Source organism: Stegodyphus dumicola, chromosome 3, assembly GCF_044657685.1.
Source record: "Stegodyphus dumicola isolate Sdum_Otavi_A_Nest chromosome 3, ASM4465768v1".
Classification (NCBI taxonomy): domain Eukaryota; kingdom Metazoa; phylum Arthropoda; class Arachnida; order Araneae; family Eresidae; genus Stegodyphus; species Stegodyphus dumicola.
Window position 1 is genome coordinate 228,607,594 of NC_140770.1, and position 248,399 is coordinate 228,855,992.

A 248,399-nucleotide genomic window follows, 5' to 3' on the forward strand; every position below is an offset into this window, starting at 1 on the left:
ATCCACTCAACCGATGGCATGTTAATTTGCTTTTTAAAACAAGTTCATATGCTAGTTATTGCTTTTCAATAAAAAAATAAAAAATAAAGTGTTTTCTAAATAAAAGAGTTTGCATTTGAATTAGAGTTATGCATGCCGAAAATACAGCAGTTGTGGTAATCTTATCTTTGATTACTGGAAATTGCAACTGACTACTCCTTTTGAGATTTTACAGATATTTATCACTTTTCATTCTATTAATGTATTGGTACTTTTAATAATAAAAAATTTAACAAAGAAACGCAGTAATATTAGAACCTGGAATAAAACACTTTAAAATCAACTTAAGCTTTACTTAACTTTAAACACATACTTCTGATATTTAACGTAGGTTATATTTTAGCCAGGCTTCAACATCCTAGCTTAAAAATTGCAGCTTTGATCCAGTGGAAGTTCCTTTTTGCACACACGAGTGTCACGTTTGAACAATATAATATATTTTGCTTAATCAATATTAAGGAATTCATCCTGGAATAAATGCATTACTTCAAGATTTTACCAATAATTATATACTTCAGATTATTAGAAACTTTTGCAAATAGTCTGTTTAGATAGAATAACATCAAGATCAATTGTAAGGTCACATATGCGAATAATTCTACTTTGAATAAATTTTTTTGCAAAGTAAATCCTTAATACATAAGCTAATAAGTACATTGTAAGCTCTCTTAGGGACAAAAATGGCACCGAAATCAATTTGCATTTGTAAAATTGCCAAAAGTCTGCACGTATACTGTGCATTTTTTAACTATATATCGGATTACTCTTCGCACGAAAATATACATTTATCAGGAAGTCACAGTCATTTATAATATATTTTATTCTGAAGGAGAAGAATAAAATATATTATAAATGACTGTGGACTTCACAATATATAATCATATTATAAATGACTGTGAACAATAAATATATTATAAATGACTGTGGACTTCACAAAAGAAGAATAAAATATATTATAAATGACTGTGGAAGGAGATGCCAGTATCTCCACAGGAGAAGTCATAGTTAATTGTGTTACGTAGTGTAATAAGATTTGAGGAGAAGTTCAGAACGACCCTTAGTCAGGCAATGCTGTTGTACGAATCACACGAATTATCATCTGCGTTTACTGATCAGGAGCTTAGTTATAAAACAAGAAGCATTTAAAAGCGTGATATCTTCAACATTCCACTGTGCCTTTGTCGCAAAGGTATCTTTGTCTTGCTATGTCTATATGCTAGCTTTTAAGCACAACAAAAGAGGAACATTTTAATCCTTTAAAAACTGACTTACGTGTTCTCGAAACCGAAATGTCTCGCCTCAGTATCACATCCTCTGCCTTAAAACATAATTATTCTCTGATAATCGATATTTACTTCCATTTTTTTATTTCCTGTAGGAAATAAAGGCAGAATATCTTAAAATCACTTCTGCATCCTCTTCTTTCTAATACCTGTAGCTTCAGATGGTTTTCACTGAATGCTTTTATCGGGTTGCAACTGGAATGTTGCATATCAGCAAGAATTTCCTATCATATTCTTTTTAGATAATTCTTTGCTTGTTTATTTCATAAAACGTTAATAAGAAATAATGATATGCTGTCAAATATATCAATTTCTTCGGCGGTTTGTGTAATTTTTAATATTGTACGTAAAGTGATATTGCGTGCGGAATAAATATAAGTTACATAATGTAATTCTGAGGAAATGTATTATCGTAATCTAAAACCTTTTCTCTCAAATACGCGTCATTCTTAGCCATATATAAGTAAGTAGAAAAGAACCCAATAAATAGGAAAACTCATTGCATGCTTCTTATGTTCACCAGTTTCATTATAAGCATACTCTGTAATATTACGTATGATTTTTTCTTCTCTGCATTCATAAATTATTATTATTATTTATTTATTATTAAATTTGATTTACAACTCATGAATTGAGGTTCAGTCACAAATAACTTTCAATATCCCGTTCCTTATAAACGTTAAGAAACTTAAAATCGATTATTATTATAAAATAATTCTGAACATTAAAACACTTGCTAATTTAATCCCATATAAAATAATTCTAATCAGACAATAGTAGTTAAAATTAACTCCCATATGAAAACCAATGATTCTCCTGCCTAAATCTCGGCCTGAAAAACAGGCTTGAATCATTCATATTTTATATCTGTTCCTTATGGGAGTAGTTATAAATACTAAATGTAGTTTATAGCTTACCTTTACTTAATAGCTATATAATGAACTATAATGCACAATATAAAGTTCAGGATATATCTCTTCAGTACCGGTCCTCTATCGTCCATACGGTTAGGCTGGTCCACTATCATCCATGCAATCAGACAGCCTTAGTCAGGCTGCGAAAATAGCCACTGGAATTGCCTCCTTTGTAACAACAGTCTTTGTAAAGCAACAAATATAATTCATTCATTTTACTCGTTTTAGAAATGGCAAATAAAATCGTTACGATTTTAAACGCTTCCCGGCACATAGCGTTGCTTTGCTCTTCCGACCGAGAAACATTAATTTCGGCCGCTGAACGAAACGCATAAAAAAGCGTTTAGAAGTCAGTCTGACTTGTTCGCCATTTAAATGAATTTCGTTTCGATTTTCCTTTGTGGGAAGCACCCTGAGAGTCAAAATACAGCCAAGGTTTTATCGCTTTCTACCCGAGAAGTAAACGACAAAGTTCTCTAAATGTGTTCTGTCCTTTCTCTATATCTTCTATATATGTTCGCAGCAAAAATTCTGTTTTTGTAGCTATTGCACTCCCTTTTCTTGGAGAGATCTTCTCAGCAGCAGTCCTCTTTTTTTTTTTGGATCCGTAAAAGTTAAAACTTCATCACCTTTTCTGACTACACCAACTTGTAAATCCTCGGTTTTTATACCAGGAATCCTCCCCGTTTAACAATTAGTTCATTTAGAAAATTAAAAATTTATCTGTAATCATTTTCTTACTAAAACAGAACGATAAATTGGAAAGATTTTCCACGAAAAGACTTCTAATCTTCCCAAGAAAAAGTCTGTGTGTTAACTGAAAGAATTTTAACAAATTAAATTCTTATTTTCACACCCATAAAATGGTAAATTATCATATTTTTTATTGATCAGGAAGAAAGGCCTTTTGTGGAACTCTTCTTTAGGGCACTTTTAAGGAACCCCTTATGAGCTGACCATTTCAGTAAACTACTCCGATAAAAGCTATTATCCAACACTTCGCAATACAGTTGCAAATGATATATTCCGTCTTGTCTTTCTTTCAGCCTTATCCTAAACTCCAAATATGTTACAAAAATAACGAAATTAAGAAACTAAAGACTTCGATGAATCCATAATTAATTTAAATTCCTTAATAATTTATATATTAATAGTCTTAATAATATTTAATATTAATGTTCTTTTGAATTTCTATCAGTTATGCATTGTTTATGACAGTTTTTAGGCTTACAAAAGATACTTTTTCTTTTAAGGTCGCAACCCTTACCAGGGCGTGATGTGCTCTCCACCAAGATGTCCTCCCGGCTGCACCATCCAACAAGTATACGATGGTCCTTGCCCAGGTTGTGATTGTAAGAAAAGACAGGGATAATAAATTCTAAAGACAAAATCTACCTTAAGGGAAATAACTGCATTTCAATGCACTAAATATCTTTGCTACATTTTCTTTTTGTTACAACTTGCTTTTATTAAACATCTTTTCTATTATTTTGTGTCTCTTTTTTTTATCATGACATGCAATTGTAACAAGGATAAAAGAGATTAAATATGGAAGAGTTTCATCTTATTTCGTAATAATTCTCTTTTGTCCTGCTAAGTATCACAAATCAACAATAAACAGTCATACAAGCTGATATTAAAAACGATATGCATCGTTAATTCAGATGACACCTATAATATGTAAAACTATATAACGGTATAATTCTAAGTATCGAATTCCACTAGTTTTATTGCGGAAAATTTCACAAATAAATACAGAAGTGGAGTAGTTGCTGTAGAAAATATAATCACTGTATTGGAATATAATCTTATCAGTTCTTCACTGTTTCTGATAAAATTGGTAGTTCCGTATAAAGACATCTTCATTATTAGCTTTGCGCAGAATACAGGAAAAAGCATATACAGTAATGTGTGTGCTTGATTTAAAGTTTTAAAAAAGCTAAGAAATGCACTTTGTCAGCGTAAATCCGAACAAGAAAGATTAAGTTGAAAATTTTTGTGAAAATAAGAAATCCTAACAAAAAAGGTTTCCAGATCTTAAATGACAAACATTTCTAACAATTTATATATCTAGGTATAATTGGCAATAAAATAATTTCATTACTGAAATGATATTTATAAACAGTTAGAAATGTAAAAGTATCTCTATTGGCATTACAGTACAGTTATGCTTTCCAAAATCAATGTTTACATCCATATGAATTTCACTCTTGGTATGGATTATTAATGCGTTTAACATGCTTATTTTCAATCAGCGTTTGCATACCTTTACAAAGCCATTTATTTAAAGATACATAGCTTTGTCATCAATACATACTAACATATATAAAAGGCTTAGTTAAACTGAAGAAAATTTAATCTTAGAAACGTGAAACCAAGAATACTTTTATTTTACAATAATGCCTCATATTACCTTCGTATTTAAATAATATAAATTATACACTTTACTTGGGATAATATGGGTGAGATATATAATACAGAAGAAACTCCATGAAAACTCGATCACACATGTACCCTACACCTATATATACCTAAATACACGTTTGATATATGCAAGTGAATGCTCTGTCTGTAACGTTCTGTTAATTATTTTTATTAATATCAACAATAATTGCACAAAATTAGTATATTCTTAAATTCCAAAATTTACATTTCTTTATATATCGAGCTATAAATTACAAATAAAATATATTCATTATTCATACCTAATGCATACATATACATATGCAGATTTACATATGCAGTCTATGTTTTTTTTTTATTCAGCCTAGTTCTTAGCTTTGCTATAAACAACCCGACAGCAGAAAGTGCCCTCTCAATTTCAGGTGATATTGAAGAAAGTGTTTTCAAAGCCTCACCCAAAGTTATAATATTTAATGATCGTTTTACAGTTGGGTCAAATAACTGCCATTCTTGCTTCAGTATCTTGCTCAAAGTAGATTTCTCGCTAGATAACAACGTAACACCTTTGCCTTTGAGTAGATGGCTTCTACTAATTTTCGCCTAAAGATTTCTCTTCCAAAGTTTCCATGCTATCTTTTTCTAAATGCAAAATGTTGAACGGTTATTCGTCTTCTTCGCAAAAAAGGTCGTGTCATAATTAATTTTAACTAGTTGAGTCACTGGTAAACGTGAAAGATTTACAGTTACTGCAGTGGCATCATCCCAAAATTTAGATATTGCATTAAGTTAACTAAACTAATACTGTGCATTTTACTAATTTTATGGACAAAAGAATATTTCACATTCTTAAAACATTCTGAGTTTTGTTGCTTCACTTCTCCAGTAATGAAAGCAAGTACTCCTTTAGCAGTCAACAAAGTCGCGTGTCGACTGCATAGTTTTTCTAGGTCAATTTTCACTTGCATCAAGCCTGCTACAGTAGCAGTCAGAGTTTCTAATTCTATATCAGCCAAAACTTATTGTTCTTTGATATCAATTATTGCTTTTGAAATTCTTATTTTATATCTATAAATCTTTGAAGTATTTCCAACTAATTATTTTAGCTTATGTGATGTCTAAACAAACCATCTATTCACAGCCAAATTCAGCTTTGGCATAATTTTGTAAAATACCATCCTTGAGAAGTGATTTTCTAAATAATTTAACAACACTTCTTATCTTTTCATATTTTTATTTATGTTAGTCGTAGAATTTTTTTTTCGTAAGCAATGTGAAACGTAGCATCTGTTGCTATATCGTTTTCAAATTCAAAATCTAACACCCTTTTTCTAAATCTTCAATTAGTTCTTCACTTTCTTTAGAATCTTCTCTTTCTTCTTCATATGATATATTTTATATCTGAACAGTGATTTCTTCCAAATTACTCTTATTAAAGGAGATTTTCTTATTAAGAAGAAAACACACGGCGAGGTCTCCTGCACAGGACTCGCAACTCATTATTTATCCAAACTCAACCATCATCACTATCAGTAACACACGAAACTATATGCTTTTCTGAATGCTTTTAGTTAAACCGCTGCTGCTTTAAAACGATTTCCTTCTGAAATTTATCCACTAATTCTTAACATTCCTAAATTAAAGAATATACATTCTGTAAAATGAAATTTTATGTTACAATATCGTCTATTTTTAAAAAGTATACTCATCAAGCGTCAAGCTACAATATAGTCCTGAATTTAACTTTTAAGAGTCAAGCTACAACGTAATATTGCGTTAAGCTGAAAAATCTGGGAAATTTCATTTGTAACCTGAGGTTTAATCAAATTATATTGTTTATGGATAAGCCCCATAATACGGCATTTTGAGATATGTAGCCATCTCATTTTATTATACTTTATAATTTTATGTATATACGCGTTTGTATCCAGGAATTTACAGGACCCAAGTATAATTCCCCAGGAATACAAAATGTGTGAAAATGTTACGAACCTTAGACACTACACACCTCCTCTCTTAAATGGTGAAGACCTTTACAGTTTGCGTGAACCCATTTGTGAATCACTGATACAGTCGAAATGAGTAATTTGGATATAAAATTCGAATGGAAGTGTGCCTGAAATCGTTTGCATTTTGTATTTTCTGTTCCCTCTTTTTTTTTAAAGACATTTTAGAGCTTTTACAATTTCATTTTTAATCAGTAATTGTTATGGAAAAAATGTCATTTTTTATTTAACCATTTTAAAACCACTTGGTATTTTGAAGCATTTTGATTAATATTTTCCAATTTTAAATTACGTAATCTCCATTCACTGAAAAATTTTTATATAAATTACGTAAGCTCGTAAAAATTACTTCTTCATTCACTTTTGATTCTGAGGAATAATTGGCGAAAAATGAATGCATTGAATTTAGATTACTGAAAAACCACAACTAGTAAGTGAATCTTTAAATAAATGAATAATGATCATTGGTTTGGAAGTTTTATCAGAATTATATAGTTTCAAAAACCATGAAACTGAGAAAATTTCAGATTACATCTACTATAAGCAGAGTTCATTAGAAATACACTTAATTTTCCGGACCATCTAAATCCATCGTATATAAACTTGTAAGTTACGTTAAAAATTTTTATAACATTGTTAGGTATTGTTGCTAGTGATAAAATAGGTTTCAGGAAGGGTAAAGTAATAAGAAAACAATTTATTTGGGCAATAAAGGAACCAAACATGGTTATCCTGTCTATGAAACATGAATAAAGAAATCGAGTGAATTTGGGGGGGGGGGGGGGAACTGAAAGTTTCAGATTTTATATTACACCTAAAGGCGCTTTTTTTTTTTTTTTTTTTCTCTTTTACATACACATACACGTTTCAACAGCATTTAGGCTAATGATTGAAACTTTTAATCAAAAATTAAAGTTTTACAAAATATGAAATACACAATAAAATATTTAAAAACAGTCTATCTTTAGAACTTTCGATAGACAGCCTCGCGCGCTGGAGATAATTTTTTTTTCGTACAGTGTTGCCATTACTCTCTTTGAAATTTGAAATCGTTGAGTTTGTTTATCAAACATTCGTTCAAGTTTTACAAAATATGAAGTCGACAGTAAAACAAATTCTCAATTCGGACTTTCAGGTGTCCATATTCGGGTGGTGAACTACGTTATTGAAAATTTGGTGACTCTAGGTACCTTTGTTTTTTCATAATGCAAAAAACATACATATATTCATGCAGATTCTTCATTATTTAATTTCTTTAAATATTATATAGGGCGATAATAGTTGGTGGCAACAATTTAAAAAATAATAAGTCGTTTATGGTGAACCAAGTATAATTCCCAAGATGGCTTACGTTCCTTTGGGATACGAAATGTTGATGATTTTTCCTAAATTTATCTGGTGTTTTAATTAAGTTATCGAAAATGTATTTTCAATGTTTATAAATGTTTTCATGAATTATTTTATTGCATGTAAAAAATATGATTACTGTAAGATAACAATAATATAAAACAATTACATATTTTGCATATTGAATATAAAAGGCTATAGGAATAATTAAAGTACATATGACAGCATATATTTACCGCCTTGCCTCAGGTGATAAAATATCCAGGCTACATGCAAAGTCGGCTACAAAGTCAAATAGGCAGCTATTCCGAAACGATGTAAACCTTTCATGTAAGTAAACGAAATGTTTCTTTTATTCTCTAGATTGAATTTTGAATTTAATGAAAATTTAATTTTTAAGCCACCCTGCTTAATACCAGCACATTAAGCAACCTCTAGAAGAAAATACTGTTGAGGCTTAAATGCATTAATATAAAAAATAGTGAAAAAATGGGATATTTTTGATTTTTTTATCATAATAAAAGAAAATATTTTTCGATGATTCTTTCCAGAGAAACGAAATTCATTAATTGCTGTTTGAGGAAGAGTAAAAACTTTTTTGACTGAAACTCTCATTGATTTTTCACATATTTTATATCCAAACAGATTCATAACATCTTAGCTAGTTATCTGAACTACATTTAAAACTGATTTTTTTAAACATTTCCTTTCTGAATATTTCTTCCTTTAATATTCCTGAAAACGAATAAGCTCTTTTTTATTTATGCTGGGGACCGTTATTCTTCTATTATCAACCTAGAAATTCTATACGGCTCGTATATACGTTACAAGCAAGGAAAATCACGAAAACGAACATGCAGCCAGCCTGTTTGTGAGATTCGAACCTCGGACCGAACTACCAGTGTTCAGCGACTTTACCGCTCGGCTGCTGATGGGCCAGTGAGAAAAAAGAGACTCAACAAAACCTAAATTAACATACAACAGCAACAAAACAAGAAGCAAACAGAAGTGAAGACAAAAAACTGTATGGCTTGAAAAATCATTTTTCAAAATTGTGATATACCTATATGGGCAACACATTTACTTGGATTACAAAAGATTGAATAAATACAAAACGAAACTAGACATATATTTAGTAAATACGTCGAAACTAACTGTTACTAAAGCTTTGTTATAAAAGCATCAAACTAACTATTCCAAAGTGTTTTTTTTAAAAAAATGACAAAACACTTATACCTAGTTATTATGTACTCTCAAGTAGAAATTAAACATAAAATTGCATAAATGTAAAAAAAAAATCTTAAATTGCAATAAAATCAAATCTCAGCTAGGACATAAAAACCATGAAATACAGATAAAATCTGCATAGTCTAGGGAAAAGACTTACAAATCTTCAATCATATTGTTATCATCTTGGAAATATCAATATAATTAGTATCTACTTACCTTTCTATGAAAGCGCAAATAAAACTCAAAGCATTCAAAGAAATCAAATTTGTAACTCAAACTTTGAACAAGTTAATAAACTTATATCTCTGTGTAAATTAATTATCTGTATTTGTAGATTTTTGGGGGCATTAGTCATGTTCCTTTTTAACGGTAAGGAAAATGATTAAACTTTTTAACGTATTCTTCAAATTTTCGTTAAAGTACTTAATGACGTTATAACGCTAATTAATTTATGGGAAATGTAGTCACGGGATATGTGAAATTGTGGGGCAGATTCCGGCTTACGGGCTGCCAGTTTAAGACCACTGTCTTACAGGATTACTTTACTGAATTCGTCAGCAGTTCATGGCTTACATTTAAAGATTTCGTATGGCCTTACCCATAGGAAGAACTTGGAATATCAGCTTATAGGGAGAGTGCAAAGAAGGGCGACAGGAGGTGCTGTGGAAAGGTTCCTAAGTCTTATTATCAGTGCTTTTGAATGTAACATTGAAGTAGCGTCCTGTAAGGTTATAGACAGGAAAATTTCATTGTCGATGACAAACGCATATCGTGCTCCTGTCTGTAAAACAAAAATTTAACTTTGCCGTGTTTGATATTTCCTTTTCTTACCGTAAAAGTTTTTCTTGACCATGTGAAAATAAACAATAAATTCGCACTCTAAAAACATTCAGATCAATGTAAGGAGTGAGAAAACTTTTATTTATTATATTATAGCTTATATTACATGTATTTACATTATGTGATTACATATACATCACTCAGTTCTTATACACAAAATAAGAAGTAGAAGCAAATATTGCATGCCTTCACTTGTTACAGAACTAGGTACCTAATAAATTGTTCTCGAAAATTGTTATTCATCAGGAAAGTCTGCAGTTAAATTGAAGAAATTGTTAGAATGAAATACAAACTGGAAGCAGAACACACACATGACGTTTATAAGAATTTTAGGAAAACATTGCTTTCAAATTTTCACACAATTCATAAGCTCTAAAGCATACACTATATTTTCGAGATTTGAAAAACCTCAGTGTATACGGAATTGCATCGAATGAAATCGTTTCAGGAGCAAATGTGTACAATCTGATAATTAACTACAAATTTACCTCTTTTTTGTACATTTTATCACATAAAGCCGATTTTGATTTCAAGTCAGAATCATGTTTTATATAAATATAAATACTGTTCTTTTTACAAAATTATTTCAGTGACGCACATAAGTTTGTCCTGAAATAAGTTACAATACTGAAAAATTAAATAATTACTTTCCCAGTACAGGAATTATAACTAAAATTGTTTATACAATTTCTCAATCAAATACCTTTCTTAATGTTTCATATACAAATGATATCTAAATACGTTTATACATATATACCGATGCAAAGTTTTAAATATACATTGCAATGACATAAACAAATGGCAAAACTGGAACTCTTTGGAAAAGAAACTTTCCTTATAAAACATGGATAGCATGAGATGACAAGGCAACTTGTAAGAAGGCTGCCTGTAAAAGTAAGTGCAGTTTTTTTTTTTATAAATAAATACGAATAGTGATGTCTCTCTTTTCTACATCAGTAAGAAAAATATGAGAGACTATATTAATAAATATATGACTAGATATATCTCTTTCTGTAAGCGCGCACTTTAACAATATCTTCACTGAGATATTTTTCTCTTCGAAGACTAGGTAATTCTTCCTTCTTAAGTATAAAAGAAAGCACAGTAAAATTGAAACTCAATTATATGTGTGTTCAGGCATATTACAGTATGAAGAAAGAAATCTCTAAGAGTAGTCCTCAAGTGTATCAGTAAACATTCAGAAGTGAAATAGGATGGAAAATCAGGAAAATAAAATATTGAATTAGCTGAAACCAAATTAACTACTCAGAGACCGATGTTTTCCAAATAAGATGTTTTGTTATAAAACTTATCATTTCCTTATTGATGCAATATACAAATTTATATTTTGTTACAGTTTCAAAATGTAATACTACTAATATTATTTAACTATGCTTAATTCATTCTCTCATACAATTAGAAATTTTCGCTTGATCTATCCTCCATTTTTAAAACTGGCGTTAGGAAAACTTTGCGCCAGAAACCTGCCTGAGCTACAAAACATAATTTTCAATGAATATTCTACAAAAATAATAATTATAAAGCACCATGTTGTGTTTATATTTTGATATATTAAAGTATTTCCTACAATACTAATGTTATGTTTTTATTCATTTGTTTAATTTTATAAAGGCTGTTAACAGAAAGATGTAGGCTTAGTAAATTATGCTAATAATATACTGTTTTCTAAAGTATATTAAAGAGAACGAAATCAGTAGCTACACCTAATCAAACATAGTTAAATTTTCTTGTTAAAATATTCAAAACAAACGCAGCTGAAAGCAAACCGTATTGATGACTAAAGTGAGCAGTTTACAAATTTTTCAGACTTAAGTTTCAGTGGCAAGTATTTATAAAAAAAAAAGAAAGAAAGAATAATGAAATGGATTCTAAACATTTCAAATTTTGTCTGAAACAAAATATTCTGTTACATTAAATATATTTCTAATCCAAATTGTGATGATAATGATGATGATGATGATGATGGTGATGATGATGGTGATGATGATGATGATGAATAGAAGGTTCTTATTTCTAAAATCTAAGTACAATAAAGAGTAAACTTACATTCATAGTTGGGCTTGCATCTTTTGTAAACCAATACTCTTCAGGAAAGCTAATGAGCGTTTAATGATTTTAATTTATTTGAATTTTGTGAACTGTAATTTTTTTGTCATTTGAATCAAATGTTTTATTTGGCGTATGTACCTCTATATAAGAATTAAAACTGTGGCACCAACGTAGGCTTCTCAATTTAATGTTACTACCCAAATCATACTAAACTTATGAATAAAATAAATATGCACTGTACAAATTACTAAAAGGCAGAATGATAATTTTGCTTATGTGATTATCAGTAAATAATCTATTACATCTGCAATAAAATTTTGAAAAATCGACATTAATGTCAGACATCAATTGCCGGATTTTAAAAATTATAATACTGCTAACTAGTGTCTGGAACACTAACATGTTCGCCAATCAAGGAGAAGGCACCACAGGGATATAAAACTGCTAAGGTAAACAAAGATGCTTTTGTTTAATAATTAATATAATGAAACATAATTGCATCATACGTAATGCCAAATCTGGTATTTTAGAGTGCAAAAAATAAAAGAGAGTGTTGTGATTCCCAAACGCTTAATTCCAAATATTGAAACTTATTCTGATAGATGAGAAATATTTTGTTTAATGACATTTACCCGATAAATATGTCGTTGCAAGTCATAAAAAATGAATGCATTGTTCTGAATTGTAAATCAACAGTTTAAAAACCACTGGAGTGTTTAATCTTATCACATACTTTTTAACATATATTAAAAATACAATAGTTCTGGTAGTATTGCTATAATATAACAATTCATTCTCTAACTTGCAGCAATATTTTGGCATATTCTTCGCACCTTTATTGAAACATCGCTACGTTTTAGCTTAGAAAATACGCTTGTTTTTGTTCTTCAAAAGTTGAAAACAAATATCTTTCTGTTTCCGAATTATAAGGTGTACCAAAGAACGTAAACCAGTTTTAAGCCGTCACAAACATTTATTGCCTGCGATACACTTACACAACCTGTTTAATGTTAAATTTTAAACACAAACTCATGAAGGGGCTTACGCATAGGCACCAACTACCACCAAAAAAAGTCCGAATGGTAATCAAGTTTTAATTATGCTCGTTCAAGAATGCCCCGCATCGTTTATTCCAGCTGAAGGTATAAACTTCATGAAATACCAATGAAATTCTTCTTCTTCCTAATATCTGTAAAAAATGTTATATAAATCTCTCCTAAAACCATAAAATATATACTCCACAAAATCACGGACAAGCAAACATTTGCTTTTTGGGGAATCCTACAAGCATATCCTAACCTCAATTTTCATAATAAGATTCATTGCTTACACTAGACTTCGACACAAATTAAGATATTCCATATAAATGTTGAAAAGTACCTATGATTTAGGGGTAAAAATAGTGATAATAACAAACTGGTTGCCGCGGCAATGAATATGGTAGGCCTCTAGACATAAATTTAAAGTAAAATATTTCCTTTAAGGCTTAATTTCCATTCTATATGCTTATTTCACTAAACAATATTTTATATTCATATTGGAAACGTGTGATTAAGAACAGTATTGAAAGATACCTGTAAGTTTCTGTTTTATGTTTGAAACGACATGTTAAAAACAACAGCAGTTAATGAGTTTACAATGTTTTAAAATGTTAGAAATATAAGGCTCTATTTTCTCTTATTTGATGACTTTTTACTTTATTTATTCATTTATTTATTTTATTTGTTTATATCATTTAATTCATTTGCTTATTTTCAATTTGGAATGAAACACGTTTTTAATAAAGAACTAAATTCCTTACATACACATTACGTATCTATATACATAATTTTAATGTTGCACATAAGTATGTGATAATTAATTGTCACAGAGACTGGTTCACACAATTTTCACGATCACATGAAAATGCATTGCCACATTGTATTTTTTACAAATCCTTCTCATAAACTCCCACATGTGTTGCATTTTCATGCGCACTGATTTCGTTTCAAAATCAGCGTTTCTTCTATAAGATTAAATTACTCTACTACTTTAAAGACACCAGTAGTTTAAAAAATGATATATCTTGTCAGCTGCCTTCAGGTTAAATGATGAAAAAAATTTACATTCATTGGATAACATTTTAGACATCAATATTCCACATGCAATCATTCATTCTTAATAAAGTATAAACTCTTAAATAGTGACATGCTCATTGAAAATACAGCTGCGTATAAGAATGAATGTACAAAGAGAAAGCTGCACGAACGTTGGAAAAGTCTTGATGATTCTTCTCTGTCCTTTGAGCTGCTTTTAAAACTCTTAAAGAAAATTTCCCGAAACGTTGTGAAAATTAAAGTTTACTAATGCTAACCTATTTTTCTGTAGATTATCTGAATCGTTAAGATACTTAACATCAATCCAAAAACGTGTTACAAATTTCATATTATATTTCATAGATTTTAATTTTAATAGCTAAATTTTACAGAAAGTTTTTATTTGCATTTAAAAAGGGATTTTACTCCAGAACTAAATACTTCTAATAATTAATTTTGAAAAGAGTGTAATTTTTAATAATGATAATTTATTTAGAACTCTCTTTGAAATACAATTATAAAGGTTCTGTCGTTTTAGGAGTAGTTCCTTTTCGTAGAAAATAATCAGAATTGCATGTACTATCAATGACAAGAAGTCTCCATATCCAACTATGTGAAATCAGATATATAAGATAAATAATATTTAAAAGTAAATTACGAAAATCTCTCAATTAGCCAACTGAAATTGCACAGATTTTCGCTAAAGTAAATATTAGTCTTATTAAATAAAGCATATTGAACTAAAAATATTTTTATTGTAACGTTTCTGCTAGCTTATGTTTTATTTAAATTTTAGATCTAAAAATATTACACAAATTAAGTCCTTTACATTTTGTTATTTCTAAATTACTTTTCAATATAAATTAAAACTAGGATTATAATTTCTGTACATAAGCTCACGTATGTAGTAATTTAATTTGTTTCTACAAATTCCGCATATTTTTATTAAAAAAAGTATTCCAATACAGTGTTTAAATGAATGAAAACGATGCCGAGTTTATCTTAACAAAAACAAACTAATATGTTTTTAAGTATTGCACTCATATTGAGCTTAAATGAAGCACCATCTAAATTCAGCAAATTTATGCTGTGTCAAATTTCCGCTTAATTCTAGCAGAAGAAAAATATTGCCTGACGTTTTCCTGAGATCCATTTCGAGAAATTTTCTTAAGAGATACTTCTTTTATCTGAAATTCGTGACATTTAAACATGCTGCACGAATTCAGGGTTGAGGAAGGAGAATCCAAAAAATTCTGTCTGATCAAGATTCATCATGAACAACTTGTCTGTCGGAGTTAGATCTGTCTTCTCACTAGTAAACTGTTTGTCAAAGTTGCTAACATCTTTCCTATGCTTCTGAAAAATAAACATAATCAAGAACAAAATTAGTCCGTAATGTCCATCAACGGAATGAAGCTCTTATTTACTTATTTATAAAGTGTATGAAAAACATAATGAAAAATCACAGTTATAGAAACAAAATCAAATCAAACATTATAATTTTAATGACAAATCAGAAATAAGCTAATAATTAATTAAATATCCACACACACACAAAAAAAAAAAAAAAAAAAGTCCAAGGGCCAAAAAAATTGTTTCTATATATCACTTACTTAAAATTAAAAAAATGAAAAATGGCTATACACAATTTTAATAGCGAAATCAAAGTGAAATGCTTGCAGTCCATAAAGGTGAACGAGGAAAAGTCAAACATGAAAGAAAGCAATAGATGACAATCACGTGTCAAGGGAAACAACATTTTATGGAATTAATTTTCTATTTTTAATGTTTCTTGATTCATTTTCGGAATTCTGATGTTAAGTAGAACTATTTAACTAAATAAACTTCAAAATTTTTGTGATATACGTAGCGCGCAGAAAAGCTGCAAAAACGGTGCGAACGAGCATTCTTAAAATATTATTTTCATTTTCCGCTATTCACTTAAAAGTATTTTTAGAAACGAGTTTCCTTTCAAAATATTCTTATAATGTTGTTTATTGCGCTATCCCCTTAATATATAAAATTTTTCCTTAATATATAAGTTATTCCCTCCTAAAAATATTTTTCTAAATGAATATTTTTTTAAATAAAACAGCGTAAGAAAAATTAACAATACAGACAAAAAACTCATATGTTACAGGGCAAGTGTATTTGAGCGAAGAACTAACGTTTGCAGCGTTGTACATTAACAACGTAATCGGGTTTTTGCATCTCATATAGCAGCTTCAGTATTGTAGATATTGCAATAGAACATTCACTTAGATTTTCTGGCTTATTTTTGAAAGCTGGTCACTTGGAGTGAGAAATAATTATTTTTAGGGCAAGAATTCTTCACGCCAAGAACATTTCAAATTTATTTTTGAAAAAAATTCGATGTCCATTGGCAACTTTATAGATGCACATGCTCTAACTGATAAATGTCATAAAAATATTATTATTTTTATATTCATTTTTATAGTAAATATTCAAAAACAATACACAATCGAATTCTTTTAGTAACAGTTACCTCTAAAGGCAAATTCCCTAGCATAGTAAACGAATAGTTAAAAGTCGATGTTGTTTACCATATGAATTGCTCACCTAGTTCTTCATTTAGTATCGAATACTAGATGTTTTTCAATATGAATTTGTCTTCCTGGATTATTTCTTTCTTTTGTAAACTTTGATACTTGTTTACTAATATCATATTTACAACGTCACTGATAACTTAAGAAGTTTGTTCTACTGTTCATAACAGTAAGATATACTTTTAATCTTTGAATTTACCCTATTTCTACTGTTCCAAAGTTTGTTGCAGTAGAAAATTAGTGTTCTCGTCAATTTAGCATTTGTGTACGGTTTAATGATTACGCAGCAGCGTATATTGCTTCAAATCATTGCTGCCACCAACCATTCCAGGGCGGTAAAAGATATTTATTTTTATATACAAAACAGTCCCTTTCTGTTGCGTATTATAATTGAGAAATGAAAAATATACATCTATTTAAGAGAATGTTGGATTATGAAATTACGAAAAAAAAATCTAAAAGATTTCAGATTTTAAATTACGTCTAAAGGGGCGTTTTTTAACGTTTTGTGTTGTAAGGACTATGTTAATTTTATTAACAGTTAAATTTTGAGTTCAACTTCCTGTCCTATCGCTTCTTAATTTCAACTTACCACTTCCGGCCAGAACGTAGTTTTAGAATCACGTCTGAAGGCTAATGAGAAAAAGCGGTATTTAACCGCGAATTTCTACTGTCTCAGAGAGAGAAATACCAGATATTCTGGCTTGCACGCGTCTGCCTTTTTAGGCTACTCTCTCGTAAGCAATTATTACGCTCGGCCGTACTTAAGCCCTTGATAGCTTCGCAGTGAATTATCGTTAAGTCTGTTATAATCTTGTTAGCTTCGGCAATATCTCTTTTTAGTTTAAGATTAGTTTAGTTTAATTCTTAGTCTCTTAAGTTGAAGCCCGAGTGTCGGCTTTATTGTACAACTCCACGTCGGAGTTCTGTTAAATCTTATTTGAATAATAAAGGGTCTTTTAACCTTTTCCAAGTTTTTTAGTGTTTCACGAACTCAAGCGAGTATTCGCTTACTAGTTCTTAAAATTCTTCACTTTCAACTGAGAATTACACAGTGGATAATTCTACAGTGTGTTACTTTTATTTATTAAATATCATGTTAACCACAAAATTCAGTGCAACAGCAATCTCACAAAATAATTTTAAAATAAGCATATCTTCAGAATTTCCGATACACAGTTCCGCCCGCTTAAGTTTTTTTCTTTTTTTCCTTTTTTTTTTTTTTTTTTTTTTTTTTTTTTTATCCTGAAGAGGGTTGCCATTGCTCGCTTTTAAATCGTTGCGTTTGTTAATCAAAAATTCGTTAAGTTTTACAAAATATGAAATCGATAATAAAACAAATTCCAAATTTCAAATTTGAGCTTTCAGATGCCCATATTCGCAGTAGGATTACGTCATTCAAAACTGGATGGATGTAGGTACCGTTGTTTTATCACAATGCGAGAAACATACATGCATTTATGCAGATTCTTCATTATTTAATTTCTTCAAATATAATACAAGGCGATAGTATTTGGTGGCAACGATTTGAAAAGTGATACACCGTTTATAGGGTTCCGACGCAAAATCGCAAAAACAATAGTCCTTTAGAGGCAACGCCCCTTTGGTCTAAAAAGGAGTGATAGTGGAATTTATTTTCAAACGCAGTGAATATGAGTGTTGTTTTCTGGATGGCTTTTGTATACATGGAAATCAAGAAACACTCATTCTAATAAGACATCTAGAGTGCGTCACGAGGTTATGATTCATCATTTACATGTTTAGCGAGAGTTCACGGTTTTCTACCAGTATCAAAAATTCACGACTCTCTACTATAAGAAAACTAACGGGTATTTCCTCACTAACGTAAACGGCCAAATTGTGAAGTGAGTACAGAGCTCAAGAAGAAATTTGAATGCATAAATCGCGAGAAGAGAGAGCATTTAAAATGGGTTCTCACTTATCATAAGATGCAATTGCAAAATAAGTTTGTAAGCTCTCTTTAGAAAACGATCTTTAATTTACCTAATACATGCTTTTAACTTTAAAATAAGTTATCTTAATAACAGTTTCTGGGGTTTAGTATACAACAGATCGTCTACTTCCTTTTTGGGTCCAACTTGATTTGTTTATGTGTGTCTGACCAATGCTCTTATTTGAAACATTTGCAAAAATCTTATATATTTTTTTATCTTTGTTTTTTTAACTCATATTTCTAAACTAGATAATTAGATGGTAAAATATTAAACATGTACATGATAAAATTTAGTTGATCCGTGAATTTGAGCTTTAGAGCTGTACAGACATTTTTTTCGTTTTGTACATGCGTAATGTGAGTAAGATTCAGTTTTCATTAGAAAATCCAGACTTCATTAAAAAAAGACATACTTCCTAATTAACTTTAATTACTTTATTGTGCTTTGTCTTAAATGATTAAAACAAGGAAAAGAACGAGAAAATTTAGCAATCAAAATTTACCACTAAGGCGGATAGGACACGCAGGACATAAAGATGATGCTTTATGATAATAAGAGGGTATGAAGCTGACCATCTCAATTTTCCAATTTAATCCTTTTTTCTATTAGTGGTTTCTTAAGGATACTGTCTTTGTGCCTCCTCAACTAATCATCAATTTTTTGCAATTATATTCCCGATGTCATGGCTGTTTACGACCGCAACTTGCTGACAAGTATGTGAAACGAAATGGAAGGCCGTATAAGCTTGCGATGTTAACAAAGGTGGATACAAAAAGAGGTTTTGAAATATGTAGTGCGAGGGGGAATTACGAGTGTTTACCTTTATTTCAGTATAATAAAATTTGATATCGACTGTGTAGTTTGTTCGTTATAACTTTTAAAATGTTTCATAATTTTATGACTAATTCTGTCTAACTATCTGTTCCCACATGAAAATAATAATTAGCTAAATTATTTCAGCATTTTAAAAATTAATCATTTTCCATTTAGCAGATTACAACAAATAAATCAATGTATGTCTTTCAATAAAGTGTATCAGTGTAACTCCTTATTCCGAAATCAGACATTTACCACAATGTTTTCAAGAACAACTTTAAATTGCCTCACTTTAAATTGCTCTGTGTCAACTTTAAATTGCAATTTTATTCAAGCCATGCTGAAATTCCAAGCGAAATGAAATTATTTTGCTTTCCCCTCTCTCTACTGATGTAACTCAATTTAGCATCTATCAAAAAAACGGTATAGAAAATGTTTGACATCCAGCTTTCCAATTACTTTTGCAATAATTTAATATGAAATGTCAGCTGGAAATAATAAGCATCAGCAGGCATCTTATCCGTACTCATTAAATTTTCAGCTTCGGACAGCAGTTCATAACTGATGGATTAGTGGATTATTCAGTTATGGCAAAGCACACGAGGGCTATCTGCCTAAAGGGAGGGATGCCTTCGTGGAGGACTTTCTAAGGGAAACTGGCTCGTATACACGTTACACATGGGGAAAACCACGAAAACGCCCATGCAGCCAGCCCGTTCGCGGGATTCGAACCTCAGACCGAACTACCAGTGTTCAGCGTCTTTACCGCTCGGCCGCTGGTGGGCTCATAACTGATGATTGCTGATAATTTTCTGAAATGCTACTTCTTTCTATGCTTCTTATGATTACCTAAAAAAGTTTTGTTCTTAAAATTCATGTCATTTTGTCAACCGCTTAAAGCGTGTTAAGAAAATTTCATTTACTATTATATTTACTGATTTTTAAAAACAGCAATATCCCTCTACCATTGATATATAATTTACACGTTAAATAAATACAATGAAATACGTAAGCGAAACTTTCGGATTGCTTAATGGCATTTAAAGTGCCATAAATCGTGCACATTACAAATAATTAAGAGTGCATGGTTACAGGGCTCCTTCGTTGCAAATTGTAAGGTGTATGTTAATTTTATAACAGTTATTTTTAATTTTGAAACCCTTTCCTTTCAGTTCTTGTTTCCCACTTACTACTTCCTACCAGAATGAGTTTTTTAGAATCACGTTGAATGCAAATGAGTTAGAAGTATTAGTAAAAGGAAGTTCAACTTATTTCTAAAGAGCGTGCTTAGTGGCGAGTGTTTGCCTTCTGGCTACTTTATTCTTGAATGTATTACGCTCGGCTGTATTGTACGTGCCTTTTGACAGCCGCCGGCTAGTTTAATTTAAGGGGAAACTATGTGAGATATTTGTGTCTAGCTTCGGTTATGTCTGTTTTAGTTTTTTATTTTCTTATCCTGATTTAAAATCCAGACTGGAGGCATCCTGTAAGCCCGAGAAGGGGCCAACTGTTATCATTTCTTTGAGAGAAAAAAGGTTATTTTAACCCTTCTCGAGACTACGTTGTAAGTGCTTATTAGTGACAGCGATAAGTCGCTACTTAGTTCACTAGGCTCTTCGACATTTTATCAAAGTAACGAGAACAAAATAATTGATAGTTTTAGTCAGAAATGCAATTTGCTTCAATAACCAAAGTGCGATGAGTTTCATCAAACACGAATCGATTATTGAATGTTTTACTTTGACATAAAACTCTCGCCCATAAATTTCTGGCATAATTTAAGATAATTTTATTATATGTGATCAGTGCTCTACTTGTTCAAAATCTGCCATTATGTGTTCAGTTGCTATTAATGAATCTTGTTTACTGCTTCACCACCTCAGTCTTGGAATGGCAAAAGTATATCCCAAAATAGAATCTTCGAAGGCTGTAGGGGTTTGTATATGCTTCTCGTGTCTTTAAGGTACAGTATAGACGGAAGTCTATACTGTACCTAAAGTATATACTGTACCTTTAATATATAAGTATAAAGGTGTAATATATTTTATCAATTGGATATAGACCGGATTTTTTAAAAACCAGGCATACTATCTAAATTTTTTCTTATATTACGAATGATTCTGCCCATAAAGTATTATCGTCTCATATTAATCATCGTCATCGAATAAGGACTTTGCTTTCAGTAGTTCTGATGTGATTCCCGTATATCATTCTAGCAACGGTATTTTTGTGAGCCAATACTTAAACCTATGTGTATTTCACGTACCTCAAAATCAGTATTTTCCATTACCTAAATTCCCCGTTCATAAAATTAGTTGTCCCTATTTCTGAAGTTTCCCATTTCCTCACCGAATGCCGTTCGGTTAAAAAACTGAATCCGTAAATTATATCTTGCATTAACGATAACATAGATACAGACATTATATTCAAGATATCAAAAGTCTGCGACAAAGATAATACGATACAGATTCAATGGTTTTCTTCACCACTGCACTGATACAGAACATCACTATTTCAGAGCAAACGTTACGCTCTTTCCTCTATTGTCTTAATGAGTTATTATTAACTAAAATCTACCTCATCAAAATGAAAAATATATTTCTGCTAACAGCCAAGCCATAGCAGAAAACATGTATGTTTTGCTTCAAAATCTATCACAATTTAATCATATATTTCTCGTCTGATTGAACAAATTAATATAGAATTAACTTGAAACATACACATAAATCCAGTTGTTTTTTAACTATGTTTCCAAAATCTGCATTCCAGTCTGTGCAGACATAATAATACAACTTATTATCAATAACAATGCATGTGATTGTTGTAACGATGCGAGAAAGATTAGTCTCCATCTCATCGCAAACCATCAGTTACTGTCATCTTGTCAATTTCCATGCACTTTAATCGAATACGAAGGAGAATTTTTCATATTCTCACCAATAATTTGTGCATTTGACCATATATGCAACGCCTGTTTTAGATATGTTTAGATCATCAGGTTAAACTTAAAGACATTCAGAATAATTTGTACACTTTTGAAGACATAACAAAGTTAATTATGTTCTTCATTCATTTCTTCAAGAACTATTTTAAAGAGTACAAATTCTTTAACATAAAAGTCTTTTTTGTAATTCTTGTTTTGAAAAGTAATTACCATACTAATATAAGTTAACTAACTTAGATATTAATATAAGTTAATTTTTTTGCAGTTTTTTTATATGTCAAATAACGTAAAAGAAGTACGCGAATAGATTTTCTCTGCATTTACAATGTCTTTCATGAGTTATTTCCATACACGTTTTGGGCATTTATCTTTGTTGCGACGGAAAATTTGTCAGAAATTCAGTGCGAGAATAATTTTAGCCTTTAACTCTTTTGCACATGCACATAACACAACAGTTCATTTTCTGAAATATGGTGTGCACTTTATGATTACGTAAACTCTAATGAACCATTATTAACTAGAAATATTGGTCGGCAAAAATGCGTCTAATATGCCTAAATTATTCAGCTTAATTTAGCCTAGCCTAACTTAAATATATTCATCGGTAAGGTTAGCCTGGTAGTGAGCAAAATACTATTTTAATGCAAAGATTATTTTGCAATAAAGTTTTAATTGTTTCATGTAAATTTTTCAATGCTTTACTGAAAGTGAAACACTATCGCTGCGTGAGTAATCACCATTAATTTACGCAGCTTAAAGCAACTAATCTAAACAATTAAGGCATTGTGCTTGAATTAATAGAGATATTATTAGGAAGCTACAGTAAAGAATACCATAATTTTACCTTTCTTCTTATGTAGCTTAAAATAGCTGTTAAAAACTACTTAAGTGCAATAACTTGTTCATGATTTAGCAGTCTTAATGCTACTTAAAGGAGTACTAAATTTTGAGAGCACAGTTTCTTTCTTCTTTGCGTTGTTAATTTATCTACAGTGGGAGAGTCTTATAACTTCCAGTAAGTGCCTTAATCAGTACACACAATTTCAAGATTTAAAGTGCGATTTTTACTGAATGCATAATTAGATTGAAAATTCTGAGGTCAGAGCATCATACGTCATGAACATCTGTGTTGTTATCTAAAAGCTTCTTTTTAAATTTAAAGACAGAAATCAGATAAGAATAAACACGATTCGTATTTGCTTATGACTAACTTTTTCTCAAAGTGGATCCACATCAACACTTTCAGGTGATACAATACGTCATACTTTATTATGAAGCATAATGGTCAGCAATCCCGATAGTTAGACCATTGAGACATTGCTTAGGTGTGTCGTGTGTAACTACAGGGCATCCACTTAAAAAAAGTGTTGTTTTAAAAGTTAATAAATAACGTTCTTCTCACTTTTCATGCACCACAACAACAGCTACTACCAAGCTTCTCGTGTGTTAATTACAATTCTTTAATGTGCGCAATACAGATCAAAAACACATTTAAACGATTCACAAATATACTCGGATTTCACAGAATGCTAAACTCAGGCAAATGGGGCGGCAAAGTGCTATAGTGAGTTTGATTCACCATTGTTGAAGAAAACAATTGAGAAGCACTCTCGCTTTCCCTTGAAACTGAATACGCTGCATCCAATTGGAGAATATAATCGTCATAGCTGCTAATCATTTGAGGCAATAAGCAGTTTTGAACACATTCAAAACAGCCATAGTCGCTTCAAGCAAGAAAAAAAAAAGACGCGCACTTTCTCGTGGAACACTGCAAGGGAAAACTGACATCTGAAGAATGAGCTGATGCAGTTTTAAAACATGCACAAAACTCTCGCTGCAATGTAATCATAGATTTGTACATCTGAAAATGGAAGACACTGAAGGCCTCCTGCTACAGTGCCGTCTTTGAAACAGACTCTAAAGTACGTAGAAGAAGTAAACTGCTAGATGACAGTTGCCCTATGGCAGTATAAGTGTGGATTGTGCACGTGTAAAATGGGAAATAAATACATTACTCATTTTTGAACAGAATTATTCTTTTGTGTATAATCTCTACATTAGAAATTTTCAACAAGTCAGTACACCAAATTAGTTCTCAATTTTTGTCTTTATCCGCTTAAAAGTTGGGGAAATAACGTATTTTTGTCATTTTTAGTAGTTTTAGATGGAGCAGTTAAATCAGTATTATTATAACAAGACTCTTTTTACAGAAATGTAAAAAGAGTCACTAGTCACTTTTGTCTCTATTCTTTTTACAAGATGTAGCTGTACTTTTTCTCTAGCTAAACTCTTAGTATAGATTTTTTAATTACTTCGATGTAAATATATTTTGATTTTATACCGTAAATTATTATTACAATAATTTATGAAACATTCATTTTCTGGTTTTGTTAAAAATACTACCTTTCAAAAGATGGTTCAGTTACATGTAAAACTGGCCAATAATCTTATAAAGTGTCTAATTCTCTTACGGAGCATACTCTATCGACTTTAAAAAAGACTATTGAAGAATTATCTTTCAGCTTTGTGAAACAAACCAAAATCAGGAGAAGGACCTTTTATTCCAACACAATTTAACTAAGGCTCTGTTTGTCGAAAACCGGCGAGACAAAGCTAAATGACTAGAAACATTCAACGCCACTAAATCAAGTCGTTAATAATCACAACACAATGTGGCCTGGAATAGGCAGATACTCTCTCTGAAACTAACTTCCGAAATGCTTGCTAAAATAGCACTTCTTTGTATCTTAATTTGAATAAATGCTCGCTGTGTCATTCACATTCTGACATGAAACACGTGGATGAAAAGAGAGTAATAGGAAAGTGCTAACTTAAAATGAACTATTAGTTAAAGATAAGTAGATAAACCTTACAATCTATATAAGCGACGTCTAAGATAAACGTTCAGTGTTTCGCTACTGATTCTCCATCAGTCATAAATAAAGATGCGTTAATAGTGTGAAAAGCTTCACTATTATAAAATGGCAGGTATTTGCAAAATAAGTGCATAATATTAAGAAAAATAAATTTTACAACTTTTTGAAATGTAAAGATATAGTGAAACTCTAAATCATAGTGATAAAACTTTTATGAGAAGAGCTCTCAGAAATGTAATGAACAAATCAAAAACGTGAATTACAAATTTTTAGTAGAAACTAAAATTAAATAAATGTTTCAGAGATCTGTATGATAAGCAATAAGAGAAAGAATTCTTCTCTTCAAACTTTTAGTGTACTGCCTTCGGTGTACCAAATTCTAGAATCAACGTACACCCAATCAAAATGTACACGAACATTATAAATTACCTAGGAATTCAAATTGTATACAGCGTCACTTGCAAACCCACCAATAAATTATAACAAAAATGAACGAAATTGAAATGAAGAAACATAAAAACAATATAGGGATGAGCAGAAACATTCGATCACGTTATTCCACGAGTTTAGATGTGTCTCTTCTGACTCTTTTTAGTATACACATAGTATATCCAGTCCACTCCATATTCTAAAATAGTGTATAATCTATAAGGCTGAAAACTTCTACCATGTTGCAGCAGGAAATGTCGATAAAAGCTTCAATAATGAGTTTGCAAAAGTGATTCCAAACGGTGTGTAAAATATAATGGGCACTATTTATTAGCCATTTTTAAGTAACAAACATTAAGTGAGCATAAATACAGCTATGTAAGCAAAGTCTCATTATTATTATTATCATTTGTATTTCAGCTTAAAAGTCGTCAGGTGTTTCTGCTCATATGAGTACTTAACTAAATAAACATAAATTCTAAAGAATTACTTCGAACTAATTTATGGAAAGTTTCTGAAAACGCAGGTCAATTTGTAGAAAGATGAGAGCTTAATTTTAATCTTCTAACTTCAATTTTCATCAAGCTATATTTAGAAAACCTGTTGCATAGATTTGAACCAAAGCAGCAATTACATATAATCAAAACTGACTTTTGAAAAAACGCCGTCTGTATAGTTTATTATAATGATTAAACATTTAAGCCAAACTAAGATTGTTTTTTTTTTCCTAATTTTAATAAACATGCATGTATTTTCCAGACAATGCAACTATGTATTTTAAAACTTAAATTTTATCGTAAATTAATATAAATATTTAAACATAAGGAAGTTATATTGTTAATGAAATAAAAGTTGTTTTTCAAAACGAAATGAAGAAAAACAACCTCTTGTATCGAAAGTTATTCGATATATATAGAGAGAGCCTTGGAGAAGTGAACGACTCAAAACTTAGATCTGGTATAGAAATTGCTTTCATTAATAGTATTCTACTTTGTTAAGGAACTGAAATTGTGTACCACCACAAATGTATGTAACATCAAAAATACATCTTTTTAATATAAATAACCCTGATAGTCTGTATAAAATAGCATTTGCAGTTTAAAAATCATATTTATAAATTTTACCTTTACAGCTATCTTATTACCGTGCAATAATAATTTTCTAAAGGATTGTTTCTTATACAATAAATTTAGCAATCACTTGCATTACAGAAAATTTAGTTGTTAATTTGAGAAAACGTTTCTTATGTATAGTCAAATTCTCATTTAATTTTCATTGCTTTTAGAGAGCAAAACTATTCAGCTTATTTTAATCTATAATTAGGAATAAAACAAAGATTAATGATTAAACAAAACACTAGCACTTGTTTACTAAATTATTTGTTTTAAGCAATCTAATATTTATTAACAATATGAGAAAGTTAATTTTCTTGCTCAGATGGAACTTTTGTGTTTAAACTAAATTGCTATACCTATAAGATTGCACACTATTCTTTCTACAAAACTGATATACAGTTACTTCTGTAAACGTCCATTCTCAGAATGAATTGGCACCTAGCTGCTATAAGATTCCAAAGTTACTCTCACAACTAAAAATCATACGTACCTTAGATATAAATACAGCGGTACCTCTGGATACGAGTGTATATCGATATGACTAGTTCGGTATACATAATCAATATTTGGAACAGTTTTTGTATCGGAATACGAACATACGTTAGAACAAAATTTGTACCCGGATACGAATAAAAATCGGTATACTAACCCAGACAAGTATTTCGCTGCGCCACCACTTGGTTAAAGCTGTAAACAAAGCGAAGGGCAAATTTCTTCGCTTTGTTTACAGCTTTAATTAAGTGGTTCTTTCAGTTAGCGTGGCTACCTTGTATTAATGCATCTATATAGTACTATTTTGTGCTCATTTTTCTCACATTCTTCATATGTTTCTGCTGTTATTTTCCCATTACTATTAAGTTATATTCATAATTCATATAAATATGTGTTAATATTATTATTAAGCAATGTTAATAATGACGGGTCTTCAGAAAGTGAGTAATGTGAAGGAGCCGGTCATGCCCATAGAATTAAAGCATGACATCATTGATATACATGAGGAAAGTGGCCACGTGGTTGACTTATCCCAGATGTATGAATGAAGCACTTTTATGATATGTATGATATTGCAGCTTAAAGAGATAATAAAGACTATAGCTTCAGCCAAGGCCATTACAACAATGTTGAAGCACCGAGCTTCTGTAGATGAAAAGATGGAGAAGCTGCTGTTATTATGCCTGAAGGAGAAGCAACTCAAAGAAGATGCCGTGATAGAGGCAATCATTCGCGAGAAAGCACAAATACTATAAGCTGTTTTTCTGGACACGACCTCATGATTTCAAACAATGAATTTGAACAGAAATTCTAAATTGTGGCTGTTGAATGTTCAAAAGGCGAACTGCTGTCGTCAGGCATGCTGAGCTCAGACATGAAGGCAGTGGGGGAGTTCCTCGAAATTTCTGTGGCAACGATAAAAGCCGAATGTTAAATTCCCCAGCAAGTCTTCAGCTGTGACGATATAGGGCTCTTCTGAAAGAAGCAAAAGCCTCGCAATATGTGAAAATGTGAGTAGCGACTTCAAACTAAAGCCAATACTCAGATTCCATTCACAAAGCCCCAGAGCATTTAAAGCCCATAAAATTATGAAAGAAATATTCATATTATATGGAGTCGTATGTCAATAGGCAGCTCTTTGTAAAATATACCAAACTGATCTTTGGTCCTAGTGTTAAAAAGTATCTTGAAGAAATTAACTTAGAACTATAAGCCCTTCTCGTATTTGAGAAAGCTTTTATGCATCCACCAGACGTCGAAGACGACATTCTTGAAGATTTCAAATAAATCAATCTCAACCTCCTCGTACAGTAATTAAACATTTTAATAAAGAAGATAAACTACAAAACTACAGTTTGTTAGATAAACTACAGTTCATCTCTTTGTATTCTTTTTTACATATTTGTATCATGAGTTAGAAAGTTTTATTGATTATTTATACAATACAGAGCACGTTTTTGTTATTTAAAAAGCATGAACAAAAATATGAGATGATTATTTGTGAGTCCAGAAGAGATTAACATTATTTAAATTAATTTCAATGGCAAAACTTGTTTCAGGATGCGAATAGTTTGTGTTGGTAGCGCAGTCACGAAGCGAATGAGACTCGTATGCTGAGGCACTACTGTATTTCCAAGACATTGCATAAAAGAATTGGGTTATTTAAATTTATTACCAATCTAACTACAAAAAGTCTAATAAGCAGAGCCCAAATCAGCATTAATCATTAATAAGGCTAAACTGATGGTGAATATTCTAACAAAATTGAAGCTTGCTTGATAAAAAAAAAAAAAAAAAAAGAAAATATTATTAACATAAAATTTTTGAAAAAGCTGAGATTTATAGCGAATAAAAATGTGAAACTAAATTAGGGTCTCATGAAGGTTATGAAAAAGCAAGTAGAAAATTCTTATGCAAAGGCATTGTAAGGACGGATTTTGGGAAGAAACAGAAAAGCTAATTCCCAATACATCTTAAAGCTGGAAGAAGTACCAGATGAATGCAAAATCTAGAACTTACTAAGAAAGCTAACTTTAATTTCAAAATTGGAAGGAAGCTTCCTTTGTCATGCTTTCCCTCATTGTTATCATGCACTAAGCCCTCTTCCCTCAGCTCTTCATTATACTTTACCTGCCGAAGAAATTCTGCTAAGCTTTCTTATTGGTATTCACTTTCTATGTCAAGTACTATATAATTATTTCAGGCAATTTGTAATGCAACACGTCTTTAAAACTCAAAACTAAACCCATGGATTATTATTCAGACAAAAAAGCATCTAAAAATATTATTGTTTCAACAAAAGAATTTGTTTTTCGAAGCTTTCAAGTTAACATCGATTGTTTACTTCTGCTTTCAGAAATCATTATATCTTTCCTTGTTGGTTGGTCAACTTTAATTTTGTTCAGCTGTCTTAAAATATTACTACACAATATAAAATTACAGCCTGCAGGCAAAACACTCGTTTATCGGAATTAAAGGAGACATAGCCATTTTCAGATAGCCCACAGGAATAATGTTTTATAATTAAAAGTAAAAATAATTAGTATAACATTGTTAATGCAAAGCATGTATTACAGTACTTTTGCTTGTCTACATTGCACTACATTTACATAGTTATATTGATAGACTTTTGGTTTTTCTCTCCCACTGCCTAATGGAAAAAAGGAAGCTAAATGTCAAGCAATGTGAGGCTAAATAAATCTTACAATACATACAAGTAACCAATCGCAATTTTAAAGTTCTCTATTTAGTAGTGAGTGAGATTATCAGTAGTAACCCTCTAATGATTTCCTCAGGAGATCGGGAAAATTGCTGTATTTACACTATATTTTCTTTTAATTTCCTCGAATCTTTCACACTTTTTTCCTAATAATTTATACATTTTCGAGGAACTCATCTAGCACAACAAAAATTTTAATTCATATTATCTAACAAAGAATGTAGATAGTTGAAAACAATCACATAGATATATTAAATTTTAAAAGATATCTTAAATAATCTACAACTTTTCCTTTTGCTTATTATATTTACATAATTACAAATAATCCTGTGTTACTTGTTTCTTTCTTATCAATTCATTTTAGTGAATTTAAATGTAATATAAAACAGCCATGTATATATCTTCATATCAAGAAGCGAAATTCAAACTGCTTTCAGTCATTCTTAATTAATAAACCGCTAAAATATTTAGAATTTTTTATAAATTCAAAAGGTTATAAAGTTAAATGTGAACAATAATTGTATTTCTTATAAAGCAAACAGGAAAGCAGAAGTCAAACCCCTCTTATTTAATAAATACAGCATGAAAATTTTAGAAAATATACATTTTTATGGATTTTTCAACAAATGCATGTTTGCAATATGCTTAAAATGGCTTGAAGACAGCTTCCTTGAAATCTTCGCGAAATCATTTAAAAATATACTGCAGGAATCTGGAGAGAATAAATTCAGAGTCTTCAGCAAATGTTCTTTGCAAGATATTGTTAAATTACATATAAAAATTAATTATGCTTAAAGACAACATCCGTATACAAAACATACTTATCCATATTATCATATATAATAAATAGACATAAATAAAAGCTTACAATTTTCGGTTTGAAAGGAGGCTGTACTTCTCTGTTTTCTATTTTATTCCAGTCTATCCGTCGGAAGAAGGGATGAATTCTAATATCTTCTTCACCGTGAACATTGCAGCCTAGACGTTTTGATGGATTTTTCGTTAGAAACTGTAAAATAACAATAGTTATAAATCATATTATTTATTATAAATATAATGATAAATTAGAGTATAAACAGGCCAGTTGTGGACATTCAATTTGACATAGTATAAAATTAAAATATATATATATTTCATAAAAACCTTGTGGAATCATTAGGTTTTTCAATGCTAGAGAATTGAAAAGTGTGAAATGCCTTCTTGGACCTCTAGAATACGTGTCGACTATGCCGCTATTTATAAAACGAAGGCATGCAAAAAGGAGGAAGAAAATACCTTATATATCAACGGCCCCCTTTTTAAATGACGACTGGGAACGAAGGGACCCAATTGCCAAATCGCGCCACTGTAGAGTCATTAGGTTTTGCGATATTCGATATGTGAAAAATGTGCAATGCCCTCGTCGGGGCTCAAAGCGTGGACCTCTTGAATACACGCTTTTTAATTTCATTATACACTGTGTGCCATTTAAAAATAAAAGTTTAATAGAATTTATAATACCATTATTGTTAAAGTTTTCTTACTAACAGTTTGATCTATGATTTCTTTTGTTTAAAATTTTATAATTATCATTATTATTACAATTTTATGATCCTATTATTGACAATTAAGATAGTAGGTTTGAAAACATAGCTCATATGAGGGGGAACATTTCGTGTAGTAGAAATCCTAAAATCGTCTATCGCCGATATCTTATTAAGGAGCAAATGTCTTGAGATATAGTATATGTTTAACATTATGATTACTATGGTGTGTTTATTTGGGATTCTATTTTTAAGCCGTAATAAGTGCTGTGCTAACACATATAACTACTGCACTGCGTTATGTGGTTTCAACACCACACAGTAGAAATACTGTAAATTCTGTGAGCAATTTTACCTTTATCACAAAGACAAAACTACGTATAAATGAGGAAATCAAGAAGTGGAATATTTTCTGTTGTTTTTCAACACGGGAAACACGGTGTTCAAAATTTTGAGAACCCACATACGCGTGATAAAACATGTGCATATGTTACTTTTCGTGTGATCTCATTTCATAAATTTCACATGTGGTTGAAATACCTGCTTTACATAATGACTTTATTTGTACTATAGATTCATAAATCTGATCTCTATAGCATGCACTCACTGGGTAATTTTATTTGAACTTTTAATCCATTTCATTTTTTCCTACGGTTTTCAATCAAAGAATTTAAAATAAATTACAGGTACCCATAATCTATTTATAATTGAATAATAGTATCAATATAATAATAATAATAATAATAATGTTATCAAAAATTATTTTAAAATCAGTTTTACTCAATTAATAATTCAAATAAAAGAGTTAATAATTCAAATAAGAGTTAATAATTTAAATAAAAGAGTTAATAATTCAAATAAGAGTTAATAATTCAAATAAAAGAGTTAATAATTCAAATAAAAGAGTTATTACTAACTATTTGAAAACTGAATAATTTTTTTACGTTTTCTCCCATTTGAGATTATAGCTAGGTAAATGGTTTATTTGATGTGAGAAAATCATTGATATATATCTATATATTTCTGTTTGTTTTTAGTTTAGTTTTTGATAATATATTGTATTATTCACTGTATGGTTGTACGTCATACTTATCTGTCTGTAAGCATTTTATAAATGCATCATTATATGGCAGTTGAATGTACATTAGTTAAAGGCATAAATAATGCTTTCTCCTTAATGTTGTACATATTATAATCATAATGCACATAACATATTTCTCTATATTTTCAATTTACATAACGTTCTACCATGACTAGAATAGACCGGATTATTTAATTATGGCATAATATATCGTAAGTTCAGAGATAATGTCCTGTGGACGACGTTCTTAAGAGGAAATATTCTCTATTTACGTTGCATATGCAGAGAATTTTGAAACACCTCTGGAAAGGCACTCCGTTCAACCTCTTTGAGTATGCGGTCCTTTATAAGCATTTAGACTGCGGAATCTGTTTAGAATATTAAAAAGATCATTCTCTTATCCTTATAGAGCAAATGTGCGTCTGTGCAACTTATTCTTTACGAATTCTTTACGAATTCTGACAAGCGAAATACAAAATCAATGAAATTAATTATATAATTTTAATCAAAAATTTTTGGATTCTTTCAAGATGCTAACTTCATTAAAAAATGACACCAAATTTTGTTAAAATTAAATTTTGTTTTCTGTCTTGCACTCTGAATTCCATTCATAAGACATATTAGGATATTAAAAGTAGTATAATATCCCTCATGCATCATTACTCGACATGTTGCATATATTTCCCTGAACGATTTATATAACTTATCAAATTATTAGCCCAAAGGGCGTTAGCCCAGAATGGCTATTAATTTCGTTTTGGCATTTTGCGTTGATTCACTTTCTGCGTTGGTTCACTTTTCAAACTGTTTCCACCAAATATCACAGCCCTGTATTATATTTAAAGAAATTAAATAATGAAGAATCTGAATAAATGTACGTATGTTTCTCGCATTGTGATAAAACGACGGTACCTAGAGCCGTCAAATTTTGAATAACGTAATCCTCCATCGGATATGGGCATCCAGAAGCCCGAATTTGGAATTTGTTTTATTATCTATTTCATATTTTGTCCGACATTAAAGAACTTTTCATTAACAAACTCAATGATTTCAAAGCAAGGAATGGCAACACTGCACGGGGAAAAAAAACATTTTTATCTCCAGCGCGAGAGACTGTGCACAGGAAATTCTAAACATATGCTCATTTTAAAATTATTTTGCATAATGCCGTTGAATTGAATTTTATGGTTTAAGTGCAAAGAACATGATATTTAATAAATCAAGGTAATACACTACAAAACGTTAAAAAAACTCCCCTTTGGGCGTAACGTAAAATCTGAAAGCTTTCAGATTTTTTTTTTTTTTAATTTCTAAAATCTTTAAATGAATATCAAGTGCAGTGTTACATATAATGACCATATTATCAACTACTCTTGAATATTCTGCTATACAGACTATATGATATAAAAAAACTCACTCCTTTGCATGCCTCTTTAGCTTCTTTGGATAGGGATTTTGGATATGATACATTATGATCTGTTATGGATGCAAAGAGTTCTTCTTCATCCTCGCCATCAAAAGGGGGCTGAAAGTAATGTTTAAAAAATGTTAAACATCAGAAACAGGTAAAACACTAAGATCAAAAACATATAAAACATATAAAGTTTTTTTTTCAATATTTAAAACATACGAAATCTGAAAACTAAACCAGTACAAAAATAAAATTTATTTGTTTTAAAAAACATTTTTATACAAAAAATATATAATATTGAAAGGTTAAATAAGAAACAAAATTGAATTTTTTTCTTGATTAAAATTAAGTACTTATTGTATCACTCGAAATAACTAAAATTTTATTGATTCCTCAGACACGTAACATCATTATAGGGCGTTGCGGATATCGTCCACCTTATCTCTCCTTCAAAAAGCATCACAGAGGTATCTCTCTGTCTTGAGGAACTACGATAGCTTTCGAGAGACTTGGGAGGGCAGCTGCTTTATGTTGGAAGTATTAATAAGCATAAAATATCCCACATAAATCCTTCTCTTTTGCGAATAAATCCCAATTTACTTCATTTACAAGAAGTCTTTCCTCCCAGATGTTCTTGTGAAGTCATTTTATATACATATTTTCAGAAATTAGAATTTGAAGATTATTTAATGAAGTACAATTAAGTTAGCCCACAATGCTTCAAAATCAATTAATTTAGAAAAGAATGAAATGTAATAGAAAACTATAGAATGTGGCAAGCTTCTGGCGTAAACAAAATACAAATTACAAAATAATATGAAGCATACTCTTGAAAATTAATACTAAAACAGAAATAAATTAAAATAAAATTCGCCGGGAATCGAACCACGGACATCTGGAATACCGGCCCAGCTTGCTACCGTTACACCACGAAGGCACGCTAGGGAAGTGGGAGAAAAACCTTATATACTCCCCTTTTTTAAAGGGCGACTAGTGTTTCAGGGCACCTAGTCGCCAAATCCTGTTTGCGGAGAATCATCATCCACAACCCTTTTTTAGTTCGGGCGCCACTTTTAGAGTCATTATGTTAATTTGAAGCGGAAAAGATGAAAAATATGCAACCGCCTTCGCCGGAAATCGAAACACGGACCTATGGAATACCGGCCCAGCGTGCTACCGTTACACCACGAAGGCACGCTAGGGAAGTAGGAGAAATACCTTATAACTTAACTAATATCTTTCATCATATGGTGTATTCAGCTCTAGTAACAATTCTTAAAATCAGATTATTAAATTTCCCACTACAAGGGTATCACTCAAGTGGTAGAGAAAAATGGTGTAAGAAAAGTATACAAAACAAGAAGCTGTATAATACTCGGTAATTAATCTACAGTAGTGTTACTGTGTCATATGCATATCAAGTGACTATGAAATTGTTTTTTGGGTTGCATTTAAAGCAAATTTAAAAACGTAATTTAATTAAAATGCGATGCATTTAATTCTTAGGGTTGAAATATATTAAAAAAGATCAAACTTTTATTCCATAATAGCAAAAATACCCTTTTAAAGAGCTATATTTATCAGTATCATTCGAGAAAATTTCGAGAACGAAGTTCTAAAGTTGCGTTAATTGATAAAAGAAAATCTGAAATGCTTTAATTTTTACTTCCTTGTACGAAGTAAAAAGGAAGTATTGTAATAACAAAAATTTTAGGTATCATATTTCAACGAAAAATATTCATTTTGACCGCTATCGAATGAAATTTAACGGTGGTTTTGCGTGACATCTGTACGTAAGAACAGAATAAAGGACTCTTTATATCCAAACGAAGAATAAAATTGATTTTAAACGGATTCAGAAGAGATTTTTTCGTTGCGTCTGTACGTATTTACGTATATATGTAGATATGTATGTAGCTCATATAACTAAAAACGAGTAGCTTCAGAACGTTGAAATTTTGTATATAGGGTTACTAGTATATATGTAGTTGTGCACCTAGCTTTTTGGTTGCGATCGGCCACACCAAAAGTACATATATATATATATATATATATATATACCCAATCTTTTTCTCGGCTCAGTGAGCTCATTTTTTTTATTATATGTTGGCTCATATATTGGTGAATTCCGCCTTTTTTGCTTTAAAAATGATTGAATTATGCTGTTCTTATCTTCCGCTTAAGGCTTTTATGCCTTTAGTTAACCTGTATGTTATAGCTGTAGAATTATCAACAATTTAAAAGTTGTTTACGTGCGGCTAAGCCTAATTTTTTTTACCGTAGCAGATGTATTTGTTTACATTGAAAACCTTGCAGAATAGTGGATTTGTTGCCAATCTAGAGATACTAAGCTTCGCAACAACAAAGTAACGTCTTCTTTTATTATTGTGAATTAAATCATGCTTAATCCACACTGGAATTATCATTTAAGTTATTAAATTATCTCATAAATTGATTCAGTAAGCGTCTAGAATAAATTAAGTCAGTTTGTACGCCTTCAGTGTCTTTTTGCCGAATGAGACCAAAAGTAAACTTTCAGTATTGTGCACCGCAAAATGTGCCTTCTTGCCCTCAGGCCGAATTGCTTGTTTTTGCGTAGAAACTATAATGTTAATTGAACAAAAAATTCTTTTTATTGTATTAACTGTATTTGGTGTTTTATGTTTTTCTATATCTTTCAATTTTTAATATATATATATGAGTTTTTATGTATTTTTTGCCTTGTCGTGAAGTGAGAACTGAATTAATTCAATGAGAAATATGTCTCTAATGAAATTCGAGTAAATAAGTTTACACGAAAGACAGGAGAATGAGCGTATAATTTAATTTTCCGTACAAGGAAGTCATATGGTGTACACATTAGATTTTTTAAATAATATTTAAGCTTTGGAAAAGTAACTCAAAAAGGGAAGTTAAAAGTCTGAAGTTAATTTGAAGGAGACATGTTTTCAGCCTGAAATCACAAACAATGAAAAAGAAGCATATATATGTATGTAATATTTTAGCAATCGGGCACATGAATGAAGCTTGGCAATCTGGTGGTCACATCAGAATTCTGAACATAGTTGTGGCTGAATGCAATCCAATGACGAGACAGAAGAATTTAAATTTATTGCTCCATATCTTTATTCCATTCAAGCAGCAGATTATTATTATTCTTTTAGATTACATTCTCCAAAATTACATATTCAATAGCGATTTACTAAATAAGATTAACTTTAAATTCACTGCGTCATAATTGGAACAAAGAAAGGCAGAAGAGCAGCAGCACAGGTCTTAGCAGCAGAGTGAGAAAGCGGTCTCTGACGCAAAATGGCGCGAGTTCTCTATTTATAGAAGCGGTTACGTAATAGGCTCGAATGTTCTCGAAAGTACTGGTCTAGGGGAAAGATTCTGAAACTGTGGAAAGTTAATTAGAGGTTGCTTGTTCACATAGAGCAAAGCCGTCTTATTTTAAATATTTTACATATATACACATGTAAAATTAATTTTTCCCAAAATGATTCCAGCATTAGAATGGGGTTGACAGATCGGATAAATTAAAATAACAGATATGTCTGAAATCAGGAAAAAAAAAAATTTTTTAAATAATAATTCTGAATTTTTAAACTCTATACTCAAATTCGGGAGAAGAAGAATAACAATACAGGATGTAATACCGAGTATGAGCTAGAAATGATACCTTTTGATTCCAAAGAGATTATTACTACAGTTACATATATAAAAACTATTAAACAATTATTTGGTTCAAAACTTGGTCTTCTATAAAAAAGTGAAATATTTTGCATCAAAATATTAACAAAATAAAGTATACCTCAAGTTTAGCAAGCAAAAGGTTTCGAGATAACCATATTTATGTTTTTAAGTGTCAGGCTCCATCTCTAGACCTAAAGGTACACAGTAGAACCAGTGTCTTCTTAAGAAATATTTTTCAAATTACTTTGAAAACACCAAGTTTCAATTTCGGTTATACATACAAAGAGAATGTTATAAAAATCTATCGCTAAAATTTATCAGAGTATATACTCAATCTCATTCCAGCTGTTACAAGGGGGAAAGGAACCTACAGCAAGTATTAAACGGATTAACTTCTTTATATATTTATTAAAAACAAAAGTAGTTTATTGAGTAAATTTTCATAATCTATCCAATATTGTGCTTGCTTATCTGTTATTTATATTTTGTGCAAAAATTTGTAATTTGTTTTCTCAGACTAAGAGTTTCTAACTTTTAATGCATCAGACTCAGCATATTTGGGATTATAGACTTCTTAAATTATGGTGTAATCAAATTTATTTTGTATGTTTCAAGATTTATTATGTTATTTGAAGACTTCTACAAGCTACCATAGGTATCATTCAATATTATATTTCATTAATGTTTCTTTCGGTAAACCAAAGCAAACGTATAACACAAAACCTTTTTATTTTTACTTAAACAAGCATCTCAGATGGCAAAATTTCTCTGAAAGAGTTATCTTATTCGTTTATTTCAGTTTCTTAATTTCAAATATTTACTACACTAAATGATGAACGAATTATAAAACTAATTAACAATAATAATTTTGAAAGTGATTATCAACTTATTATGGCACTTACTTGCCCCACAAGCATCTCATATAAAAGAACACCATAAGCCCACCAGTCAACGGATTTACCATAAGGCTGATATAAGATGATCTAAAAAGAAAAACAAAAATTATTTTCACTTTTAAAATATTCCGTCAATTCATGAAAACGTTATTAATCAACATAAAATATAGCTTGGATAATTAATTTTTAAATTTGTGATTGTTTTCTACCTAGAGGATAAGTTTTATATTTTCATGTCCTGGAATCATATTGTTACGTTATTTTCTTCCTTCACGTTAGTACGGGGTTCGTAGATTTGGAGTGAATAACGACGACACTTGATGAAGTATCGAAACACACTTTATTTACCAATATTAATCAGATAACTCCAAAATCACTTTTACAGTCGTCGAACTGTTATAAACACGCTCACACGTTCAGCGCCAGAGCCATCAAATTGTCGGGCAATAACGGTGGAAACAGCTTCACTGCAAAGCACCCGAGTACAGCTCCCAACTCTGCTTGGTCGTTCTTGGAACTCCACGTACTCTCGAGACACTCCACGCGATGCACTCGACAATACACAAGAGTATAGCTCTCGACTCAGCACAGTCTAAGACAAAACTCGACAATGCACTAATTCGCGACGCACTAAAAGACTCTCTCGATGCACTCGACGACCAACTCGGCGCTAGACTTCGAGACACTTGCTCAATGACTGACTATCAGCTGGCTAGACGAGGCACACACTCTAACTGACTGCGGACCAGCAGGGTTTATATAGCTTTCGGCTTGTGTTCGAGACCATTCTGGGCTAAATCGGTAAGAATTCGTTCCAGAAGGTTCTCCATCCGTCCATGGTATATTGCCAATTTTGTCGCCAGATGGGCGATTTCTCGCCAAATGTGGCGACCCTGCCTTCCTTTGCCATTTTTTGACAACCCTAAAACTGCTTTCCGGGGAAGCCTTCTTACCGCGCCTGTACATTTCGTAACAGTATTAAGAACGTATTCTGTTTATGCAGTATAGTACAAATAAAATAACAGTTAAAATTACAATACAAAAGAACAAATGTATGTTTCTGAAGTGTTTCATTTTTAGATAACAAAGCTTCACATTCTTTAAGACAACAGATCCAGTTTGAAAATGAAAAAAACAGATCAAAAACATTCTAAAATTAACTGTTACGCCACTTTACCATACCTCATTTCTCACCGCAAGTTATGTTTATGGCATTCTTAAATGCGCGCAGTGAATTTTAATACTTATTTAACAGAGATTCATTTTCAAATTCTCAAACAATAGTAGTTATTTGACTGCTAATTAATATTTTTGCAAAGGTTTGGCGTCTTCAAACTTGAAATATGATCTACCATCCAATATTCTAGCAAACAGAAGAACTGATATGCTAATAAATATCCAGCACTAGGCATTTTTATATAAAATGTTCCATATGTAAAATATTTATTTTTTTTTTCAATTCTTCATTTTTGATTTTATTTTCTGTAAGAATTTCATGCATACTGATTTGTTTAATGCTAGAAACATCTATAGCTTAATTTTGCCATCTTTTATCACTGTTACGTTATCTTATGCTACCAGAAGATTTATCGTAAAAGGAACTGAAATAAACAACCTAAATCAAAATTTACACTAATTGTGAAATATTGTCAATTTTTTTGCATGCATTTTTATCAAAATTAAACTTTTTCTGAAAAAAAAACGGTCAATAACACTTTCTTGCAAAAGTTCTATAGTTGCAGCGCAATCATTTTGTCAGTATTTGGTCAACAAAATATCCGTTCGAGAAGTATCAGCACGTTGTTCTAAATTTTAACCCGTCGACGCGATTCAGCAATTTTTTCTTCCCAAATATGTACGTTATCTGTTAGTCGTAAATTTTTAATGTGAACTGTGTTCGTTTGCACTTAACGGTGCGTTATTGAGCTCGTTGAAGCATCACCGTCAGAAAGTTAAGTAGTCAAATACTTAAATAAATAATATTCAGCGCTTACTGGCTCAAATATTCAGCGCTTACTGGTGGTTAAGTGATAAAACATTTTAGTATTAATAATTCGACCCGGATTAAAATCATGGCAAATGAAACGAATCTATGGGTTTTCGCGAGGCATATAGCCCTCTTATTTTTTGCTAATGAAATAACCTAGTATTCTTTGCTAAATATTTGCTTTGAATCAAAATATACCAAGATCATATCTTCATCGTCGTTAATTTCCAGGTCTTCCGCTTCACTTTCATGTGCTGCAATTTTTGCTGTTTTCTGAATCCACGCGAAAAATGAAGTTTTCGCTACTCGTTCTTTGAAAGCTTGGTTTGCTGTTTTCTACACTATACAGTCTGAGATAACATTCGTTTTTCCTTTAAAATTTTGCCTGTGAATTCTTTTGGTTTTCGATGCAACATTTTTAACCGTAATGCACAACAAGAAGGCTATTAAATGACCCATCATTGATAAAAAAAACATCCAAAATTCAGAGAAAAGAGAATTTGCGAATGTTACTAATTTTGACTGTGCACCTTCTAATGTTGCTTTTATTTCCCAATGATTTCTTTCAACTCATTGATGGCTCAGTAAACAGAGACCTCAGCTGATAGTAGGCCGGTTAATAAAGGTTCTACTACATTTTAATCCACATGCCGATTTCATGCCTGTACAATTGTCAAAATAACTATACATCACAGCTGATAAATAATAATTTAGTTCTAATTCAGAAGACAAACAACAAAAATCAGCGTTAACGCTGTTTTTTGTTGTTTGTCTTCTGAATTAGTATTTATTCGGCGTGTTATTGTGTCTTAATAATTTAGTTCTGAAATAGAAAAAAAACTACTTGCAAAAACTTAAATGGATACAAATAAGCTGCAAATTTAAGCTTAAATCCTACGTGCTGTACCTTGTTTCTGTTCTGTCTTCTAACAAGTAGCATCTAACTAGAAATTCCACTCCACCGACTTAATTCCATTCCTTCAATGTTCTCACAGATAGGAAGAAAAATCGTAAAAATGGGAAAGATATTCGCAGTTCTGAAGCAGCTGGTAGTGTTAGGGAGCGATCGATAAAGCACATCATCTCTTCATTTCGGAGAGCTTAGATCATACGTACATCTTCTATTTTTGACTACATTTCTGTTTTGGACACTGACTATTTCTCTTTACTCTGCCATGAAACTTCTTTCTACAAAAAACGTTTTAAATAGCTATTTATTATTACTGTAGAAGATTTACGTCTCGTTCGATTGAAAATTGTATGGAGATCAAGCGTATTTCAGATATATAACTTTCTCTTCAAAATTCGCTATATGTAATCGGTCATCGATATTCATATACTTACAATAAAACATTTACTTTTCTTACATTCTGTAATAAAACTTTCCTAGTTTTGAACAGCAGGATCTCCTCAACATCATTTACTACCCTGATGATTGAAGCTGGAATCGTACTTATGAATAAGAGATACACCTACTTCTCATTTACACGATTTACTAATTTTGTAATCAAGTAAATTATAATCATAAACTCTGTTATATCCATACATTTTGTTGTAATATCTGAAACTATTACTATATTTAAATAATGCTCGCAAATATGTGGACATAACGCTCGCATATACTATTCGAAATATATAGTTAGAGATTTTGATTCCTTAAATACTGAACCTAAATATTAATTTCCAGTTATAAAGGTTCTCAATAAGATAAGGAGGGAAAATTGCTTCACTATTATGATTGCGAAAGCTCTGCAAATATAAAACTTGTCTTCCATAAGTCAAAAATATGATTTTTAAAATTCCTACAATGATTTCACCAATTATGAACTTTGTTAACCTAAGAAAGTAATATTTCTACCAAATGTAAAAGCATTTCTGCAAAACACATAATTTTCAAACGAAAAGCTATTTCTGTAAAACATAGAAGTATTTAACTTATTAAAACATAAAGAGCATTTATAAACTGGAATATATTATTCTTTGAAGATTTTCTACACAGTTAAATTTTGCATTTAAAATTGCCCACATAAAATGTCCTACCTTCCTTTGAAAACTTTGTCATTTTAGGAAAGACGTAGGTGAACTGCTCCACACCTAGCAGATTTTTCAGCCTTTTGGTCACGTAATTGTTTGATTGGGAGTATACATGTCTAGGATCAATATTGAAGAAAATAAAGATCTTCATACATAATTGTTCCCGAATTGGTCACGTAATTGTTTAATTGAAGGTATGCATGTCTAGGATCAATATTTAAGGAAATAAAGATCCTCTTTCAATCAGCTCTCTTGACTGCATCTGTTTGGGATTTACTACCATCGTTTAATGAATTTTATTTACTTTGTTAGCCTCGTTCAAACCGGGAAATTGATGTATAGTAAGTCAATACCTATATTAAGGAGAAAATATGTAACGTACTTTTAAGAGCAATTGTGACAAATAACCAGACGCTTATTCTTTACTATTTATGTTTCAGGTGTCAGACTTCTCAGCAAGGAAGGGAGAGCTAAAATCGCAGCAAGGTATGAGGTGTGGAATTCCGCGGAAATGCAACATTTAACCCAAATTCAATGAGTTAATACAATTAAAGTTGACATTGTAAATTAATGACAACAGGTTCCGTACTGGATTATTATGTTCTGGTCGACCATCAACTTCACACTTTGAAGAAAATGTTACGTAAGTATGGGGTATGTCTGAAAGAAGTCCTTCACTCAAGAGAGAAGTCAGTTAAGAATCCGGAGATGAGGGCTAACAAGAAATAACTGTTCACTCTGTGTTAAAGAAGGGTTTAAAATTTCATTCCTTGAAGTTCTATTACGGCCAACATTTTTCGAAAACTGCCACCATATAGAATTTACAGAAATCATGTTAGGTTGAAAGAAAGATAACCTTGATTTGTTTGGAAACATTTTACGAAGTGATGTTGCTGATTTATGTGCCACTATTGGAGTAATGCAAATACAAGTACTATTTACTGAAAAAAAAATAGAGTTCCTCTCTAAAATAACAGTGTTGTGTGGAATAATATCGGCCCAAGTGGTGTGAATAATAAATGCTGCTTGGATATGTTAAAAACCTTTGTGCTAAAGATCATTACTCAATGGGATAACAGTTTATAGCTGATAGTTATGCAAGGCAGTATCAGTGCTGATAGATCGTGCGGTTTATCACAAACTGGCTACGTTTGACAAACCTGTGCGAATAAACATTTTGTGTCTACGATTTTTGGGAAATTTTTGCTACTTTATCATTTCCTTGTGCTGCATTTTTTGACAAAAAAATTTAATCTAACTAAAAACGCTTATATGTTAAAATAATGTATTTACTAAAATTATTTTATGATAAATAAATAAATAAAACACTTAATCTAGGCTTAAAAAGAAGTTGGCATCTGGCAAGATCATACAGTAGGTACAAGGAATATCCAGCTCCAGTCGCTGGTGTTTTTACATGCTTGGTTGATTGCTTTGTTTATCCTTTAAAATTTGCCAATAAGCAATGCACACATAGAACAAAACCAAACAATGAAAGCGAATGTATTTCAAACTCTTAGACTCCATACTTCTAATGAAGATGTCAATGAAAGAAAAAGAAATATGTGCATCAAAATTTTTACCTTTCCAATTTTATCTTTTTATCAAACATTTTACTTTGTACCCTCATCGTCCATTGCATACATATTTCTCATATATTCAAAACAAAAAAGAAGAAAATGAAGCTAACAGACCAAGAAAATGAACAGAACGTTAAAATTTTTTTAGACTCATGGAGCAAATATTGAACTGTATTATTTATAGATAAGCGAATTGCTTGAAATCAGTATTAATAAGAGGGAAAATATTGCAAAAGAGTGTAAAACAGAGTTATGCATTTTAATACTAATACTGATGGTTTTATTTTTTTTAAGTCCGTTTCCCCAGTTCTATGGTGATAACGGAGCGATTTGTAGACTGAGCACCATATATTGGGTACTCAAACAGTAAAAAGAAATGAAATTCATTCTCCTGATTACAATATTGCTAAGAACTAAACAATCTATATGACTTAAAACTTAAAGCAAAATGATTTTCTAACTAACAACAAAAATTTAGAAGTGAAAGACTGAAGATTTTATTAGAAATCAGAATCAGGTAAACTTAAATGTATCAACTAAGCAGAACAGAAAACTCATTGGAAAGCATTAACAATTAAAATAAAGCACAAAGTAATGAATTGAAAAAATGAACTGCCATCTCAAAAATATCAGTACAAAAGAGCTAAGAATCCAAACGAGAGGGAGTTTTTAACAATGGATATGAAAAAAATTTATTTAAAAATAAAAACCTAATTAAAATTGAGAATTAATCAAAAGCAAAAATGAAAGTTTATAAAAATGGATAGTTAGCAATATAGTTTTAGAATATTCTTCAAAACTAAGATACCTAATTTAAACGGCTAGGAATTGAATTAGAGTTCATAACTTGCGGAACCAATGAGACTGAATTTGTGACGACGTCAGAGGTCAAGGGAACATACGTAGCTATGAAATCATCAAAAATCACCCGATCTCTGACATTATGTGCTACTTTTTGTGCTTTCGATTTCTCCCCTGCCACTTGTGTTAAAAACTTTCTGGCAACTCTGTACCGTATACTGCTTCCATTTTGCTGTAGTTGTTCAAGAGTGGCTAAACAATTATTTCCCGAAAAAATGAAGTTCTAATCTGTGTCTTGTCTAGAAGTCCAAATCTCACGCCTTTTGCCTCATTTACATTCATACCGCTTACAATACTTTTTAAAATGGCTAGTGACTTTTCAGGTGTCCTAATAAATATACTCCAATATTTGCTGAGCAGTAATATGTATGATACAATAACCATTCAGTAAAATATAACAAAAATAGTCATAACTTTTAACATGTATAAATTTCTAACTTTACAAAAAAACCTTTCATTTCAATTTGGTCTCAATTCTAAGACTAAAAGTAAATTTAACCCCATAACCTGAATTCATAGCCTACACTAAAACGGTATAAAGTAATTCGAGAACGAAAATTCAGCAAATATACTATAAATGAGGAAGCAAACAAGGTAACTTGGTTATCTAGATGTTCTTTTCTTTTAGCTAAAAAAATGCCATTCTTTTATTATTATTATAAATTCTAATACTAAGAGTATGTTTCATGGCTTGGATATGATCATCAACATAACAACTTCCAGAAATATTTTAAGTGGCACACTGATGATTGGTAGACGTTTTTGATCAATCATCAACGTCAAATAATATTTTAAGCAATAAATTTTAATCAAATAAATAATAAAGAATAAGATTATGAAGTTATCGTCAGAACTTTCAGACCAGCAAATCAACAGCATCTATTTTATCTCTCTTCAAAACCATGCATGAGCAAGGAAGTTCAGCCGTTTAGGCCTTTCTAAGCATTAAAATATTCTCATTTCATCTGCAATATTTTGTGTTTACAACATGGTATTTACATATGTTATTTGTACGACACATGAAATTTACCGCATCCAGTTTCCATTTTAATGATGATAATTACGATTACGATGTTTTACTGTAAGAAAAATATAATAGAATAGTACTTGTAGAACCTTCTGCTTTCTAAAAGCTAAGCTCTTAAAAGAAATATTTAATTACCTCTGGGGCAATATAGTCTGGTGTTCCACAAAATGTTTTCGTCGTTTTATCTCCTAATATTCCTTCCTTGCACATGCCAAAATCTGCAATTTTCACGTGTCCATCTGAATCCAACAAGACATTGTCCAGTTTCAGATCCCTAAAATGTTATTTACGGATCAATTTCATACATATCAACACAATGAGTCTAAATAAATTTAATTTTAATTTTAATTACGAATTTAAGTCAGGTAGTTCGTAAAACGAATGTATTCTACAATAATATTTAAAGAAATATGAAAATCACATGCTAAAATCTGAAACCCATTTTTACATTTATAAAATGGCAGAAATCATGTTGTTGTTTGTATTGTTTATATTGTTATATTTATGTTATTTATGTTCAACAAACTTCGTTATAATTTTGCTTACTTAACTAAGCTCATATCTACAGTCTGTAGGCTGACTTCGAGTCACTATAGATAACAGAAAACTAACAGGAATATGTTACTGCTCGCGCTCGGCTGGCTGAACTATAGGCAGCTTGATGCTATGAGCAAAATTATAAATCATCGAGTGAAATATTGCGAATGGTAGTCAGACTTTATTTTGAATCCTAGAGAACTTAGTTCATTTCAAATCAACTTACCCCACCAAAATAGAAGCTCCTTTTTAACAAAAATTTATTGCAATAATAACTACTCGTACCATGCTAAAACTAATTTTAAGGTTATGCTCGTCCTACTCAATCAATTTTATTTTAACTTCCTCTTAAATCCTTTTTTTATTTAGTTACTCATTTATAAACTTCTGAAATCAGTAAACGAAACTGAAAGTCGGGCTGGGTAAAAAATTCTGATTATTATCAAAATACGAAATAAACGGCAATATTATAAGCGGAGTCTTTTGGCATTTCATTTCACAGATGTTTCATTAAATCTTTATGCAATCTTTTCTTATGGTAAGGCGTTAAACATTTAAATATGGAAAGTAATACAAATATTATTTTATCTTTCTTTTACCTGTACACTATTCCTCGGTTATGAAGGAAAAACATTCCAATAGCTATTTCCGCTGCATAAAATCTGAAAAAGATTTAAAGTATGTACTATTAATGAAATATTGCAAAATGTTTGTTTTAAAATGAAACTTTAGAATTCAAAGCGCAGTCTAAATATTTCATTAAATATTTTGTCTCTTAAAATGTAGACTGTACACCATTATCATACTAGAATAAGAATTTTAATTTTTAAGTTATTTTACTTAAAAGATTAAATATTCTGCCTTAAATCATAATGCCTTTCGTCGCTAGGATGCGTCCAAAAAAGTATGCAAAACTATGTACTGCTTGACAACGGTTTCCAAAATGCTCGAACATCTCAGCACATCATTAATAAAGTTAACTAGAGTAGCAACTATTTTACGTGAACGGTTATACAGGATTATTATTTCTCCTATAATGGAGAAAAGAAGTAATGTCTTCTCTTTGTTCTTATTTAAGATATATGTTTCGTTTACTTCATTCTAATGTCCGAAAACCTTAGCTTAATTTTGAAATCTTAAATTCTTAAATCTAAGCTCTATTTTATTTTAAAAAGATTCAATCTTTAAGTTTACGTAAATAATTTATTCATACAGAGTTTATAATTTGTTTCCTACAGTCTGATAATTATATCTCTCCAATGCTCGTAATTTCACTTCAAGCAGAATCTTGCTCTTCCTTCTATAAGAGTTTTCGTAAATACACTATTAGCCATTAAAATTTCTACCCCAGGAAGGAGGCACACCACACACGTGAAATTATCTGACAGATAGAACATACTGTGATGTGCCAATAATAAAATTTTCAGAGTATTAATGCAAAGCAGGCGGCATTAGAGACACCTACAATGTATATAAAACCACAGATTTGACGGCAGTTTTCTCATACTCAGTTTGCCTCTGAATGCTGCTCTAGGCTAACAAAATTATTGTAATATCTCGTGTAAAAAGAAAAAGTGCCCATCAGGACGTGTCTGACTTTGATCGAGAAAGAATTGTAGCCTACCGAATTTCGGTTTATCGTACTGCAATACTGAGGCTCGCGTCAGTCAATTCTAGACTGTCAGCAGAGTATAGAATTGACGGGTCCAGTACAGTCATATGGAACGCCGTGCAGGATCGCAGTGACTCCTGATCACTAACAGCCGAGAAAACAGACATTTTATTCGCATGGCCACAAGGAATCATACAGCCACGTCACGAACTTGAGACAAGAAATGGAGACGTTTGCAAGACAAGTTTTTGCTTGAACAGTTCGATGACGTTTGCAGCAACATGGACTGTCATCACGGCTAACATGGCTTTTAATGGTGGCCTTCAACGCCTTCTTACAGAAGCGCCTTTCAGTGATGTTATCAATGACGAACCTGAACACAGGAATGGCGTCACATCATCTTAACAAACGAATCCCGGTTCTTTGTACAGCACCATGATGACCGCAGCCTTGTTTGGCGGCATCATGGAGAACACACATTGCCAGCTTGCACTGGACTTCGTCCTACTGGCACATAGCTGGAGTGATGGAAGGGAATGCCATAGAATACACGTTTCGATAACTTCATGTTCTCATTCCCGGCACTTTGAACAGCAACCGTTACATTTCTAATGAGCTAAGACCAGTGACTCTTATCTATCTTCGAGGCCTATCTAACACGTTATTTCCGCAAGACAACACCCGACTGCATGTTGGGCGTACTGTCCTGACCTTTTTCAGTACAGAAGGCATTCCACTCTTGCCCTAGCCAGCACATTCTCCTGATCTGTCACCAAATGAAAACGTGTGGGCAATGGTTGCCGAGGAATTGACAAGCCACCACACACCATCCATTACTGTTGATGAAATGTGGCATAGTGCTGAAGCTGCGTAACTGCTTACACCGTACAACATCTGTTTGACTCCGTTTCCAGGCAGATAAACGCTGTTATTGCTGCCAGAGGTGACTGTTTTGGATACTGATGCCCCAAAATCTATATGCCAAAATCTCCTATAAATTTAATCACCTGTTCTGTCCGCTATAATTTACATGCCCAATGAATATCATTCTGTTATTTGCATTCCTTCCTTGTGTAGCAATTTTAATGGCCAGTAGTGTATAAATAAAAATGTTTGAATATTTTTTATTCGGAGCTCATACTGACGATTATTATTCAATGCCCTAGTTTTCCATTTACTTTAATTTGGAGGTTAGTTTATTTTTTTGACTTCATTTTTAGTATTACATGAGTTACTGTTCCATAATTTTATTACTTAATTGAAATATGCAGAAGGCTTTAGGCATCATTATTTTCTGCAGGACTTTTAAGAGTTACTAGGTTTTAGAACACAGGAATTAAAACTAGAATGTGAATACTGCTGATGCAAATAATTCGAAAGTTTTATAAATTCTAGACCAGTGCTTCTCAACCTTTTTTTGGTCCGCGAACCGGTAAAATTTACGAAACCATTTCTCGGATCTTTGGTTCCCTCCCCCCAAAAAGAGTTTTACAAGGTATTCAAGTGTAACTATATAAATAATTATTATATATCAGTATAATTGTCATATATAAGTAAATAAACCTTTGAGAAAAATCGCAAAAATTTATAAAAAATAATCACAAAATTCATTACATATAAAAACAGCGGTCCGCTGGGCAAGCGGTTGAGAAAAAACTCCATATGTCACCCTCTTCATGTCACTTTTCCTTTGCTCAAGTGGCAATGGCTGAAAAAAATCGGACCCACAAATACAACTTTCGTTGCACCACGATAGGTTCCCTAATGCTAATAAACATAAATTAAACAGACAACAACAGACACGTTGAGAAAGTTCGAGCTAATGATAACATACATAGTTTCCAGATTTTAATATTTTTTTTTAGTAAACGACGGTAGGGATATTGTTATAATGCTTCTGAATTTGGAAGGACTGGCGAATAGTGTTTGTGGACCAACGGTTGAGAAACACTGTTATGTATTAATTTCTAATAATTTAATGACAGCTCTAGTTAAAATTCTACAGCAGTAGTTTTTTAACTTAATTATATTCAAGAAATGTTTGCACTGGATGCAAATGCAGCGTAACTCATCTTTAAATAGCCATGCCGATAATCATTTATCAATTAAAATCACGTCATAATTATAATCAATAACATTTATGGTAAATAACGTAGACCTTTCGTGTTGCGGCGAATAAAATGTCTGCCCAAATATTTTATAATTATAGTGCAATAAATACCTATTATGTATGTTTCGTTCTGTATTGTGTAACACAAAAGCAACATTTTTTACAATTCAATTTTCTTACACTGCGACTGGTTCCTTAAACTTCCCGCACTGCTGTATTTGAAACATAAGATCACCTCCATTCACGTATTCCATCACGAAATACAATCTGTCCTGAAAAACATGATGGAGATCATTAGAAAATTAACGATTTATAGAATAAACATTTTGCTATTTTCAAGTATCTTCAAAGCAGTTGTTTAAGACAAATATAGACTTCAACTACTTTTCAATATTACGTTTGTCGTCTAAATTGGAATTCATCAGGAGAATATAATTTACTCTAATAAATAACATCATGCGTATCAATGTCTTAAGAATAGATATCTATTTCAGATTCTTTAAAATTGATTAAAAGTCAAACCACAAAAATCAGCGGAATATTTTCCAAATTTTCCCAGTAAAATTTTCATTGTAAAGTTTCTTAGTGCTTTTCTATAAAATCAAAGGCAGTCTAAAGTTAAATTTGGTCTTTCTAATTTTCAAAATTATGCCTTTTTTTTTACTAAACTGATTCCACTAAATTCCGAATATTAATTAAAAGCAACGCTGTCAGTTGTATATATGATTACTATTAGAAAAATTTAAAGTATCATTTTACTGATGAAATGAACTTTCAGCTTGTGCTACGAATATCATTGCTTTCCAATTTGGGTTTTCCGAAAGTTATTAAAATTAAATTAAAGTGTCAGTCAACATTAACTAAAAGCTGATAAAAAAACATGAGATTTCATCTTCGTAGAATGAAACACAAAATAATCTTTACCTTTTATAAAAAGCAATATGAATTTTCAAATTAAACTTCTGCCTCTCTTTTATATCAGTAACGGATGCCATCAACGAAATTGTGAGTACTAGTGACTTATTCAGTGCTGTGCATATTAATAAACTGATCATGGTCACAAAGATTGTAAATATTATAGCTATTTATAATCATATTATAATTATTCCGTGCATTTAAAGTGGATTGTTGAACAAGTGGAATTTGCATCAGTTGTTTTTTTAAGATGCTGCGATTTTCTAATTTTCGAAAAGATGCAATTTTTTCAGTATTTGTTTGCAAGCAATAATTCTTGTATTCTTACAACAGTACCTAGATTATTTAATATATTATGTTATTTATCAGGATATTTTGTTTAATTTTAAGATACCAGAAAGACTATATTCTTCTGAACTTTACTAACTAGAATTCTAAGACAAGTAAACGCAAATTGAGCACGACGTCCAATTTTGATTTTGTCAATATTAGTGTCACAAAAGCAAAGGATTTTGACGACTAAATGGTTGAAAATATTTTATTAATGGAACAAAAAGGAGTTATTCGAAGAAATATAAAAAAATAACAGCATATTTGGCCGCAAGTAATTTTACTAAGTTAAAGATCCTATATATTATCTTGTTACAACAATCAAAATGAAAAAAAATTTAGAATTTTAGAAATTCAGCTTTAAACGACTATCTCAAGCTTTAAGACACAAAAACACGCCGAATAAATACTGATTCAGAAGTCAAACAACAAAAATCAGCGTTAATTCACAAAATTTTCACAGGACTAGTTTCGATGGTTTTACGGAACCATCATCTTCAGCTGCAAAACCGCAAATGAACAAGATAGGAAATAATGTTTAGATAAGATAAGAAAGCCTGGACAAGAATAAGCAAGTGGCGCCATCTGTTGGCGAAACCAGAACTAAAACATAATTTCTCTAAAAGCCGAAGGCAAATTTGGATTGGAATTAGGATCGTTAACTAGAACAGAAAGATTTTTATGAATGAGAAATGCCTCTAGAAAATCCAGTTCTCCAGTTCGAGTCGCGTTTCAAGAATTCTGTTAAATTGCAAACTTGCCTTACTTCGGTCCGTGATAAGGGATACACGTCAACAATTGTCCAAAATTGAACATGAACTCTATAAGCTTCATCTGGAACTCGCTAAAACATATCCAAAATTCACTGCCCTTGAACAAAAGTCTTGGTCTAGAACGGAGAATGCAGTTAACCGTCATAAAAACACCCTTGCAGTTAAATTCGAAAAACTTCTTTTACAGTCTTCCAGTTCAAGTAGTTCAAAAAATCTTCCCATTGTAAACATCAAGCCAATAGTTAATATTTCTAATGTTAGTCTTTCAGAAGAACAAGAGAGAATTCTAAAATATAATTTTAACTTCTCACAAACCTGTAAACCCTCGATTCCAAAGATTTTGGCTCCTATCGAAAAAGCTTTCAAGTTCAGTAAAGTTTCAGATTCACAGAAAGAAATGATTAGGCATCTTATCGCTCATAATGTGAAATTCAATAATAAACCTTTGAAACCAAATCTAACTGCGAGAGAAAGAGCTACAATGCGCGAGATTCATTCTAACCCGGATATTGTCATTTCAAAGGCCGACAAAGGTGGCCAGATAGTCGTCATGGATAAGAACACTTACATCGATGGTGTCACTAAACTCTTAAACGAAGGACCATATAATCCGATCCCTAAAGATCCTTCACCTTCGGACTTATCCAAAATACAAACTGCGATCAAATCTTCGCAAATCATTTCAAGCAACTTAAAACATTCGCTTATCCCATCTGTTGCGAATTGTGCCAGATTATATGCTCTTCCCAAAATTCATAAAAGTGGTATTCCTTTCCGCCCTATTGTATCAAATTTAGGTACTGCCTCGTATCCATTAGCTAAATATTTAGTTTCTAGATTTTCCACTCTATTAGACAATAACATTTACACCATAAAAAATTCAATAGAGTTTGTAAAAAAGGTTAAAAACATTTCTCCTCGTAATTTACTCATGGTTTCTTTTGATGTAAAATCATTATTCACCAATGTCCCAGTAGAGGGTGCATTAAGATGTCTAGAAACCAGACTTCGCGAATTTCATTTCTCTTGCATCGAAATTGATGAGCTAATTTCTCTCACTCAACTCTGTTTGAAACAAACACATTTTGTTTTCCAAAATAAATATTACAAGCAAACTGAGGGATTAGCCATGGGAAGCCCCCTCAGTTCCATCCTGGCTGATATCTACATGCATTATTATGAATCAAAATTGTTTGAAACTTTAAACTTCCCGGCATGGTTCCGCTACGTAGACGATACTTTTACCCTGTTTGAAGGTAATAAAGATGATTTAAATAGAGTTCTTTCAACAATGAATTCTATTGATCCTGCTATTCAGTTCACTTTTGAACTTGAGACTTGCAATTCTCTTCCGTTTCTCGACATTCTGGTCACACGTAACACATCCAACTTCAGTACTACAGTTTACCGTAAACCTTCATCGGTTTGCCTTCCACCACACTTTAAATCATGTCATCCGACTAAACAAAAGTTAGCTTCATTTTATTCCTATGTTTTCCGTGCTCTTCAAGTTTGCTCCTCCAAACTAGCCCTTGATGAAGAACTAAATTATTTAAAAGCAATAGCTATTGACAGGGGCTTTTCACCCAACATTATTAATCAAGCAGTTAAAAAATTCTCATCTCAACACACTAAAAGCCACACTCTTATTTTAGGAGATTATAAAAATTCTGTTGTCATTCCCTTCTTTCCATCAATTAGCTATAAAGTTGCACATATTTTGCAGAAATTTAACTTTCGGGTTGTTTACTCTCCCATCAATAAAATTCCAACTTCTATACTGAAGGACCCCATTCCGGATATGAATTCCTGGGGTATTTATAGGATTCCTTGCCAGTGCGGTTTAATTTACATTGGCCAAACTAAGAGAGCCTTAAAATTTCGCGTCAAAGAACATGAGGCATATGTTAGAAAAAAGGAAACACAGAAGTCTTCTGTTGCTCAACATTGTTGGTCCGAAAATCACACTTTCAATTTTTCTGCTGCCAAAATTATTCAAAAAACATCTTCCATTGGAGAACTGGATTTTCTAGAGGCATTTCACATTCATAAAAATCTTTCTGTTCTAGTTAACGATCCTAATTCCAATCCAAATTTGCCTTCGGCTTTTAGAGAAATTATGTTTTAGTTCTGGTTTCGCCAACAGATGGCGCCACTTGCTTATTCTTGTCCAGGCTTTCTTATCTTATCTAAACATTATTTCCTATCTTGTTCATTTGCGGTTTTGCAGCTGAAGATGATGGTTCGGTAAAACCATCGAAACTAGTCCTGTGAAAATTTTGTGAATTAACGCTGATTTTTGTTGTTTGACTTCTGAATCAGTATCTCAAGCTTGTTTGGGAAAAATACCACAAAGTTAAAAATTTCATAATCTTATGTCAATTTACACAGAATTTGAATATGCTAAACAATTAAGCACAGACTGATGTAATGATTTCAACATAGCGATGCAAAAATTTCTTAATTTCTGGGAGAAAGTGCTTATTTATTAATTAATACTTTGACTAATGGTAAGGGCAATTGAAAGAATTAGTTACCATCGTTTGGAAGCATGAATGAAGTTGCACCAGAAAAGGAGGTTTATTGGCAAGGGCAAGTACTCTTTTCTCCACCATTGCACATTCTACATCATCGTCTTGAATAATGATGTCTTTCTTTAGTATTTTAATAGCATACAATTCATCTGTACCTTTGCGCTCCGCAAGCATTACCTACGAATTATTTTTAAAAAAAGAAAAGAACAAAATCCTTGTAATTTAAATGCATTAACTTTTGTGCTTGAGATATTACTGATCTCAAGCTCACTAAAAACCATTAATTACAGTTAAACTACAAAGCTTTGTTTCACTTACAGTTTATCAATTTGCAGATAAATGCTCTGTATACTGCTGCTGGCCATTAAAGTTGCTACACTATAAACAAAAACGGCAAATTTGCATGAAACCTACTATACACTGGGATATGGAATTGATCCCAGTATATAGTACTATGAACACTGGGATATGGATATGGAATATCCAGCACATTAGCAGGTATAAGTAACGCTATCTACATTGTTCTTAAACGAGAATATTGTACAGCGGGTTTCGCCTTTAGAAATCGCATTTGCAGGTTAGTTGTTTGCGTAAAGGCCTCATAGAAAAATAAACTTGTCGAAATTCGACATAGGCAGGACGGATCGAGACTGCGGTTTATCATTCCTCCCCATTGCTGCTCGTACTAGTCGAACTTTTATGACTGTTAGGCGCATATAGCATCGATGGGTCCACAAGCACCATATTAAACGAAATGCAGGATCTCAGCAGTCCGGGCCATAAACGCTCGAGACACTTGTTGCCCTCTCGGTCTTACGGTATCGTACAACTAAGTCGTGTACCCTGAGTCATGAACTGGGCTCGTAAACAGGACTACAAGTGCGATACATGTCGTCGCACGGACAGTGCGACTACTTCTGCAACACCACAAGTTCTCAGCACGGCGACGATTGGGAAGCCGCAGCAGAGAGAGGTTCGCCTACAGAGGTGGAAGGAACAATAACATTAGACACAACAGTGGCACCACATCATCATTTCAGACGAATCTCAGTTCCGCGTACAACATCATGATAGAAATGTCCATGTATGGAGACAACGAGAAGAACGAATGTTGTCAGCCTGCATCAGTTCATCGGACGCATCATCTATGGCAGCAATTCTCAACCGTTTGACTAACGTGTACCACTTAAACAAAAATTGAAAACCTTTAGTACCACCACTATGAAGTACTACTACCACCACCTTTCTTGAAAAAAGCTCAGATCGCATAAATTTACAAGTGTTAGAGAAAAAACTCAATCAAGATGTTAGTTTTTAATTTTTGAATTTAACAGTTAAAAATACTTTGTTTCTTTGCGTACCACCTATTTTTTTCTTGCGTACCACCAGTGGTACGCGTATCACCGGTTGATAACCCCTAATCTATGGTGTTGATATGGGGGGCTGTTGGAACGTCCCCTGTTACCTCTTTTTCGCATAGCCGAAAATGTGGACAGTCGCTGCTAAATTTCTGACGTGTCAAGGCACATTGTTGCTCCCTATCTTCAAGGCCTAAATAATGCCATCTTTAATTAATAATCCACTTCCGCATGCTATCCGTGCCCTCTTGACCTTCCTTAATACATGGGGCATTCTACTGTTGCCCTGGCCAACCTGTTCTTCAGATCTCTTCCCGATTGAGAAATTTGGCCAGGGATTAGCATCAGACGGCCCATGACCACTCGCCAAATACTACGACTGACGAACTTTGACATAGATTTGAAGCCGCATAGAATAACGTACGGGAATCATTCATCCAAACTCAGCTCTATTCGGAGCCGACTCACAGGCATTGCTGCTGCCAGAGGTGGCAGCTCTGTGTACTGAATTCTGCATGCTGCGCACACCGAGCCATCTGCAAATTTAATCATGTCTTCCTGCTATTATATGTAGAATAAATACGATTCTGTTATTTGCTTTTCCACAATGGCTTTAAACAATTTTAATGCCCAGCAAAGTATATTCAATAGAAAAGTTCATTATCCATTATTTGAACACATTCGAAATATATTATACTTATTAAACGGAACACGCAATTGTACATTCGGCAAAAACAGGTTAGCAGTCTCTCCGAAATTTCTGAAAAATTAATTAGTTGCTGAATTAACAAAAGATGACTCAAAATCAAATTTGCCTGTCTATGTCTAGAAAAAGAAGAAAAAAAAAAGGAATGTAACAGACCATTAACTTCTTAACAACAACTTTGTCTTTTGGAGATGAAAATTAAGTTATAGAAAAAAGTATCATGTTTAGTCAGAGTTTTCTCACTCTTGCAACAGCCAATCAGTACACCCACAGATTCACCTACTTGTGGTTATGATAACTCCATAATGTAACATATTACCTTCAACCTCTTCCATTACATTCAACTTCATTTTCCTAGACTTTTTTTCAAAGTGGGACTTTCTAACTGCAATTTTATCTATCTACTCTTTGTTTATCATTATTTTGTGATTTTCGAAAATTTCATTTTTAAGGTTGTTTTCTTTTGCTATTTATTTGTGTGTGCCTGCAGTTTATTTTGACTCACTGTCTTAGATATGTTTATAGACAGCCTAATCTACGCAACTGAAACTTTTATGATGCTTATAGAAAAAAAGCAAAATTTTAATTTAGAAAAGAACTGTGTTGTACTTATGAATCAAAGTCATTAATTATTTATTCTTTATTTTTACGTAATTCTTATTTTTACTTATTTTTTGTCTTTATTAGATAGAAATCAATTGCTGAAAATAAATAAACTGGTAAATCATTTTTTAATACTTAAAAGTCTCGGTTAACTCTATTTGTTACAAGCGTGATCTGTGATAAATATGTAAAAATATTTTTTAATTTGTAAGTTAGACGAAACTTAAGATTGCAAGTTTTCTTAGGAAATATACTTTTAATACTGATTATTCGTTAACCAGCGTAAAAAATAGACTCCCGTCAAGATTCAGTACTATAGAATAGTTCTTATGAATAATAAAACTTTAATTTCTGAAAAATAAAACACGTTTCTTAAAATATCAGTTCGATTTGCTATTTAGTAAGTCTCAGTCATATTTTTTAAACTGGCGACCAAACGCACTGAGTTTGAAATCTTAGCTTCTTCTAAATATCCTAAAAGTCAGCACATTTTCGTTATTTATTTTAATGTTTCTGATAGAAGAGATCGTACTGTTGAGTAATCAGTAACGATTGATTTTAATAGCACTGATTTTAGTATTTATTGATTTCAAATTATCTCTTATGTTACTTCACTGACAATTTAATCGTTATAAATATTAATTCTTTTCGTCTATTGTTTTTCGAATTTTTTGCCCAGTTCATATATAAATTTATTATTGCTTAAACCAGTTATTGATAAAAGGTTGACATTAAAAATAATAACATGAAAATAAAATGCATTCCAATATTCGGTATGTATTTTAATCTTCCTGCATCTGTTCTTGTTACAAAACCAAATTCTTATTTAGCCCTTTTCTGAACTTAATTTAAGTCAACTGCATCTTTTTAGTTGATTCTTTTATAACAGTTTTTCGTACATGCTATAAGCTAAGTTTTGCTTCAAAGTTTTCACCATGTGCTTCACTAAAATATCAGAGTGGTGAAATAGTATTATCCTTTTTCAACTGCCATAAAAATAAACTGTTTTCACAAATAATAATACTAATAATATGTAATAATTTTTCACACTATGATTAATTTTTTCTCTGGCATTTATAGGCAAACCCATATACATGTATGAAAGGAATTCATTTTTAGGTCTTTTACTAAAAAAACGAAAAACCTCTTAAAAGTTTGCATATATTTAATTTATTTACAAATTAATTGTATATTTTGAAATGTGTCCGTAGTGTGCTATTTTATTTGCTCATTAGCAGCCTAACCGTAAAATACTAGTAGTTCAAGCTAGGTTCGTTTGTAGGAGAACGTGCTGGTTGCATGGGCGTTTTCGCGGATTTCTTAATATGTAGCGAGGGTATAATCCAGTTTTCATCAGAAAAATTTTACAAAGGATTCCTTTCTTAAGACAAATAGCCCTAGAGTGATTCGCCATAATCGAAATAAAACAAACATTTTATTTCATCATGTTTTCCTCTTTAATTTTTGGGACGAAAAGAACTGCTAAAGACGGAAGTTTTGGTCTCCACGTCAAATATAAAAGCCAACTGAAAAAAGTCTGCTCATAAACATCTCTACCAAAGTTAAACTGTCCTTGAAAGATTTCAAACAGTAAACAATAAATTCAAGCCAAGTGAATTTTGATTTATTACTAGCTGACAAAATTTGAAATAGTTTAAACGCAATTGGGAAGAAACTGGAAAATTAGGTAAATTCTTGCCAGCATCCAAATGCATTAAAATTGCACACTATTTAGCAACACCTGATAATTGTTAAGTGACGTCTCCATTAAAAGATAACATTTTTTTAACCTTTCTTACACCTTTTCTATCCGCCATAAACAATTCTCTCCACACATTGTGTGGACAAAGTTCATGTTTCCACAAAAAAGGTACTTATGCGCAGATTTTACTTTAACCAATGTTTTGACTGATATAGATTTTTAATGCGTTTATTGATATCAAAAGAGATCGACATAAAACCCTCTTCCTCAGAAGCAAAAGATATTTGCTCCTGATTCATTAATCACCCTAGAAATCAATAAAGTATTGTTTAACACCTATGTCAATCTAATATTGCTTTCTGTTTTTGCTAATTATAAATTTCACGTTGTCATCTTCCTTATTCAATTATGCAGTATTCTTCTTTCCACAACTTTAGTGCCATATTTTACAGAAAACTTTTACTAATGAACTTAATCACATTTAAACCCTTAGACACTTATTTTTAAAGATTTATAGCAAGCTATATTTTTATGGTTAATTGTCGCACTTCGTGCTAAAATCATTACATTACTCATGTTTACCTTTCCCACGAAGAAATACATTTTTCATGTACATAATACCCCTTTCCCACGAAGAAACCATTTGAACAAAAAACGCTAGAAATTATTATCGTATTATAAATTACACAGGCTTGATACATCATTTTTAAGAAGACGGAACAAAAAAATAAGAATACGGGAAAACGCTTAATCTGTAAAACATTGTAAATTAGTGACATACTGTGAACAAATAACATTTATTGCTTTCAACATGAGTACACTATACTAAAAATATTTTTAACAACAAAATCGTAAATATTATTCTTAGCTGAATTTTGCTTCAGCGAAAAATATTTTTCATTGCTTAAAATGTGTTCATATCTTGCATCACTTTCCAGTTTGCTCATAAAAATACTTTTTCTTTTTTTAAAAATTCGTAAATCTAGATGAAGGTCAGCACTATCTCTTTCTCATTTTTTTCTCCTTCCTCTATACATCTTAAAAACTCATACTGAAAACTAACCTTAAAACTAGCAGGATAAAATGATGAAAATTTAGCTTGCAACGAAGCAACTTTACGAAAGGACATTACGAAATAACGAGGACGCTGAACTCAATACGTGTGAAGCGTTACAGCATGAACAGTACTGCCACATTTCATAGTCCAATGAAGTGGCGCTACTGATTAATATGTACTTCGCTTCAGTTATTTTTTTAAAGGAATCAAAATGTTTCTATTAAATAATGTGTTTTCATATTGCTACAGAATCCTAACTTACAAATAATTAGTCCAAAAAACTATAGTTTGAAGAAACCTGGATGCGAGAAATATTATTCACAGCGACACTCATTCGGGAATAGAAATGGCGAAAGATTCATACATCCAAAGAATGATATATCGAGGTTATAACGTAATAAATTTAGATTTACAAGTTATTTCGACTTGTAAATCTAATTAACCCGACTTCTAATTTTCATGTCTGACTTGGTAAAAATTGAAATTGCTCATTATTTTGTGTTTCTTTATTTCTCAATTTATTTTTTTATTTGAAAATAAGTTGAAAGTATAGAAATTATTTTGTTTTGTAACAGGTGAAAACATTTGAAACAAGCGACGGCAAATAACTGAATAAATACACAAATTTTTGTCAAAAACTGCTGATAGTAGTACGTAATACTACTATAATTATTGTACATAATACTACAATATTTCTGACCCCTTTCTCCATTTAACACACTTAAAGAAATATGTATAATATAAAAACTATATTATTAAAAACTATTATTTTTAAGAACCTGTTATAAGAACAGGTAATGGTAAATTTTAATAATTTTTACCTGTTATAAGAATATGTAATTATAAATAATAAATTCGGGTGAATTAATTTTTCTGCAACAAAAATAAAAATAGGAGAACAGTAGAATTTTAAGAATATTCACTTATATTCTTATATTATTAAGAATAAATATAAATAGGGTTTGGGTTGGGTTATTCAATTATGGCAAAGCACACGGGGGCTATCTGCCTAAAGGGAGGGATGCCTTCGTGGAGGACTTTCTAAGGGAAACTGGCTCGTATACACCTTACACATGGGGAAAACCACGAAAACGCCCATGCAGCCAGCCCGTTCGCGGGATTCTAACCTCGGACCGAACTACCAGTGTTCAGCGTCTTTACCGCTCGGCCTCTGGTGGGCAAATATAAATAGGAGAAGAATTTTAAGAATATTCACTTATGTTTGCATACTGAATATTATCTGCGCATATTTTTTATATGAGTCAAGTTGTGTACTATCGGTTTAATAAAACTTTAAGACGAATTCAAATTTTTTGTCTTGACAGTATTTTGACTTCAGAATTGAAATATTGTGATTCACTGGGCATAAAATTATTTTGATAAATTTAAGCTGTTTGCAAATTGAAACTAATTACTGAAATCAGGAACCGAATTTTTACTCAGTTCTTTTATTTTCCAAATTTCGAAAAATATTTCTAATCTTTTTCGAAATTTGCCGCTGTAGGGAAGAGGAAGTCAACAGCAACTGTGTAATAGTTCTCTAAGTAAGCATAGCTTTACATCGGACTAGAATTAAAAGTAACTGAATGTTAGATGTTAGAATGTTAAACTAGAATTAAAAGTAACTGAAAAATCAAAATACATAGAATTCTCTCGCTTTGTTTTGACAAATCCAATAAACATTAAACGGAGGAAAGTTTTGACGCGCAACTTATCAGCTCATAAGTATCAAAATATCAAAGCTCATATCGAACTTACGAAGAATAATCAAAATGTTCGTAGACTAACGAAATAAATTTGATAGATTTAAATGGAATTTTTACATAATGTTTTACACAATCGCACCTGATCGCTTACATCAAACATTAAAAATAACCACGTCCTTTACTATTAAAACTTATCATCAGCGTTCATAATGCAGTAACTCATTAACTCTGTTAAAATATCAACTCTTCTGATGCGCAGAATCATTAATTTCATTGACCGCAAATGATTAAATCTTCTGCAATGACCACAACCCATCAACTTTGAAAACTACGTGTTATGTGTATTAAAGAAGAGTTCTTATTTTTAAAAAAGAGTTTTATTTACAAATTAGATTTGTTTATATGTTTTGTCAATTATGGTACAAACTGTGAGGATTATGTAAAAGAGTTTATGTGAGGATTATGTAAAAGAGTTTATGTGAGGATTATGTAAAAGAGTTTATATGAGGATTATGTAAAAGAGTTTTTGTTTTCAAATTAAATTTGCTTTTTTGTCTTTCAAGTTATGGTACAAGACGCGAGAGATATGTATCAAAAGGAAAGGATACTTTCGTGGAGGACTACTGGCTCATATTTATGCTCCATATGCTTTAAATCATGAAGGCACACATGCAACCAGCCTATTCGCTGAAATTTGAGCCGGATAAAACTGCCATTGCTCAGCGATTTTCTCTTGCTGACCAACTGTGAGCCACCGATAACATTAGGAAAATTACATTTAATCTTATCATGAGTTACCAATACATCATAAACATATTAAAAACTTCTAAGACAGATATTTTTCTCTTAAAATTAATTAACCTAATTTTTCAAAACTTAATTAATATTTCCTGCATTATAATTAATCATTAGCCTAATGTTTTAATGTCTTAAAACCCTCATTAAAAACTTCCTTTCATTAATAATTAACCATTTCATAATAATCATAAATTAATCCTTTCATAAATAATAATTGATTAACTAGTGACCGCAATTCATTCCAACAATCTAAAATTAAAATTATAATAAACTTTGATAAAAATATTGCTAGAGTGAAGCTTACCTTACCGAAACTGCCCTTTCCTAGGACCATGATGAAATTAAAATCGGAAGCCCTGATCACATCTTGCTTGCCCATATTATGTGGAATGTCAGTAATCGCAGAGATCTTTTCTGATTTCTTCGTAGACATTGAGATTCTCGACTAAAAAGATAAAACACACACAGATAATACAAACTAAAATGTAATTTAAATGAAAACTAATTCATAAAATGCAGTTTTTAAAGGAGTAAATATAATAATATTGTATTCAATATTAGGAAAATTTAGTGTCTCTTTTCCTGTAATTTAAACCTCATATGAAAAAAAAAAGAAATTAGAAAGAAAATGTGTATTTTTAATATCTTGCGAAATTACTAAATTGTAATATAGCTTATGTATTAGTAGCGAGTACAATTCACAAAAACGTTGCATATAACATATTTATATATAGAGTAACATATATAGAGAGTTGTAACATATGTGTATATAGAGAGAGATAGAGAAGGATAAGGTTAAAAATATTCAAAGCAAAATTCCAACCTTGTAAAGACATTAGGTATTTTTTTTTTTTTTTTTTTTTTTTTGGGAAGCAGAAGAAGTGAAAAATGAGCAACGCTTTCACCGGAAATCGAATCATGGACCTCTGGAATACGCGCCCATGGTGCAGACCACCACACTACGAAGGCATGATAAGAAGGCGGGAGAAATACCTTATATACTCCGCTTTTAAAGGGCGACTGGGGTTTTTAGGGGACCCAATCGCCAAATCCTGGGTGTTCAGAGCTTAAAAAAAGGAATGATTCTTAACCACGTCTGATGCTTTGTGTAACATAATCTAACAGATATTCACTAACAATCATTCATCAATATCACGTAAATATATACATCTCTATATATATGACATTTTATTTATTTTCCCTATTTTCAATTTTATTGTAATTATTTAATTTCTTAAATCATTTTAATTTTTATGTTTATTATTACATTCTTAATAGTATTCTTAAGATATCAATATTACATTCTTAATAGTTTCTATTTTCGATATCCAAAAATAAAGTTCTATATCATTTTCAATACTAACACTTAAAATTATACTTTCTTACCTTTATTTTATATTTATCCCTGTCTCATAATAATTCAAAATTATAATTATTAATCATATTTAAAACTGCATAACCTTCCGTAACTGAGATGTTTGAAAATGTTTTTGATTCGATGTAAAAATTATGTTATCTTATTACCGTCAATAAACAAAAACAATAGAAATCTATACATTACAAAGGTAAAATATTTTACGTTTAATTTTCGTTTAACATGTTACATGTTATCGTCATAATTAACATGCAATTCTCGTTTGAAAATTACAAGTTAATGGAAAAAGAAGAGTAATGATCTAAATATGAATAATAACAAACAGCTTACCTTCATCTGTGTTTTGAGCTCAGAGATATCTTTGTCTTCTGGCGGAACTGGAACGTTATAGAATTCTCCTTCTTCAGCAGTGAGCAATTTAAACCATCCTTCGGCTGGGCTTTTCATAATTTCGGAAATTCCAAAGGACAGCGATCCCATAAAGTCATTCCGGGACGTTCTATCCCAATCCCATACTTCAATTAACAATCGACGATCTTTGTCCTCGGGTTTTAAGTCGCTATAATGAAAAACTTTCTATTTGTAACATATATTTAACTGCTTAGTATACATCCTATTTGTTTGATATACGTGGTCTTTAGAGTTTAGGCTCAGCCTTGAGAATATACTTAGAATATCTAGGATACACTTAATCATCAAGTTATGGAACCGCTAAAGCTTTCATTTGAATTTTCTTATTTTGCTCCTTCGAAAATAGAATTTTAACTCTGGAATGGTTTTAACTGTCTCTTTTCATTTTTTACTTTTTCCATTTATTTTTCTTTCATAGAAAACACACTGATTAAAATAGTGTTTTAAGCCACATTAAAATAGCGTTTAAAATAAAATATACAGCGTTTAAGCTGTATTATTACAACTTATTTTGTTATAATTTATTATATTATTACACCACACCATATTCTTAGTATGTTTGCTACGTTTATGAAAGTGTTTAATTTTATATTCAATTAGAAAAAACAATATTTTTGATAAGCATTTCTTAATTATATAGCAACAATTTATTAAAATGAAATTTTTAGCAATAAAATACGCAATAATATTAAATTTTGCAAAATAGGAATTTAATGTTGATTTTTCAAATGCTCTTTAATATAAACGCGACTTATAACACAAAGTCTTTAAATGCCAACTACACTTATTGTCAACTAGAAATCGCTTAGGGCTTCCTTATACCGCATCAAGAACCAAATGGCAGAGCTACTTAGGCAAAACTTAAAATAAGTACATATATATAATGATGATTTAGGAACGTTGATTGCGATTATTATAATAGATATTGAAACACGAAATGGTAGAAGCTTGCAGTTATGATAGATTTTAAATAATTTTCCTGTAGTGCCTGGGTCCTCCAAAACTTTAATTCTGAAAGTAAGTAGCGCTTTCTAGGTGGAGAAAACGAGTTAGTTGGAGACTGGATTTTGGCGGGAACGGTCGAATGTTCAAGGTAATGATTTCGTAATCAGCATTCCAACATATTAACATATTTTCTATATGTGCATTTGTACTATAAAGTATATATAGTCTACGCTTGTATTGTAAATATAAATGAGAAAGTTAATCTGAGTTTTACTTCTTAGTTAAATTTTGCTGCCACAAATGAAGTGAAGTGAGTATAAAATCAAACGAAACAAGAAGTTTATTCAGAGCGTGATTTCGCTAGCCAGCCCACGTTCCTATTTTGTTCTTGCTGTTACACCGAGTTACTGTTATGCCTTTTCGGCCAGTTAATAAGTATATCGCCGAGTAGGTTGTTGAGTCAGCCTAGTCAGCCTTAAATTAATTTGTTCGTCCAGCACTACATCTTTATCTTCGAATTTATTCTGAAATTATTAAGCCCACTGCAAGTCGTCGTTATTGGTGTAAGCACGCAGTACGTGCGTTTGTGTTAAGAGTTTGACAAATAATAAAGGGTTTATTTTACCCTTCTTCTGTGCTGGTATTATTCACGCTTATAAGAAGTCGCCAGGTTTCCTACTGTGATCCATTTTACTTTATGATAGCTAAGAGAGTCAGATCTTATAATTATCATTTATCACATTTACCTGTTGTAATAAATTATGGCTTTGGTTTTAAAAACTGAAAATATATTATAAAACTAGACGGTATAAAATAAATAAATAAATAATAAAGGCAACAGTAGGAGCTCCGTTTATTCAACATATCAACTTTTCTGAAAATAACGTCAGTCTAGGGTCGAATTTTGCAGAATTTTGGATTTTTTTTTTTTTTTTTTTTTTTTTTTTTTTTTTTTTTTTTGTTAGCCTAAAGACTTTTATGTATAAATAAGTTGAAAACTCTTGATTTTAACGCTTGCATAGTATTTTAGATATTTCATGAAAAACATTTCTGCAACTTGTTTTAATACTTACAAAGATAGCGTTTCACCCCAAACAGGATTTAAGTTAGCTTTGATTGTCTTGGTTTTCCTTTTCATGGACTCGCCCGTATCTGGAACTAACTTCATTTTAACGTAAGGATCTGACAGACCATTTGGATCCATAGGTATGAGATTTCTAGCTTGTCTTACTGCAAGAAAAAAATTCTGTATATAAATGTTACAATTTGGGGTATTATACAGAATCAAAATAAAAGGGCAATAGTAATATTACAAAATGTATTATTTTTACATTTCTACGTAAATTACGTTTCTAATTTCTACATGAAATACGTAAAACAGTATATTTGAGATGAAATATTGCATTTGCCTTTATCGTCTATGTCAAAATGGAGACGGATATTGAAGATAATTTGTAAGGAGAGTTGCATGAAATGGAGAAGCTAAGTAACGTTCAGGACATGAGCTATACTTCGAAGTATAAGCTAAGGCACTTTTCTTGGAATTTTTCAAACGTATGCTAGATTACCAATATTTCTTATGTTGGTGGCTCAATGAATTCAAATATATACCTTTGAAAGTTTAACAATATATACTATTTTATAATAATATTTTTAAGTTCAAGCTTTAAATTTGTGAATAGTAAGTCCAAACTTCATTTTGGAAAACATTCTATATCTGTTATTGCCTTTGATCTCCACATAAATCGCTTGATTCATAAGTAATTTAATGCCATATATTTTATATTAATATACGAAATAATATGAATTTGTTGCAATATCGGTTTCTATTATATTTGAGGTGAATAGAAATTAATTTTTTCTTATTTTAAGCCAGTGATACAAACAAAGGATATTTATATAATAAGATCTAAACAAAGCAATAGAAACCAAATACTTTCTTTAGAACAGATTTATTTTTTCTCGACGCATTTCAAAAAATATAAAACTCATGCTTATATCCAGCTATCTAATTTGTAATAACCCTATAATAGCTTCATAACTTCACTACACAGCAATAACATGAAATTATTTCATTTAAGCAGACTTTTATTTAGTCCTTTAGTTTGATATCTTAGATTTAACTGCAAAACATAAGTAACATAAGATTATACTTATCGCTTTAAAATGCAACAAAGGTTTTATTTGCATTTCAAATGCAAAAAGATAGCGAAATATGGATGTTATGGATGTCATGACTGCACCATTGTGATTATCAACAAGTTCACGTATACAGGGCCAAAACCAATCTGATGATTTTCACAATATCTATATTTCCTTCAAATAGTTTTTAACTTTCGTGTCAGATGACAATTGATAGATTTCAAAGTACCTACTAAATAGAGGTCTCGGGAACAGTTTTTATGCGTGTTAATCAACGTGTTCTGCTGATCATCCACCAGCTGAAGAAGAGCGTTTTGTTGGGTGATCTATACTGGAGCTTCAGAAAGACATAAGTAAACTCCAGTTGCTTTTACAGGTCTTTCAGGTAGACGCAGCATTGTTAAAACACAGCTTTCAGCGATAAAAGTTTTACTAAATAACTTTCGATATATAATACAAGCGAAGGAATCCACTATCCACGTTTTTAATCTGATTGTATGAAATGATGATTCAAGCTTTTCGTTTCTATCTCTACAGAAAAAAGCACTGTTTTTTAAAGTCTTTGTTTCTGTTAAAAGTTTTTTTAAAACCTTTGGGATTCCCTGATTGGTAAACTAATGAGGGTTTCAACTTCAGATTCTTACTTAAAAGTGTGGATTAGAGATAGAGGTAAAAATGGAAAATGCACTGGTCTGTCTCCAATTAGCCACCAGATAACATCTCTATCCGTTAACCATCTTGAGCACAGCCACCCAACGGCTATTGTGTCGACCAATCAAAATACTGTGTCCAGCCAAATTTTTTCTTTTCTTCCTACGCAAGTTCAGTTAGGCCCTTTTTCCAAGAACAACCTGGTTTCGCCATATGTGTGGTTCATAACGCGGGATTTCATTCTTTATGAAAAATATTTTTGGCAGGGGACCTTAACGCGGAGCATTAGTTCTGAGAGGTCCTACTGTAAATATGATTCTTTAAAGATGAAGAATGAGGTAGGAAGTTACTTTGACATTTCTTTTGAGTTTGAATGTTTTTAAAAGCGACTACGTTTTATTACTGGTATTTTAAAGTAAAAACATCCTCTCATATTACAGACGAAAGTTACTGCAATATGAGAATAAAGTTAAAATAATAATGAAAAATACGCTCTTTTTTATAGTAGAAAATGGAGGTAACTTTTATGAGTATTTGCTGAGTATTACAAGCAACCTCAGGTGAATAGTTTGTTTTACGAGGTTGCTTTTGATAACGTTCACAAGACAATAAGCATGTAAAACATCTCATAGTTTAAAGAGAAAATTGAATAACAAATTATTTTTCTAAGGCATGTCCTATTGACATCCTTCTTGCAACATGTAGTTTACTGCACTTTCGTTTAATAACCAAAATTTCTCACCTTCAACTACAAGTTTGTTATTGATAGCCGAAACTTTGAGCTCTATCCTCCCTCTCCTTTCTGTATGATCACAACCGCAAAGATTAGGAACGCTCTCTTGGCATCGTTTGTGAACGTTCATATCACAGGCTAAAGGAGAAGAAAAAAAATAATTATGCATCATATAAACAAGAATTTGCAATTACAACGCATTAATTAATCATCTGTTACCGTAAATTACAATGTCTGGCCAGACTATCCATCTATTAGTTAAATAATAGTAAAAATCATTTTTATTACGAATGTAATTTATATCAAAAATGGATTACCATCTTAAACATAATATATGGTTATTTTAAAGTACTGTAGAATATTTTTTATACTTAAATAGGTGTTTGCTTTTATTTCACTTAATTAAATTTCATTTGGATTAACCCTTAAAATATCATATACTGAATTGTTTCTGAGGCATAGCATTCCAATACTTAGCTTGCACGTTAGAAATCCTTTTCCATGACTTTATAATTAACCGAATTATATTTTTTATATATGTACATTTTTAAAATCACTTAAGCACAATCCATTTTTCCTCAGTTAAAATTTTAAATGTCATTTCTGCGAATTAATTAAGGTAAAATAAAATTACCCTCACTTAATAATAAAACTATAGTATATAAAAGCAATTCGGTGACGACTCACAGTAGAACTTCGTTACAAATATCCCCCCTCGATAAGTCTCAATAGAATCAGCCATCTCCTTGTGAGTTTTCAAAATCAATCAGACTCTGAAGGAAAGAATGCAGTTGCATGTTGCACTAACTATTTCTGCACGAAGTTCAAAATCCTTAATATCAATTTTGCCAACTTTAGCAAACCAATATGATGTAACACCAGTCCAGCTCATTCCCGGCTGTCGAAGCGCATGAAAGCCAAAAGATATCGGAGACCAAAGATGCGAATTATCGGGTCTTGAAAAGCTGCTTCGAAACAGTGCACGAAGAAAAATAGATATCCTCAACGTAACGCAACCGTCTGAATCTAAATATACAGATAGTTTATTAATTTTATGACACTATCTTACCTGAACCAGACGAACGAACTGATATTAGATATAAAAGAAAATTATTTCGAAATCCTGGGAGGCATGCAATTAATCTGAACTGAGTAAACGTAGATGTATATTTTATTGAAAGTGACAGGGTTGACGCATTGGCCAGAGAGCCTATTACACAAAATGCCACTGAAATCATTAAGATGCATAGATAGAAGAGGAAGACCGCAATACTTATGAAAAATTATACCTACAAATTATGGAAAGGAAAATGGAAATTGAACAAAAATAAAAAACTATATGCCACTGTAAAAAATAAAAAAGACAAGTATATCGTGACATAGATTTAAATCAACTTTTAACAGATCATGGCCATCTTTCTACTAACTCTAAAAAATTATATCTTCAAAACTGTGAGGCTGTTGCAATTAAACTGGAGATGATAAACACTTCAGGGAGATCTTCCCACTTTTAAAAGATATAAATAAATATTTTGTCATAAATGGAACTTTCGACGTGGAGTTCATATCATATTTTGGCAAGGCAACAAGTCTATGAAGAAAGTTTACGAATAATATCAATAATAATCGATCAATAGTGAGGATTCTAATAATTTAGTGTGCGTGCTGTGTGGATGTGCTTTTGTACCTGTAAATGGAACGCTTAATTAAGTTACTGGGGCTACTTGTGGTGCGGTGGGTGGGCTGCTTCCCACAAACAAACAAACTAACCAATTATGATTGGCCCATGTGCCGTTCAGATAGCAGATGTGACCCAATTATGCGATTGCCTACTATGCCGGTCCACAAATTTGCAGACCATCTTATATCTCTGCGGGCGGATTGCATGAGAATTGGATTCTGACCATATATGGCTGTTGTGACTGTTGAAAACCTTATCATGTGTGATGCAGACTTCATTCGTCCACAAAATACCTGCAATGAAAACATTATCTGCTTCAGGTTGTTGGAAAAGCCATTCACAAAACTCAGTGCATCGCCGATAGTCATCTGGGTGTAGATATTGCACGGTTGCATCTCAAAACGGTATACCTCTGATTGTAACAGCATATGCATAGTACTGCTACACGCATTCAGCTTCCTGACTGGTGCGCGTGTGCTCAGCTCTGGAGCTTATTCCACCCGCCAAAGTATTGTATCTTCTGTACTAGCATAAGCCCGCCTTGCATTTTTCCAATAACATTGTGGAGATTACGTGTCGGGTGTACGCTTTCGGTATTTATCACTCTGTCAACAAAACAGCATCGGGAGAACAGCGTGATGAATAGCAACGGACATGCTCCCCAGCAGTTTGTAAAACATTATCATTACGTTGAGTACATGTCTCAAAATTCACGAAAGGAATATATTATCATTATGCAAAGTAGTTATTAGATGCAGCTTTCAAAATACGAATCAAACGATGACTTGACGTCATTGTACGGTGCACGCATGCATGTTTCGATATGCGCGGTGGACATCTTGGATACCTTCCTATGTAAACTTATGCAAATACCGCTGTTGATGTTTCCAGTGAAGCCTTTTTCTTGCACCAGATGTGATGTCATATATTTCCTTCGCATTTATTATGAAAACTGTAGTACATACAGGTACAGTTTTCTGAACTTTTTTTATGTATTTCAGATGAGGAATCTTGCTGTACAGAGTTTTAGATGCTCTTGATGGACACCCTGTATTTTCAGCAAAAATATGGTTTCTATAATAGACATATGCTTTTGACTTAAAATAAATTATGCAAGAAGAAATGAATACCCATTCATTGATTGTGAAACTAATTTATAAAACGAGCTAAATACTGAATGTAAATTTTAAAATCAAATATTTTAACATTTCTATAACAAGAACATGTAACTAAAATGAAAGCTATTTTAAAAGTTTTCATAAATTAGAAATCTTAAACGACAAGTGCCGTGCCTAGTTATTTTTTCATCTGAGACACAAAGATAAATACGCGCCCTATACATAATTAAATCAACAGTATCTGTATACTTCTAGTTTAATTTCTACATTAATAAAGATTATAAGAACTATGCTGTGATTTTAGTATAATAATCAGTTTTAATTGTAACTTAATGTATTCAGAAAATAACATGTAATAATTTTATAACCTTTAAATGAACACATTAAATAGTACCTTTTTAATAAATAATAAAATTACATTGAAAAAACATAAATAACACTACAATTAATATACAAAGTATTGCACTAATATTCAAGCTTTTGTTTGCAATTTAATTTTTCTTGCTTTTAAAGAAGTAAAATTAACAAAAATAATTTCCGTAATCTATTTGATTATTTATTTTCTATAAATAAAACAGTGATATTTGAAAGTTTTGCTTTAAGCAAGGAACATTTCGCATAAAATTTTTGTATTTTTATTTTGGGTTTGCTGAAGTATCTTTCACTAAAAGCTGCCAATATAAAAAATATACTTAATACTACTTCCGAATTCATATGTAATCGAATTAAACTACATTCCGCAATCTTTTTTTTAAAGAACCGCTCATACTTTAGTGGAGTTATAAAAGTGATAATGGATCTACTTGTGCATTTAATACACTGCGGCAAAGCATACAAGCATAAAAGTGATAATGGATCTACTTGTGCATTTAATACACTGCGGCAAAGCATACAAGAGCTACTTGCCTAAGGGGTTTTTTGTAGAGAACTTTCTGAAGGACACTAGTTCAAGTTGCACATTATAAAACAATGAAACTTTTTTGCACTCAACGCATTCTTTAGGGTTCAATATTAGGTTAGTCGGTGTATTAAACGTGTAACTTTAGCATAATTTTAATAGCATAATTTTGAAAACTAAATATTTCTGATGGAATACCTAGAGGATTTATACCGTTTGGATATTCACGTGCTAAGTTTATGAGTTTTTAGCAATTGATTCTTTTGAATCTTATGCATTAAACTTTCTTTTCCATTTCTCTCATCTTTAGCTAAATTTCCCCCATTTTTCATTTCTCTCATCTTAGCTAAATTTTCCTATTTCTCAAGAACATATTTTGCATAAAAGTGATAATGGATCTACTTGTGCATTTAATACACTGCGGCAAAGCATACAAGAGCTACTTGCGTAAGGGGTTTTTTGTAGAGAACTTTCTGAAGGACACTAGTTCAAGTTGCACATTATAAAACAATGAAACTTTTTTGCACTCAACGCATTCTTTAGGGTTCAATATTAGGTTAGTCGGTGTATTAAACGTGTAACTTTTTGTACAATTAAAAGTTTTCGTTGTTAGGCTTTTTACATTTATTTACTTAAAGAAGCTATTAATTTCAGCTCATTTGCAATGCTATATCATTTGATGTCTTACATAAATTTGAAACATTTATGTAAATATAAAAGATATAAGGAGCTAAAATATGTGATAATGATTTTTGGTCTCGATTTTAATAATGCATCGTTAATAATTTATTAAGTTTGTGGGAATTTATTTAACAGTTAATTTTATTTTGAAGAGCCTTTCCTATTGCTTTTGTTTTTAGCGTTTGCTTCCTAACCACAACGAAATTTCAGTCTCGCGCGCTATGTGAAGTAGGCTATACTATTTAAACTGGTGTCTGAGTGACTTCAGACAAAGCGTGTTCTGCCTTTCGACCACGTTGTTTCTCTTTTATTTAAGCTTGCTATTTTACTGCCGTGCATATTAATTGCTGGTTAGTCTACGTTGGTAATAGGACCAAATGCCAAATACACGTTAACATATATCTGTCTAAATATCTCTGGCTGATTATTTTACATAGGCTTAGTTTTAATTTTATATTCTTATTTTGAGTTGCCGCCAAAAGTATTGGTCTGGACCTGTAAACACCGGGAGTGCCGACTGTAAACTTTTCTTGAGCTGAATAAAAGGATGTACACCCTTCCTACGTATTGTTCCTGATACAGTTGAACTTAGCGAATACTCGTTTTACAGTTCAGGTAAATATTAGCCAACAAAAGTAACTTAATTTAGCTAGTCTTATAAGCTTTTGATTTCATTTGGTTTGTTGACTAATGGGAAAACGCTAGTATTCAAGTGCTCAAAGTAATGACCTTTTTATTGTTTTTATAATATTTTAAAATAGCGCTTTTCGATGCGTTTTAAACTGAAAGTTAACTATCATAATTTACATTTTGATGTATTTAATTTTGCATTTAATTTGGTGCCTTTTTTAGCTGTTCACCTGAGACAAATGCCTCACCATTTGCTGGCTCTGGATAATGACATAAAAACCTTTTACTTAAAAAGTTTAACATAGTATATGTTAGTTAGTATTAGTTAGTAAATCTTTCGGGAACTCGAGCAAATAAAGAAATACTGCATAACTTTTATGATAGAAATAATTTCTCAAAGTATAATATTAGTATGGTTAAATATATATGATTATAAATATTATATACATAATTAAATAATCTTAGACATATGATTTGCCCGCATTAACAACCTATGTGATACTATAACGTGCCTTTCAGGAATGAAATTATTGCTTATATTAAGTGGAATAGATCAATTAAAAATTTTTATTAGTATCTGATAATAAATCTAAAATTAAAGTGATGGCATCATATTGACACCTTGTGAAAACGTTCATACGCCTTTAACTTCCAATGTCTATTATGCTCTTTACGATTATTTTAAAGATCAATTTTACTAAATTTAATGAAACAAGAAAAATTATAGTACTTATTGCTAAAATGTATTTAACGTAGATTTTAGTTGCTTTTGTTTATCCTAGCATCCTAGCTATAACTTCCAGATCTAGTATTGTCGTTATGAAAAGAAATTGAGAACTGTGGTAAAAGAACAGCTTTGTCTATCCTCATCCCAATTTCGATCAAGAATATCATGCAGATTTAAATCTCTGAGTATTATATATCTCCTTCTTAACTACCAGCTTTTGGTACCGCACGTACTAATAACTTGTTTCCATCTCATTTTTCACCTCATTGAAATTGTAATTTAAGTCAGCTTTCATTCTTGCGCTTTTCATGAACATGCTGAACGGAAATGAAGTGGGAAAAAATAATTAGGGAACTCGGCCAATTTCCGCAGCTGCCGTTACGGTGGTTATAAGGCAAGCCGAGTGAAGTGAAATGGCACTGCAGTACCTACTCTAAAATAACAGATTCTGATTTCGTACAGTCACATATGTTCAGCATTATTTAAAACTAGACACCGAATCCAAAGGTGGGCGGCGAACTTTGTTGGGGAAATTTGCTAATTTTTAATTGATCTAAATGAAATCACTAGCAGTAAGCTATATGTCAGGATTACTTCGTCTGACTTTTTCATAAAATTCTGAGAGTCGTTTTTAAGTACCACATTATTTGCTTCTTATACTGTTTTAGTATAAGAAGGTAAATTGCTTTAACAACCAATAGTTCACTCGGCACTAGGAAATTTACAAAATTAAACTATGTTTTCAATAAAAACTAATTATTAATGATTGTAATAACTGACGTTATTTAAAACATATGTAAAAAGAGAAATATTCATTTCAAAAATACATTAAGGATATTCTATTTGCAGTGGCATATCTGCAACTTACGTAAAATTTCTTTCTGTTTCAATATAAAAATAGTCATTTCTAAAAAACTTCATGCATTTACAATTGAATATGATAGTTAATACTGAAACCATTACTAATGCACTGGATTTTTCATATGCATCGGCAATCTGTTAATGTCTAAAATGAGGACTAAAATTTACAACATAATATTCATATGCCACTGCAACTGTAATTCAGTATAAAATCTTACCCTTGCATTTGTATCCCTGATGAATGATTCCGTAAAGGAGGGATCCGCAATGGTCGCAGAAGGTGGGACTAGTGTAAGTGTGCACCACAAACTGATGCTTCGTCCTGGCATCCTGTTCAAAATAATAAATAGAATACATTACTTAATTCACCTTTCTTCTCTAGATCATTTTCACATCGCCTGCATGAGCAACATTTAACTTAAAGCCATAAAGACAAGGAAATACAACTCCATCATAAATTCAGATTAAATTATGAAGTCATTTGAATTTATGATTTCCATTTTAAATCTTTTATTTCTTCAAATTAGGGCATTGATAAATAAGATGTCCAAACTGCATATGCCTAGTTTCAAAGAACGATAAAGATCTAAACTGCTAATGTATATAAAAGTTTTATGTTTCAAACATCCCTGAAGCTACATAACCTTCGTTTATAATATTTAAAGTCAGGTGGCGGACTTAGAAGTCCCCTCAATAATAGATTGGAAGAATACGACTGATTTTGTGGTTACTACATATCTTAATTCGCTTATTTTTTTCTTAACGACAGAGTATACGGAACTAAAGAAGAGTGTCTAACATGCAGTGCCGTCAATTTGTTCTCCATTAATCCTGAGAGGGATTAGAGAAACCGTGACGGATTACACAAGCCGGCAACATTTAGGTTGAGTCATGTTCGTAAATCACAACTTTGAAACAATTTTTCGACTCTAAAATAACAGATTCTGATTTCGTACAGTCACATATGTTCAGCATTATTTAAAACTATTACAAAACATTAGCATATTACAAAACATAGCATTATTACAAAACGTCAAAAATTTGCGAAAATGTGATAAACTTAAAACGCTTTCATTAACTAGAATTTATTCTTTTTTAGCTAATACAATGCACCAGAAATACACAATCTTATTTCATGTGTCGACGTTTCTGTGCTCAGATTCGCGCTTTTCCGTTTATTTTCTTGATGGGGTTTATCTCGATGAACATACAGCAGTAGTCAGCCATCATCGATGTACTCGTAGTTTATTTTCCTTGACACTTCCTTTTCGTTTCTTTGATATCTTGATGAAATCTTTCACTTATCACACTAATGTAGGGGGTCTTCAACCTTTCACGCCCGAGAGCCACATCAATAAATTCACAAAGATCCGCGAGCCAAGTGTCTGTCAAAAAAATAGTGTAGTCGGAAAATTTATATAAAAAAGGGACTTCTTTTGCAAGACTACAATTGATTCTAAGCGAAGAGATAGTGTTACAGATTTGTATATGTATACATTGATTCCAAAAAGTCAATCCAAAAGTCAGAAATCGAATTAAAATGCTTTGCAACTTTTTTTAACTATGAAAAAAAAGTATACAGATGACTGTACAGAACGATATTACAAAATGCATTTACAATAAAAAAATTTTTTAAAAATTTGCATTACTGGCGGGAGATGGTAGTTACTTGGTTTCAATGTGAAATTTGACATTGTTTTTGCTTGATGAAAGCTTAAATATCCGGTTTAATCCGTGTTGTTGCAATTCGTAAACGTTTCCTCCAAATGTCTGCTGTCAGCCGTGTTCTTGTCATTGATTTTAGGATTTTCATTTTACTAAAACACTGTTCATATATGTAGGCACTGCCAAAGATAGAAGACATGAAGACTGCATGTTTACGAATTCTTGGATACTTGCTTTCCGTCACGTATTTCGCATAAAAATTAGTTAATGCAGGATTTTCAAGAAACTTGCATTTTACTGCAGAGTCACACTGCAAATCTATAAATTCTAACTGAAGTTCAGATGGAACACATATTACATAAGCTAAAGTGAAGTTTTTGAAAAATTCGTCATTTTCCGAAACTTTTATCCGAAATAATAACAGACATCAATAAAATTTTTATAAAATGTTTTAAATATCAAGAATAAGAGGAAAAAAACGATTTTTTACGACAATAAGCTGATAAGGTAATTTTTCTTGAAATCAAAATTTCTTAAAAATTTTTTAATAATTTTTTTAAATTCAAATGTGGAGCCACTAAAATATCTTCAGCGGGCCAAGGGTCACGGGTTGAAGACCCCTACCTAATGGAACCAGAATTTCAGAAAAATATTCCAAATGTAAATTTAGAAAGTGAACGTTTTAGCTCATGGAAAAGCCTAAATTTCCGTAATTCAGCAGTACTCAATGATTTACTTAAAGTTTGGATCTTTTATATTGCCCACAAACTTGGTTATTACATCTTAAAAGGCACCCCAATCTTCGTTTTCCACAACATTCATTCGTTTCTTAAAATTACCCTCTTTGAGAAGTGTCCTAATGTCAGTACCAGGATCAACCACCAAACTAAAAGAGAGTGTTTGTACCCCTTTTAGTTTAGTGCTTGATAAGGCTGCAAATTTGTCACAGATGTATTTAACCTTCTTTTGGTTAGGGTTTGACAAATTACTGATTGATATGAAGAGGTGGAAGGATAACTTTATTCGAATCTTTGAGAGCTTTTCGGAGCACTGTTGTTCCAGGTTCTAATAAATCTCTTTTTGGCCAATCTTTTTTTTTTTTTTTTTTAATAAATGGTTTTCACTGTTTCTTCTATGCCATTCACAGAAGAAACAAGAAAAATGTATGGAACAAAGGAAACTCCTTGACGTTTTAAGAGCATCGATATTATTTTAAGAGCATTGCCAAGGTATCGGTTCCAAGCATGCGCTCAGCAATGAAGAGGCAACACTCCCACCGTCTCTTCATCTTCGACTGAAAATATCTTACAAATTCCCTAAGGAATACGAGCCCAATATACGTTTTAAAAATTAAAAAACAATTAACGGAAGTAAATGAAAAATGCAATGAAGTAAAAAACTAGGCTTAGCAATCTTCATTAGAAAACGGAAAGGGTCAATGAACCTTCTCCCCCATCAGACCCCTCAACTGTTTTGTTATAAGAATGCTTATCATACTGCAAAAAAAAGGAATAAATTATAAGAAAACGTATTGTCTGTTTTAAACTTCACATTTTTGTAATTTTTTGACTTTTTAAATATTTTGAAATTTGCTATTTGCGGAAATCCCTGAAATGATGGCAAAGAATGAAGATCATTTTCGAATCCACCGCTGATAAACACATAAGAATCAATTATCAAAAATAAAAAACACAACTGTCGCAGGCTTGTGCTATTGATTCAACTTTCTGTTTGCTACTATAAAAACATTATAAAAGTGCACTTATTCGCAATAAATTGACGAATGTTCATTCTCATTTTTACAAATTTGAAACAATCCTCTATAAACTTATACAAGTATTAAGATCTATAAACTTATATGAGTGCGAAATAAGGAAATCTAGTGACCGCACCTTGTATACTTAACATCATAAACTCAAATTTTGGCTTTTTATCTATAAAGATCTATAAACTTATATGAGTGCGAAATAAGGAAATCTAGTGACCGCACCTTGTATACTTAACATCATAAACTCAAATTTTGGCTTTTTATCTATAAAGATCTATAAACTTATATGAGTGCGAAATAAGGAAATCTAATGACCGCACCTTGTATACTTAACATCATAAACTCAAATTTTGGCTTTTTTGTCAATATTATCGCTCTTCTTTCCAGTAAATACGAACTTTTCTATTCACAAACAAAGATTCCGTACTACATTCTCTTTTGATTCATCCCAGTTTATGTGTGTTTTTATAAACGTGTGTCACACTAAAACTCCTTGATATGCGAATTAGCATTTCGAACATGCACGAAAACACATGCTTGTGGTAAACCAACAGAGAATAATATATCTAATACGCCTATGTTCTGACACTGGGTTTGTAAAGGAAATTTCAGAAAGTCATGCACTGGAATTGAATTTCCATGTCGTTCTTAAAGCTCTGACTCAAAGATTTTTCTCTAAAATGAAAATGAAGAAATATCTGAAAATCCGAAGATTTTACAGATAATAAATATTATTATTGACCCCAAAAGATTTGTTCCGACTTTAGATTATTTTTTTTTATTTGTTACATTATTTCCAGTAAAATCATTACCTTTTCCTTTGAATAACCTCTTGCTTTGAGCATTTTACATTTCTCCCTTTCTATATTTCTAGAATTTTAATTAAAATGTTAAGTTTTTTCTTCAAGACTGTTAATTGTTTAATCTTTGAGAAACGAAACTCTCCTTCTGCTGAAACCAGTGTTAAATAAGGAAACTACTGTTACGAACGGAGAGGAATTTCGTTAATCACTTCTAAAGAAGAGCAACAGTTCTGCCGAAACTTTTATACACGTACACTGCAGCAAAAAAAAGGGGGGTACAGTTCTATCTCCCGTTCTACTGGGCCGATTGACGAAATTCAAATTGTGCTTTCCATGTCTCGAAAGCGCAACGTAGGATAAATATTAGATATGTATATAGCTTTGTTCTAATATAGGTATTTTGACACAAAATGTGACCTTTTTCTGAAATAACATGACATTTGTTTTTTCCATATTTCGATTCTGCGACTCAAATTATGCCTAATTTGTAAAATTTCTTGCGAAAGTTACGGAGAAATTCAAAAATTTAACTTGGCATATTTTTTACAGTTTGAGCCAAGAATAATTCACTTGGCGAACTTCTTAATTTTCTTCTTCTTAATGGCAACCTATTTTTCTTTCCCTTCCATTGTGCAGGAGCGGAAAAAAATTCACATCGTTCTTACCTTTTTACATTGTGGATGAGCGGGAAAAAAGTCCCATCGTTGCTACTTTCAAATAATTTTAAAAAAGTTCGTAAACCACATTTTCGTTATTATCGTTTTCAACAAATATACCAAATTTCAAAACGCGCCAGTATATAAATTCACGCATATCTTAGGAAATTTTGAATAAAAAAGCTCTAATTTTTGCAGGTATGCTTAGAAATACATCTACTTTTTCTAATTTTTCCGAACAATTTATAAAATTTATTTAAATATACAAATTTTAAAAATAAATCATAAAAAATGGGTAAATTTTATTTGGAATAAACCTAAATTTCGAACTGTGCAGAAAGGAATGAAATACGTTTCATAAAAAATAGATATTATTGATACATACCAAATTGAATTAACATTAAGGAGCTAAACTTTTGAGAGCTAATTTTTTAAAAACTACTCGTGCTATTTTTACAAAACTTAGCAGTTTGGCATAATTTGAGTCGTAGAATGGAAATACGGAAAAAACATTGGCATATCATTTCAGAAAAATTCGATTTTGTGTCAAAGTACCTATATTTGAACAATGCTATACATAAATCTAATACATATCTTAAGTCGCGCTGTCAAGACATGAAAAACGCAATTTGAATTTCGTCGATCAGCCCAATAGAACAAGACATATAGAACTGTCCTTGTTTTTTTTTTTTTTTAGCATTGTGTACTTTTTCAATCTGGCGCTATGTGGTCTGGTAATGCTCATCAGGAGCATATTTTGAACTAGTCCGTACGCCACTAGGAAAGCACGTCATAGCATTCAGCATTCAAAATCCGTTTACACTCCAAGGGAATATTTTGGTTTTAATATTCTGTTAATTTCTTGTATAGTGAAACAACGGTCTTTGGTCGGGAGTAATGTAGTTGCAGATCTGTCATCTCGTTTTATTTTGCCTTGTATTTTTAATGGACTGTGCTATATGTGTAAAATGCATTTATTGCATTCCGTAAGTGCCCCGGTTTGCATTTTTATCAGTATTTGTAACTTCCATTATTTTTTATGAGTGGTATGAATGTTTTAAAATCCAAAGTGTATTTTAAGCGAAGGAAGCGGACAGTGTTTAGATTTGAGAAACTTAGAGTGAAAGAAAATTCACTGAATTTTGCACCGGGAGCTTCGATGTTTTACTTGAAGCTTTTAAAACCGATGTTTTTGGCTCGGCGACACAGGAAGTACGGATCTTAGTGGTACGTCATGTACTAAGAATGTTTTTTCAATCTGCGAAAAGAATTTCTGAAAATTTGCTAAAATTAACTCTAAGTTTGATTTTTTTATTTATTATGTACTTCTCGTGAGTACTGTGTATTTTTATACTATATGTATTTTTGTACTTTGTATTTTTGTAATATTTTTGTTATATGATATTTGTCCAGCTGTTTATGTTTTACTGAAGTATATGCCTTTTTTAAGGATTATGTGCTAGATTTTATTGTCAAAGCCTGCCGTGGTGAAATAATTTCATTTTATGATATAAGTGGTTAATAATATATAAAATGAGTTCTAAAAGTGGTGAATAGTGGTTGAGAGTAATATTAATAGTAGTAAAGATGAGAATAATTTGAATGATGTAATACTTCAAGAAGTTGTTGCAATGTAAAAGGATAACTTGGAATTGAGTATCTTGTAAAAAAACGATTCGGTGTTTTTCTGATGGATTATTTACTGCAGTTAAGAAACTTCAAATTACATGCAGAGGATTGCAGATCTTAAAAAAAGGAGTCCCGAAGGCAATTTTGAATGGAATGCATGCAGCACTTAATAAGAGTTTTGATTTTGCTATAATGAATATGATTGCGGCTGATATAATTAAAAGCAGATGTGTATGATTTCTTGGCGCTTACGTAACATAAAATTTGATTCAATAATAAAATTACAAAATATTTTATAACAGCATTGTCTTAACATTCATTATTATGATAAGAATATAAAGAAATATTTATAGTTTTAATGATTTGAAAAAGTCCAATTTTTTATTATTTTCGTTATAATTTTATTATCAAAAAATAAACACAAGTAAACACAGAAAATTCACAAATGGAGCTAATTAATTCGCACTGTAATATAAATCTTATTCAAAGATTCGAACCTACAGAATTGGTTAAATGTTTTTAGTATTTGTCAAAAGATAAATACATCCAATTACGATTTTTTTCAGCAAGAATAATTCGTTCCCTTTTTTTGGAAATGCATTTATATGCGAATTTTTTTCCAGCTAAAGCTAACACGTATAAAACAAATGACCGATGAATACCTACAATTCGTGAAGACAGTTTCATGCATTTTTTCTCCAAGGTTACAAATTTCATAAAAATCGAAACATTGTTGTAGGGAAAATTCGTAGTAAGTAAAGAATTGAAGAAGTTTATTTACATAGAGATAATACATGTATTTTATCTGTATGTGTCAAAGAAATATTTAATACATAAAGGATAATATTTTGTCGTTTATTTGTTCTAAAAGTTTGTTCCATGTAGAACGTTTTCGTAATTTGTTTATATTTAGTTTAAGTAAGTTACTATGTAGTGGTTTATTCAGCAATTAGCCATACCTGAAATAAATGTCAGGCTTCAAATTTAATTTTCAGCTATAAATATATTTGAAATACAAAGTGTAACCATCAGAAATTTCTTGCAGATAGTAATCTTTAAAATAAGATAAAAAATAAATATAAATTGGCATTTTTCCCTTTGTGTCATTTTTATTATGCTTATGTATGATTTGATAAATATTTAGTAAATAAAATTTAAAATTTAGTTTTGTTAAAAATATTTTTTTTAAAAGAAAACCTTTTTTCATTTTGGTAAAAAAAAAAAAAAAAAAAAAAAATTAAGCACATCAGCTGCTTTCAGTTCGCACATTCGGGCTCCATGAAGTTTGAAATGGAGAACACTACATTACATAACAGGAGCTTTATTTATATAAGTTATTTCAGTTATTTCATTATTAACATTGCTCCAGTTATAAAGAAAGAAAGTCAGAGTAGTGAGAACAGTTAGTGCAAAATGTAGTTCTTTTGACAGTTACCAAGTGCTATAAACGTTGGTGTACCTTTCAACAGTTTTGACATTAAATATTGAAACGAATCTTTATAATTGTAATAATATCGTTCTGAATTTGATAGTTTTGCACGAATAAACGACCCTTTAATTTGAACTTTACTTGTGATGTACGTATTATTGCAAAAGAATAAATTTCTATGCGAGCGATAAATAACAAACAATAGATAAGTTAACACTATGCTGTTAAGTAAGAGTATGTACTTTACAATTTAGCCAAAGCAAAGATTTTTCCAAAAAAAAAAAAAACTTTTGGGCACTGTTAAGAGTAATCCTAATTTTGTGTATAGTGATTACGGGCACAGGCATATGGGACACCAGCTATTTACCAAAAGGCATTGCCCCACATACTAACCTGCATAGTGATTAGAATATAAAGACATCGTCACCACGTCAAAATTCAAAATGTTCAGTTTTTGTTTAATGGAAAGCACATTTAAATGCAAAAGCAAACTCTTATTTTAAATTTTAAAAAAATAAAAGAAAGAGAGAGAGAGTGAGACGACCTCTGCGCACAATTCCTCGTACATTTATTTCACAAATACTTAGCTTCTCTTTTATTTTAGCGCAAAACATCGAAAAATAACGTAAAATACATATTAGAAAAGAAAACAGCAGGAATTGCGAATTTATGGTTTTCATGTGATGCCGACAATACAATAGTATTCATAGAATGCTTGCCCTTCGTCACTTCATATTTAGCCAGCATTCTCTAAGCATGAAGTTATATGATAAGGAAGTTATCTAAACGCATCTTAAAACTGCGTTCTGAAATATCTTGACACGTCTTTATATTGCGTTCTGAAATATTACGCCCTTGAAACAGTACCATGTTGTGCACAGAAATAATTTGCATGCAAAGTATATGGTTGTTTTTATTATTCTGCGTTGCATGCTCTGAATGTTTTATGGCTTTGAACACGATGTTCCATATGCCAGTAAACGGTACCTCAAAATAAAAGGCAGGAAACACGCAGGAATTTCTGTTTGAGATGCACTGCACAGAGAAATTGTAAACAGACGTGTCGGATGTATTAATTTAGTTATCCACCTTCGCATGTAGGTATGTGCATTCGGATCACGAAACTAATTGGCATTTACTTTGGAGTCAGAGAAACATACAGCCAGTTTATCAAGCTTTTATACCTCTTTTCGAGGTCATTTTTAATTGCTACGTAGATCGACAAGATAAAAGCGATATTGATATTCCCAGTGAAATATATCACAAGAAATACTTTTTGATGCTTTCTAATTTTGCTTTGGGGTAACAATTTCATAATTCATGTCCATATGCTGACAAAGGAAATTTTTAAGTGAATTTTAAGCTAGGAACACTGCCATGTATTCACGTATTTCTAGGGTTTTTCAAAATTCTCTCTTCTCTTAAATATATTTTTAGAAAAGCAATCAGATTGAAATATTTTTGCAAAGAAATCCCTGAATTATATGCTAAAGAAATTTCCCTTTTTAAGTTTATTTGTTAAAACTAGTTGAATAAAATAGCTATATAAAAGATATATTTCTCAATGACATCAATTTTTTACAGTTCATTTGAAGATAGGGCAGTTGTTTTTACTCAAATGCATAATATTTACAAGAAATTAAGAAACCAAGAGATATTATTATCAATAACATCTTAAATGTTTCATTTATTACATTGAATGGATTCATTAGCTTAATAATAAGGCTTTTCAACTTTTCGGCAGAAATTAATTTTAATCTTTGAAAGAAACAAAATAACACAGAACTATTTAAGTCTCTATAACGAAAATATTTCAATGCAATTTGTACTGCATACAAGCTTAATACATACCAGGCGACAGCATAAAATTCCACTTTTAGTAAATTGAAATTCATGTTGAAAGTATTCGTTTTGAATTAAGTTATTAAATTAATACACATTATTTTATAAAATAATAATCAGAAAAATAGGCAGAACATTAAAATTATGTTGCACAAAAATTGAAATTTCTAAAACATTTATGGTGGAAAACTGACATAAAACTGAACACACTGAAACTGTAATTGAAATGACAAAATTATTCATTTTTGTAAATTTTATTGAATATATTTTTCTTTTATGTACATTTATACTAGTATATATACGTGTTTGCATATGTATTATATGTCTTTACAATATTATTATAAATTTATACGTGTTTATAATACCACATGTTAGATTCTCATTTGAGGAACTTTTCATAAAAGTATAAAATCAGAGTAAGCAACTAAGTAAGATTTCAGCTGAGTAACCAAATATTTCCATTACGTAATCAAATAAAGGCTACCTGCCTCTCTGATTGAACAACATCGTGAATGTCATCAGAAAATCATCTAGAAATATACATCAAGTAGAAATTACTATACAAATAGAAATTGAATAAAGTTTAAAAATTACAAGAATATTTATCAAAAACTATGTCTGCCATGAAGAATCTGAGGAACGTTACGCCATGAAGAAAGCAAAATATCGTGAACATGTTAAGGATAAGCCACTTTCCAGTAAAAGCAATATTCCAAAGGGCTTAAGTTGAGCAGAATCATGTTCTCAAGCGCTACAATTACTATAACCTTATAATTAATCTCATTTTTAATTACAGAACATTGGCAATCAAACACAGTTTTTCCTCACATCTTATTCGGAATTATGATAGCTAGATGAATACGGGAATCTTTTCCTTATCCAATATGTTACATATAGCATGGTATTATATCCCAACATTATCTTTATTCTTTTCTCGACCAAAGGAATACTGATACTTTTAAGTCTGAAAATTTCCATATCTTCCTAAACACGATTACAACTTGTACAAATAGCCGTTTCAGGGCAGTTAAATGAAGGTTGATAAATGTATTTACTATTTCAGGCGAAACAAAAGAAAGCATAGCGTGAAGGTGTTCCTGATTTTTTAAAAGGCATAGTTTCCTGTAATTAAACTTAAAAACAAACTAACAAAAACAGTTAAGGAAATTCATGTAAACTAATATATTAGTTGAATATTGTTTAAATAATTATCAAGTAAAATAAATAAAATTTTCGCAAAATTATATTTAGAATGTATTTATAATAACGCATTTATAATAAGTGGATGAAGCAATAATTATATTTTCTCCTATGCCGCAGCTAAATTCTAAATATTTTCTGAATTATACTTTGCATATTTTAAACTTTTTTCGTGAGCACTAAAAGCTGTTTAACTCAAATCGTCCAATGATACAATTTTGCGAAGAAATAGTTTCAAATCATAAAAGTCTCAGAACTTTTTTCTCTAATTTCATATGGAATTCAGTCTTTCAAATGGTGATTTTTACCGATTACTAAAACATGTTTTTTTTAAGATTTTATTACTTTTTTTTAATTTATGTTCATAAATTTAAGGAGAGATCTCTAAGAACAACAGGTGTTATTCTACAGTGAATAATTTAATGATCTGAACTTGAAAACTTTTCCTTACTTTTCATACTTAATCGGCTGCTAATTATAAATCAAACTTCGTACATGCACGTTTACTCTTTCAATCAATACAACAGTGAAAGTCACCTTCAGACAACAAAACGGCATCCCCCAATAGCCACACGCGCGCAGCACTTTTCATTATTCATCATCTGATACACGAAAAGTTTTCGTTGCAGGACAACGAAGCAAACTTGGAATGCCCAACTAACGACTGCTTTCCCACATTCATTGATCTTTTCCGATTAGAATATCTCGTGTGCGCGGGTCGCTATGCGAAATATGCAGAACAGAATTACGTTGTCCATTTTCGTCTACGTAGCGAAACGTTCATTAGCGCCAAGGACACGCGCTGATAGATGGCAGATCGCGAGCTTACTCAACTATTAGGAGGTCTCCGAAGTATGCTAAAATGGGTGACAGGATGATGTTATTCTACCAATCGGAAAGAACAACTAAAAATAAGAAAACATATTTTTAAGACAGAAGAAAAGTTTAGAAGACAGCAGGCACAGTTTTCAACTCTTGTAATTATCGATTTAATTCTAGACAGTAAAATACTTCAAACAAATATAATTCGCAGAAATAATGCATGCTTGCGTGGAGAAAGCGAGGTATCACTTTCAACTAAGTCTGCATGCCTGGCTAAAGGAATGTTTTCAAAATATATTACTATTTTTTTCGGAGCATGTATAAATAAAATGTGTAAAAAATTGAGTGGAAAATGCTACAAGAAATGTCATACAAATTTCATTCCATAATATCAGTTAAATTCAGGTTTTGTTTCATGAAAAAACTTGATACAACAATAGCCATAGGAAATTAAAAGTAACAATCCCAAAAGAATTTATAATTTTTCTACCATTACTCCTCCAGCGTACTTATTTGGAAGGCTTCAAGAGCAAGTATGAGGACCCAAAAGATAGTTTACTATTCTATCCACAGGAGCAGTTATGTTGTTAATTACTTGTAATTCTATCAGCAGGAGTAGTTATGCTGTTAATTACCTGTAAGTGTTTTAAATTTTCACCTAAATGATTTCTTTTCTGCTTTTTTAAATTAACGAACTTTCGTTAACAAAGGAAATCGTGAACATATTATATTTGATATGTCACTTTTTCATTTCAAATAAGAGTCACGTACCCAGGCTCATATCATTAGCCAAAATAGCACTGAATATGCATCAGCAAGTTACATTTGCAACATGGGTATCTACGATTGTTGTCGCTCACGCAACAACTGATCATTGTTCAAAATGATCTGAGCAATGTTTCGGTCAATAACTGACCAGTGTCCAAACCGATTGTGAAGTTTTTAAATTCGAGAAAAAGTAGCATTATTTCCATCAACTGCTTGGAGGAAACAACTACTTACAACAGCAAATATCCAGAAAAGAAAATGTCTTAAAACCATCCAATATTAGCATTATTATTGATGCTGCAATATCGTCGAAGGCTGGAAGGACAGCGAGCAGCTTTCGGCAATATATTCAGTCTGGTGTGTACAGTTGTGCATTGTTCTTCAGTTTGGATACTTTCCAGCGACACTACCTCATTTTCTTTATCCATAATACTGTCATGCCACCCTTAATCAAACGTGGAGTCTCATTTCTGGCCCACCGTGTATGTTTGTTGTTAGTTTATCTTGTTAAACAATCTAATTTTGCGTCAAGCTCTGGATTAAAACGTTACAAATACTATTCTTACAATTACTTCTTCTATACAAATAAGATGCGTCAAAGATTATACTTACGTCAGAATCGACGCCTTTGTCAACACCCGGGCACTTAAAAGTGACGAACTCATGGCACCTTTTATGAACCACGAAACTACAAACTGCAAGAACATAAGGGAACATATTAATTTGCAAAATCGATAAACAAAAACATAAAAAATAACTTTACATATCATAAATTAATCATCCAAGAATAGCATCTAAGACATAGAATTTATGGAATGTAAATATATTAAACAAATCTATAGATCTGAATTCAACATTTTTATTCAGATTTTTTTCGTAAAATTAATTTCTGTTATTTTAAATTCAGTCAGATGTTTAACATTCAGTATAAATTTAGTGTATAATATTTAATAATGTAATTTAATAATATAAGTATGGTACTTTCAGATGTAAAATAGGTAAACAGGGTAATTCAAACGACAGTAAAACATTAAACAACTTGGTTTTAAATGAATTTAATGCAGTAAGCCTAAACATGCATGAAACTAAAAAAAGAGGGCTCGAGAAAATTCATTGCGTGACTTTTTAATTAAAATAAGTCCATTAGATGGCGTTTAACCTTGGAATTTTAAATACACTACTCTTGTTTTGAACTAACCACTGTTAAATGTCGGCATTACGCTGACGTGCTTTAAAACATTATCTCTAAAATGGTAAAAAAAGCAAGTACTGAATTGGAGACATTCTTGTAGAATAAAACGTTTTCGATTCTTCTTCTTTCTTACTTCAGTTTTTGACTAAAATGAAATTATTAGCTGTCATTTTCAGTATGAATGATCACACAGAGATCTCCAGAACTCACTGATTTATGACACTAATTCATATGACACTACAATTATGACACTAAATCTCGACTACGCATAAATAATCTAATGTCATTAGCAGTTATGAAAAATACTACGTTAAGGATTGTATCAATGAGTGCTGTTTGCGCTGAGAGCTTACAAACACTAAACTGTGCTTCGTAATGAGCAAGTTAGCACGCTCAGCTATTAAAAGTAGGAGATTCTTGGTTTGAATGGCGGCAACAGTGCATTTGATTTTTCACATTTGCTGCTTCGAAAAATCACACTTTCCATGTTTAATTTTTTTAGAGATGAAATAACGTCTAGTGAGGCTAACTGTTTATTATAACATAATACTATTTTAAAAGGGCTAGGGTATTTAAATGCAATACGTGTAGAGATTTTACATCATTTTAACGTGAAAACAATTTATTCAAGAGTAGTTTCAATGAAATAATAAATGTTTATGTTCCACAATGCATTTCTAAGAAATTATTATATTTTGATATATGAAGATCGTGTCTTTTTAAACAACTCTAACATCCTATATCGATGCAGTAAGCAATAAGAATTCGATAACAGTGCCAGCAAAGCTAAAACAATTAAACGTTAAATTAATAAATAATAAGTAACACGAATTGGTGCAACGTGAGTAACCCTGTAGGCTCGTGGCTGCAGCAGAACCTTCTTCTTCAGCTGCGGATATGTAAATGATGAAAAAAAAAGAGATTTTTCTTTTTAACTGTTCGATTAAATTTGCACCATAAAAATTTCGATAGAGTTTATTAATAAATTCTGAAGTAGTTTTTGTAAAATTTTTACCCCTCCATATCAATTTATCATTATAAATTACTTTCATTCCCTATAAAATCTTTATTTACCGAATTTCCAATGGCAAGTGCACTGAAATATCCAATAAATAAATTTCCTGATTTACATTCCTCATATTTGAAAATTGGTGAGTTTATTTCATTCACTTAACTGCTTCTCAAAAAAGGACTTTCGTTTTCCAAAATAATTGCAATTATTTCCACCAAAGTAAATAAATGAATCAGTCCCATTCTTTTTTAAATTTGCGTATATTATTGTAAATCCAAACTGTTTAAAATATTAAACTTTCCAGTCAGGTTTACCTATATTTATAAATAATTTTGCTCCTAAAGTATAAAAAGAAACAATAATAAGATTTAGCGAAGATTCTTATCGTCGGGAATTCAACTGGTCCTGCTTATTTAGTTAGCTTTTGAACTCGAGACATCTAATTCTTTTCCATTTCTGATCACATGCATTGAATCTAACTTGCCATACCATAAATCTTCATTAATTTGCCTCCACGCACCATCTTGTTGTTCTCCTAAAAAAAGTGAGCTTCATTTTATTTTTTCATTTTCATTCAAAGCTTTACACTTCTAAGTCTGCTCTTGGCCAAGAATTCAACTAGTAAGAGCTGTTGCAACTGACAGAGATTTTTCAACTCGAATTATTAACCACGCCTCTAAAAACGTAAAAATGTTTTCATCTCAATACAAAGAAAAGAGAACTATTTTATATTAAACAATTATAATAATTCAATAGTTACTCATTTCTTCCTCATTTATCAGTTATAAAATTGCACATGATTTATATAATGAGGAATAAGAAGAAAAAGATTAAATCAAGTCTAATCTTCATTTCATTTTTTTTATCTACCAGCAAAATCCACATTTCAATGCTTAAAGACTCTGTTTCGGATGTGAAACAGTGCGGCTTAATGCTTCAAACATGAACAGCCTTGAAAATTCGCATTTAAGATCAGGAAACGTAAATTTTAAAATGGAAATTTACGAATAGTCCACTGCACATCATTGTTAGTCCAAAAACGTCTATTTCCCGATTTTCTACAGCCAAAATTATTGAAAACATAGATCCGTAGGCGAAAAAATATTTTACATTCATAAAAAAACTTTCAGTTCTTCTTAGTAATCCCAATTCTATTGCTCCCTTGCTGTCAGCTTTTCAAAAAATTGTTTCTTAGTTGGTTTTTATTCACCTTTGATGCCATTGGCTTCGCTTATTATCATTTATTACGGAATGTGTTTCGAAATTCTCTTAATTACCCTCACATAAATATGTAGGTCACTTTTCGCCATTTTTATTGCCACAGCTGAAGTAAGAGATTCTTTTAAACCTTCTTTGCTATAACTCTTTAAATTTACTCATGCCACACGGATTCTTGTTGTTTATTGCTTGTTTTCTTTTTTCTTTTTTTTTTTTTTTTTTTTTTTTTTTTTTAACCTTTAGTTTTTGCATTCTTTTTGCTACAATTAAGTATAGGTTTAGTTTTATTTGATCTGAGTTCAGATCAAATAAAAACTTGACTGATAATTATTGTTATGAAGAAGCGATGATAATTAAAACAAGCTTGCAACAAGAGATGCCGTGGGTCTTTTGTTCCGAAGTTAATGATTTCATTCCTAAATTTTGTTCATGAATTTTTGCATGTTTTAGTCAAGGTTTCTGAAGATGAAAAAATATTATTTGATTCTTAATATTTGTGTAACGAGAAACTTGTGAAGGATTCAAATCAAGGATTTTCCAACTTTCAAGGATTTTCCAACAAAACTAACTAACTTTCCAAGGATTTTTTCAACAAAAGATAAATATATCAACAAATTTTGTCAAATTATATATTTATAAAAGCCGTGGTTTTTAAACAGTATTTTGCCTAAAACTTCTTTTACATTTCAATATTTAAACAAAATTAAAACAGATTTGTATGCTCTAAATTCTTTATTTGATAATGATTTTGTTTTAAATTTTAAAAAGATAGCAGTGGTTTTGATATCGGAGTTTATTTCATGAAAATATTATGCTGTTAAATCATTTATCAGAAATACTATAAACTGAAATAAAACATGAAATATATTTAACAAACATAACATGTCATTTACTGAGGAATAGATTTTCACAAATAAGATATTATACACCAACAACACAATTGTCTACAGATACATTAAAGATAACAATACGTATAAATGGAACTAAAATTTACATTAAGCCGTATTTCACATATTAAAACTATTTATGAATATTATTTGTAGTATACTAAATCTTTCTCTGCACATAAACAGCAAATAATACTAGGAAAATTCATTAAGTTAAGCTGCTCTTAAAATAAAAAGCGGCTGTTTTTGATACAAATAATACTCATAAAAATTTCCAGGCCTTGTCTGCATGCATTTTCAAATTGAAATTTATGTTTACATAACAAATGCAAGTATTTTAATAATACGCTTTTCTTATTTATAGAATATAAAGAGCGAATCTTCCATCTGGCTACTGACTTCTTTATACATGGTCCACATACTACGTGGACTTTTTGTTCATTACTTTCACAGATGGTCCAGATAAAATACAAAATATCTTCCTGTACTAGTTGCTTATTAATATAATTATATTTCAGTTCTATGTACAACGCGTTTCAAAATTATACGAATACCAACTTTATCGTGACCAAAGAACCCCTTTGCTGACATAAATTGTATACTTATATGTAATAATGTAGTAAATTTGCGGAAAATAACAATTCTGTCTAAAATGCGTATGTTGCAAAATCATATGAACATAATGCAGAACTGATTTTTAATAATATTTAACACAGCTTGAGAGCAACCATAGCGCTTTGAATTCGCAAATTCAAATGAAGAAAGTTCGGAAAAAGAAAATTTCTGGATCTGAAAGAGAATAAACATTCAATGATACCAGTAGCTCAGAAACTAGATGAATTTCTAGGTGTAATTTTTAATTTCCTTCAGTTATAAAGCACTTCATAATTATGTATCTTCAAACCAGCCACAAAAGTTAACTTCGTGGCAGAAAAGATTCAGTGAAAATTTAAAGACCCAAAGTACATCCATAAGTCTTTTAGCCATTGCTGTTAATGGTTATTACCTCAGAGTAGAATTCTAGTTAATTTTCTTCGATATTTTACCTTTGGCGTGTAGTTTTTTAATGTCCAGTAGCAAATTATTAACATTTTTAACTCCATTTTGCTTTGTAACGTGTTTTCATCGTAAGAGGATCCAGATAAAGACAGTCTGCTCGCTCATCACTTATATATCCTACGTTTTAATGGCAAAATCAAGATCGAAGCCCAGAAATTAAATTGTAAGCTATATATAACTTAACTCAATGCTTTACAATTTTCCACTTTCAGTTCACTCATTGTAAGGAATTTTGCATTTAAGAAACAAAAATCCGCTTCTTTTCTATTCATTGCCTTTACGAAATTTCTTTATATATAGAGAGAGAGAGTTTTTTGTACAGAAGAAACAAATACACTTTCTGAAGATGTACTAACTGAATTTTTAAGCTCAGTTAGTGTGTTATTTTAGGTTAGAATTCGTTATGCATTATTTATTTCTGTTTACTCATTCACAAAAATGGCAGTAGTATTTTTTTCTAAATTGTATCAAAATTGTAATTCAAAAAATAGAGCTATCATTTTTAAATATTCACAGTCACTTCATGGGTTGTACTCGCGATTTGCTATACCTCTGAGTAAAGATTATATTTTCAAATGATTCTTTCATTATGTGTAACATAGCTCCCACTACTGTACAGTCATTTTCATTACACTACAATTCTGCTTTTAAGCTTACTCTCAGGGTACTTTTAAATAGCTTTTGTTATTTAGGATTGTGTTAATACTCCAATAATGAATCTGTATCATTTCCATATACAGAATGGTCCTGTTTGGAAAATAATTAATTTTAAATTAACTCTACCTCTTATCAAAATTATACAGTTCAAGACCATTTCAAAGACGTTCAGTCACTTTAATCTTGACTCTGATCGACCCTTGTTTATCTCAACATTACACCAGAGTAAAATTCATTTAATCTAAATTGGATGTAGGCAACATGTATCGCAGGATTTAGGTAGGCAACTAACATATCCTCTAGTATAGAACAAGGGAGCCAATAAAGGGTTCTGCTATTAAAAATGTACAACTCTATAAAAAAGTTTTGACTTCATATTCCAAATTAGAGCTGCAAGTTATGCAATGATCGCATTATTTCTCTACTGAAAATAATCAATCTACATGGCATTAGTACCTCTAATGCATAAACAATCACTAAACTATTTTACCATTAAAAATGCCATTGTTATTGCTATTCGATAACAGTACCGATATACATCTATATGCAAAGCAAAAATTACCTCTCGGTATGACCAGGAAAAGATTGAACTGCACTGGACAATATATGATATATCCTTAAAATTAAATTATGAAAAGCTTACTTTTAAGAAGAAAAAATTCAATATAAATAGTTCAGAATGGTAGAATTTATTTTTCCAGATCACAACAAAAGTGGCTTTGAATACCACATCCAAAGAACTTCTAGCCACAGAAGTTCTATGCCACATCAAAGTCAGTGGTGCGTTTCCAACTAGTAGAGTCAAAATTACATGCAACCAAGAGCTGTGGACGATAGCTCGATGTCTTTACCGAAAAAATTGGCAAACTTTGCTGACTGTATTGCTTCACGTAATGGAATGTTTAGCTGCTTCACCTGACTTTTATCAATGCAAGAAACCGAAAATATTTTGTCAAAAATATTTATGGAAATGCGAATGCGTTGCTACAACTGCTGAGTTAAAAACGTAGTGCTGAATTTGCATATAAGGAGACAAACCAGATAGTTTTAAGTAAATTAGTACAATTAATGATTTCTCATGTTTGGGTTCAACTGAGAAACATGGTGCGTTCACTAAGTACTAAATAAATGTTCATACAATTTTGCAACAATTTGAAGCAAAATTCCATTTTATTTAATTTTTTATTAAATTAACATATTTAAGGGCTAAAATTGTTTACATTTAGATGTTTTCTCTGATATAAATAAAAATGAGAACTTCATGTCAATTCATTAGCTATAAGACCTTTCAATTATCGTTTATACTATGAAAGTGTGTTTTTCAATAATGATTATCTTGGTTACTTTTATGGTCAGAAATGAGCAAAAAATCAACTTTTTGTTTAATTGTTCTTTTCGGCCTTTAAACTGCAAGTTTTACTGTAGGGAACCACAAATTTATAATATCGCATAGATAAAATTAAAAATACTTTTATTAAAATATAATATTTCCATCTGTCCTTCTCAAATTAAATAATATCTCTTCATATCCTTATGAGTGCATATTGATGCGGATCAAAAACTAGTTCATTTCTATTACTTTAGCTTGATATGGAAATTTTAAAGTATTCTGTTTATAATCAAAATTGTTTCCTAATTTTCAAAAATAATGAGGAAAAATCGAAATTATTGCTTTTATTGTTTGAGAAATTACTTTTGTTTGTGTTATACCAATCATTTCAGAAAGAAAAACACTTCCTACAAAATTATTGTTCGTCGAACATATTCTGAAGTTTCGTTACGACGCTGCGAAATATACAGCCACGTGCGTATATCCGAAATGTGTACGAAAATTTCTAAAAACAGATTTTCTATATTCATTGCGATGTGTTTCTGGAGAACATCACTTACGATAAACTAATAAAGTCTAGATAATACAGATGCGATATACAGTACAGTTTATCATGTTTACACATCACATGCATGTACACCAAACAAATGCCAGCACACCTAACAACACTCAAGTGCCTACATGCACACATTGGTGAATACATATGCATTAATTTCACATATGCTTTCACACATATGTACATACATGCATACACATGTATATCTACCATGCATACACGGGAACACAGCGATTTTCTACATCAGTTGTATTATTTCCTTTGAGGATTAATTTTAAACAGAAATATCCCTCAACATCATCTATTCCTTTGCTCTTACTTACCCTTCGAAGTCAAACACTCATATCTTCAAATTATTCCCCGTGCTGAACGATTTTTCCTTCTGCATACTGAAAACAGAAATTCTTTTAAGCGCAACGTATTTTATAATTGTAACATCGAAATGGATGCCATTGTTTTTTTTACTACAGGAGCTGAAGAACGGTATTTTTAATGATTTTCAGTTAAAATTATTTTGATACTTTTTTTTTCGTTTGTAATATAATAGCCTGAATTATAAGAAATGAAAATACTGTGACTAATCTAAGAGCATGGTATAGTAGCTTCAGACTCATTTTTTTCGCTCACCAAAATTTTATTTAGTACCAAAAGGCAACAGTGGAAAGAACTGAGGGGAGCAGAAAGTGAAATATGAAGACGAAAAATGGTATCAGAATGTTGGTGATTGAATAAAAGCTTAAAATGTTGGAATTGTATGACATAAAATTTCTAAAATTTCTAGTTACACAGAAATACTCCTTTGTGTTTATTCAAATTCAGATTTATGCCCCTATTAAAGAAGATTTTAGACCGATTAAGATTTACAATTTTTCCATATGCATATCAGAAAAACATATATAATCAAGTTATATTCATCCCAAATCCGTGTTAAAGATATCTTCGATTTAATTATTAATTTCATGGATCCATTCAAAAATTTAAAAAACAATAGAAAATAAATAGATTTTTGAGTAATATTTTGCTACGTATGTGCTTAAAAGCTAAAATTTGAAAACTTATATGCAGAAACAAACATATTTTAGAATTTTATGCATGCATATTGATTAAAATTGAATTAAGCAACGATTTAACTACAATTTTTGATAAACCTTTGATAATTAGTAAATTGAAATTTTCCATAAATTAACAGATCAAAAAAATTGTGATGTACAAAACATTACACGAAGGATTTTTTTTTTTTAATTTTGAAAGAACATAGATTTTATTTTGAGCTTTAAAAAGGATGAGAAATTACTTTATAACAGAAACATTTTTCATCTAAAGGTTATAAAGAAACGTGCTAAAAAAATAATACAGTGCAATGGGCAAGTACTGTATGAAGTGTAGTCATCTCTTAAACAGAGTAGGGCCAAATTTCCTGTTTTTTTACGATTATGTCATTCAGCTGAGCAGGGAATAACGACCACTATTCCCTCAAAATAGGTACTAGATCTATACTAGAATTGGCAAGCACTTTAAATACGTCATTTTAGGGTGTAGCAGAGGTATTTAAGTTTACAAATCAAGCTGCACAGTTTCTGTGGGTTGTGGTTTTTTCTTATAGGTATATTAGTTGAGGTCAGCATGGGCGAGAGAAATTATCTTGCAATATGAAAGTTTGTTATTGCATTAGCATAAAAGCATTCATCTAGGATATTATCTATATATATGTGTGAACTAGAAAGCCCGGCGGTCATACGAAATGACCGCTGTTCTAAATATTATAAATTGTAAATAAATTATTTGTGCAAAGCTCATCTTGCCGAGAAAGAAGCAAGCCTTGTCTTTCTCTGCTTAGTGGTTTCTTTTTGTCGAGAAAGCCGTTTTTGTGCAGCTTTAGCTCCTTTTCTCTCCTCTTCAGTGCTCTATTTTCTAGTAGGCATTCTTAAAAGAAATTACGTTATGTAAAACAGATGCTTACCAATGCAAACAAATGCTCACCTTCCCCCTGACACGCTCAATTTGCGTTCAGCCTTAAATTGTTTCAAAAACAGAAGATTGCTAATAAAAACAAATGTTCACCTTCCCCCTGACATGCTTAATTTGCGTTCAGTTGTAAACCATTTCAAAAACAGATGATTACTAATGCAAACAAATGTTCATGTTCCACCTGACATGCTCAGTTTGCGTTCAGCTGAAAATTCAGGTTAAAATACAATGTCGGAATAAAATGGGGCAAAATTTTAAACTTTTTACGCGAAAGGATATTTAGCATAGGAGTTTGGGTAAACCTACCTGATTAGATGTACTACGCATAACTCATTAATTATCCAAGTAGATTTATCAACGCTTTAATTTATCAACGTTTGCAAGTTTCTAGGTAATTCATATGTAAATATAGTTAAATGCATAATAAGCAATTGTATGAATTAAAAATATTTAAATGTTCTTAAATACCATGATAATTTAATTGAAACAATCATAACTGCATGTATAGTATCAGTATATATGGACTATTTAAATGCCGTGGCAACTTCACCCCATTGGCTAGTACATTTACGCAAGCAACCGATAAACTATAGGCAACAAACAGACACTTAAGCCGCATATAATAAAGATATTGCTGCTTTTATTTGCAAAACACGAGGTCCGCGCATCTAACCTTAAATAGTACCATCTCCAACACTCATGTAAACGTACTGTGAGGTTTATCTATTTATTTTTAACTAATAGTTCATTTTAAGTTTGACTTTTCTATTGCTTGCTTTTCATCCACGTCTTTCATGCTAGAATGTAAAGGAAATAGCGAGGGTTAATTCAGATTAAGGTAGAATGTAGTGCTATTTAAGCAAACGCTTCGGAAGTTATATTTAGAGCGTATCTGCCTATTCCTGGCCACATTGTGCTGTGATTATTAGTGCCTTGCGTTAGCGGCTTTGTTGTGTTTTTGCCATTAGGGTTGTCTCGCCGATTTACCTCAAACCAGCGCTCTTCCTGTCCATTAAAGTATTCAATTAGCCGTTAGACTAATTTACCACACCTTAAAATTATTTTTTTACGTATTTCTGTTAAGCTAGAAGTGCTGACTTCCTGTAACCCAAGTTGAGTCATTTGTTAGTTTTATACTTGAATAAAAAGGCCTTATGCACCCTTCTTCTGATATCTGTTTAGTTTCACAAGGCTAGAAGATAATTCTTCGAGAGTCCTTTTAAAAGTTTATGTTCCCAAAGGGACATAGACTTTATAAAAAATTACGTCATAACAGACTTTTTTGGTATGTTATTTGTCTTTGCAGCATGCGGGCGATCTGATTCTTTATATATCGATTAATTCCTGATAATGCTCTAAAGTGGTTTTTAGATTAAAATGTTCCATTGTTTTTCTATCGTTATTTGGCCTTCTAGTATTTTTCGGCCCAATTCTATTGACTGTAATTCAAAAGCTTTTGCTTGTGATACGAGGGAAGTACATAAATCTTAGGATAAAGACTACCCTTACAGTGGCTTATAAATTCGGTGAAATCTTACAAAAAATATTTACTGTAGCTTCTACAAGAGAAAGTCACAGTGGCATCCAAGCAGAAATCCCGCTTCTTCCGTTGATGCTCATTTTGTATAGATTCTCAATTCAGGATATTTCTGACTGAACTCTCCTATTGAGAGTTCATGTTTATAAATTAATTTCACAAGCCATGAATGACAGAAAATCATACTTTCAATCAACGTACCATATCCAAATTACTCTTAATTCGTCGCAATCTCGTACCTAATTTCAAAAATAATGCTCGCTCGAAATACCTATTTTGATGTTATACCCAAGATAAAAACTGAAGCCGTCGAGACTAATTTCATATGCTATATTACAAAATATTTCTTTAAGAATACTATTGCACTATTTTAGGCGAGTTATTGTGAATTTTCTTATTGTTCTTTAATTAATGTAAATCAATCTATATATGTGTACATATATACACTCACTTCCAAATGTTAAGCACGGAGAGGAAAATGCTAATTCGAGGAAGCCAATCAGAATTGAAGAGGATGCAATTCGCTGCAGAGGTAGACGGAAGTATGCAAATATGTTAGGTAACATCCAGTCGCGCTTTCATGTCAAGAAATATGCAAAACAAAAGGCAGTCTTATAAAAAGCCAGCTTTATGAAGGGTTACAGAAGTTGAATGTAAGTGCTGATAGAAGGTGTTTAAAACTTTCGTACAATTTGTTTTCAAGGCATTTGTGTTTCTATGATTTCCAGAAGACGAATGGAAGATTCTGAGCGCTGGCGTGCTGTGGGGCGCATTGAAGCAGGACAGTCGATCACAGATGTTGCTCTTCTCTTCGGCGTTCATCATTCTGTAATTTCACGTTTATGGAAACAATTCCAAACCACACAGACAGTTGTCCCAAGGCCCGTAGCCGGTCGCTTAAGGTTACAACCCCCGCGGAAGATCGATATATTGCTATTGTAGCCAAGCGGAATCGCAAAGCGACAACCACACGTGTGACATCTATGGTTACAGCTTCCATTGGTATGGCGATATCTGCAGCTACTATACGCCGAAGATTGCATATGAGTGGACTGTACGCCGAAGATTACATATGAGTGGTTCTTTGACGGCTGTCCAGTATCGAGACGAAGTCCTAGAGAACCCATTGTGAGATTGTGCGCTGCAGCATTTGGCCCTACTTTTGTTTTAATGGATGATAATTCACGTCCCCATAGAGCTGACATCGTCGATGACTACTTGGAGAGTGAAGGGATTGCACGTATGGCGCAGCCAGCATATTCTCCTGACCTTAATCCCATTGAAAATCTTTGAGATGCTCTCGGCCGTGCTGTATCTTCACGTTTCCCACCTTCAGCCACTCTTATTGAGCTGGAAACTGCTCTACAAGAAGAATGGCGATTGCTTAACTCTGAGGTGGTTGACTACCTAATTGAAAGCATGGTCACAGGTATAAACTTTGTATGCAGATGAGGGGGTATCACATACCCTATTAATGTCCTTTTTTTCATTTTATGCTGTTTATTTTCACTTTATACATAAATCTGTTTAAGTCTCCAGCATATCATTATTTGATAACTTACAAAAATTTAATATTGTTTTCATTTCTGTATATAATTATTGATTTTGTTTTATGCATAAATATATATGCTACTCTCCTGCCGAATTTTGTGTCAATCAAAGCAGTATTTGTTGATGTTTTTGCATTTTACATCTTCGTGCTTAACTTTTGAAAGCGAGTGTATATACTATATATGTTCAAAATGTTCGGGCGAACTGTTAAATAATTTAGAATTTTTCATCAACTAATTTTGGATGAACAGAAAACGCAGTAGTTTTTCATAGGAAAGAGGATTTAATTGAGTCTAATCTACCTCCTCTGGAAAACATTGAATCAGATTTAATTACAATCCTCTTCCTATGCCTTTTGTAATTTTTGTGTTTTTTTTTTTTTTTCCACGTTTCTATAATTCTTCTGACTTTTGGTTGATTTATTTTAATTTGGGGGGAAGGGTTGAAATTTTACTGGTTTTGAATTCCATTTCTTTTGGGTCTTTGCTGGTTCAACATTTCTTATTTATATTATAATGTATTTCTTGGCCCCTTCGTGGTGTGGTGATCTGCACGCTGGACGCCTATTCCAAAGGTCCGTGGTTCGATTCCCGGCGAAGGCGTTGCTCATTTTTCATGATTCCTGCTTCCAAATACCTAATGTCTCTAATATATATATATATATATATATACAAGGTATGTTCGAAACGTTCGGTGATTGGTCTCATAATTAAAAAACCGTGCCGGTTAGATCTTGCACTCACACAGACGCAGTGAGAGAAATGTCATCTAGAGCCATGTAACGGCCATTTTACGACAGATAAGAGGAAGCGCACGCTATGAGCAGTTTAACATAGTCAGTGTTAGAAAGATTGTCAGTGTGACATGGAGCAACGCATAAACATAAAGTTTTGCTTCAAGTTAGGCAAAACGGCGACGGAGACATATGACATGTTAGTGAAAGTTTACGGTCAGGAAGCAGTGAGTAAAAAGTGTGTTTATGAGTGGTTTAAACGCTTTACAGACGGAAAGAAGGATGTCAAAGATGAGCCGCGGTCGGGACGACCTACGACAAGCACAACTCCAGACAATGTGGAATGAATTCGACGGATGCTTGCGGCAGATCGACGACTATCTTTAAGAATGATAGCTGGCAAATTGCAGATAAGCCTACACAGTGTGAGCCCCATTGTGCACAAACATTTGCATAAACGTAAGATATGCGCCCGGTTTGTACCGCACTCGCTGTCAGACGAGCAAAAGCAATACCGGATGGAAACCTCTGGAGATTTTATCGACATGAGTGACCGGAATCCGTAATTATTGGAAACAATAATTACAGGGAATGAGTCGTGGTGCTATCAATACGATCCGGAGACCAAGCGGCAATCCATGGCATGGTGTTCAACGTCGTCACCCCCTCCCAAAAAATGTCGTTTGATACAATCCAGGATCAAGATGTTGTTGATCGTCTTTTTCGACAGTAAGGGTTTGATCCATCGTAAATTTGTACCCGCGGCTACAACCGTCAATGCGGAATACTACGAAGGGTTTTTGAAACGACTGCTGCTACGCATACGCGGATTCGGCCACAGTACCGGAATGGACAGTGGAATCTGCTCCATGACAACGCCCGGCCGCACCCTGCGATCCGTGTAACCCAATTCCTCGACAGGCACCAGGTTCCAGTTTTGGATCACCCTCCATATTCTCCAGATCTGGCTCTCGCGGACTTCTTCCTGTTTCCCCGCCTCAAAGATGTTCTGAAAGGCCAACACTTTTCCGACATTACTGAGATCCAACAACGTGTGACAACGGTGATTCGAGCTATACCGAAAGAAGCTTTTGCAGACAGTTTCCAACAATTGTACACCCGATGTCAAAAGTGTATTGTTGCTAATGGCGAATACTCTGAAGGCCAGTAAAGCTATTTTGCTTGTTTCTCTTGTTTCCTTTTTTTTATGGTAAAATTCGCCGAACTTTTCGAACACACCTTGTATATTAGAGAGGTCTAAATTATCGGTTTTCATATTTGAAAGGGAGACCAATTTCAAGGAAACTACTGTATTATTTATTTTAATATTGCATCACCATATAACGCAGAATTTAATGTTCACTCTTTGGGCACAATTAGCATACACTGTGTCACCTTAACGAATGCGACAACAATCCGAACAGTGTGTTGCTAAGCACAGCTCTGCCACCTAGTAAGTTTGAGCGGAAATAGGTTCAAAGTCATGTCAAGTAAGAATACATACCAAGTAACATAAAAACAACATTTGTTCCTTTTTTAGTACTACAAACTCAGAAATAAAAAAAAAATGTCCTGAAACTTTTCTGACAAAGGATGTACTTATCCCAAACATTGCATTACAAAATAAAAATTCATTTTATAACATTAAGCATTTTATATTAACATTAAATTGTAATTTCTAAAAGAAAGTAATAGACCATTTTAATACCCGCAACTCGTTTTTTGTCATATCATAAAAATCCGCAGCAAACACTTTCGTTGTTTCAACTTTCGGTAACGACTGAATAAATGCCGAGTTTTTTTTTATCTGAAAGGATGACTATTGTGTATTCGGATATGAGAGATAGGCAGAAGTATACTAGGATATAAAATTTGAATTTGAAAGTTGTATCAAGCATATACTTTCGCATAACGAAGGTAATAAAGAGATCTGCCCAGTACACTTTTTCTATAGAAATTGTGCTGAGGTGTAAGATAGAAATGAAGCAAATGTTTATAACAAATATACTTTGATAGATTTCTAAACATTCCGTCAAATTGTGTGAAACCATAAACAATACGTAAATCATGCGAAAGCCGTTCAGTCTCTGTTATCAGTATATAATAATGGATGAAAATTCTTGTACATAAACGAGTTAACAAAATTTCCTGTTTTAAGAGTTTATTCTATTGTACACAACTTCCTCCTTTCTACTCTGTACTAATATTTCACGGTCTAGATGATTTTTATCAAAAGAACATATATTATTCTTGATAACCCATACAGTTTTACAAAAGTATTTAACATCTAAATTTTTATTTTTAAATGCTAAAAGTTAGTAATCCGTTTGTAATTATCTACAACCGATTTTGCTAAATTAACAATAGTATGTTTTCCTTGAAGCTAACATGTTCATTACCTTTCTTATTTCTTATAACACACAACGCTAGAGCACTGCATTTTCTGAGATATGATTCAGAGAAAAGAGCTGCAATATTGCTGTTCATGCAAGGTTTCCAAAATACTCTATAAATATGAATAAAACGTAGCTATTTTCAGTAAACGATTATTATTGCTCAAAATAATCTGTGACTAAAGTGCGAAGTATTTTGAATGCCGTCGCGTTTGTTAATATTTAGTTTCTCAAATATTTCATTTAAAGTATACTATCACTCTATATCAGAGATTTAACTGAATATGCAACGTTTCAACATCATCTATTCCGTCAGAAACATGCTGTGTAATCACCATTACCAATTCTATCATAAACGTTATGCGGTGTAATGACGAAGCCACAAACCACTTATCGCTTTTTCTTCCCTTTACATTCTTTACAGACCTTCCTATTTTGATCGATGGAAGATGCATATGAGATGAACTGCATGTATACCAGGTTCCGTTTTCGTCCCAGGTCATGTCTTCATTTATTCTCAAGTAATCTTTGATGCTTATCATCTGATATTTGTATCACATTGGAATGAAATCGATATATATTCAACTCCAAAAAGCAGTAATTTTAAGCAAAACAAACTCTGAAATTTTTAAAAACTCTGAATTTATGTATGCTATATAATGAACTGCACATAATGCAATCACGTAATAAATACGAGAGAAAATCAGAAAGAAGAATTAATCTTAGTTTTTCCAAGTCAGTGAGCTTATTTTTTTCCTTACTCATTACACAATGAACAAGTCTTGAAAATTTAATGGCGTGTCAGCAATATCTTCAAGGAATATTTTATTAGTAAAAGTGTGAATATTCAAATAATTAAGTTATTTTGGTTTTAATCACACTTAATTTTAAAATATCAAGTTGCCATTGGAACTCGAAAACATTGAATTTCAAAATTAACGTTTCTAGATGTCATACTAATTATAGAAAAGAGACAGAAATGTTGTCACTTATTGAATACATCATAGAAAGATCCTTTTACGGAGTCTGAAAAAATTCTCTTTACCTTATCTTCAATTACCGCATGCTCTGTCTTTTCCTTATTTCATGCTGAATTATTCTTTTATATATTTTTTGGCAGATCGTTGCTTAACGGTCATCATTGTAGAATAGTCATCATTATAGAATAATTTTGATCATCATTTTTTCATAATCAGAAAAATCAAAAATGTCATTTAAATAAAGCTTATTTGAAATTTCAGCTTTAACATATTTTACAGATTTTTTGGTGATTTCCAAAAATTGATCGATAGGTCGCTTAAAGATGGATCCGCAAAATGTTCAGTCACAATTATCCATCAGAAAAATTCAGTGTAATTTTTCAGATAGATCAGAAGACTTTCAAGGAAATTTAAAATAACATACTTTGCTGCTATGTTGATCAGTAAGTAATCGGAAGTAATTTTACTACACTCAGAACCAATGATTTTCTGTATTTATTACTGCCCTTTCCTGTGGATTAAAAAATATAAAATAAAATACATAAAAATGTTTTAGCTATCGCAACATTCTTGATCATTTGTTGCTAGAAATAAAATCAAAGGCCTTGTTTAAAAGAAATGTTCAGGGATATAACAGAATTTTTAGAATAATAAAAGAGTTAACACTGAAATGACATGCAAAAGAATGAACGCATTTAAATTTCCTTTGGCAACTTTAATTTAAAGTCTGTCATTGTTATCAGACCCATGATTATATTTTCATGCACATATGACAAAGAATGTTATCAATAACTAATAAAAAATTTAATAGCACTAATGTTAAGCTTTTTCCTTTTACCCATTTAATTAAAATCCGTACAAATTAAAAATTTAATTTATATATACATATTTATTTGTCAGATACTTGGTAACTATCATCATACTGTCTTCAAAGAACACGTTTTAGGTTTAAATAAAAGGAGCTTCATATCTTTCCACAATGGGCTTATATCAGGGATGCAGTAAAGAATGCTATATTTTATTCATAATCCATAAGCTAAAACTAAATATTTAAATAAAACATAACATGCTTCTTATTATCGTAATGTCTAATTTCAACCACAGAAAAGTCTTAATATTCTGATAACAGCTTACCCACGTCCTTCTCTCAAGTAAATCTATGCCCTTAGGTTAAAATTGAAGAATTACCTTTCTAATATTTTTGTTTTCATTCAAGAATTGCCATTTAATTTTTATGAATAATATTAAATGTTTCTTTTAGACAATATGATTTTAAGTCGGAGATAAATTTTTTGTCGGTAATATTTTGAAGAAAAATTCAACATTTTATTAAAATAGCTTCTTCTTTTACTTTCCAGTGCCTTTGCCAAAATTTCGTTATTGTCTTTATGAGAAAGTTCTTCTTCCAAACGGTAAGGATTGATTTTGCAATTAATGAACTAGTTTGTGAGAAAAGAGTAAAAGCTTTGAAAAAAATACGAATTCAACTACATTTTCATTTTCAATAGCTATTCCTTGCAATATTTTATAAACCCCATCCTTATTTTCATTAAGTACATCATCATAAACATGCATTAAAAGTATTAAATAATTTGGACTATATTTGTTTAAGTTTCAGGACTTTGAATAAAAGTATTATCATAAAATTAAACTGGGAAAACGCAGTTTATAGAAGTTAAATTCTTAAAATGATCATTAAATCATTTCCAATTTTTAAATATTTCTCATACTGAATTTCAATGTATATATGAAATTAAAGCTTAACCTTATCTAACGGGAAATACTACAAGAAAAACCTTAAAACGTAAGTCGAAATTTGTTTACCTCTTTTTGTTTTATAAAACACATTCAAAACAATTTTGTTATGTAATTATATTTTTTCTAAAATATTTGTAATCAATATTAATAACAGTAATTTTTCGTTTAACTCCTGTTTAAGAAACATAATTTGAAATTAATGCTGCAGTCAGGAACTTAATCACTTTCCTTATATCACCTCTTTTTATTCACATCTGTCAAAAATAATTTCCATTTCTGAATAAACATAAGAGAACTGACTGATAAGTCTCATAGAAATGTTTTCTGAGCTAAGTAAGAAAGAGAAAAAAAGAAACCTGCAAGTTCAAAAATAAAAAAAATTAAAAAAAAAAAAAAAATCTGAACTTCACTTAGTATTAAAAAATCTTTCAGATTACACCTATAAACTGAGTTTACTGATGATTGCAATCACATTTAATTACGTTCTACTTTTCTTACAATGATTTTTTATAAATAACTGTAGCATTTAAAAAGTAAACGAAAATAAACACTGAAATGGATGTGACATTTAAAGGACTGACAATGCTTTTAAAAGCCTTTTTATGTCATTTATTACCCTCAAATCATTTCAAAATTTCTTCTCAGTGTAGCAAACATATAAAAGTATATTTTATCAAAAATTGGTAAAATCGGTAATTTAATTGCTTGGGTCCACTTAATGTTCTGTTTTATCTGCAAAATTATTTTGTAAATTCGTCCCCCTTCTTTTAAGTCTCGCCGGTTTTCTTGAACAGCCCAAACGTTTTATATTACAGATAATAAAACAAATCCTTTGCATTTCAGTAATTTATAGGCTATTAGACTGCATAATAATCTGAATTTCTGTGGTTTGCTTATATGATATTTTCTCCCTTCTTTCAAGTCCCGGCAAGGGCACTGCACATTTTTCATGTCTCCTGCTATGAAACAGCTGCAAGGGTGCCCGAACTAAAAGTTAATGAATGATAATTCTTCTCCACCAGGATTTGGTGATTGGGTCCCCTAAGCCTCAGTAGCCCTTTAAAAGAGGGAGCACAGAAAGTATTTTCTCCCTTCGTTTTGCATGCTTCGTGATGTAATTGGATCATTCACATTATAAAAAGAAAGAATTGCAGACCTGCTAAAGCCTAAAGACGGAAGACAAAATATCCACAGAACTCCCTTGTCCCATCGTTGAAATTTATACTGCACTGTCCATCCTCTACAACCTCCTTTTAAAAGTTGTTTATTCTTATATATTTTTCAGTTATAGTTACTCTAAAAATCATTTTTTAACTTTTTCTTACTGCTGCCATTTACCATTTTCTGAACTGTTGCCGTGACCACGCGCTTGAAACCCGTTGGGTTGCAGACTCCAAATCTTGCTCGTACAACGTCTTAGCGAAAAGTCAGCAATATATTTCGGACATGTGTTACATTCCCTTTGTCTCTTAAAACGGGCAGTTGATAAGCAGCTACAGTTGAGCTGTGTAAGTCCTAAAGACTTCATCTGGAGTGGGTGACGATTGATAATTACTATATAAGGTCCTTCACGTCTCGGCATGAATTTTCGACTTTTTTAATTTCTGATCTGCTAATAGGATGTAGCGTCACCGATACTTTGTCACTTGGTTTGTAGAAAGCTTTTTGTCGTTAACGATGATAATACGTTTTTCGTTTGTCGCATTTGTTCGGCATAGTATTTAATCTCTGCGGGTAGACGAGCAAGTCGTTTGAGATATGGAGTTACCTCAGTTACGAAGTAATCACTGTTGATGAGTGCTCTTAAGTCGTGGTTGGCATCATCTCTTATTCTTAATCCTCTGCCAAACTGCACAAACTCGCGAAGACTTTAACAACCCAAAATCTGGATGATTCTTGAAAACTTCACTGAATCGGGATGATTTATTTAACTGCATAGAATCAGGATGATTCATCCAGCTGCATAGAATCAGGATGATTTTTCAATACGTCACTTAATCGGGACGATTCACTCAGAAATGCATAGAATCAAGGTGAGTCTCTTCAAACTTCACTGAACTGAGATAATTCATTTAACTGCATAGAATTATGATGATTCTATTTCTTTCAAGCCTCACTTCTTCGTTTGACTAGGGAATTTAATGCTTTTTTTCATCAATTCTCTTTTTACAGGCCTCATTCTATAAAGAGGTTTTGCAACTATTAGACTGTTTTCAGTATTAATACGATGTTCAAAGTGTGGGACCTCCCCTTAGTTCGAAACAACTCTTGAATTCCTGCAGTAAGCGATTTAGTTGAGTTCATTATTCTGTATTTAGATGTTTATCTTCGTCATTTCGTAAATTCATATAAGAAGACGCTTCCAATTCACTTTAACTGAATTGGAAGTTTCCGCAATCTTTTTCTGAGAGTCAGAAATTGATGCAGAATTTTCATTTTTGGAAAGCACCTTCTAGAAAGGATACTGGGGGTGAGGATTTTGACAGAAATGCCAAGTATTATTGAAGCCATTCAGGATAATCCCAGCAAATTGGAAAAAAACTGTTTCTAAGATAGTTATATTTCCTTCTGCTTCATGCAAAACAATTAGTTCTGTGGGTGCCGCTTTAGTTTCAACATTAAGATTCAATCTGTACCTTTTCTGTTATTTCTATTAAATGTCGTTGTGGGGTGGAAACCGTTGGAATTGTTTATTGACCCTAGCAAAGCATCTTGAACTCCACTACCACACACACACACACACAGAGAGATATTGTATATATATATGTGTATATATTCTACGTAATAGAGTGTGATGCACTAGTATCAGCACATACAGCAGTTTCTACTCCCCAAATGTTTCGGACAATTAAACTAAATGAAGATGTGTTGATTTGAATGTAAATAAATTGACATTGTTTAAAGACGTTTTTGCTTGTTCTTTAGGTCTTGAGTAGGTAGGGATTGGATGGTTCTTTTTTTCTAGTGTAGAGTTTGTATTCTTAGAGATCATCTATGACGAATATTTTCGTAGGCATCTAATTTCTCCGCTAATTCCATTGTGTGATTCCATTTTGTCCATGAATCTATAAAATGTTCTTTAAGATCTGAAGGTGATTTGTTTCTTAATTTGGTCGCTAATAATTAGGTTTTAAGTTGCTCAAAATCTTTAATGTTTTGTTATCCATCCTTCAAAATTAAAAATCTCTCCAAGTTGTATCTTGGATTTTCTTGTGTTGCGAAAAGAGTTGTCCGAAAGGGTCAGCAGTGAACCTGTGTCGCTTAAGAAGTATTTCTTTAATTTTTCGGTAATATTGAGATTTTTTCATCTTCTCTAACAACAAGCAGTGCTATTTTTGTTGGCAATGAGCTGAAATCCAGATTCACCTTTATAAGGTATTTCTCCTCCGCCTACGTGCTGTAATGGTCAGCACACTCGGCGCGTATTCGAGAGGTCTGAGGTTCGACTCCCGGCGAAGGCATTACTTATTTTCCACGTATCCTTTAAAAAAACCTAATGTCTGTACATCTTCTTCAAAAATAATTTAGGGACAACTTTAGTAATATCATTTTTGGTTGATCTATTTATAACCTGTTACCTCTTTTTGAGAAACATTTTGTAACTCCAGTGTAAGTTTTAGTTTTTTAACTCGATGCTCCTTTTCCATTTGTTTATCTTCAGCAGCTTCTTATTGATGCAAAAGTTGTTTTTCAGCTATTGGTTCAACCAGTTTTCTGGTCAATACATTCTCTATACATTCTCTATGAAATCTTCTTTATACTTATCTGAGTTCGTGATTAAATCTTTAAGTTGAATCACTTTTAAATTATCTGAGAATGGAAAACCCAGTTCTGTGATTAACATTTTAAAATCTTTTTTATTAAATCTTTTCTCAAAAATGCCCTGTTATCGTACTTTCATGTCCGTTGAAAAGTCTGTCTGTTATCTACGCATGGAGATCAAAACGAAACTTCATGCAATCGCCCAAATAATATTCGGGTGAAGATTTTGCTGGTGGAAGTACTAACTAAAAACGGGGTAAAGAAAATGAGTCTTAAACACTGGTTGTTCTCAACTGAATAAATCATTCTGGTCCCATGTTGAGTTGTCATTTTGTAACCAGAATGACATAAATTTAATTGTTGTTAGTTTCATAAGTATTTTATTCTTCTCCTTTAAAACTAATGTTACACTGAAGGTATGCGTGTTGATATTATAATAGAAAACTTTATTATTAAAATGAAGTCACATTTTATTAATCACATTATAAAACGAAAGAATTACCAATCATGTAAAAGCCTAAAAGTAATAGACAAATATCCATATAACTCATGTCCCATCGTTGACATTTTTCCTTCATTGTCTGCTCTCTTCAGCATCTTTCAAAATGTTGACTATCCTTACATTATTTTTAAAATCCTTTTCTTTTTTAAACTTGTTCTTGTTATTGTCTGAACATGCCATTTACCATTTCCTGAAGTCTATCTTGCCGTGACCATGCGCTTGAAAGCCGGTGGGTTACAGCAATCAATTTTTGAGAACTTCTTTAAAATATAAATTATCTCTTTATTGAGACCTACTAGAAGTTTAATTTTTTCTGAAATCATTATGAAAGTAAAATATTATGGTGTTTATAAAAATGGCTTCAGGTCGTTTAGTAAAGCAAACTTCCAGAACAAATTCTGAAATCTCTTCGACTGATAATCATAGCTGTGATTTTTCCTAAGACATTGAACCTTTATAGAAGGTCTGTGTGCACTTGATAATCAGAATCCATTGTAACAGCATCTGGTATGCTATAAACCAAAAATTAAAAAATGGACTACAGCAGCGTTGATTGTTTAATGTTTAAATTTTCATCTTATATTCAACGATAAGTTAAAACTCGGATATTCCTAAACCCAAATTTCCGAACTTAAATTTTTTCTTTTGTTTTTGTGGCTTATCTCACTTGTCTTACGATAGCATCAGAACAAAGTTCGTGATTTTTTTTGTGGAAAAAAGCGCCCGATTACGTCTGTCGTTGGCATGGGCCTTGGGCACCTTATAGTTGACAATACAAATTTGCCCATCTCCGTTCTATTTTTGAAGAAAATACCGTGAAGCCGAATGCAAGGATCTGCCATGTTTTTTTTCTCTTACTACCAAATCACCTGGGCGGACTTTCGGCTGCCCGTATTTTAAGTGCCACTGTGCCGCAAAGACACTAACTAAAATATATACAAGTCTCCTCTGGGATACGAACCCGTGACAAAAAATAAGGCAGCTATCATGACTTGACACTATACCAATCTGAGGGCCAAATTCGTTCTTCAGGTTCTTAGCCCGGAAAAAAGTTTCCAGCTGAAGAACACTTACCGCGTTTCCCAAAAATAAGATCTAATATGAATGTAAGCTCTAGCATGACTTTTTCGGATACTCATAATTTAAGCTCTGCTCTTTAAAAGACCCTGTGAAGATCATAAGTCAGACTTATGAATGACTAATCGAAAGGCGGACACACTGCAAGTGCGCATGTGATATAACGAGAAAAGGTGGTTGTGGTTGTTTAGGATCTTCATAATTCATTATGTTGTCTACTCTAAGGAATGAAACTAATACATCCGTATGAAGAAAAGAAATGGTTTTTGAATTTTATGACTGCAGTTTTGCCACACTTTTGTGTCGTCCATCATTTTTTAAGAGTTTTTTTACTACTTCTGTCCTGCAAGACTTCAGTTACAATCAACATTTGAGTTTTAATAGATTTAAAGGGTACAATATTTTAGATCTTAAACAACATGCATTCTAATAGTTTGTTGATTAATAGCATTATCTAAAATACCAACTATCCAATACGATTGTTTTTGATAAAACTGAAATGTTTATCGATCAAGGATCTCACAACAGTGGATCAGAGGTGTGCCAACATATAGTCTCTGCACTCGTTACTGAAGAAGATGTTGCTTGTTTGTTTGCAGGCAAATAGTTTAAATGGAGGGAAAAAACTCCGCCTCTGATTATAAATAAAAGATGTAATTAGCTGTGTCTTAAAGCATTTACATTCTCGAAAGTGAAAACGCCTAATGCATACAAAGAACTATAAAGTGGATCCATTTAACGCTACTTGATTTTCGAAATGAACAAAGAGATTAGCTAACCTGGAATTTAGCTAGTCCTCGACGCACTAAAGTTTTGAAGAAAATAGATAAATTATGACTCGCATGGGAATGACTGCCTTCCCTATCTCTACACTCTTTATATTGTTAACAAATAAGTCATTCAAGAACCGTTTAAACAAGGAAATCAATGACTACATAGAACACAGAATGGAAAGAAATCAACTTGGACACTTAGCGTAGCCTATTTTGCAAGAAGTCTAAGTTTGGGTGAAGAATTCAGATATAATATCATTGGCAGCTGCGTTGCCAATGCCCTAAGAATAAGCTAGATGAAAAATGAGTGTTTATTTAAGGAAATGTTCTTTTGCTAGACATGACAATACAATGGCTCCAGTGGTTCTGCTTCTATACACATCGAAATGTTCTACAGAAAATGGAGTCAAAAGAAATTCAGGCAGGAATTCAAGGTTTCAGAACTCTAAGGCCTTATTTCAGAAGAAAATGTCATAGCTGTCCATGTAGCCATGACATTTGTGCATGAACAGATGAACATGTGATGATTTTAATAGATTAATAAACTATTTGTAAACAGATAAATGTTAATTATTATACATAAGAAAAATAAGATATTCCCTGAAAATAAGCCTTAATGCATTTTTGGAGGGAAATTAATACAATTCATGGTCTTGTTTCGAGAAAAAACACGGTAATCACTTTGGAACAAAAAAGCAATTAAGAATTATTGATAACATCTTTGGTATCTTAGTCTATTGGAAAAGTTCTTCATTTTTTCACGCTTCGAGTTCATGGCAAAGTGAAGTTTGGCAGAGATACTTCAATTTAAGTCTTTCATTTATTACATATTGCAAAGGAAAGAAGTGCTTAGTATTTTAAGGATTTATTTTTATCGTAATATACAGAATCAGCGCAAATATTTATAACAACCATTAGGCTTGAACGTTTTATTCAAAAACAATATTTCGTAAACTAATAATAGACTGTCATAGCTTTTCACATTACGTTTAATCTATAAATACTCCAAAGTAGTGTATTAGAAGCTCGTATATTTTCGCACTGCATTACATCTGAAGATACGTATAATTTGATAAAGCAAAAGATATTCTTCATATTTTTGGGGAAATTCCTGAAGATTAAATTCCATTTCCAATATCTACTTTTATCAACATCATCGTCGATACGTATAAGTGTTGCTGCCCTGAAGTTATTCGAGAAAAATTTCTTTCTGAGTGTGCTTCTCTCGACCTTTAGCATTTATCATAGATACACGAGCTAGCGAAGAAATTTGCACCTCATAAAACATTCCACCCACGACAAATTTGCCTCCGGAAATGAGAAAGGTCGGACGCCCACGGAAATAGAATTATTTTCTCGATTTCGAGGGCACCCGTTAGATTTATAGCCCCAGGGATTCTTCTTTTTTGCTAGAGTATCTTGGTTACGAAATCAGGAGTATGATAATGATACTAAAAACCCAATTAATCGAAATCCTGGACAGGGTCGGCAGCTTGAGTTATTTGCATAAATCAATTCTTTTTTTGAACTCTCAGTTTCCTTATTGTGAGAGCAGGCTCTGCATTAAATCTCATTGGAAATGCCATCAGTGCCGTCATTTATGGAATAAAAAAAGTGCCATTTGCTATAAAACGCTCTGAGCAACCCATTTTACTGTTTCTTAAAAGCAAATGATAATTATGTAGTAGTTAGCATAAAAAAATTCTAGTGCGAAGATAACTGAAAAAGCATATAGTAAATCCAAAATGAATATAAAAATAGAAAAGAATTAAGGAACAGAACAAAAATTAAAATAAAATAGCCAAGAAATGAGAATCTCGACAAAATTAAAATAAAAAAGCATAGAATTAAAGAGTTAAAAATGTCGCACGAGGTATATAGGGCCAAAAACACTACAATAGTTTGATCACAAATGTACACAAAACTTTGGCTGTCGGAAGAAATGAATGTGGTGTAATTAAAGAAACTACGAGATGACGAAGAAATGAGTATCTTTAATTCTCCAGAAAAAGCAAAAATTTTGACTCGTTATTATGTTTGGCTTCATTTTTAGTTTTATTACTTTTTCATTAAGAACAGACTTCTACAAAGGAAATTATTACGCGTTTTCATGAATAAAATTCATAAAAATATCAGTCTTTTAATAAAAAAATTTTGTTGCGCCGTATCAAAAAAGGACGGTCGAAAAACATTCTGAATGCTATAAATTCGTATTTTACAAATACATAATTATTAATATTTAATGATTAAACTATGAGTTTTATCAATAAATAATTCTTTAAAGTACCAAGTTCGCTTGGGGATTAAACACTGGGGGGGTCCTGCGACAAGCTGACCACTTGTTCAGGGCATATGCTTACGCACCCGGAGCCCACGGTCATCTACGGAGTTTAGTTTTTTCTTTAAAGTTTAATTTGGCTATACATACATAATTTTATGATTAAGTGTAAATACCCATTAGTACTCTGTAATTTGTATTTGTTATTACAGTTATTTAATTATCATATTTTATTCAGTATAATTTTCATTTTTATGACAGTTTCATTTTCATTACAGTGAATTATAATAACATAAATATTATTATAATTTATTATAATTGTAGAGTTTCTTTGGAATTGGAAATTAGAATCATAGTCCTGTAGACAAATATCGAGTTATAGCTATATCTTAAACAACTTACAAAATATTGAAGAAGTTAAAAATAATCTTTTTTAGTCTTTTATATAAAATAATAGGTAGAACTTGCGCTTCAGATGAAATTTCGTACTCGTGGATATTTAAATTTAAAGCAAATTCGCTCAGATACTTTATTGGTGCGTATTATAAAACATCGGCTAAGCAAAATGTTAAAGCGGAATATAACTTTTAACCAGAGTTGGCGAGAATATTAGCAGCAAGACGTAGTTGCCAGAAGTTCTGAAATAACGACGATTCATATCTATCCGTTTAAATACACAAAAATATAATTTGCATTCTGGTGAGGAATAAGGAAAGAAGAAGTTATAGTAACTACCTAAAACATAATAACTGGTTAATTAACATAAGATACCTTAAATAAAAATTATTCGACAGTAAATAATTATTACAATCATACTATAATCAATAATTATTATATTTTTTAGCTTTGCTATCTATATATATTATTTCAAACTGAAAAAATATAGTAATTAATTAGAAAAATTTATACATAATAAATTATTATTATAGTTACTTTAATTATTTATAATACACTGGTGTGCAAAAATTAAGGACGAAGTCGAAAAATTAGCATATCAGCTGAACGAAGAGGCAGAGCGGACAGAAAGACCAATCAGGAGATTAAGTAAGGTGATGTACGGTAGCACATGCGCAGATATGCAGGTAGACGTAATGGGGAAGTGTCTGAGTAGTATAAAGCATGTTGTCGGTGTAAGATCAGTATTTCTAGCAAAGAGATTGCACGCCGTATAGCAGTTAAAATCCCACCGAGTTGCTGCCTCAGCGAGAAATGACGAATAATCAATCTGCTAGACGACATCTGGATGCTTTTACCCGAGGTCGAATCATTGGGAAGTTGGAGGAAGGCCGCAGTGTGACAAGTGTGGCTGCAGAGTTCGGAATTGCTCACAGCATCGTTTCACGACTTTGGAGACAATTTCAAACTACAGGAACAGCTATCCGGGGGTTTAGTAGTTGTCGTCCACGAGGAACCACACCCGCAGATGACCGGTATATTGCCTTACAGGCCAGAAGAAACAGGCGGCAGACAGCGGGAGAAATCGCTAGACACACGACACAGGCGACTGGACGACCGATATCGCGTTTAACCGTGGCCAGAAGACTGCACGGTGGTGGTCTGTTTGCACGAAGCCCTGTACGGTGTGTACCTCTAACGCCTGCCCATCGGAGAAGGCGTTCGTTCTCTGTGGTGCCGGGAACACCGGAATTGGAGAGACAATGAATGGGGACGAGTACTCTTTACAGATGAGAGCAGATTCAGTCTGAGTAGCTATTCTCATCGCATACTCATCTGGAGAGAGCGGGGAAGCCGCAATCATCCCTCGAACATCATTGAAAGGGACAGGTATGAAGGTGGCGGTGTTCTCGTTTGGGAAGCATCATGCTTGGTAGTCGTACAGACCTTCACATCTTCGACGCAGGTTCAGTCAACGGGACCCGTTATTGTAACGAGATTCTTCTTCCATATGTGCGTCTTTTTAGAGGCGCTATGGGTCTGCAGTTCCTTTTCATGGACGACAATGCACCATGTCATCGCACAGTAGCTGCCGAACAGCTCTTAGAGAGTGAGGATATTGAACGTATGGATTGGCCGGCACGATCTCCGGATCTCAATCCCATCGAGCATGTATGGGATTTTCTAGGCAGACGCTTGGCAGCTCGTACCTTACCACCAGTAACGATTCTGGAGCTTCGATTGGCGCTGCAAGACGAATGGGCAGCAATGCCTCAACAACTCATTGACACCCTCATTCTCAGCATGGGCAGACGCTGTGAAACCTGCCTAGTAGTCAAGGGAGATCATATCCCTTATTAAAGACCAGATGTTTCTTGCTGGACACCCATCACAGGGATGTTTCGGCCTTCAGTCGCATTGCGCTCCATGCTACTTTTTCAATAAAGCTTCTTTTTATCCCTCTGATTTCTCTTTTAGTAAGTGTTGCTTACATTACTCATGTCCTTACGTATTGGGGTCTTACGGTATTAAATGTGTTGATTTGGAAAGCTTTGTACAAAGTTATATTGAAAAAACCGTCTCGTCCTTAATTTTTTCACACAAGTGTACACTGAAGTGGCACTGAATTAGGGATAGACATGGTTATGCAAATTTTATAACTCGGCATAAATATAACTTATTTATGCGCGGCATCTGTGCTCACGTAAGGAAGTTGTGGTAAATGCACATACAGCTAGTCGTGCAGTCAGTAAAAGGATCGTGCAACGCTCGCTTCACCATATGGGCTTCGGAAGCCGTAGACCCACGAGCGTACCTTTGCTGAATGCACGCTATAGTACTATGGTTGTTGTTAATCAGTTGTTTCAATTACCAGTATGGGTAAAACTTCTGATTTAGACAGCTTCAATTTCGGACAGAAAGTAGACACTCGGCGCATGGGTCATTCAATTTCCAAAATCTTCAACGGGCTAACAGAGAATACACGGATGGTGGGAAAAAGAACTAGCGATCAGTCAAATTGCAAAGGACAATTAACCTAGAACAAGCGTGGTGTGAGGCGGCTCAGGCGTATTGTGTATAGTCAAGGAAACCAAACAGTAACTCAAATTACCTCCCAGCTGAATCAGGGTGACAGCCGTGCAGTCAGTAAAAGGATCGTACAACGCTCGCTTCACCATATGGGCTTCGGAAGCTGTAGGCCCACGAGAGTACCTTTGCTGAATGCACGCTATCGAGCTGCACATATTGCCTGGGTAAGAGAATACAGATAATAGACTCTAGTGGACTTGAAATGAGTAGCAAGGAGTGATGAGTCTCTATTCCGACTAATTTATACAGATGGGAGGCTGAGAATATGGCGTCAGACTCATGAAGCCATGAATCCTGTATGGCAGATTGGCACTATACAAGGCCGTGGTGGTTTAATCATGATTTGGGATGTTTTCTCTTGGCAGTTCTTGGGATCTTCGGTACTTGTACAAATCTCCCTCAATATGATTCGGTACGTAGATTGCTGGGCGATCATCTCCATCCATTTATCTTGTTCTGTCGTTCAAACGGAAATGGAGTATCCCAGCAACATAACTGCACCTCTCACAGGTCCCGGTTGGCTACTGCCTGGTTGGATGAGCATTCTTCTGACTTCTCTGTCATAAACTGGCTACATGAATTCTATTGAGCATCTTTCGAACGTTTTGAAGAAAGGTTTGAAACCTCATCACACAACACTAGCGACTCTTCCTAAATTATAGACAGCTCTATCCGATGTTTGGCAAGCCATTCCCGTAGAATACTTCCAGAAACTATTCAATCTATGCTTCATAGTTTGGCAGATATTATAAAGGCCAGAGGAGACCCAACTCGTTATTGATTAGCTATCCCTAATTCAGTGGCACTTTAGTGTAAATATATTAAGTGTTTTGGCAAAGTGTCAGCTAAGGTTGCGTTTACCATAGTTGAACTATTCTAATATTCGTAAACAAAATTTCTAAAAATAATAAACATACTAATCCTAAACATCCTAACATAATTCTAAGAATAATAACAATTTAATAATAAACATCCCGTTAACATGACAAATCACTGGCAAAGTTTCGTTTAATCATTTTAAAAAGGATTTGTGTTGTATTAAAATAAGAACCAATTAGAAAAGCATTATTAAGAGGCATGAGCAACGTTAGCATATAAGAATAACTTTCTATCAATGTCTAATACTTGTAAATATTTTTATACAGATAAAAGCAAATGTAGTGTACTTTTAATCGACTTACGGAAATTAGCGTTATATTTTAATCGACTTACAGAAATTAGCGTTATATTTTAATCGACTTACAGAAATTAGCGTTATATTTTACTCTCATGCTAAGAGTTTTGCATAACACGATGTTTTGCAGTAATATAAACACTATTTTATACGGGTTGCGGTTACATATTAAAAAAAAAGGCAGCATTAGTTGAAAAGAGATTAAAATTTATTTTTGATCTGTCCACATCTGTTTTCTTTTCATTTCTTTTCAATCTTAAAAAAAATTAATTAAATTTCTGATTTTGAACTGAGATTAGATTTGCATAGATATATTTAACCACTGTTGCTTTCAATAGAAAACCTAATTTTCGATTAACAGAGTATTTATTGCAAACACTTAACAAATTACAGTGTCACTGTTTAACATAATATCTATTCACTTCAATATATTTACGCTACATTTCTTTGTTAAAATGTAATTATTATTTAACTAACTTTTCAAAATAGGAAATTTTTACATATTACGTAATTAAGTTAAGAATCAACTGCATAGCATTTTCATCGGTTTGATTTCTGAGTTTTATTTTCATAAATTAATATAATACAACAAGTTTTAAAAATTTTTAAATTAATAATGAATGATTTTGTGATGACTGCTTTTTTAAGAAGAATTTGAACGCTTGGTTGCAGATTTAAAATTAAATCCTATGTGTAGTAGGGGTCAAAGCTGTTGTTTTTAACTTATTAAAATTTCATCGATGGCCAAGTTTTATAAAAAAAAAAAAAAAAAAAAAAAAAAAAAAAAAAATTTAATTAAATCTTGTTTAACACTTGGATATTTTATTACATTCATTTTAAGTTTGAAAAATAATGAAAAAGTGAGAAGAAATATATTTTCAAACATAAAACGATTTGTCCTTCAAATTTTGATTTAACATGCGATCTTAAGACTTCAGCTTTATCATGTAATTCAATAACTACTAATTATTGTTTTGAATATTTACGTTACGTGTTTTTTTATTATTGAGATTTCTATGTCATGAAAACTATAAATAATACCTAAACATATAAAATATTTACCGTAAATGATAAATAATATCAAATAAATTACTAGACTTTACTGGTGTAAATAGAGATATAACGGGTGGCCATAATTAAACTGACAGTGCTCACAGTGTTCTGTAGCGCGATCTATTTGCAAGAATGACGCCACATTTTGTAGGAAGATTAAACAAGACGGGAGACAAAGGATTCCGCGAAAAAAAAATTAGTTCCAAAAGTCACCGCTAGGGGAATATTTGGCGCTGTGTAATAGAAAATAGAGTGTTAACAAATGCAAATCAATACGGAAATTAACTTTTATTTTGCATTCAAATGAGGTTCAATGTGGCTGCTGTTGTTGTGGACCAGATATTGCATTCTGTGCACAGTATGCACAACAGCAGAAAATAACATGTCTGCAGGAATCTCCCGTACAGTCCGTTATATGTTATCCTTCAACGTAGCCAGGTCCTGGACCACTCCTTGATAGACCTTGGACTTAATGTAACCCCATAGCCAGAAGTCGCATGGGGTAAGATCAGACGACCGAGCTAGCCATGCAGTTAGAAAGTAACGGCTAATGACTCTTTCTGTTGTGAATTTCTGTCGTAGCATCTGTTGCAGCCGTACAGCAACGTGTGGAGGGACTCCATCTTGCATGAAAATGATTTCCCCCAGGCATTGTCTTTGCTGAAGTGCCGGAATGACAAAGCTGTTCAACATGTGGCGATATTTCTCTCCGGTAACAGAACAGGTTTCCGGTCCTGTCGGGGTAATGTTCTTATAGAAAAAAAAAATGGACCTACGATAAATTCCGCTGTGAACCCACACCAAACAGTTACCTTTGGTGAATGTAAGGGAATTGCTGTGACTGCATGTGGTGATTTGTCATCCTAAATTCGGCAGTTCTGGGTATTCACAGTTCCTTTCAGGTAAAAGCGTCCCTCGTCTCCCCATAAGATTTTCCACGGCCAGGCATCATCCACCTCAATTCTGGCAAGGAAGGTGAGAGCAAAAGTCAATCGCTTATCATGGTCGGGGTACAGTAACTCCTGTACACAGCTGATCTTGTACGGATAGAAGTCGATAATCTTTCGTAAGATTTTCCATACCGTACTGTAAGGCATATCCATATTCCATAAGGCATAACCATAATAAAAGGTAATTTTATTCCGTATTAATTTGCATTTGTTAACACTCTATTTTCTATTACACAGCACCAAATATTCCCCTAGCGGTGACTTTTGGAACTAATTTTTTTTCGCGGAATCCTTCGTCCCCCGTCTCGTTTAATCTTCCTACAAAATGTGGCGTCATTCTCGCAGATCGATCGCGCTTCATAACACTGTGAGCACTGTCAGTTTAATTATGGCCACCCGGTATATAAAATCTGAAAAATAACTAATTTAAATAATATGTCATCATTGCTTCCATTTGGTAACAACAGCAGATTAATGTTGAATTTTAAAGCAGATCCGAAGGTTTAAAAAAATATGATTATCCCTTAAAGCTAGGCTAGATATCCATTTTTGGTCAAGTCAATAGGTTGCCCAACATATACATGCACATTCAATAACAAAGGAATTAATTAATATTGTAATTCCCCAAATGTACACGAACAACGGAGAGCGCGTATGTCGGATATGCATGTCTAATTGCGTATGTCGGATATGCGTGTCTAATTTTGTCGGCTCTGTTTTAGTTAAATAGAACCATGTGCCGAAATAGAACTTGTTTAGAAAATATGTATGCAATAAAAAATGTAGTTTTCATACATATTAATGCAAAATGATATTGAAATAAATGGGCTACATAAAATGCAGTTATTTCGGCACCGATAGTTTCGTAAAATTTAATAGACTCCTTTGAGACTCCACTCATAACCATAATATGGGGGGAGGCAAAAATAATAAATAATAAATATCAAGTACCGTTGTTCGCTTTATCAGGACAAAAATATAAGACAGTCAGAGCACTTTTGTAGGTAAACATAAGAACAACTACATTGTTAGTGAACGTAATTATTACGTAATTGTAGTTTTTAATAGATGTGCTGGGTTTTAGAGCATTTAGTAGGAACTATCGTGTTTTGAAGCCTATTGTTTCTTTAAGGCTAGTTCTGATATATAGGCGGAGTAATGTTTTATTTCTTAGCATTTTCTGAATTACAGAAAATTTTTATGCAAATTAAGTACAAGCGTAAACATGTAAAACTTCGAATTCGCATAAGTCGAGATATTACAGCATTTTAATTATCTCTAGACTTGAAAAATGCATGAAACTATTTTAGTATGCATTTTCCTTTACTTAACGAATAAGGCAATGTTACTGTTCCACGCAGTTAATCTCAAAAATATATTATGTCTCTAAAACTAGGTTTTTGCTTACAGAATTCAAATTTTTAAAATACAATTATAATTTGTTGCTAATTTTACTGCATAATAATATCAAAATATTATAATTTACTTGAGTTTAGAATGCAAATCTTTAACACAGTACGAATCTAATGAGAATAACACGCTTTAAAAGAAGCCATTAGAATCATCTCTTTCAAACGAATAGCTAAATTACGTGTCAATGCTTTATGCTACACCTGATAGCTACATCAGCGTTTAATTACACTTTAGGTCTTTTTCGACATCAAACAAAACTTGGCAGATTATCTTTCTGCTTCCATGTATAGCAAAATGCCAATTATGACACTAAAATATATCTATCATGTGAAAGGTTTTCGAAAGGTAAATTATGAAAATACTTTTTTAGCACTGCCAAATGTTGGTACATTATTTTTAGTAAATAAAGAAAAGTAGCTGCTTACTTACCTTGGCACTGGTATCCTTGTTTTCCAAAACCCCTGAAACAAATAAAATATATAGAGTAATTTAAACAATTTTCATTTATTATCATATAATATAATGAATAGATTTTGCAATTTTCATTTATAAAGCGGAATCTATTTAATGAACGAAATTATATACACCAGACTTCATTGGTACAGCGAATTTTTACATATGAAAAAGCAAGCTCATCCTTATGGAAATTGACAAAGTACTTATTCATTTCGCAGAAGAATATTTCAAACAGAATATGTTTTACTTACGCTTATAGTGTATGATTTGAATATTTTATTGTTTTCGAAGGTAATGGATATATTTTATTATTTTTAGCATCAGAAGTATAGCAATATTCATTTTTCGAATACTTTTTACAATAGGGTTTCTTAAACGTTTTTCGCTCGCGATCCTTTTCAGTAAGATAAATTTTTTTCCAAATTTTTCCGCTTGCCTATTAAGAAAAACTTGAAATCATTTGGATAAACTCAACTAGTTCTAAAGTTGCAATAATAAAACTTACTAAAATTTCCACTTATCTAAAGCTCCTGAAGATTCCATTTTCATACACTTTTATGTATGACAAATGATTTCAATAAAACATCCTGTAAAATGTTCTTCATTCAGCTACTTACCTTGGTAAAAGGCAGCAAACCAAATGCTTTTCAACAATTTATAACATTTAATCCTTTGTAGTTATTTTATTTATTGTTCATATAGAAGTATAAAGAGAACTAGCTATATGGGTTTTCTGCCTCTTTTCACTTAAGTAAAAATAGGTCTTTGCGATTTTTACCTTCAGCATAAAAATTAATTGTTTTGTATTTAAAAATGTTAATTACATGACTTTCATAACTTATTTAACGTAATTTAAAACTTGTTCGTGCGCACCAGTGCTCCAGTGAATAAGACAATCAAACATGATTAATCCTTTCCGTGTCCAAAACACGACAGACATCATATCGGCGGGGATCGTAAGGCGGCCAGTCTGCATGGGCTGTTTAATTTTTTGCACATGGTCTCGTGTTATTAGATTGTGGGATAAGAGAAAGATTGCCTTCGTGGAGGATTTTTTAAGAAGTTGTTTGCATTCTCGTTACACACGGAGAATATCACGGAAATAACCATGTAGCTAACGATTTCGCCAAGTGGTTTTCCCCATGTGTAACGTGTATACGAGCCAGTTACCTAGAAAGTCCTCTACGAAGGCATCTCTTTCCTTAGGCAGATAGCCCTCAAGGCTTCGCCATAATCACACACACACCAACCCATTCGAACGACTTTTTTGCGTGATGTCTATACAAACGGACAGAATAAAGTGCACTTTCTTCCCAAACTGATTTTAAAATGGATTTTAGAAGGATTTTTTTTTCTTGACGACTGTACGCACATAGGTACGTGCGTATGTATGTATCTCGCATAACTCAAAAATATTAATCGTAGAACGTTGAAATCACATAAAACTGTCTTAAGTTGTGCATCTCGTTTTTTATTGCAAACGCCAAGATCAAAAGTATAAATAATAAAAACCTTTCACTCGGCTTAAAAGCCTTACCCGCCCTTTATTTTCGTAATAGTTTATGGTAGCCATATAGTTCGAGTGCCAGAAATTCTTGCTTACAGTAATAGAAACTAGCGGGATATTTAATTTCAAAGTTTGCTATTTTGTATGTCATTTTTAACTTGCCTTGACGGATTGGTTAATTAAGCTTGAAGTGCAGCAAAGATAAAGAAGTGTTCAAATGACGAAAATCGGCAGTGTCATAATTTTAATAAAATTAATTTTGGACTAATAATGAAATCTAACTTTTAATGCGGTCTAAATTTTTGCACTCTTTATTAAAAAAATTGCAAGAAGTTTGACCTCCGTACGACAAACATTGACCGAGATAATTAATTTCAAAATTTTCAATTTTTTATATGATTTTACACTTACCTTGAGAAATCGGTTAATTAAGTTATAATAATTCGGAAAATGAAGTGCAGTTTAAATGAAGTGAAAAAAAGTTTAAATGAAGTGCAGAAAATCGTGTGTATAACTGAACAGGCCATACAAGGAAGTCAGGGGGTGTCCATATCAGATTTTTTTTTTCCTTTTATTTTACTTTCAAAGTTTTTAGGTTGTTATCGTTACTAGATGAAACCATTGCCTAAAATTCATACATAAGACACCTTTGCTAATTGTATGAAAAATAATATGTACGCTTTGAACTGAATAATAAGGTAAAGAAGTTCCACACGTATTTCGAAGCAAATTATGTGAAGCTGTTGTAATAGCTATCCTACAAAACCATTTTCAAGGTATCCGATAATCTGTTTAGTTTCAGTCTCATCAGGCGTCAAAAAGCACAGAGTTTTGTAATCGTTCTTGAAATAAGTGCGAGCATATTATAGAGTTTTGTTGATCTGGTAAAAGTTATTAGTCCAGAAACTCTTAACGGACAAGAAGTGTATTTACGAAAGCTTCTCAACCTTTTTTATTGAATCGAACTTAGACCATAAATGCACGTTCTTATACTAACAAAATCACAGCTCGTGGTGATGCAACTAAAGGAAAAGCCAAACTCATTTTAAGAAGTTAAATAGCAGCCAAAGTCTACATAATTTAAATATACTCTAAGCTGGCTCAATTACTCTACCGCAGTATCAAATTCAAGTATCGGTTATCGCGATATGACGCAAAGCCAAATTATTACAACTATCAAAGCTGAAAGGAACTAAGTGTAGCGTGCAAGTGCAGGCCAGAAACACTCTTTGTCTTAAATTCCGTAAACTTTAGTTTAAATACTAGCTAACTTCATTTACATTATGGTGAGGAAAGGAGATGTTAAAGTACAGACATAAATCATATAACTGGTTAGTTTCAAATAATAACCTTGCAGTGTAAATGTGTAAAATGTAGAGAAGCAATAAACTAGTGCTAACCATTGCTAGTTAGATTTACTAATGAAATGATCATAAGAAAACTGCTTCTTTCTGTCTCTTTCACAAAGAACTGCGTTTTCTACTTTAAAGCTAGAATAGCTGGAGTTTCGTCGAATAAAAGTCTGCGATTTTTGCAAATTAAAAAACAAATATGTATATCACTTAACTCGCATAAAAGCAATATTTATATACGAATATGGAATAAATTACATTTAAACAACACTTCCTGTGAATATGGTAGATCAAAAGTTTCCATTCAAAGAACTGAAGCTTTACGTAGAAGAAAACAGCATGAAACCAGAAATCTTATAATTTCTTATAAGTGGGTTAGTAGACTTTGTTATGTAATCTGCAAACATAACAGACACAGTAGCTCAAAATATAATATACAGCTTTGGGAAGAAACTTCTTGAATACAAGCAACGGATAGAGCTACACGTAGACATCTGCTATATATGTGAGTAACATTCAGTTGAAAGCCAAAGAATGTCTATATTAGACAGAAGAATAAAGAAAATATGTTTTAATGAGCTAAGAATCATTGTTCGTGAAATTTTTTATGATAGACATTCTTTTTCTCATAGATGAGAGAACATTTTCCAGTTGGCATCCACCATGTATCCTTCTATTTCCATCCTTTGTTAGCATTTCATTGTGTAATCCTTTGTTAGTTATTCGATGCTTACACGATTTGATACTTATAATTGAGATAGTTTGCAGTTTCAATTTGCTAGGGAGTTTTAAAGGTGTCCCAATCTCTAATGCTACGGTTAATGTATATTGTACAAAGACACATGGGTTCACAATTCACTCAAGGTACCATGAACACATATATGGACATCATAAATGCTAAGGTATTACTTTTTTCATTTGCGTTTGGGTAAGTTTAACTTTAACTAAGCATAATTAAGACAAAATAACACGCCGAATAAATACTAATTCAGAAGTCAAACAACAAAAATCATTGCGGTTTTGCAGCTGAGGATGGTGGTTCGGTAAAACCATCGAAACTAGTCCTGTGAAAATTTTGAAAATATAACGCTTATTTTTGTTGTTTGACTTCTGAATTAACTAAGCATGTTTTTTTAGTTTTGTGAATGAAATACGAAGTCTGAGGGTAAACAATTTTGAACAGCTTATTGACTATACTGGCAATAATTCCAATGAAATTCTCTGGAATATTTTTTCAAAGGAATCAGAAGAAATCCGTAAAAACTATGATGGAACTAATGGTCCCAATAATTGCAACGCAACATGAAATAGGTATTGGTTTATGAAGGAAATTGTTTCTGTGACTGAAAGAAATTATGAGGTTATGAAGAAAAAAGATTCATTATCATTTTGATAAATAAAAATGTACTTTAATACTTCCTCATTACAATCCATAGCAACTCTCCACCGCAGGTTGTAATATACTCGTAAATTTAACCTTTATACCACATGATTTTCAATCACCAGTAAATTCGGACTCATTTTGAAAAAATGAATTTCATACTGCAGTTTATGTGAAAATGACAAACTCGACGACATCATGCAGATTTCATGGCTTTTAGGCTTGAAGTATTTATAGTCAGTGTAAAAACATAGTCAGTGTCAGTGTAAATTTCACTGTAAAAACAGCTACAAAAAAGTTCGTCGGTTCCATCTGCCCACGCTAAATTTCTTGGTTTGGTTTGTTGTTGTTGTTGTGACTAACCTCGTTTATCTAACCTAAAGAACAAGCCCTCGAAATTTATTGTGGTAAGGAGTACAAGACTGCATCTTTCGTTGGCAAGAGCCTTGAGCTCCATACTGGTGACATCACGACTGTTCTAAATTCGGCCCTACTTTTGAAGGAGAGCACTCCGGAGGACGGTATGATATGGGGTGTAGAGGATAATTGGTCACCACCTGCACTTGGTGACTAGAGCTGCTAGCTCTTCAATCGCTCTTTAACCTCTTCGTCGTCCGTGACGCGTCTAGAGCGTTCAAGTGAAACTTCCGCAGGGCGGCCGTAACGCGCTACAAGCGTTCTTCTGCACTTTAAAACTTTTAAATGTTTAAAACGCTTTCTAAATGTTTACTTGTTTGAGTTCATATTTTTGTTTGTTCTAATACCACCTAAATGGCAGCATAAATCAGGCATTCTATTTCTAATTGAATTTTCCCCGGGTTTTATTAATATTCGCACCATTTTACATAAGTTACAAGACAGTGAGAGATAGCTTCAACATCTACTCAGCAAAAAAGAGATAAAATAAGGCTGTGAATTGGAAAGACAAGAAGGATGTACGTCTGATGAGTACAGTCCATAAATAACTCGAAGATTGATGTTGAAGCATGGAAACAAAATGGGAAGAGTAGACCGCCTGGAACAGATGTTATCAAATTAGCCTGCTGCTAGAAATAAGCAGAGATATTATTTTTCCATTATGCTTTATTTACTTATAATTTTACTTAATATTCATTGACATTCATCCACTACGAAAGTTATGTTTGGAAAGTTATGATGTACAGAGAAAACAACATTACACACTACGAAAAACAGACGGCCGCTGGGGAGAAATTTTCGCGTACAGGAGAGGACGCCGAAAGGGTTAAGTAGGGGAGAACGTAAGAAATTCTCAATTAGCCACTGCGTGTCTTTGTAGCGTTGCTGGAAGCATATCCAGCTCGGTAGTGGGTTAGCTAAGTTTTCGTGTTTCTTGTTCCGATAACTATCTAATCACTCTATACCTGTACATATAATTGTATTACAATATATTTACATGCATCTATAAAATCTTTTGACTTTTCTATTTTTATTGAAGTTATAAGTTTAATATAATACTCCACATGGATGAAGCGAGAAAACTCTTTGTGAAAATTGACAATATATTAGTTAAACACGATTATTTACAAAAACATCTAACTCATAAAAACACATGAAATGTCTAAAAAAAATCTGCCTTCGTGGTTTTCTGGATCGTACACTTTTAACTGAAACCTGTAACTGCTTTAAGCTTCCAGTTTCAGAGGTTCTCTTTTGGAGTATTATTAACATCAGTGATAGGGCAGTGACATAATTAGGGACAACTTAGGATGTGCAGCAAAATATTTGGTAATTTACTGAAATCGTTGAAACGTTTCGTTTCAGATAGTTTCAGACTTTCAAACAACTCCTTTAGAATAACGGAAACTTCATTTTATATAATCCCTCACTGAACACATTTGGATGTATATTTCACAAGTTATTATTTCTGAGTACAATATAATGCGATCATGTGATTACGTTATAAAATAATGTATTTAACAAAAAAAATTAATAATGAAAGAAACGTTGATGTAAAAGAACCTCAAACGCTAATGGTTTTCAAATTCCCTTTTTTTGTGTCATTTTTTGTTAGGCCACAGATTTTGTATTTGCATTGCAACTTAATTCAGATCATCAGTTACTTTCAAGTTTGAAACTACCTGAAATTTTAAAATGATGATTGGTGTTGACAGCATGCTTCGGCTGACTATAACATGATTTTCATTTTAGTAAATCTAAATAATAATATGCTGAACTAAACTCTTTCTAAACATAATTTAATTACAAAGAATCGAGACCATGGTTAAATTAACAACCAATCAGGGATTTTGAAAACCATTTAGCGTTTGAGGTTCTTTCACATCAACTTTTCTTTCATTATTAATTTTTTTGGTTAAATACATTATTTTATAACGCAATCACATGATCGCATTATATTGTACTCAGAAATAGTAACTTGTGCAATATACATCCAAATGTGTTCAGTGAGAGATTATATAAAATGAAGTTTCCGTTATTCTAAAGAAGTTGTTTGAAAGTCTGAAACTATCTGAAACGAGACGTTTCAATGATTTCAGTAAATTACGTAATATTTTGCTGCACATCCTAAGCTGTCACTAATTATGTCACTGCCCTATCACTGATGTTGATAATACTCCAAAAGAGAACCTCTGAAACTGGAAGCTTAAAGCAGTTACAGGTTTCAGTTAAAAGTGTACGATCCAGAAAACCACGAAGGCAGATTTTTTTTAGACATTTCATGTGTTTTTATGAGTTAGATGTTTTTGTAAATAATCGTGTTTAACTAATATATTGTCAATTTTCACAAAGAGTTTTCTCGCTTCATCCATGTGGAGTATTATATTAAACTTGTAACTTCAATAAAAATAGAAAAGTCAAAAGATTTTTATAGATGCATGTAAATATATTGTAATACAGCTATATGTACAGGTATAGAGTGATTAGATATTTATCGGAACAAGAAACACGAAAACTTAATTAACTCTCTGCCGAGATTCAAGTTTATATGCAAGCAACGAACTTTAAAATGTGTAGCAGTTACAAAAACGAAATTCTAACAAGAGACGACTCAATAGAAATACACTAAAACACAAACAAACTTTTTATTTTATCCTACTGCATGCAGATGTCAGTCTATTGCTTCCTTGAAGTTTACATCAGCAATAATCCTGAGTATGATGCAATTTCAGACGGGGCTTCTTTACTTAGTGCAGCATTTCTAAGGTTTATTATCAGACGCGACGAAGAGTAGATGAATGTTAAGAAGATTAAAGAAGGGAAAGAAGAAGCCTTTCCACAGAGTTGACCGGATCGATATCTGAAATAGAGGTTTAATTCAACCTTATTTTTAACTTCCGAGAAACTTAAGACTATCTATTGAATGATACTAATACAGAATTCCGGTTGTCTTAAATATTTTCTGCTCTTCCTAAGCTACGTAAAGTAAAGCTTGCTGATAAACCATTTATATAGTTTTTAATTATTTTCGTAACCTAAATAACCCAAAATGGTAATTCACCACAGCACATATTTTTAAAAAATATACATTAAATCAATTTCGATTTGTGTATGCATGCCATGGGAACTTAACGATACTCGTTAAGAAACTGTATTATAAGTATTAATGGAAAACAAATTACGTACTGTTTATAAAGCTTATTGTTCTTTGCTTTAGATTAAAGCTCACGTGAATAAAAATTAATTTTAACGTTTGATCCGTGTTGAAATAGAAATTGGAGTATGTTTGAAGAAATAAAAAATAACGTTATTGGTTTAATTTACAAAAAATATTTTAAGTATTTTCTTTTTAAAAACATAAAATATTTTACTTTTAACTGTTCAATCGTTGTTGAATTCATGTCATTCGATAAATTAAGAACTAAAATTCCCTTACCTACTTTACAGTAAATACATATTCCTCCAATAAATGACAATTGACCGGTATTCGAACCTGCGCCCTTTGGTACGGCAGACAGCGTCACTAACGACTATCCAGGTTGAACGTACGTTCTACTTCTTCCGCAAACTGCAGAGTTGATGTCTGGTACATTGTCAGTTTTAAGTAAACATCACTTGACGTGCTAATAAATAGTTTTGTTTTAAACATTCCAGTTGAGATTGCGGTTATTGCAATTATAAGACGAGTTGATAAGTCGTCTGATATCTCGACGATTCTAGTAGTTTTGCCCTTTAAAGTTGTGCAGAACGAACATGTTTACTTGTGAGTTTACATGGTAATAAGTATCAATATAAAATATAAATTAAATCTGTTTTGATGGCCGAGCACGTGACGTCCTTATTAATACTGAAAAATAAGGTACACTGCCGAAAAAAAAAATGGCCCAGTTCTATATCTCTCGTTCTAGTGGGACGATTGACCAAATTAAAATTGCGCTTTTCATGTCTCGAAAGTGCGACTTAGGATATGTATTCGACTTATATATAACATTGTTCTAATTTATGTATTTTGACAAAAAACCGGACTTTTTCTGAAATGACATGCCAATTTTTTTTCTATATTTCGATTCTACGACTCAAATTATACCAAACGGCCAAGTTTTGCAACAATCGCAGGAGTACTTTTTAAAAAATTAGCTCCTTAATGTTAATAGAATTTGATATACATTTATTAATATCTCTTTTTTTTATTAAACTTTCTTGATTCCTTCTTCCAGAATTCGAAATTTAGATTCTTTCCAAATAAAAGTAGCCCATTTTTGTGATTTATTTTTAAAACTTGTGTTTTTAAATATTTAAATTAATTAAATTTTGTGTTTTTTATAATTTTTTTCGAAAAATAATTTGAATTATAACCTATAAAAGTTTTGCTATCATCTTAAAGTAGATGCTTTTCTAAGTATACCTGCAAAACATTAGAGTATTTTATTCCAGATTTCTTAAGATAAACGTGAATTTACATTTTGGCGCGTTTTAAAATTTGCCGTATTTAATACAAGCGATAACAACGAAAATGTGGTTTACAGTAAATTTATTTACTAATTATTTGAAATATCCAATTATTTGAAAGAATGAACAATGGACCTTTCTTTCTCTCGTGCATCAATGATAAAAAAGGAACTATAAAAGTAGGATACTATAAAGTAAGAATTCCACCCAGTGAATTATTGTTGGCGCAAACTGAAAAAAAAGGTAAGCTAAATTTTTAAATTTCTCACCAAAAATTACAAAATTTAATATCTAGGCATAATTTGAGTCGTAAAAACGAAATATGGATGAAAATGATGTGTTATTTAAGAAACAGTCTGAGTTTGTGTCAAAATACCTACTGTTACGAAATGTTAAGGCGCGGTAAAGTAGCTTCCCCGCAAAGCAGTTTTAGGGTTGCCATAAAATGGCAACGGAAGGTAGAGTTGCCACATTTGGCGAAAAATCGCCCATTTGGCGACAATTGGCGACAAAATTGGCGATATACCATGGACGGTTGGAGAACCTTCTGGAACGAATTCTTACCGGTTTAATCCAGAATGTTCCCGAACACAAGCCGAAAGCTATATAAACCGTGCTGGTCTGCAGTCAGGTGGTGTGTCTCTCATCGAGAGTGTGTGTGCCTCGTCTAGCGAGTCAATCCCTGCGGGTCGAGTTGACAGCCGGACAGCGAGTGCCGAGTGGGTCGTCGTGTACACTGAAGGAGTCTGTTAGTATATAGCGGTTAGTGCATCGTCGAGAGAGCGTGTTAAGCTCCGGAAAAGACTGAACCGAAGAGTCGGGAGCTGTGCTCGTGAGTCGTCGAGTGCATCGCGAGTTGTAGCGTGGAGAGTCTTGAGAGTACGTGGAGTTCCGAGAACGACCAAGCAGAGCCGGGAGCTGTACTCCGAAAAGCAGAGTCGGCAGCTTTGCAGGAAGCTGTCTCCACCGTGATAGCCTGATAAACTGAAGGCTGTGTCGCTGATCGTGTCAGCGTGTTTATAGTAGATCTTCGACGACTGTAAAATGTGTTTTGGAGCTGTTCTGATTGATATTGATAAATAAAGTGTGTTTCGATACTCCATCAAATAGTTTCGTCATTATTCACTCCAAATCCATACGAACCCCGTACGAACGTGAAGAAGAAATTAACGCAACAACTGGTGTCAGAAGAATCAGAAAAGGAAAACGTAACACTACGTTAGAATAATGTTATATATAAATCTAATATATATCCTAAATCGCGCTTTTGAGGCATGAAAAACGCAATTGAATTTTGTCAATCGGCCAATTAGTGCGGAAGATACAGAACTTTCCCTTCCCCCCCCCACAGTGTACAATCACAGGAAAATAATTACATCAGCATGAGTTGTTATAATCTGTAATATTCTTTCATAAACTTCCTCGTCATAAAATTACATTGCTTTTCAGAGTTACAAAGCGAATCATTTAAAATGAATTAACCATCCAATAACCAGATGCCAAATCTAAGATAGAAAATGCTTTTAATGCTTTATGCTTTTAACGCATTTGTTAAGTGGTCTAGTACTGCACCTGTTCTAGATATGGTTTTGGAATCTGTTTTAGTAATTTGGTTGTTTTCTATAATAAATAGATAGTTTTTACATTTTCTTTTCATCTCTTGTATAAGCTAAACTTACAGGGTCAGCATATGGGCTAGTTGATGGTTTTACAATACCTGCATGTAATAATTCGTCTATTTGCTTTTTGATTTCATTATTATCCTTAGGGGATGCTCTATATAGTCTTTAATTTAAGGATGTCCTGAAGTCAATATTATTCTTGGAAGTTTAATATTAATACAACCAACATCATATTTATTTTTTGCAAATATATGACTATAATTATTTAGTAAATCTTTCAAATGGTCATTTACACGAGAATTTTAAACCCTATTATTTTAAACAATAATATTAATTGTTAATATTAATAATATTCTCAGCAAATACTTTTAACATCTTTTGTTATAACTAAATCAATAAAATGAGTTTTAATGCCATGAAATATTTGTCTATCTCATTTATTTTTGCACTATTGTTTGCACTAAAAGCAAATCTAGAAACAGTTATAAAATTGCATAACAGCACATATATGCTACCACTAGATTTTGAGCTTGAATTCTACTTTCAAAATTCTGCAATGCTAAGGACAAAAAGCCGCATGTGCTGTTATAATTGAAATTTACTAAAACTGGAAACAACACTGAAAAACAGGCTACCATCAACTAGCAGATAATGGTATTGCACTGCAGTTGACAGTGTGAAGACTCAAATATGAAACTGTATCAAACAGAAGTTTGAATTTTTATTTTTTTAACTTTTTTCCTCGTAAATAACGCGACATCAAATTGTTTCAGCTATATATGTTTTTTATATTTATTTCTCATAATGGAGCCCAAACTTCAACTTGGACTAGAACTTCTAGAAATTATTGGACTTCTAGGAAATTTCTGCGAATGATAGTATCTTGAAAACATTATTTCTAGCATTTTAATGCTTTTCAATAACTATAATACTTGGCTAACGTCTTTTTATCCCAAACTCTGTATTATGCAGTCATCGTAAATATCCTACTTCATTTTTAATCCCATTTGGTTCTCTTCTCGGAATACTTAGCCAGTAAAAATCAATAATTCATGTACTATATTTAAGGAAAATCGTTTTCCAATACATGTTCTTCCGTTGATTATTCTCTGTAAAACGAATTTACTCTTTGAAATAGAAAAATTTGGACTTCGCACGAAATTTTGAAGTTAAGGTTACCATTTATTTTTTAATACAATACGACGAAACTGACCCGATCTGAATTATTATACATGTAAAAATACTTTATCTTATTCTAAAAGCTCTAAAATTAATAAACCATATACTTTCCTTTAAATCTTAGAATTTATCAGGATAAAGTGATGAAAATCCAAAAATGCTTCTAAACTTCTTATTTTGAGATTTTACCTAACCACTTAGGTAAATACCAATACTTATCAAAGCCGTCAGATGAGACTTAATTTCGTTTGACTGAGATTGCGCTTTTCTTGTCATATTTTTTGTACTTAGTCCACATTTCGCATTTTTAATTACCTTTGCTTGTCTGAAAACTACGTAAATGGAATAAGGAATCAAAATAGCATTGTAATATGATATAAAATTGCATATTTTTACCCAAAACTACATGTCGTTACAATTAAGGTAGTAATACTAATGACCTAGATCATGTCCACGAATTTTACGTGACTTTCAAATATTATATTAGACGAGGAAAATTATAACTGAAGTTAGGTACTACTTCAAAGAAACTTTCACGCGAATGAGAAAAGCTGTTATATCCATAGTAACTTCTCAACCTATGCATGAAGAAGGTCGTGTAAAGAGTATGATAACAAGAGATAATTTGGACGATTTTGTTCCAGAGAATAAAAGTAAAATGGAAAAGCTGCTCTTGCACAAATTGCTGCAGACCTTGGGAGTGCTATAAGCACTCAGTGTCTGAATTCTGTTATACATATAAAAACCGATCATATTTCTTCTGCTATCATTTACGTTATAATTAATTTAGACTTCAAAAGTCTAAAGCACTTTGTAATTGGGCTATCGAGAGTGGTCAATAGCAGTTTTCTTAGATCATTCCTGGATGATTTTTAAGAGTAATTCTAGATTCTAGATTCTGCTGAATTTTATAATTGTAACTACATTGAAATTTTGCAGCCAATGGTCTACAGTTAAAAGAATTAAATAAAACATCTATAGATCATCGGTAAATTTCATAATACCAATTGAGACTCAATTTGGCCATTGCTGATCTTATAGAAACACATTTTTTCTTCTAGCTTTGTTAGCAATATAATTTATTAACAGAACAACTGAATGCATCTTTTTAACCATATTACTTACACCTATAAAATTTTATCAACTTCAGCTAGCATTTTTAATGGTACGAAAACGTTTAATTCTATTTCCATTTATTGACTTCCAACACTAACAGATACCACCCTGAAGTTCATATTGACTACAAAATAATTAATTTCACTGCACCATTTTCTATTTCACAGCTAAACTCCATCCAAACATATTTCTAGCTGGACGTGACTGAAATTAGTGTGGGATAGAATTTTCTTTCAAAAAATGTATTAAACCCATTTCACGTACAAGCTGATAGATATCTAGGTTACAGACAAGCTTTGGTTTAGCGTAAACAAGCTTTCAAATGATTTATATTTTTCAGATTTTCAAAAAGAGTAGTGACGTTTTTATTAAAGTTATCAATAAATACGCCATTCTTCCTTTTATACTTTAAATAGAGTTGTACTTATTCCCGCCAAATAAATGCACGCCGTTCTTCCTCTCATACTTTTAAATAGAGCTGCACTAGTTTACCAAAAATTAAAGAAAAGAAAAAATATACCTAAAAATATTAAATTTGCACTGCCCGATTCGAATTATGTTTCGGATTGGGAAATTAACAGTTGAGCATTTGTAACACGAGAAGACCTTTTTATGCTTTGCTGCCTTAATATTCTCCTTATTCTGCATATTATATTTGGAGATAAGCAAACTAAAAAATATTTTATGTGTTAGGAACTTCTAATTTTATGCAACTTGATTTAAAATAAAAATTTTAATAAATTATCCAGCTTTTTATGATACAAAAAATCTAAATTTCGCAGTTAATAAAAATTTACTGTTTAAAACTATGAAGAATCTTAACAATTTCTTTTGTGCGCCTATTGCAACAGAATGACATCATCTGTTAGTTAATCAATGCAAATCTGAAAAGCGAATGAATTATTAAAAAAAGCCTATGGTCTAAATTTAATCTTATGCTGATGCTGGTTTTATGGAATGCTCGAGGGGGGCTGATAAGAAATCATCACTTTCAAAGAGTAAAAATCATGATGATCTTGAATGAGTTTCTTCTGCTTTCAACAGTTGTAGGTTCAAGGTTTTTCGAGAATTGTAGGCAGAGGTTTTTAAATATTTATCCTTGAAAAGTGCAGACATTGAAAGTATGCTTTTGCAAGCATTTTTGCTCTTTGTTGTCTACTTTCTCAAAAACTGCTCTTTGAAAAGAAAAAAAATTACCCGGAATACTTTTATTCGAAATGGATGGAATTTGTCTACGAGACCATTTCAAACCAGGAATGAATTTTCTATCATTTTGAAACATCTTTCTACATATTAATATAACAATTCGTTAAATTTTACATACATACTTCAACTTTTCAAAATTAATAGTAAAATAAATTATAGAATATGTATATGATCTGGAAACATATTTGGTACACGTTTTAAAAAGTGTGTTTATTATTCACCTTTTCTTGTGTTCAATATGTCCTTCGTCCTAGTTTAAGCTGTATCAGACTTTCAGTTTAATTATTACTAAAAACTGCTCTGTAACTCTGAGTATTACTGAATTACTTTGGTATTATGAGTTACTACTGAAAATTGGCTGAAATTTAATTTTTACTTATTCATTTGAAACTATAACATTGATTGCGACAAGGACCAAGATTTAGTGATAAGTAATTTACGAACTTGGTGTTTTTGAGTTATCTGACATGTGTAGTTATATATATATATATATAAATTTTAGAAACGATCCTGGGAATAATAAGTGAATGGAATTTCGTAAGAATTTAAATTAAGAACCATCTGTTAATTGCACGTATTTTTAAAGTTCAGTTTACAAACGCATACTGTTTATGTTTAAATTATTAACTTAAAATTTTTGTATTGGAAATTTATTTTTTCACACTTAAAACAACTGCGAAAGATTTATCGATTTTGCCCACTAAGGGAATTTGCAGACGATCTCCTATTAAATAGTTGAAACAGTCCCTTAGTAAGCTAAAATTTAGACAGTTGAAATAAAAAGATTATCACTCAAAATTAGAGTTCTGTCGGCGGTTCGGGGTGAGATACCTTATGGCGTTATTATCGCATATAAAAAATATGCCAAATTTCAAAACGTGCTTGATACGCAAATTCCCATATATCTTAGGAAATTTTGAATAAAAAGCTCTAATCTTTTGCTGATATGCTTAGAAATGCATCTACCTAAAGATGATTGCAAAAATGCTATTAGTTATAATTCATTTCGAAAAAGTTATAAAAATTCAGAAAAATACAAATTTAAAAACATATCAGAAAATATCAGCAAATTTTGCTTGCATTGAACTTAAATTTCGAACTGTTAAAGAAAGAATCAAGTAAGTGTAATAAAAAATGAGATAATTATAAATATATACCAAATTGAATTAACACTGAGGAGCTAAAATTTTGAGAGCTAATTTTTTAAAAACTACACGCTCGATTTTTACAAACCTTGGCACTTTACAATAATGTGAGTTGTAGAATTGAAATATGGAAAAACATTAGGTACGTCATTTCAGAAAAAGGTCCTGTTTTGTGTCAAAATATCTATCTTAAAGCAATGCTATACATAAATCTAAGACATATCCTAAGTCGCGCTTTCGAGATATGAACATCATAAGTTAAATTTTGTCAATCGGCTCAGTAGAACGGGACAATAGAACTGTCCTTTTCTCTTTTTTTTTTTTTTTTTTTTTTTCCTGCAAGGTGCTGTGTAACAGCTATTGTATAAGCAGAACTATTAGATAAGAACTAAATGTACTGAAAGCATAAGAAGTTACACTGTAGAATGTTTCTCAATGTTATTTGCAAGAATCTTGAATTAAGTTTCATTATTTTAACATTCGGTAGTAATAGTTGCGCATTTTGCTATTGAAGTATTATTCCAGTTCTTATTCTAGGTTAGTCATAATCCTTTCGAATATCATTAAAATTTATTCTATATACCTGCACTTGTTTATTGGCATTTTAATGCTTTATAACTATTCATTTTAACAAATAATATATTCAGAATTAATCATAATGCCTTCCGGAATTTTAGTGTATCACTGAACGCCGCCTGACATAACCACTGACCTAACTTTGTTGTAAAAGCCTTACACTACTGTCCGTCAAAAAGGGGATCAGGTAGCAAGGATAATAATGGAAACAGAATTTTTTGAAGTATTTTAAAACTTCACAACTCAATATATTAACTTTTTGTAACACGACAAATGTCTATTCTGTGTTCCAAATTTGTTCATACTCGCTCTAGTCTTTATCCAACTAAATAATACAGTTGGTTAATATAAATATGTTAATTACGAGTATCTAAGAACCATATTGGGTATCGTCTAACTTTCAAAGATAAGTCCGTTCTGATCTCAAACTGGAGTTAGTAAACTAGGTCCGTAGTAGCCGACGAAGTACTGCATTCTTCTTATAAGAAGAGCACTATAAGAAGATAATTAAACACCGAGTGATTTATTCACTTAAGGATGTGTAAAACCCGTATGCTCGAGCCTTTTATATAATTAGTTTTAATTAAAACAGTGTATTATTATTGCTGTCACTAAGTTGAATTAAACGTCAATAGAGTACATGAGGTGCGAATGGGATTATAGAATTGTCGTATTATGATGAACATGCACATCTAGTGTGTGTTCATCACTAGATGTGAAAGTTTCAAAGTCTTGTGCATTCAAAGACTGTAAAAACTTTGAGTATCTCGCTTTCCATATCATTAACTATGTTATCTTGCTCCCTTTTCCTTTCAGTAGCAATGAAGTGGAATTAAATTAATCCTGAAGGTGATGATGAGTCACCTTTAGAAAACAGACATAACAAATAAAACTACGCGAGTTATGATATGAGAGAGATGTGCAAGGCAAACATGTGAAGAATTTCGGTTCACGAACATATTATTTATTACGCATAGGTAAATTCTTTCTCCATAACTTCCACGGAGTTCATAGTTGATCTCATTCCAGCTGGCATCTCTTCGTTCAATAGCAAACCGAGTTCCATTGCCAAGTTCGTTTTCCGAGGCTTCAAAACGCTTTTTTTACTAACATGTTGAAGCAGCTTCTATCATCTGATCATAGATGAAGGTAAAATTGAACTGCTTTTGAAATGAATGCCGTTTTCAAACGACGACTCTGTATAATTGAGGGACTTTTCGTACGATTATCTGCAATTTTTAAATAACAGGCTGGATGGGATTGTGTGTTGAGAAAAATATTTAAATAATATCGCTTAAGCATTGTTCTTGAGAGCAAATTTAATTAGTGATTAAATAAAATTTGTGTTTTATTTTTTAATTTCGAATAACTTATTTTTTATTTTTTTAATTTCGAATAATGACAGTCAATTACTATTGCCATTTACATAATTTATTTCAAAGAAAAAAAGATTAAGCTGCTTCCAACCCTTTAAATCTTCACAGGAGAAAACTGGGAATAGTTGATTATTAAGGATACATGATTCTTGAATAAAAAACATACATAAATCAATTAGTAGAGTTTTGAGATCTGGTTAGACATAAATAATAACGTTATACGTTTTTTTTAAAAAAAACCGCTGACAGTCCGTCATTTTCGGCCATTTAATTTTAGAATGAGAAGTGAATTTTTAAATGTGGTGAGTTCGACTTTCTTAAATGTAAGTATATTGATGGAATTATTTTCTATTACTTTCAATATAAAGGTATTTGATATAATATTGTTTTAAAATAATATTGACTTTTGTTGCGCTAATATTATTGTATACTGAATTAGTTTTATTTACTATGAAATTGCATTTAAAAATACATATTGATTATATTTCATTCTACTGATCTATAACCCTAAGGAGCAAATATCTTTATGAGAAAACTTTGTGTATTAAAGACATTAATGAAACAAATCTTAGAGAGATTCATTTCTATGCAAGGAATCTAAAACACATAATTATTTTAATCTCATGATATTCTGAGACTTACTCTGAACTAACTCCTTATAATAAAGACACAACTACTTTTATTTTATTATATACTACATGCGAAGTTATATCAAATGAAACTTATATAGTAATTTATATTTGAACTGGTATAATAGATATAAAATATAACTGATTGAAGTTCAATACGAAATGTGGTAAGTTTGGTCAGCTTTTTCAATTCCCATTGGACAAATGGAGATTTAATAATCTTTAATCAATTCATTTTCCCTGAAAAGCTGATAAAAGTGTAATTTATAAAAGACATTGTACAAAACTGCCCAGTTTAATTGACTATAAGAAGAACATTAATAAGGCTTAAAATTGTCGTCTTTCAATGTGAAGGTCAATGTTCGAAATTGCATGTTAATTATTATGAGAGATAAGGAATACTTGATTGATAAGGGTATTTGATCCCTGAAAAAAAAATGGTACCAAAATCAGGAAGTATTGTTCTAAAAACTGGCGACATATTTGAAGTTGTATCTTTTTGCAAAAACGAGAAAATGCATCATTATTATCAAGATTTTGTTTTAGTTGCGGGATGATAGATCAATTATAGCAAGCTCAACTTTCTTTAGATTTCTGAAGATATTATTTTCTAGTATTTGTAATTTAAGAAATCTATTTTTGCATTATTTTAAAGTACAAATTTTCGCTTTCTATATACATTTCCTATCGTAAATTATCCTTGGTAATTTATTATGTAAAATGAAATTTTGTTTAAAACACACGACATGTAACGAATATTACAATATGAACATTGATTCTTCTCTTTTGACGGTACAATATTATAGAGATCAGATATCCCTATAAGCAAACTGCATGTAATGAAAATACATATGTAAATATATTTCTGTATGGTAGATAACTGTTTTTAATGAATTGCATTAAAAAATTTAATTTATTTATAAACATCCTGTGATAATTTTATGCAACTTTTGCTTAAGTATGAAAATTACTATTACAACACTTTTCTCCGAACTGAATGGAAAATTATCAATCATTTTATATTCTATTGTACAAGGTTAACGCATGCGCAGCAAATAATCGATCAAATTTAAATGCTAAAAACAGAAAACTACACGATAATTCATCAATCGTTGTTTAATCATGATAGTGATTCTACAAATCTGCACGATTGAAAGGAAAAATTGTTTTATCTTGAACAACTTATATCCTGAAGAAACGGAACTCTTGCTTCAGTGTGAACAATTTTGTAATTGTCAGATCATAACGAAAAGAAATAGATGGATTTCTTGAATTAAGAAATCAATGCTTTAAGAAAAATTATTATTTTTTAATTATTCATTTTTCAATAAAAATGCTAATCACATGCTATATAAGAAACATTGTGCAAAATCTCCCAATCCAATCCCTGTATTTGTAATATTTCAATTTAATCATCAATATTTAAATTTACTTGATAATTTTTAGTTTCCTTATTTCCTCAAACTATTTTTACTAGCGAGATAGTACCCTTCTCTTTTTTAAAACATAAAACATTTAAATGTTTTTATCATTTTATCATTTTGATGTTTATCAAAATGATAAACATTTAAATGTTTTATCATTTTGATCTTAGTTTTAATAGCAAATCTGTGCTCATAATCTGGTACATATTTCCAAGACATGTTTATTACATAAAGATTGTTTACAGGCAAATTTCTAATTGTAAATAAGAACCGAAACTTTAAATCCTTAATTAGTTAAAATATTAAATTATTTAGAATATTTTTAATAAATTATAAATGATATGCAATTAAATTAGATAGTACCCTTCTCTTTTTTAAAACATAAAACATTTAAATGTTTAATAACGTAATGTAAATAATAATTAATTTAAATGTTTAATAAAACATTTAAATGTTTTATGTTTTAAAAAAGAGGATAAATGATCATTTATCCTCTTTTTATCATTTTATCATTTTGATGTTTATCAAAATGATAAACATTTAAATGTTTTATCATTTTGATCTTAGTTTTAATAGCAAATCTGTGCTCATAATCTGGTACATATTTCCAAGACATGTTTATTACATAAAGATTGTTTACAGGCAAATTTCTAATTGTAAATAAGAACCGAAACTTTAAATCCTTAATTAGTTAAAATATTAAATTATTTAGAATATTTTTAATAAATTATAAATGATATGCAATTAAATTCATTAACCTAAATTTTTAAATATTTTTGGTGTAATGTATTACCTATGTGAGGCTCAAGTGTCCTTCAGTATGTATATATAAATTAATTATATATATATATATATATGATTCGTTTTTTGAGAAACAGAAATTTGTATTTTACTGAAATATTACTTATTTACCGTTCGGTTAAAAATATTGCACTTTGTCTGAAAGAGAATCAGTTATAATTGTGACAAGAACGTCTTTAAAATTTATTGTTCAGCAAAGCAAAATATCAAAACCTAAAAATGGAGCAACCATCTCTATTCTTCCCTAGGAAGGAAAAGATTAATGGTCGCCATTCAAAACTCAGTTCTGCTAGCTATCATTGTATTAAGGAATACAGAGCCACATCACCAATGACGCTGCCCTCCAGCATATTACCCCTATCTATATTAGAAAAAGAAGAGATCACAAAAGATCAAGTTCAACAATTTAAGCAACAAGCAGCATATTATGGGCAAAATAATTAAACCACAAGAATACAAACATCCAAGAGCCTTATACGCAACACACTTAGTCGCAAAGATTAAATCTTAGAGCAAAAGTAAAACGTTCTCATAATAATGTATCTAATAGTTTACATGGATGGCTAAGAAGCTGAAGTCTAAGTTCGACACTGTATATTTCTTCAATGAAATATTAAACACAGCCCACACCTGAGAAAATCGCTTCAATCAGTTTAAGCTGAAATAACTGCGCTAAAGTTTGCAGCAACCCTTACAATTGAAATAAGAACGGGTAAAATCACCATTATAATAATCAACCAGCAATCGAAACAGTTTCTAATTTAAAACCCACATCTCAAATAGTGCAAGAAACTCCATGTGAGAACTTCAAATCAGCATCTACTGGATACGTGGGCAATCAGGCTACGATGGTAAAGAACAAGCAGATCACCTTGCCAAAGAAGTGGCATTAGATTCCATTGCCCAACACATGAACAAAATGTAGCCAGTATCATACTCCAGATATCTTTTACAACAAAATGGTGCAGCAACTTAGACGAAAGACTGGGATCAAGCAGATCGAGGATACAGGTTCTTCTCCTCATCCAACTCAGATAGGATCTCCTATTACTTCCTGGATCCTTTTCTTACACTTTTTGAAAAGAAATGTATATCCAGCTATCACTGTGTATGTAGAGAAAGAAACGCACGATTTTCGATTACCTTTGAACATAAAATATTAAAATCAAAAAAACCAAATACTTACTATAACTTTCGTTTACAATAAAATCATAAAAATCACCGCAAAATGTGCAGCCACTACTTTCTTTACAAGACTTAAAAATACTTTCAGTTGATTATAGTTAATAATTTATTGACTTTTTAATTGATTACGCGCAATGGTATCCGCCAAAAGAAGAGATGCTTTATGAAGGACTTTTAAGGGAAACCGGCTCGATCCACAATACACATAAAGGAAAACCACGAAAGCCCCCATGCAGGCAGCCCGCTCGCTGAAACTCGAATCCCGGACCGAGCTGCCAGGGTTCAGCGACTTTAGCGCTCGGCGCTGGTGAGCTAATCATAAATTTAAAATGGAAGTTTGAACTATATTTGTTTGAACTATATTTTATTCTAAATAGAGTCATAAACAATATTATTGTCGTAGATGACGTTTGCAAAAATATACAAATTCAATTTTTATAAACATATCTTTACCTTGATTTATACGAAAAGGATTTCACTTCAGTTAGTTCACACTAACAAAATTTAATAGCTTATTTTAATTAACAAAATTTAATAGCTTATTAATTTAACAGTTTCTAATATAGTTTGAAGCTTTTCATTTTACATATTACAGAATTCACATTACGAAACGGATGTATGCCACTTGCATCTTTCTCTCCGCATGCAGGTTAGCTTTAATTATGAGTATAATAATGGGAACCATTGAACAGAAACTACACTGGTGAAATACATTAAGAGAATTTGCATATTTTATCGAATTGCATAAAAAGAACTGAAATAAAGTAAAAAGCATTGCTTCTAGATAAAATTCCCATCGGAACGGTAAAAATGAGTCACCACTAACGTTTAGATGATGGAATGAGGTGGCGAATTGTGGAGAGGCTAGAAGCAGGCCAATCGCAAGTCCAGATATACAGAGAGCTTAATTTAACGCCCAGAGTCATGTGTAAACTAGGGAAACAGTTCCAGGATATTGTATCCATCGAGAGAAAGCCTGGGCAAGGTCGTCCAAGAGCCACGACGGCCAGAGAAGATCGCTATTTGCCCATTTCAGGCGTAACAGAGGCGCTACAGCCTCTCAGCTCTCTCGGGACCCGTATGCAGCCACAGGAACCCGTGTAACAAGGAACACTGTTTCCAAAAGACTGAATGAGAGAGAATTGTTTGCCAGAAGACCAGCTATTTGTGTCCCGCTCCCGTCTACGGACAGGAGAGTCCGATTAGCACGGTGCAGGCAGCATAGTAATTGGAGTACGGAGCAATGGGCGACCGTTCTGTTCAACCAACGAGTCCCGTTTTATCCCAAACACCAATTCCCGCCGTACTTTCATATAGAGAGAGCCAGGGACCCGCTACCTACCCTCCAGTGTCCGCGAAATCAACAATTATGGCGGTGGCGGTGTAATGGTCTGGCCAGGCATCACGTTGGATGGCCGCACACCTCTCCACGTCTTTGACAGGGGCTCTGTGACTGGTGTGAGGTGTAGGAATGAGGTCTTGGAGCCCTATGTTCGCCTTTTCCGGGGTGCAATGAGCTCCGAATTCATCTTACAGGATGATAACGCGAGGCCACATAGAGCTCTTTGGGTCAACGAATTTCTCGAGAGTGAGGATATTCGCCAGTTGGATTGGCCAGACCTCAACCCTATAGAGCATCTCTGGGACGCTCTGGAGAGGGCAATTGCAACTCGCAACCCCCCTTCAAGAACCATCCAGGAACTGAAAATAGCGTTGCTGAATGAATGGGACCAATTGCCACAGGCACTGAAAAACTGCGTTATTTCCAGTATGACATCACGCTGCGAGGCCTGTATGGCTGTAAGAGGGATCCTACCCCCTATTAACCAATTTCTTTTGTGTATTCTGGAACGGCTGTTTCCGACCTTCAGACTCCCATGAGTGTTACGCACGAACATGAGTGTCTATTAAAACTGCTGAATGTTTATTTTGTTTGTATTATATCAACTTATGTTCACACCAAATTTGATTGAAATCGGATTTGGCTCAAGCCGAATATTTATTTGTACTGAAAGTTGAAAGATCATTCGACATTGTCGATAGTCTGTTTAAGGTTTCAAATAAAATGTGTTTTAATGAATCCTCTCGAATTTAGCATCTTTCTTTGGATTGCAAAAAATGCGCTATATAGAATCAACTAGTCTGGTAAACGTTTAAATTTACTGCTGGGTTAAAAAGGAATCTCCTGAAAATTGGAGATCATCTTCCAATAGCTGGAAAATTAAAACGCCCCTGTGCTCGTTGTACACATATAAACATGGAGGAAAGAATAAATATGAGTTGTCCAATGTGTAATGTTGTGTTATGTAAAGAATGCTTTACCTTGTACCATACGATGTAAGTTCTATTTCATATAATAAAGTTTTCTAGAATAATAGCTGTGCTTATAATAAGTCGATCGCTACGTGTGAGACATCTGTATCCTACAATTAACTACGGATAGGACATATGTGTTTCAGCTTTTGGTTTGGAATTCGTTTGTCAAAAAGTCCCAAATGCTAAATTTACCTTATTCATGACATATTTTGTTCACTTAGATAGAAAAATGTAATTCTTTAATTCGTAGTCAAAGGGTTAAAGTTCTTTTCAAGAGAACATTCCACTTTATGCAGGTATCCCTAGTATGCTTTGGCATAATGTGATACATCAAATATTTTTGATCGACCCCTATAGTTCTTTACTATTTATTTAACAAGATAATCCAATCTTTTTTAATATAGAATCAAATACTGAACAGTTAACTCAAATATGAGTTTTACTACACTGAGCAGTCAACTCTGATTAAAGTTTTACCAGACTCAACTGCTAAATCTAAAAGAAGTCTTTTCAAACAATCAATTCTGAACAAAGGATTACATAACTTCTTCTGTCAACTAATGAAACGACGTTCTTGAATCTGAGTTTGCTATAAATTATCTAAATTAATGCCTAAACCTGTCTCAAAAAGCTGACATTCTTAAATTGCATTTAACATTGTCATGATTAGTTCTGAGGTGCAAACTTCAATGATACTGAAAAATAATGATACTGATAAAATTTACTTTCAAATCGACGATACTGATAATACTTACTTCCAAATAATTATGATGCTTCAAAAGAAAAAAGTCATCTTTAATATATATAACAACTAATTTAACAGACCTTTTGAAAAGAAGTCAGACACTTTATTTCAGTTATTAATAATTTCGAAACGTTTAATAATTTTATCACACAGACATAGATCAGGATTTTATTGAAAGAAGTACTTATAAACTACAAACTGAGAGCACAAGTGACGTAACTGAGAGAAAAGCACTGATGAGTATACTAAAGCATTTTCATTGAACCCTGCATATGATATCATAGAAGTAAAATTTTGTTGTATATTTCCATCGCAAAAGTTCTACAGTTATATGAGTAAAATGTTTTTTAAATACACGGTTATTTTTCAGATATATGAAATCCGAAACCATATTTATTTTATTTTTACTTGAAGTTACAGATTTCAGTTGTTTAAGGTAAGTTTTAATCAATTCTTGCTCTAACGTTGGGCTCTGATTCAAATTCTGGAACTTTTTCATTACTAATGCTATAACAAAATTTAATAAATATTTATTAAAGGGATACTCTTTCGGAGTCCATTTCCAATCTCACCAGTAGTGAAAAATAGATTTTTAATTACTAATTTGAGTAACAGATATAAATGATTTCACGTCTCAATTAAATTAAATTAAAAAATTGGATATATTCTGTTTCGGTTAGTTTTAAAATTTACAGACTTAAGATCATGAATTCATTAAGTTTGCACACACTTCTGATTCCTTTTATTTTTGTTTTAATGTTTTTGTGAACCTGAATTTCCTTGAAAAGCATAATTAAATAGTTCTTATGCAAAAGCATAATTAAATAGTTCTTATGCTTGAACTAGAATTTGCTTCTTGTAAAAGCATACTCTATTGGAAGAATTAAGCAGCCGAAAATGAAATACAGCCAAAAATGCTATGAAAGGTACAAAAGGTATGTGATAAAGAAAAAAGCAAGCTATACTATGCATTTTTATAGATGACTTTTGTTTTTTTAGCATCTCTAAACTTTTATTTTTATATTATCAATCAATTATATTTTATGTTCTAAGCACCTTTTATCTCACTTAATAAATAAGGCATAAAAGACTTTTTCAGCCACCTCAAATTGTAGCTGCAAGCTGTTGAGGTTAAAGCTTGTAGGTGAAAATGTTTCTTAGATAATTTATAATTTCAGAAAATTCTTATATAAGAATGCTCGTCTTTAATGACGTTAATCAAAGACTGAAATCATCGGGAAAATATGGAAATTAGGAATGAGGATCTCCTTCGTTTTAAAGTTAGGCAAAATTCAATTTTCCATTCATCCTTCGAAAAGACAAAATATTTTCTCGTAAAATACCAAAATAAGGGGCGCAACATTATCTATTAAACAAATTTTTGAAATTTGTTTTCAGATTTTCAAAAATAATATGGAATTATCTTAACTTCTGCTTCATGTTTTTAAAGTGAAATAGGGTTTCTTTTAATACAACTTTAGAGTTTTTCTAGGATGGTTTCATCTACTACTACAATAAACTGATAATTTAAGTTTTTGATGTATGCATAGTGTAAGGTTGCGTAAGTCGCACCTCGTAAGAAAAAAAAAGGTATAAATCATAGGATCTATGAAAAACAAAAATTATGTGTGATAATAATATCTTGCGTTGTCTTTGCTAACATTTATTACAATAAAATTCCATAGAGTCTACTCTCTTGGATAAAATTAATAAAATTTATGAACACGAACTTAATACGACTTGGACAACTAGTATTCTAAACCGTACTACGTTTAAAATAGGACAGTTATAGTAAATTAATTTATTTCTATAATTAATCACTGCAATGATCATAAAAATATTTTTTTCATTTTCTTAATCAACTTCAGTACGTAAGTCGGCACCCATCCTTTGCATTTTAGGTACTGAACCATATTCTCTTCTCGATCTTTCTCACAAATACACTCTTAAACAAAAAAACAAAAAAAACGACGCACCTAGAAAGAGTTACCTGAATGGGACGAAAATCGGTAGAAATGATATTCATGTACATAAAAACTAATGCTTACAATTTGAGAAAAATTCGATGATTTATTGAAGTGATAGAGCTCCACAAAGTGAAAAAGTAAGTAATGCGTTTGTCACCTCTGGCCCTTATGCAAGCAGTTATTCGGCTTGGCATCGATTGATTGAGGTTGCGGATGTCCTCCTGAAGGATATCGTGCCAAATTCGGCCCAACTGGCGCGTTAGATCCAGAGCTGGTTGGAGGGCCCTGCCCATAATGCTCCAAACGTGTTCAATAGGAGAGATATCCGGCGACCTTGCTGGCTAAGGTAATGTTCGGCAAGCAGTAGAAACATGTGCAGTGTGGGGGCGGGCATTATCTTGCTGAAATGTAAGCCCAGGGTGGCGTGACATGAAGGGCAACACAACGGGCCTTAGAACGTCGTACAGCTGTGATGTAAGGTTGCGACGGACGACAACCAAAGGGGTCCTACTATGAAATGAAATGGCACGCCAGACCATCACTCCCGGTTGTCGGCCTGTCTGTCGGAAGACAGACAGGTTGGTATCACACCGCTGTCCGGGGCGTCTCCAGACTCGCCTTCGCTGGTCATCGGGGCTCAGTTCAAAGCGGGACTCATCACTGAAGACTATTGTACTCTAGTCAGTGACATTCCAGTGCGAATGAGCGTGAAACCACTGCAAACGGGCTTGATGTTGTACAGAGGTCAATGGTAGTCGGCGCAAGGGGCGCTGTGACCTCAGCCTCCTTCCTGTGAGCTGTCTATGGATGGTCCTTGCGGTCACTGAAGCACTAGTTGCACGTACAATGGATGATAATGATGCATCTGGGGCTGTGAGTGCCACACTGACAATTGCTCGGTCTTCACATACTGTCGTTTCTCTAGGCCTATCGCTTCCTTCTTGACGCTGTGTGCGGCCATGGTTCACCCATTCCTGCCAACATCGTCTAATAGTGGCATCGCTCCTGCTCAAATGTCGAGCTATTCGCCAGTAAGACGAACCGGTTTCTTTAATCCGACCGTCACGACACCTCTTAAAATCTGACGTCTGCGCATATCGTTCGCGCACCTGTATGCGAGGCATAGTTACTGTCTATCAGAGTACACGGAATGAAATTCGTGAAGAATTTATGATCTGGAATCGTAATTTCTCCTCTTAAATACCCTGCCAGTTGCGCAGATCAGATGCGCTGTAGCAACAACCGTTCATTTATTGGCAGCCAAAATATAAAATTTTGCATTTTCTGTCGAAACCTGTATGCATATCAATTTGTGTCTACTTTGCTTTATATCTTCTCGTTGTGTCGCGGTGCGTCGTTGTTTTTTTTTTTTTTTTTTTTTTTTTTTTTTTTTTTTTTTTGTCTAAGCGTGCATTACGAGGAGACTAACACGATGGGAATACAGTTGACTAGGGGGTTACTCGTTTTCCCTGCAGACGCGGAGTTGGCCTGATATTACGCCTAATATTTAAAAGGTAGGACTTAAACTGTGGTACGACTTGAACAGTCTTACCCTATATCCTTGTAAGGAACCATGCATAATAGAAACAGAAATAGTTTACTTAATGCATGATAGGACAGCATTCTTTTCCAGTGGCCTGATATTAAGTTACACGAAATTTAAAATGTTTTATTATAATTTAACATTGTTGGTTTAACATTAACTAATTTAACATTAAGTTAGTCATGTTCTGATCATTTACTACTATCTCATTTTAACTTTCTGAATTAATAATAAAACGGTAGTACGGTAGAAATCACTGAGGAAAGGTTTGACACCATCCATGAATTAAGCTGTTTAACAAAAATCAAATCATATTCTGTTCTTTTCCGACTAGAACTTGAGATGCTGGTTGATGTCTGAACGAGTGATTAATGATAGCAGTCATTATTTAATATTCCTATTTTCACAGCGAATATGTGTATAAATATATCATTAAAAAAACAAATAAACCGATTTTAAATAAACTGTTAGAACCTTTAATGTATTTTAATCATAAATATTAGCTATTTTATAATGTAATAAACAACGTATAGTGAATTTAATACTAACATAATTTTCTACAAATAAATATTGTCAACAAATATTCTAATACAAAATTTGATGTAAAATGTTTCAAAAATCGAAAATAATGCCAGAAAAAATTATTTTTAATGTTCTTTTTACAAATGATTACTAAACAATGACAAGCATAATTTGCATGGGTAGCATACAAATGTTCAGTACTCTTCGGTCGTTAAACGCCATTACATGCGCTTATGAAAATAAGAGAAATGGTTTACAATTTTCCAAGAATACTGTTTTCTATTACTTAGTAAATTCGCTTTGATTCGGTACACGAAGAATGGCAAATAAATCGTAGTAAAAGTAATGATGATTTCTATAGTATTATATATGGACAACTATGAGCCTTCTATATTGGTAACAAATATGTTTAAATGACTATGGAGTTAAGTGTTTGACTATGGAGGGACAAAGTATATGTCAACCACACTGCGTTTTGCTAATGATATTCAGACGCCATGTACATCATTGAACGATATGCATGCCGCCCAGACGATGTAATGGTTAGGAGAGTCTGCTACGGTACCAAAGGCCCGGGTTCGAGTCCCGCACAAGACATGTATGTTTGTAAGTATATAGTGTCCGTGCGGCATGGGGCACTTTAAATATGAGGCCAGCCGAAAGTCCTCAGAGGTTGGTGGTAGGGAAAGAGGGCTGAGAGACCCGTCACCCCCTGGGTTCCTCTCCATCAAAATTGGGAGAGGAATTGAGCGATATCGCACTGTCACCTATATGGTGTTCCTGGCTCTTGACAAAAACAGGCACAATCTTGCACATCTTACCCAGATGAATTTCTTAGGCTTGTCTTCTTGTTACTGTCAGACAAGAGAGATAAGTCACAGCAGCACAACGATATGCATTAGCCTCGAGTAAAAAATATCGGCTTTAATATGTATTTCTGCTTGTTGAAAAATTTCGAATATCTTAACGATTAAGCACAAGTTTTTAATACAATTGATAGTCTCTTCATGTGCAAACATGAACAAACTCAGAGTGGCAGATTAACGAAAAATCAAATGTAGGAATTTTCCCTAAAGTTAAACAAAGCGATGTGGATAATCTATAAAATACTCAAATACCTAAATGGTGTTTAGTAATGCTTTTTATGGTCATTCAAAACAAGTAAATTCATTTAAAACATGTCAATTCGCAGCGAGTGATGCTTTTGTAATGGTGATTCAAATCATGTTAATTCACTTTTCCCTAATCATCAACGATATTTACCAGTCCGTTTTTATAAAAGTTATTATCTAAATAATAGTCTAGTATATAGCGTGTCTATTCAATAGAGTTTATGATTATATTCACAGTTCTTCCAGCATCCTTAATCATAATTCATCTAGCATGTGTAACATGTATACGATTCAGTTTCCCTTAGAAAGTCCTCCACGAAGGCATCCCTCCCTTTAGGCAGATAGCCCTAGTGTGCTTTGCCATAATTAAATAAACCAAACCAAACAATAATTCATCTAGCAGCCCATTTGGCTGGCACATTATGGCTACCTGGAGTTTTTTCCAGATATCTACAGTCTACAGTTAATTCCCATCAACCCGTAATCAGATTAAATAATAAAAGTTTATAGTTTAAAGGCATTAATTATAAATTACAATGAATAAATAATAAGTTCAATACTACAAAAAGTGTAAAATCTTTCAGATTTTATACTATGTCCAAAGGGGTGTTTTTTTAACATTTTGTTTCTTACCTTTATTTATTAAATATCATGTTCTTCGCCCATAAACATTAAAATTCAATTCAACAGCAATATCACAAAATATTTAAAAAGAGCATATCTTTAGAATTTCCGATTCACAGTCTAGCGCGCTGGAGATAATTTTTTTTTTCGGACAGTGATGTCATTGCTCGTTGAGTTTGTTAATCAAAAATTCGTTAAAGTTTTATAAAATATGAAATAGATGATAAAACAAACTCTAAATTCAAATTTAGGCTTCCAGATGGCAATATTAGAGCCGAGGACTACGTTATTCAAAAGTTGATGTCTCTAGGTACCGATGTTTTTTCACAGTGCGAGAAACATACACACATTCATGCAGATTCTTCATTATTTAATTTCTTTAAATATAATGCAATATTTGGTTCTAATATTTTATTCTAATATTTGGTGGCAGAAATTTGAAAAGTGAAACGCCGTTTTATTTCCCTTTTGGGCTAAAAATACATATGCCTTGGAGAATCCATGCTTTTCTTAATTTTGCACCACAAATTTCTTAAGCATTTATACAATTTTATGCGACAAATTACTCATACTGATTTCTTAACGAAATTTCAAAATGAATGACAAAGATTTCAAATAAGTAGCTCAGTGGTCAAACATTTTTCCAAAATAAGGAGTTTGACCTACGAATATAAGATCATATATCAAAGACTGATACGAAAACCATTACTTATCCTCTCGTAATATGTAACGCTTGACCCTCCGGAATATGAGTTGGTCATAGTTCAGGAAATCAATCACGGCTTGAAGATGATACAAGAAGACTGGAGAAATTCAGTTTCTTTTGTCTTTTCATTCATATATGATAACATTTTTCTTATTATACTAATCAGTTATAGTTAAATAACTGGTCTTTTTTCAAAACATTCTTAATTTGGAAAAAAAAGAATATATATATATAGATATATATATTAAGAAATACGTTTAAAAATGGCAGCAAGCACTCTGATTTGAAATTAGTTTTATACCACTAATAAATGAGTTTACATCAAAAGATTGCATGAAACCTGCTGATTGAAATAAAAGAACAGTGTATGAAATATTCTTATTTAAGAGCAATTAAGGCTTTAAAACTAATGGTAAATGTTTTATTTCAATTTTTCTTCTCTGCTTTATTCAGATTTCTTTCTCTTTTTTATGTTCGCAATTCTTTTGCATTTACATTGAAATATCAATGAACTCAATTATAAAAAATTATAATCTGTTATAATTACAGAGCGCATACAGCTTGTTATACTGTACAATCTAATTGTTAAGCGTTTCGATGTGGGAAACGTTAAAGAAAACAACTGCCTCCGTACTGGTAATTCGCTTCTACTTGCCTACCGCTTGGATGTAAATAATCCTCACACTACGAAAGCCCATATGCAGGAAAACGATACTACTATTACATATATACTATTACATTTATACTTGTTCTGCTATAACAAAGACTCACATAAATGACATTTTATAGAAGAAATTAAAACTTCGACCGTGTTAATAATTTATAATGCTGGTGATATTTAATAAGATAAACTTAAGCGAAAAGTCAAACTAGTAATTTCTAATATCCGCGTAAAATTCAAAAAAATGATCACAGGATATCTTCTTACCGAAACCAAAATGCCGTCTAAGAACCTCTAATGCTTTGCTACACAAAATATAGCTTTTAAAGTATTAAAAGATGTAATTTAATTAACAGAAATCTGACAGCCAAAAAAATTACGAAAAATACTTTTTTTTTTTTTTTTTTTTTTTTTTTTTTTCTTTCAGAAACGGGATCGAAACTTTGTGAACGAAAAGACTGCTGAATATTCAAAAATTCGTAATTTCAATCAATAAATGATCCAAAAACATAAAATAAAGAAACTTTTGTGACTTTGAGACCTAAGTTCATTTTTCTTAAATATTAGAAACTTTACATAAATGCGTATTGCCTTTTGAACTGTGAGTGCCGAACAATATAATGTATTGAGTAAGAGATAATTTAAGAAAGCTATATGAAAAATAAAAGAGTTTAATAGCTCACAACTAATTGTGAATTCAAAAATTCAAAACAAATTTGATATTCTAAATGAAAATTAATCAAAATCTTGTTTTTTAAGATAGTTAAAATAAGACAATTCAAAACATTTTGTAATCAGTCTTTTAACTGCGAAGGGCACGTGTACAATTTTTACCTTACTGACTGAGAAAACCTTAATTGGAAAACAAATGCACATTTTAAGAGCACATTTATTTATGAAACAACATATGCGTAAATTTTATTTTAAAAATAGAGCGTCTAATGATTCCTTTTTCATTTCTACGGTTACTCTTGACAGCTGTATTCAAAACGTGAAATGTTCTTAAAATGCAAATAGATAAGCATCTAATCACACATCAAAATTGTCATCAATGACTTTTAAATCTGTTAAAACCACCAGTTTTACTATGCTTGCATTTCCGTTTGAAATTCGCAGTATACTCAACCAAAGGCTTCATCAGTGCATATTTTTAAGAGTCCCTTCCAGTCAATTATTAATTCAGTTTAACTAATTTTTAATTTAAAGTTATTTATCCATAGTACAAAAAGAAAGGAAAAGAAAAAAAAAGAGTGAGTATGCGAGAGAGACAGCAGAATAGTAAAAAATATATAAATTCAAACGTTGAACAGCTGTTGAAACTATTAGGCAGACACTAAAAACCTTCCTATACAAATAAATAAATTAGTTCTCAATACGAAGGTGCCGTACGCAATTACACGCTCATTAAGTACTTTATGCCAATTTTCATACCACGTCAGAAATTTTGGTGGTGTGCCCCAATTAATGGCGGTAGTACTTTGCATGATAATCGTCAGTTTACAATAAGCTCCATATGTAGTATTTAGAAGTATTTATATCCAGCGTAAGCCCGAGATATATGTTAGCTGAATCACACATTTGATTGAGTAGCTAAAGAGTTTTATACAAGAAATCTTTCCCAGTTTTTCTTACGCTTTATAATTACGGCTTGAGTTTTTGAGATTAGATTCGAAATTCGAGTCCCCGGCAAACTGAGCAACCAATGTATTTTTCCAAATAGCTGTCGCCTGCCATAGTCAGAAAAATGCCATTAAGTACGCCAGCAATCTGATGTCTTTCATGTTGTTAAACTGGAAGTTATCACATTTTTAGAAGACCTGTGTAGACTAAAAGAGTCCTGTGGACATCATCTTGTCAGCATTTTGTCAATGATTGTGCCGTCAAATGCAACTTAATCAATGCAAGCATCTCTAAAGAAGAATTAGGTTTTTAGTTTTCTGAAGATTTCTGTTCTTAAAGAAGAAATATGTTCTTTCTGTATTCAAACATCTATCCCACCTCGACAGTAAATTTGTAGCTTTTAAGTATCTTATATGATCGTATATAATTTGTAGCTTATCTTGTATGATCTACTCAGTTTATAAGTAGAAATGACCTCAAACCATAACAGAACTGAATTTGAAAATCTAAGTTATTATATCGTAATACTTTAAATATATAACATGATTTTTTTCTCCTGCAAGGATATTGGCCACTGATTTTAATCAACATTTCGTATATCTAGGAAGTCAAATGAGAAAATATTAAGGTTCTTCTACTCTAAAAATATAAAACAGTCATTAGAACACTAAATAATACTGCAAGTAATTAATTAATTTAGCTACTGATACAAAATAGAAAAAAGAAATCATAATTTCGTAGTTTCAATCATAATAGAGCAGTGGAGAATAGGATTTGTAATACCAGTAAATCACAAAAATAGCTTAAACGTTTTACTGGTAAATCGACATTACTTTATCGGTATTAAACAAAATATATGGATACGATCAGTGTTACAAGTTTAGGCGGTGATGTGTTACAAAATTTTTCATAAATTTAAAATCTTACGTATTTTAATAGCCAGTGTACTTAACATATTTTTCTGACACAATATTAGCATTCAAACTGATTAAACTTTAAGCATGAAAATTATTGAAACACTTTGTTGTAAAATCTTGATTGATGCATCGCTATCTTTACACTGAAATTCATATTTGACGAATTAAAAAGACAAAGTACAATTTTGAGTAACGAATATATGAATGCTCTGAGTAAAATAAACAAATGGCTTCAAATACTGAGAAAATGAATATTATGGAATTTTTAATAAACCTAGTAAATGTGCAATTTAAGAAATAGCCAGGTAATAAACTGAGTGCATTTATAAGAACAAAACAGATGCTACTAAATTACAAAAAATAACATATAATACCGAATCCGAAAATTTTCCAGACCCATTGCTAATAGCTTTACTGCTATGAAGTTTTTTGAAAGAAAACCTGAAATTTCTAATAAACATCAAAACCTTTATATTCCATGAGGAATCACCTCTGATAAATAAATAATTAATTAATTAAACCAAGTTTTCAGAAACGAATGATAGCATTTTCAGTAGTAAAAATTAAAAGTATAATATATTAAAACAGCATACGATTTCTTAACGATTATCAGACAAGCATGGTATGTGAAAGATGGTTTCAGACATATCCGTCCATATAAGTAATTTGTTAACATATCAAAAATAGTTTGAATCTCTCTTTTATACATGTGCTACATTATTTTATGTTTTATATTCGAATATTTCTTCTCGCATTTTAGTGCCTTTTATGTTTAAAATAAAATGACTATTTTTATATGATGTATTTTTATATTTTAAATAAATTTTTGGAAAGAAAATATATCACCAAATTATTGATACAGCAGTTTTAATTGGAAGATTTACAGAATTACTAGTACTAATTGAAAATTTTCGTAAATTTACAATGCCTAGTGACGAGTAACCGTTTTAGGAATATTATCTCCTCAAAGAATTGTTTTATTTGGACGATGCAAATTTAAATTATTTGTATAAATAAATAATTTAAATGCTGAAATATAAATATACCTTTCAAAAATTTTATATTCGTCAATAGTAATTGTATTTGTCAAATAAAAATGTTAAAATTTTCATTCAAGTATAATCATTATTTAAGGTATACTGAATACACGTTATTAGAAAACATGTTAATTACTTTTTAATAAGCATATAAAAAGCGCGGAGTATCTTAAAGCTAAAAGGTTAGAAACTCTAGGTTCGTGGCCTTTGCCGCTGAACCATTTAAAAAAAAAAAAAAAAGTTGTTTAAATTGTCCAATAAAGCTTATCGAAAATTCCACCAAATCATTCCCGTTGTGTGTTGCATATTACTCTTCAGTAATTGTGTAATTGTGCACTACCGATCAAAATCCATTCAAACTTATCAAAAGAATTTTTGTATATTATTACGTTTTTATGCATAAGACTTCATTTTTACTTTTAGGTGGCATCACTTATCACAAGTTAAAAAAAGATTGCTTTTGACACCCAATCGCAGTGCCTCTTGAAAGTTATATTTCTTTAACAAAGTAGAAATATATTATCACGTTGCAAAAAAAAGACTTTTATAAATTATATATAAATATTATTATACATAATTAACATCGTATATAAAAGAGCTTTATAATTTTTGTACTGGAATTAAACTAAAATCCGAAAAGAGATCCAATATTTGATGTTAAGTATACTGGAACTGAAAGATTTAGCATTCCATATCACCAAAATATTAGTTTCAAACAAACGCAAGTGTTTGCTTGTAATCTGTGCGTGTACTTAAGCAATGATATGCTGAAAAATATTTGAATTTATATTCCTTATATGGTAATAACACAAAATGCATTTTTAAGCATAAATCTTCCGACAAAAAAATGCACGTGACTTAAAAAGAAAAGCAACTTTAGTATAAATGAAAACTTAGGTTAAAATTGTATTTTAAAGTTTTATTATCTCTCTCCGATTTGGCGTCTTCTAGCTTCAAAAACAGAGATAAAATTTTGATTTCAAACCAAGGTAAGATCACCAAGAGCAACGAAATTCCTGGAAGCTCACTCTTTCTGATAGTATTCTACATAAAATTAGTCCGACACTCTTTGGAACTTACTCAAACTGCTTGTTGATTTCATTCCAGTTCATTAAACAACCTGTGGCTTTACTATACAATTTTAAATTAAGCTACTAGCATCGGTTAATTTCAGTGAAATATTCTGAAATATTCATTGTTTATGTTCATTGTTCTCTGCTTCTTTTCTAAACACAAATTTATTCAAATGAGACGAAATATGCCGATAGCAACTATTTACTGCACGTGATTGAAGACATTGTTATTTTGTTATAACTAAAAGTATGTTCTGTTTAATATAAACTATTTAATATAAAACACTTAACATAATTACTGTTCTTATATCTGAGAGAGATTTTTGTAAAGTTCGTTTTAAAATTATATTTCAGCTTAAGGTTAATAAAAGAAAAACATTCTGTGGAAGGAACCTGGATGAAAATTTAGATAAATTACTCAATTACTGCAAGCAGGAATCTACGGGCCTTTATAGGGAGGCACAACTTCCTGGAGAACTTTTTTAAGACACTGAGTTGTATCTACATAACATGTGAGGAAAACCATAAAGACCTCACACAGCTGGCCCATTCAATGACCAGAAATGGAATGCAGCTCAGACTATCAGTGTTTCGCTATCTCAGCCGCTCGATCACTTATCGGCTTCCCGGTAATTTTAAAATTACCATATAAAATGCACCATAATTAATCTGTTGAATCTTATTCGCAAATGTAATTTGGAGTTATTATTCTGATATTTTAATTTAAATTAATTTATTATAAATAAATTATAATAAATTAAATAATAAAATTTATTATTCTATGGCTTAAAGATACGTCGTAGATACTGCACGTAGATATTTGCAAATTAACGGGAACGTTTTTTTTCATTCAAAATCATTTCAGACAGATTCTCTGTCTGAGCAGCCTTACTCCCCCCCCGCCCTTTTAAATACTTTAGAACTGAAGGTTGAAATCATAAAAAATTAATTGTTTCTCAGTTGAACACTAATTTTTCTAAAAATATTTTAAATAGTCCATTACTGCATAGCTAAAGACGTATCGTTCCTGAAGCTTATCTTTAATCCTAAAAATTGAATTACTTTTATTTTAAGAAACTGAATTTTTCTTGAGTATCATCTTTAATGACGAAATTTCAACTACTGCTTGATTAAAACTAAGCATTTCTACAGCAAAATCTTTAACCATAGAAAGTCAATTATTGTTTTGCTAAAACTTAAACATCTAAAAATAACATTGTTGCAAAATTTTATTTTTTGAGCCTCGAAACAGAATTAAAATTATCAAAAAGAATGTAGGCTTTTAATTACTTTTTAATACCTTAAGCAATAGTTTCAATTAAAAAAGCGAAATGCAGTTAGAAGAACAACACTAACTTAAAATATGATTTTTTTTAATTTTAAGGGAAAATTTTGCTTCAGATATTAATAGAATGATTTCAGTAATTAAAAAAACTTTTTCATAAGAATAAGATTGCTTGAGGGGCAAAATCCTGCACTTGCATTCAAGATATCAACGGGTTTTAAAATGCTGATAGGAAAACTTGATAATGTGCAGCTTCCAAGCAGGTAAGCACATAATTTTCTCAACTTTTTAGTTAATGCATTATGAATATTAAAATAGACTGAAAGAAAAAAAAATATGAGGAAACTTCCGCTATTTTTCCAACGATGCGTCACAAGTTTTAAAAGTTTTGATGATTTTTCTATTTATCAGTTGCAAATATAATATAAAAGAATTAATATATCGACAGAACTTCCAAAAATGTTGCGAAATCATTCAGTTGAAAAAGATGCGATTCGGGTGGTTTACAAACTTAATTATCCCTAATCTTAAAATTAATTCCTTCTACTTAAAAGTTCTATACATATTTCGAGACTAAAATGCAAGGAAATAAAATTTCGTCAGCCCCGAAAGGGAAGGAATAGCCAATAAATACTTCTTCAAGTTAATATGCGTAAAAAATTGAATTAAGACCTTGCCGAAAAAAATTAATAAAATTACCATTTTTTAGAAATATTTCTAAAAATTGGTAAACTTTGACAAATTTTATTCCCTGTGTCAGAAATGCGATATTTATGGATGATAAACCAACAGACATGAAAGCTGAAACTCTGAAATGTATTTCTTGGCAGCCTGTGTAAAACGATAGACAAAAAGAGCGAAGCATTTAATTTTAATAAACTTTTCTGTTAAATATAATTTAAAAACTTAAAATTATTAAGTTTCCTTTACGAACAGTTTAGTTAGGATTCTAATCACATGGCTAAGGCAACATAAATATCAAACTTCTAAATGTCAAAGACATCAGTTAATTGATTTAAAATTAAAAACACTGAAAGCTTTCACGGTGACTGCTTTTAAAAGTGGCTATGTTTGAGAAGATAATTAAATAACGGTATTGAACATCACCGACAGCGATGTTATTTATGATGATCATGAAAAAGAAGACCGAAATCGTGTGGATCTGTGGCTCGTCTATTCCAAGACATTTCGCTGTATTTATATAACAACTTAAATACTCGCTTCTCATCCTTAAATGTAAACATATAGGGCTGTTTTTAAACCATATCTGTCCAGCCGTATGTTCGTAGCCCTTTCGTGCAGCGATTACAGATGGGATTGGTCAAATTACCTTTTTCGAAGAGTAATTTTTAACTGTGAGTACGAGAATCTTATTTCCTTTTAGCCTGTTAAAAGATTATTCATAAAAAATGGTAACTTTGTCTATCTCGCTTTCAATCGACAGTTTATCAAAAAGATAAAATTACCTGATCTCACGAGGATGTGACAGGAAATTCGACTTGAAATTACATATGAGAACTATTACTAAAATATTCCAAAAGTCTTGAGCAACATAGATAGATATATTAACTATTTTCAACTTGGTATGTTTAACAGCTTCAAAATATAGTTTGTTTTGTATTATAATTAAAAATTTGCTATTAATATCGTGCTTAGTTTTTGTTTTGTGACATATATTGTGTTTTTCCTTCTCTACTTACACTTCAGCTTTCTAATTTTTCATGAATTAATTTTTGCTCTTTTGTTTTAATATTCCTTATCTGTGGGATTAATCTTTGAGATATTATAATAGCAGTTATCTTATAGATCTATTATATACTCTTACAAAGAGTTATGATAGAAATATATAGCACGCAAACGTTTTCCTCTAACTAAATATTATAGATATTGCTTTTATTACCTATCACATTTCGTAATACATACTATCTAAAAGTATTCAAGAGTAATAATAGACAATGTCAATTAATTCACTTAAAAAAACGAAAAACATTACTTTATATTCAACTGAATTAACTACAATTTCAGAAAAGCTAAATACTAAATCAGTACTCTTATAAAAGCTACACTTTAAAGCATTTTAACTCTTTAATGAGAAAAAAACATTTGAAATTAATTATAAATTTCTTTTCGGATCTATTCAGTTTCTTTATTAGTATAGTTAAAGGATAAATATACTAAAAATACGGAAGTTATTTAAGTATTTAAAACTTGAAGATTATATAAAAGAAAGTGCTTATTAATTAATTTAATAGATTCCATTGCAATTTATGCTGAATTTAAAATTGCTTTTAAAATATTTTCAGAGATATTTCTATACCATCTTTTATGTACTTTACGATCATTTCTTCCAAAAGTAATTTATACAGAAAATGTTTGTCTTATCATAAATTCATAATAAATCTGAATATGTATCTGCTAATTTGAATAAAAATTTCAAATGTATGTTTCAGAATTTTCTGTTTTTATTATTTTTAAAGCTTTCAATAAAAGTATCAGATCAAAATACCCTCATCTACTGCACTATTCTTAAAATTTTATAAAAAAAAACTGTGCAATATTTTGAAACATAAATCCGCTTTTAGTCTTATGTACTGCTTACCACATCTATTAACTAGATACAAAAATATCGTCTCAGGGTACTTGTGAAAATACTTTACATTTTCGTCGATATATTTTAACTTCTTATAGGAGTATTATGTATTATGTAAAAGAGTATTATGCAAAAGAGAAGAAAAGTAGGAAAGTTAAAAAGCGATTAAAATGTATTTTGTACTTGTGAAACATTTATTATGTTTATAAATGCCATAATCTCAGAAGTATTATGTTATGCTGTTCAGAAAAGTATTTTACATGTGTAAACAAAATTAATTTAAACGCTAGCGAAAAATAATGCGGTTTTAATGTTTAAATACCAGTGTACATTATTTTTTAATTATTATAATTTCATTTACATTTATCTAAATAGTAGAAATAAGGACAGATAAAAATGAAATTTAGCAAAGCCATTCAGAAGTGAGAATGTACGCGGATTTCTTATTTTATAGGACAGGTTGAAAGTAAATTAATTATTCTTAGAATTCCATTACTAAATATCAAAACTCTAAGATCAAATAATATTTTATTTTATGTCACTCTGAAGATAAGCAACGTTTTCATTGAATTTTAAATGTGATGATAACTTTTTATTCCTTTATCCTTACGAAGAACTTCATCTAAAAAAATAAAACTCGCAGCTACTGTAAAGGGTTCAGGCATTCAGACTGATCAAGCATATTACATCAACTCTTGGCACAGTGGAAACTCGTAACCTCGAGAGGCAGAAAACGGAAGAGGGGGACAGTGAAACGAGGCTTACCCCACCTCTCCCACTCCTAGGTTATAACGACCTGAGAACACGCGGAGTCGAAGGAGAGAGAGACCAAAGTACTCACCAGATGAAATCTTTGCAGTGGCTGCAGAACGTCGGTTGTTTGAAAAATCTAGGAATGAAACGGTGATCTTTGACGCAAATGACATTTTTCTTTTTCAGGGCCCCTTTCCGGGCCCGAGATTTAAAAGGAGAGGGCCCGAGACCGTCATTATTAAACCGCATCTCTTCCCCATCGGCCATCTTGTTTTCGGCCTCCTTGGCTACCTACACTCCATCCTTGGAGAGAAGCTCCACCTAGGCACTGCGGGGAAAAGGCGTCGCGACCGTTAAATTCTGCGCACGCGCCAAGCCGAGCTTCCTTTGATGCGATTAGAGGCTGCCTCACCCGCCTCCGTCCTACACCTCCTTTTACTCTGTCAATGGATGAGATGGAAAGGATTAAATGGAGCTGGGGGTTACGAGACTGTCTCACGTAACATGTGTTAGGCACTCTTTTATGAATCACGAATCGTCAACAATCAGCTTTGACACTGAGAAAACGTCACTCTTAGAACCCACTTGTAAATTTAAGCGATTAGGTTGTCGACTAAAGAGCTGACGAACAGCAAAAATTTGTAATAATGAAATAGTAATAGTAAAAAAAAGGAGGGTGGGATATAAAATAGCAAAATAATGCTAAATTTTCCCTTAGCACATAATTTTATATCATATCCATACCACGAAAATGGATTTTCTTTATTCAACACTATAATTGAATATTATGAAATTAACATCATTAAACCCTTTTCTCTAGTTTGCCCCTGTCAGGAATATAAAATGAACTCTGAAAATATGACTATGAATCTTACCTTTTTAAATATTAATCTGAGATATGTAATTCCAATTAAAAAGTTCCTCAAAATCATAAAGAAAATTATATCAAATATTTCAATCAATAAAGAAAATTATATCAAATATTTCGAATATTTCAATAATAAATTCGTAGAATTATTTCCATCAAATAAATTAGGTACAAAAAGTTTCATATCTTTATAAGCCAAATTCGCAAAGAAGCGCATACACTTAATATAAAAATAACCATAATATTTCTCTTTTATTACTCTTTTCTTTACATATAAAAGTTTTGTAATATTTTTAAGGGTCCGCTATAAATTTAACGAAATCTTTAATGGTCAAAGCGAAGACTTCCCACAAAGAAGAGTGCATATACCATTCTGTCTGCAGATTTCATGAACCAGAAAAAATTATACAGCAGCGTATTTGCACTTCATCGAGTTTTATTTTTTCCGATACAAAATTTAAGGTTATTTTGTTATATAAGTTGCAGATAAATAACTTTGAAGGGTTCTGAGTAACATGAAGCTCTTTAAAATATTCTGCTTAAAAAGAGGCTGCAATCTTGAAGCTTCATATTATAGGCAGACACCTCAAAGGAGAGTTTACTGTTAAAACTTATATTACTGTAAAACTTGATATGTAAAAATATTTTTAAAACCATACAAATATTTGATGCCTTGATTTCTTGATACATGTAAACGTTCAAGCCATTATTTTCTCGGGACAAAGGTCTATTGTAATAATGATTATACAATTATTTCGCTTCTTTTCTTAATAAACGAGAGAAGTAGAAGTACTTCATTAGCCTATGTTAATGCCAAATGTCATCATCAGGTTTTAAAGCTATCAATTATTAGAATACTTTTGAAAATCACAGCAAAATTTTCTCGAAATATTTACCATTCAAACCATTTATTCATTGTAAGCAAAATACAGTATTAGCAGACACGTTCTGCAGCATTATTAACAGAAACATTCTTCGCTTTCGTGACTGACGGTTCATCCACACACTGGAGTCCTGGCTCCTGGTATGGAAAATTAAGATCAATGTGGAGAAATCTGATGCTATACTCTTCACGAGAAAAAAAAATATAGACTACAGCATCCATGTTAATATGCATAGCACCCCAATCCCATGGACCAAGCAGGCCCGCTACCTTGGTATTATTCTCTACCAATGCTTATCATGGACCCCACATATCATGCAACTTATTACCAAGTTCCGAGTGCGTAAACAGACACTCGCCCCCATAATTGCTCGAAACAGCGTTTTATCTATTGATACTAAATTACTCATTTATAAAACCATGCTACGTTCCATAATTACTTATGCCTGCCCTGTCTGGGGGTATGCTAATGATACTGCAATCAAAAGACTGCAAGTACTGTAGAATGTTGTATTAAGACAAGCTGTGGATTGTCCGTGGTTTATTAGAAACTTGGCAGTCCACAGATAATTCAAAATACCAGAAATCTATGTCTACATGGCAACTCTTGCCGAAAGATTCTTTAGTAAAATGACATTAACTCAAAACCCCACTATTCAGATGTTGAATTATGACGGGAAAAACAGAAAGCGACCGCTTGCGGTACTTAGACATCTAAATTAATCAATATTAACATCATGTGAATGAGAATTAACTCAAAAAAGGGAAAAAATTAATAAATATATATATGTATTATCTCTTTCTATGAATACCTCATATGCCTCAATTATTATTATGCATACTCCATACCTTGTGCCTATATCCCTGTACCTATCACTTTACTAATGTACACTTTGTATACACTTTTTGTATAATGTCGTCAGATAGATTTATTTATGTATATATGTATGTCACACATTTGACTTTTTTTTCTCTGACCCTATTGCAACTACTGGCATTTCTTTGCTTTGCACGGTACCATTATGTACTTACTTACACCTTTCTCCGCCTGAATTGGTCGATCGGCTACAGCCGTAGCACGCTGGTCTCTGTCGTCTCTCATATTTTTTACGCCAAGGACTATCCATGAGATTATACCTATCTTTGCTATTTAACTTAGCAACTGTCATTTTTTATCTTTCATCCGCAGTTATTTATTAGGATTCTTACTTACGTTCGAAGCTTCAAATAATCGAAAATCGGCATCTAGATACTCCGAGGTAGCGCCAAGTTGCGCGGGAACCTACACTGCGAACAAAATGTTTGCCTGAGCCGATGGTTTGTTCTAGTTCTGCGTGATGAGTTTCTCTCAATATCTCGCGTCTTTCAAGTTGTGCCCATGGAAGAAATCTCTCGTACTGAGATACGGCAAATATGGTGGGTAATCCGTAACCCTTGTCTTTTGCATTGGCGTAAAGCGATGCAATGATGCAGTTATCAAAATATTCCTACAGAAAAGTGAAAATTGGAAAATCTCATAAGTTTGGTGACATTTCGCACAATCTTAGATATACCATATTGCTTCTGAAGAATAGGTCAAAGCTTTATAGATAGGCACAAATTCGTGCACGGTTTGAATTCACTGTGTTCTACAGAAAGATGGGTCTAAAGATGCTGTTGTTGGATAAAGTTGCTCATTCATGAAAAGCTTTGCATAAGGCGATCGCGGAACGCAGACAAGGGTTCTCCGTTCCCAAGATCTGCCAGTTTTGTTTATTGACGCAGCTATCCAAATGAAAATGTGCTTAGTCAGAAAAGTTGCGCTTTTCAATGAATTGCAGCATTTCATTCGTAAAAAAAGTATTTTTCCCCTGGATACTCGAATAAAGTGCTATGATGCTGCATGGTCTCTGTCACTGCAATTTGGTATTAACAAGAAGGAAGCTTTCTAAAAGCATTGTTGACTTCAGCCATTAATATCCTGTAAGAATAACTTAACATTTTTAACTTAGCAACTGTCATTGTTTATTTGCTATTTCATTCTAAAAACAGTCATTCCTTTTCAAGATACCCTCTACCTTGCATCTATATGTTTTTGCTGTTTCTTGTTTAAAGTACTCCAAGTTATTAAATTTACAGAAGATCATGCATTTGCTAAGCATTTCTCTACGTATATAAGTAAGTATACATCTAACTAAATACGTACTTTATTATCATGCTATAGGGGAAACTAAATGCAAAAGAATTATTCTGATTATTATTATTATATTAATATGATTCATTTCGGATTGTAAAATATCAAGGTATTATCAGATCCAGTTTCAAAAGGGAATTGAATGCTTAGATCCCTTGAACCCATCCAAAAATAAATCTTCTTCATTACCATCAAAAAGCGCAAAAGTGTCGTTTACAGGCGAAACTAGAGACAAAAAGATAATTTCTCAAATAATCTGACCTCAAAATAGGGCATGTAAATGTCAGCAAGTATAGGACTAATACTTGCTGACATTTATATGCCCTATTTTGATGACAATATGCAATTTGGAGACAATATTCATTTTCGGAAACAAAGTGGCTTTGACCCAAAGAGATTTTAGTAAGAGAAATTAACTCTTAAAGCGCAAAAGTGTCGTTTACAGGCGAAACTAGAGACAAGAAGATAATTTCTCAAATAATATGACCTCAAAATAGGGCATGTAAATGTCAGCAAGTATAGGACTAATACTTGCTGACATTTATATGCCCTATTTTGACGATAATATGCAATTTGGAGACAATATTCATTTTGGGAAACAAAGTGGCTTTGACCCAAAGAGATTTTAGTAAGAGAAATTAACTCTTCAATTTCAGTTATAAGGTATTTCTTCCACTTCCCTAGCGTGCCTTCGTGGTGTAACGGTAGCACGCTGGGCCGGTATTCCAGAGGTCCATGGTTCGATTCCCGGCGAAGGCGGTTTCGTTTTTTTCATCTTTTCTGCTTCCAATTAACCTAATGACTCTACACAATATGTATGAAATGGAGTCCTCCAAGCCTAGTTTCACGACATTTTACTGCTTCTTCGACTGCAAAACAGTGATTTACTAAACAATGATTTAACATCAAAAAGAAATCATAACTGAGTGCAGAGAAACAGCGTCAATTTTATCGACGATTTCGAAAGAATGTCTTACAGTGTAAATAATGTTAAAATGTAAAAGAGAAAGTGTTTAAACTAAATATTTAACCAAAGGATATGATCCCGTTCCTTGGTTGAAACTATGGGTCGATGAGAAATTCGAATTTTGTGGATTTTGTGTAGAGCATAAAGCACAATTAGTAATTGATGTATTGAGTGATATTTTAAACTGAGCTGGGAGCGTATGAGAAGATTTCACAGCTGTTTTAACTTTCATGAGGTTGAGGTCAAAGTTGAAGGATCTTTAGGGATTTGGCAGTATGGACCTTCATTTATCAGATTTGTGACTCCATCAATGTGTGTGTGTTTGTCCGTAACAGCGATCTGTCCGCCCTTATCAGTTCTGGAAATTATAATGTTAGAATTAATTACAATGTTAATTATAATAGTATATTTATTATAGTGCCAGTTTTTGATTCGCCATTCCATGTGGTTGCTGGATTCTCTCATTTTCAGAAATTGGTGAATTTCTCTCTTTTTTTAATCATTTTAATGATTTATCTTTAATTCTTTTCTCGTATTTTTTTGCAGATTTCCTTGTTATTATTTTTTTCATCAACAGTGTTATTTCGCTTTGTGTTTCTTTAGTTTTTTCGTTTTAACTTTTCTCTTTGTATTATTTTAACCGTTTAGCTCTTACAGTACTTTATATTGTTGTGTTCACCCCTTTTTCGTGCTTGTTTGCCTTTCGGAATAGGTTAACAGACAAAACCGATTTTGTAAGTTACGCGTTAAGCGCTTGAAATTCTTGAACCATCTCCATTTTTTACTAAAATTCAAACATCAAAATATCATTCCCAAATTTATACAAGTTAGTTTAAATCTTCAGTCCACTTTTCGAAAAGTATGCTCAGATTCAAATTGTCACTTTTTTATCACATCACAAGAAAAACGCGCAAATGTTTGTCTAAAATTACCAATTCTGCTTTAAATGTTTCCTCATTTCATCATAAACTTTGATCTAGAACCGATACCGCTTCTTAACGCCATAAAAATATCCTTATTTCTAAATTCCAAAAGCTCACATCCCAGACCCACGCATCTTGTTAATCTTTCTACTGTCAATATCTCTAGTGCTAACGTTTCGGAGGATTAGATGAAAGTATTGAAATATAGCTTCTACTTTTCAAAAGACATCTAAACCTTCATTTCTTCAAATCATCGCTCCTTTTGAAAAAGGTTTTAAATTCTCTAAACTTCGGAAACATGGAAAGATATAATCAGCCACTTAATTACACATAACGTGAATTTTAATAATAAATCTTTTGTTTCGAATCTTAACCAAAAGTAAAAAAAAGCCTTACATGAAATTCATTCTAACCTTAACATTGCAATTTTTTCCAAAGTAAGGGTAAACAGGTCGTTTTTATGGACAAATACACATGCATTGATGGAGTCATGAATCTGATAAATGCAAGCTCATACTGCCCGATCCATGCTTCGACTTTCGACCTCATGGAAGTAAAAACGGCTATTAAATCTTCTCATATGCTCCAAACTTAGTTTAAAAATCACTCATTCCACCTGTTAGTAAATGTGCTAGGTTTTATGCTCTCCCTAAAGTCCACAAAATTTGAAATTTTTTCGACCTGTAGTTTCCAGTTAAGGAACGGCATCATGTCTTTTGGTCAAATATTTAGTTTACTTGAAAATACTTGTCCTCTGCACTCAGTTATAACTTCTTTTGTTGACAAATAAATATTTATTAATATTCCAATCGAAAGAGCACTAAAGTATCTTAAAACTAGGCTTGAAGAATCCATTTCCCACATACTAAAGTTGAAGAGTAAATTTCTTTCAATAAAGTGACTTAAGTCAAACCCACTTTCTTTTCCAAAATGTATATTATCCCAAAATTGAAGGATTAGATATAGGTAGGCCTCTCAGACGTGCATCCTAGATTTTATGTGTTATAAATTCGTTTGATTTAGCCATCCAGGTCACGTTTGAAACGGAATCTGACAAAACTCTTCCGTTTCTTGATACTCTTGCAATCTGTATTGAATCCGATTTCAGCACTGATGTTTACAGTAAACACTTTAATGTTTGTTTGCCTCTCCATGCTAAAGTCATGTCAACCGGCTACGCAAAAGATGGCTTCTTTATATTGTTATGTATTTAGAGCTCTCTAAGTGTCCTCCTCAGAACATGTGCTTGATAAAGAACTCAATCTTTTTAAATAAGTTGCCACTGACTGAGGATTTTCGCCATCGTCATTGATCAAACCTTTAAGAAATTTTTCATCTTGCCATTAAAGAAGACATTTCCCTGTAAGAAATAACACTGATAACTTTATCTTGTTTCCATTTCATTCTTCTGTTAGTTACAAAATTGCATCGATTTTCCAGAAACCAATTTGCAAGTCATTTTCTGGCTTATCAATAAAATCCATGTTCGATTCTTAAAGATTCCATTTCTGATTTTAATTCTTATGGAGTTAGTATCATATCTTGTCAGCGTAGTTTGAGATATATCGACCAAAATAAAGTTTCGCATCAAGGAACACAAATCTTACGTCCAGGAAAGATTTTTATTTTGTGTGTGCAAACAGTATCCAAAAAGCTTCTTCCATTGATGAATTGGATTTTCATATTCACAATAATTTACCCTGTTTAATTGATGAATTTAATTCCAATCCTGGTCTTCCTAACTTTTTAAAAATTCTAGTAACTTATTGTTTCAATTTTCATTGCTATTTCTGCCGACATGTGGCGTTTCCTTCTCTTTTGCTTTACTCCTTTTGTGTCTAAATATAACCATGACTTTTCCTTCCTTTTACGTTTCTTTGCTTCTCATAAAGAGGGGCCTGTACCTGTTTGCCCTTAAAATCGATAGAGCCTTGACTAAAATCTACGCAAACACAAGGTTGTTGCTTTGTAAATTTTATGTTGCTGATACATTATTAGTGAGCTGTTAGCATCAACAGCTAGTGCAAATTTTAACAAGCTGCAGTATAATGAAACAAATGCAGGAATAAATCCAAAGGATGGCTAAAGAAGGTAATAAGTGCATTTAAGTATATTTTTATGAAACTAAATCATCAAAATTTATTACCGAAAAGCTTACATGGGAGAACAGAAAACACAAACAAGAGCTTCAAAGATATTCTATGGAAGGTTATCCTAGAAAAATTCATTTTTGTTGAACGACAAACGATAAATTTGGAAACTTGTAGCGTTGCGCGCCTACAACTTGCACGCAACCAAGAGGTGACTGTGAAAACTGGATAAAAGACAGAGTCTTGTTAAGGGTTTAAGTCCCTTTTTATTCAACGTAATAAATTACAAGTGCGTGCTCTTGACGCTCACAAACTGCGCCAACTCGGCGGTCAAATAAAAATAATAACCTGAAAAGAAATTAAAGACAAGACTCTAACTACGAGGCTCTCTAAAAGTAACTAACCTCACCGCGCTTTACAATACCGCTGCTAATTCAGCAAACTTGAAGATCACTTGAACGATTAACAATTCTTCCAGGCAAGCACACAGGCCGAAACGCGGGGTTCTTCAATTTCTGGCCAACTACCTCCGCGCTCGTGAAGTAAGAACAGCACACCTTCAACTCGTTTCCTTTCTATTTAACTCAGAATACTTCCGCTGATAATTTGAATCCTTGCGCGTTCTACTAAAATTTACATAATCTGGCATTGGCAGTTCCAGGGGAAAGTAAGGCTTGACAGGAAAGGAGTTTAAACTTAAAATAAATGTTAGTTAAAATAAATATAAACCCTACATTTCCCGCTGCCAGAATTTGGAAAACTTGGAAGCAGGTCCTACAAACGACCTGTTGTAAGTTTCTATAATTCTGAACTAACTCTCGAGAACCTCGTTTACACAAAAAAAAATCTTATGTAACAAATGGTATACTAAAATTCTGTGTATACTTATAACTCTCTCTTCTTACAGCAACTTTTCCTGGACTTCATCAATCAATCTTGGTCTTTTCCTTCCAGCATCTGGAAGGAATAAGTATCAGTATCTTTCTAAATACATTATAATTTACACTTTCTTGACACAATAAATTTTTGTTTTTAAACGATTCGTTTTCCTTAGTTATTGCTTAATTCACATTCATTCAATTTTTCAAGCATTAATTTAACTTTATCCTGGCTCTCCACCATGTGTGGTGTCAAACGGGAATATTCGTGTTTTAGTCTTACAAAACTTCCCCTAATCACCATGATTTGTTAGAATTCAACGACCAAATAGACGCACCTTACTCGACATTCTACAACTCAATGAGCAACTTTAACATTCTTAAAAATTCAAGTGTAGGTGGAGAACCCTACAAAACACATTCATTCTAACTTCCCCCTCATTCATCTTTAAACATGCAGGCTTTCGCTCTAAAGCATGACTTTATCTACAGTTTAATACTTAATTTTTGAATTCATTCCTTTTAAGCATTTTACTTTTAGCATCTAAAATTTTATGCTTCTAGACTAAATTCTACTTTTACATAACATTCAAGTATTTACGTACATTTACAAAATTTTAATACATATGATTTTTACAATTTACCATAAAATGAATAAGAGAAATAAATTTTTACTTTACTCATTCTTCGCCAAGCTGGCGGCACTGAAACTAAAATTCTTATTAATACAAGAATACGAAGTTATTTTTTTCTTCGGCCAAATTTTGGCTTTAACATAACAGAATTAGTCTTTCGACCAACAGAAAATGCTTGTTCTTAGCTTTTATACTTAATATAATACTTTTGCCTTAGCTAAATAAAGTAAAACAAAACTAAGTCTCAACCGAGACATATTGACTTTCGTCAAAACATAGAACTTCGTACTTATGCATAACATTTCGGAACAAAAGAGAAAAAAAAATTATAGAAGATTTTAACTTATCTTTGAGTTTTCGATGCTTGAAACTCCGTCATTCTTTTGTGGCAATATTGTTCCCAAGTTATAGGTTTCATGGACGTCAATCTTCTCCTTACTGACCTCCGAGTGTCGTCCACATTAGTTTTTCTTTTGCGTCCTCTACATGCTGGCCTCTTGACGGAGTAATCGTCTGGTTGTTGGCCTTTCCGTTTATCCCTGGGACGGCTGGTCTTGACGTCCTCCGGTCTGGAGTCCTTCTTGAATTTCTTCTGTTCCTCGTATTTTTGTGCCTCCTGTTGGCGTTTCAGTTTCCGGAACGGCGGCCTTGCTGGCACCTGACTCTGTGGCCGTGTGCGCGTTCTCCTTGATGTGTAATTTCTCCTGCTATCCTTTGTAGGTGGTGTTTTTCTCTTTACCACGGTTTCTTTACCCGGTGCATCTGTATTTTTGTTTTTCTTAAACGCTGGAGTTTGAAAATTATTTTTTCTTTTTGATACCGACGTCCGGGTTGTAGAAGTGCTAGGTCTCTCTTCAGTTCTCTGTTTCTTGGGTGGTGGAATAGTTGTTGTAGTCTCTGGATCTTCTACTTCGTTTAGACTTGAGTCCTGCAAGAAACTTTTAAGGATTTTAAAATCATTTGGATTATAGTATTTTTTCACCTGGTCGGGACTTGCTTTACAGATTTCCCCTCTCTCGTTCTTAAGATATAAGACTACTCCTTTGATTTCCTGAATTACATAGGGGCCTTCAAATTTTGGAGCTAGCTTTGCCGTAAAATTGTCTGGGGCACTTGATAAAGAAAATTTTCGCTTCAATACTTTATCCCCAACTTTAAAATCTGCTTCACGGCGTTTTCTATCATAATATGCTTTTTGCTTATTTCTTGCCGTATCCGAGCTTTTGAGCGCCTGATCAATCAGTTTTTGCACATCTTTCTGTTTAAACTCTTGCTCTCTTTGTTGCACAAAGAATAATTTATCTAAAGGCGTAATTAACTTTCTGCCTAAAAATAATTCTGCTGGGGTTTTTCCCGTAGTATCGTGATTTGCCGTTCTTAAAGCATAAGCTAATTCATTTATGTAGCCATCCCAGCGCTTGTGATGTGTGCTCACGTAACTGCGAATTATTTTTACTATGTTTTTATTCACTCTTTCTGCTATGTTTGCCTGTGGTCTATACGGAACCATTTTGATATGGCGTATGCCAAGTCCATTGCATATGTTTTCAAATATTTGACTAATGAATTGTTTTCCGTTATCGCTAATGACTTTTATCGGTGCACCGTATTTTAAAGTGTATCTGTGTAAGAATGCATCTGCGACTGTTTTGGCTGACGCGCGTTTAAGTGGAACAATTTCTGTCCATTTTGAAAAATGATCTACTATTACTAAAAGAAAATGATTTTTATTTAACTCGCTCTGGGGGAAGGGACCAAGAAGATCTATGCCTAAAATTTCATTCGGAAATGTAGCGCGAATGTACCCGGCCGGGCTGTAATTAATATCATTTATTAACTGACATTGATTGCAGGACCTGACATACGCCGTTACTATTTTGTATAATTGCGGGAAATATACCGCCTCGCGTACCCTTTTTACAGTCTTTCTGACCCCTAAATGACCCGCTGTTTTCGCGTCGTGTAATTCCTTCCAAATGCTTAATCGAAGCGAGGCTGGGATGACTGGTTTGTACTCAAGATTTTCGTTTGTTGTTTTCGTATAAAATAATAAATTATCTATTATTTCATAGTTTTCTGCTCTATTTCTTATCGCATCGATATCTGTGTGCTCAAAGCTTTCGGGGTCTTTCAAATATGCATAAATATTTCCAAATTCAGGATCAGCTTTCAGTTCAGTAATAATCGTATCTCTAGAATCTAAAATTTTTGAAGTTAACACAGCACATTTAAGTTCATTTCATTCATCGTCCAGTTTTATACGAGAAAGTGCGTCAGCTACATTGTTTTCCTTACCCGGTTTATATTTTATTCTGATATTATATTCTTGGAGTTTTAAAGCCCATCTTATTAACCTGGGCGTTAGGTTTTTCCCCGAGTAAAGTCTACCAACAAGCCGCATGATCCGAAAAGACTGTTACTGGCGCTTTGCCGAAATAAACTCGAAATTTGTGTACAGCCATTAATACGGCTAATGTTTCTATTTCTGTAGCTGTATAATTCCTTTGTGTCTGATTCAATGTTTTACTAAAAAATGCCAGAGGATGGCTATTTTGCATAAGAACCGCACCCACCGCATAGTCTGACGCATCTGCTGCAATTTCCAGGTTTTCATCCCCCTCCGGGAATTTTAAAACAGGGGCATTGATGAGCGCTTCTTTTAATCTTTCAAAAGCTGTGTTTGCTTCCGCTGTCCACGTAAATTTATCTTTATTTCTTTTGATTACTAAGAGTGGTTCAACAATATTAGCGAAATCTTTTATGAAAGACCGATAGTAAGAACATAACCCAAGGAAAGAAGAAAGTTTCTTGGCGGTGTTGGGCGGTGGGAAATTCTTGATTGCTTTTATTTTTGAATCTTGCGTTTCTATACCCTTTTGCGAAATTTTATAACCGAGATATTTAAGTTCTTTAGTTACGAACTTGCATTTTGAGGCGTTAATTGTAAGACCGGCCTCTTTTAATAACTTAAAAACTTGTTCTAGATCATTAATGTGTTGTTCCAACGTACTACTCGTTATAATTATATCATCTAGATAAATTAAAGTTGATTTTCCTAGGACAGGCTTTAGAACAATGTCCATAGCTCTCTGGAATGTTGATGGGGCCCCACACAACTCAAAGGGCATGCGTAAAAATGCATAAGTGCCCGATTTTGTTATAAACGCGGCTTTATGTACGTCTTCGGGTCTCATAGCTATTTGATAGTAGCCAGACGTTAAGTCCAAAGTAGACATGTTTCTTGTCGATTTGATCTGTCTAATGATTTCCTCTATAACCGGCAAAGGGTAAACTGGAAATTTAGTAATACTATTTAATCGATAGCTGTAATCGATAGCAAACCTCCAAGCCCTTTTATCCGAAGGAGGAAACTCGTTCTTTTCCTACATAGTACGACTGGATTCGCGTACTCACTATTTATGGGCGTTATTATTTTATTCTTTAACATCTCCTGAATATGTTCTTCGATGATTACGTCTTTTTGTTTGTCGTACCGATAAGGTTTAGTCCTACAAGGTTTTTCGGAAGTTACTTGTATCTTATGCGTAACTATCTGACAATTTCCCGGTTTTTCTGAAAACAAGTTAGCAAAATTACTCACCACTTGCTGGATGGCTTGCCTTTCATGGTCATTCAGATGGCTAAGGTCCACTTGCGGTGTCTCCACAGGTTCCACCACCCTCTGGTCCATCTCCAGTACCACGGAACTGTCTTGAAAATTCAATTTGGCCCTCGCGGCCCTTAAAAACTCCATACCTAAAATAAGAGAATTTTGCAGATTTTTCACTACAAAAATTAATACTTTGAGGCTTTCCTCTTTTACCTGTATGTTTAATGATAATTCCCCGATGCAGTGACATGTTTTTCCTGGCGCCGCTATAATTTCCGTATTTTTGGTTTTAAATAATCGTACCCTATAAAAATTCTTTTTGAAGAAATTTTCGCTCATAAAATTTCCTTCTGCTCCTGTATCGATGAGGGCTTCTACTGGTACATCGCCAACCAGGACTTGTATAATTGGTAGATGTGAGTTTTTTACGATGACCGTATTTAAATGTCTTTTTGAGGGTTTTTTTAAAACTTCCGGGGTCTGGACCCTCCCTTTCACAGGCCCCTCTACTCGTTTAAAGCTTTCCTTTCAAGTTGTGCCTTCTGGGTACACGGATGTTTATCTTCGAATTTTCTTTTTGGGCCTTGACCTTCGAGTTTCGATGAGTTAGCTTGATAGCTCTTTCCCCCATAAGAGCGATTTCCATTTCTGGTTTCCTCATTTGAAAATTTCCTTCGGGTACTTTGAGAATACGTTGCCCCTCTAGCTTTTTCCTCTATTCTGCGATTTTGAAACTTCACCGCCAATTCAAAGAGCTCCTGCAATGTGCTTGGGTTTCTAATTTCAAAGTAGTCTTGAACAGCGGGTAACAATCTTGGTAAGATTATTTCAATAATCTCCGCATTGGGTTTCTTCCCATACAGCATATCCGTCAGCTTAATTTTTCGTAGAATAAAGTCCGTCAATTCTTCTATATCCCGTTGATAGAAACTATATAGTTCGGCTTCCAGCCTTGCTCGATCTTTCACTATGGGGAAGGCCTTTACTAACGATTTTTTGAAATTTTCAAATGTATATGTCTGGCTTCCAAATTCCCCTAATAAAAATTTGCCTATATTTTTCCACCATAGCGCGGCCTGTCCTCTTATTGCGGATGTGGCGATGGCAACTTTTTGTCTTTCAGGAACAGGGTAGAGCTGAAAGTGGTTTTCTAGACCTTCTAGAAATACAGCCACCGAATTTTTTCCTTCGAAATGGACGTTTGGCTTGATTGACGCTCTCAAAGTCTGGACCAGGTATCCAAATCCTTCCAATTGGCTTGTCATTTCTTGGTGTTGTCCAGCGGCTTCCATCCAATTTTTGGCCATTTCAGTTCGATAAGTGTTCGGGCGCCAATGTAGCGTTGCGCGCCTCCAACTTGCACGCAACCAAGAGGTGACTGTGAAAACTGGATAAAAGACAGAGTCTTGTTAAGGGTTTAAGTCCCTTTTTATTCAACGTAATAAATTACAAGTGCGTGCTCTTGACGCTCACAAACTGCGCCAACTCGGCGGTCAAATAAAAATAATAACCTGAAAAGAAATTAAAGACAAGACTCTAACTACGAGGCTCTCTAAAAGTAACTAACCTCACCGCGCTTTACAATACCGCTGCTAATTCAGCAAACTTGAAGATCACTTGAACGATTAACAATTCTTCCAGGCAAGCACACAGGCCGAAACGCGGGGTTCTTCAATTTCTGGCCAACTACCTCCGCGCTCGTGAAGTAAGAACAGCACACCTTCAACTCGTTTCCTTTCTATTTAACTCAGAATACTTCCGCTGATAATTTGAATCCTTGCGCGTTCTACTAAAATTTACATAATCTGGCATTGGCAGTTCCAGGGGAAAGTAAGGCTTGACAGGAAAGGTAGTTTAAACTTAAAATAAATGTTAGTTAAAATAAATATAAACCCTACAAACTTAATTACCGTTTTTCAGCTCAAAACCGAGGTTTTTAAGGGTTACTATGTATGCTTGAATTTTCTGATATTCATCCTGATGCTTTTTCAGTGAAGTGAGTTTTTTAGGAGCTGGAAGAATAACGAATTATCGAATCTGTATCTTCTTCATTAACTGGGGTAAAAATTGCCTGGAAGAAAAGTAGGTAGATAAAAGAGAATAAGTGGCTATAAGGTTATCAAGAGAAGAGTATAAATACGGGGAAATTGATGTAACATTTTTTAATATAAATGCAATAATTTGAACTTAAAAAGCATCTTTTTTCAATAATGATTTTTACATATCATTTCCTCGCTTGAAAAATGATAGTTTAAAATACTGTTATCTTATTTTTTACGTAATTTTGCATGCGTTGCCTTTATACGTATTATTTTCTAGTACATGAAACTGATTGTATGAGGGCGTTTCTAATAATGGCCTCTTTTTCTAATTATAGCATGATAAAAATGCCCAAAACTTTTATAATTCAGTCATCTCTAATTATCTCTAATTAAAATTTTTGTTTTCTGTAATACTCTTTAAATCACACTACAAGCCCTGGAAGCAAGTATATAATTTATTTGAATGTTATTGGTTTTCGGATAAGTCTCTCTGATTTTCATGCTGCATTTTTGAAATGTTAGAAAAACTTTCCCTAATTTTCTATATTTAATTATTAATTTAGTAGAGTTTTAATAATTTATTTCAAATATTAATATTCCATCTTTAATGTTTAGATAAACTAAAATTTAAAATGAGTGTAAAGTGCTTCTTTCTAAATCGCACTTTCGTAAAAAAAAAACTTCGAATGCTTTAAATTAAATTATTTTTCTACATCTAAGGAAATGTATAAGTCGAATATCATCCTTTTTATAACGCCAGAAATCCACAGAAATAATATTAAATAAAGTCCCACTAAAAGAAACTTTGCTTAATAGAAATCATGTTTTACAGAAACTTTTTAACTTTATAGTAAGAACATATCTTTTTAAATTTACTCAGTTTAAAACGAATTTAAAGAAAACTGCTTTAGTCCAAGAAGACACTAAGAGCCCTAAAATCCAGTAATTTAATTTATTTTTTTTTATTTACAGAGTATTAAAATTAAATATACATATATTATAATTTAAACAAGGATCACTGTATGTTTGCACTAAAATGCAGTGTAAAATCTTTTCTTCTGTAAACGGCTGTTAGTACTTGTGTTCAGTGATGAATTATGTCCGTTAAAACTTGCTTTTTGTTAAAAGATTTGCCTGAAAGTGAATTAACTACCAGTAGACAGGTATAGGTACAGGTACTGGTAAACGTATGGAGAACACCAGATATGCACGATGGGTCCGCTGGTAATGCCTTACCATATTAACTAACCATAAAAAATTATGCTTGCTTTACAAGAATTTACAAATAAAGGTTGAGGAAATGGGCAGCTGAAACTTTCCAAATGATTTAGAGTTTACCTAGAAGCATCAAAGATCCCACCGAACTATATGTATATTAAATTACACCACACCCTAAGAGAATTTCTGCTATTCTGTTAACGAATGGCACTTTCTTGTTATTCAAGATAGAATGAAAAAATTCGTAAAGTCACGCTTGTTTAAATTATAGTGTATTTTTTTTAAACTAGAAATGCATATTCCTTCCTTTACATGAATGCAATAAAAATAAACGACCAAAAAATAAACAGTAAACAGATTTAGGTGGAAATTTTACTCAGTGGGATACTATATCTCGTATAGGATTTAAAGAAAAATTTGCCGTCTGTAACTCATTTTTCTCTTTTTTAAAGTACTAAAAGTCTTAATTATAAAAATACTAAAATACTAAAAGTCTGGGTCTGAATCATCATCTCAAATTTTTAAGATGGACGAAATTTAAATTTGAGTTGTAACAAAGTACCTATGCTCAAAGGATCAGGGAATTTCCTAAGATTTGTATTAGATAAGAAAAGGTAGTGTTCCAGCTTCATTATTCTGATTCATTGAACCGTGGGTTTCCTAGGGACTGGTATATATGGATAATTATTGCATGGACACTAGGTACTTAAATTCTTAAATACCTTGTTAGAATTTCTACCTGCACAGCTTATATTCTGCTCGTAAATAAGTATTAAATCCCAGGATGGAAGCCGCATCATAAGCATTATCAGTAAGCATTGTATTAATAATTTTGCCGTCATCGAAAAAATTCATAATTTTGTTAAGAAGTACATAGCTTACTTTTTTATCATAATAAACAACTCATTTTACCATCTTGTTTCGTTATAGTATAAAAAAATAAAGATGTAGCTTGTATAGCAGCACATTGTTACTAACTACTGATACTTACTAACTCTGCTTAACTAAAAATTTTTCAAGCGTTCAGAAATTCAAATTACCACAGTAAATGCATTTTTAACTGAAAATTTTGACAAAATTTCAAGAACAGTTTTCTTCTTGAAATGAAGCTTCTCAACCACTCGACATAGAAGTATTTAAGGGCGTCACTAAGCACAAGTTCCCTCGGGAAGAGGAATTTTTAAATAAAGGTTTATTATTAGTAAGCAGAGTAATTAGTTAAAAAATCTTGCACTTACTCTCATTAATATATTTTAAATAGAAAAATGTAATGTGACCTTAATGTTTTCTTTCATAAAATGACTATCTTAGTAAAAACCTGTTTTTATTCCTCCTCTCTTTTATTGAGAAAATGAGAGGGTGCGTGACAGGAACAAACAGAAAGCGAAAGGAATGTTTTCTGAGGCCAATGAAATGCGTCACAGATTTTTTTTTAATAAGTGGCATTGATTTCAAAGATATATCATTTCAATTACTGGAATAATATTAAAGAGCAACATTTTTCGATATCTGCCACGAACATATTTTCTTACGTAGTAAATGCGTTCCCAGAAAAAAAAAACTGTAGAGAAATAAACCACAACAAACATACTGTATATATTTAAAGAAACAGATGATTAGTTCCTATGGTAGGAACGAATAGAAAAACTCTGAGACAGACACCACAAGGCTTTATTGTACGGCCTATTAAATTATATACATTTTTGCTGCCCTTAAATTATTTCCTACAATTTCATTAGAGATACATTTCTTATTCAATCAATTCATTTCTCACTCCACGGCAAGGTAAAAAATATATAAAGACTCAAAACATCTTCATTAAAAATTAAAAAACCAAAAAAAAATCTAAAACACCAAATACACTTAACACAATTGAACAATAAAAACACTATAAAAAATTTCTGCAATTAAAATTAGAGTTTCTACGCAAAAACAAGCAATTCGACAAACGGGCATCAAAGACAAAAATTTCAGTGCACTAAAATTCAAAGGTAACATTTGGCCCAACCTCGTGGAAAGACATCGAAAGTAGTGAACCGACTTAATTCACTATACTGCAAAGAGTTTTACATGTAAACAAATTCGTTAGGCTTAGCTCCATTTACATTTTTAAATTTTTGATATCCCTACGACTATTCCACGCAGATTAACTATAGTCATAAAAATCTTGACCGGAACATAAGAATAACATAATTAATTCCCTTTTAAACAAAAAAAATAAATCATATAAGAATAAAAAAGGGAACAGACACTTCTTGTCAACTTATTATAATCTTCAATATAATCAAACTTATATATAAATGGATCGTATTTATATATAAGTTTGATGATGTCATTTGCAACAAAAGAGAGAGGTCCACAACTAAATGTTATAGCAGTCCCATATACAAAATTTCAACGTTCTACGGCTAATCATGTTTTAATTATGGGAGATACATACATACGCACACATACGTCAGGGAAAAATGCCTCCATTTTTACATTCCGTTTTGGAAAAAGTAATCCTTTATTCTATCCGTACGTACAAAGGTCACGCAAAATGAAATCGCTGAAATGGATTTGAGAGAGGTCAAGATAGATGTTTGCGTTGATATATGATACCGGAATTTTTTCGAGATTACAATACTTCCTTTACTTCATACAAGAATGTAATAAGTACATATTTTATGTAAAGAATTATAAATTTCTTTGTTTCTTGCTATATCTTTCAGCTACAACAACTCGTGGCGTTTCGATTTTCGTAAAATTTGTAACCTTGGAGGAAAATTACTAGAAAGTATCTTCATCAGCAGTTTGTAGATAATCATTGCCAGTTTGGTTCTTTTCGTAGACTTACTAATTTTCAATAACGGAAAAAAACCTGTTCGCATGTAAAATTACTCATTATTCTTATTGCAAAATTCGGAACTGAGGATATTTATCTTTTAACAAGTACTAATAAAAATCAATCAAATCTCTGAATTAGATTTATACCACAGTGTAAAGTAATTTAGCTGAAATTTTTGCGATTATAATACTTCCTTTATATCATAACGAGGAAGTAAAAATAAGTTGTTTCAAACAAATAAAATATCAATATATTTGATTAAAAGGGAAAATTTTCTCATTCGTTATTAAATTAAGCATGTTCCTTTGAATGTTACAAAATGTATATATTCATACTAGAAAGCCCGACGGTCATACGAAATGACCACTATTCTAGATATTATAAATTGTAATTAAAATGATTTGTGCAAAGGTGTCTGCTAATTTAAACTGAATTTCCCAGGGCAGGCAGCTAGGACGTCCCTTTGCTTACTGCCCAAAGGGGTTTCCCCCTTCTACTTGCTTAATTGCTTAAAGTAGAGTACAATGAAGGAAATCACTCGCGGTACATTTCTTAAGAGCCCACCGCTAGCTGAATCAATAAAGGTGACTTAAATAATGAAATGTTAATTCACATGTCAAAGATCTCTTTGTACACAACACTTCTTGTGTAGATCTTTCCATCATTTTTAAGCTCGCCTTGCAGAGAACCATCCAATATTTTTAATTTTACGTCCGTTCTTTCACGAACTCTTGAACAGGCAACATAAAGTTGACCGTGTCCAAATGCAGGCTCAGGTAAAAAATGCCAACACGCTTAAGCGTTTGGCCCTGAAACTTATTGATGGTCATAGCACAGGCAAGTTTTACAGGAAATTTTCTACATCTCAATTGAAACGGCAACCCTGTGCCGTGGCAACTTCACCCCATTGGTTAACACAGTTACTCAAGCAACCAATAAACTATGGGCAACAAACAAACACTTAAGCGGCATATATATATATATATATGGGGTGAAGTAACATCATCTCCTCGGAGAAGGCTGGCTCTCAGGCTTAGCGAAACACACAGTTGGAATCCGCAGGTCCGTGGCACGCCATTTTGACCATTCTCGTCTTCTTGGGACTTTAATTAGCCGAGATATTAATTAAAAACTAATTTTCCCCTATGTTTTCCCTACATTTTCCACTTTCTTTCTTGGGTTTTTCCTATTAGAGGGATTTGGCTACATGCCAAATTCGTTTTTCTCGAATATCTACGGAACGGCGCCGAGTTGAAATTCGAGACGCGTATCCTCAGATTCCAAAAAATTCTCCGAATCCATCGATACCGTTCTCATCTTCGTACGACTTTAATCGGTTGAGATATTAATTAAAAACTACGGAAACGTTAGTTTCCGCGTTCATTTTTCCGAGTGGCAACAATAAACTATCGGCGACACACACTTTAGCCGCTTATATATATATATATAAAAGAAGTCATCGCTGCTTCAAAATTTTTTAACACACTTTAATTTTTCAAAACTGCTTCAAAATTTTTATCATCCTTAATATATGCAAATTCTAAGAAATTTTGCTTGAGTAGAAAGGCATTTTAATAAATAAGTTCGGATATAAACCGTAAAAAATCTCCGTCTGAGTCGTGTTCGATCAAAATAAATCGCTAAAATAAGAAATGTTTATTTTCTAAACCGTAAATCAAATCAACATGATATAAAAATTCCATGTATAGCCAATAATGGGAACATTACTTATAATACTATACATTAGATTTTTCTATTGAATACACTATCAATACAGATAGTGTATTCAATAGAAAAATCTAATGTATACATATTTTTACATATTTTTGAATTGTGTTTACATGTTTTTGAAGTGATTTCTATAAAGAATAAAAAAGCAAAGGTTTTGATGTCAAAATTTCTGTCAACATAGTATTATTTGAAATGAGAAATACCATCTGTTACTTTTAAATTTGTTGTTCTTTCAAAATGTCGGATGTAAATAAACTGTGGATTGAAAAATGTGTTTTTGCGTTTTCCGAAAAGAAATATTCCTATTCGATAACGCAAAAACGCTAAGAAATGCATGGTATCAATTTCAAAATTTTTAAATACATCTGTAGCAACAATAAATAAAGTAATAAATCGAAATTTACAATTTAGAAAAAGTTGAAACCATAATGTTCCCCGGCTTTTGCCAAGATATGTGGCTCAATGGCTCAACGAAAAACAATTTGTAGAACACTGTGTGAAAGCAGGAAATTAATGGAAATACATCGCCACACTTGTTGAAGCATGATTCTGCCTAAATGAATGCAGCAGAAAAGGAATGTTTTATTTATTATCGAAAATGAAGAGAAAAAATATACAAAGCTAGTTACATAAATACAACGAAAGTTTTACTAAGCGGTTTATGATTGTCACAATATTCTCTTACAAAGGGAAATTTAAAATAGTAGAAGAGTAGTGAAAATATGTTAAAATCAACTCAACGTACTATTAAGAGAACGCTTAACGTCCGATATTTACAGGAGAAATTCCATTTCTTTATCCCAATGACTTTCAAAGTGTAAAATTTCCTCAAGACAAAGTCAAACTTCGATAGAAAAAACAATGCATTTTTAAAATTATATCGTTTCCTTTATGTTCGATTTTTATCGACGGTATGCTATGTGCAATTGTAGGCATTTTGCAACTAAATACAGAACGTTCTAAATACAATTATTCTCTATTACTTCAGTTTCGAGAAATGAGTTCTTCTTTCAAACGTCTTTAAATGCCCTTGAATGTTAGCTCTTAGTAATTTCTTTTTTGTAGTAAGCATATATTCTGCATTTTTAGAATCCTTTTTAATTGAGTTGCATAACGACAAAAAGAGGGCGGTCTGTGTACATGTTAGTAACAATAAAATAAATCGTTAGATCTAATGCACGTAATTCTTGTAGTATTTTGTTGACGCTGAAACGAAACCTACAGTTATTTATTGTGAAAATTTAGTTATATTTTAAGACTGCTGGAAAAACTGCTAGTTTTAAAAGCTAACCAATTTCAGCAATTCCTAGTACTAAAGTGGTTGTATTCCTTTAATGATAATTATGATTACAGATTTATTCTTTTCGTTAGAATTTAAGAGCTGAGTAAGCAGTATTTTTAACATTAGCAATCATTGAAATTTTGACTAGCTTAAGAAAACTAGATAAAAGAGATATCTGAGGTCCTTACATCATTGGTAAAGATTTTTAAATATGGCTGTTCTGCCTACCAAATACAAAGTATTCAAATAGATTTTGATAAAATTACTGATGATTCTTCTTCATTAAAAACAATAAAAAATTAAATATCTGAAAAATGCATAGATTTTGTGATACAATGCTACTTCATGATCATTTTTTAACTGCATTATTAATGAAAACCTTTTTTATTTTCCTATTTTATAATATTAATTATTACACGTTTTATTTTATTTAACATAAAGAGGTCCAACAGCGGCCGAGTGGTAAACTCGCTAAATACTGGTAGTTGAGTCCAGGGTTCGAATCAACTTTGAATATTTCTGGCAAGATGTATAGTGGCATAATCGTTCATGAATTATCTGTCGCCATCAGAGTAAAAATGCACCATCGCAGGGTGCACTTGATCTGCCAGTATATCTAAGTGTCTTATGGCTGTTTGTTTACCTCGAGGAACACCAGGGCACCACTTCTATGCCAGTAGAACGTGCTCCATATCATGATGCTCCCACCAGACCCTTGCACATTGCGATAAGGCAAGATGGAGTCATTTCTTTATGGGATTCTCGCAAAATTCGACGTCTTCCATCAGTGCAAAGTAAGGTGTAGCGTGATTCATCCGACCACATTACCCGTCCAGTATCTTCTTTCCCAACACCCCTGCAAACGAATTCATGCATGTCGGGCAGAAATACGTGGTTTTCTCACAGACACCTGACTATGCATTCCTATCCTCTGCAGTTCTCTGCGCGTGGTTCAAGCTGAAATCTGTTGACGATCTGTGTCAGTTGAAGCACAGTAGAGTCCCTGATCTGACGAACTATTCGTTGGAGACAACGCCGATCACTGTCTTGGAAAACTATGCTCGAACCGCAGTTACGTTTTCTAGTGAAGGTCTGTGGTTTCTGATTCCAACTTTTGAAAACCTTTGATATGGCTGTTTTTACCCAGTGAAATTTGGTATCTTCAAAATCGAAACTCCTGCTAAACGGGCACCAACAATAAACCCTTTTTAAAATGGTGAAAGACCTCTCGTTTTCCTCATTTACTTCATTCATCGTGAAGAGCATTCTTACACCTTGCTTATCCTAGCATTCTAACTATGCGTAGCCCACGTCATAAAAAAAAAATTGCTTACTTCAACCCTAGCACACACTCATATGAAAATCTCAAAGGTTTCTTACTAAAGTGACTGTACTCAGATTTATGCAGAGTCTGTTCTGGTTTAAACAATTTAGTTGAAATTTGGTATATACGTTATACATGCCACTGTAAAATGTACAACAGTAAAAAAATTGCAAAAGAAATAATAGTTTTAACCACTGAGTGAAAATGAGACTTATAAAATCAAGAAAAGAAATTGAAAACGTAAAAATTTACTTGATCAGAGTATCCATTCAATGTGCGTTCTTTTTGCGTTAGTCATATACTCAAAGCCTTTTATAGCATATTCAACTGAAGCACAAAAGCTTTCTTATGGCCTTTTTCTTTCAATTCAGGCAGAGTCCATATACATATTCCGCAGACATGACCTTTCAAAAATCCCCGTAATCAACAGCTGAGAGAACTCAGTTCTGACGAATGAGGAGTCCACGCATTCAGAAAATTTCTCAAAACTACTTGATCATCTCTAAAGTGAGCAAGAAACAGTTCCTTCACTTGTTGATCAGTAGAAGTTGTTGCACCATCTTGCATGACAGCAATCTCTAAAAATTCTCGTTTTTATAATGCAGGAATAACTTGCTGTAGCAGAAGTTTTAACGAGCACTTGTGACTGTACGCCTTGATAAGTACTCTTCTCAAAGAAAATGGAGCCGAGAATTAAATCAGCAGCAAAACCACATGATAAAGTTACATAATCAGAAAGAACAGGAGATTCTTGTATAACATTGAGACTTTGGTGCCCAGTATGAGAAAGCTGTAAGTATTCACTGCGCTGTCTAGAGAAAATACGCCTTTTTTTACCACAAAAATGTTCCAAGCCATGTATTATCAAAAAATCACCAAAGATCCAGCAAAAAAATTCAATACGTTAATACGGTCTTGAAATCTTTTACACCGTAGGCAAAGGGATAGATAAATCACATTATATCGCTCGAGAACCTCTCGAAGAATAAGGAACAAGGCGCTCTGTCAATCATAGCAGTAAGAACTTCTTGCACAGTTTCATTAGAAATGTGTTTCTGTCTTTTTCCTGGCAACATACTCAACTCAGTCTCTTTAAATCTCTCTTCCCAGACTCTTTACTTATACCAGTGAAATATTTTTTGAGCTCAATTCAATTGTGAAAAATAATGAAATCCGAGATTATTTCCTCATTCATAAAGCGAAGACAAGTGGGCAAAATCCATAAAAAGAAACGGAATGAAAACTATCAAAATCGAATTTTGAAAAACAATCTCATCAATGTCACTTTTTAAGAGTCTGTGTACAACATGTGTTCCAAATTTCGTAGTTCTAAAAGTACTTGTCGCTGCCCTATGCAGCGAACTCACATGACCTTATTTTACGGTTATAGAAATAAGATCAGAGTTTAAATTGGGCCGAACCCACTGGCGCCTGGCTCTGGCACTTGTGAGTTCTTGATGTAAATGCTAATTCTTGCCGAAGCGCACAGGAGTCCTAAACAAAAGGCCCTTTTTTTATAAAACTGAAACACATTTTCAATAGAAAATTCTTTTGATCTCGTAAAACTTTATTTTGGCAACGAATAAATTTCAAAAATCGATTCTGATTTCTGGATGCATGCCTTTCTTTCCCTCAAAAACAGATCTTTGCAGGGAAGGAGAGACTTTTAAAGAAAGAAAAGCCCTCAACCACACGTCAAAATCTTATTCTCCAGGAAGCGCGATAAATTTATGAAAGCTTTTTTGAAAACGGGTAAATTTTTCAGTCCCAGAAGTATTAGAAATGGTTACCCTAGTCTTGTCATCGTACCCGCTGTTTGCGGATCGGCGGTTTAAGTTATTCGCAGTTTACAAAAAAGCGGAAGGTAGAAGGGTTTGTGTTCGAATTCGAGATTACATCGGCTTAACATAGTGAAGTACTAAAATAAACGATTCAGACACATTCACTACTGGTTAAAGAGCACAGAAAAAAGCACCTGTATACTTTTCGGAACACTGAAACCAAATTTGAGGGAAGGGAAGAGGGGTCGCTTGCACAGAACCTTACATTTAATTGTTCGGGATCGTGATCAGAAAACGTAAAACTCTTCTCTCTTTGTCTTCGTACCAATATATTTCCCTTTAAAATTTACTGCTGTAGTCATCTTTTTCCCAGTTTTAGACCAGATGGATTTATTCCTGAAGGATTACTGTTTTCGTTTTGAGATTTTGCGTTGAAAACTTTAAAAAGCTGCATCACTTTTCAAACCGTTACCACCAAATACTGTCGCCCTGTATTATATTTGAAGAAATTAAATAATGAAGAATCTGCGTAAATGAATGTATTTTTCTCGCATTGTGATAAAACAACGGTACCTAGAGCCATCTAATTTTGAATGATGTAATCCTACTGCGAATATGGGCATTTGAAAGCCCAAATTTGAAATCTAGAATTTCTTTTATTATCGATTTCATATTTTATAAAACTTCAAAGAATTTTTGATTAACAAATTCAGCGGTTTAAAAGCGAGCAATGTCAACACTCTACGGGGGGGGGGAAACCTTTTTATCTTCAGCGAGTGGAACTGTGTATCAGAAATTCTAAAGATATGCTCATTTTGAAATTATTTGTGACATTGCTGTTGAACTGAATTTTATGGTTTAAGTGCAATGAACATGATATTTAATAAATAAATTTAACATACAAAACGTTAAAAAAACGCCCCTTTAAACGTAATTTAAAATCTGTAACCTTTCAGGTTTTTTTTTTTTTTTTTTTTTGTTAAAAATTATTTTTACTCTTATGTCAGTTTTTTTTTTTTTTTTTTTTTTTTTTTTTTTTTTTCTATTGCCATTACTTTTGTAATTTTCAGCTGTTATTTTCAGCCCATTGCAGAAATTTGTGATTTAATACCATGTCTTTCAATAATCTTGTAGAGACATTAGTATTTTTTGGAACCAGAAGAGATGAAAAATGAGCAACGCCCTCGAAATCGCCTTCAAATTTTCCAAGCTACATTTTGAAATGTAAGCAAATCTGTTCTTTCTCTCGATTATGTGCTGGAAGGAGTATAAGTACAGAAATATGACGCTTTGTTTTTCTTTAACACATATTCATGATAAAATATGCCGTTCTTAGTTGGTTAAGCTGCGAGTATGCATGTTATGTTTTCAGAGTTGACACATCTACTTTTCAGACACAGTTACTTTTCAGAATTGACACAGTTGTCTTGGAAATTTTGTTTCCTGGTTGAGAATCGATTGACTACTTTAAAATAGAATTAAGTCCTAAAAACACGAGCTTTCAAATTCGAAAACATTAGGATTTTTTGGAAGCAAGAGAGATGAAAAATTAACAGCCGCCTTTGGGAATCGAACCACGGACCTCTGGAATACGTGCTCAGCGTGCAGACCACTACACTACAAAGGCATGCTAAGAAGGCGGGAGAAATACCTTTTAATCTATGTACTTCTGTTATCTGTAGATCTAGTTCTTTAACAGCATTTGCTTTCGATGACTATCTTGTTTCCGTATGACCTTTTAATGCTGTTTTCAAAACGAACATAAGTGCATCTTGCTTTTTAGGCAGCGCTTGCTCTGTAGAAAATTGTGAATTTCGGGTTCTTATGAAACGAAAAATATCACATACTTTAATACGAGCTATGGTTTCGTTATATAAAGTTTGCAATGTTGTTTTACCACAGTTATGTTATTAATGCATCAAAATCCATTACAATTCTTAATTTAAATTACTAATCCTCTGTACATTGCAATATTAATAAAACCTGAATAAGGAATACTGAAACCATATCGCATTTCTAAAATTATAGGCACATGTTTCCGTCATTGGTTGAAATTCTCTTTATGTGCAATGAATTTTATAGTTCTTTTATTTTCTTTTCTTTTACCTTTAACACAGTTTCACAAATAAGCCTCTTCGGTACATTAAGTGAAATTGCTACTTTAAGCATTTAAAGAGATATTGTTGATCGCGGAAATTCTTCTTAATAACTACTAAGTGATAATTTCTACATTTCTGGTCTTTCCATTAATGTTCGCGTTCAGAAGTGGCTTAGGGGTAACATAGGCAACTTGTTCAATAAGGCGTTTATCAAATTGCAAAACTCAGCAATTATGTCGCCGTCTATGTTCAGTTAGTGGAATTTGGCAAGTTTGTTATGACTAAGTAAACAGCTTAAGTCAAACTAAGGAGAGACAGCAAAGAACAAGTAATGTCGGTAGCATAATATTTTCTATGAAAGTTTAGTCTATACAATTCGTTACGAATTAATGTAATTAGTTCCTTAGACCCACTTTCAATAACAAATTTTAATGTTAGAAAATATTATATACACTACTGTGAAAGCTCGTGTCTTTTGAGAATAAATTAGTGCTTTTAGTTTTTCTTTTTCATTTTTTAGCTGGATTATTTATACCACAAAATTCTTTTAACATTCACTGCTGTATTCAGAAATTAAAAAATCATAAATTTAAAAAATAAATTTCTGAATTTTTGATCGAATAGCTAATTTGGCGCCTCTTCTATTTTTTCACCTGTGGCAAGTGCCTCGCCTGCCTCACCCTCGTCCTGGCCCTGCTAAAACCTCATGTTTTTCTTGCTTACCCCTTTACATAAGCTAACAATTTAAGTGTTTGACAGAATGTCAGGCAAGTTGAGCTTTCCGAAATCTGATAGTATATAATTGCGGCTTCTATGCATATTTTATCGATACCTTTACTTACTTTTATTACTTAAGGTAAATATTTAAATAAAGTTCTTTCAATAACCAATTCCATTGGATTTGCTATTCAGTTCACTCTGAACTTGAGATCCTTTCTTTCACTGTTATCTTCGTCAAACACAACATCGACAAACTTCAGTACCACTGTTTACCGTAAACCTTCTCCTGCTTGCCTTCCACTACACTTCAGATCATGTCATTCAACTAAACAGAAGTTAGCTTTATTTTATTCCTTCGTTTTCTGAGCACTTCAGGTTTGCTCCTCCAAATTGGTTCTTGATCAAGAACTAAACTACTTAAAAGCAGTTGCTGTTGACAAAGGCTTTTCACCTAACATTATTGATCAAGCAGCTAAAAAATTCTCATTTCAACACATCAAAAAGCATTATCTCGTTTTAGGAGATTATAAGAATTCTCTTGTCATTCTTTTCTTTCCATTAATTAGCTGTAAAATTACATGTATTTTACCGAAATTCAACTTTCGGTTTCTTTTTTCTTCTGCCAATAAAGTTCGCAGTTCCATACTTACAGACCCGATTGTTGATATGAACTCCTGCGACATATGCAGGTTTCCTTGCCATGTAGTATAATTTACATTGATCAAACTAAGAGAGCTGTAAAATTTCACGCTAAGAAACGCAAGGCATATGTTAGGAAAAAAGAAACACATAAATTCTTTCATGATATTTTCCATTTTTCTGCAGCCAAAATCATTTTAAAATCATCTTCCGTTGGTGAATTAGATTTACTATAGGCGTTTAACAGTCATATAATTCTTTCAGTTCTAATTAACGACTCAGATTCACAGCTTTTAGGGAAATGAATTCATGGTTGATTTCATTTTTTATCAATAGATGGAGCCAGTAGCTCGGTTTTCTTCCTCTCATTGTTGACAACTAAGTTTCTCTTTAGTTATTTGTATTTTTGCAGCTGAAGTAGAGGGTTTTACATTTAAAACTTCGAAACCGTTTTTGCAAATTTATGAATGTTAGCTGATTCTTGCTGTATAACAGCTGCAGTGGTCGTTATTCGGCCCTTTAGTTTAATTAAGATAAAATACATATTACTACGAATTAACATTAATTACTGTAAACATGAAAACACTACATTAGAAAATTGTTTTTAACAAAAGTGTGTATTATCTTTTAGTAATTCTTGAAGCTTCCATTCCTCAGTTATCCCTAAAGCTAATTCTTTCTTTCAAAATTTAGGGCTATCTATACTTGACCAGTTTGAGATTCTTTAGTGTAATAATATTTTAATCTTTTAAATTTCAATAATTCAAAAATTTCGATAAGTGTAAATTTTCCATTGATAAAAATTATTAATAACTGGGTTAACTTTGCTCAGTCACTAGAATCTCTTTAAATAGAAATTTTCAGTAAATCGAACTTTTCTTGAATATTGGTGAAATTATTTTCTTCACTTCTTTCTTGGTGAGCAGACGTCAAATACTAGCTTCGAACCATAAAGGTCATATTTGAATCATTTAATAATATTGTTGCTTATGCCCACTTGTCTGACGTAGTCAGCCCAAGTCCACGAAATTCCTCGCGGCAAGGAGCACTAGATTACGCCTGTCGTTGGCAACCGCCTTGAGCACCTTACAGGTAACAGTGCGATTTGACTCAGTTCCGCCCCCAATTTTCATGGATATATATATATATATATATTGTTACGAATTTTGCTTTTAGTTAGATATTTTTAGTAGAATTATATATATATTCTTTCGTGCAATGCAGCACGTGACAAATTTTAAGAGAAAGCTACACCTGAAAATTAAAAATACAAGAGCACATGCATTTAACATTGAGTAAAAGTTTATCTCCGCAATTTACATTTAATGTGCAGTCGCAGCATCGGGAGCGGTCAGTACTTAGGAAGGTGACCACCTGAGAACATCGCGTGCTGTTGACATGTCAACGACCATACCATGCTGAAAGTACCAGTTCTAGCCCGGTGGTGCAGTGGCTAGCGCGTTGGGCAGCAGCACCACAGCTCCGAGGTTCGATACCCGGGCTGGGTAGGATCAACTCAGCCTTTCATCCCTTGAATGGGTCGATAAAATGAGTACCAGGTTCGCTTGGGAACTAAACACCGGGGGGGGGCAGGTGGTCAGCCTGCGATAGGCTGACCACTTGTTCAGGGCATATTCTCCCGCACCACGGGGCCCACGATCAAGAAAGCAAATTTCTGGGCACTGTTAGGCCCACTAGGGTTGTTGCGTCACTGAGTTTATTTTAGTAAATGTAATTGACTATTATGTTAGCTGTAACCGTAAAGCCAGAGAGAGAACTTCTCACTAGTTTATTAGCTGTTGTTGATTGTAATAAATTCGCAGTGAGATCGGATTAGCTTTCTCTGCGTTTTGGATTACGTTCTACGCATTCTCGTATTTAGCATTTTAGTAGTTTAAAATATAGCTACTGATTATATTGCGTGATATTGTGATATTGTACAAATATCTTTGAGGGAAAATCCAGCCTTTAGTTATATTGCTTTTTATCAGACTTGTGCTTTTAATCTATTACGAGTCCGTACGCACGCAACAATATATATAGAGCCTCTTACCAGATTCTGTGAGCTCTGTTTTCCATTCTTATATGTTACTAAATTGTTTATTTTTTGCTTTAAAAACTATTGAATTATGCTGCTGTTATGTTCCGGTTAGTGTTTTTATGGCTAAAAACAGTAACATTTTTTTATTATTTTATTTATTTATTTATTTATTTAGTAATATAGGGAATTAAGTCAGATGGTGCACCAGCTTCAGTCTCAATTTACCCAGTGGGACCAAGAGTTTAAATTTTTGAGCACCGAAATTTTTTCTTTCTGTTCTTGGCCGAGCGGCTTGTTTTGGTGCAGAAACTCCAATTTTAATCGCAATTTTTTTATTTAGATATTTTTAATTGTATTTAGTTTTTTAGCTTTTCCATATTTTAAAATTTTTAATGATGATGTTTTGTGTTTTTCTGTATTTTTTCCTTGCCGCGAAGGGAAACTGGATTGATCGAATGAGAAATATATCTCTTATGAAATTGGAGGAAATAAGTTTAATAAAGTGCAGCAAAAAATATGTATAGTCTAAAAGTCAGCGAAATCTTTAGTATATCAATTTTTTTTTATTCGTTAAAAAATTTTTGTTTTGTTGACAACTCCTTTTTAATTACAGCCCGTCAGGTATACTTTTAGGTCGTACATTTGGCCCACGTGCAATTTGAGTTTGAGGTCACGGGTAACCTCAAACTTTTTTTGAGTTTCGTAAAAGTTTAAGATAAGTATTGAAAAACTGTCACATTATAGCTCAGTGTTTATGTGTTATTACGCTTTAAATAGAGGATTTTTCTGCTGTAATTCATGAAGTTTTAAAATTCTTCTGGTATATTTAAAGAATATAATAGTGACCTTTTTAACTATTAATAAACACATATATAACTACAAACCAAAGTTGTATTTCGAAGCTCAGCCCCTCACATATGAAAAATATCCCAAATACCTAGGATTAATCCTTGATCCTGAATTCATCATCAACAGACATATATATCATTTCTTTTCGAAGGCCCGTAAGCGCCTAAACATCCTCAAATAACTAGCTGCCAGAGATTGCGGAGCTGATGCAAACACTCTTAGAATCACATATATTTCGCTAATAAGACCTATTCTAGAATATGTCTGCCCAATTTATTCCTGCGTGTCTGAAACCAATCTTCAGAAATTAGAACGCGTACAGCTGAGTGCCGCTCGAATTATTCTCGGACTCAGAAATAGCTGCCCTTGTGGTATAGCCCTGTTCGAAACCAACTTACAGCCACTTTGTATTAGAAGAGCCAATTTAGTCAAGTACTTCAATAAAATATACAGCTACGGCCCCCAACATCGTATTTCCTTCTATCTGCACACTTAGTACAACAATCAAAGAATCAAGAAATACAGCCCTTTTTAGCTTGGCAGAAACTCAGAACCTGATCTCTCTGGAGACTGCATCTCTATCTCTAAGATCTTTGATCCCCCAGTGGGACTACAGAGAGTTTTTTTCTACTTTCATCTGACAAGCAAACTCACCATGAAGACTATTTTAGACAGCTGGCTCTGGAAATTATTAGTTGTATTCCTAAAGATGTAGTGAAGGTCTATATTGACAGTAATTGTACAGAAGATCATACTGGCAGCGGTATTTTTATTAGGACCCCACACACTTTGCGACTACAATAAAACAAGGCAACATTGACACTTGCTCTGTCTTCAGGAGCAGTTAATTCCATTAAAGTAGGACTTGATGCTATCATGTTTTATGATGGTGATTTTGTGGAACTACGGGTTTTATCAGATAGCCGCAGTACACTACAACATCTTAGTCGCTGGTCCTCCGCAAACGATGAAACCAGAGTATCTATTCGGCTCAAACTGAGGAAGATCTCTCAGACCCACGACGCATGTGCATCCCATCACATGCTAACATTGATGGTAATGAGGTCGCTGAAGACTGGCCAAAGCGAATAATGAGAATGAGACGGCCACTGACTCTTAGTTTACTTATCAAGAACTATATTCAAAGATCTAAATTTAATATGGCGTATTCCACTTACGCACCAATGGTACACAAGAACATCCCCTGCTCTCTGCTGGAAATCAAATGTACCGTGACTCCCAGACTGCTCTGGTTAGACTAACAAGTGGCCACCTAAAATGTCTTTCCTTTGATAGTGGCAGAAAAATCCACGTCACTTGTAAAAAAAAATGCTGTGAGCATCCAGGTTCACCGGATCGCATTCTGAATTGAATCGAACTTTCTACAGCGGAGACTTGACATTCGATCCACTTATTATTATAGATTTTTTGGCGGTCAACAACCTTCTGAAGCTGATCTGACATACATCAGATCTTTCGATCCTAGATCATGAGATTTGAATTGTCATTTTTAATCGAAACTTTTCGGCATATTTTTATTAAACAGTGCGATACAAATTTAAAGCATTATTTTAGGCTTTTAATGTAATTACTACTTAACGCACATTTTTAACCTGTTATTCAAACTGCAGTTACAAGCCAATCGTAGTTTATTGCATAATATAGCGTATTTTAAATCACTTTTTTTGCCCCTTAGTCATTCTGTCTATTGGATTGCCTAAGTAGTGACAGATAATAGAAAGTTAAGTTCAAAAAATGACAGATAATCGAGCTTAGGAATATCAGCTGAAAGGAACAAATGAATTCATAGAAAATTCTCTAAGGAAAACTAGTTCATATCTGTGTTTTAAGCGAAAAAAACTACAAAAGCAGCCAGCCCTTTCGGCGAGATTCGAACCCGCGTCGAAGTATCAATGTTGAGCCGTCTTATCCATTCCACCGTTACTAGATATTGTTTATGTTCACTTTTTAATATTGTTTATGTTCAATTTTTCACGTAACACGCAGGTTATTTTTACATTCTAGAACTAAATTTTTGCCTTAAACAAAAATGTTTACTTCTTAATTTTAAAGGCTATTTTTTTTCCACATCTTCATTACCGAGCCAGGGTTCCTTAAGTTTATGAGTGGCATTTTCCTTCATATTTTTTTACATTTTTTCATTGCCCATTATTTTTATTACAGTCATCTAGACCAGGGCTGTCCAATTGGCTGCCCGCGGGCCGTGTACGGCCCGCGAGTACATTTTACTATGAATAAATTTATGTTACTAAATTATTATTATTAATATTAAAATTATTTTTCTATGTGAAAATTTAAATCTAATTTGAATTTAAAGTAGGTACTATTTAGTTTGCGTCACTTCACTTAACCTGGCTGAATACAGCAGCAATCCGTTTAACGTCTGATGATGGTTGGCTCAACGTTGGCGCCATATATTATACTTGTGGTTGGTTGTTGTTTATCTATGGTTGGGGCACGTGATGCGCAGACTACCCTGCCAACACCTCCTTATAGAAGGAAGCCGGGACACTGGATTGTGACGTCACGCGTAGTCGTCTATGTCGAAACCCCGAGAGAGCAACGAAACAAAACAGGCTGCGCGCTAGTGCCGTACTTAACGTTGATTTCACTATTTGATATAGATACTTGGGTGGGATTTTATTCAGAGATTCAATTATATATAATGAATAATTTAATTACTTCAAAATTTAACACAATAAAATTTGACATAAATTTAAGAATTTTTTGTTTCTTATTTCTTGACTTTAATGAATTATACTTCCTTGTAGGTTTCACAGCAGCATTTAAAAAGTTAAAAATCAGCCATACTAACTCAAAAAAGGAATTTCTGACTTTTCCCTCATAATTTAATATTGCTTTATATTTTTCTAATATTTATGAAAAAAACCCAAATTATCTGCATACAAACTATTACTTATCATTTCATTTTTCTTCCAATCAGTAATTTGTCTTTAAAAGAAAATGGTATAAAAATGCACTAAATTTTGTCTATAATATGCTATGTGTCTTGCAAGTTTCAAATAAATTAGTATATCAGAGGTTTGCTTAGCAAATAATTCAATGTGCAATTTAAAATTATTGCTTAAATCTGTAGAACCAATAATATTAGTTGTATATGTACTTAACTGTATTGTGTTAGTTATATAGCTGAACTTGAAAATAAAGATTCACAAGTGAAAAATAAAAAAAATTTTATTTACAATTTTATGCAAGCAATCAGCATAACAACACAACACCTAAGTTATAACATACAAATAAGTTAAAACCAGCTGATCTCTTTTTATCAATAAATTATTCAAACTTTCTTGTAAAAATTGAAGCAGAAATCTCATTAAGCATATTGCCATACTAAGAAATCTCATCAATTCTTATTTATTAACAGGTGTGAAAATTTCAAAACTGCTTCTATATTAATTGGGTCTCATCGGAAACAATAAGATGAGACTATGTGACCTTAATATTTAAATTTTGATACTGCAAGTTCAAGTTTCTATTCGTTAAATTTCAACCCATTTTGTCTGGCAATTACAAACACCGTTATTAACTTTTTACAACAGCCAATTAATAGTTTCAAAATGTATTACGATACTGCCATAATATGGATAAATATCGGGCAAACACTTGAGAAGACCGTCCATTACCATTTAAAACACTTCAGGTGCACAAATGATATTAAATTTTATACGATGGCTATTATTATTTATGAAGCATATAAAGATACATTCAACAGCAAATGGATGTCAGCATCACCAGTATATGTAAAAACATTTATTGATGTTGTGTAAAGGAAGTGATTATCAGTTAATGTTTCAAATATAGAAAATAATAAAAATGTTTTACCTATGCACCAGTATCCAATTTGAAAGTATCTGGTCACTACATGCAACACAATTTTGTTGTAATTTTTCCAAGCTAAAATCGTGATCTTCTAAGTTACTCGCTATCAGGCTTGTTTAATTTAAGCAAAGAATATATCAAAATGATTTGTCCAGAAAGCCACCAGTCTTAATTATGGGACACCGGTAATTTCAAAATGCACATGAAAATCACAGGTTTGTGAAATGAGTGCTCCTAATCAGAGACTCCCTTTATTCAGCCAATTCCCAGAATAATAGTAGGAGTTATTAAAAACCTGTTATTTTGTCGCCATGCTGAAACACATAACTGTTATCTTGATAAAGTAATTTATCATATGGTAACATGAAAATTATACTCAAATGATATAAGTAATGGCCACTTAAAGACACAACATAGACCCTTTTTTACACAACAACAAATTAAAGACAAGGAAATGAATTTTTCAATATTTTAAGTGTAAAACAGTCAGTACATGCCCATATAAAAAATATAAATTATAATGACCCATTCTCAGTATAAAAGCAGCAGTTACCATAAACTTGTCATCTTGTAAGCATGCTGAAACACAACTTTTATCATGAGAAAGCATTTTACAGTATGTTAACACCAAATGATAACCACTTACTAAACATTAAGTGGTAGCCATTTAAATACAACCCAGATACCATTTTATGCAGCAAACACTCAACAGCACGAAAATGAATTTTTCAATATTATCATCTTTCAAGTGCTCTGAATATAAAACAGTCAGTGCATGTCCATATGAACAAAATTATAATGACCCATTCCCAGTATAATAGCAGCAGCTATTATAAACATACAATTTTCTAATCATGCTGGAAACATATAACTGTTACCTCGATAAAACATTTTACCATATGTTAACACAAAAATTATATCAAAATGATAAGAGTAGTGGCCACTTAAAACATAACCCACACACATTTTTATGCGATGACAAATTAAAGGCAAGGAAATTCCTTCTTCAATATTTCAAGTCATAGAGTGGATATATATATAAATATATTTATATACGTTTGGTGTTGCCGATTGCAACCAAAATACGAGGTGCACATATACATGTTATAGCAGTCCTATATACAAAATTTCAACGTTCTGAGGCTACTCGTTTTTGAGTTATGTGAGATATGTAAGTACGCACGAACGTACGTACATACGTTCGTACAGAAGCCACGAAAAATTCTCTTCAGAATTAATTTTAGTTTCAGTTTTTTTAAGCAGTTTTATAATTTTTTTGAAGGAAAAGAGTATTTTATTCTGTCCTTACGTACAGATATGGTGCAAAAACATCGTTAAATTGCATTCGATAGCGGTCAAAATGGATATTTTCGGTGAAATATGCTGCCTGAAACTTTTCGCGATTACAATACTTCCTTTTTACTTCGTACAAGGAAGTAAAAAGGACATGCCTTCTTCAATATTTCAAGTCATCTAAATATAAAACAGTCAGTATATGTTCATATCAACAAAATTATAATGACCCATTACCAGTATAACAGTGGCAGTTATTATATACATAGCATTCGGTAAGCATGCTGAAACATCACTTTTATCAGGAGAAAGCATTTTACTATATGTCAACACCAAACTTATACCCAAATGATAAAAGTAGTGGCCGCACTAAAACACAAACCGAGATACTTTTTTACGCGATGACAAATTAAAAAAAGGACATGCCTTCTTCAATATTTCAAGTCATCTAAATATAAAACAGTCAGTATATGTTCATATCAACAAAATTATAATGACCCATTACCAGTATAACAGTGGCAGTTATTATATACATATCATTTTGTACCCATGCTGAAACATATCACTTTTATCAGGAGAAAGCATTTTACCATATGTTAACACCAAACTTATATCCAAATGATAAAAGTAGTGGCCGCACTAAAACACAAACCGAGACACTTTTTTACGCGATGAGAAATTAAAAAAAGGACATGCCTTCTTCAATATTTCAAGTCATCTGAATGTAAAACAGTCAATATCTGTCCATATCAACAAAAGTATAATGACCCATTACCAGTATAACAGTGGCAGTTATTATATACATAACATTTTGTAAGCATTTTGAAACATATAACTGTTACTTTGATAAAGTATTTTATCATGTTAACACCAAAATTATACCCAAATGATAAAAGTAGTGGCCACATAAAAACATAACGCAGACACTTTTTTACACAACAAATGAAGGGCAAGGAAATGAATTTTTCAATATTTCAAGTCAATTATAATGATAAAGAATCTTACCATATGTTAACACTAATTTGATATCCACATTAATAATAAGGACCACTTAAAATACAACCCAGACACTTATTTACATAGATGCATAGAAATGAATTTTTCGTTACTATTACTTTTCAAGTGATCTCAAGGTTAAACAGACAGCATACATGAGTAGAAAAAAAATAATAAGGAATTCACAATAATGTGTAACAGTAACTGTTAGATGCGAAAATATTTTTTCAACAGAAATAAATCTGAACTAACATCACTAGGCTTTGCAATTAAATTTTTGTGTCTTGTTACATGCATTAAAGTTACTAAACTTACTAGTCTATGAAATACAGCATCATTTGAATTAAAACCTACATTTTTTAAATGTTTAATTGCTAAACACCCATTATATTTTTATTTATGCTTTAAAGTTTTCAATTTGCGCTCTTTTGCAATGCTTTTCTGGTTTAGTGTATCATTCTTTAATTTGCAATAATTATTTAAAAATGTGTTCGTTGATGACCAAAGAATCTGCTTTAACACTTTCTGTGACTCATGAGCTTTAGGGCAATCATCTAGATTTAAAAAAATGTCATTTTCTATCAGTATGTCTAGAGTTAAGTTACATGCTATATCCCTCTGATTTGCAGAAAATAAAAATTCATTCTCAAATTCTTCAGATACAAGTTTTTGAATAACAACATAATTATATATTACTGAATTTAGTACATCAGGATGAGGATATAGAAGTCCTCTATCAAATCTTTTTATCCAAGACTGTCCTTCATTTTCTACAATTAATTCTTTATCAATAGTTAGATTGCCTTTACAAATATCACAGCTTAATAGTTTCACAACTTTATAACTACAGTAACCAGCTATATACATTAAAATTGGTATGTCATTTTGAACATTTTGTATATCTTCATTTGTAATAGTTATTCTTCCTGAGAAAGTGCATCCAATATTTTCTTGCTCCAGAGATTCAATACACAGGTTTTTACAATTTAGATAAATAGGAATTCCTCCATACTTTGATGATTTAATAACAGTTGGCAGAAGACTTTGTAATCTTAATTTTGCTTCAGTTTCATATACTTGCCTTATAGAAATATTATGTTGTGAACCAGCCAGCTGTCTATATTTTCCGAATCTATTCTCTAGGAGATCTGTCTGAACTTTTCCTGGTAAAAAGTAAGTAAATTTTAGCTCCTCAATGCAATACCTTGCCATTTCGAGCAACGAATAGCTAGTATGTGTTAATGCAAAATGTGTTTCCTTAGTTAGTCCACCACTAGAACAGCCTAAAAGTTTCCACTGATCTAACCACTCAAGTAACTTATTTAAATAAATATATCTAACATCATCATTTTGCACAGTTAACGGCTTTTGATACTCATTCATCTTATTGTGTCCTTTAAAGATACTTTTGACATTGACTACTGACCACCATGTAGATATAATTTTAATAAATTCAGCTGTTGTTTCGTAATTTAAAATACTATTTTCTTTACCAATAACCATTATTGCCTCTGCAAGACGACTGTCAAATATTTGTAATGCTAGCTTGACATTTTGTCTTTCCAAATTGGTTGGATACAGAGCTTTCAGAGTCAAACCATAACTATATTTTACAATTCTGCCTGCCTCTAATGAATGGAGACTTTTTATGCATGCAAATGCCGCTGTTTCGACCTTGGAAAATTTTTCAAAATTTGGATAAAATAAACATTGCCCAGAAGTTTTTTGATTTATCCAGTTGTTCCTGACACACTTCAAGATGTGCACTGAGTCAATAACAAAAAATAGTGGCCGAGATAAGTCTGCAGGGTTTTTATACACAATACTAATTTTTGGAGGCATACAAAATAATGACATGGCTTTTTTATTTATTGAATTATTGTCAGAGACAACTGCCACAATTCTATAACCTATATTTTCTAAACCAATTATAATTTTCTTAAGATATTGATACAGATCCTCAGCATTTAATGATTTAACTGGTAATATATGTGCCACATCCTTGAAAGGTGATAATAAGCTACGTATCATAAAAACATAAGCACTTGTAGCAGCTTTTTCACAGTTGTAGGCCATGCCACACAAATTTCCTCCTTTAAAATCGAAACATGAATTTAAATGCACTTCATCCATCATAATAATTACAGTTTTATCATTTTCTTCTAAATCCTTGCATCTTTGTTTAACATATCCTAAAAAGTCATCATTAAATTGCTCAGTAATAGGATTAAGAGAAAACATTGAACAAATTCTACGAATAGTACGGTGGATGGGGAATAGAAATGTAACCTGAATGTCGTAAAAACTTGTATGCATGCGGTGAGATCGAGTTTAACAAACTGCAAAAAATAAGTAAATCTGGAGTATATCGATACTTCTCTTTCTTTACATTTAGTTTATTTACTTGCTCTGAAAGGAAGTTCAGTTCAGTTTCTTTTTCAGGTAACACTCTTTTCAATTCTGAAAGCATATCATCCACAATTTGTATAGAATTCTTAATATATTCTTCATTTTGTAAGTTATGAGACAGACTTTCAACTTCCTTTAGTACTTCTAGAAACATATTTACATTACTAATTTTTAGAGGGAAAACAAATTTACCAATAGATTTTATAGCGATGTTTTTAATATAAACACATACTGTTAAATCCTCATTTATTACTACCGATTTCTGAATTTCTGGAGCTGGGTCACTTAAAATATCAAGTAACATAGTTGAATTTTCAGTATGTACAGTTGTCCAAAATGTTTCTAAAATCTGATGTTCTAGGCAATTATTGAATTCAATTAAACTTTCAAATGATCGTTCATTATCATACCGTTCTTTCATTTTCAAACTTTCTTCTATAGCTTTCTCTTCTAAACGAGCTTTCTTCTTTTCTGGTGACATTCTCGATACAGAATTTGATGACATGTAGGATGGGCCATCAGGGAACTGAGAAGGTATGCATCCTTTTTTCAAACGTGGCCTAGAAATTGGGGCTTTAATTAACTTCGCTGATTTCTCATCATACATTTCGATTTCTCGTATTATTTCATCTGATCGAAAATGTAATTCACATACCTATAAAAGAAAATATTCAAAAATCAACTTGTTGTGAGTACAAAAGTTAGATGCATGTTAATATTTAGTAACAGAAGTCAATAAGCCCTATGATTTAAATAAATAATTTGATACATAAATACGAATTAAAAAACTAGTAATATCATTTCAATTACGTGTATAATTTAAGTAATTTGTAAAATCTGGAATGCTCATCATAATGATTACAGCTTTATTTACATTTAAAGAAAATTATATATTTGAGATAATTGTTTACAACAAACACTGGTTACCAAATACAAATAATTACCTTGAATACATCATACCAAACTTTCATATATCATTACAAAAATTTTAAAATGAAACCTATTATGATTACTTAGTAGTTCCTTGTCATATAAATTATGATAAATTTGGAATAACTACAGAATCTGCCTGCACAGTATACTAGAAAGCATTTACAAATTATTGGCATTTATGTAACTACTAAATTTAAAATTATTCCTGTTATATGGAACTTTATTTCATTCATAAAACTTTGAAGGAAAATATTTTTTTGAAATGATTAAAACAGGCAAGATTAAAATCTTTCAAACATAAAACTTCTTACCCACAGATCAAAATCTAATATCGTAAGCATAAACATCACATACCTATCAATAAAAGTAATAAAAAAATGTAAAGATACAAAACATAAAAAATGCAGTAAAATTGAACTTACTCTGGTATGTTTAGTAGGTTGAAAGCCATCTTTTCTTCGTAGACTCCTTATCCATTTCATCCGGAGTTCAGTCTCATTTGGAAACTTGAATACAGCCACTTTTGGTCCGTTTTTATAATTACCACGACATGTGGCTACAGCACATTTATGAGGCACCGTATGAAATTATAAAAGCACGAGACAATATATAAAAAAAGCACGAGACAATATAAAAACTCTGTCGCTAACGCAAATAACCGCTCCACGTTCGTCGCTCTTGGCTCAACTACGGGGCTTTGATTTTGTTTGAAGGAGCGAGGTGAGTCAGAGACGACTACCTGTGACGTCAGAGCTTCCCCTCGCTTCAGTGTCCCGGCTTCCTTCTATAAGGAGGTGTTGACCCTGCTCTATTTGGTTGATTCATGCAATCGTGCGAGTGCAGTCTTGTCTAGAATTTGTTGAGGGATGATTGTGAGGTGAGGGGTGACTGTGAGGTTGAGGGGTGACTGTGTTGAGGGTTGAGGGGATATTATTAACTTAATTTCATATTTATTTATTAATTAAAATAGTTATTGAATATGAGCGCTACTAATAAAAGAAAAATAGACCTCGAAAATCGAGAATTTCAAGATCGCTGGGAGATAGATTATTTATTTATTCTGAACAAGAATGGTAAACCACAGTGTTTGGAATGTTTACAAGTCATAGCTGTGGGTAAAGAATATAACTTGAAGCGCCATTATCTTTCCATTCATGAAAAAAAAGTATCATTCGTACACGCGAGACATGAAAATACCACTAGTGAAAAAAATGAGAAAGCAGCTGGATCATCAAATGATTTATTTTAATCAAGAACCAAAATTTCAGGAAGCATCTGTAGCTGCATCGTTTGAAGTTTGTTTAGAAATAGTAAAGGCAAAGAATCCATTTTGGGATGGAGAATTCATTAAAAAATGTGCCATAAAAATGGCTCAAGCATTTAATGACAACGAAATGGTAAGAAAATTTCAAACAGTATCACTTGCTCACCAGACTGTAAGCCGACGTGTAAACGAGATTAGCATGTATGTCACTAGTAAATTAGAAAACCTAATCAATAGTTGCTGCTATTTTTCGGTAGCATTGGATGAAAGCACAGACATTTCCGATACAAGTCAAATGCTTATCTTTATAAGAACTGTAAATGAAAACTATAATTATTCAGAAGAACTTTTAAAATTACAATCATTACACGGAACAACAAAAGGTGAAGATATTTACAAACACTTAAAATGTTCAGTTGTATAGCGGATTTGACAAGTGCACTGCTATTGTAACCGACGGTGCTAGAGCTATGACGGACAAAAATACTGAGCTCGCAGGACTTTTGCAAAAAGAAGGAATAACATGTCGTATGTTACACTGTATTATCCATCAGGACGCATTATGTGGTTCATCCTTACAACTAAAAGATGTAATGGACAAGGTTTTCAAAATTACTAATTTAATTCGCGGCGGAAATCGTTCTCTTACACACCGAAAATTTAAAACATTTTTGAATGAATTGGAATCTGACTATGGAGATCTGCTTTTACATAGTAACATTCGTCGATTAAGTGCTGGAAAATGCTTGAGAAGATTCTTTACACTTCGAAAAGAAGTTCTTTTTCTCACAGAATTGCCGTCGATGAAAATTTAACAGTAAATTTAGTTGATAAAAATTTTATTTATTCACTTGCTTTCCTAACGGACTTTACAAATTATTTAAATATTTTGAATAAATCCTTGCAAGGACAAGATCAAAATGTGTGTTGCCTTTATAAATATGTTACTGGATTTAGAAACAAAATTGTTAAGGTTTAATTTGGAGCAAAATAATTTATTTCATTTTAAATCTTGCAAAGAGATCTATGAAGAAATAAAGGAATGTAATATAGAAGCGAATTTTAAAATATTTCTACCAAAATTGGATATGCTAATTACAGATTTCAATGAAAGACTTTCTCAACTTAATGATCTTAAACCGTCTATTGAGTTATTCTGTGATCCAATTAATACTGATATCAACTCTTGATCTTAAATATCAAATAGAATTATGCGACCTGCAGGCTGGCCCATTTTTTACATCTCGTGGAGTAACTGGAATAGAAATATTCAAATTTTTAGATAAAGAGAAATATCCAAAATTGAGAGATTTCGGACTTCGAATTGTATCAATGTTCGGAAGTACATACTGCGAGCGTGCATACTCCGATGTGAAATATATAAAGTCAAAATATAGAAACAGTTTGAAAGATTCCACTCTTGAAGATATAATTAGACTTGCCACAACAAATATTGATGTGGACATAAAAGATATTGTTGCTAAGCAATTACGGCCACAATGTTCTCATTAATATATTACGAATATTTTGTAAAAATAAAATACTTTTTTAGTTTTTTTAGTATAAATAAAATACTTTTTTAATTAACATAAACTGACTTTTCATTTATCAACCTTCTTGGCCCCCGAAATGTTTGGTGAAGAAAATATGGCTCGCGGGCTATGATAAGTTGGACAGCGCTGATCTAGACCATTCCCTGTTTCGTCGAAAATCGGAACACATTTTCTCATTTCACCGATTAATTTACTAATGTATTCTACAGCATATACAATAAAGAGATATACGATGTCAATGTAAAATTTAGAACTAAACAAAAAAAAGACTTAGATTAGATTAAATTTTATGAAAATCTCTATGAATATCGTTGCCCAGACGGAAAAGTGGTTAGTGACTCTGACTACCGTAACGAAGATATCGGCTTTGAATCCCGGCGAAGGCATGGATGCAAATTGTCTGCCTCTTCATAGGAAGCAACAATGCCTGTTAGGTGTTAGGTGCCTCCATAATAAAGTAACCAACACTTACGACCTTAGTAGTGATCAACGTCTATAGTGGCTTTGTGAGCGCAATTGGGAAGCATAACAAATTTCTACGGCGGCTTTTGTAATTCTCTTCCACGGCAGCAAAATAAAATTGCTAATTTCTTTTACATATATCGAAAGCATTTTATGTGTCGAAACAATACTCTTTATTGATGCATGTAATAATTACCGTATTGGTATGTAAAATATACACTACCCGACATTGAAAATGCAACATCAAGTAGGAATGGCCAGAAAGTGATGAAGCTCGGCAAAGAGAGACAGAAATGAACAATAAGTGATCTTTATTTCAAAATGATATGCATAATACAGAGCGACAACAGCGTCAGCTCAGTAGGTTGGTTGGTTGAAACTAAACATTCTTGTAGGTTCTTTCTCTTACATTTTCTTCAACGTGTCCTGGACGCCTATTCTATGATCACTGGATCTGTCTAAAACTTGAGCGAACAATATTGACTCAAAAAAACCGGTATGGACAGCCATCACAACTTATCGGAGAAAGCCATTCTGTGGTCCTCAGTTGGTGGGCGGGTGGGTCCATTTGACTTGTCCATTGTCCTAAAAGGAGACAAGGCTTTAAGGAGCTTTAGACCAATCGCAGTACAGACGAGTAACGAAATTTATAGCGCGCGCTGACTGAAGTTCTAGGAATATTCTCCCATTATTTCACTAACTCACACGCTGCATTTGTAGTTCGAAAAAAATTGCACAAAACAGTATTATGACCAACACGCAGCAGAATATGCTGCTGTGTTATGTGAAGGATTTGTAAAGGATTATGTGCTTGATAAACTTATTATCTTCTACATTTTTAAAGTATGCAATTATAATTTATATCTATAATTTCAGGAATAGTATAAATAACCTTTCTTTCAGTAGAAATTGCGTTCTTGTTTTCTGAATGTGGCTCCAAATACTCTCTAAGTTCATCGCAAATTAAAATAACTATAAATTTTGGCAATCTGAAATACGCAATGAAAACATCTTTTGGCAGAGCAAAAGCATCAAGATATTTTCTATAAATTCGCCACCGATTCAGAGATCTACGACCGTATTCTTCGTTTAAATATGAAAAAATCAGCGGCAAAAACACATACAAAGCTATTGTCTACTTAGTACGTCAACTGCACAAACCTAATTGACGACACGGCAACACTTTTTCACGCGCTTTCGACAACTTCCGTACTCAGAGAATATAGGAACTTGGGCAGACCTGTTTTTTACTAGCAGCGATATCTGGCGGTCCACAACTTGCTGTCGACTCTCGTAGCGTAGAATAACCATCCAGGTTCAAATCCCGGAGAAAACATGGATGTTTGTAAGTGTATAGTGATTTACGGCATGGGAGCACTATAAATATGTAGCGAGCCAAAGGTCCTCTGGAGAGGTTGATGGTATGGGAAGAGAAGTAGGTGACCCTCGGATCTTTCTCCCCGGCGTGCTTTCCATCAAAATTCGGGACAAAACTGAACTAAGTCCCACTGTCACATGCAAGGTGCTTCAAGCTGTTGCCAACGACAAGCGTTAACTTGCGCTCCTTTCCAGGACGCCTATTCTATGATCACTGGATCTGTCTACAACTTAAGCGAACAATATTGACTCAAAAAAATCGGTATAGATAGCCATCACATCTTATCGGAGAAAGCCATTCTCTGGTCTTCAGTTGGTGGGCGGGTGGATCCATTTAACTTTACTGAAAGGAGACAAGGAGCTGTAGACCAATCGCAGTACAGACGAGTGACGAAATTTATAGCGCGCGCTGGCTGAAGTTCTAGGAATATTCTCCCATTATTTCACTAACTCACACGCTGCATTTGTATTTCGAAAAAAATTGCACAAAACAGTATTATGACCAACACGCAGCAGAATATGCTGATGTGTTATGTGAAGGAAAATTCCGTTTTTTAAGGGAAAACTTAACCTTAAAGAGAGCTAAGAATATGCTGCTGTTTAGAGCTAAGAAATAAAGAGTGATATGGGATACCACGAAAGCAATGGTAAATAGATAAAAGTAAATGAATTAAGCTTACCTCAAATCCTTTTAGAAATAAACAATTTTAATCATTTAAATTTATAATATGATTAATTTCCATTACAATCTAATAACAAACTAAGTTTTTTTTTTTTTTTCCATGCTTATATTAAAAGTGTTTTCCCGCAATTTATTTTACAGTTAGTATTAAAAAAATATTTCTTTAAATAAGAAATTAGAAAGAAAATATTTCTTCCCTTTTTTTATTTTCTTTTTGTATGAAAATTATTTCTTTCAGGAAAAGAAATAAAATTCATTCGCTATTACTTACAGTATGGCCGATTGCTGCTGCATTCAACTATCACACACGCATCAAAATGCTTTATTTTAAATAATTTATTCTATAATTAACATGAAAGAAAATATTTTTTCAATATAAAATATATAACCAAAATTAAACTAATCTATCCTGTATGTGTGATTAATTCGTTTTCAATTTTTGTCACACAATTACTAATACCTTTTTTTTTTTTAATATTACAGTACTGTTATTTGAATTTTTATATATAGTATATAAGAACTGCTCAGTTTAAATATTCTTCCTTCTCAAAAGATTTTATTCCGTGAAAATATTTAAAAATAGTAATATTTTCACAGTGCAAGTACTAAAGTAAAAATAATCAGTGTAGGTCTCCTGCAGTTGAAGTCCTTGTCAAACCAGCGTTTCGACACATTTTAAATAAAAAACTTATAATAATCAATATCTCTTTTACAATATAAAAATGAGAATGCTATGAACAGTATTTTTTTTTTATTTGCAAAGAAACAATGATTTTTTAATACTATAATAGGTTACAAAAGTACTATTCCATGAACAAACCCTCAGTCTTATAGCATTGTTAGTTTATAGCATAATACAATAATAAAGCAGTATAAAGTCGCTGAACGCAGGTAGTTTGGTCCGAGGTTTGAATCCCGGGGACGAGCTGGTCGGCGTTTTCGTGGCTTTCCACATGTGTAACTTGTATACGAGCCAGTTTCCCTTAGAAAGTCCTCACTTAGAAACCAGTTTTAAAACGTAGTAAAATTACACACAAACACACACACACAATAATAATAATAATAATAATAAATAAATAAAAAATCTGAAAGCCTTCAGATTTTATATTACATCCAAAGGGCCATTTTTTTAACGTTTTGCGTGTTATCTTTATTTATTAAATATCATGTTTTTCGCACTTAAACCATAAAATTCAATTCAACAGCAATATCATATAATTTTAAAAAAGCATATCTTTAGAATTTCCGATACATAGTCTCCCGCGCTAGAGATGAAAATGTTTTTTTCCGTACAATGTTGCCATTGCTCGCTTTGAAATCGTTGGGTTTCTTAATCAAAAACTCATAAATGCTGTCACTGCCATTAAGTAAAAATATAAATTTTTCTAAATAGAAATATAAAATTTAACAGCCTTGAAAATTATGTGTTTTATGAATTTCGTTTACTGCATTGGAAGTTTTGAGAAATACTAAGTTTAGATTTTAATTGTAAACTTTGAGGAAACTTTGAAAACCATTAACATTTCCATTACGGATATAAAATGATATAGTAAGTCACAACTTAAGAACTTGAGAAGGAATTTTAAAATACGAAAAATCTAGATTCCCAAAAATAAATATTTGTTTTCCTCATACGTAACGTATAGCCAGTTGCTTTTAAGAAGTCCTCCACGAAGGCAACCCTTCCCTTGGCAGGTAGCCATCGTGTGCTTTGCCATAGTCAAATAAATCAAACTAAACCAAAGCGGAAATGATTACATTTGGATAATGAATTCATTATCATTCTGTGTCAATTTGTCGTTTATTTAATAACATTGTGTTATTTTATGCATTAAAATATCTTGCAGTGCTTGACGGATTGTACTCATTTGGGGTGGAATAAATAATACATTACAAAATTGATGATCAGATGATGTGTTGAGAAGCAGTTATGTATTAAGAAAACTGATTAATTATTCAGTCGTAACGTCTCAGATCATTGCAAGAATCTGGACTAAAATTGCCAAGCAGCACGAAACGTATTTCTTTCGTGTCGGAAAAGTTAAAAATAACAATGGCTTTGTTGTTTTATGCCCGGAGCAGTAATTACATTTCCATTGATTAGGTAACATTTTCCTATTTTAGTGCGTTTAATAGTTTCTTATTCTAGGGCGTTTAAATGATTCCAGCTGTTTAACTTAACTGTTAACACTTAAAATCCTGTTTATATAGCTGTGCTGTAAAATACACATTACGTGTATTATATCCGATTTTAATTGAATATCCGATTTTAATTGATTTTAATTATTAGTTTTTTATGTCTCCTTAAAGGCATAATAAATTTAAAAATTAAAATAGCTAGCAGGATTAACAATTTATAAGTATCAAATTTGCTACAGTTTTAAACTTTAAAAAAAAAAACTTGGTAGTTAATAAAACTCATTTAGTTTATTGCTTTGACACTTCAAATAAAATAAAGCAGACGTTTCTGACGATTCTCATGCCGATAGGTCATGCCGAATAACGTATTCTCATGCTGAAAGTTGAAATGTGTTTCAAGATGTATGCCTAGGATGGCGTAACTGATCAATTTGTTCAGCAAATTTTGCTGAAAATTTAAAAAAACAGTCCCTATTATCTAGTGGCATTTGACTTAAATTTTAAAACCATTTGAGTATAAACTGTATTTTTTTATTTCCGTTTGAATTCTTTAATTTAGGGAACAATTTATTTCTCGAAATTCCTTTTCGCAAATTCTTGAAAATCTCGCAGTTCTTGAAAAAGTTCATTTAAAAAAGACCTTTTTAACACAGGAAAGAAAAAACACAAATGAGAGAGAAAATTAATGCAATATGAAAGCAGAAATATTGGATTAATTTATACTTGTTTTATCATATAATTACACTGAAAAAAAAGTAAGAACATTTGTTTTAAAAATTGCTGGAAGTTTCTGCTAAATATCGGAACAGTTCACTCAAAAAACTATCATCGTCGCATTATCGTTATTTACAAAACTTCCTGCGTTTGCTTTCAGGAATTTTCTAGAAGCATATAAAAATGTAGAGGTTCTTTTCATTTTACGTTAACTTCGATTTTACACAAAATAATACTTTCTGCAGCTTTCTAAATTCCAAATCATACGTAATGTGTTAACATTAGAGAATTTTAATCTGATTATCGTACCTATATGCTTTCGTCTAAGTTAAAAACGAAATCTTACGTTCATGATAAGCCACAACACAAGCATTACAATATCAATAAATAAACATTCTCGAATCTAATCGATTTCTTTAAATTTCATTTTAGTCTTCAAAACTGCCATTTTCACAATTTTGTGTGTGTGGCGAGTAAATGAGATCGCATTCAGCTGTGTTCGTAATGAAACTCCTGCCATTTTTAAGCCATTATTGGTCATGTTTGATATGCTAACATATACATAAACCTTGTTCACAACTTACCATATTTAAAAACTGAGCACAAATATCGCAATATGAATTTTTATTTCCCAGTCTTCAGTGTTCTACTGTTTCATTTTTAATAAGGTAGTATTCCCATACCTTTTAGTTTATAAAATATGCACTTGCATTTTTAAACACTTACATATTCAAATTTGCAAGTTAAAATTCTTTCTAATTTTAATTAGCTTCTAAAGTTTGCTTTTTAATTGGTTTTTCTTAGAAACAGAAAAAAACTGCAAATATTCTTTATAAAGGTCCCTAGCCCTTTCAAAATTAATCCCTATCATATGATCTTTACATATCACAGATGACACATGTTACATTGTGGGGAAAAAAAATGGGACAACTCTATATCTCCCGTTTTACTGGGCCAGTTGACGAAATTGAAATTGCGTTTTTCATGTCTCGAAAGCGCAATTTAGGATACGTATTAGATTTATACATAGCATTGTTCTAATATAGGTATTTTTATACAAAATCGGACGTTTTCGGAATTGGCATACCAATTTTTCCCATATTTCAATTCTATGACTCACATTACGCCAAACTACCAAGTTTTGTAAAAATTGCATGGGTAGGTTTTAGAAAATTAGCTCTCAAAATTTTAGCTTCTCAGTGTTAACTGAGTTTGGTATATATATATATATATATATTAATATATATTAATCTATATATATTATATATATATATATATAGATAGATAGATAGATAGATAGATTAATATATATTAATCTATATATATATTTAATATATATTAATCTTTTTTTTTATTAAACTCTCTTTCACATTTCGAAATTCAGGTTTATTCCAAATAAAATTCGCCCATTTTTTACGATTTATTTTTTAATTTGTATTTTTAAATAATTTTTAAAAAAATTTTAAACAACATTTTGAATTGTAATCTATAAAAGTTTTACCATCATCTTAAAGTAGACGTATTTCTAAACATACCTGCAAAAAATTAGTTTTTTATTGAAAATTTCCGAAGATATACGTAAATTTATATATTGGCCCATTTTGAAATTCAGCATATTTGTTGAAAGGGATAAAACATTAAATGTGGTTTAGACACTTTATTAAAACTATTTGAAAGTAGGAACGATGTGACTTTTTTTCAGCTCACGCACAATGTAAAAAGGTAGGAACGAGGTGCCTTTTTTTCCGCTCCGGCATAATGGATGGGAAAGGAAAACTGACTGCTATATATTAAGAAGTTCGCTAAGTGAATTATTCCTGGCACAAACTGAAAAAAATTCTCCAAGATAAATTTTTAATTTCTCTGTAAATTTTGCACTAAATTCAAAACTTCCATCTTGTTATCTGCATAACAATTTACTATTTTAACGTATTTAAATCGTTCCGCTGTCCAATTTCATGTTGTGTGAAAAGGCATGAGTTTATATTATATATAAGCAACTTTTACCTCCTATCACAATTTCTGTAAGCTTTTTACTAGACACACTAAACATTAAAAACGACCTACTTCAAAATCTAAGTTAGTGCCTCAATTTATTTTAATCTAATATAATTTAATAATAATTTAATTAATATATTTTAATCTAATAATAATTAATAATAATAATAATAATAATATTTAATAATAAGCAAGTTATTCTGAAGAGTCCTGTACTAAATTTCATATATTATTATTATTATCTTTCACTGCATTTATTAAATTTTCTACTTTCACATATGCAATGCATACCTTTTAAATCTCCTAGGATAATCCTGGTTCTCGAACTGTTTTGATTTCTGTTAATATCCAATTCTGTGCACAGAAAAGAAAAGTTATGCACAGTGCCTTTGAAAGACTTCTCGAATTAAATTTGAAAAAAATTCATTTTGAGGCCGATTACAAAAATGGTGATAGGAATAACAAATCTATGAAGTATTTTAAAATATAACTCACAAATGAGGAAGTAAACATTGTTGAAAACAAGAACGCATTGATAATTTGTAGAAAATAAAGCTAGCTCAGCATTTTTGGTAATTGATAATCTTATAAAACGTCAAAGTAACTTCGCATAAAAAAGACCCTTTTCCGTTCCCTCTCTTTTAAAAAATTAAGTAATTCTCTTTATACTGTGAGCTAAGTTGCTTTTTCAAACTTAAGACAACGATCTCGCATTTTTTTAAATGTAATGTATGTAGGCACAAAGGTTCTTTTTACATCTCAGATTGGCAACACCAACACCAAAGAAGCACGTGATCGCCTCTCGCGAAGACGCCAGTCGGGAAATGAAAACAGAAGCAGCGATAATGCAGCTTGAGGAACCAAAAGAACTGAACTGAACTTTGATGATATGATTCAACTCGATATGATACTACCCTGTTTATATGATGCCACGGACTTATTTTCTTCTTATCTGTTTTAATAATTTTCTCTCAAGTCTACTTTTCAACTAAAAACACAAAACTACCTATCATTTCTGCCTATTCAACTCAGGAAATAAAGAGAAATATTTTATATGAATTTGATTTCTGTAGCTGTGAACAGCTGCTCAATATATCAACAGTGTGTATACAGCTGTGCATACTGTTAAAAGATTTTTGGAAACAAATACTTTGGAAAACGAAGGGGAAATTGAAAACGTGAGGCTAACATATTCATTCAGGGTCGGAGCTAGACATTTGGCCACCCAGTGCGGTCTCCCCGAGTCCTAAATTTTGCTACCAGTGCCATCCCTAAATTCTAAAAATTTTGCTGTCAATAAAATTTGTTGTTCGGTGTTTCTCTAAATTATAAATATTGTTACGAATTTTGTACATAGATAGTTGATTTTATAGCAGTTATGTGTGAAATTTGTATTTTTGCCTGTAATGTAACATAAGAAAAATCTAAAAGAGACAAGACGTGAGGGAAAAGTAAGAATATAGGGGGGGGCGTGCATTTAACATTGAGTAAATGGGTATCTTGTTTATTTGGAGAGATATCGCTAAGATGGCAATGATTATTGTGTCGCCATTTTTACGAGAAATCGCCAAAAGTAGCCAAACTTGGCGACATTTTGGTATGGTCCCTGTATCACCGTATTATAACTGAATAAATGTAATTGACCATTAACTTAGCTGTAATTGTAATTCGACCCTCGTATTACCCCCCCCCCAGTAATTGCCAGAAGCAGAAATACTAGAAATATTTCGGCGGCCAAGTGAAAACTATATCAGCCAGAGAGTGTGTGTGTGTGTGTGTGTGTGATTATGGCAAAGCCTCGAGGGCTATCTGCCTAAGCGGAGGGATGCCTTCGTGGAGGACTTTCTAAGGCCAGCCAGAGAGAGGAAATCTGCTTCGAGTTGTTGCGAGCTGTTACTTCAACATGATCGGAGTACTGAGGTACCTCCGAGTTAGCTTTCTCTTTAGATGCTTTTTGTCTTGCATTCTGTTTAACGTTCTTAGTAGTTTAAAGTGTAACTACCGATTGCACTCTGTGATACTGTGACCACAAGTATTTCTTTGGAAAATTCCAGAAATTTGAAGTGTTTCTTTTGATAAAATAAATTTTATTAACATATCATTGGACCTATGAGAATTCAATCTATTACGAACCCCTACTCACACAACAATATTTTGGAACCCGGTGCTTCCGCACTGGTTGCACTTTTTCATTGAAACTGATCTAATTTTGGTTCAGAATCCCTTAATGTTCGCCCCCTAGGGTCGACTGGTGTGTTGGCTAGGATCCGTACTTAGGCAGCCTCGGCATCGAGCCTATAAAAAGACGAATCCGATCCATATTGTCAGAAGGGGCAGTTTATGCTGTCTTGGATGGTAGTGGCTTCGACCATGCGAGCATGTAGAGAGATAGCCATAAAACATGGAGTGATAATCTCTTCGCCTTTCTCCCGTCATAGTCTGCGAGCACCCGAGAACAGATAAGCTCACTGTAGGCAGGTTCATTGCTGGCAGTCTGCGTTCCGGGACTGAGGCTCTGATTCGTTGAAAAAGGAATTTCTTATTTCCTCTCTCCAAGGTGATTTCTTGACTAATTTTCACCTTCTACCTAATATGGAACTTTTCAGTTGGAACCCGGAAAACCCCAGTTTCAGGGAGGGCTCACACATGTGACTGATCTCTTAGTCTTGAATTTTAAAGTAACGGGAATCGGAGAAATTTCCCAGACAGCCTACGTACTCTTAAAAATATGGAAACTGAGCATTAGTTGAAGATGATGCCTTTCTTAGTGCTTTAGGTGGACTTCTGACAAAAACTGTTTGAAAGACGATTCCGGTTATGTTTTTATTAGATAAGATGAATTAAAGAAAACGATTTGATGATTCTCAATGCTAGCATGCTATTGGACTTAAAGCAGCCACAGTCTATTAAAGATGTCTCTATTTTCTTTAGTGTTACTCACTCAGAAATTTCCCGTCTTTTGGGGAACAGTTTTATATGACTTGTGCCTAATTGTCTAAAGTTTATCCAGCCCGTGAATACACTACAATTATATATTTGTTTTTAATACCGAGCATATAATTTTCGGCATAACTTCAGTATAGAGAGGATTGCAATATAGTTTATGTTAGCAGAATAGAAAAGCACACGCAGTGATTGCATTTCAAATACGTAACGCATATAACAAGGCTCTGAAGGGCACGCAAAAGAATCCAAGAAAAAAAAAAGCTGTTAATCATTGCTTCTCAGGAAATAACCGCTTAAAATGTAAATATAAACAGCGTTAGAGACTTAGAGATATGGGCTGAGAATAGGATGCCATTGTTTATTCTCAAGTTTTGCCTCACTTGGAAAGTTTTTCCACTTCGTTCAATTTTAGTTTGTATAAAAGTAAGTTATTAATATTTCATCCATCATATTTGAATTATTTAAAATAAATTTCACTCCGAAAATTTAATATTAAGCTGTTAGTACTTTTGAAACGAGGGGAAGTTAAAAAATATAACAACTTTGCTTTATTCCAAATTCTACTTATAAGCAGTGTTCCTACATTAAATACTGTTAAGTAATGTATATCGTAGCGCCACCACTAATAACTAGGCGCGCCCTCTAGCGGTGTGGATGTATCAATAGAATCTCTGTATCTGCTCAAGCTCTAGTAACTAGCGGAGTTTTACGCTTGTTCTATGCAAACTGTGCATTGGAAATAAATTCCTATGTTAAAATACAGTCCACTCTGATTTATAATTCTTATCCAATTCAAACTTCCGTAACAAATACTTAATATAAAACTTTGTTAAGATAAAATATTTATTAATACAGTATATACAAGTTAATAAGAAAATGAATCCACATATGCAATCTGTAAAGCAACTGAATAAAACATAGGCATTGCAAAGCAGTCCAACGAATTGTTTATGGATGAACCAAGAGTTACGCTGGAATCCGATAAAAAGCGCATGATTATCCAGAGACAAAAAACATGAAACAAGCCCTCAGTAACATTATTGAATACCAGGCTTTTCAAGTTATCAGTATAACAGGCTAGATTAGGTTGTTTGAATATGGCAAAACACGCAAAGGCTATCAAGATTTAAGGGGAATGCTTTCATGGTGGACTTTCAAAGAGAAACTGGCTTATATTCTCACATAACACATGGGAAAACCAACTCCTTCGCTTCGGTTCGAACTCCTGTAAAACTACCAGTATTCAGGGGTTCAACTCTCAGCCATTTGTCAGTTCGGAGAAACAGTCGTATTAGAAGAATGGCAATGATTGCCTTCTAATGCGCTTGACGTCTTAAAAAGGCATAGAATTTCGCATCGAAGCTTTTATAAAGATCACGTTACTTTAGGTAAGTTCCTTTTGTTGGCATAACTTATATATATATGAACGTGTATCTCTGAAACTTCATGACTGGTACGTTGTTCACGATATGCCGTTGTTAGTATTTATGCAAAGTGCATAAATGATGGCAAAACCAACAGAAGACGCCAAGGTGTTGGACGTCCACGCGTCATCAAAGAAAAAGGACATCTGAGACTGTCCCGCTTGGTACAGCAAAATTGGTGCCAGACAGCCCAATACCATTCAAGTCCAGCTGCAAGAGTTTCGAAACAAACAGTTCAGCGGACACTGTTAGATATGGGACTGCGCAGCAGATGTCCCTCTAGTGTGCTTCTGTTGACTGAACGTCATTGTCAGTTACACTTACAGAGGGCCCGGGAACATCGAGACTGGACCATATATAAGCGGAAGACAGTTATCGGGTAGGATTAATCGCAATTTCTCATTCATAACGTTGATTGTCGTGTCAGGGTACGCCGTCTTCCAGACTAACAGTTACTTTTCCCTTGCACAGCGAGGTCATACACAGGCTGATGGTGGCGGTATTATGCCTTGCGGGAAGTTCACATGGGCGGCTCTGAGGCCCTTAGTTGTGGTAGAACAGACCATGAAAGCTGCAGACTATCTGAACATAACTGCGGATCAATTGCATCCTTACATGGCGTCTGTCTTCCCAACTGGAAATGGAATCATCCATCAGGATAACTCCCCATGTCACAAGGCTCGAAATGTGTTGCAGTGGTTCGAGGAGCATAACAATGAATTCCAGTTAATGTCCTGGCCATCTAACTCGCCGCCCTTAACCCGACAGTGCACATTTAGGATATCATGCAGCCGCAGCTTAGAGCTCAAACACCACCATGTCAAAATACTTTGCGTGATCGTTGCTCAAATAACTACCAAGAACTTGTGGCATCGATGGCAAGGGCGAGCTGCAGCTGTTTTGCAGGCCAAAGGTCGCGCAACGCATTATTGAGTAGGTGATCATAATGTTTTGGCTCTTTAATGCATGCAAATTTTTAAAAAAATATTACATGATTTTCAGTTTCTGAAGTCTTCCATCTAAGAAGCTTTGTTGAATTAAAATGGCTAGCAGGCATTTTCGCAGAATGCATGTCTTTTTAAAGATTCTACATGAACTTAAGTAATAATATAGTGAAGGTTATGTAAATAATAGCTGATTTAATGCAGGACTGCGAAGCAGTTTTCCTGTCCCATCATATTTATTCATGAAATAACAACGAAACTCTGAAATTAAGGAACGCGTTTGTGAAGGTCTTTCGATAGAAAAGTGGCTTATGCTTCCTTACGTATAGAAGAAATCATGAAAATCCTACGTCCAACTCAGTCAGCCCCCAAAACGGAATTCAGAACAGGGTACTGGTACTTTGTGCCTTATCCATCGGTAAGGTGATATTACTTAAAATTTTTAAGACTAAAGTTTGAATGAATCTGGATTAAATTTTGAAATTTTTCGAAGTCACCGGAACGTTTTTATTTTTATGATATTCTTGCCTCATAAATTATGCTTACTCATCTGTAACAGACAGACTGATAAAAGAATAATGATAAATGTTTATTAAAAATAAAGTACAGGAACATAGATATGGTCATTTTAAACAAATTATTCCGAAAGCATTTCCTGTAGTTAATGAGCCTGGTAAGATTAGATCTAGGAGATGGCAATGGCCTTCTGATATGCTTTAGGAAAGGTAATGCTTAAAAACACGCTCGGAATAAATAATCAGAAAATAAGTTATTCTCTAGATTCTTTCAAAAGGCCACATAATGCAAAATTATGTCATGTTGGAAACAAAAATTTTGATGGAATGGTTTCAGCCAGTATGATAAATGCGAATTGCAAATGATAAATAAAAATGAAGAACACAAAACATTAAAATGGGCCTTATTTAAAAAAAAAATCTTATGCGGTCAATACATAACCAGCTGCGCCAGTACATAACCAATAATTGCAAGGAGCTTTAAATAAACTATCACATTCCTTTGATCGTTTGTAAATAAAATCTAATTTCTTTATAAATTTTATGGCTCAATGTTAATTATAAACACTACTACTCATTTTTTATTAGTATGTATATTTGTTCTCCCATATACTGATAACTGTATGTGCTCATGTACACATTCGTTCCCATGCTTTGATTTGAAAATATCACATGGATTGTGGTATGTCATCTGGTCATCAGAGCGTTTCAGATTCACAAATCAATAAATTTTTAAAAACATCACCCAGGCAGCATGCATTCCTAAATTGCACGAGAAAAATACGTGCAATTTACGAATGGCCTTTCCTATAAAAAACGTTCAAGTTGAACGTAAAAATATCATAAAAAGTGTCCAGTGGCAATTACTAAATATTTACGTATATTTTTACGTTATACTATACGTAACTTTTACGTAAAATTTAGGTATATTTACGCGAGAGACTACTGTTCATTCGCTACTTTTACGTATAATATACGTAAATTTCTGGGATTTACGTATATTTTTAGTAAAAATTTACGTATATTTATCGCATATACGTAAATCTCAATTTTTTGCTTCATGTATGCGTATATATTTAGTAAAAATTTACGTAAATTTCCCCGATTTTTTACTGTATATAAACGTATATATTAGGTAAAAATTAAGGTAGATATTCCCCGTATTTTGCGGTACAAAAACGTATATATTTGATAGAAATTAACGTATATATTTCCCGTAATTTACGGTACAAAAAAGTATATATTTGATAGTAATTGACCTAAACCTTCCCTATGTTTTCTTTGCATATGCGAATGACTGGTAAAAATTTAATCCGATGTATTCTCCACTTTACTGTGTATAAATGCACATTTTTTGGTAAAAAATTTGCATAAATCTCCAATTACCTTTTCACTGAATTTTTCATAAAATGTACTTATTTTAATCTCATATTTTTTATATAAATCTATGCAAAAACGTTCTGTATGCTATGATTAAAAGGTAAAATAATTTTTATATCAAATTCTTACATATCTGCCTTTTAGTTATGTACAGCAATATGGAATATATATAACTGGAAAATTTAAATACACTAGTAAATGAAAAAAAAAAAAAAAAATCTATTAAAAAATTATGTAACACTTAAAGGCTGAAAATTACTTTTAATATTTCATTTCAAAGTGACTACAAAATATGCAATAAATTTTGTAAACATCAATTCTGTGTTTTAAATCAATTAATGCTATCATTCATTTGCATTTTTGTTTACTAAATTCATTTCATAAATTTAAATTTAGTAAACAACTGTAGCAAACAGTTGTTTACTAAATAACACTTTAAATAAATTATTTGCTTTTCCGAAGGACATTTTCTTATGCCATGTAAATGAACGATAGCATTAATTGATTTAAAACATAGAACTCAGGTTTACAAAATTTATTGCATATATTGTAGTCACTTTTAAATGAAATATTAAAAGTGATTTTCAGCTTTTAGTGTTATGTAATTTTTGAATAGAAATTAATTTTTTTGCATTTAAATTTTCCAGTTATATATATTCCATATTGCTGTACATACCTAAAAGGTGGATATGTAAAAATTTGATATTAAATTAATTTTATCTTTTAATCATAATATGCAGAACATTTTTGCATAGATTTATATAAAAAATAAGAGATTAAAATAAGCACATTTTACGAAAAATGCAGTAAATAGGTAATTGGAGATTTATGCAAATTTTTTACCAAAAATGTGCACTTTACACAGTAAAGAGGAGAAGACATCAGGCTAAATTTTTACCAAAGTCATTCGTATATACAAAGAAAACATAGGGAAGATTTAGGTCAATTATTATCAAATATATAAGTTTTTGTACCGTAAAATACAAGGAATATCTACGTTAATTTCTATCTAAAGTACAATATAGTTAATTAACAAATTCAGTAAACGAATGTAGCACAAAAGAAAACATCATACGTTTAGATTATTTGAATGAGTGTGCTAAATTTTAAAATTGTTAAATATAGACCAGGAAATTGTATAAAACTTACCTTTTCCAATAGTTTACCAAGTTGACTTTGTTATTTTCCTTGAAGATGAATGTTTAATGTCACAAATATTTCATTCATATCTTCAGATAATACACAAATATATACATATTTATTTATTAAAATTCAGTTTATCCCAAACATGTTAAAGAAAATATTAATTTGCATGCAAGTTAATCGAGTAGCTTCTGTTTTAATTACACACATAATAATGATATGTAAAAATTTTACATTTATCAGTCAATCTTGCAATGTATTGTAATCTATTATTGTTGTCTTTTTCAGTTTAAAATCTTATAAATATATTAGATCAGTACTAAAAGTTCACCTCTACAAAAGAAATGCTTTATTGAGGTATTTTTAAAAAGTTCCCTTTTACAAGGTAACTGTCAATTTCATAAATAAGTTCATAAGATTATGCAAATTCAAAATTACCTAAATATGTTCTTTATTTTATCTTATATACCAGATAAAATTTCAAAAAGTTAATTTGTTTAGGAATATTGAATTTTTTAATATTTATCTCATGTGACTTTTTCTATAACATCATTATAAATGTGCATGTTGATGTGGACATACCAATTATTTTTTTCATCAAATAGCTTTATGCTATTAAATGATTTAAAAAGAGGCAACTGGACAAAAGAAAGCAATTAGAAGTTGGCTAATTTTTTATTAATTTGTTGTCAAACGCTGTGCATTTTAGATTATGCTCATATGATGACAATGAGTTATTTAAATTATAAAATTATTATGAACATATTCCACATAAATTAAGAAGTATAAAATTTCAAGTTGTTTGAAGTATTATGAACTGTAATACTTGCAAAAGAAATACACATGAAATTAATTTAAGAATTAGGTTTATTTTACAGGTATTCAAAAACTGCAATTACTGTTAAACAATAAAAACTAACATTAAATCTGAATTAAAATTCAACATAGACTTTATGCAGCTTTGCCATATTTGTTCTATAGTTCGCCGTCTTTAATATCCTGCTCGATTTTTGTAAAAGTGAATTCTTTGTCACCCAATGTTTTGAGAACAGCTCCTAAACAAGAAAAAGAAAAATTTGTAATAATTTCACACTTCAGATGTTTTCAGTTTTTAAATATAGTTGAAGTATTAAAAGATGCATATAAAATGCACTGAGTATTTCATATTTAAAAATTTACATTTCAGTAATTAAAAATTTAATTTCACGCTATCACATAGTAAGCTTCAATTATATACCTTACACAATGCCTATAATTTCAAGTGAAAAATACTTAAGATTTGTTTAGAACTGCAAGGTTGAGAAAGTCTTTAATGGCTATGTTTGTATTTAAGTACATGAGAAAAAACTTAATTTTGTATTAATTATATTGCATTAGCCTTTTCAATTTTACTCCTACATATAGTAAAGAATATTCGCTTTCTTACAGATAACTTTTTCTTAAATAAAGAGTAAGCAGAAAACTAATCACAACACTATATACATATAAGAGAATACTTCATAAACATATACATGTCATTAACATACGTATATGCATTAACAGGCTATTTTACACATTTCAATAAACCAGAAACCAATACACAATCAAAAGTATTATCAGTAAATTCCTCCAAAATCAGAGCAAAAATCTTTAATTATGATAACAATGGCATCTCAGTTTGCAATATAAAATATTTCAAGTCTACATTCATGTGCATTCTAAGCAAACAGAATGCTGAATAACAATAAAATTATAAATACCATAAAAAAGTTAAGAGCCACATAGAATGATAGCAAGACTAAATAAGTCTTCCTTCAAAAATCAATTTAAATTCAAAAATTTGCCTTCCTGTTTAACATCTCAAAATAGGGTTACTGCTTTCACTAACTAAATTTCCTGTCTTGGCAAAATAAAAATTGTCACTTCTGTTGCAGGAAATATTTGCTGCAAACTTATGCAATAATCCAGTGAAAAAATTTTAATTGTGGCTTGAATATTTTCTTTATTAAATAAATGAAAAATTGCCACATAATATTAATTTATGATCCACATGAAGCTTTTTACCTCTACCATATCATGCAGCTATTTTAAAATATATACTCTCATATAAAAGCCACAGAAATTTTTTACCAATATTAATATAGTATAAATCATTAATAAATCTTCTAAAAACAGCCCCAAATTTTCTGAATTAGATACCCAAAACATAATTCTATGTAACTGTTAATATATGCATTTGCTTGCACATACTTAAAATGAATTATACACACAAAAACTTAACATATTAACTTTAATAAATTCTTAATTAGCAGGATGACTCAATTAAGACAAAATATGAAAGAAATCTACCTGATGGAATAGTTGTAAAAGATATATTTAAAAAAAGCTAATATTGTTTACCTTACACATGGCAGAAATTGAGTAAACTGTATGCAGCTGGATTATTTATTAGGAATAGAAGTTAGATCAAAGTACCAAAGTCACACTAGGGCTTTAACCATTTGGGTGCAAAGATTTCCTTCTTTGTGTACTTTACTCCTTAATTTTTCAGGATATGATTTAGAAACAGAGTTATGGTAAAAATGTATACTGGTAAAAAAAATATTGCTGAAACTGATAAGTCCTTTGAATTATATACTATAGTGCAAAGAGGGATGGAATATGTGACTAAATATGATAAATCAGATTACAATAACATTAAACAAATAACATGAAAAACTGAAAAAAAGAAATTTTATTTGAAATTATTTTTTAACTCGTGGAAAGACAGACAGTATTTCCAACTTATTAAATTCAATTATATTTTACCTTCGTCAAACCAATATTGGTAAGAGAGTTGTATTTAAAATCGGTGCTAAGCTAAAACTGCTTTCTTGCCTAATTTTATACTATTGAAAATACCGGTAATTGTCAAAGTTATTCGTACTCAATATGTGTAAGATTATTAATGAGTTGCCAAACCTCAGTTAACCATCTAATATACTACATTCAACATTATTATTTTTCTTTTTGAATGTCAGGTTTTCATTATTTCTGCCAATATATCTGTAACAGGACATAAAGATTGAGTTAATGTAGAATAGAAAATTACCTTGCAAGTTAGCACCTTTACCTTAGTGGCAGTACTTCATTCTCTAGAAAAAACATTTTAAATTATTATATTTAAACAAAAAATTCATATTTGTTACAGCAAAACATCATTAATACAATAAACCAGAGTTGAATGCAAATCTAGTTTTAACTCCATTTTTGAAAACTAGTTTATTACTTTCAATTTAATTTTAAAATAATAAAAAATAAGGTACGTATCATGATGACTACCTAGATATCTCGCCTAAACTGGCAATCCTTGTAGGTTATACAGGTTAACCCTAACATAGGTTATAGAGGGCACTAAGATAGAGAGTATTAATCCCACACTAGGGACTCTAACATTTGGTAGGAACAGTTTGAAAAGTAAAACAGATGTTTATAGTGAACCAATGCAAAACAAAAACAATAGTTCTTTAGGGACAAAGCCCCTTTGGACTAATAAATCCGAGTAAATTAACAGCTTTTAGCTATTTTTTCTTCTTGTAAAAAATAGACATACATAATATTTTTAGAAAATAACAGTACTTTAAGCATGCAATTTCCACATATTTAACACAATAATTCATTCTAGCTCTGTTGCAATACTGGCAAAGGTACTCCTCCGTTATTAGGACGGGATTCAGAAATGTACAATGAAACCTCGAGATACGAGGAAAGTATGAGCAAAATACGAGATTAATTCGAGTAACGAGCAATCAGCCAGGCTGTTGGTATGGGTGGCGCCATTTCCCTATCCGGCTCAACTCGGGGAATCCCCTCGTCAGATCACTCAGTGTTCTTTTATATACGTGTTTGTGCACTTGCAAGTTAAGTGTTTTGACATTTAACGTGAAAATAATTATTTCAAGATGCCTCGCAAGAAGATTGTTGCCTCAGATAGTGCTGCAAAGAAAAATAAGGAGGCCATGGCCGTCGATAGCAAGAAATCGATCGTAGATAAACGTAAGCATGGTGACGGAATTGGCGAAGACTTGCGGCCTTTCAACATCGAAAATCTATACTATTCTGAAGAAGCAGGAAGAAATTAAGAAACCTGATGTAGCCAAAGGAATTATCGTTGCTTCCAAGCACCATAAAAGTACTCCTAGATGTTGAGAAGCTGTTGTTGGTGTGGATTAATGAGAATGAGTTAAAATGTTGGTAACAAAGTTAAACTATTGTTATATTATTTACCAGTGTTATTTATTAGGAAAAATTGACTTGATATTAAAATGTTGATATTTTTTGGGGTGTGGAACGGGTTAACTGAATTTCCATTATTTTCAATGGGGAAGCTTCTTTCTAGATACGAGAAATTCGCTATACCAGTTGAATGCTGGAACGAATTAAACTCGTATCTCGGGGTTCCACTGTAGATATGTAAGCATGTGTATATGCACGTATGCGCATATACACATACATACATAAAGAATATACACATGCACACACGAGCACCTACATTTAAAAATGCATGCATATAAACACACATTTCTGAATCTCCTGATAACAGAAGAATACCTACATGAATCATAGGATTTACATTATTCAGTTTCATTAGAATTCTTAAATGCAGAGGATTTACATTAATCAGTTTTATTAGAATTCTTAAATGCACAGGATTTACATTAATCAGTTTTATTAGAATTTTTAAATGCAGAGGATTTACATTAATCAGTTTTATCAGAATTCTTAAATGAAATCTTCACTATCCAAAAATTCAGTTTCATTTCCAGCTGAAACTGTATCAGGACAATCTCATTTATATTATTTCCCTCTAACAACTGAACATTTTGAAAACCTTTTCTATTCCACTACATTAAACATACATTTTCTAAATCTGAAAATTTTAAGTTAGCTTAGAAACTGTAATCATTCTTAAAAAAGTTTGATTTATGCAGATGTTAGATCAATAAAATTACTTTCCTGTGAAAAAGTAATATGGCATTGAACAACACGATTTTACACATCAAGATATACCGAGTGAAAATTCCTGAAATGTCTTATTTCTTGGTATCTCTGCAAGAATTGTATAAATAAGACTACCTCCCTTTTATAAAAAAAAAAAAAATGTTTAGTAAATATACTATGAAGAAAATTGGTTACATTATTTACAGTTCATAATTAATAGAAAATAAATCATTTCTTATCTTATCAGAATTTATTTTTATCACATTCATAAACAGTACTAATTTAAACAAACATACCATTATGATTTCAATAACTATGAAATAGAAAATCCAAATCTGCATCTTTGATGGTCTAGTAGATTGGACGTCTCGTTTACTACAATTCAGCAGGGTGCTGACTCCTCAGACTGTAATATATATATATATATATATATAATTAATTTACAAGGGAAAAAGCAACAAAAATATAAACAATTTTTTGGTTTTATATAAGCATTTCTGCACATTTACAATTTAAATTTTTTTAACTATTTAGTTATATCAAAAGACATGATTTAGTAAAATATAATTCAAATAATTTAAGGTATTTTAGATCAAATACTAATTTTTCAATAAATGTTTTCATGCAAGTCTAATAATCAACATAACTATCAAGTTTTGACTTCGAAAATTATGTTTAGAGAAACTTGAAGCTGCAGTAAATAGTAATAAATTTATTCAAAACTGAAAGTAAAGCATTCTTACTTTATTTTCTTTCTTTAACTATGGCAGATCTTTTAAAACAACAAAATCAAACAAACAAAAAAGAAATGCATTCATGAAAGGACTTAGGACTTACTTATTATTCATGAAAGGATATATTTCAGTAATTACTAGTGCATAAAAATTCAGTATATATATAAAAAAAAAAAAAAAAAAATGAACACAGATTTGGAGCAAAGTACTTGTGTTTCTATGGCATAAAGTTTCCTTTTTTAATAGCACAATATCTTTGAGTTAAAGATTATATATTAAAGCAAATTTATAAAACTAAATTCAAAAATAAGAAATTAAATTATTTTTAGGGAAAACACTAAGCAAATAAAAAATTTTGAATTTCATAAATAAATGAAAGTTACATGCTTTATTTTTTGGCATAAGGTAGATAACATTTCCATAAGAGATTTCTGAACAATTAGTCATGTTAATATTGCCTTTCTTTTTCCATTAAAAGCTATTTCCTGCTTAATTACAGTATGCTTTAAGATAAATATTAAAACGTTTGAGTAAAAATAATATAACTATAAAAAGGTGAGACACATACAAAAAGAAGTGACAGAAACAGTAAGAAACAGACTAGTGCAAAATTTAACAGTACCAAATCCTGAAAATGAATCATTAGGCACGTACACAAAAGAACAACACATAGAAAATCACATTTCCTACACAGACGCTATTTATAAAATTTTATATAGGTGAAAAAAGTACGAGTATTAAACACTGAAAATATAAAATATTCACTTACTTTCTTCAAATAATTAGTAACTTCGATGGATTCTGTCACAAACGCCAATCCACGAACAAACAGTATTCCTTGCGACTTTACCATTCTTTTCGACCGCCATTGTTGAGTGCTGACTTCACAAATATCCCGCCACAACCGGAAGTAGAAAGTGTCTGCTTTGTCATTGGTCAGTGAACAAGAATTGCAACGCTTTTTTTTTTTCTTTATAATTAAACATATTAAGAAAGCCTCTAAATTAGCATATGAAATAAACTTACTTTTGCATTGTATAAATTTATATTCACAGCATCTCTGTATTAAGGTAATAATTAAATTTTTCTACGAAAAATAGAAATGTCTGTATATGCGCATGCTCAGTGTATAATCGTAAATCCGGTTAATTTTTATAGCGTAAAATTAACTATGCAAATTTTGAGTTAATTTAACTGGACCCTTGTACTTATTCTGTAGATCTCCATATTAAGAATGTCTTTAACTGTTTCAGGAAAAATATAAAATATAATATAATTATTTATTTACATTATTTATTAATTTTTTCCTCATATAAAAATTATTAAAATCGCTTTATCATTTTTTCCGTACATTAAACAAAATTTAAAAAAATTAGCCTCATATGATTTTTATAACAAAGATTAAAGGAACTGAAATATATGTAAAATATCAGGATTCAGCTTGCAATTTCGTAGAGTTATTATTATTATTATTAAATAAAAATATTAGTATATCTTTAATTATAATTAATGATCCTTTGGTCTACATTAAACTGTTGTTCAAGAAGTTAAACGTTTTCGAGCATTTTATGCTGTATTTATTATTCTATTCCTCGACATGAAAGATTTGCTAGTCTTATTCCAATTCAATTGCCCACATTTGCTAAATAAAATAAGGAGAGTATTGTACCAAACTCGGTAAGTACACAAATTTAATATACAGCTTATTCCAGTTAAATGGGTAATAGGATTTTCATAAAAGAAATTAAATTGTGTAAATTAATATAAGTGTTGATATGAATAAAAATAACAAATTTGATATAAGAAAATAAATAAGTTATTTTGAAGATGTTTGAATTAAGAAAATATAATTTTTTGCAAAAATGCACGTAAAGATTTAGCTCACATGTTAAAATTTATAGAAAAATTTTAGCCTCATATATGAATGCCCCTTTTTTCATGTTCGTGGACAAGGAAAACAAAGTGAAATGCCAGAAATACACTAAATATTTTGAATTAATAAACTTCATTTTCAATCTTTTTAGACTTCGTAAAAGTAAAAGACGTAAAAGTGACGAATGAAATATACCATAAAGGCAGTAGTTTCTTTCAGAACATTCGGATTCGTATAATATGCGTAAAAGTGACGAATAAAATATACCATCATGGCGGTAGTTTTATCAGTACATTCGGATTCGTATAATTTTCGTAAAAATAACGTGTGGAAAATAACGATCAAGAGTTAACAGTAACTTCAGCCTTTTTCATTCGTATAAATTTCGTAAAAGTAACGTGCAAAAAATACCATACCCTTATTTCACCAAAATTATACGTATATTTTTGGAGACGTGCTGCCTGGGCATATCTTTAGAAATTCTGATAAATTGTTGCCTATATTTCTTTTTATATTATTTATATCTGTCATATTAATTCTCTAAAAATAATTCACAGAGATAACATTTGGTGGCAACATCCTTTTATTTGAAAAGTAATTTCACACAGAAGTGAAACAAACACAAAACTGAAGACTGCGGCTAATACATTTAAATTGCTTTACAATGAGCACTTGTCTTCATGAGCTTATTTGCACTGCATTTAGCATAAATCTAAAAAATACATTTAATGCTCATAAATGTAATATGTTATTCTGAATCACATACCTATTTTAAACACCAAATCCAAATCTGAGACGTTTTAGATTACCTCATAACATATTTGTACAAGAAAATATGTTCAAAGCTTCAGATATAATATCACTTCTGATTTATCAATTTCGGCTCAAATCTAACATGTTCTTTCCATTGATATAAAAGTCTTAAATACTAAAATTAAAAAGTTTTAGATTATATTTTAATATAGATTTTCATTAAAAACTGATTAGTCTTTAAGTAAAGTACCACCTCAGGTGGTCCATTAAAAACTGTTATGAACTTACTGTAAAGTACTATTTCTGACTGTCCAGTTTTACCCAAAATCTAATGAACACTTTATACAAGGTAAGGCTGTTAATTTCCAGGACTACTCTAACAACACCAGAACAGATTATGTAAAAAACGTAACCTTTTAATATGTTTCAAAGTAATCCCCATCTGCCGTAATACACTTCTGTGCTCGGCTGTATAAGTTGTGGAAACAACTTTAAAGTCCTCTTTCGGAAGGCTCTTCAATGTTGACGTCACGTTCTTCTTGAAATTTTCAGCATCCACAAAGCCTGTTCCTTTGATCACAGTTTTGAGTTTGGGAAACAAAAAGAAGTCTGCGGGGACCAAGTCAGAAGAGTATGGCGGATGATGCAGCTCCATGACCTCATGCTTGTCCAAAACCCTGTTCACTGACAACGCAATGTGTGGGCGGGCGTTGTCATGCAACAGAAACCAACACCCATTCTGTCGAAAACTGGGACGTACTCTGGGAATTCTTTTTCGGTGTCGGACAAGAACTTCTGTATAAAGCTGTCCTGTAATAGTAGCAGTCCCGGATCTAGGGGGGCAAGCCGGGGTCTGTGCCCCAGGCGGCATCACCTGTTAGCTCTCCTATTAGCCGAAAAATATCCAACAACGTAGACCTTAGGTACACTGAACGTGATGGAAGACATTTGACATCTTCATTGTGGCACAGATCATTAGCAAATAATGAAAGGTTTAAAAAAGATCTTGGATTATATATTCTAAAATTAAAAATGCTATTTTTGTACACCCTGTGAGATTTATCAGAAACATGCCACTGCCGTTAAATCAGCATTGTGTACTACAGGATTCACTAATTGGAAAAAAGCTTTAGAAAGGTTAACTGAGCACGAAATATCTGAAATACCACATAGAGTGCATGATTAAGTGGTGGAGAGACTACAACAAATGAAATAGTGTCAAGGCATCATGACATTAAGAGACTAATTCACACAGAGAAAGAAAAATGGAGAAAGATCCTACAGGTGAGTATGGATGCTGTATTGTATCTTTCAACAAACTGTCTTTCTTTCCGTGGGTCTGATGAAACCCCTGGCAGTTTGCTCACAAAGTGTCCTCCGCCTAGTCAAGGCAATTTTTTGAATTAAATGACTCTGCTAGTCAAACATAACTCTTAAGTACCAGTTAGAATACCTAAAGAAGGGCCAAGTATCATATTTAACAAAGATAATTCAAAATGAAATTACTGATGTAATGACGAAAACAGTTCGCAATAGCATTTTATATGATATTATAGAAGCCAAATATTACACAATAATGTTCGATTGTATTCCAGATGTGTCGCATACAGAACAAATGAGCCATGTGATTCAATACGTAAAAAATATGTGGGGATGTGTGTGAAATAAAGGAGAGCTTTATTGATTTCATAGAAATTGGAGGAAAGACAGGAGAATGTATTTCTCAACGGATTGTGAAAAAACTGACACTTGATGGTTTGGATATTGATAATGTCGTGGTCAATTTGAGGATTACGGATCTAACATGGCCTGTACATAGCGGTACATTAGATCCTGGAGTACAAGCCAGGATTACAGAAATGAATAAGCTGGCCGGAATATGTGCGATGTTTCTCTCACTCTTTGAATCTTGTCTGTGTGCTTTCTGCCTCGTCTTGCCCCGAAACAGTTAATTTCTTTGCAATTATCCAGAAGATATTTAGCTTTTTTGACGAATTCACTATTCGATGGGATATTACGAAAAGGTGTACAAAAACCAACTCAAAAGGAAGCAGCCAGACGAGATGGTCGTCAAAATATGTGGCTGTGAAAGCCCTTCTAACGAATTTAACAGAAGTAATAAAATCCTTGAAAGAAATTAATTATCTTTCAAAGCACTATATTACTGTTTCAAAATTAATTATTTATCAAAGTACGAAGCAGGACATCTGCTACATGATGTAAAAAATTTTGAATTTATTATCAGCCTGACAATTTGGGCTAATATTTTTCAAGAAATCAATCGAATAAATTCTGAAATTCAAATGGAAGATATTATTCTTGCGCGTTCCGTTGCATTAATGGAAAGTCTGACCAAAACTTCGCAAAAAATTAGAGAAATTTCTACGGAATATTGGATAGAAGCTATTAGAATTAAAGCAGCACCTGAAAAAAATTGAAGTTGAACCTATTCTGACAAATAAGTGAATTCTAAAACGCAAAAAGGAATTTGATGAATTGTGCGAGGACGAATCACGAACATTTCATCGTGTTCAGCTACTTTCTAATGCAATGAAAATTGTATTTGATCGAATCTTATCAGAAATTAAAACGAAGGCAAACAGGGCTATTACACTAAATTCAAATTCCCATTTCTTAGTTGTGAAATATTGAATATGTCAACTGAAGAACAGCAAAAGAATGGAGCAGATCTTGCACGAAGATATGAGCGAGATCTCTAAACGCATTTGAGTTCTGTCAGAAACTTGCCGTTTTTAAAACACAAGCCCCAGTGTTATTCGTCGACATAAAAAAGGCTAGAGCTTTTTATCTCTTGCAACAGATCTACACCTATGATTTTCAGAATGCCTTTCACAATATTTGTATTGCCTTGCGGATTTACTCTATGCTTCCAACTACATCCGCAAGCTGTGAGCGACGTTTTAGCAAATTAAAACTTATTAAAAACTATCTGAGATCGTCGATGAGCCAGGAGCGTTTATCAAGTCTCGCAACAGAAAATCAAACAATACATCAAGTTAATTATGACGATGCCATAGATTTATTTTCAGAACAAAAGGCTCGCAGAGTAAAATTTTAATTCCGAAATATTTTAAGAGTGTTAGGTAAGAACATAAAATTATTATTGAAATAAGAATTATGAAAAGAAGTACAAATACTAACCTTTTCCTTTCAGCAGTAGCCCGTATTGTTGTTATGTATAGCTAATGAAAGTTAGTTACGTAATTAATCAGCTCATCTATTGTTTATAACTAAAGATTATTTTTATTACGAGTGCATAATCAAAGGTATCGAAAGACGTATATAATTTTAAAGGTACCATAAGGTATTTTTCATTTTTTAAGCGTAACATTTTTGCTAAAATCTTCTTTAAACATAACATTTTGTATAAGCATAGCTATACAAATTGCTATTATCCATCACACAATGAATGCTTCTTTTATGCGGAAGTGTCCCATTTTTCGATTTGTATGGAAGTATTGTGTGTCGAAATACTATCAGTGCGCTGTCAAGAGAGGTTCTAAATGTAAACAAAAAACACTCCTTCTGGAGACCGAAGCCATCGGAGCAGTGCTTCACTCGCAGTGCGGGGTTGGCCCTTCCTTTCTTTCTTACCGCCATGGTCTGGCTAGTTATTGTGGCAAATATTGCAAAATTGCGTATTTCAGAGAAAATGATTATTACAGTACAAAAGTAGTCTTTTGTATGAATATGTAAATATTTATTATGTTATCGGGCTTTGTAAGGACGATAGTAGAGTTCTTGAGTAGGCTACATGAAGGCGTTATTGTGAAATGAACATTTAACGTGCTAGGTTAAAGTTACTGTTAGTATCGAGAAATTGGTACAAAATTATTCAGTCGATTGTATTAGTGATTTGTAATTTGCTTATATTTGTTTAAATGAATTTTTTTTTAATATTTAGTAATGTCTGATTCCCATTTTTGTGCTGTGCTGAACAATAGTTAGTATTTAGTGCTGAATCGTTTTCTATTAGCATCATTTATTAGTGTGAGTAGGTATTGTTGCAAATATTGAAAAAATCCCCATTTCAGGGAAAATGTAAATTTGGTTATTTCAGTGCACCGGAGAAGTAACTGCATTAAGAGGGTTCTCACAGGTTTTTAATTATGTAACTTTTGGTATGTATGTTCGGCCACCAGCGGCTGAGATTAGAATCAAGCGAGTTAGCTGGCTGCATGGGTGTTTCCGCCGTTTCATTCATGCGTAACTTGCCATATGAGCCAATTACTCTTAGAAAAACCCCAGAAGGCATCTTTCCTCTTAGGCAGGTAGCTCTCTTATGCTTTGCCATAAGTAAAGAAACTAAACCATTTGTTATGTATATTTCTTTTAGAACAAAAATGGCACATAAGGAATTTCTTACTATAAAATGGAATTTACATTTTATCTCGAAAACTACCTATTTCTATGTTTATTTTAAAAACTGAAATTTGTTACAGAAACTTAAAGATGGGTAAGGGCGGCAATTTTAAGTTTTTGCCCCGCCTAGGAAAAATGCTAAATCCGGCGCTGTATAGTAGTGCCTGGTGGGACAAATTCATGATGAATAAGTCCTTCACTATCGAAGAAAGCGATTAACATGACTTTGACCTTTGATTTTTTAATCGAAAGATTTTCTGTTTAGGGGAGTTGGGAGACCGCCATTCTGTGCTCTGTCTCTTAGTTTCAGGGTCGTATGGATAGCACCACGATTCGTCACCCATCAGTATCGAATCCAGGAAAACAGGGCCAGCGTCAGCGTTGTTGATGAGTTCACCACACGTGTCCATTCTGATTTGCTTTTGATCGTCCGATAAACAGTGCGGGACAAATCTGGAACACACCTTGAGTCAGAATTTGGTGAACCACCTCTTTGTCGATGTTCAGTTCACTGGCCAGCATTCGAATAGTCAGTCGCCGATCCGCTGTTACAAGCTCGCGAACTTTCTCAATTATTTCAGGCGTACGCACGGAAATCGGCCTTCCGCAGTGGGGGTCATCTTCAACACTTTCACCACCGTCCCGGAAACGTCCATACCATTCAAATGTGCGGGAATGAGATAATGCTCACCATACACTTGCTTCGACATTGTATGTGTTTCTGTTACATTTTTGCCCAGTTTAATGCTCACCTTTTGTTCCATTTCAGCACTTTCACAACACCACTTTCCCACTTCGATAACACTTCACCAGGTACGTTTCCACGCGTCTTTCCCAGCCATGCTCGTGTCTCCAACTGACGCGCACTGCGAGAAGCAGATATACTACTTTCCAGATACCAACAGCGCCTCTGTCGGGCAAGTGATCGGTTCTATGCTGTGACGTCAGTCCTGGATATTAATAGCCACACCTTGTATGAAAGCAGAAAACTTAAATACGGGAAACAGAAATTTTTGGAAGCTTCATGTAAAAGTTATCATGGATTAAAAATTGTTGCGCACATAGACACACAGATATAAAGGGATCTTTGTAGAAATCGTGCTGGGGAGAACCTAATTCTTATTTATTTATTAAAATTCACTATCGAATTTTCGAACCAAACACATTACTTCTCTTACCTAATCATATAGGTTGGCGGAAGGTTAAAAAATATAAGGTAACCAAAAACGTTTTTGCCGTTCCTGATATAATATTGGAAGAGTGAAGCCCAACATAAAAATAGTCGCCAAACCTGGCGATGAAGTGGTTAGGATGGGAGTCTGGACATTTAACAAGAGTATAAAAGTGCGTTTCATTGGTACTTGAAACATAAATCACACAGTGATTGATTGAAATGGGCGCGCCAAAGGCACTCGTTCGGAGTTGTTTGCTGTATGATTTTAAAATGGGCCTGTCAGCAGCAGAATCAAGTCACTGATTTTGCCAGGCCTTTGGGGATGATGCCGTTAACAAAGGAACTGCTAGGCAATAGTTCCAGAAGTTCAGGTCAAGGAATATATCTCTTAGTGATGCAGTACGCAGCGGTCAGCCACAAGCACAGGACTATGAGGCTCTGAGAGCAGCCATAGAGAGTGAAAGTACCCAAACATGTGGTGAGCTTGCTGCACACTTCCAAGTATCTGATGAAATGATCAGAATCCATTTCCATTGCATAGGAAAGGCATACAAGCTGAGCAAGTAGGTACCCCACTCATTGTCCGATGCAAAAAAGCAACAATGTGTTGCTGCCTGTTTGTCACTGCTTACTCGACACGAGTACTCACCAGCAATGAAAAGTGGGTCCACTATGACACACCCAGGCGTTCCAGACATTGGTTGTCACCACGCGACCCTGTGCCTCACACTGCGAGACCTTCTCTCCACGCATGCAAGATCATGCTCTGTATCTGGTGAACTAGTCCCCAAACGGTGCATTATGAACTCCTGCCAGTAGGCCAAACCATTACGGCAGGCCTGTACTTGCAGCAGTTGGAACATGTGCATCAGACACTGAAGAATAAAGAGCCAGAACTGGTAAATCATAAGGGTATACTCTTCCTCTACGACAATGTAATTCTTCTACATTGGAGAGAGTGAAGGTTGTATTTTTTGAGCTCCGCCGATTCAGTCTATAACTACGGAAATAATTATCCTGCAGTCTTAAAAGTAGTTGATTTAGATAACAGAAGCAGCAAGGATTACGGTGATACAAGATTTTCGACTGTATGACAATTAGGCATTTAATTACGGAATTTTCAAGATTTTACTAATTGTGTTAGCATTACAGTGCCATTTTCACCGTCCTGACCAGCTTTGTGGACCGCTACCAAACAACTGTAAGTCGGATCAGCTCATTTTTAATACCACTGAATAGCCCAGGTTTTTCACTTTAATTTGGAATAAGTTTAACGTCATTTGGTTAAGTAGTAATTTAAATATAAATTAATTACTGTTTTCAAATAGTATATTTGAAGCAGCTTCAACGCTAGCGACGGTTAGAATACCGTTGGGTGATTCACCACCCAAAGGAATTCGCATCCGGCTGAAAAAGGAGGTAGTGGCCTAATTACCATCATCTGCCTAATTAGACTCCTAATTACTGGATCAACTTAATTCCAACAGCAAACGTCCTTTCAACTAATAAGAAGTAAAAGTTCCAAATTTCATAAAATTCGACGAATTAGAACCAAAGTTACTAATTTGCGGCATTAATTATTGGACTTTCAAAAATTCAAGAAGTTAGTATGAAAAACTGAAGAAGATAAGCGTCTAATATAAACACAGAAGATAAGCGTTCAAGTGCCGTGTGAGTTGTGTTTGTGCAAGTGCTATTCTGGTTCGTTAGTGCTAATTGGATTACTGTTCCTGCTCTACAGATGAAAAACAGAGAAGATAGCAGCCAAGGTAGGACAGCCTGACATTATAATTAATTTATTAATAGCAGATTAACCAACAGATTGGCTTCAGCCTATACTTGACACTATTTACTACTCAAAATAGGTGTCTAGTATCCTCAGGTTTTACACCGGAAACTCGATTAATTATAAAAGTGTTTACGTAAATATGTGTTAATTAATGATGTATTGTTATTCACATGCTGATTAATTACCGCTAAATTTTTCATAACTTCGCACAAATTGTGCGATTTTAATAATTCTCAAATTGCCTAGAAGGCTCTTGTTACCCATCCCATTGACTTGATTGTGTATTTAAGTATAGTGCTAAATTGGTAATTGGGTTAATTACCGGTATAGTCTTATTGCACTTATTTGTATTTTATAATTTTATAGGCTTCTGTATAGACAGCGGCACTTTAATTGTACTCTAGGTCCCCGGCACCTTTGAACAATGCTAATTGCAATTAATCTAATTACCATATTATAAGTCTTTAATTAATAATTTAATTAAGTTATTTATAATTTGTATACATTTCACTGCTAATTTGATTAATGTCCTTTATACAACTTAAAAGGCTTCTTCAAATGTTTATTAGTAAGTGTAAATTAGTGTGCAAAGTAGTGCTAGTAGTGACTGTGTTCAATTCAGTGATCAGCGAATTGGGCAAAATAGTGTAACGCGAACTTTCCAGTTTTTATTGTAACGAATTTCTAGTACCACTGAATAGACTCTTTACAATAACTGCCATCACGGTGCTCCCTTCAAATCATGCCACGTCTTTCGGCCCTTACAACTGACGGAGAATCATCTGACACACAAAGTACCTTAGACGCTTCTAAGAAATTGGCTTCAGATCTGCCTTACGTAGAAAAGATTTCCATTTTTTACGAAGACATCCGACAGGTAACGACCACTAAAAGAAACGCCAAATTCCTCTTACCAACTGAACTCCGCGCTCGCCTCCTAGACTCTCTGGCCGCATTACAAACGCTAGCCATAAAAGGACCAGACTTTATACCAAAAACTGCCAAAGTCGATACCGGAGTCAATACCTCAACCGTGCTTTGTTGCGAATTAGCACATTCTCAGCAACATCCGACTTCGGAACAGCATTTTCAACAGGCCTCAACACCCCCACCAACTGCCACCCGACCGACATTTGCTCAGAACGCAGCTCAACGCCAAAGTACCCCTCACGAAGATTCAGGTTGGAATAGACAAGATTATCAAAAGTAACAAAGGCGGCATTGAAGTAATCTGTAACACCAGCGACGATGCCACAGCTCTCGAGCAGCACATCAAGCAAAAAGAAATCCCGGCAGAAATCAGTAGACCTCGGAAGCGCAAGCCAAGATGTGCAATTCACGATCTGCCAGAGTCTACAAAACCCGAGGAAGTGCTTGAGGAAATCAGCGCTGCTACAAACATGCCCAATAACACCTTCAAGCCCCTCCACCGTCTCAGAGAACGACGTAAAGGAAAAGTCAAGTGGATATTCGAATGTGAGCCCACAAGCTTTAGTGCCATCATGCAGCAAAGGAAGATCTTCTTGGGATGGCAGGCCCACAAAGTCACAGAGTACTTTGGCATCAAGAGATGCTACAGATGTCAGCAGTACGGGCATACGCAGGCAGACTGCAAAAGCCAAAAGCAATACTGTTCATTCTGCGCTGGAGAACATGGGGTTTGGGAATGCAATGCACATCAACCACAGTGCATTAACTGCGGGGACGCAAACTCACGCTATGGATCAAGACATAATTTTACCCACCCAGCCTACCACCCCGACTGTCCGCAGTACCAGCGAAGAGTGCAGACTATCAGAGACAGTACAGAGTACTAGAAGCCTGCCAGCGCCTTTAATGCGCTCAACAGCAACGTCACGTCCCGACGAAAGTTTCCAAAAAATAAATACGGCTAATATAGCACAGAGCCCAATTGCATTCCTACAGATAAATTTACAGAGGGCACAAGCAGCGACAAATAGAGCAGTAGCATTTGCCATCGAGCACAGTATCGACTTCATTCTAGCACAAGAACCGTACACACGAAATGGCCAAGCAATGGGATTCCCACTTAAATGGACGATATATCAGCAGCAAGAGAAGACGCAATCGCCCCGCGCTATCCTAGTATGTTGTCAACCTAACTGGACTCCTCTGATTATTGAGCAGCAAAGAGACTTAAGTGCAGTTCTTCTTCAAGCCAGCAACTTCTCCCTTCTACTCATTTCGCAATATGCTTCCCCAACTGAGGATTTAGAAACCACGATTGAACTAGCACAGTCAGTTCTCCAACGAACCAAGCTGTCAAACGTCATCATAGCTGGAGATTACAACGCTCATCATACCAACTGGGGCTACAACAGTACCGACACCAGAGGAAGACAACTTGAGGATTTCATATAAACACATAATCTCATTCTCCATAATTCCATAGATTCTCCACCAACCTTTGACAGAATTTTTGCTGTTGGCTGGCCGGATTTGACCCTCGCTACGGTGCCGATAGCACAGCATGTGCAGGACTGGAAGGTAGAAGGAGCTGATAGCTTATCAGACCACAAATGTATCACCTTCAAAATCAATAGCCTACCACAAATAGAAATTATTAAACGTTATAACATGCCATCAAATAAGAAGCGACAGTTCTCTCGGAAAATTGATCAAAGATTAAGCAATCTAACCCCAGTCCTAAAAAATGCCAATACACAAAGTGATATGGAATCGCTAACCGACGACATCATGAAAACCCTTCATAACACCTGCAAAGAGCTCTTACCAACAAGATCCAAAAAGAAATTAAACGCCACTAACTGGTGGAACACAGAGCTCACCATCCAACGGAAAAAATGCCGTGCGCTCAGACGCAGATTAAAGCACGAACGGCGTAATGAAATCCAGGGCACTACCCTACCTATCTTTCAGAGAGCGAGCATTATATAAACGACTAATAATCAAGGCCAAGATCCATTCCTGGCAAAAATTCTGTACTGAAACGGAAGGAATTTACGGGCTGAACCACAAAATAGCCACTAACAAGCTCTTTAAACCCGTGCGTCGAATCCACCAAAAATACGCTAGAAAATATCCTGGACCATGTCTTTAGTCAAGATGACAATTCTAACGACTCGGAATATCATAAATCTCTACGCAGTAACAAATCTACTCCATCTACTGCAGACGATCCAGACTTCACCATGCAGGAAGTTTTACAAGTCCTGAAACTCCTTCCCAATAACAAGGCACCGGGACCAGACGGGATAAGCTATCAAATCATCAAAACAGCAATAAGAGCATCTTTGCCACTTTTTATAGCCTTCTTTAATAAGCTGCTACAAACAGGTACGTTCCCAAAAGCATTCAGGGTCGGCCAGGTCGTATTATTCCTAAAAAAGGATCGCGACTCTTCAGATCCATCCTCGTACCGACCGATCTGCTTACTTTCGGCTCTCGGAAACGTATATGAGAAGCTTCTAATGAATCGCTTAAGACACCACTTAGAAAGAGGCCAATATCTACACCCCAAGCAATATGGATTTCGAACAGGGTCATCAACACTGCATGCACTCCACGATATACATTCAGCTATACACGATAATCGCAACCACGGCTATCATACTGCACTAATCAGTATAGACCTTAAAAGTGCATTTGATATGCTGTGGTGGCCCTCAATTTTAGAAGCACTCAGAACAGTTCAATGTCCACGCAATATTTTCCTTACTTTGCTACATTACCTAACGGACCGTTGCCTTCTAATAGTGCACGACAGTGGGATTATCAAGCGTACCCAAACCAGAGGATGTCCACAGGGGTCCTGTGCAGGCCCCCATTTGTGGAACACAACCTTCAACTCAATCCTAAATTTCACACTGCCAACGCATTCCTCCATATTCGCATATGCAGACGATGTTGCTCTACTTGTCCGAGGACGTACTAGAGCAGAATTGGAGGCCAACTCAAATGAAGTTTGCAATCTATTCTACCAGCAATGCAACAGACAAAAACTCCAAGTAGCAGAGCACAAATTTCAAATTCTACTAATCGCAAAGAAGGGAGGATCACTGACTAGAAGACCGACAATCCGCATCAACAATCGTCGAATTAAAATTGTCCGTGTCCTGAGATACCTCGGCCTATACATAGATGAAAAACTGACATGGATGCCGCACATACTTAATTTAAGGAAGCGTACAGCAACCATAGCATAGCATTTCAGAATGCAACGCGGATTTCATTGGGGGATTAATTCTCACATACAAAAAGCGTTATATCTTACTGTCGTCGAGAAGATGGTGTCCTATGGAGCGGCCATTTGGGCCTTCCCTATGCAGGGAAGGAAAATCCGGCACCTGTCTGCACTACAGAGGCCCTTCCTACTCTCAATTACAAGGGCCTTCAGGACAACATCTACTGATGCACTAAACATCTTGGCAGGAGTGCTACCACTTCATCTACGCATAGAAGAAGAAGCGGTGACACAACAGGTTCAGCAGTTAAGACTTTCACTTACTTATGATTACATTACCGTCTCTCAAGAACAGTTTGAGAATAAGACCTCACAACTTCATATACACCCAGCAATCAAGGGTATTGGAATTCACCTCACGAAGAACCCAGCATATGTGGCACCATCCGGCTACATCTCCATCTACACAGATGGTTCTCGTATTGACGAAAAGGTAGGCAGCGTTTTTGTCGTGCTCAGTGAACAACAACAACCCCTTCACCAATGGCAGATGCAGCTCAGCACTGAAAACAGCGTTTTCCAGAGTGAAGCACTCGCCATTCACGAGGCCATACGCTATCTAACGAATAATAAAATCTCTAAAGCCTTAATACATACAGATAGCCTGTCTTCTATGCAAGCAATTGCCAATTCAGAACATACCTCCCCGCAAATAGCAGGCATTCAAAAAAGTCTACGTGAAAATGCTCACAATCATTACGTCATAAAATGGATTAAAGCGCACACAGGTATTTATGGCAATGAACTTGCAGACGGCCTGGCAAAAGACGCCACCACTGGGAACAACATTACTACAGTACAGATCCCATGGCCTACCTCATATCTAAAAAAGACCTTACGACAAATTGTTTGCAATAAATGGCAGCAGGAGTGGACGAACAGCTTGACCGGCAGAAGAACTTTTTACTTCAAGCCAAAAGTAGATTTACAAAGACTTATCACCAGTCCCCTCTTGGTACGTTACATATCCGGTCATGGCCCCTTCCCACAGTACTATCATCGACACGCTAGCACCAGCACTGACGAATGCATCTGTGGTGAAGGGGGCACAGCAGACCATTACATCACTGCATGTCCCCTTACAGAGGACCACCATATTGCCATTCCTATAACGGATAGGCAGGCCTTCTGCAGGTTCCTCGTTAAACATAAGCCAACAATACGCCAAATCACTGCTGTCATATCAAAGCTAATGACACTTGGCACAGAATTGTGTCAAACTGCTTAATGTAACTTATGGTGTCTAGCAGCATAATGACTACTACATAGGAATCACAAATTTATGCATGTACTATGCCTATTTTTCACATCAGACTATTTATAAACAGACTGCAACCCAATCTGCAGATTACCTTTCCTTGTGCAATTAGTAACGTTACAATATTTCAACATAGTGACTTTTTCTGCATGTATATTACATGGAAATTAATATAACCTGCATTATATAATGTGTGTAGTATGTGAAATGCAGGTTTGTAATATGCACTATGTAAAACTTGGCACAGAATTGTAAGAAACTGCTTAATGTATCTTATGGTGTCAAGCAGCATAATGACTACTGCATATGAATCACAAACTTATGCATATAGTATGCCTATTAATCACATATCTGACTATTTATATTTATTCAATTTCTCAGTAATTGTAAACTGTACTATTTAATGTGTGTAATATGTACCATGCTAATATTATTATAATATGTACCATGCTAATATACTAAGTAATTGTAAACTGTAAATGCGTGTAATATGTACCATGCTAATATTCTAAGTAATTGTAATCTGTAAATGTGTGTAATATGTACCATGTCTCAGTAATTGTGTGTAATATGTACCATGCTAACACTCTCAGTACTTAAACTTAAGCACTATTCAATCTCTCACTAAATGTTAAATGTACTATGAAATGTGTGTAATATGTGCCATGCAAGTATTAATATTATTAACTATTAATGAACTTCTTAGTAAATGTAATCAGTATTATGTAATGTATGTACTATCTATCATGCAAGTCTGTAAATAATAATGAATGCATAATGTTAACCTAAGTACCTAATTAAGTATGATTATGTAAACATGAACTCAACGGATGCAACGTACCTTAAACATAAGTTATATTCAATTTCCAGGTAAACGCAATATGTAGTATGTAATGTGTAAAATATATACCATGCAATATGAATGTTTATGTATCATACAAGCCTGGATTTGCAAGTCTGAACGTATTAAGTACTTTAAAAACAAGTATTCATCAATCTCTCAATAAACGTAAACTGTACTATAATAAGCAAGTAATATGCACCATGCAAGTATTAATTAATATCATTAACTATTAATTAACTTCTTAGTAAATGTAATCAATATTATGTAATGTGTGTACTATGTATCATGCAAGTCTGTAAACAATAATGAATGCATAATTATGTTTAATTAATATTAAAATATTGAACTTTGCGGATGCAACGTACCTTAAACATAAGTAAAAACAATTTCTGAGTAAATGCAATATATAGTATGTAACGTGTGAGAATATGTACCATGCAATATGAATGTATATGCATCAAGCAAGTTTGAATAGGGTATAGAACATATAATAGTTATGCAAGTCAGAATATGGTAATAGGTACCATGCAAGGCTGAACATAACGAAAATAAGTACTATTAAATTTCTCAGTAATTGTAATCTGTACTATTTAATGTGTGCAACATGTACCATGTTAATATTATTGTAATATGTAACATGCTAATATTCTCAGCAATTGTATTTTTTTTTTTTTTTTTTTGTTTTGTTTTTGGTAACTGTAAATTGTAAATGTGTGTAATATGTACCATGCAAATATACCCCATGTCTCAGTAATTGTGTGTAATATGTACCATGCAAATATACCCCATGTCTCAGTAATTGTGTGTAATATGCACCATGTCAATATTCACAGTACTATTTAATGTGTATAATATGTACCATGCTAATTAATTAGCATGCACTATTTAATGTGTGTAATATGTACCAATGTGTGTAATATGTACTATGCAAACTGTAAATAATAATTAATGCGTAAAGCCAACCTATATGTTAACCTAAGCACCCAACTATACATACTTATAGTAAGAATTGAATCAAACAGGTGTAAAGTACCTTAAACATAAATATTAAGTACCCTAAACAAAAGTATTAATCAATCTGGTCAGTAAATGTAAACTGCACTATGAAATGCGTATGATATGTACCATGCAAGTATTAATTAATATTATTAATTAATAATTAAATTCTTAGAAATGTAATCTGTATTATGTAATGCGTGAACTATGTACAATGCAAGTCTTCTCAGTAAATATAAGCTGTACTATGTAATGTGTATAATATGCACCATGCAAACCTGTAAACAATAATGAATGTGTCGTGTTAAACTATGTGTTAACCTAAATACCTAAGATGTAAAGTACCTTTAACATAAGTATTAATCAATCTCTCTGTGTGTAATATGTACCATGCAAGTCTGTAAATAATAATGAATGCATAGAGTTAACCTAAGTATCTAATCATGTATAATTAACGTAAATATTGAACCTTATGGATGCAAAGAACCTTAAACATAAGTCATATTCAATTTCCCAGTAAATGTAATGTGTAATATGAAATGTGTGAAATATGTACCATGCAATATGAATGTAAATGCACCATGCAAGTATGAATAAGCAAGTCCGAATATGGTACGACATGTGTAATAGTCGTGCAAGTCAGAGTATGGCAATATGTACCATGCAAGTCTGAATGGGTAGCGATAACCTAAGTACCTAATTATGTCATTCTAGATAAGGGCGGGCGTGATGAATAGAGTTAACCTAAGTATAATGAATGCATAGAGTTAACCTAAGTATCTAATCATGTATAATTAACGTAAATATTGAACCTTACGGATGCAAAGAACCTTAAACATAAGTCATATTCAATTTCCCAGTAAATGTGTAATATGAAATGTGTGAAATATGTACCATGCAATATGAATGTAAATGCACCATGCAAGTATGAATAAGCAAGTCCGAATATGGTACGGCATGTATAATAGTCGTGCAAGTCAGAGTATGGCAATATGTACCATGCAAGTCTGAATGGGTAGCAATAACCTAAGTGCCTAATTATGTCATTCTAGATAAGGGCGGGCGTGGTGCTCATACCAATTAACCGTAACGGTAGAGGGATGGTGCCCACGTCCTCCGTCACTCACTCACTCTACGACAATGTAAGGCCACATGTGGTTCGAAAGGCCAGAGACACCATCCAGCTACTGGGCTGGGAGACACTACCCCCATCCACCATACTCCCCAGACCTCACACCAACAGATTACTACCTTTTCCATTTCCTGGGCAACCATCTTCGTGGGAAATCCTTCAACAACTGGACAGACCTCAAAAAGGC

General features: G+C 32.5%; 2 protein-coding genes and 1 long non-coding RNA gene across 3 annotated transcripts in view; 1 reads left to right on the forward strand and 2 right to left on the reverse strand.

Annotated features, from left to right (window-relative positions):
- The window catches only part of LOC118180822 (uncharacterized), a 12,836-nt gene extending 9,112 nt beyond the window's left edge, over positions 1-3,724 (forward strand). The window contains exon 4 of the mRNA XM_035349878.2: positions 3,490-3,724. Within this exon, the coding sequence (XP_035205769.1) occupies positions 3,490-3,608 (119 nt within the window). The 3' untranslated portion in view covers positions 3,609-3,724. The remainder of the gene's footprint in view (positions 1-3,489) is intronic.
- Positions 3,725-10,119: 6,395 nt separating this feature from the next.
- On the reverse strand, positions 10,120-164,814 carry Pkc53E (Protein C kinase 53E). Its single transcript, XM_035349877.2, has 16 exons — positions 164,568-164,814; positions 123,617-123,648; positions 89,002-89,084; positions 76,026-76,137; positions 69,221-69,349; positions 66,759-66,915; positions 64,660-64,888; positions 63,259-63,399; positions 55,028-55,201; positions 50,653-50,744; positions 47,350-47,412; positions 46,349-46,487; positions 38,731-38,811; positions 34,139-34,246; positions 30,986-31,126; positions 10,120-15,560 (listed from the first exon to the last, which is right to left on the reverse strand). Exons 1-16 carry the CDS (start codon positions 164,744-164,746, stop codon positions 15,408-15,410), a joined length of 2,013 nt encoding a protein of 670 aa, XP_035205768.1. The 5' UTR covers positions 164,747-164,814; the 3' UTR covers positions 10,120-15,407.
- Positions 164,815-224,834: 60,020 nt separating this feature from the next.
- On the reverse strand, positions 224,835-230,684 carry LOC118193264 (uncharacterized). The gene is made up of 4 exons (XR_004758896.2): positions 230,555-230,684; positions 229,348-229,457; positions 227,163-227,205; positions 224,835-225,147 (listed from the first exon to the last, which is right to left on the reverse strand). It is a non-coding gene; the product is annotated as an uncharacterized LOC118193264 (long non-coding RNA).
- Between the last annotated feature and the right edge of the window lie 17,715 nt (positions 230,685-248,399).

Excerpts from the sequence above, each read along its gene's own strand:
- Pkc53E (XM_035349877.2), bottom strand. The coding sequence starts at position 164,746 with ATGGCCGATGGGGAAGAGATGCGGTTTAATAATGACGGTCTCGGGCCC. Across the intron at positions 46,488-47,349 it reads AACCGAGGAATAGTGTACAG|GGATCTGAAACTGGACAATG; the intron begins GTAAAAGAAAGA and ends ATAACATTTTAG. Across the intron at positions 38,812-46,348 it reads CAGACTATATTGCCCCAGAG|ATCATCTTATATCAGCCTTA; the intron begins GTAATTAAATAT and ends TTTTCTTTTTAG.